The 288,358-nt window shown below is 38.6% G+C and overlaps 1 protein-coding gene and 1 pseudogene across 1 annotated transcript; both read right to left on the bottom strand.

Moving 5' to 3' along the window:
* Positions 1–92,779: 92,779 nt before the first annotated feature.
* On the bottom strand, positions 92,780–272,986 carry BRINP1 (BMP/retinoic acid inducible neural specific 1). Its single transcript, XM_020990601.2, has 8 exons — positions 272,522–272,986; positions 223,938–224,205; positions 165,133–165,323; positions 155,516–155,685; positions 152,057–152,162; positions 121,299–121,535; positions 118,201–118,423; positions 92,780–95,357 (listed from the first exon to the last, which is right to left on the bottom strand). Exons 2-8 carry the CDS (start codon positions 224,153–224,155, stop codon positions 94,217–94,219), a joined length of 2,286 nt encoding a protein of 761 aa, XP_020846260.1. The 5' UTR covers positions 224,156–224,205; positions 272,522–272,986; the 3' UTR covers positions 92,780–94,216.
* LOC110211319 (actin, cytoplasmic 1 pseudogene) lies at positions 141,158–141,979 on the bottom strand (annotated as a pseudogene).
* Positions 272,987–288,358: the final 15,372 nt, after the last annotated feature.

Here is a 288,358-nt window from a genome sequence, read left to right as displayed (position 1 = left end):
GTCTTTTGTAGATCACTTCTTCTCAGTTCTCTATGCAGTTGGCCAATTTCAGGAATAAATCTCTTGCTTTTTCATGGAAATATTATTTGTTAACCCCCGGTTTTTGTGAGGGCTGGGCATCCCACATGGTAAAGTATGAATCCTGTGACTAGTCATTAAGCTCTGCTCATTTTTTCCCCTAGTCCCAATATATAGAATGGTATCAGGACTTAGATCTAAAAGGACTTTAAAGTTCATCTAATCTGATCCCCTCATTTTATGGAAGATAGACCTAAGATATAGAAACTTAAGTGACTTTTCCATGACCACATAGTACTTGGTCACCAACCCCTAAAATCTCAATTTCAGAAGTCCCATCTAATGTCTTGACATCACGAGAACAGTCCTAATATATTGAGTGGTCCAAGCCTAGTTCTTCCTCTGGCATTGCCTTCTTTTCTATCTCACTTCTGGGCTGAGCCAACTCTTTTCTTCTAAGTCAGAGGTCCTGTTAAATTTTATATTTTTTTGATTGATGTAAGCTGTGTACCACCAAATTTCCTATCTGCGGATAATTTATCCTGCTCAGGACGTCAAAGAGTGCAAGGATCCAGACAAAGATGACAATAGAAGAGAAGGATAGCTAGGAATTCAAGATGGAACAGCAAAGAGCATAAAGGTTAGGGACCCTCTGCAAGTGGACTAAAAATATCCTTGACTTTGGAATAAAGGAACCTTGGACAGCGGCCTATCTCCATCATGGATTTGCTAGATGATCTTGATAAATGAAGCCGTTTCACTTCCCTAAGGTTCTATGTAAGATGGCAATAACAACCTAATCTATCTTTACTGGATTATTGTGATAGAAGAACCTTATATAGAAAGCCTTATATAAATGTGAGCTAATGTTATCACTGGCATTATCTTTGGAGGGGATAAGGAGGAAGGAGATATTAAGGAGTCAGCACCTTGGATATTTACCCACTTGAAGGAGATTTATCTCAGGGCCTAGAAGGCTATACACAGAAACCCTGAGGCATCCTGGGCACAGTTTTCTTCCTAGGTTTCCTTCTCTTGCCACATGCAGACTTTTGCTAAAGCAGATAGAGAGACAGAGAGAGACAGAGAGAGACAGAGAAAGAGACAGAGACAGAGAGAGAACGCCAACCAAAACTTTCCTGAGATTCTGAATGCCCACAGACATTTGAAAAGTGAAGTAGAAGAGGATTATAGAGGAGCAGTGATAGCTCCTTCTCCTGAGTTCTGCACCACCAGGAAAGCAGCAGCAATATTGCAGAGGTGTTATTATGCTGTCTGTATGGCAAGTTTAGAATAATTCCCCAACGCCTTTAGATTGAAGTAGAGCAGTCACAGAGCCAGCTAATGCTTCTCTGGCTTGGAGTGAGCTACAACAGCACTTTAGCTAAAGACGGTACAGCAGCTGGAAAAAAAAATAAATGAAATAATAATGCTATAACTTTTCTTTGTTTACATCTTCCACCAGTTCCTTGGGACAGTTTTGTGGCTCTCAATCCCAGAAGAACCTGACATTTCCTGCTCTCCTTTCTGTTTCTATTTCTCTTTGCATCTGTCTTTATCTCTTTCAGTTTCTGTTTCTCCATCTCTGGTCTCTTTCCCCTCTGCTTATAGTTAGCATATTGGATAAAGAGGTGGGCCTGGAGTCAGAAGACCTAAGTTCACATCCAAATTTGAACACTTCCTAGCTGTGTGATCCTGTGTGATCACTTAACCTCTGTCTGGCTCAGTTTCCTCAAGTGTAAAATAAGGACAAAAATAGCACCTACCTCTTGGCTTTGTTGTGGGGATCAAATAAGGTAATATTTACAGAGTTTGACGTTTATTAAATGCTTAATGTAGTGGTGGGGAACTTGTGGATTCCATCAAAGGGCCGTACTTGAGGACCTTGAGGGCTGCAGGTGGCCTTGAGGTTCCCCACCCCTGGTAATTAACTATTTTTTCCCTTCTCCATCTTTCTTTTCTTTCTATCACTCTGTAGCTGTCTCTCTCTACCCACTCTCCCACCCCAATATATTTCTGCCTTTTTTTCTCCTTTCCCCTTCATCCCTTATCCCACTATGGCATTCTGACTCCCTGCAATGATTTTCCCACTTCCCATCATTTACACCTCCACCCCTATCCAGGCAAACTATTTAAGATTTTTTTTTCTTTTATGCCTAGGAACATAAAATCCTTTAGCACTAGTGATCCTTCTATTCCCCTTCCTCCTTCTCCTCTTCTTCTTCCTCTTCAGTTCTAACTCCCAGAGGGTTAGAGGAGAATCTCATTCCCTTTGCTGTAGAGAAGGGAACAGTAGCAATAATGCAGCTCATATATGAAGTTTAAAAATACCAACCTGCCTATTGGATTGCTGGGAGGAAATTGAAGGGGGTAGGGTTAGGAGCAGAACTATCTAGTATAAGAAAAAATTCAAGATAAGCAGCCTTCTTAGTAGGCACTGCAGGGATCCAGGTAATAATAATGCTCCACAGCCAGAATAGACCTTGAGAGGTTATCCTGTCCTTTTCCCTGTGCCTTCTCAGAAAGCCCTATATAAAGCATCCCAGACACATGAAGAGTGATGATTTTTTTTTCCCATAAAGCCAAACCATGGGTGATTTCTCTGTAGACCTTGGTAACCTATTATAATGTGTAATAGCTTTATAGTCAAAAAGTCTTCCCTTACTGCTAACTCAAATCCTTAATGATTCAGATGTTTTTCTTTTCTCTTTCATCACAGTGGTTTTCCATTGACCTTGGGGGGTACAAGGTCTAGTTTATAGTCTCAGTTATGCTACTAGCCAACTATGTAAGCTTTGGCAAGTCAACCCTCCTCTCTGAGCCTTAATTTGATTATCAGTTAAAAAGTGGGGTGGGAGTACAGTGGCTTAGATGATCTCTAAGGTCCCATTCACCTCTGATCCTCCATCTTCTAGAATTTCTCCCACTTTTATATTATAGAATATATTATTATAGAAAATGTTGTATAATGTAAAGAACATTGCACTACAAGTCTGAAAAACTGGATTAGAGTTCCAACTCCAGTAAATCCTAAGAGTAGGCAATGTACCTCTTCACGACTTGAGTTTCTTCATCTGTAAAATGGAGATAACAATACTTTTACTAACTACCATATAGGATCGTTGTGAGAAAAGTACACGATGTCCCAAAGTTTTAAGCTTTGATAACTAAGTTTTTAAATTATCTAATATTTCATCAGCTATTATTTAGTAGCTAAACTAAGCTATTAAAGATTAAAACTTCTCCAAGAATTTTGGGAGACTTTGTACTTTTTAAACCTTAAAACACTATAGAAATGTACTTTAGTATTCTAAGGTCCCTTTCACCTTGACATTCTGTGTTCTGATATTCTATGTTTTAAGGGTCTGTGTTTCAAATTCCCTTCCAGATCTATTGCTACTGTATCCTGCATAAGAACATTTTATAGACTTGTAGATTATTATTGAATTTCCCTTCAAACTTTTTTTCTCCAGGATGAAAAATCCAAGCATTTTCTTTCTTACTGTGTGTAGCAACTATTTAATCATTCATTCATTCATTCAACAGATCACCATAATTCAGCCAAAGTACACCAAGCTCTCAAGCCCCTGTGTGTGTGTGTGTGTGTGTGTGTGTGTGTGTGTGTGTGTGTGTGTGTGTTAAAGGTGGGAAATTGTGGGAGGGTGGTATGCAGAGAGGATGGAAGAGGACAGTACAAAAGAAGTATGTAACACTCTTCCTACTCTGAACTTGCAGTCTACTTGAAGAGACATAATACACATACATGAACTACTGAAGAACAGTCTGGGTAAAAAAAAAAATCTCCTCTACATAATATGGATCATACTAGATCCTTAAAAGATCCCTTTCACCTCTAAATTTTTGATTCTGTGCTAGCCTACTGACTCAAATTTAAAATGTGAAAATCCAAATTCTAAATCTTTTCTCCCTAATTTTACCTTTTACATATATTTGCCCTGGAGAATGATCTATAGGAATAGGGCCTGAATATGTGATTGCATTGGAACAAGAACTCCTGGATAAGGAAGCTTCCCCCAAACAATATGAGTGATAACTTAAAGGCTAAGAGGGGTGTCTTGAGCACTTAGGAGTTAAGTGACTTATCTAGGGTCACACAGTCAATATATGTTGTCAGAGGCAGTGTCTGAGCCCAAGTCTTGGTTCTGAGGCCAGTTCTCTATATACTTTATCATGTTGTCTCTCCAGCTGGCATCATCCTATAAGGTCACAAATTCCATCAAGATGGACATCTTGATATAGTCATCTTTATATCTCCTCTACTGCACAGTGGTCTTTCCACATTAAAATTGTATAATGAGTATATTTAATTGAATGGAATTAACCTCCTGATCAACTAGGCAGACAACCTGAATTATGCTTGGATCCTGCTTCCTTCCCCCCACTCCTCACTTCCATCCAATCAGTCACCACATCTTATCGATTTTTGCTTCATAATGTCTTTGTATTGATATCCTATCCTTTGATAAACTCAGAAAAGCAGTAGGGAGTTTATTGATAAGGGAGCAGTATCTCAAGAACCTATGTAGAGAAGATCAATGAACATGTATCTCTCACTGGGCCACTGAAAGTTGGGGGTAGTTTTAATAGACAAGAAAAGTGATCATTTTGGTGGCTAGAGGGAGTCTTCACAAATCTTTGTTAATCTTTTCAAAAAACAGGCAGTGTTGGATAGTAGGAAGAATAGTGGATTTAGAGTCAAGAAACTTGAGTTCTTATCTTACCTTAATCATTTAACCATTCTGATCCTTATCTGGAAGATGGGGAAAATATTTGTATAAAACATTTGTACCAAATATTTGTACTAAGTTTAGGAATGTTTTATAGGGATCTGATGAATTTGTGGGCATAAAACACTTGGGAAAGGAGAGAGGCAGTATTCTCAGTGATATTGAATTTAAGTCTTTCTCCCTTCCCTGGGCCTTAATTTCTTCATTTTTAAAATGAGGAGACTAAATTAAACAATATACAAAGATCCCTTATAACCTAAATTCTGATGATTTTTATGTGTTATATAAATGCTGGTCATCATCATCACCACCCTTGGTCTTCAGTTTTCTCATCTAGAACATGAGAGAATTGAGTTAAATTGCCTAGAAAGTCCCTTCTAGTTCTATGATCCTATGATGACAACCCTATGCTCTTTTCTCATGCCCATATCTCCAATGCAATGTGAGAAAATCTGGCTCACACATGAAAAGGAACACTTCCAAAGACACTGATGCACATGGACTAATAAAGACTAGAAAGAGAGGCAGGTAGCAACAGTTCTGGAATTCAAGCAGTGACTCAAAACAGATTTCATGAATGAACATTCCAAATCGGAGCAAAGAAAGTCAGTTTTGCCAGCAAATGGTAGATAATTGAAGCCATGAGACCACAGCACTGGAGTTTTTGGACGGTATCATTTGCAAAGGGTAGGGGAGGGCTGATGAATCAGGGTTAAGGATACTGCAGCAATGGACCAGATCCCCCCAGTGAAATATACATCATTCTTCCCTGATGGCTGACCCTGACACCATCAGGATGGTGGGTGGAGATGAATAGTGACAGGTTTATGAGCAGCACCAAGCACCAGGATGATGAGACTAGGCTTCTGAGCCGCTCCGGATGGGACTTTTAAAGGCCATTAAATCAGCTGTGCGATATGTTATGTTTCACTCTGGCAGTGCTGGCTTTGGATGGGCCAATTCGTAAAGGTATACGTGTGGGCACAGGGCTGTAGCGATTACAGATGAGGCAGGGATAAGAACACTTGTTGGCCACATCTGAAGGGGAGGTTCAGTGTTGCCATCTGTAAAACGAGAGTCTCTGAAGGACATTTCAGCTCAAACTTTCTCTGTTCTAGGATAACTTTCAGCTCCAGTATTTTATATTTTATTTTCTAATTTCTCTTCTGGTTCTATTAGTCTGTATTTTATGTTTTAACAATCTATATTCTAAGGACCATTCCAATTCTAACTTTCTGTATTCTAATGTTCTACATTCTAAGATTAGAAGGGAATGGAGAAATGAGAGGGAAGGATTAGAGCCATCTGAACTGCACTGTAGGGTCACATTCAGTGGCAACAATGAAGATTTATACAAGACAGCTTCACTATTTTTGGTACAGACTTTTCTATTCCAGGGCCTAACTTGGATACCCAAGAAGAAACAAAACAACTTTAGCACCTCAGATAGAAAAGTCTTGTATAAATTGGTTTGCCACTTGCCTGTGCTGAAGCCTGTGCCACTGACTTTGGATTCCAGTACTATCTACAGACCTAATTAATTTGAACTGAAAGGAGAAAAAGAGCCATCCCACCTCCCCTTCCCTAAAAATGTGGGTGATGTTCAGGCTCAAGAAAGCCAGTGCCTAAAGATAGCAACGAAAGGCAAAAAAAAAAAAAAAAAAGGAGGCAGGATTGGAGGGAGGTGTGTCTTCAAGGCCTCATCTCTGGGAATGCACTTTAAGCAAAGACCATTTACCTCCTTAGGTCCTAGATCAGGCAATGAGTTAAGTTGTTATTGAGTCCTGACTTCATATAAATTGTTGTTCCAAGAAATGTATTTTTTTAAAAAAAGCTTAAGACAGGTACCCTACATAAGCAAAAACAAAAAATAACCCCCGCAAAACCACATAGAGAGGCAGAGGTGGAGAGGCAGAAAATGACAAAGTAAGGGAGTACCAACCAGGGTGATGATCAGTGGGGGCTCTATGTGTCCTGGGACTAAGGCAGAAAATATGAAGGCTTCCAAGGAACTCTGAAATACTGATCACTTAGACATAGGCAGCACGAATGATTGGGTTAGCACTCTGGCTGATATGCTATAACTGCTATCAGGAATCTAAGAAATAGACAGGGTGGCATAGGTTTCCTGACTGGCCCAACGCAGAATCATTGTGCTGATAATCATGACGTGGAGCACAGACATCCTTTATATTCTACTGCTTTAAGAAGCAAGATACATTGGAACAAATCAGAAATGCCAATACTCCAACTGATGGAAATGTTTCAATGCAGATGGTGCAGACCATTAAAGTAGGCAAACTATCACTGAACATGAAATGGAGGATATGAATGTTTTTATTATGTACCAATACTGCTTCATAACAAAATTGAAAACAGATCTTGCAATTATAGGCAAGGACTTTTTCCAGCTTTTTGACAACAATATTCTCAGCTCCAAGCTACACAACAACATATTATAGATCAATGTAGGGCAATCCTAGGAAATAACTTCATTCCTAAGCAGAGATCAGATGAAATAAGAGTGGAAATTGATAAGTTACTTAAACCTTAAGAGAGAAAAGCTGAAGAACCCAGAAGCATTGAAAATCTATAGTTAACAAAAACTCTAGAAGTGCCTACCTAACAGTGAAATGTATGTACAAAATAAAGTTGATGTCTCAACTGATTTTGAAAGGGAGATGGACATTCTTAAAGTGAAATTTTGAAAACTCCTTTTCTGAATTGGATGGCATAAGCTCAACTGATAGTCCAGCATTTCTTAACTTGGAGTCCATGAACTTATTTTTTTTTGTAAGTGTTTTAATTTAATTTGTTTCCCACATAATCTGATGCATCTTATTTTAATTCATGTAACCACATTATTATGAGAAAGGGTGAATAGGTTTCTCCAAACTGCCAAAGGAGCCTATGACACACACACAAAAATGTTAACACCTGTAATAGGCCAAATAATTCAAAGACAGAACAATTCAAAAAGGGTGTCATCTATTATAATTATCAGGATTTCATAAATTCTCACAAAATATTATATGGATAGTATAAAAACTATTCTGGACCTGAACACGACATTATATAGTATTCATAGTGTCAAGAACAAAGGAAGAAAGATAGGGCTTTATAGGCATACCTTTAAGGATAATTATCAAATTCCATCGTGGCAGAAGTGACTTGCGATGACTACTAAAAACCTGCAGAAAATATTGGTACATGCAATAGCAAACTGAAATACTATATTGCTCAATAAAAAGCAACAAAAAAGAAACATGCTAAATGGAATTCAGGGAAAAATGTATATCAGAAATTCTTAATTTTCTTAATAACAAATGAAAGCAAAAGTCCAAAAGTTAAGGTGATAGGAATGATATAGATCAAAGACTGAAACAAAAACAAAACAAAGCAATTCAACACCAATTTAAAACAATAATAACTATACTATAAAAGACTGAGAAATACAGAAATTTAAAGAAATAAAGAACTCTCCAAAACAGGGAGGTGGAAACATTCTGATTATCTATTCGGTTGAATACCAACAGCAGCTCAAGTTGTGTCAAGCATGAAATAGGAACCAACCTACCACTATTGTGTTATTTGTCCTTCATTTTGAAGAGGACCAATGACATCATGGAGCGATGTTTTGATTCATGTGTAAATTAGATTTAAGTGAGACAGAGTTACAGGAAGTTGTCAGCCTCATTCTCTCTTCCAGAGACATTGAAGTCAAAGTAGAAAGACAAAAAAGTCAGGACATCTGGTGATGTCTGGGATACAGTGAATGACATTGGCATCTCTAATGTCTGACCAAGCTCTAAACATTTCATAGTACCTACTTTAGCTGTCTTCATGGCCATTGAACCAATCATTCTCATCTCATTCCTCTAGGGGATGTCTTCACGTGTTTGAGGTAGACATCCCCCTACCTCACCAACAGGTTTGAGGCCTCTCAGTTACCCTCAACCTGGTTTATCCCATCTGCCAAGATGGCTTTACAGGGGTATGGCCACTCCGTACGCTATAGCTTCTTGGAGCCACAGGTAAGAATTGGGTAGAGGTGGATACCAAAGGTGGATGAAGAGCCCTGAAAAGTGCTTGGCTAGTCCTCAGACCAGAGGTGCTAGTCCTCTCTGACCATCCTAAACACCCTAATGAAGATACCCCATGGAGGGATCTCTCTTCCTGGTTTTCTTGGTTATCCTCCTTGAGGAGACATATTGACTATCATAAGCAAATGGACTCATTATCTTAGGCCTCATAATTGTCTTTTAGTTTCATGTTAGATATTTAATTACCTGCCTTGTAAAAACTGATTCCTAATAATCTTATGGTAGTTCAAAATACTGATTCTACTATACAATGAACCTTATGCATTTGGGATTGGATAAGTGATCCATGGAGAACAAGTTTCCCAAGATCCAAATATCTGAACTAACATAATGAACAACAGAACAATTCCATCAATGAAGGTGCCTGCCACTTTAGCATCTCTGAAAAACTATAAACCAGCAGGTTTGGATATGGGCCATAGCTATTATCTCAACCTGATCGAAGTGGCACATGAATCACTAGTACAACATTGTTCTACTATCCTTTCTGATGCAAGCCTGATTACACTTTTTTTTAACAAAACGCATCATGTAATTATTACCAAAAGATGAAAATACATGTGACTTTTCTCTATATAGTCCAATTACAAGTGTGTACTTTAAACAATACATTTACTGATTGTTTCACTCAAAAAAATCTGTAAATACATAAAATAAAAGAACATGTTGTCCAGGAAGCAAAAAAGGGTATGTCAAAGGGTCCCCAGGGTATAAAAAGCAACTCATTATTAATTCAAAGATTATTGAACAAGCTACCAAGAAGCACTCTAACACTCATACCAACTTTATTGAGTATTGTGAAAATTTTGATTCAGTTCTGTACTCATGGCATGTGTACTGCAAGTAAGAAAACTATAGTATTTTACGTCCACGTGGAAAATTGTTACTTCTTCAAAATATGCTACAACCCAATAGTATATACAGTTTTGCAGGAAGATTATCTAAGGCCACTATATATCTGTCTAGTCTTAAATCCCATTAATATCATTTCTGAAAAGAAGTGAATATGTTAAAGAATGAGTTCATTGTATAAAAGCATCATATTAACCAGATGATATGTATAGATGACATTCAATTATATGGTTCTGTTGAAAATCATATCAAACATTGAAGTTTCTCATGGAGTCTTTCTTTAATAGTATCACAATTTAATTTGGGTTCTATAAGCCTACTTTTTTTTTTAATGAATGCAGAGAGATAATAGAAACTGAAGATTGTGAACCAGAATCTAGATGTTAAATTAAACCACAAAGGAAAACAATTCTTCCAAATACTTTGTTCTTCTCTAGCTAAGACACAATAAGCAGAAGACTAGGAAAAAGAAAACTGAGGTTGTTTGTGTTGAGATGGGCTGGCATCCCAAAGTCAAAGGGAATGGGGAATAACACAGAGCAATTAACATCTTTTATAATAACAGTCTTGCTATATCGTTTTGGCATGGTTAAATGGACAAAAGAAAATGTAAACAACATCCAAACAAAAAGCCACACATTGTCAATGAAAAGCAGAGTCATTAACCACAACACAGCTATAGAAAGATGTTGCTGTTCTTCTTCTTCTTGTTATTGTTTAGCCATTTTCCAGTTGTGCCTAACTCTTTGCGACCTCATTTGGGATTTTCTTGGCAAAGATACTGGAGGGGTTTGCCATTTCCTTCTCCAGCTCATATTACAGATGAGGAAATTGAAGCAAGCAGGTTTAAGTGACTAGCCCAGGGTCACACAAATAGTAAGTGTCTGAGGCCAGATCTGAACTCATGAAGATGGATCTTCTTGACTCCAGGCCTGGCACTCTATCTACTGTTCTACTTAGCTTTCATAGAAAGATTTACCCTCACTCATCAAAAAAAGAGGAAGAAAATGAATACCTGATACGATAGACAGCTAAGTGGCACGTGGGTAGAATACTGGACTCAAAATCAAGAAAACCTGAGTTTATATTCATCCTCAATCCACACTTAATGGCTATGTGACCCTGGACAAGTCACATAACTCAGGTTCCTAAACTGAACATCGGGAATAATAATAGGACCTACCTCCCTGGATTGCTGTAAGGATCAAATGAGATAATATTTGTAAAACTTTTAGCAGAATTTCTAGCATATAGTGAGTAATTAATAAATGCTTGTTCCCACCTCTCCTTCATAGTACATGATAAACAGGTTAAAACTGTACAGATTACTTTTAGAACAAACAGACCTCACTTTGAAAACTATAGTAAAGGTTGAGACCAGATATACACTTGTAAATTTGTCAAATGTAATTAAAAGTAGCTTTTCTCCAGAGGGATCCTAGGAAATGGTTAAGACGAAAGAGTGGAGTCAGAAGGTACTCCAGGGGTGACTATCACTAGAATTGAGAAAAAAAAATGTAAAATAAAAAGTATTGAATGGCTGAGTCATGAAGATATGTGAATAGGAACGGAATTTATGATACTAATTCAGGATGATAGCTCTGCTACCAGAAATTATTTTTATAAAAGTATCCCAATTAATTGATTGCTGAAGATTAGTCAATGAAGTGATAGAAACTATGCAGCATAATAATTTTAGGCCACAAAAAAATATTATCATGTACCAGATACCAAAAAGACATGATTAGGTAGCTAGAATTCTACACCAAAAGCTCACTATCCTTTATAACCTAACAAATAACAAAACCTTATGCTGCAAAAGCAAACCTCAAAATAGCTTTAAGAATTCAACAAATAGATCGTAATGGAGCTGAAGCATCGTTAGAGACAGAACTGTTGCCCACAACAGTGCGGGTACAACATTGATAGGTAAAAGTTAAAGAAGATCATTTAATAGCAAAACAATAATTCTTAATCTCTAAGTGGCGCGGCAGAAAAGCTTTCAAAACATAAAGACCTAGTAAAAGACATTAAAATCATATGACAACAGAACAATGTACACATTAACTCTTATTTTCCTCTCTACTACTGCAATGTCCCAAAGATGCTGCTTTTAGAGAGTCTCCTTAAAACGAGCTTATACTCCAATACCTTTAATCAATTAAAAAACAAGTAATTGCTTAATCCACCCATGTCATAGTTCACAAAACTTTAGATCTAAAAGAATACTATCAGGATAGAGACTTATCTTCAGACAGTTTCTATGTAAACACCAAAAGAAAAAAGGAGTATAAAATAACAGTGATGATAAATTTGTTGTCTCCCATTGCATAACACATGAGTAATCCGCATGCTACTAATATAAACTTCAGAACATTCCTGAGAATCCAACAGATAAACTCTATTGGATTTTCATAGCATATTTTCACAGATAGAATTGTTGCCCACAAATACCCAGCTATAACATTGATGCATAAAATAAGAACACTGTTTGATTAGATGTTGCTTTATGAAATACTCACAAATGTTAAGCTAAGGGAAGTGAAAGTTTGTTGTTGTTGTTTTTTTAAAACATAGAGGTCAGAAATGTTTTTGCATGACTACACGTGTATAACCTCTATCAAATTGCTCACCTTCTCAATGAGGTAGGGGGTGGGGAGGGAAGGAGGGAGAGAATTTGGAACTCAAAGTCTTAAAAATGAATGTTTAAAATTGTTTTTACATGTAACTGGGGAAAAATAAAATACTAAATAAAAGAAAAAAAACCCTTGTACCGAATAGGCATAGTCAAATAAAACAAATTCCTTAAAACGTAGAGATCTAGCTTATCAAGCAAAATGGTGCAGGAATAGCTAACAGTTATTAGCATTTTATAGTTTGCAAAGTATTGTACATATATTATCTCATTTGATTCTCCCAAGCAACACTGTGAGGTAGATGCTATTATTGTCCCCATTTTATAGAAGAAACTGAGTCTGAGATAGAAGTTAAGTGACTTGTCAAGAATTACTCAGCCAGAAGTATCAAAGGCAGTATTTGAACACAGCTCTTCCTGAACTTGAAGTCTAACAGTCTTACACACTGTACCACCTAGATGGCACACACGATGGGGCACATATGGCCCATTGCCATCCTCCTCTCTCTGATACAGAAACTGAGTTGAAGTTGCTTTCAGTGAGCCTACAGAGAATGATTTTATATCTCTAACTTTCATTTATTTCCAAAGGGTGGGTGAGTGGGTGGGAGGGGAGCAATTATTTTATCTACCTCTGAAGTAGTCTGTAGAACGTTAAATATAAAATGATGATAGCAGGGTAGTGACTTTTCTCAGGACCATTTCTATATGAACTACACAGAATGAAAGATGAAAAGAATGAGATAAATATAATAATAGTCTATAGCTATACCACCCTAAATGCATCTGATCTCAACTTATAGCAGAAGCTAAGCTAGATCGGAACTAATTAGTACTTCTGTGGGAGATTGCCTGGGAATGCTAGGTTTGGAGGTTGATATTGTGTATATATTATAGAAGGTATTATATAGCAGATAGTAAGCAGTCCTCAGGAAGACCTGGATTCAACATACTGGCTTTTTGACCCTGGGCTAATCACTTAACTTTGAATATCCCTGACAAATCTCAAAGACCTTAAGTGGTATTGCCAGAGGGAGTTTCCTCAGGAGAAATTCTGTATGACAATGAAGTCTCATCTGGTCAAAGGACACCAAAAATGTTGATGATGCTGCCGCTGCTGCTGCTGCTGCTGATTTTTTTTTTAAAATATAAAGCACTTTCCTCAAAATAATTCTATGACGATGCCTTCAGTGAATCTGGCAATCTAATTGGGAAGATGAGAAACATATCAAGAGCCAACTAAAATACAAAATAATTGCTTAGTTGTGAGTGCTTTTTCTCTGCCACTTTCTATCCAGGTGACCTTTGACATGCCAATTTTCCTCACTGAGCCTCCTTTTTATTGTCTGCTAAATGTGAACAAAAGCATTTAAACTATCTATCTCATACTGCTTTTGCAAGAAATTTGCCAGAGGCAGCTAGGTGGCACAATGGAGAGCCACTGGCCCTGGATTCTGGAGGACCTGAGTTCAGATCCGGCCTTGGACACATTAACACTAACTAGCTGTGTGACCCTGGGTAAGTCACTTAACCCCATTGCCTAGTAAAAAGAAAAAAGAAAAAGAAAATTGTGAAGTGGTCTTCGCTGCATGGTGCTACCTGAGATACTAACTTCTTTTAATATATTCCTCCCTCATCCCTTTTTCTTTTTTCTTTGTTTCCTGGCTACTGGTCATAGATTTGTTCCCATTTATTCCTGTACATTTCTCCAAGGGGTCTATGGGAAGGACGTATGTTTTAATAAATCTCATAGATTCATGTGTGCCTCAGATTTTGTCAGAAAAATCTGCTACAGAGGGATGGTGCCCTGCACAGCATTCTCCATTCATTTTAAGCCTAGCCTGAACACATGTAATTACTGAGAAGCAGCCACCAGGACTCATGTTGGAAGTCAAGTTGAGTAGCCTCCTTTTAGCTCAGCCATTAATGCTGGTGAGTGCTACTACAACTATATCAATGCTGATTAGACATCTTAGCCATTAAATGAAAATGTGTATTCCAGCCTTCTCTGAAGTGGATTGTTCAGAGTTCTTTCCTTGATTGCTTTGGTGATGATGGGAGAGAAAGCTTCAGAGGGATGAGAGGAAGTTACTCCAAAACATCTTTGGAAAGAAAAGAATCAATAGATGGAGCAAATCCAGACAAGAGCAACCAGAATAGTGAAGGAATGAATGAATGAATGGAATTATATTTTTAAAAAAGCATTAATAAACCATTTACTATGTGCCAAGTGCTACAGATACAACTAGGGGGAAAAAAACCCAAAAAACTGGACAGTCCCAGCTCTCAAAGTGCTCAGGTGAAATGGAAAGAAAAGTTTCGCTTCAGGGAAGATAGGAAATCCCAAATGTCTTAAAGGTACAATGGTGGGGCTGATAAAAAGGTCTAGACACCATAATGTTACTTTAGTAATTAAAGTGATGATGCTGTGGGACTGCACAACATAGGGGCAAGACAGATGGTAAAGCCTAGAGGAGCTTAGAAGGTAGTGGCAGAGTAGATAGTAAGGCCTTTCAATCCCCCAATTTCTCAGAAGGAATGGAGTTGTTGGCTTCCATCTCATTTGGAACCTGTGAGCAGCTAACCAGCCAAAGTAAGGGGATAAGACACCCCCACTGGTGACATTCTTTTGCCCAGCCATCCTAGATGATTTCTTGTATTACCCTGTGCTGGGGAATAGAGTGAAATGAGAAGTAGTGGTAGAAATGGAAGTGGTGGGGAGAGGGATTGGTGGTGGTGAATAAAGTTCCAGGAACTGGAGATCATGCCATATGCGGATCAGTTGAAGAAACTGGGAATGTTTATGAGAATGTGTATATGAATATATATGTGTACCTGGTTGTTTGTTCTAAGAGGTCAGAATCAATAGGAATACAAATACAAAAGTAAAGACAGTCCCTGCCACCAGGAAATGTATATTCTAATGGAGGGAAGCAGCATAAATAAGGGAGTGGTAGCCTAATGTGGTTTGGAAAGTTACAAGGATTGTTAGTAAAGTCATAGAAGAGTAGATTAACAACATTTTTTCTAATAGTAGTGGTAGTATCAATTTTATTATGACTCCAGAAAAAGAACTCTACATAAAGGGCAGGGGGAAGGTATATATGCTCAAGGTTGTAGATAAGGAGATGGTCAGTGAGTAAAGTAGAGGCATAACATGGACCTGCTTAAATGATGTGGGTCACATGAGGCACTCACCAATCAAAAGAGAGAGAAAGGGGGGAAGGCAGAAATTCTAAACATTGAAAGATGACATCCTCGGGGCACCGGATATTGTGGTAGGAAAGGAGGTGGCCAGAAAGTAAAAGTTAAAAACAAAGCAAAATACAAAAATCAACTAACAACCAAGGACAAAAACTCTTCTAAACAATTATTTGTCAAAAACACTACTTTCCCGGTTTAGAGAGCTAGCTATGTAATGGTGTTCTGGTAAAGGTCTTCAAATGGATGCCCATTTATCAGGGATGTTTCTGAGAAGATGCCTTCTCAGTTATAGGCTGGACTAGATGGCCTCTGCAATCCCTTTCAGTTAAGAGCTTCTAGGATGCTGGTGAGAATGCTAATGTCTTCATGAATTTGAGAGGTCAAAGTTGGTCTTATATAAACTTTTTGGTGGTGTCATTAAGTTAAGGTTGGCAAAATGAAAAAAATAAAAAGCTCTGGTTTGAAAATTTGAAAGATTTGAACCAATATGAGTCCTGGCTCCACTATTTGCTAGCCATGAGGCTGTGCACATAATTTTCCATTTCTGACCCTGTTTCTTCAGCTATCAAATAAGTATTTCAGTAGGTTGTTGTGAGAAAGTGCTTTGTAAACCACAAAACACTACAAAAATGCCAAACGTTTTGGGGTTTAATAATCATAGTAGATAATACTTATATAGAACTTCAAGGTTTGCAAAGGATTTTACATTATATGAATCATAGATTCATAGATGGAACAAATTTTTGAGGTCATTGTATCTAACCGTTCTTTCACTCCTCCTACCCCCCATCCCCAACTATTTTATAGACAAAGAAACTGAAGGTCAGAAAAGTCAAGTGACTTGTTTAGGGTCATATGACTAGTATGAGTCAGCACAGAGGTATCAAAAAAGCATGATAGGCTCCAAAACCAGTATTGACCTCATTTGATGTCATGTATGTATATGGGCACCATTCCAAGATGTAGCCAGTCCTTGAAACCATGTCATATGAGGAATGGTTCAAGGAACAGATGTTTGTTCAGTCTGTGGCCCAGATCTTTGGGGAAAAAACATCAAAACAAAACAAAATCAAAAACAATAGGCTAAATACAAAGAGAAATAAGCTGTGTGTGCCAAGTCGATTCAGGGAAAATACCATTCAAGAAAGGAGCTTAGGATCATAAATTTTGAGCTGGTAGGTTACTTAGAGGTCATGAGTCTAACTCCTTCCTTTCATAGATGAAAAACAACCCAAAATGGATAACGATTTGATGAATGTCCCCATAGGGAGTGAGAAGAAGACTCAAGATTCAAACCCAGGCCTTTTAATTCCAGAGTCACTGCTCTTTAAGCTATATCATGCTTCTTAGAATTAAGGACTCACAAAACAGTTTTCTTTTCCTGGCTACCTACTGCCTGAAGCTATGAGGCCTCTAGGGAACTAACTAATCTAAGGTATAATTATGAAGTTTGAGAACCATTCCATTATATAGTGGATAAATACTTTTGGTAACATTCTGACTATGATTCTACCCTGAATTATCTGTCCCTTCATCTCTGGTCCCTTTGCCACTACACTCCTCATTACTGCCTGCCTGGACAATTACATTAGCCTTCTAACGATTCTTCCTGCCCTGATTTGCTCTTTTCTCCAAATCATGCTTCATGCAGCTGCCAAACTATTTTTTTTTCTTATGCACAGATATATTCTTCATTGACAATTCCAATTCTTTGCCCTAGTATTCAAGGCCATGAAAATTATTATTCTCCTGGATTCCTCCTACTTGACTGACCACTCCTACTCAATCTCTTTTAGTGGTTCCTCTTCCATATCCCTTTTCTATTATTTTTTCTGCCTTTTCTAACTTGGTAACTACATCCACCCTCATAGTTTTAATTATTAACTCTATGCAAATGACTTCCAAATATGTATATTCTACCCTAGTATCTTTTTTGAAGTCTAGTACTATAGCACCAACTGCCTACAGAATATTTTAGACTAGACTTCCCATCAGCATTTCAAAATATACATGTCCCAAACTGGCTCACTTTCCCCCCTCAGACCTTCCCATCTTCCAAATTTTCCTTTTTCCCTTTCTTCTAGATACCAATTCTGTGCTAGGTTTGCAACCTTGGTTTCATCCTTGACTCCTCACTTACCCTCATGCCAAATATCCAGGCAGTTACAAAGTCACAAAGATATCTCACTTTTTCCTTCGTAATATCACTTGTATCCATTTCCTACTCTCTACTCTAATAGCCATCACCCTAGTTCAGGTACATCCTTGACCCCTTCCAAGGGATCTAGTGTCTTATAACAGAAGGACGTACTAGGCATTCTGCAAGGTGCTGGGGATTTGAAAAAATAATAATTCACTAAATAAAACAATCCCTACTCACAAGGAATTTACTTTTTAAAGGAGCAGACAGGAAATAGACATGAGTATATACAAAATCAATAAAAAGAGAATAAATACAAAGCATTTAAATAAAAGGTGGTTTTGGAGGGAAGGAATAGCAGCTGGCACCAGTAAGGTCTTCATGTATGAAGTGTTGCTGGAGTCATGTCCTGAAAAAGAGAGCTTTTATAGAACAGATATGAGGCAGATGTGCTGTATTTTGGATGCACATCCCTTCCTTTCTCTGAATGTTCTTTCCTCACTTTGGCTAATTAAGCTTCCTTTTGTTTGCTCTTAAGTGAACTTTGCATCTCTCACTTCCATTCAGTTTTAGAGCTGAACTGCCATGGGACTGGCCTGAATGAGACCCAGCCCATTCCTCCCTTTTATTAAATCTCATTCATACCTTAAAAGTCCAACTCAAATGCCACATACCCCATGAATTTATTTCAAGACAAATAAACAAGTGCTAAGCATCCATGTTATACCAGTATTATGATAGTCACTGAGGTACAATCCCTTTCCCTCATTACAGCCCACTGTTCAGATGTTTACCTTCTATAAGAAACCTTCTCTGATCCCCTTAGTAACATTTTCCACCTCCAATCTCATATAACACTCTATTACCACCTGGTTAATGGTGGCAGGAATCATGTCTTATCTAAGCATCCATTGCATTTTGCCTAAGACCCAGCACAGGATTGTTCAAAACAACCAGCACACAGACTAGGCACTTAACAAATATTTGTTGGTTTTGATTATATAACATGTAATTATTTCATTATAACTTCGTGCCTACTTTGTTAAACACATTCAGAAGCTCAGCTTAGCTTGGGCATGGAGACAAGTACTGAACTCAGGGTTCTCTCCGCATATACCATCTGTCATAGTGATCTAGATTGTAATCCTAGGATTCAGGAAGGACATTAAATCCAATGCCAGTCAAAATGTTAACCAAGAAATAGTAGCAAGTTAAGACAGTCAGGATTGGAAGTAATACTGGGAAGTAGCAGTGGGTACCTGTAAGCCTTAGATGGCAAGCATAGGTAATACTAACCATGAGAATCCAGCCTCAGTAAGATTATATCCTCACAACCCCACCTAATACCCCAGAGAGAACTCACAAGTTACTTCCCTGGCCATCATCTTGCCATCTACTCTACCACTGAACCCTCTAGACCACTACTAATAGATACCATGTCCTGTGACACTTAATCTGCTTAGCTCTGGAACTCCCACCATTGGGACCCCCATCCTGACTAATCAAAGTATCAATACAAACTCACATGGCTAATGACCCATTAGATATAACTGGTCCCCAACATTCTCAGCATTCCACTCTGGCCAACTTCTTGGCATCTCTCAGGTCTGCCAATACATGTATCTGTCTCTCTGACCCACTTTCTACCTCTTCTTCTGGGAACCATAATCAAATTAATACTACAGTTGCTACCAGAAAAGGATATGCTGCTAAATCAGATCCCCTTTTGACCCACAAGTCATCTCAGTGATTTTCCAAATGAAAACACAATCCTCTGGCAACCATTCCCTGATGAATTGCCTCCTTGTATTTAAATGTAAACTCATCAAGGGTAGGGACTTTCTTTTATATTTTTATACCTAGTTTGCATTGCTTGACATATAGCAAGTGCTTAGGAAATGTTTTGTCATTAATTAGTTCATTCCTTCATTCATTCTCTCACTCATTTGTAGAGGTCTGAGAAAAGTGATTTTTGGTTTGTTTGTTCTTACTAGTTTGACAGCATTTTAATCAAAGAAGCATTCAGCATAATAGAAGTGGCAAAGTTTTGAGTTACTGGTTGGTTTCAGTGAGGAAATTGCAGGGGAATTAATATTTATAATAATATCTGAAATTTAGGTAGCATTTTAAAGTTTATATTACATCATATTGTTGTTCAGTCATGTCTGACACTGTGTGACTCCCATGAATTTTTCCATGGGGTTTCTTGGCAAAAATATTTGAGGGATTGCCATTTCCTTCTCCAGTATTAACGCCTTTTACAGATAAGGAATTGAGGCAAATAGGCATTAAGTGACTTGCCCCAGGGTCACACAGCTAGTCAAAGTCTGAGGATTTGAACTCAGATTTTCTTGACTCCAGGCTCTATCCACTGCACCACCTAGCTGCCCTTATGTTTTATATACATTGTAGTTTACCTTTGTTGGGGAAGCAGATGGGATTATTTTGGGAATATTTAAGGAAAAAGAAGAGCTGGTTATTGGTCTTCGTAAGTTTAACTAGGATGGCCAAATTTGTGGATTTCAGGAGTTTAGATTATTCACAGACTGAATCCAAGTCAGCCTTTGGAATTTTGAATTGTCTTGAGTTTTTGGAAGAGAAATGTCCCCAGCTTGGTGTGTTTTTCTCTCTTTTCCAATGAATTAACCCTCTAGGAATCATCAAGCAGAGTGAGTATGCATCTGCATGTCCCTTCCAAAGGGTGTCTGATGTCTTATAATAAAAGGACTTGACTGTAAGAAGTAGACCTTATGGAGCCAGCTGTAGCTACAGTTCTAATGTTCTGCTTGTATCAAGGCTCCACTCCCATTACCCAAAGGTATGTTTTCGGAATCTAGATGGAAAAAGCCTGGATTGCAGCTAGTACACTTTGAAAAGTGGTCAGATGACAGCTTGGCTGTGTATTTCTTCTGAATACCAGCCTGGCTAAGCATGAGGAGCTCATAGTTATTGGGGTGGGGAGTGGGGTGTCCTGTAAATTCATAGGTATAGAGAATACCCAGGAACTCTCATCACCAATAAAGAGTGGCCGGGGACAGTAAGCAGTTCAGCAATTTTCCCTAGGTCACAGGGAAGGTTTATGTCAAGGGAAAGAACTTGAAGGCTAGACTTCTTGACTTTTATTTTTATTTTTTCATTTTTAGGCAATTGGGGTTAAGTGACTTGCCCAGGGTCACACAGCTAGTTAGTATCAAGTGTTTGGTCTGAGGCTGGATTTGAACTCAGGTCCTCCTGACTTCAGGGCCAGTGCTCTATTCACTGTGCCACCTAGCTGCCCCGGACTTTCTGACTTTTAGCAGAAGCCAGCATTTCATCCTCTAAACTGCCTTGTGACAGATGATGAGCTTTTTCTATTCTGTATGTTCATTTGGGACTCAGATTTTTTTTTAATTTTAGGTAATTGCAGTTAAGTGACTTGCCCAGGGTCACACAGCTAGTAAGTATGAAGCATTTGGTCTGAGACCGGATTTAAACTCAGGTCCTCCTGACTTCAGGGCCAGTGCTCTATCCACTGCACAACCTAGCTGCCCCCTGGACTCTGATTCTTATATTAAATTGTGGCATGGCTGACATCTGTCTTGATAGAGGGAACAACCATATTGATGAAATCAGAGATGTTTTGAAGTATTAAATACTTAATATATCAACTAATGGGCTTTAGACATTACTAAGGATGACATTTCTAAATCCCTTACCACTCTTAGTGGTTTTGCTTATCTGGGTGTTCTCTTATGTGTCAATGGTCATCATAAATGGTGGCCAGCATGGAGTAGGGGAATGATCACTACCAGGAATTAGGAGAATGGAGTTTGTGCCCAACTCTACCATTTATCACGTGACCTTGGACAAGTTACCTGATCTCTCTAGAACACTGTGTATTCAACTGCAAAATGAGGGATTTGAATTAAGTAATCTCTAAGTCTCCAATCTCTAAAATTGTCCATTAGCCCCTCCCCACCCCAGCCCCTGGCCGTGGAGAAGATGGTCTCATGAGGAAACTGAGGCCCAGGGCGCTGAAATGACAAGCTCTGAATCACAAAGCCAGTTAGTAGCAGAGCCAGAACTCGAAACCAAGTCTCCTAACTCCCCATCTGGCTGCATTTGTTTGCTTGTTTGTCTGTTTTGCCCTAGTAAACCCTGTTGCCAGCCAGTTTCTCCTGGAGAGGTGCTAGGAAGGAAAAGCTATTACCCCAGCTGTCATTATTCAAACCAAATGGTGATGTTCCTTCCACTCCTGACAACCTGAGCCAGATTATAACTGGCAGCCCCAGGAGGAGCAAGCCTTTAGCTCAGTACCCGTCCCTTAATCCAACCTGCTTTTCATCTTCCCCCAGCAGGGCCTTACTGAAGGGAGACTATGCTCCTTTATTACCTTAGCAGGTAAACAGATGTTGAAAGTAGGCTGATGGAAGTCCTTCCACAGACTGTGGGATTTAAAAAAAAAAAAGGGCAACAGAGGGTTTCTGATCAGGGGAGGGCATAAAGGGAACAGAGACACAAAGGGAAGACAAAATCGGTAAAAGAAGAGCTGAGCCAGGCCCTGGGAATGAGAAGAAAGTGGAGGACAAGGCCAGAGACAGTCAACACTCATTAATCGGACGGCATGCACAGCACATTCTCAGCAAGCAAGGGAGCGAAATCCATGGGGCTCGTGCTCAATTGGCCTGATTTTACATCCAATCAAATGCATGGCATTAAACATGATCTATTTTAAATGTATTACAGTTAAATTATTTAATTCCAAATTTAGCTGGTGCCACAGGCACTGGAGCAATGGCAAGAAGAATGAATGGAATTATTTCTTTGGAAAACGGTTTAATTTTTAATTACAAAATGGGGTGCTTTGGGGGAAAGAAACGATTGGCCCATGAAGTGCGTACTCCCAGAACCATGTGGAGAGATGGCAGGCATCGGAACTTGTTTAATGACACTGTCCTGCTGAACATCCACCAACTCTGAGAATTGGCAGGGTTTGGGAGCAGGTGATCACAATAAATAATAATAATAACTCATCTTCATGTAATGAATTTTTCCAACAAGCTTGAGATCATTACAGAAGCCATTTAAAGCATTCATGCTGCAAGGCATATACATACATGCACATATGTATGTGTGTGTGTGTGTGTGTGTTAGAGATTGGAGACTTAGAGATCACTTAATTCAAATCCCTCATTTTATAGTTGAATACACAATGCTCTAGAGAGATTAGGTAACTTGTTCAAGGTCACATGATAAATGGTAGAGTTGGGCACAAACTCAGTTCTCCTAAAATATACAGGTAAATATATATGTGCATACATGTGTTTGTATATGTGTGTATATGTATATATGGGTGTGTACATATGTGTGTATAAAATATACCCATAATATACATGTGTGTGCATGTATTTGTATATATGTGTATCTATACATATATATGTGTGTGTATATATATATATGTAGCATTTATACAAATGTAATTCTCTCTATATATTTCCCTCATTGTATGAAAAAGGAAACTGAGTTCCTAAGCAATCAGTTCATTTTGATTCAACCTAAATATACTTCACGCCTACATGTGTTATGCTAAGTCCTGTTCTTGGTAATGAAGAAGATAAAAGTTAGAGGGTAAGCAGTCTCCACCTCATGGAGCTCACAGTTAAGCAGTAAAAGAAGATAGATACATAGATACATAGATAGATACATAGATAATATATATATATATATATTTATATTATATATAAGTATATTATGTATATGTATATGTACACACATGTACATATACATATATGTATGTGTGTGTGCGTGTGCGTGTGTATCATTTGACTCAGCTAATATGTGTTAATTACTTGCTGGAAACTGTGTCCAGAGCTTTGTTCTACGTGCTACCAAAAATACAAATTATTGGTGACACAATGCCATGCCACACACTCAAGGAGTTTAAAATGTGGTTGGGCTGGAGGTAGGGGAACTATACACAAATTTCTATAATAGAGGGAAGAAGGTAGAAGAGGGAGGGGGAGGAAAGGAGGGAGAGATAGAGACAGAGAGAGACAGAGAAATGGAGACTGAAAGGAAGACACAGACAAAAAGGAAGAGAAAAAAAAGAAAGTACATAGAAAAGACACAAAATGCTGAGAAAAGAAAGACCATTTCAACTGTTGTGGATTAAGGAAGACTTTAGGAAGGAGGCTTCAACTGGACTGAGATTTTTTTAAGGATGAATAGGAATTTACCAGAGCAGAAACGATGGATGACATAGAGAAGTCATACAGGAGTAGAAAAAGAGAAAACAAAGGCTTAGGGAAAGAAAAGAAGGAGGTGCTGACATATGGATAGGTGAGTAGTCAGTTTTGGCTAAAGTATGCTGTATAGAGCATAAAGGTAAAAAAGGAAGGTGGAGCCAAACCTTGTAGGACCAATTGGGCTTTATCACCTAGGACCGAGGCCTCCAAAGTGGTGGCTCTATGGGAACATGAAATGATGCTTAGAAGGCCGTGGCTTAACCCCAAGGAAGGTGTGACCAACCAATCAGAGGGAAGAAATAACATTTCCATCCCAATCCCTCCTCCACAGATAATCCTGGGCTTATCTGCAGTGTAAGTACACCATTCCCTTAAACACCTCCCTTCTTTACTCCTTTTACCACTGTTGGCCTTCCAAGTGTTTACCAGGCATTTGCTCCTCAGGGGAGTTATAATCTAACTATATTGGCAGAAACTGCACAGAGAAAATATATCCCAGTCATCTATATCTGCCACAGGTACCCCTCAGAAGACACTGTGTGCCAGGGGCCAGTGAGGGAATACTTAGCATTTTTCAGTAAGAAAAAAATCAGTATTACAGGATGAATACACATGGATGGGTTATAGTTACATAATCTTCTCCACCAAAAATCCCACCCTTTATCCAAATTTCTCTATTTCAATTGAGGGTACAATCATCTTTCCAATCTTACAGCTTCTCAACCTCTTCATTATCCATAATTCTTCACTCAATTGAAACAGCTCTCTTTGAAATTACCAATGATCTTTTTAACTGTCAAATCTAATGGTCTTTTCTCAATCCTCAGCCTTCTAGACCTCTCTGCAGCATATGACGTTGTTGACTATTCTCTGTTCCAAGATATTTCCAAGGTACTTCTCTGGGTTGTTATAAAACTCTTCTTTCTGGAGTCTCCTCCTACATGAATACCTGTCCTTTTTCAGTCACTTTGCCCAATCTTCATCACGTTTTTTAGTTACAGGTACACCCCTAAAATGATGTCCTGGGCCTTCTCACTCTGCATTCTTTCACTTAGTGAGTCTGTCAGTTCCCATGAGTTTGAAAGTTATTTTTATACAGATACTTCCCAGATCTATATATCCACAACTAATCTAGTCATGAGTTCCAGTCCTACATCATTAATGGCCTCATTGAATACCTCTAACTTGGAGTCTGGTAGACAGGTCAAACTCAACATACCTAAAACAGAATTCATTTATTTACCCTTCACCCCAAAACCTGCTTCTTTCCTGAACTCCATTATCTTTGTTGAAGTCATTATCATCTTTCCAGTCCCCCAGGTTTTAAACCTTGGCATTATCTTAGACCTCTTGCTTTCCTCCACCACCCATCCAATTAGTTACTTAATCATACCATTTCCACCTCTAAAACATGTCTCCTATCAGTCCTCTTCTCTCTATTCACACAGTCACAATCTTAGTTCAGGCCATCCTCATCACCTCTCATTTGAACTATTGTCATAGCTCTAATTGGTCTCCCTATTTCAAGTTTCTCTGCTCTCTGATACGTTCTCCACATAGCTGCTGAAGTGATTTCCCAAGAATGCAAGTCCAACTACATCAATTCCCTTCTCAATAAACTCCAATGGCTCCCAGTTGACTCTAGGACCAAATATTATTTCATCCTTATTTCAAACTTTTTTACTTTCAATTTTTGGGTAAGTTTTATAATGTACATTATTAGTAGTACAGTGGTACATGCATATGATTAATATGTAAGTCCATACACACTAAAGGGGGTTTATACTCTATTTTTAATGTTGTTGGGTTTTTTTGCTCATGTTGCAGGATTAAAAAGAGTTTGAAGACATTTGTTCTAGAAAATGGAAGTTTTGATCAGAGGAGAAACATAGTAAGTCCTGTGCATAAGGAAGATTACCTGGTATGAACAGGGGATTGAAGGGGGAATGAGAGTAGTCAGAGAGACTAGGAAATCTACTCAGGGAATAACACACTCCCTATGCCCTTTACTCCCTGACTTTAAATGAGGCACAACCTCTGGAAGCAGAGATAACACTTTCTGGCCACTGAATACTACTTAGTATTCTGAGGCAAGAGCTCCCTAAGTCACGGACAGCTGAGGGGTGGAAAGAAATCAGTATCTCAGGCATAGGTGGTGTGGTCAAGTAGAAAGAATATAAGGAAACTGACATTCTTGTCTGGGTGCTACCACCTTGCTATGGGACTTCAGGCAAATTATGTCAATAATATGCTCAGCTCCTCAGTACTATATATGCCACTTAATAGATCATGGAGACAGACAGAAATATTTATCCTCTTTATGGACCCTGGATAAGTCATTTCACTCTTTTGAAGCTCAGTTTCCCAAATGTGAGATGGAACCAAGAACACTTATGCTAGTTACCTCACAGGATGTGTTTGACTAAATGCTTGATTGATGTGAATCATTATTACTTGTGGAAGCCATGTTATTCTGAAATTCCTTACAAGTTGCCCACATTGAAACAAGAAAAAAATAGGAGTGATCTCTTCCACTTTCCATTGTCCCACTGCATTTCCATAATATCTGTGCAAAAAAAGAATACTGGAAATCTAACAATAATATAACTTTAAAACATTTAAGCCTGTTAACTTTTAGCTTTTTCATACTAGTAATATAAAAGAGTGACATAATGAATTGTATATGTAAGTGACTTAACTTTTCATGATCTCAGTTTCCTCATCTATAAAATGGAAATAATAAGGATATCTATTTAAGTGGGGGTTGTAAGTATTAAGTAAAACAATATATGCGGGCACCTTACAAAACTTAAAGCCATACATATGGATGGTAGGTATTATGAGGCAGCTGGTAGCATAGTGGATAGAGTCCTGGGTGTGGAGTCAGAAAGGCCTGAGTTCAAGTGTGCCCTCAGACACCTATTAGTTTATGACCCTAGGCCAATCACTTAATATCTGCCTCAGTTTCCTCAACTTTAAAATGAGGATAATAATAGCACCTACCACTAAATGTTATTGTGAGGAGCAAATGAGATAATATCTGTAAAAACAACATAAAGACCTTAGTACAATGCCTAGAACATATAGAAGATGCTATATAAATGCTTGTTCACTCTTCCTCCTCTTCCCCTCTTTATTATTACAGGGAAAAAAGCTCTAAATCTGGAGTCATGGAACATGAATTTAAATTCTGATTCTTTTACTTACTATTTGTGTCATTTGACGAGTCCCTCCACCTCTCTGCCTCCATTTTCTCACATATAAAATGAAAAGGTTGGACTACAGAACCTCCAAGTTCGATTGAGCTCCAAAGTCATGACCCTATGATCTTTAAGATGCCGTGGTTAGATAGCATAGGGACATTGATGACCATTAAAAAAAAATCAGATTTGTGATTTCATCCTTATACTAGTGAAATGCTTATTTTAGAGAGAGAAAACATTGAGGTCCATATATGTCAAATGACTCTTCCCAGAGTCAGAAAATGTTAGTGGTAGAGCAGAAAAAGATCCTATGTGGCCTGGGGAACTCCTTCTCCTACACCAAGAAAGCCTTGCCTTAAAATTTAAATCAATTAGATCTGTGAAATGAAAAGTTTACTGGAGAAAAAGGATGTGGGTTAGAATCTCAGCTCTGTTATTTGTTGCGTGATTGATATTGGTCAAGGCCTTTCCCTACTCTGGCCTCAGTTTCTTCCTCTATATAATGAGGGGAATTATAAGATTCCAAGGTGATCATAGGACCATAGATTGAAAGTTGGAAAGGACCTTGGAGGTCATTTAGTTCAAGCTCTTCATTTCATAGATATTTAATAACTTGCCAAAAGCCATATAGATAAAAGTGGCAGGTGTTAGTCTGGACTTTTGGGGGCTTCTGCTCCCCTCCTCTGAATCTGTAGCTCGAACTTCAGTGAATGTTCTCTGAAAAGGAGCAGGATTTTCTATTCTCATGAAGGAATTGAATGAAATGGTCTTTTTTTAAAAAATCTTAAAAAAACCCAAAAAACATCAAAACCCAAACTTCCCTGAATCCATCTTTTCCTCCTCCCCTTCCCCTCCCTCTTTTCTCTCTTTCTCTCTCTCTGTCTCTCTCCTCTATTCCTCTTTCTCTCCCTCCCTCTCTTCCTCTGTTTCTCTTTCTCTCTTTCCTCTTTCTCTTTTTTTAGATTTCTTAGCATTACAAACAACTCTGAATTGGAATGCCGTTGAGATTTCCAGCATCCAACTCATTGATTGTAGCTAAAGCAACAGTTCTTGTTTGAGCAGATTGAAGATCTCCAGCTGTTCTGGGGCCTCTTCACTGATCTACCTTAGATCAATTAGAATGAATAAAAAATAAATAAACCCTCAGGATTTTTTTTTAAAGCTGCAGCTACTTGATAAAAACAAACAAACAAACCTTCATTTTTTTTTGTTTTCTTCTGAACTGACCTTAAGCAAAATAGAGAGGTAGATGCAGAGTGCTCTGAAAAACTCCTCCTCTTGCCCCATTTGACTCTCTCACACGTCCCTTCCAATAGTGTACCCCTTGCCTAGAATTCAGAGTCACCATTCTGGCTGCCACAGTCCCCAGGGCCCTCTCATGTAATAAGAGCTTTAATATAAATAGCACCTTCCAGCTTAGAATGTCCTTTCTTCCTCAAACACCCAGGGGATTAGGCAGTGACATTTTACAGATAAGGAAGCTAAAGTACAATGACTTTGAAAGTCTTGTATACAGTCTTGTAGCTAATAACTATCATAAGATTAGATTTATGTTGACCATCCAGGACAATTATAAAGATGAGGAAACTGAGATCCACAGGTGTTGAATGACTTGTTCATGGTCACATGGTAAGCATTAGAGGTAGAATTTGAACCCAGGTGTTTTGACTGAAAATCTAAAGTTCTTTTCTCCAAGCCTAATGAGGTCTAGAGGTTAGAGATACTGGAATCCCAAAATCACAACATGCAGGTCTGACCCAAGTCTTCTTTCAGCCAAAGACAGGGTTTATTAAAGATCCTCCATATTAGCCAGACTCTTAAGAAATCTGAACATCTATGAGCTATTGGCTAGATTGTAAAAATTTTAGCAGTGGTTAGATTATAAGAATCTGAGCATCTTAATGGAGACAAGATGGACCTTATATACAGAAAGACTATGGGAGGGATCTAGGAGTGGCCAAGTAGTCTATGAAGTAATAGAACTCCAGGGCTGACCAAAGGAGAATGGAGGCTAGATAGTATTAAGGGTAGGAAGTGGCTGGGGGACATAGGGAGGTCTTGGATAGGTTAAGGTTAACAGAATTGGGAGATTGGGTGTAACCACAAAAAAAGGCCAGTTGATGGGATTATAGCCTCAGGTGAACTCCAGAGATTTTGGCCATATGGGAAAGCCCAGGGTTTTTCCTTTTTGATGTCTAGCTCTCATCCTCATCAAGCCCACTGTTTCCCCACACTCACGCACTAAAGTTATTCTCTGGTCTCTATTTCCACACTCTAACCAGCCTGTAATACAAAAAGCAAAACAAAACAAACTGAAAAAAAAATTTTAGATGATTTCCAATGACCCCCTTGGCCCATGTTCAAATACCACATCTGAAGCTTAGTAGCTATATGATCTTGAACAAATCACAAGACTCTTGAACCTCAATTTCTTCAAATGTTAAATGAAGGATTTGATCTAGAGGATGACATTTAATGTCTCTTCCAGTTTTAGACTTAAAATGTTATGATCCTAAGAATAAAATGCAAGTTCATTAGCCTAGGATTCGAGGCTTTCAATTATTTTTCCTTACAGGTTTCCCATTATAACATTGCAAATGTGACATATGCCAGTTGATAAATGTTTGTTGATGCTTTTGTTAGAATTTTATTTTGTGCCTCTTTTTCATAAGGCCCCACACTATTTATTTCAGAGATACAAAGAAGTATGATAATTGGAGATCATTGCCCTTCACAACCTTGCCCATTACTACCTTTCCTGTCTTTTTACGCCATACTTCCCTCTATAATGTATGAAAAGCCCAAGAGATAGAGTTTTGGGGTAAAAATTAATAATCAATTTATTAATTAGGCTAGTAAATAATCAATAAATTGATAGTCAGTGTTCTCTCTTAGTAACCAAATACCCCACTATGGAGATCCCTGAATGCTTAAATACCTATAGAAAAGGGGGTATCCCAATAGGTAAAAATCAATCCTGATAGGTGAACAATTAATGAGGAGTGGACTTTCAAATGAGAAGGTGGGCTAACTGTCTTCAACTCCTCCTGCTGAGAACTTGGTTTGATTATGAGACTCAGAAGCCTCCATCAATTTGGACAAAGAAATCCATCTCTCTCCAGGCCACTCTGGTTGTTTTCTTTTCTTTTCTTTTCTCTTCTCTCTTCTCTTCTCTTCTCTTCTCTTCTCTTCTCTTCTCTTCTCTTCTTCTCTCTCTCTCCTCTCTCTCCTCTCCTCTCCTCTCCTCTCCTCTCCTCTTCCTCTCCTCTCCTCTTCCTTCTCTTCTCTTCTCTTCTCTTCTCTTCTCTTCTCTTCTCTTCTCTTCTCTTCTCTTCTCTTCTCTTCTCTTCTCTTCTCTTCTCTTCTCTTCTCTTCTCTTTCCTTTTCTTTTCCTTTCTTTTCTTTTCTTTTCTTTTCTTATTTTTTCTTTTCTTTTCTTTTCTTTTTTTTCTTCACTAAGCAGGGTCCCCCTCAACTCTAATAATACAATGGGGTAGGCCCAATGCTTTGGGTCTGGAAGGCACTTTAAGTAGATTCTATTTATGTTATAAACAAAAGTAAGGTCCCCTAGTTGGGTAGAGTCCTACCCAAGATTGAGGAGAATGTTCCCAGAACATCAGGCCAGTCTCATTTATCAGCCTTGTGCTTCAGAGACTGAGTGAATTACCTACTAGGATTGGTCCCTAAATGAGGAAATAAAGGGGAAAAACCCTCTATCCTAGTTTCATAATTGATTATTAACATAGTAGAGAAGTAATCATTTCCCTCACCTCCATACACTCTACCGTCCAGTAACACTGGCGTCTTGGCTCTCCCTCAGAAACGCTCCATGTCCTAACTCTGTGCATTTCTTTGGCTACCCTGTATGCATGGTATTCTCCTCCTCCTTTTTTCCCTGGCTTCCTTCAAGTCTCAGCTAACATTTCAATTTTTACATGGTCCTGTATATATCTGTTTGCATATAACTGTTTATATGTTCTTTCTCCCCCAAGAGATTGTGAATTCTTTTAGTATTGGGACTGTTTTTGCCCTTCTTTTTATTCCTAGATATTAGTATAGTGCCTGGCATATAACAGTTATTTAATAAATGAGCACTGATTTGCCTTGACTTGACTTGGATAACATTAATAATAACACTAGCTAACACTTATATAGTCCATACTATGCATCAGGTACTGTGCTAAGTGCTTTACAAATGTTTATCTCATCTAATCCTCACAATAACTATGGGAGGTTGGTGTTATTATTCCTATTTTACAGTTGAGGAAACTGAGACAAATATTAAGTGTCTAAGGCCAGATTTGTACTCAGGTCTTCCTGACTCCAGGCCTATCATTCTCTCTACTTTGCCATGTAACTGACTTGAAACTAAATAAGGAATGTACCTTTGAGATCATTCAATCCAGCCAGATTATTTTATAGATGAAGGAGCTGAGGCCCAGAATACTGAAGTTACTTGCTCAAGGTCACGCAGCTATTAAATAGAGCCAGGCAGCCTGACACAGTAGAAAGAATACTGTCTCTGGAGTCCAAGCATGCAGGTTCAAGTTTCACCCCTGCTGTCCATCCTGTGAGACCACTTATCTTCCCTGGGTCTCAATTTCCTCATCTGTAAAATGAAGGGCTGAATAGCATCTTGGGTCCCTTCCAGCTCTAAATCTGTGATACTGTGACTCAGGTCCTCTCTAAATCCACTCTCTTCACCGCCCTCTGATACTAGAAGTCACCTGAGAAGGTTGGAGCTAAAAGGGACAGAGTCAAAATCTTTGAGATGGAAGGAAAATGTCAGAAGATGTCTACTCCAAGCCCTACCCACACAATGATTCCCTACAACCACTTACCTGATAAATGATCATTTAACTTTTACTTAAAGACGGGAGTAATTGATTACCTTCCAATGAAGCCCAGTCTACATTTATACAGCTCCAAGGATTAGGAAGGTTATTAATTTTAAGGTTTTATCTTTGTAACTTCTACCCACTGCCCTTAGTAATGCCTCCTGGGAGGGGGGTGGGAAGATGGAGGGAGAAGGTAAATTGAATCTCTCTTCCATGTGGTAGCCTTCCACATTACTTAAATACAGCCACTATGCCCCCACCTCAATTTCCTCTTCTCCAGACTAAATGTCACCAATTTTGTCAGCCAATAATCTTAGGACAGAGGCCTCAAGAACCTTTATCATTCTTCCCTGGGCATGTTCCTATGTGTCAAAGTCTATGTGAAAATGGTGCCCAGAACCAAATAAAATATTCAAAATATGATGGTAAACTACTACCTTTCATATTCTGTGTATTATACCTCTCCTTTTAATGAAACCCTGAGATGGACTCAGCTTTTTATTTATTTATTTTTGTTCTTATATCTCATGGTTGATTCATTTTGAGCTTATAGGGTTTTTTTTAAGATATTTTTCTTACAACTCTTGTCTAGTTGATCATGGGTAGATAGTTCAAAAGGTCTGTCTTTACTCAAATTTTTGTTTGGCTGCTAAAAGCAGTTTCAAATAGTGCTTTCAGACGATGGCCCTCACAGCATAAGGATTAACTTTACATGCTGTGTTCTGTTGCTTTCCAAGCAGGCAGATCACTCTTCAAAGAAACCACATAAGCTGTTACGGAGTTCATTATGTACTTCCTGGAAAAGTATTTGTGTGTTTTATTCCAAACTTCTTATTTGTAGGTCTATAATTTGTGAATTTATTAGCATGGGGAACTCCAAGTGTGGAAAAGTTCTTCATTGATGTAGAGAAGAAAACTTACCTGTAACTTAAGGTTTGAGAGAGTTGAACAGGGCACTGAAAAGTTGTATGACTTAGCTAGTAAATATCAAAAATGAGATGTGAACCCAGGTCTTTCTGACTCCAAGTTTGTGGTTGTTCTTTTAAAATCCAGCTTAGTCAGTCACTATGACATCAAAAATAAATGGTGCCCTACCTCCTTGTTCAATTACTTCTCATACTCCATTCATGCCTACTTCTCTTCCATCAAACTCTTTCTCCACCCCTACTTATTTGTCTAAATTCTTGACCTGACTTCCCATTCTCTCTGTAAAAGTACAGTCTTGAGAATGAGAAATAGAAAACTATAAGAGATCTTATAATAATGATTATGATATAAACAACAATAATACCAACAACCAACATTTATGTAGTGCTAACTGTGTGCTAGGCACTGTGCTAAGTGCTTTTACAATCATTATCCCATTTGATCTTCACAACAACCCTTAGAGATAGGTGCTATTATTATCATCCCTATTTTTCAGATGAGGAAACTGAGGCAAACAGGGGTTAAGTGACTTGCAGAGTCACATAACTAGCTAGTATGTGAGGCTGGATTTGAAATTCAGGCCTTCCTGACTCCAGGCCTGGTGCTTTATCCACTGCACCGCCTAGCTGCCCCCAAGAACATAGAACATAAAATATCAGAGCTGCAAGTGGACTTGCAATGAAGAATGTCAGAAGACAGAATATTAACTCTACAAAGGAATTCAGAACAGAAAGCTGCAACACAGAATGCCAGAGCTGAAGAAATTTTAAGGAAATCATGTAATGGTCACTTACTGACTTGACTGTAATGGACATAGGAAGAAATCAAATGGGAAATCAAAGAGAAAGGACATGCAGAAGGTGGAAGAAAGAAGGAAGAAGGGAGTTAAGAGTAGAGAGAAATGTCCAGGGGAGGAGGGAGATAAGTATGGAGGCCTACAGGGCCAATGAACAGGGGATTCTGTTGAGTGTTATATACTGCAGGTGTATCTCCACAGGTTGCTATGAGCCATTCTCTCAGGGAATCAGCATGGCACCTGGACTAATTTATAAAGGAGATGAAAAAGAAATGGAGTCGTTATAATGAACACCATTAATTCACCACTCGAGACTTCACTGTTTGAACAGCGAGTATCAAGCGACTCAATTGTCATTTGTCGATTCAATTCTGCTATTTTGCCTGTCGGAAATGACCGGCAAGGAGAACTGCGTGCAGACTGCTGTACGGCTGCTAATTAGCATATATATTGTTTGTCCTGGTATAAATTTATAGCAAACAGCAATATTTTACACTCCAGTAAAGTTAATAAATGAAGCTTTGGGCTATAAAAATTTCATGTTCCTTTGTGCAAAGGTCAATTATAAATAGTTAAGCACATATTCATTCAAAAGCTCGAGGCTTCTCGGCCGGGAGAATGAAATATATTCTGGTCAATTTACACTCTGGCTGGACTTGCCTCTTGTTTTATGGCCCTTACGACATCTCTCTCTGCCAGCTGGCTCACTGTGGGAGCTAGAGGAACTACCTTTTGGAGAGAGAAGTACCCTTCCTGTAAGGGAAATTTTGGACTGCCTCCTACAAGGCAAGAAACTCCACCCTGGGAAACCAAAGGGAATAGTATTCTTGTTGATAATCCTAGAATGTCAGATCTTGGAGGAAAGCTAGAGAACATCTAATCCAAAACCACTTTTCACAGTCAGGAAAACTGAGGCCCCGGAGAGCAATGTACTTACTCGAGATTGCATAGAGGTAGACTAGAACCTAAGTCAACTTCTTCCTAGGGTAGTGCTTTTCCATAGGATGGATATTTAAATATGTTATAAAGATGGAAGCAACATTGGAAAGTATCTAGTCCAACTCCCTTATTTTGCAAATGGAAACTGAGGCCCCAAAATGTAAAGTGACTTCCTCAAAGTCACAATGATAGGAAGTAGGAGAGCCAGGATTTAAACTCAAGGAAGGCCTTAGGTTCCAAACATAGTCTTCCCACCATATCCCGTACTTTTCCTACTGTACCATGTTCCCTTTCACTTTTTTCCCACTACATCTGTACTTTTACACAATAATATTAATAATAATAAGTATCTATATGATGATATCATGTTTGCAAATTTAGTATTTTACATGTGTTAAGTTATACAACAGAGCATGGCTTCAATTCTGTAAAAAATTCCTGAATGTGGAGGGAAGGGAAAATTAGAAGCTATTAGTTAGGGGAAATATTTTTGTAATGTTATATAGAACAAGAGGCTGGGGATATTAGGTTCCAAGAAGAGGGAATTCAGAAAGGTTCAAAGCTATATGAACACCAGATACTAGGAGTGTTACTAAGAGTGTGTACTAAGCATTGAGGAGTCTCAATGCTGGCTACCAGAGGAAGCCAGGTAAACACGTTTCCAGCATGTATTATCAATATTAGCCCTGTAACCAGGCAACTAAAAGATTTGTAAAGAGCTCACAGCATTGTCCAGAATGAAGGGATGTGTTTTAAGAGGATGTGGATGGGTTTAACAGCCCTGTGATTCATGGAATCAGCAATTTATCCTAGGGACTGGTGGGCCATTGTCTCCACAGAGCAACAGGGGGGAGTAGAGGGAATATATACCAAATGGAAAAGCAGGGAAATGAAGTGAACCATCCATATGGATGGCAGCTATGCCAAGGAGACATCACTAATTATTGTGAACACTGGCTTTCTCTGATGAAATCCTAGAGGTTGCTTTAAGTTTGTCTGTTTGTTCCTTTGAAACCGTAGGCTTTTAAAAATGGAAGACATCATAGAGATCACCAGGTACTACTCCTCCCTACTTTGTTCTACCTTAATGAGAAAATTGAGTTCCACAGAAGAGAAGTTGACTTAGGGTAACAGAAACCTAGATTTAAACCTGGAAGGGACCTTAGAGAACATCTACTCTTTTACCTTGTTCTGAGATGATGAAATCTTAGGCCAGAGTTAAATGACTGCCCAAGGTACATAGGTCATGGTATTAAATATCTAGAGATCTCACAAGTCAGCTAGATCCACCCTTCATTTTACAAATTAAGAACTGTGGGAGCAAAGTGACTTGCCCAACACCATACCTATAGTAATCATCAAAGACAGGATTTGAACCCAGATCCTCTAATTCTAGGGACAGTGCACTTTCCACAGTACCATTCTTTCTGCTGTAATAAATATCAAGGCTTAGATTCATTTCTAGGTCTTGGGACTTCAATCTAGCCCTTTTCCCTGACACCAAATTAAGTGGAAAAGTGAGGCTTCAAATTTGGGTATTTGGATCCAAATTCAAGGGCTCTTTCCACTCTGTAACTGCCAATCCCCTAGTCTCTCTGGTCTAGGCATGTGCAGTGAATTTATCTTCCCTGGCTTAAGGGGTCACAGTATGCCACACTGTTGTTGTGTGGGAATGGCTAGGAACTATCTGTAGCCAATAAAAGCTCAAGCTACTGATTTTTCCAAGACAATGAGCTGAAGGAGGATGAGTTCACGCTTCTCTGCATTCAATTGTCTAATGGGTTGAAAAATGCATTTCTGGTATTTTGTAAGCTACTGTTGTTGGTTCAGAAATAATTAGCCATCTTATTAAATCTCTGTGTTTTAAGTGGAGTAGGCCACTCTGGGGCCCAAGATGATGAAGAGATGCAGGATGTGTTGAGGAAGAGAAAGGGAACTTGTCTCAGAAGAGAAAGAGTTAATCGCTTGCAATTTTAAGAGGAAAGCACTGCAAGATGGCATTATCTATATGGCATATTCTCTTATTAAGGGCTTAATGCTAAAGTTGACTGAAGTTAAACTATTTCCATTATAATAACTTTTGAATTCATTTCCCTACATTTCCGAGCCATCCATTTTTTCTGCTTGACATTAAGGAAGCTAGGCCGTACGTAGCAAGACATTCTAGGAGGTAAGAGAAGTAGTTTGAAAAAGAACATATTGACCAGGGAGGTCAATAGAAATCTCTAAGACACCACAAATTCAGGTGGGTATCCAAAAGTCACCAGGAAAGTGAATTTTGTTCATCACTGCTAAGTATTACTAAAGAAGTTGATTCACCTCCCTACTTAACTCCCCCTTTTTTTCCAGGTAGGAATAATCTAGCACAATAAACTTTCCTCAGGATTTTAGAGCCAAAAGAGACCTTAGAAATCATTTCCTCCATTCTCTTAATTCTGTAAATGAGTAAACTGAGAACCAGAGAGAGTAAGTAATTTACTATAATAGCATGTTAGACTTAAAATTGGAAGAGCACAAAATTTATTTTTTTTTTTTTACAAATAAGGGAACTTAAGGCAAGATAGCCAATTCATTCTATGGGTAACCTAAGACCTAGAAAGACTAAAATAACCTTTTCTTTTCTTTCCTTTCTTTTTTTCTTCTCTTCTCTTCCTTTCTTTTTTCTTTTTTTCTCTTCCTTCCTTCCTTTCTTCCTTCATTCTTCCTTCCTTCCTTCCTTCCTTCCTTTGTTCCTTCTTTCCTTCCTTCCTTTCTTGAATAATGGGTCTTTCTATCTTACCTAACCCTGTGGAATCGCAGCTAATTATGAGCCCCAACCCTTTATGAGCCCTCCTTCATAGGGAACTTTAACCTGATCTGTTTCTGTCCTGGGATTGTTTGCCCCTCCTTAGGTAACTTGGTGTTCATCTTCTCCTGGAGTCTCAGGATAATAATACTGGGCTTAGTGCAGGGTACAGGATGGGCTTAAGATGTTCCAGCTCAGAACTCCTGAAATCCAGAGACACTCAAGTGTCAGTCTCCTGGTAGCAGTGATTACAGGCCTGTGCTACCATGCCTGGCCTGAGCTAACTTGTCAGAAGCCACACAAATTGTAAAGGGCAAAGCCGGGGAAGTCCAGGTCAATTAAACAATCATTAAGTATTTGGTAGTCAACTACTTTGTGCCAGGTACTGTTCTAAGCACTGGAAATACAAAGATAAAAGTAAAACAGTCTCTTCTGTCAGAGAGCTTATATTCTAATGCACAGACTCAAAATCCCAGGGCTCTTTCCACTATATTTTCTGTATTGCATGCCTACTGATGTCCAGTCCTTTGGAGGGAGCTTTAAGGATATAAAGTAATGAGAAAAATCTTAGAATTTCCCTTCAATTCTTGAAATCTTTACTGAGTAACTACTAGGTACATGGACATATATCAGATTTTATGTTAGACACACAAGTAAGTATGATACAATCCATACCTTTGTGGAGCTTTCACTCTAGTTCGTATCCTACCTCTGACACTTACTGCATGTGTGACCTTGAGCAAGTGATTTAGCTTCCTTGGCCCTCAGTTTCCTCACCAGTAAAATTAAGGATTGGTCTGGATGGTCTCTAAAGTCCCTTCCAACTTCAGAGCTATGCTGTCATAAATCCTAGTTGGTGAGAAGCGGTACTAATTTCTGTGAGAGTTCAAAGCCATGAGATGGCTACTTCTAGTTCAAAGGTTCATGGATTGTCAGAAGTCACCAATCGACCAATTAAGAAACCTCCATTAAATACGTTAAGTGCTGTGCTAGCACCAGTGATAAACAGACAAAAGTGAACCATCTCTTGCCCTCAAGGAGTTTACATTCTTCAGGAAAAATAACATGTATATACGTAAGCAGGTACAAACTAGATAAAAAATGATGGGAGGAGGTGCAGAGAAGACCTCATGGAAATGATGTTATCTGAGATGATTCTTGAAGAAGACTAGACGTGCTAGGAAAGAGTTCATTTCAGGCATAAGGGAAAGAGGTAAGGAAATTAAGCAAACTATTAGGTTGTAAGCTCCATTAAATTGCAAGTTCTTTGAGGTCAGGGGTCATATTTTGCCTCTTTTTATCTCTCCAACACTTAACACAGAGCCTGGCACAAAGTAGATGCTATGTTTGTTGATTGATCAAGATCCAGAGAGTGGAAATGACTTACTCAAGGTTATATAATAATGACAACAATAAAAGCTGAGATTCATATAACTCCTTAAAGTCTGCAAAGTGCTTTACATTCAGTATTTCATGTGATACTCACAATAATCATGTGGGATACGTTATTATTATCATATCCATTTTACTGATGAGGAAATAGAGGTTCTGGGTCATGCACTCAGTAAATGTCTGAGAAGGAATTCAATCCCTCATTCTCTTGACTTGAATTCCAACTCTGTAGTCACTATGCCTCTAGCCAGAAAGTGGCAGAACTGGGATTGAAACTGAATCAGGGTCGCATGGTGTGCTCTACTCTCCGATACTAAGCAGCACCTGAATTTCCTGTCTCCTAACCCATCTGTGCCTCAGAGCTATTTCATATTTTTTTTTCTTTGTCGTTCTCTTGGATACTCAACCTTTCAGTCTGACAACTTCAGCTATGACATCTGCCATATTTCTCTTGGAATTGATTACCTTTTTTAATAGACAGATCCCACCTTACAAAAGCCTATGACCTGACATAGCCCTGGGTATTTTGGTGAGAATTAATGGAATAAGCACAAACTGATTCCATTCATGTGGTTATCTGGTCAGGTCATATTTTAAAAAAAAATTCCAAGAGACCATCCATAACTCTGCATTGTGATTCAGTTCTGCTACATCAATGATTATTCAAAAATAAACTACCTAATACCTAGAAATCTATTTTCCCCATATTCTTTGAAGAGAATAGGGCTTTCTTGTGACACAAATACACAAAAAGTTATGGAGCTTCTACCAAGGTACATAGAATGATGTGCTCATGGAATCCTAGACCCAGAGAGCTGCTAGCACAGGCTTGGCAGATAGCCTCACTAAGAAAAGAGATGCCTAACCAGAGATCTCTCCACCAGGCCAGAATGTATTATCAACCAGAGCTTCTCATCAAGGCCATCTACTACGGCATGGCAGGGTTTGCTGTGGGTCTTTGGGTGGAGGGGGCGTGTGGATGCACACTGATGAAATTATGGATCCCTGAAGTAGTGAAGAATGTAGCGATGTACAGACTAAGTGTATTGGCTGCAGCAGGAACCCAAACTGTAATTAATTGTGTTTGCCGCAGGGATTTTCAATTTAATGCCAATACCCCCTGGAGGCCCAGTGGCTGCAGAAACTTGGACATGAGCTAATGCAGCCCATGCTTGAATCCACACACTTCTGCAAACCCGTGGTTGGCTTCAGGCTGTGGTGCCATGATGACTGATTACATAGCCTCCTACCTGCTCAAGCAAGATTCCAGAATGAGCTCAGGGAATCACTTATTCCCATCTGGGCACAGAGACCTCTGATCAATTATAAGCAACTTAAACCCAAACTTCAGAAAGGAACCAACACTACCAGACTTACCCTTTCCCTCGGTAAATTTTTTTACTCACACACATTCACTGTAAAATTCACATTCATTAATGGGAGGATACAGGAAGAGAAGGGATCCAATTGCTGTCATTGAAATGGAGATCCAGGCCTAAGACCCTTTTCCCTCCAAGGAAATGAGATCACTGAATACAGTGATTCTAAGGGATCTTTATCCCAGCTATGGATTTCAGATATTAATATGCCACTTGGAGGTAAGTAGTGGCCAGGATTACAGTCCCCTAAGATAGGACTGGATAGTAACCAGTATAATAGGAAGAATACTGCACTCAGACATGTGAGACCTGAATTCAAATCTCTATTGGGCCCTTTGCTAGCTGTGCAACCTCAGATAAGTTATTGAATCTCAGTTTCTTTCACTGCAAAATGGGTATAATTGGTTTAGTGGCTAGGGCTTTGGACTTGGGAGTAAAGAAGGCCTGGATTCAAAACCCACTTTAGACCCAGTAAAACCTTTTTGTGCCTCAATATTCTCATCTGTAAAATGGACTTATGGCCCAAGTTTCCTTCTGGCTCTAAGTCTGTGATCCTATAGGCAGGGTTGTAGTGAGGGACACATTTTATGTTTTTAAATACTCTAAAGTTACTATAAATGTAATCTAGTTAATCTATGCAGGTTTATTTAAGATAAATCTCAAGGTTCTCCAAAAAGTTTTATTCTCAGTCCCAAAGAGTTATTTCTCCAGGTTACTTCCTTTCCTCTCAGGTTTACTTTCCTAGTGAGGCTTTTTCTTGAACTTTCCTCTGTCCTTCTTTCTTGTTCATCCCTCTTATCTCAGGCCAAGTTGGAAATCAATGAATTTGGTTCACCTTGGATCTCTGGCAAAATATTTTTAACTATAGAAAATCCTATCCTGCTGCAGTGATCATTGGAAATGAGGCAGATAACCCTTGGAGCTCACAGAGTGAGGAAAGTAGAGAGCTCAGCAGAGACTAGAGTGATCTGCCTGAAAGGTCTGCTAGCCTCGCTGAACAAAAGTGACCCTGAGCAGCCTGAGAACTGGGAGAGCAAGTGTTTGGAGCAACAACAAAACAGACGAGGCCTTAAGGAGTCCAGGACAGAGTTCTGACCTTGGGTCACTGCCTCGAACAGTTCTTAGTAGAGGAAATTGGGATTGAGCTGTCATTTGGATCTCTCAGGCAAGATACAGTTCCTGTCTTCACATAATTTACACACTAGTTAGGGAATAGGTTGCAGGCATAAATAGCTACAGTTCACATTTATTAAGTGACTACTGTGTGTAGAGAACTGTGCTAAGCCCTGGTGCTAGAGATATAAAATTTAGATGACATGGTCTCCACCTTCAGGAAGCTTGGAGTATCTTCAAATAAGGGCTAGATGACTCCTATAGAGTTGAAATTTGACCTCAGACACTTACTAACTGTCTGACCCTGCATAAGTCAATTAAATCTCTGTTTGCCTCAGTTTCCTCTTCTATAAAATGAGGATAATCGTAATAGGACCTAACTCCCAGGACTGTTGTGAGGATGAAAAGAGATAATATAAATAAAGTGCTCAGCAAGCTGCTATATAAATATTAGCTTTTATAATTATCATCTTTTCCAGAGCAGCCTATATGATTACATGTTCTTCTTCTGATAAGTTCAGAAGATTTGATTTGACTCTTGGCTGTATGTACCACATAGTAGTTATGTGAGCTTGGGCAAATCACTTAAATTTTCAGAGTCTTAGTTTACCCACTTGTTAAAATGGCATAATAATATTTGCATTGCTTGCCGTACAAGGTTCTTGTATTGGATAGTTGCCATCTCACCCTGCCTCCATAAAATCTAGTGGTTCCCTATTACCTCTAGGGTCAAATATGAAATCTTCTGTTTGGCTTTTAAAGCTCTTCATAACCTGGCCCTTTTCTACTTTTACTGTCTTTTTACATCTTAGACCTTTCTCTCCCCTACCCCTCACCCCGTGTGTTCTTCAATCCAGTAACATTGTCCTTGCTTTCTAATACACTCTCTTGATGCTGGGCGTATTCACTGGCTGTTTACATATCTGAAATTCTCCCTCTCTTCATCTCCATCTCCTGGCATCCCAGCTAAAATCCCACCTTCAGCAAGAAGTGTTTCCCAATCCTCCTTAAATCTAGTGCCTTTCTTCTGACAATTATTTCATTTTTATCTTGTATACGTCTTCTTTGTACATAGTTGTTTGCATGTTGTCCCCACATTAGACTGTGAACTCTGTGAATGAAATGTCTGTTTTGGGGTTTGGCTTCTTTTTTTTTGTAATATTTATTTATTCATTCATTCATTTATTTTGCGTTCCCATTGCTTAGTACAGTACCTGGAGCATAGTAAGCACTTAGTAAATGAATGGTGATTTGACTCTTTTTAATTCTTAAAATGACATATAAATATGATAATGGTGATGTTGATAAAAATGTTTATTAACTATGTTGTGTACAGATTGCTTTTGTAGGTAGAATCAAAAAAGTCTAGGTAAAAACTTGTCCTTGCAGTGTTATCATAACTGACAAACATTCACTAAGTACGTGCTCCATGCTTGGCTATCAGTCAGTAGCTAGTCAACCAGCAGTGGTATAATAGTCAACTCAAATAATTGCTGGCTGGTCTTCTTGACCTTAGGCAAATCACCCCAGTTATGAATCTCAGTTTCTTCATCTGTAAAATTAAGGATGTGGGTTTGAAGATCTTTGAGGTCCTTCCAAGCTCTTAACCCCATGATCCTGTAATTATGCTCAGTGATTAGCATTTTATCTCCAAGCCACCCACATTCCCATTGTTCTCTGACCACTTCAATTTCAGGGAGCCAGGGATAGAGGCTGTGAGTCAGCCTGTGGACCAGAGGATAGAGTGGGCCTCTGATGTTATTTGTCTGCTCTATAGAGAGTCTCTGACCTCAATTTCATTTCCTGCTTTTATTGACCCATTTCTCACTACTGAAGTGAATTTTCAGGGCCCTTTAGGGGCAAATGTGCTTCTCTTGACCTTGTTAAATGGCTACACTCCATGAAGCCATGGATGAACATAACCTTATTATTGGAAGGACAAGGACTGAATGTCCACTGTTCCTGGGCAGTGACCCCACCCAGCCCCTGTTCTCTTACACTCTCGCCTTAGCATATGGTTTCTCCAAGTTGTGCCTGGGATTGACTTATGTTCCCTAGGCATAATTTGAAACTGAATGGAGGGCAGAGAGAAAAGCTCTGCCCCCAAATTCAATTACATAAGGTTACCCTGGGGAGAGAATGGGTAGGAGAGTAGGAACAGGGAAGAGAATTGAACAGAACCACAAAGGAAGGACACATGAGATGAAGAAGAAAAAAAAAGAAAGCCAAGAGAGAGAGTGCAGAAATAGGAAGGATGCAACAGTGGGGACTGAGAGAAGGAAATATAAGAACCACAGGGATAACTCTATAAAAGGAAAATAGAATTAGAGGAAAGAGGTACAGAAGGTAAAGAAGGGAGACAGAGAGATAGAGAATCAGAAACAGAATATGAGAGAGACAAAGGGAGGGAGGAAAGTAAAATAAAGGAAGGAAAGAGAGACAGAGAGAGACAAAGATACAGAGACAGAGAAACAGAAAGAAACATAGATGAAAAGAGAAAAAGAGAAACATAAAATATAAGGAGGAGAGAGAGAGAGAGAGAGAGAGAGAATAAAATAAAATAAAAATAGAGACAGAAGATGAGAGAGATAAATGGAGGCATAAAAAGAACAACAGATATACAGGCAGGAAGACAGACTGATGACAGACAGGAGGACAGAGGCAGAAACAGTAACAATGGCAGAATAAAGCAAACCCTGAGAGAGGAAGACAAATAAATTAAGAGTCAGAGGGAGAGAGGAGACAGGAAGAGATGGACATACAGAGACAGTTAATAAAAAGAGATGAAAAGAGATATAGTGTGATAGAGAGCTAAAGAGAGAAAGGAGAACTGAAATGAAAGTGAATACAAATGAAAGACTTGAGAATATTAGGACGTTACCAGGAGCTGGTTATGCCAGCATATTTGTCAGACTTGAATACATATTCAAATATGTCCTTATTAATATTCCAGCTGAGACTTCTGGCTCTTTGGGGAACAGAGAAATTAGGAAACTTCCTTAGTGTTGCAGAGGTATAAAGATCAGGAAGGGAACCAAGGAAAGAGTATTCTCTCCTAATTTGCTATGCAGACATGGATATAAAGTGAAGAATGTCCCTAGATCAGTCTTTTTGGTCACCTTTACATGGCCATGCAAGCTTACAATGTTCTTCCAGAGGGAAGGACACCAATAGAAGACAAAGCATTGCTGTGGAGGCTCCATGATGTGCTGAACACACCAAAGCAGATCCAAGTAAAATCCATTTACCTCTGGATTACCCCAGTTAAAAAAAAGAAAGAAAGAAACCAAAAAATAGATAGATAGATAGATAGATAGATTGATAGATAGATAGATAGACAGGCAGATAGATAGGTAGACAGGTAAGCAAGCAAATAAGTGAATGGATGACTGAATGAACAAACAAATAAATGAGGAAGGACCATAGAATGCCAGAGGAGGAAAGAGCATCAAGTTTTCTGGTCCAACTCCCTGCCAAGTACTATTACTGTTATTGTAGGTATAGTAGTAGTAGTAATAGTAGTAGGAGTAGGAGTAGCAATTGTTGTTGTTGTTGTTGTTGTTGTTGTTGTTGTTGTTATTATTATTATTCAGGTTGTGACTCTTTTGTGTAGGAAGCTCCTGGTAAGGAACTCCTTCTAACCAATGCAGATCAGCAACTGCTCTGAAACCTGTAGTTTCAGAGAGTTGTCCAAGGCACCAAGATGTTAAGGGACCTATGTGGGGTTATATAGTTTGATTTTATCCAAGGTAGGACTTGAACCTGAATCTTCCTGGCTTAAGGTCCAACATTCTAGTCATTATGTAATATCACCTATGTCAAGTATGTTGATTCCTGACAAGTAGTAATTCTGGTCTCTACTTGAATACCACTAGTTATGAACTAATTAGAGTGCCTATTTAACTTTTTGCCCTGAGGACTACCTATCCCCTCTTATTCCAACTGAAAAATAGAAAAGAGATAAAAAAATAACTCCAGCATGACAGTAAACCTTTACACAGTGCTATGGTTACAAAGAAAACCAGAAACAGTAAGAAAAGCACTTTAACTATAAACTGAACAAAGGATGGAAAAATATATTGTATTCCCAGATGTAACAGTCATATATTGTTATGAGAAGAAAAAGAAGACTGCATTTCTAGACCCAGACCTTTCTAACATATATTCTGAGCCTTTCTGATTTTCTGAAAAATGCAAAATTGAACTATTCATCAGGGAAACTTGGGCTTGAATACTAACTTTGACAATAATTTGCTTTGTGATTTTTGATTAGTCATTGTACCCTTATAGGTCTTGGGTTAGGAGATTATAGGAGATAGATCTGAAAGAGAGATTAGCTAGTCCAACCTCCTCATTTTGCAAGTGAGGAAATTTGGGGCTAAGGTAAGTGACAAGTGCAAGGTCATTCAGGCAGTAAGTACCAAAGCTAGCATCTGAAATACAGCCTTCAGACTCCAGATCCAATAAACCCTTTCTATTATGCTGCTACCCCTATGCTGTCAAATGAGGGGGCAAAGATTAATGATCTTTATTGTCCATTCTAGTTTTAACACAATATATTCTAAGGTCTTTTTTTTCCTATAAAATTCTGTTTTCAGTCAGTGATTTTCAGTCCTCTTGAATAGAAGGACCTCCTTTTATTATAAAAAAAAAATTATGGGCTTCCACATGATAGATGCTAATATTTCTGTCCATTGATTGAGAAAATTAATGAGCAAATGTTATATCAGGAATGTTTTGAAATTAATTTTTATTTTACTAATCATAAAAAAAATCAGCATGAAGTTTTTTTTTTTTTTAACAGCTATGCATCTGTGCAAGACATTATTTACTTGCTCTATGAAAGGTATCTTTGTCCATCTAGTTTACTGAGGTATGCTGCATAGTTTGTTGAAATGAAGATCAAAATGACTTTCCTTTGTTCTCATATGTATCCATGGGCCATTTGCAGCAATTTCATAGATACCAAGGGTTTCCAACCTTGGGAACTACTATTCTATATTTAAACATTTTATATGTAATTCACAATGTGGAAACACAGCTTTGGATTCACACAGACCAGGTTCAATATTGAAAGTGTCTCAAAATAAAACAGCAACTGTATTTTTCTATGGCAAGTTTTGCTTCCACCCCATCAAACCCTAGGAACATTTGAACTTGGCTCATTTATAGCTTTCTACCACAAGTCATCAGTTCTTCTCATAGTACTAGACTAACAAGAACCATTTAAACATTGAATAGGTGTAGTAAAAATCCATGTAAGTAAGAGAAAAGTGACTCGTATGTGGGCCCAGTCAAGGGAGCTCATATTGTCCACCTTCTGGTGAGTGTCATTTACTTCTTTCCTCTAACTTGGGCTTTCTTTGTAGTGCCTACAAAACTTACAGAACCAGATCTTCGAGACACTGCTCCACATAGTATTTTCTATGATCCTGGTATCCGTTTACTGACAGATGTGCTCCTTCTCCCATATGCATATGTATGTGTGTGTATATATGTGTGTATGTATGTGCATGTACATGTGTATACACATATATGTATACATATATATGTATATATTCTAAAGTCCTCATTAGCACAAACATGCTATGTTCTAAAGTCCCTTCCAGACCTAAGGAACTATAGTTCAACATTCTATATTCTAAAGTTACCTCCAACTGTAATATTTCATGGTTCTGTGAATCAAAGATCCATTCATTTGACTCTAGTCAAAATGCAAACACTCTAATTTCTCATTTTCTTCTCATTCCTTACTTCAAGACATGAACGCTTCTTAGGGATCAGGATGAATGATGGTAGGAAGGATTCTATAGGGAAGACTCAAAATGATATATACTTTTCCCCAAAATCACTTAACAAAATTTCCTAAGTGCCTATGTGTTCTTAGTAAGGCATTGTGCTAAGCCTTGTAGATCCAAAGAAAGGTGAAAGACAGTCCCTGCTCTCAAAAGAGCTTACAATTTAATGGGAGAGACAACATGCAAACAGCTACATACAAACAAGCTACAAGCATGACAAATTGGAGATAATCAATAGAGGGAAGGCACTAGAATGAAAGAGGGTTGGGAAAGACTTCCTATAGAAGGGGAGATTTTGGCTAAGACTTGAAAGAAGCCAGGAAGGACAGGAGGCACAGAGGAAAGGGAGAGCATTCCAGGAATGCAGAAAGCAATGTGGTAGAAGATGGATATCCATGTGGTACCATAGAATGAGTATGGATTAAACATCAGAAGACCTAGGTTATAGTTCTGGATCTGGTTGACTTTAGGAACATAATTTCTTCTCCTTGGGCTCAGTTTCCTTGCCTATAAAATCAGAATATTTGAACTGATGATTTTTTTGAGTTCCTTTCCTAGTTGGGGTGTTCTTTGTTGTGATATTCTATGTTTTAAGCTTCCTTCTAGTTGAGATACTGTACTTTAAGAATCCATCCCACTCTGATTCTTTATAATCTAAGCTGCCACGTAACCCTAACATTCCATGCCCTATATAGTAATGTCTTGTTTCAAAGATTCCTTCTGTCACATTCTGTGTTTTAAGAATCTGAGCTAGAAAGCTCAATGTGTGTGTGTGTGTGTGTGTGTGTGTGTGTACATGTGTATTTGTGATGGACCATTTGGGCATTCTGTTGAAGCCTACCACAGCCTTTTCTCAGAATAATATTTTTAAATAATTGAAAGAAATGTTCAGTTTCAGTTAGAGGGTAGTGAAACTAAAAATGTATTGTTTTTCCCCTCCAAGTTCATGAACTCCTTCTTCTAAAAGAGGTCTAAGAACCTCCTAATCTAGTTGTATTATTCCTCATTCTGAAGTCCTTGCTGACTCTACTGATACCTTTTGAATCTTGTGTTCTTCATTGAAATAATCCATGCAATGTAAAATTTCTTCCAGTTCAAGGGTCTATGCTTCCATGACTCATTCAACATGTATTTATTGAGGATGTAAAAACTCTACCATAACAATCACAGTATGTTTAGCAGTGACTAGGGAATAACTTGTATATATACAGAATGACCTCACCTGTTATTGATGGCATAAAGTGCTCTTAAAATATTAATGGCTTTAAACATCCACAAGATATCTTGCCCTTTCTATCCATGCTTTAACAAGGTGAGTCAGTTTTACAGTGAATTTGGACCTATTTGTTACAGTCTTCCTCTCACCTTTCTTCCCTGAAAATGTCCAAAAGGAGTTACTCCATACAGTTTTCAGTGAAATGTCCTCTCAGGATTATGGCTTATTTTCCAATTAACATATCATATTTCAGTCAATGTTGTTAGTTCTCATTGATACAGAAACTGGGGTGCCCAATTTCCTGTCACTGGTGGTACAGGGATAGGGTGTTGTCTGATTGACGGAGTTAATTTCAGGATTCTCTGAATTTTGTATAGAATTATCTCCTTCCTTCCTTCCCCCTATTTTGGGGAATCATGAGGATCATAGGATTTAAAGCCCAAGAGGCGTTCTATATATTCTAGTTGAACCCCTTCATTTCACGGATGAGCAAACCAAGGTCCAAAGAAATTACTTGCTCACAATCACATAGTAGTAAGTAGTAGAGTCACAATAAAGGCCAGTTGTTTGTTGTTTGTTTGTTTGTTTTGTTTTGTTTAGTTTTGCTTTATTTTAATATTAAGCTTGGCAGCAAACTAATTATGAACCCTGTACAAGGTTGACTTACTGAACTGTTCTGTTACCTCTATACTTCAGTCATCTGCAATTCAATGTTACAAAGTTCTACCTCCACCAACACAGATCATAACATAACTTCACTTAGTAGGTGGTCTTCAGAGTTTACTGTAGCTAGCCTAATAATAAACATCTCCAAACTTAGCTGTACTGGTCCTTGGAAAACAGGCATATAGAATAGCAACAGGTACATACTAAATTACCGTCAAGCCAGCCGCATCATTTGATATCTCAGTTAGTCAACCAATACACATTTATTAATCACTTATCATGTGTCAGGCACTGAGCTAAGCACTGGGGATAAAAAGTAAGGGAAAATATAATCTCTGATCTCAAGGAGCTCATGGAGATACAATAGACAAATAAGTTATATGCAAGATAAATTTAAAATATTCAACAGAGGGAAGGCACTAGAATTAAGAGGGACCAGGAAAGCTTCTTATAAGAAGTTGAAAATTTAACTGGGGCCTGACAGAAGCAAGGGAAACTAGTAGGCTGAGATGAGGAGGGAGACCAATCCAGGTATGGGGGATAGCCAGTGAAAAGTCCAGAAATTTGGAGATAAGAGTTTGGTACTTTTGTATAACTTTTAAGAATGCAGAGTCACTTTCACACCTGAATTAGACATCAGAGGAGGACCAAAATAAATAATTGGTCTGCTATAGAGAGAAAGAAAATATGTCTAGTCATATAATCCTAGGATGATGGATTCAAACTGAAAGGGGATTTTGAGGTCACTTAATCTAATCCACTCAATTTGCAGATGAAGAAACTAAAGACCAGAGAGGCTAAGTAATCTGTCCAACATCACACAGATAGTAAAAGATTTGAATCAAGGTCCTTTAATTTTAAAGCCAGAGATTTGCCATTGTACCATGAAACAAATGATCTTTCCCCACCTTCAACTCTTTCTGATGATTTTAATAAAAAAATTTCCAAAATATTTTAGGCACAAGAGCACTGTAAGATAAATAGTGCAATATTGATGATACTCATATTTTAGATGAGGAAATAGGCTGAGAGAAAATAGTAGGATCATAGCAAAGATTAGCTTGAAAGGGACTTTGTTGTTCTTGAGTACTTTCTGCTGTGTCCAACTCTTCATGACCCCATTTGGAGTTTTCTTGGCAAAGGTACTAGAATGGTTTGCCATTTCTTTCTCCAGCTTATTTTACAGATGAGAATACAGAGGCAAAGAGAGTTAAATGACTTGCCCAGTGTCACACAGCTAGGGAGTGTCTGAGGCTGGATTTGAATTTAGGTCCTCCTGACTCTAGGGCTGAAGATCTATCCACTGCTCCATCCAGCTGCCTTTAGAAGTGACTTCAAAGGCCATGTATTCCAACTTCCTCATTTTACAGAAGGAGGCTTGACCAAAGTTAAATGAGTAGAAAGAAGCAGCTCCTTAGAATCCAAGCTCAGAACTTTTCTCCTTTCATTACACTAACTTTCAAGTTAAGTAACTTGCCCAAGATCATAGCATAAGTGAATACTTGCATAAGAATTCAGATCTCTGATGTCCAGACTCCAGCCCTGGTGCTCTTTCAGTCATACTAGACTACTGATTTGTCAATTAATATAATCTAATGAAATAGACCTGTATTGGGTGCCCACTGTTTTCAAGGCACTGGGATAGATGTTGGGGATACAATAGCAAAATAAACAACAGTTCCTTTATCGAGGAGCTTATAGGCCACTGGAAGATATTTCATGTAAGTATAATGTAGTGTTACAGTATACTATGATATGATCAGTTATAATATGTGATATGATACCCCATCTTGTTATGTCATATCATATATACACACAAGATAATTTGGGGATAGTAGAGAAAGTCTTCCTTTAGGAAGTAGTACATGAACTGAACCTTGAAAGGAACTAGGTATTCTAAGAGGTAGAAATAAGAGTAAGAAGTATGCTTCAGGCTTGGGTACAACTTGTGCTAAGATGGAATGCTGAGTTTAGGGACCATTGAAAAGGCCTGTTTAGGGGCAGTTAGGCACAGTGGATAGAATCCCCACCTGGAAGTCAGGACACCCTGAGTTCAAGTCTGACCTCAGGCTAAATATTTAACACTTACTAGCTGCGAGACCCTGGGTAAATCACTTAACCCCAATTGCCTTTAAAAAAAAAAAAGGCTTGTTTGGTGGGAATGAAAAGTATGTGAAAGGGATCATTGTGCAATAAATCCAGGCAGGTAGATGGAAGATAGGATATGAAAGACTTAAAATATAGAGTTGAAGAATTTGTAGTTGATACCAGAAGAAAAAGTAAATGCAAATTATGGATATCACTCTACATTAGACTCTAAGGAGGATACAATAGTCAGTCAATCATTAAACATTTACTATAAGAATATGAATCATTCCCAATTGATAAGTGGTTAAACAGGCAGTTGTCCAATAAAGAAACCAAAACAATTTATAGTCATATGAAAAAAAAATTCTCTAAATCATCATTGATTAGAGAAATGGAAATTAAAACCACCTTGAGGTATCATTTTATACCTATCAGATCGGCTAAAATGATTGAAGGGGAAAGAGACAAATGTTGATGGGGATGTGGAAAAATTGGGACACTAATTCATTTTTGGTTGAATTATGAACTGATCCAATCATTTTGGAAAGCAATCTGGAATTATGCCCAAAGAGTTATTGAACTGCCTATTATAGTTGTGTTTCCAAAGATGATTAGGGAAAAAAGAAAAGAACCTGTATGTTCTAAAATGTTTATAGCAGCTGTGTCTGTGGTGGAAAAGAACTGGAAATTGTGGGAATGCCCATCAGTTGGGGAATGGTTGAACAAGTTGTGATAAATGATTGTGATAGAATGCTACTGTGCTGTAAGAAATGATGAGCTTAATCACCTTAGGGGAAAAAAAAACATGGAAAGACTTACACGAAATGAGGAAGAGTGAAATAAGCAGAACCAGGAGAATATTGAATACAGTAATAGCAATATTGTTTTAAGAATGACTTTGAGTGAATAAGTAATTTTGACTGTTATAAATATCCAAATTAGCTATAAAGGATATGTGAAGAAAGATACTGTCTTCATCCAGAGAAAGAACTGATAGAAGTATGTATAGAATAATTTTATATGCACACACATATACACACATACCTATTTGCATATAATGGTAACCATCTATAGGGCAAGGCAGGGAGGAAAGAAAAAAATTACACAATAACTTTGTTACATATTTAAAAGGAATAGCAAGCTGGCTAATAGATTGGCAGTTTCATATGCAATCAGCTTTTTTTTCATACTATATTATAGAAGTGCTTGTTTTGTTCCATAAAATTAAAAGTGAAATAAGAAAATGTGGAAAAAAAAATTACTATGCTAAGCAGTAAGGATACAAAGAAAGGCGAAAGATAGTCCCCCCTCAAGGAGCTTACAATCTAACAGGTGATACAACACACCCAGAAGATTTTAGCTGCAAGTCAGGTGGAAAGATCCCATGATGTTTAGCATACAACAATAAAACAGATGGTAATGCCTCCTCTTTAGTGGCACTTAAGTGGTAAAATCACAACAGTTTCTGAGGTTGAACCAATTGACCATACCAAGAGCTTGGATGACAAGAATTTTGTTTTCTGGCTTCAGTGGCTGAGACCATGGCACCCACAGGAGCAGTTGCCAGGCTACATGTCCACAAAAGTTACTTCCCAGGAGGATATCTGTAGGCACTGGGTTGAAAATATTGCTTTTTCAAAAACTCTTGGTTTCAGGGTCCTGGCTGTGGCCATCAGGATATGGAGATAGTGATTAAGACAATGGTAGTGGTTTCATGTGTCTGTTAGCATGCTGCCTTCCAGTTTTCCCTCTGGGCACCCTGCTGCTTCAGCTAGGCTGGTTTTCCTGATAGCCCAGTGGATAACAATTGATTGTCACTCTCCCTTTCCTTGAACCTTGAATATGGGCTAACATCCCAAAGATGAAGGATCCACTAGCTAACTTCTTAGGAGGACTAGAATGTCAATAGGTCATTAAAGCTACCACCATGTCTAACTATTCTAATGTTTTTGAATGAGGGCCTAGAAGGCCTTGACTTCAGAAGAGATTTAATATAGAGACAGTATGAAAAAAGTATGGGTTAGTAGAGTGTCAAGCTCGGGTCAGGAAATGTGAGTTCATATTCTACTTCTAAGTAGCTTTTAACATTTTAAAGTTGTGTAACTATGGAAAAGTCCCTGAAGCTCTCTGAACGTCAGCTTTCTCATTTGTGAAAGGAGACTAATACTACTTACACTGCCTCTCTCAGATAGGTACAGGAGGCCTGTGGATGGCCCCACACCCCACGGCATCTGGAAAGCCAACACTTTTGAAGAAAGGGCCAGCTATGCCACCCATAGAGCAGACAAGCCAGACTAGATGAAGCAGCAAGGCACCATAAAGGAGAGATGGGAGACAGCACGTGCCAGGAAAGTCAAAACAATACCACAGCCTCGACTAATATCTCTCTTACACCCTGATAGAGACAGTCCAGGACCCTGCAATGGTTCCAGTCCAGTGTCTATAGCCAGTGTCCTCAGAAGCAGATTCCTGTAGAGATTAGTCCACAACTGCCCCCAGCAGATGTTCTAACCATAGCTATTAAAGACCCAGAAATGATTATTCTTGCCACCAAAGTCTTTGGTATTGTCAGATGGTTCAACATCAGCAACTGCTATGATTTTATCAATGGAAATGACATTAAAGAATAAACATTAAGATATGCTTTGCTGCTGCACCTTAAAGAGCATGGGAGCTTTCATCTTACTTAGAGCTGAAACCTTCCATATGTCTTTTCTCCCTCATTAGAATGTGAGCTCCCTGAGATCAGGTGCCATCATCCTTTTCTCTTTGTATCCCCAGTACTTAGAACAGTGAATGACAAACAGTAAGAGCTTAATAAATGCTTCTCTCATTCATTCATTTGTTCATTCTCACAGAGTTGCTGTGAGGGAAATGTGGTTCATAAACCTTTAATGACTATATAAATGGAAAATTTTATTATTAGTGAAAATAGCACTAAACTTGAAGTGAGATGAACCTGAATATAATACTTACCTCTGAAGATTACTAGCTGCATGACCTGGAGTTAAATGTCTTGGTATGTCTGAGCTTCAGGCAAGTCTTTAAATATCTATTTTTTTTTAGATGACTTGAAAATGTTCTTGGTCAGTGAAAAGAATTTCCACATGGGAAAAACATAGTCTTTGATCTGCTGATATTTATAGATATGTCTATGTGTCTAAAAGTTTATATGATTATAACAGGCATGTGTGAATATGCACTTATTTTTGTATGTATATGTATTATGCATATTATGCATATGTGTATTCTATATTACCGTGAACATGACCATGGGTCTCAAATCCAAGATCTTCTGACTTTATGTTCAGTGCTTTTCCAACTATGCCACCTGCCTTTCCACTGAGTAGTATTCATACAATCTAATACAACAGGCATATGTTAGATGCCTCCTATGTGCAAGGCACTGGGCTGTGTGCTGGGAATGCAAAAACAAAATGAAGAGGAGTTCTTCCCTTGAAGAGTTTATAATCCACCAGAAATCTCTTTAGTGTTTTTGTATTTGTGTGCATGTATCAGAAGTAGTGAGGCATAGTAGATAAAAGTCTGGCCTTGGAGTCAAAGGTCAAGAAGATTTGGAATTCAGTCCTACCCCTTTCCCATCCTGGCTGTGTTGTTCTGGGCAAGACATCTGACCTCTCAGTGCCAAGGTAAGTCTCTAAGATTATAAATTGTAGAATAGTTACCAATCTGCATTGGTAGAGGAAGCATCTTCACCAGGAATATAAGTTTCCTATGCAAATTAAATCATAAGTCATAAATAAGTATGCATAAGGTATCCCCAAAAGTCTTTTGAGATACCTTGTGCATAATCCATTTTGGATAATACACATATGTGTATGTGTATGCTGTATGTATACATATATATGTGTGTTTGTATGTATATGTATATTTGCATGTATATGTGTTTGCATGTATATTTGAATATGTAACATGTGTGTGTGTGTGTGTGTGTGTTTTGTGTATACAGAAAAGTCTTTTGGGATACCCTGTATATACATGTTATATATTCAAATATACATAGGATATACATGTGTATGTATGCATGCATGTACACACATTCAGAGTTCCATCTTATAATACATATGTGTACATATACACATAAATATTATCAGTGTCGTGTTAATAATATATCATAGCTTGACTATGCAAAATATAACCCTGGAAAATGGGGGGAAAAGATTCTTTAGTTAAAAAAAATACAGATCTCACAAGGACAATAATGTTTACAGACAGCTGAGTGACTGTATTGGTTTTACAGTCTACATTTTGTGCATTCTTTCTTGTGGTAGTTGAAAAGTAGGTAAGGATGGAAGTTTAGTTTCTTCCCTTTCATCATGGAGTCTGTTTGTTGTTTCTTTCTTTCTTGTTTCTTTTTTTTCCTTGAGATGTCACTTGAACAGTACAAAGTGACACAGGGAAATAGCACCAAAAAGAAGCCTCTTTTTTTCATAGTCAGGTTATAACAACAGATGGTTTTGTTCATCAAGACACTCAGTGACAAAAGCCGTGCAGTTCAGAGGTGTGGAAGGAATTCTGAGTCACTTGCACCAACCATTCTCAATGGCTTTCAGATGTGAGAGAAAACTCACTTTCTTTCTTTTTCCCAACCTGTAGAGTGAATGGACCCTTGGATTCCTATGTTGTTCACAGAACAAAGGGCCCGTATCATGAAAATGAGGGTATGTCCTTAATAGATATTCATTATGATTGCTCATCAAATTGAATAAATGGTTGTAACATATAGGGTGTGGTACCAGGTAACCTGAGAGTTATCTCAGTCTTCTAAAGTTGTTCTTTATTAAATTTGTTGTTATTAACTTGTGACCCCATTTGGAGTGTTCTTGGCAAAGATACTGGAGTGGTTTGCCATTTCCTTTTCTAGCTCATTTTACAAATGAAGAAACTGAGGCAAACAGGTTTAAGTGATTTACTCAGAGTCAGACAACTAGAAAATGTCTGAGGCCAGATTTGAATTCAAGATGTCTTCCTGACTCCAGACCAGATATTCTATCCAGTACACCACCTAGCTACCTCATTTGTTAAAAATTCCCTTGTGGTTTCATTTTCTGTGTTCTATATTCTGACATTCTCTGTTCCAATGTTCTATCTTGCTCTTCTTTTCTAGGTTTTCGTATTCCCTCTCCTAAGGCCCATTTCTGCTGTAGCATTCTATGTTCTAACTTTTTCTGTTCCCATATTTCTCTAACACTAAAGCCTTCTGTATTCTAAGGTCCCTTCTAACTATCATTTTTTTTTCACAATGATTTTACTTACAACATACCTAGGAGATAGAGAACATAATAATATCTCCATTTTTACAGTTAAAGAATCCAAGATTTAGAGTACTTAAGTGTCAGGTTTGGAATTGGTAACCAGATCTTAGTTCTAAAACTAGTTATCTTTCCATTATACCACACTGTCCCTTAATATAGCTATATATTATACACAATTACTGTTACACATATATAAATATTTAGATGTATATGTGTAATAAGAGGAAGCATAAGCCATTATGTAAGTGTTAATACATACTTGTGTGATATGTATACACGCATGGGCACATACATGATGATTGTGCTTTGAGGCAAAAGCTATGATTTCACTAGTATAGGGAACTTTCAGTGAGGAAACTATACTCCTGATTTCCTTACTAGGAATATGTTTCTTATACAAACTAAATCTTATATTGGGGCCCTGTAAGCATGTGTGTACACACATATGAATATACATACATATACCCATATATATAAATATGCATATATATTTATACACACATATATGTATATAGTTATATATAGACATATAATTAGTGTTGTATAACTATTATCCCACAAGTTTCCAGTGAAAAATTTAAAAGAGAGCAAGGAAGAAAGAGAAAGAAAGGAAGGAAGGAAGGAAGGAAGGAAGGAAGGAAGGAAGGAAGGAAGGAAGGAAGGAAGTTAAAAAAATCAAGGTCTTTTAGGGATGAACAATGTTTATATATGGATGTGTGATGGCATTAGTTTTATAGCATATATTTTTTGCATATTTTTGTAGGTATATATATAAAACTTCATATACACATATGCATATCTGTAAATATGGTATATGCAAAATTTTGGATCAGACCTATGACTTCATTGGTGTAGGAAAGTTCTGGTGAGGAAATCATATTTACCTAGGAATATCGACATCTGTTCTATAAATTGTAATCTGTAAGAGGCAATATGGGGTAGTAGATAGAAAGCTGGTTTCCTTGCGGGTCAAGAAGCCTTGTATTCAAATCTCCTCTCTGACATAGCTTGGTTGTTTGACCCTGAGTAAGTTATTCATCCTCTCAATGGCTTAAAATACTCAGTGCACCCAGGCAACTTTCTATAGATTATACCTAAAAAGTATAGTACTAAGGACAACAAAAAATCCTGTATTCTAGACTAGAATACCTCCCAATTATATAATGCTTTAGGGTTTACAAAGGTTTTGTTCCTTCATAACAACACCATAAGGTAAGAAGCATAAATGTCTCTTTTTGCAGAGGAAAATAAATGAGGCTCGTAAAGGTCTGATGACTTTTCTGTGGTCAAACACTTGGAAGTGTTAGAGTCAAGGTTTGAATCCATAAGGGCCATTCTCTTTTCTATTACTTCTCATTGTCTACTAGGCAGACCATACTTTCTGGGTATTTTGATTTATTGCCTCTTGCAATAATTTATTGGTCTCATCTTCTTATATTAAAGGGACCAGATTTAGGGAGCTGAAGGCTGAAAGTAAGAAGGCTATAGGGAATGTTTGAATTCCTCCTTCCCTCCCTTTTAATTTGTGACACCAGATCCATTTTGAAGAAGAGCTCAGAGAATGGAGTTTGGAGACAATGAGTATAAGGAGGTCAATGCATCTGTCAGACTACCCATCAATTACTCATCTTCTAGTTACTCCCTAAGGATCTGTAAGGAATTAAGCCACAATTAGGATCGGTGTAAGGAATGGAAGACTTCCAAAGTGTTTCTGGTTCCCTACACACTCTTTCAAGCCTCTTGGGAAAATCCAAAGTTTCTTCAACAACAAGAAGCCCATCACCCTTAGCAAATGCCCAAGGACAGGAATTTGCTTAATGACCACCACAGCATTCACCAAAATCATTCCTATCTCTCCACTGGCTCTCAAGAAATGGGCATTCTCCATCTGTCCTTGAAGCAGACCCAACTGTGAAGTGATTAAAATGTTCTTGTGGTGGATAAACTCTATGCAATTTTCCAAAAGTCATCATCTTGACATTTCCCCAGTTACTGCAGAGCATCTCGCCTCCAATTTATGTGCACGCTCATTTGTTTTCCTTCCGACAATCTTTGAGACACTCTATCCAGTGACCTCTGGCAAGGGAGAGAGAGACCCACTTTTATGCTGGCATTATGCAGAGGCAGTGACAAATTGGTCTATTTTTTATGCCTGACAGAAATGGGTGGGGGGGGAAAAAGGGGAGACATTAACTCAGAACATCTCCTGCTATTGCCTTACACAGCCCAAGATAAGTAATTTTTAATCCTCCCCTCTCTGATCTTTTCTTCTTTTCCTTCATTGAAACCTATAATGGTAAAAAAAAAAACAAAAACAAAACAACAACAACAACAACAAAAACAACTCCCCATAGGGGTAAACTTAATGCTTATCTTACTCATTGGATTTTTAATAGTAATAATAAGTCATATGTATATAGGCACTTAAAGATTTGCAAAGCACCTTCTTCTCAATAGCAATGTGAGGTAGATAGTGAAAATAGTTATGTTCCTGTTTTACAGAGGCAGAAACTGAGGGTCTGAGTTATTAAGTGAATCAGTCATAATCAAAGAGCTAATAGGTATTTGAGCTAGATTTCATATTCAGTTGTCATAAAAGCAGGTCTAATGTTCTAACCAGTATGGCGCACTTCTTTTCAATGAGTGTACCTTGTCACATAATTTCAAACTTAATATATCCCCAATGGAGCTCTGAGACACACTATAATGTAGCAAAAAGAGAACTAGATCTGGATCATAGGGTCACAAATTTAGAGTTGAAAGGGACATTGGTGGTCATCTTATCTAACCCCTTCATTTTATACATTAAAAAAAGAAGGCCTCCAGAGCTTAAGCAACTTGCCCAAGGTCACATAGATAGTAAGTGGCAAGACTAGGATGGTACTTTTACTCCAAATCTAGCACTCTTGATTGAGGTTAAAATCTTGGCTCTTCAATTAACTAGCTCTGAAACCTTGGACACGTAATTTCCCTTTTTTGGCCTTCTCTCACTTTATCCATCAATAAAATGAAAGGTTTGGATTATATAATCTCTGGGATCCTTCTAATTCTGTCTTATCTACTGTCTATAAAAATGGTTCCAATTTCCTTTCCAGCTCTAACCATTTAGGAGCCATAGGTTATGCTATTCGTGCTGATACTCGTATAAAACATGTAAGTAATGATAATAATGATTGCAACAGTAACTAATTTTTTTATAATGCTTATGTGTCAGATGAGGTAGCTAGGTGGTGTAGCAGACAGAATGTTGGGCCTGAAGTCAGGAATACTCATCTGGGCAAGTCATTTAATTTTGTTTGTCTCAGTTTCCTCATCTGTCAAAATGAGCTGGAGAAGGAAATGGCAAACTACTCCAGTTATCTTTGCCAAGAAAACCCCAAACGGGATCATGAAGAGCTGGACATGACTGAAAATGACTGGACAACAATAACATATGCCAGGTACTATGTGAAATGCTTTAAAATATTGTCTAATTTCTTTTTGTTACAATCCTGGAAAGTAAGTACTATTATTAATTGTGCCATCTAGCTGCTATGTACAATACATATGTATGCATACATACATGCATGCTATATATAGGCACATATACATATATAAATATTTATGTATAAATTTATATATATAAATATATTACTTAACACATATATAAATATATTACATATAGATAGATAGATAGATAGATAGATAGATAGATAGATAGATAGATAGATAGATAGATATCCCTCCCCATGCCCTACATTAAGGGTCTGCTTTCAGTTTTCAAATAAAATTAGGGGTATGGTTAAGTTGAAAGGTAATTGAATGAAAAAAATTGCATAAACTTCCTCAAGACCTCTCTTTGTGTTTATACATTTTCTCCCATTAGTCATTAGAAAAAAAAAAGGATATGAGTGTAATGCAACTAAATCATATTCCCGTGTGTGTGTGTGTGTGTGTGTGTGTGTGTGTGTGTGTATGTGTGTGTATAATGTTCCTAAATCAAACAAATCATAGGTGTGGTCCAAAAAATTCGTACATATATGTGTATGCATTATGGAGTTTTATATAAATACATGTTCACAAAATATACACTGTAAAACCAATGCAATCATATAGGTATATATGTGTGTATGTATGGATATGTATATGTGTATATATGTATGTATGTGCATATACAACTATGTCATATTAGACACAAATCTTTATATAAAGACAGTCATATACCCCCACATAAGACTAATATTTTCAAAAATCCTTTCATCTCTGTTGTTTCTTTTGACCCTGGAAACATATCCATGAAGTAGACAGAGGCAGAGATGAATTTTCCCTTTCCATAGGAAAGGAAACTAAATCTCAGACTGAGGATGGCTACCCAGCTCATCTATGACCCCACTTCCCTGAACGCCCACACACTCAATCAGTGGGCAAGCCCGACTGCTGCCTTTGTGCCTTGCAAATCTCCCTTACTTTGTATGTTTTCCCTTCTGAACCTGTGCCTCTTAGAATCCCTGGCTTATTGGTGTAGCTCAACTACTACCTTTTGCATGAGGTCTATCCTGATCCTCCAGTTGCTTATACCTGTTCTTGTCTGTGAAATTGCCTTGAATTTATTTTGTTTATATTTTTCATTTGCTAATATGCACAACTGTTGTTTTCCCCAAAGAATAAGTTCCTTGCAGACAGAAACTTTTGATTTTGTCTGTATTCCGAGCCCCTAATTTAATGCCAGGCACATCGTAGAGGCTTGATAAATGCTTGTTGATTGATCGATTCTTTCTGTATATAATCCCCCCAGACAGAAAACATACATTCTCTTTTAGAGCTCCCAGTAGACACTTGCATCATCAAACACCTGGAAAATCAGGTGGAGCCACCTGTCCTGAATCACTAGCATATTCTGGCTAGAAGTCTGATTGTGGGACACCCTCATTTTAACGCATTATCAGAAAAGTGTATCACAATTCTTTGACATAGTCATGCCTTGACCTTAAAGGGACATTCTTAGCCTAGTTAATTCAGAGCCACCTAAGCATTTGTGTAGCCGATGGTGTCTCCTGTTATTTTAATTGCATATTGGGAGAACACACCCTGTGCCAATCTGTGATGCCAGTGGCTGTTTATGGCCACAATACTAAAGTTAATAGCATATGTGAAATTTACCCCTTTTGAATACTAAACTTCCCCGGTCTTCTTCTCTGAGCTGTTGTGTACCCTAACCAATAAAAATGATGCTGGTAATAGGGGATTATCTGAATGCCATAAGCAATAATGGTTCTTCATTTCAAATTTTTTAATTTTTTTTCAAGATCTAGTTTTTACCATCAGTGCAGAAGCAAAGAATAAGGCATTAGGAAGAAGAAAAATAACTGTGTACCTTTATTCCCCCTCCAATGCCCTACATTAAGGGTCTGATTTTGGTTTTCAGGTCAAATCAGGGATAGGGTTAAGTTGTTCGGTAATTGAATGAAAAAATTGCATGAACTTCCTTAGACCTCTCTTTGTGTTTATATATTTTTTCTCCCACTAGTCATTAGAAGAAGAAAAAAAAGGATACAAGAATAACACTTAACTAAATCAGATGCAGATGGGCTGGATTTTTTTTTTTATCATTTTAAAAGCTTTTGTTTTTTTGTAAAGAGAAGAAAATGGGCAATATTCCCTTGTTTTTCTTAAGGGAAAAAAAGCTTATGCTTTTTAATTTGAAATGCAGTATTAATGGTGTTATCCATAGGGAATTGCCGTGCTATAGCAGAGTGTACATAATGTGTTTTACTCTCCAACATTCTGGCATTGTCTCTTCTGACTTGCAGACATAGTGGCATATCATATTACTACACCCTTCCAAAGACAATGTTTTATTCTGATCCCAAGAGTGGGTTTTCTGAAAGACTATCTCACTAGGTAATCTATTTTTTTTGCTTGCTTTATTGATTTCGAGGACTCAATTTGGTGAGAGAAAAGATTAAACACAAGTAGAAGGCAATCATCATCATCATCATTATAATAATAGTAATTATTGTGATTATTATAGTGATAATATATTATTGTTACAATAATATATTATTGCTGTAATAATTATGATGATGATGTATTATAATCACAACTGTGGTAGTTGTTTTATTATTATTATTATTATTATTATTATTATTATTATTACTACTACTACTACAATGATAATGATGATCACACCCACCTTCCCATGGTGTTTTAAGTGGATTCAAAGGACTTAGGTTCAAATCCCACTACTTACTACCTATGTGACTTTGAACAAACTCTTTCCCCAAAATAGCCTAGGGACACACCTAGTACAAAGGTGACTATCACAATCTTGCAGTTGATGAAACTGAGATTCAGAAGGATTAAGCATCTTACTGGGAAAGTATCAAAGCCATACTCTGAACCCAGGTCTATTGATTTCAAGTTTAGCCTTTGTTCCACTTTAGCATGCTACATTTGAGTGCCTACTGTGAGATTAGTACTAGCTTAGTCACTGTGGGGAATACTACTAAGTTCCTGCCTAGAATAATTAGGATGGTTTATATTTATGTGTCACTTTATAATTACAGTGTTTTATGCACAGTATCTCATCTGATCCCCATAGTTAATCTATAAAGTTGGCTGGGTAGGAGATATTGTCCCCATTTTAAAAGGGAAGAAACATAGAAAGAGGTTGAGTAATTTTCCCCAGGTCGTACAGCTACTAAATGGTCAAGCCAGGAATCAAGTCTATGCCTTCCGACTCCACTAGGCTTTGGAGAACTACAAGCTAATTGGGGGGAGGGAGGGCAAGATTAAATTTTATAGAATAACTAATGAGCAAGAAAGGGTAAAGTGCCTAACAGTAAAATGACATTCAATTCCTGCTCCCATTTTATTCCCAGACAATGCTCTAGTCTTGGAAAAAGTGGAGGGAACACAAAATGTAAAGTCATAGGACATTAAAGATTGCAAGATCATGCACTGCATCCCAGGCCATTGCCAGTTATCTTGACTTTTGTCTTACCACTGATCTTTGATGACTCTGGAAGAGAGAGTGAGGCTGACAACTTTGCACAACTCTGCCTCACTTAAATCCAATGCATATCTAAGTAAAGACATTACCCCATGATGTCACTGGTCCTCTTAAAAAATGAAGAACAAACAACAACAATACTACTTGCTACTTGCTACCTATGTGACTTTGGACAAATCATTTAACCTTTCTGAATCTCAGTTCCTCATGTCTAAAGTGAAAGGGGGTTGGACTGGACTAGATGGCTTATAAGGTCCTTCCTAGATTTAGCAGTACCATCTTAAGATCTTAACGTATACAGATACTTGGAGAATCATTTAATATCTCAAATCCTCATTTTCTTTTTCTTTTTTCGTTTCTAAAGTGAGGTTTTACTAGGTGAATGGTGTCAAACTAAAATCGAAATGGGGAATCCCTGCAGACCTCATTTTGACCATTTTAAATGTTTTATTATTTCATATCTTACTGCATTTTTTATTTGTTTTGTTTGAAAAAAAAGTCCCAGTTATATTTTAATCTGTTTCCTGATGTACTCAGGAATGCTGCCTGGTAATAAGTCATATGATCGACATAGCTGTACTAGATGATATTGTGAAGACTACTCCCTACTGCTGTCCTCCTCAGATCTTTTTCCTACATTTCTTCTCAGATCCCAGCAGCTGGTAGTCATCAATTACAGCCCCCTTTGTGAGTCTTCCCATCATGCCACAGTTCTCCTATAATTCTTCTCAACTTCCAGCAGATGGTGGACATCCCCTTTCCGAGGGGACCAGTTCTTTATTAGGGACTATAATGGAAGAATACACACACACACACACACACACACACACACACACGTGTGTATATGTATATATAATATATATTTAAATTGTGTCTCATAGTAGCTTGTTTCATATTCAAAACATAGCCTCAGAGCAAAGTAACTCTTTTCTTAAATCTTCTTTTGGAATATTTTCACTAAATGGCCTATCAGGAAATGTAAGGTACCCATGGATAATTGGGGAAAAAATGAGATGCTCGCTGCTTAGGTCCATAGCTCCAGACCTCACACACAAAAGATAGTTCCAAGGAGGCTAGGTAAATTATCTCTGTTTATATAAGTAGGACTCTTTCTAATTATATATTAGCTTATGATGGCTTGTCAGGGGTGTACCGAAGCCAAGTGGGATCAGAGCAGATTGTTAAACATTCAGGATGAACATTTATATCTTGGAAGCCAGCAAATACTACAAATCTTAGCTTGATTTTTTCTTTTTTATTGGTTGTCCAGGCTTAAGAAAGTGATGGAGAAAATGTTGATAATGCAGATTAAATGCATAAATGTGGCATGTGTACATTTTTCTCCCCTGGAGAACTGGCTGTTAAACATTTACCAGAACACTCCTACTTATTATGTTTATATCCTCTTTTTCTGTCTTGATGTGATGTATCTCCAGCCCATGTCACTACTTCATGATGACTCTAAAGACAAGTAAATAATTTCTTATTCTATCTCCAGTTATCTGTGGGTCACTGTACTTCATGAACAGCTGGTTGGGAGCATTCTAATTACTTGGGGCTGCTTCCAGAAGAAAAAAAAAAGTCTAGGAGAGGGAACAGCCAATCAAGCCACTTCTAGTTGCAAGAGCCACTGGAATTAATCTGCATAAGAATTCATAAACAAAATTTGTTTGCAAGACCAGTTTTAATCTTTGGGAAAGATCTAAGATAAGTAAATTGTTACTGCCCTCAAGGAGTTTGTAGTCTAGCTGAGGAAAAAATACGTGCAAAAAATATTGTGAAAAAAATAGTACACGAAGCCTATTGCATAAGTGATATCACTAGATTCCTAGACAGCATAATATATATTCACTGCCTACATTTTCTCAGCTCCTTGCAATCTGGCTTTTACCCTCACCACTCTATTTAAATTATTCTCTCCAAGGTCGCTAATGACTTCTTAACTGCTAAATGCAATTATATTTTTTTCAAACCTCACCTTCCTTTGTACTTCATACTGTTGACCACTCCCTCCTCTTGTATATTCTCTCTTCCCTGGACTTGCAAAAGATAATTTTGTTCCAGTTTTCACCTTACCAGTCTGACTGTTCCTTCTCAGTGTCCTTTCACTGGTTCATCATCTTCTCCTGACCTCTGTGTGAGTGGCACCCAAAACTCTGTCCTAGGCACCATTCCCTTTTGCCTATACTTTATTCTACTGCCTTCTCTTTGATATTCATTTCCAATTTAGCTTGTCCACATATTATTTGAACATAGATCTTTGCATGTTGTCTCCTCCATTAGGCTGTAAGCTCCTTCAGAGCAAGGACTTGGTTTTTTGCCTTTCTTTGAATCTCTAGAGGGACACTTAATAAATGTTCGTTGTTTTCATTTGGTCATTTCAGTTGTCTGACCATTTGGAGTTTTCTTGACAAAGATACTAAAGTGGTTTGCCATTTCCTTCTTCAGCTCATTTTACAGATGAGTAAACTGAGGCAAACAGGGTTAAAGTGATTTCGCACAGTAAATTCAGAGGCCTGATTTGAACTCAGGAAGAAGAGTCTTCCTGCCTTTAGACCTGGCACTCTGTGCACTGTGGCGCCATCTAGCAGCCTATCCTGGGTAGAATAGCATCTTAGGATATTGTTCTCAACATACTCAAAATTTTCGGCAGCTCCTGCATGGCTCCAGGACAGAATGCAAAATTCTCAGCTGGGCGTTTATGAGGCCCTCCAGAATATAGGTCCTACCTTTGTAATCTTATTCATATTACTTCCATTCATACATTCTCCTTTCCTATCAAAACAATCTGATAACTGTTCAAATGCATACAATTCTGATACATAAGCAATTTCCCTTGTAGGAAGAACACTTCCTCCTCTCCTCCTTTTCTTCAGATCCCTAGGTTTGGGCAAAGCACAGACCTCCTACTTCCTACATGGGACCATTCTTAATCCGCCCAGTCATAAGTGCACTATCCCTTTTAAATTTCTCGTGTAACTTTATATATACTTTTTGTGTAGCCATCTGTATATGTGTCTCATTGCCCCCTCATGTCTACCCCAGAAGCATAGAAGCTCCTTGAGGTCAGGGACTTACTTATATTTTTGCCTTTGTATCCCAGAATATCTGGGATTTGTTGACTTGAGGATCTAAATTCAATTTAAGACATTGCCTCAAACTTGTACTAAGGTAATAGCCTAATTTGTTTTCTTGCTTTAGCCTATCTACCTCCTGCCTCCATCTATCCTTCATATAATTTCTGGAAATAATTTTACCACACCATGTTTGACTATGTTACTCCTCTACTTTAAAAAAGATTATAATAAAATCTTCATTTGCTCCTCAAGCCTGACTTTTCCCTCTGCTCATATGCTCTTCATTCCAACCAAAGCAGACTGTCTGAACTGGTTTTTCCTCAGACTAGCCCGTGGTATCTCCTGACTCCCTGAAAACACTCTCTCTCCACTTCTCAAAATTCTTCTCTTCTTTCCTGTCCCAGAAAAAGGATCATTTCTTCCATAAAACCTTCATTGATTGCTTCTAGCTCCCAAATTTTCTAGAACCCTTTGTCTGAATCTCAGTTTTTTCTTGATCACCCTCTGTTATATCATGCTTATTAATGTAAATGTTCAATCTCATCCATCCTCCGCAGAAAATGCAAACTCCTTCAGATCTGGGACTTTTCTTTTTCATAGCTACCTGTATGCCTCCAGAGGCCAAATATAATACCTTGCACAGAGTGATACAAACAGTAGATGTTGTATAAACCAAGAGGAGGGAGAACTCACTAGAGGCTAGGATGGATGAGGAAAACCTCATGAAGTCTCTAAACCCTGATCTAGGCCCAAAAGCACACATAGGATTTAGACAGAAAGAGGTGTAAGGAGGAAAGGATTCCAGGCAGAGCAAACAATGATAACAAGGCAGTTAAGTGGCATGATAGATAAAAAATACTCGATTCAGAGCCAGGAAGAACTGAGTTTGAGTCCAATATTAGAGACTAGCTGTGTGTCCCAACTATTCAAGTCACTTCATCACTTTCAGTCTCAATTGTTTCCTCTTTTATAAAATAAAAACAACACTAATGCTTGGCAAGGTTGCTGTGGGGATAAAATGAGATAATGTAAGTAACGCACTTTGTAACATCAAAGAACTATATAATGACTACCTATTGTCATTATATAATATGTTTAAATTTACAAAGGTTTTTACCACAACAATTCTGTGAGATAGGTAGTTAGTATAAGTATCACAACTCTTCCTCCTCCCCACCTCCTTAGAGATGCATTAACCTGAGGCCCAGAGAGATGAAGGAATTTTTCCATGGCCATACCTAATGTTAGGGATTGGTGACTATTATACCCCATGACCTTCCTCCATATACTTTTGCTTAGCCCTCTAAATTTAGGGTCTCACCCTCTGGTATGGCTCTCCTCTCTATATGGGAGTAACTTAATACAGGTTGAAACCCACAAACTCACTTCAAATAAAATGGGGATTGGGAAAAGAGAACGAAAGGAAAATTAAATCAGATGAGCTTTAAGATTTCTTCTATCTCTATGATTCTATCCCACTCCTATTCTATCCTACCCTACATTTATCTATCCTATGTTATCTTTTCCTATCCTACCCTACCCTATCCCATCCCATCCCATCCCATCCCATCCCATCCCATCCCATCCCATCCCATCCCATCCCATCCCATCCCATCCCATCCCATCCTACCCTATCCTATCCTATCCTATCCTATCCTATCCTATCCTATCCTATCCTATCCTATCCTATCCATCCTATCCTATCCTATCCTATCCTATCTTATGCTACCCTATCCTATCCTACCTTATTCTACACTACATTAAAATGAATGCTACCCTTGCCCTAGTCTATTAACCAGTGTTCACCTTTGTTCACCAGACCAGGCAATCAGCTTCGATGAAATTGGAAAAGCACCATCAACCTTTTCCATGATAATGTCAGGGAACTTAGGGGAAAATGCGGCACAAGCTGAAATTAGCTCTGAGCCACTGTGTTGATTCCTGTGTTGTAATGCTTTTATTTTAGAGCTTTTCTCCTCTTGTGTTGCATGACTAAGGAGCTGGGATCCTGCCCCATAGGTATCAAGTGAGTGAATTTTACTTGTATTTTTTTTTTAATTTTGTTTTCAGTGATATCTTGCTGCTAGAAAGATAGTTTAATCAGCAGGTATATAGGGAGAGATAAAGGGAAGAAGATGAAGTCACAGAGAATACAGCAAGGGCTCTGGAAATGAGATTCAAGATATCTTAGTTCTCATCTTGATTCCACTATGTGATCCTGAGCAAGTCACTTCCTTTCTCTAGGCCCCAGTGAAACGCTCTGGGGAAGAGAATCTAGATTATCTCCCAGTTGTCTTCTAGGTCTAATGTAAAAGGAACTATGTTCTAATATTCTGTGTTCTAAGGCTCTCTCCAGCTCTAACATTCTAAGCTCTATGTTTTAGCATGCTACATTTTAAGGTCCCTTCTACCACCCACATTCTTTGATTTCTATTGCAGAGTGAGTCAAAGGGGAGAACAAGCTTAAAGGCAGGATTTTTGCTGGAAGGGCAAGCAAGATGAGGCCAGAGTGCTAAGCCAAGTGCCAAGATTGAATCACCACCCACTTGCCATTCCCTGACAGCAAAGGAGAATCAGTTATTTAAATTATTCAATGATAGGGAAGAAAATAGATATGCCTATCTTTAGAAGATCAAAACACAAAGAGGGGGAAAAAGATTCCAAATGCTAAATTACCTGAGTTTATAACATAGGGGAAGAAAGAAATAGTATCATGAAGAGCAGGATGAAGTAAGTCCAAGAGACCTCCTGGGGAATGAATCATTGTGTATATTGCAATATTTGGGTTTAAGCTACAGTTCCTGGCAATGTGGGCTTCTTAAAGAAGGAATAAGCAGAGTCTAGGGGGAAATCAGAGACTGTTTATGCTTTATAGTTTGTATAAAATAAAATATGTTTGGTGGAAAAATTGATCCCCATTCATTTTCTCATTCAGATTTTATTACCTCTATTCCCAGCTAGGTTTGGTCTGCACTATCCAACTTCATGTGAAGGAGGCAGGTCAGAGCTTTCCTCCTATCTCTCAATAATTACAGGCCTCTGAGGGAAGATGGCCTTACAAAGGAATTGTATAAAGGGTTTAAAGATTTTACAATGAAGGATTTGGCTCTTGCACAATTATTAGTTTTAAAAGGTGCTTTGCCGCCATCGCCAGTAGTACAGCTATTGATCCTTTGACAAAAGGAAGGCACTTACCCTTGGACACCCACACCTGAGCTGCAGCTCAGTGTCTTTTAAATGGAGATAATAAAGTTGTGAGATAAGACTCCCCCTCAGGGTTGGAAGATCTCCGGTCTCCACTAGTTGTATGGAAGGAAACAGCTGCCTTTTGAACAAAGGTGACTATGAATTTCACTTTTGTTGCAATGGCTATAATGGAAGCCATGTTTGTTTTATCCAAAAGCAAGCAAGGTGGCACAGTAAGTGACAATCAGCAAACATTGCTTAAGTACATTCTGTGGGTCCAACACTGTACTAGACACTGAGGATGCAAAGAGAAAAGTCCAACAGCCTCTACTCACAAGAGGTGGCTATAGTGAAAAATTTCAGCTTGGGTTCCTAGAGAGCCCAGAGAGTCTGTGCCCTACCATCCAGCCTCCAAGACTGAAGGTGAAACAAATCAAGTTGCCAATACCAAAATCAAGGACAATTATTGGGCACCAAGCAGAAGCTTGGTCACTGGTAGCAGTGGCCTTCCAAGGGCACAGATTTTGGTTTATCTAGGTCTTTTAGGACTGCTTACAGAACCCAGATAATCAGAGGCATCCTGTGTCATTTGAATGGATCACTGAGGTGTGATCTGTGTCTATGTGGAAGTTGGTTTAGAAAAGTCTCCGGTTGAATGCGACATTTGTGGGGTCGTTTGCAGATAAAGAATGCTATGCTGCTCTTGTTCTTGCAGTAATCCTTGGTTTTCAGAGAGGAGCAATGCCATTGTGATGCCATGACTTGCCCATGATTTGGATTTAAGTGAGGCAGAATTGTGAAAAGCCTTGCAGCAACATTTTGGGTATGCAGCCTGAGCAAGACGGTTTAATCAAGTTTTGTCCATTCAGTCTATAGGAGAATGGAGGTGGGGGGAAGACCAGTTCAGCCACCTTCAATGTATTCAGTCTGCAGCAGAATTGAGGCGTGAAGGTGGCACAAGTCAGCAAAATAGCACATTCTGATAACAAGGCTGTCTTTCTTCCACAGGGAACAATGTTCATATATTTGTATATAGAAAATAATTATAAGGGAAAGGCAGGTTGTGGGGGCAGAACCCACTATCATCACTATGGGGGTAAGGAAAGGTCTCTTGTAGAAGGTGGCGTTTGATGTAAGCCTTGCAGGAAACTAAGGTTTCTGAGAAACAGAGGTAAATACGGAATGCATTACAAGTATGTGGAGCAGCCCGGGGAAAGGCCCAGAGATGGGAGATAAAGTGGCTTGTATGAGGAACAACGGGCAGGTAGGTGGCACAGTGGAGCTCTGGGCCTGCAGTCAGGAAGAACTGAGTTCAAATCTGGCCTCAGATATTTACTAGCTGAGTGACCCTGGGTAAGTCACTTAACCCTGTTTGCCTAAGTTTCTTCATCTGTAAAATGAGCAGGAAAAGGAAATGGTAAGACACTCCAGTATCTTTGTGGAGAAAACCACAAACAGGGTCACAAAGAATTGGACACAACTGAAATAACTGAACAACACCGCCCTTCTAAGAATGGTTTCTAATCTCTGCATATCAACAGTGTGTTGCCTGTCCCCCAACTATTTTCCTTCATTTTATACCTCCAGGCCTACAGGAATCTAGCTGTCTCCAGTTGAGGCTGGGACTGCAGGCTGCTATGATGTCCAGGTTCTGGTGTAGTACAAAAAGTAATGGATTTGACATCCAAGAAGTGGGATGTAAGTCCTGATTGCTACTTACTCCCTGTGTTGCTTAGGCCAAGACTTTCTGAGCCTCAGTGCCCTGATCTCTGAAAAGAGGGTGATTAGATTAGATGATCTCCAAGGTTCTTTCCAGCTCTAGATATAAATTTAAATAAATGTGATTATTTAAATGGAATAAAACTGCATTTCTTTAAATCCTATAACATGGTCACAAATGTGACATTGGATCATAATAAGCTTCAGAGTTTAAAAAGACCTTAGAGAATATTCAGTCCAAGTCCCCCCACCTCCCCTCTCTCTCTCTCTCTCTCTCTCTCTCTCTCTCTCTCTCTCTCTCTCTCTCTCTCTCTCTCTCTCTCTCTTTCTCCCTCTCTCTCTCTTTCTCTTTCTCTCTTTCTTTCCCTCCCTCCCCTTAAACACATAAGTTTGCATGAATAGTTAAATGACTTACTCAAGGTCATGAAGGTCCAGCATGGAGGGAAAGTTAGATCCACGTAAAAAGCTTGACGACATTGCATTGACATCTCCTGAATAGTGAAATGACAATTAAAACAAAGAATTCAAAGGTTCAATTAAATATGGTCACCATGTGGGGCTCACTGTTTGGCAGTGTGAGTAAATGACAGACATGTGCAGACCCAGGTCTGAGCTATGTCTACAGTGATACCAGCCTTCCCTTACACACCACAGTTAACATTAGCCGTTTAGATGCTGCATCTTAGAAATGTATACATGAAGGCTTCAAAAATACATATACTTTTTAATCAGCTTATTAGAGAATTCCATGTAAAATAAAGCTGTTATCCAGTGGCAAATCCCAGCTGCTGAAGTGCTCATTGCAAAGTGACAGATTCAGGTCAGTGTCATTAATGAATATGCAGCTTGCTAGTCACAAATGACGGCACATTTCCTTCTTGTGGGGACAGAGGATGAACGAGGCAGTTTGTTATAATGGAAAATATGTAAAATTTGGAGTCGGAAGATCTGGATTCAAATCTGAGTTTTGTGTGACTCTGGGCAAGATCTCTGAGTCTGTTTTCTCATCTGTAAAATGGAAATAATAATACTACTTTCACTAACTACCTCTAGGGGATGCTGGAAGGAATGCACTCATTAAAATTAAAATACCATGGAAATGGGTGTTGTTAAGAAAGAATTCATCTCACCAGGTAATTCTATCCTTCTGGGAACTTGGCTCTGAAACACTCCTGAATGAAATACTACAGAATAGAAAAGTTGAGCTACATCTCCTGCTCAAAAACCCTACTTGGCTCCCTTTATCTATCTATCTAACTTTTTTTTTTTTTTGGTGGGGCAATTGTGGTTAAGTGACTTGCCCAGAGTCATATAGCTAGTGAGAGTCATATGTCTGAGGTTAGATTTGAACTCAGGTCCTCCTGACTCCAGGGCCAATACTCTATCCACTGCACCACCTAGTTGCCCCTTTACTTATTGCATAATCCAAACTGAGCCTGGCATTCAAGGCCCTCCATATGGCATCACTCAACTCTTTCATTCTTACTTCCCATGACTCTCTCTCAAGTATCTTCTACTTCAGCTAAACTAGATCACTCACCATCTACCAAACAGGCTTCATGATTTCCATCTCCTCACTTTTGCTGACATTATTCTTCATATAATAATATCTAGCATTTAAATAGAACTTTAAGGTTCACAAAGTACTTTGCATACATTATCTCACTTGTTCCTCACAACAACCATGTGAGGCAAAAACTACAGTTACTATCATCTCTTTTTCAGATATGGGGGGAATTTATGAAGTTTGGATAAGTGTAAGTGGCTTGGCCCACATCACACAAGTAGTAAGTATGAAAGACAAGATTCAAACTCAGGTCTCTTCTAATTTTGAGTCCAATCTTTTTTTTTTTTTTATCATATTGTATTGTATTTGGAAGACTCTCTGAAATCTAACCTTAAGCTCAAATACCATATTTGCTATAAAGGTCTCCCTAATTACAGCTGCCACCTGGAAGTGATTCCCTCACTCATTAAATAGAACTCAAAGCATTCATCAATTCATCAAATATTCATCAAGCATTTACTATGTACACTGTCCTATGGGCCTACTAAGATTATAAAATTTAGCACATTGAAAAATCAAACATTTCCTAACTTCAAGGAGCTTACTATCTGGATAAACAGGTAGGAGGTTGAGGTAGAGATATGATATACACACAAATAAGGGGAAGGGAAAGAAGAGAAGAGGAGGAGAAGGGAGGAAGGAAGCTATTAATCCTAATTCTGTGTTATAATAATTAATGAGAGAGGGAATCACTTCCAGCTGGAAGGGTGTGATTAGGTAGGCCTTCATGGCAGTATGGTATTTACAAAATTAAACTATGATAATAACAAAGGAGAGGTAGACTACTTTAAAAAATTTTAGGAAGGATATATAACTTTCTCCTGGAAGGTATATGTAGATAGTCCAGGAAAGTTTCATGAAGAACGGGGCATTTGAGTTGGGCCTTAAAGAAGGGATAGACTTCAATGGATGAAGATTGAAAGATAAATATGTATGTATATGAAGTATTCTAGCCATGAATAATGATAGTACAAGGAAAGATACAGGGACCATACTAGACAGGACAAGAGCAGAATAGAAAGTATATACTTCAGTTTTTCTGAAATGTCCAAAAGGTAATGGGGGATAGTATGAGAAAAGGCCATATGGTAGATTGGAGGCTTTGAATGCCAGATACAAGAATTTATACTTAATTTAAATTTATATTCTGATTTGAATTATGTTTATCATAAATATTTCATTTTCCCTGAAAGGTTCTGAAAGTTCCTTGAAGGCAGGAACCATTTTTTCCCTCCATGTATTTTCCCCAGTGTCTAGCAGATACTGAAGGTAGGCTCTTAACAAATGTTTGTCTGCCTAAATGAGTGAATATCCTTATATAGAAATATGAAAAATCTTGTAACTTGTCATTTTGGTGGTAGTTCCACTGGCATTCATCTGTCTCCAGCCATGTCCTTTTCTACACAGGTGGCTAGGCCTGCTGGATAATGCTATTTTTACTTAATGTTAAAGAAGAGCAAACCTAAAAAATGCAGGGATAGTCAATACCTATGGTAAGAATGTACCATGAAAACATGTCAAATCAGACCTCCTCATTTGTCATTTCTGACAATCCACCATGACTAGTTTCCTCTAACTGCAAAGAAAGTAAAATGAACCATTGATGCACTGTTGGTGAAGCTGTGAACTGGTCCAATGATTCTGCAAGCTAATTTGTAGCTCTGTCCTAAAAGGTAGTAAACTCTGCCTACCCTTTGACCTAGTGGTTCAACCACTAGGTCTATATCCCAAAGATATCCAAAAAAGAGGAAAAGAAGGTATACATACAAATAATATTGATAGCAGCTCATTTTGTGGTGGTAAATAACTGAAAGTAGGTAAGAGAGGAGGGTCATCAAATGAGGAACAGCTGAAAAAAGTATGGTATCTTGAATTAATTGTATATTATTGTGCTATAATTAACGATGGAGAGATTCAGAGAAACCTGGGAAGACTTGTATAAACTGATACTAAGTAGTGAAGTAAGTAGAACCAGGAGAGCAATTTATAAAATAGCAACATTGTAAAGACAAACAACTTTGAAAGACCTAAGAACTCTAAGCAATGCAATGACCAAGCATGATTCTAGAGCTCAAATAACAAAACATGCTTCACACCTACTAACAGAGAAATAATGGACTCAGATGGCAGAAAGAGATGTATCCCGGAGGAACTTGTTTCACTTGACTCTGCATTTGAAACAAAGGTTCTCCTCACCCCCACCACGGTGAGAGATGTGGAAGGAAGCAAAAGTAGACTTTTTCACTGAAAATAAAAAATTAAATTGTATTTAAAAAAAAAAGAAATTGAAGTGAAGCAATTGGTAGCTTAAACCAAATTTCAGAAGCTATGGACCAACTTAAGGGAATAAATTGTTTTCAAATAACATGAGACTGTAACCTTTGATCATGACTTTCCCCCACTGAGTCTCAGTTCTTCATTTCCTCAAAATAAAACAAACACCATGAAGCAAAGCCCAGATCTAAGCAGAGAAGAAGTTTTGAGTGGACCAGACAGGTTTCAGGGCAGACTAAAAAGAAAAAATAATGACAATCGATCCACCAGGCCCTCAGCTATAATGTGGATCTTTATCATATGAGATTCAGATTTAATGATCTTTAGGGTCCTTTCTCTAGGGACTAAAATGCTATTCTGTTTTTTTTTTTTTTAAGAAAGAAGAAGTTGCATATATGGGTGTCGGGAGAGGATGTATCTTAGAGCTATGATTTTGGCTTGAGAATTCCCAGGTGTGTAATTTACGATCTCAGAGTTACTTTTAAACATTAAATTAAGTGATTTATTACCAGTCAGATGTAGGACTTGAACCCTGGAAGTTCATCTTGACTCCAAATGTGTCCTCCATCTATAACTTCTTGCTTTCCTCTCATGCTATGGTAAGTAATTTAATGGTTTTCATTTCCATTCAGATGATAGTTACTTTTGATTCACAGTTGCTCATTAAAGCACCCCAAATCCCAATTCTTTTCTGAGAGCATTTGCAAGCAGCAACACAGGAAAGTGCAAAAAGGAGAGGGTGATAGGTAGGCTGCATTTGGCTCCTAGGTCTGATGTCTACTACCTGAAGAAAATTGAATGTGTTCCGTTACATTTCGGGGCCTTGATTTCCTCATCTGTAAAACATTGTTAGTGAATTTTGCATTACCGTCTTGGCTGAGTGCAGCAGTTTAGATATTTAATGGAGACTTGTGCAAAAGATTCAGTCAGGATAGAAATGTGCAAAGAAAAATGTACCTTTATTATGACATATTTTAACTAATACAATGGAAGGCTCAAGGCCTACTGTATGGCATCAAAGGAGTGGGAAAATGGGGAACTAAAGCAACAAAGGAAAGGGATAACCTAGGGTGCCATGATCTTCAGGTCACAGCAGGAAGAAGGGAAATCAGTGATGTTTTTTGGAAAACCTACCCCCATGCTCAGGCACACTTACGTTCTGCAAAGCTCTTGTAATACCATCTACTTGATATGAGGGACACCTACTTGATAACTCAGGTGAGGACTATGCATTTAAATAAGGCAAGTCCTGTCCAGGTGCTCTGAATAGCACCCCATCTCTGATGTCACAAGCTGAGAAATGCTAGCGATTGGCTGGAAATCCTGCCTACACAGGCATTGGGTATGAAGCATAAAAGTTCTTATCATGAGGCATGGAAGTTTCTAGAAAAGGGAAGGAGAGTGTGGAAGGGAAGAAGAGAGGATTTTTTTTTATTTTTAGGGTTAAGTGACTTGCCCAGGGTTACACAGCTAGTAACTGTCAAGTGTTTGGTCTGAGGCCAGATTTGAAGGCAGGTACTCCTGACTTTAGGACCTCTATCTACTGCACCACCTAGCTGCCCCAGGATATGTTTATAATAGCATAGTCCTGGCAGCCTTATGTATCTTGGAGAGATCCAATAAGGGGGAGAAAAGTTGGACCACACTAACTACCTAGCTCACAGAACTGCTATGAAGAGAAATGTTTGAATTCTATCAGTATGTGAATCATAGTTCATTCATAATCTCATAGAGATAAAGATTTCACACTGGAGAGCATCTTAGAAGCCAGAGAGCCTAACCTCCTTATTTTAAAAATGGCTTGGAAAAATAAATGATTTCCCCAAAGTCACACAGCAAAGATCAAGATTTGAACACAGGTCATATGACTCAGCATTCTTTCCCCTCTATCACTGTGCCTTTTTTGTTTCTTAGCTGGCAAAATTAATGAATTATTTGAAAAAAATAAGACTATTTCTTTAAATAAATAGTTCAAACTTTTCTCTATTTCCACTTGGCTTCCTCCCTACCCATTTCTTAAGTGGCTTGTCCTTCCACTTCCTGAGCTTCCACTGTGCAGGTGCCCCTCACTTGGGAAGGCAGAAATTTAAGCAAAAGTTTGGTTTGTTTCAGGACTGCAATAACAGCAATTAATATAATGGCCCAGGGCTCACTCTTTGCTGCTCTAAGGGTGTTGCTAAGCAACGTCCTTGTACTTGGAAATGGGGCGACTCCAATGCCAGGCTCTGTCAGAGAAAGGAAGAGAGCTTGGAACAACCCCCTTGGGTTCATTCTCTTTCTAACTCTTTAAACTCAGTCTTTCTTCTGTTCCTTCTCTTCCGTTTTAGAAATTACTTTAAAATAAGGACTTAGAAAAATAATATAGGCTGTTTCCAAGAGACCGCATAGGTGCTCTGCAGATATTACAGGGAAACACAGAGGCCAGAATAAAAGACATTGTGATATAGTGGATAGAGGGTCACTCTTGGAGTCAGGAAGACCTGGGTTCGAGTCTCATTTCTGACACACACTAGCTGTGTGGTGCTACACAGGTCACATAACCAGACAACTCTCTAAGATGCTGAGCAAAAGACAAGTCACTTATCCACAGTTTTAACACCTGTAGTTTCCCACCTGGAAGATGACAGCTCCAGTCCACACACAAACACACACACACACACACACACACACACACACAAAATGAACAAGAATCCATCAAAATGCAAAAGCATTGACAGTTGTCTATCTATATCAGTCAGGGGAGCAAATATAGCAGTCAGATCATAGGATCATAGCCCCAGAGCAGGAAAGGAACTTAGAAGCTAATTCAACAACCTGATTTTACAGACAAGGAAACTAACTGAAGCCCAGGGAGGTTAAGTGACTTGCCCAAAGTCACTTGAGTAGTAAGCATCAGAGGTTTTGAACCAGATTCTCTGACTCCAGAGCCAATGTGTTTGTGTGTGTGTGTGCGTGCGTGCATGTATATGTTTGTGTGTGTGTGTATTTCTGCTGTATGACACTGCACTGCTTCACTGACATCTAAAATCATGTAATAGCTGCTCTTCCCATAGCAACCAGGCTACTACAGCCTCTCCTTCTCCCTAACATGACCCTCTTCTCTGGACCAATGCACATGGTCCAGACCAGGCTCAGTCTTAAAAGAACTTGGCCTTTAATGAAAGACATATTAGGCTCTCTTTCTCATACTCTTTCACTCATTAAACTCCTACCCTTCAGTGTCAATGGAATGATTTACTCATAGCTTAGACTCATAGATTCATTTCTAAGGTTTCCTTCCAAATTTGGGGGAGGGGTATTGAAAAATATTCAATGTAAAATATGAATCAAGTATGGAACAGACATTTATTTACTACATAGAAAAGAAATTTTAAAATCAAGACTCTCGCAAGCTGACTATCAGACAAAGTAAGCTAGCGGCAATATCAACCACTGTTATGCGTGACTGGGAGGTTGATACTTTTTCTTTTCTAATTATTAAATTTTTATTTCTCTATATCCCATTTCTTCTAACCTCACTGTTAGAAGAATAAAACCCTTATAACAGATGCACAGTCAAGCAAAATTCATTCCCATATGGGCCATGCTAAAAAAATGTGTCTCAATCTGCATATTAATCCCTCAACTCTTTGTCAGGAAGTGGGTAGCATGCTTCATCACTGGGACAATGGAACCATGGTTGATAATTGGATTCATCAGAATTTTTAATTCCTTTAAAATTGTTCATTTTTACAATATTGTAATAGTATAAATTGTTCTCCTGATTCAGTTCATGACAATTTGTATCCATTTGTTTAAATCTTCCCAGTTTTCTCTGAAAGTTTTTCCATCTTTAACATTATTTTATATTGTAATTTTTACAGCCATTTCCCAAACGAAGGACATCTTGTAAGTTTTCAGTTCTATGCCACTACAAAAAGAGTAGCTATAAATATTTTTGTACATATAGCACATTTTCTTCTTTCTTTGATCTCTGGGAAATGGGACAAAATAGTAACAGTAACTTTAAGACAGAATTCCAATCTACTTTGCAGAATGACTAGACCAATTCACAGTTCCACCAATAGGACAGCAGCTTGCCCATTTTTCTGCAGGCATTCCAACATTTGTTATTTTCCTTTTCATCTTTGTCAATTTGATAGGTATGGATGGAGGTGGAACCTCAGAGTGGCTTTAATTTGCATTTATCTAATCATTAATGATTTGAAACATTTTTTTTTTGGTATGGCTATAGATAGTTTGAATTTCTTTTCTTGTGAACTGCCTGTTCATATCCTTTGACCATTTATCACTTGTAAAATAGCCCTTATTCTTATAAATTTGAATTAGTTCCTTATAAATCTTAAAAATGAGATATTTATCAGAGAAATTTCATAGTTTTTTCTTCAGTTAACTGTTCAAAAACTTGATACTTGAAATCACCTGAACATTAGAAAATTTGTGGTTTAATGATTATTCATCTCCCATTTAACCTCAGTTCTGTATTGTCCAAACAGCTCTTGGTACATATTTCTAGTACAGGGGTGAGGAACTATTGGCCTGGAGGCCACATATGGCCTTGTAGGTCCTGGGGTGGGACTTTTCACTGAGTCTAAGTTTTACAGAACAAATCCTTTTATTAAGGGGATTTGTTCTGTGAAGTTTGGATTCAGTCAAAGGGCTGCACTTGAGCACCTCTAGGACCACAGGTGTCCTTGAGGCTGCACCCCTGTTCTAGTATAACATGTCAGAATTGGGCCAATATTCTTGTTAGTAGTCATTTTCTCCAAAAGCCTTGGAGTAGTTACTTGGTCCTCTCTTCTCTCCTCCCTCCTCCCATCTACTCCTGACCATAAAGATTTAGGACCTCTAGGCTTAAAAATATTTCCTCCAAGCCACCAAATATTCTTCTAAAATAAGAAATGATCATAAACTGGAAAGTGCAGTCAGGAGTCATGGGTCAGTCATGCCTGCTCAATTCCCTTGCAATAGCTCCCATTTTTGATGAGTTCACTATGATGTCTTCATGGAGAGGACCAGCCCATCCCCATCCTTCACTAGAAGTCTTGGAATTACATGATGTTACTTGGAAAATTGAAGGTAGAATGACTCAGCACCTTGTCCTCCTGAGAGTGCCATTAGGTGGGGAAGGGTCAAGAGACCACTCAGGGTTTACTGCATCGTCTCAAAGTAACAAGTCCTGTCAGTGCCGGGTCCCCGGCATGGCCAGAAGCAGCCAGGGATTTTGTCATCCCCAACTCATCTAAATTCTGAGTCTCCATGTTTCTGTAGTACCTGGAAGTTTCCAGGAGACCTCCAGGTCCACAATCCATGGGATAGACTCCATAGGTCAATTTAACCTCCACTGCAGTAATAGTCTGTATTTCTGTAGCTAGTTATAGTTTACAAAGTACTTTCCCACAACAACCCTAGGAAGTTGGTAGTACAATGATTATTTTTTTTCTTTACAGAGAGAAATTAAGGCTTCGAAGTTTTGTTGACTTGACTGAAATCAGACAAATAGGAAATATTAGAACTGTGTGGGATTTGAAAGAGAGCTCTTTTTAATTGAAGGTTGTTTAATATCGCTATTACATCACTGTGCCTCTCTCTGATTTAGCTTTTCTACAACTGTCAGCTTTATTTTTATTTTCTTTGTGATTAATTCCTTCTTCCTTATCTGATTGCACAGATACTTTCCTAATTTGCTCATATGTCTCAAATGAAAAAACAAACAAACAAAAACAGGATCATAGATTTAGAACTAGAAGTGATCTTCAATGCCGTCTAGTCTAATCTTCAGTTTATACATGATAGACTGAGGTCCACAGGTATTACATGACTTGTCTACAGTGTCAGGTGAAGGAAGGTGTTTTTAAAGATAGGGGAGACAAGGAGCCAGTGAAGAGGTATAAATTGAATATAAAAGAAAGGAAATAAACACACAAGGAAGTTATCAGAGGGAATGGACTGAAGAAACCAAATAGAATGGTTAGCCTTGACCTCAAGAAATGCCATATCACAGACTGTGGGACAATAGACAGGATAATGGAGATGATGCAGGGTATTTTTAAAGTATGGAGTTGAGTAGAGAGAATAAAAAAGGCCCTTTATTTACTTGGTGTAATAGAAAGCAATGTCCTCAACTGAATTAGAGGGATAGAAGATAGGGAAAAGGTTTTATTTGGGGCTTGAGAAGAGAAGGTTTAGTATAGTTATGTGGAGTATGATAGTGAGTCAGAAAAGGAAAACAAAAATCAACATTTAGGACTCAGATAAGTTAAATATGTATTGATATTGGACCTAGTCTTCAGTTGCATTAGTTTTTCCAATACCATTCAATGGCATTTAAATAAGAATGCATAAAGTGGATGGTGGGGGTAATACAGAGTTCGGCAAGGCAGTAGAATAAGTAGTCAAAAAATTCAAGATTAGGTTATAGTATTTAAAGGAACTAGCTGACCATAGGCTTGAGACTGTCAAGGGAGGAAGCCAAGGCCAGAACGATAATAATATGGGAGGGGTAAAGGAACATGGAAAGAATGAAATATCAACTTCATAAATAGAAGATGAGAGAGGCCTAAATCAATACAAATTTGTATCATTAGTTGATTGTAAGTTCAATATGAGTCAGTAGTGTGATATGGTATTCAAAAAGCTAATGTCCTCTTTGGCTTATTAAAAGACAGAATTATAGACTAGAAATAGGATACTCCCACTGTATCCTGCCCTGCTCAGACCACATTTGGAGTACTGCATTCAATTCTGAGCACCACATATTAGAAAGAATATTAATAAGCTGAGCAATGTCTAGAGGAGGACCACCAGGAAGTTGAGAGGCTTCGATATTAAAAGAAGAGGATCAGTTGAAGGAATTGCAGATATTTAGCCAGGAGAAGAGAAGACTTAAGGGAAACAGCTATCCAGGTATTTGCAGGTCAATCAACAGGAAGTGGGATTAAACTTATTCTACTTGATTATTTCCAATTTCTCTTCTATGTATCTTGTTTGTAAATAGTCATTTGCATCTTGTCTCTCCCATTATCCTTGGGAGCTCCTTGAGAGCAAGGATTATTTCTTGCCTTTCTTTGTGTCTCTAGTGCTTAGCTTGGTATGCAGTACATAGTAAGTGCCTAATAAATGTTTCTTGCCTGACTTCTGATTGACATCTTATTTAGAGAAAAGAAGGCTGGAAGCTGCAATGGGACAGATTTGTGCTTTATGGAAGCATAATCAAGTCCTCTCTGGATGACTACTTCAGTGTTTTGTTCATGGAATGCTTTTTCAGGCCACATTGGGTTCCCTTCCAATTCTGAGATTCAGAATCTGTGATTCTCCTGTTTTATTTCTCTTTTTTCATCATTCTTTTTTTTTCTTTTATATTTGGCTGCCTACACTCCTCAGAAAAAAAAATGAAGTACAGCATCTATTGAATGTCTGCATTCAGTCATGCATTCATGCACAATTTAAAAGATCCTTTGCTAAACACTCTAGTAGAAACAAAGCAGTTAGTACAAGTCAAGGTTCCTGTCTTCATGGAGGTTATAGTCTAATGAGGAGGCTACAAGTCAAGGTTCCTGTCTTCATGGAGGTTATAGTCTAATGGAGGAGGCTATACATGTAGACATATAAACACAGTGCAAGGCAGATTATGACAAGTACCAAATAAGCCCATTTCCATCATGGTGCATATAAGGAACTGAAGCCTAGAGAGGGAAATAGCTTTCCCTCAGATAGTTACTTTAAAACACTGAATCACATAGTTAAATTAAAATAGTTTCTCTCTCTAAATTAGTGGCATAAGAGTATAAAAGTGGGAAAGATCACATCTGCCTTATTGTCCTAGGAGCTGGCAGCAATGGAGTTGATGGGGTGAGGGAGGTTAAGAGTAGAAAAAGAGAAAAATCATTAAATGTCAGAAGTTGAATGAGTCTAAGGACATAGATATTAAAAGCTGGAAAGGACCTTATAACACAGAATGTTAGGACAGAAAACATCAAATAAAATTAAATCAATAAACATTTATTAAACATTTATTGTGCATTTAGCACTGTATGAAATATCCAGGAGATACACAGTTTAGCTTGCCCATAGTTTCCACCTTAATGGAAATCATAGCCAAAAAGGAGAAAAAGAAACTAAGATGGATAGATAATTAAGATTCGTAGAACAAAATATGTATTAAAGAAGTCAGAAGTGCAAAGTGAGGCCTGAGGGACAAAATGTCACTATCAACCATTAAAGGTTTCCTGGAGGACCTGTGATTTGATTTGGGTTTGGGTCACTATGCAACTTGTGGTGGAATCACATGGCAGAATGTAGGTATGTACTTGCATATGAGAAGTTAATTCAATAGCAGTGGTTCTGAACCCCAAATTACCTTGTAGAATTGGAAATATTTTGAGTTTCTTTGGTACTATGACACTGGAAACTAGTTTTCTGACAGAGAAAGGCAATACTATGGGCCATATTTCTGGGTAACAACTAATCTGAAAGTTCTGGGACCAGACCTTCGAGAGAAAGAAACGAATTAATTCTCTGATGCAGCATTCTCCTTGAAGATGGGGGGTGGGGAGGAGGGAAGAGGATAATCCACATATTCCTGTTCACAGTCCTACTTGGAGAGAAGAGCATTTTTGAAGAGAATTACTCAGATTATAGAGGGCAAAATGTATGGGACTATTTGTTAGCAGCCCCAAACTTATGTTTGAGTAGAAGCGTAGCAAAAAGGACAGAGCATTAGCTTCAGAACTGGAAATACCCCAAGTTTAAGACAACTCTGGCACATACTCATTGTGTAAACTTGTGCAAAACACTAAAGCTCCCAGTGTTCCATGCACCACTCTAAGACCATAAATTGCACAATAGTTGCTGATCTGAAATGGTTGAAGTGTTTTCTCACTAAGAGATAATTCCCTGTGTGAAGAATTAATGAAATGAATATATTCAGGTCCATATGAAGGAAATCGTAGGTCCATACCAGACCAACCAACTGGACAAACAAACAAATAAATCATGTTAACCTTTTGGAAGGTCTCTAAACCACAGTAAGATTAGGATTTCATGTCTTAAAGGATAATAGAATCTTAAATATAGAGCAGGGAATGACCTTGGGGGTCAGGCACTAACTGTTTGACCCTTGACAAATCACTTAACTCTGTTTGTCTCGGTTTCTTCATCTATAAAATGAGCTGGAAAAGGTATGAAGTTTAGATTCAGTCAAAGAGCCACACTTGAGGACCTAAAGGGCTACATATGGCCTTGATCTAACCCTGATCTAACCCATCTTTCTCATGAAAGAGGAAACCACTCCAGTATCTTATACAAGAAAACCCCACCATTGAGTTCTCTCAGGGCCCTCCATTTGGGGGATAGGTTTAGTCAGTCATGCTTCATTCCTGCCCCTCCTGCACTTGTGCCTCTCCCAGGACTGTGTCGCCGTAACTCAGCTGGTTTCTTATTCTGGAGATTTCCTCAAAGACTGTAGTCTTATAACCCTGGGAACTTCCCTCCACGATGCCTGTTCCCTTTTCCCTTTGGTAAATTCCTTCCACAGGCTTCCATTTTGGGAATGGGCCTAGTCCAGTCATACTTTGTTCGCCTCCCTACCATGATTCTGACTCTTTAGACCCTGCCACCATATAACTGCATGGATACTAAGTCCGTTTCCCTCTTAGCTTCCTTTTATGTCTCAGCTTCCCTCATTGGAGTGTAAACTTCTTAAAAGCAGGGACTGTCTTTCTTTGTGCCTTTATCCCCAGTACCTAGCACAGTTCCTGGCAAATCATAAGTACTTAAAAAATGCTTGTTGTCTTCCTGCCTACCAGTAAATAGATGTTGCAGAGGTATATATTTCCAATCCATATATGGAAAACAAACAAACTTGCTAAAATGACAGCTACCCCAAAGTAGAATGAGCTACCTGAGGAGGGGACACCTTCCACATCCCTAGTGGTCTTCCAGTAGACTCCAGATGACAATTTGTCAGGGATAATATTCTTGTAGTAAATGTCGGACAAAATGTCCTTTTAGGATTCCTTCCAACTCTCAGATTCTCCATAGGGAAAATCCATATTGGAATGCAGGAATAGCCTAGGATCAGAATACTATCAAGTCAGGTTAACGGGCAACTTTAGAACTGAAGTCACCACGCAGGAGTATGACCAGGAAACTCAGGCACACACAATTATTCCAAACCAGAAAAGACAGATGGTGCAATCAGTCAGAAAATACAAGAGTTTAGGGAGGAAATAATTACTGAAGGTCAGAAATCTGTGTAGTAGGTGCTAGATTAAGGAATACATTAATATGAAGCAAGAAAAGTGCTAGTGAGAAGGATTGATAAATTCAGATCGTAAAGCAGAAACTATTTATATTTATCCTGTTACATTCCCCATGAGGGCTCTGAGCAGCCCCCAAATCACAAAGATTGGTCATCCCCACATTAGGAAAATTTCTCTTTCCAGACCCCCAAATCTTCCCCTTTCTTTCTATCATCAGGTAATGTTGAGACCTACTCTGCCCAGAAGATTGATGCATTGGTGTATTGGGAAGAACTCTTACCTAGAAGCCAGGGTTCCTGTTTCTACCACTAATATCTCTGTAATCTAGGACAAGTCACTTAATCCCTCTGGGGCTTAATTTTTCATTTGAAAAATAGAGAGTTTAAATTGGATGAACTCTAGGGTCTCTTTAAATTCTCACATTATGTACCTTTAGGTCCCTTCCCATGCCAAAATTCTCTAGTATAATATTTTATCTTCTAATTTCTCTTTCATATTTAATAGGATATGAAGCCATAGCTAGAACACAGTTAAAAGCCTACAGGTGATTGATGCTCTTGACTGGGAAGGAGATTATGGAGTCTTCGCACAGGTTGAATATACCTAAAACAAATTTTGCCTGTTTCACAAGTGTGCTGTGGCCCTTTGCTTCCATGTAACTTATTCTTTCTAAGCACATTATAAGAGGTTAGATATGGAAAGAGAAGACATCAGTAACTGGCCGCTGACTTGCTGTTGTGTGATGGTAGGTATATTGCATTCCTACTCTGTGCCTTACTTTTTACAGCTTGATAATCCATATGTCATCCTCTCCTCCTTTGCATATTGTAGGGCTGAAAGAGCTGATGTCTGTGAAACCCCTTGGGGGAAAATTCACTCCATGGTTTCAAGGACCATTAATATTATATTGCTTGTATTAGTATTCTTAGTCATAGGAATATCCACAGGTGTTACTGATAGGACTTTACGAGACTCATCCATTCCTAAAAAATGGGTGTATAAACTGAACCTTTATAAATTGAATTCTATTTTAAAGCATTAGAGGAATTTAATATTTCTAGGAACCTTGAGGAGAATTACAGAGTTTTGGAAGAAACCATAGAGATCATTCCTTCTTACCTCATCATTTTACAGATGAGGAAGCTGTAACATCTAAATATGTGATTTTGTGACCTCTAAGGATGCTTTCAGCTCTAAAATTCTATAACTTCTGAAGATGTGTATTATCAGCCAATTCTCGGGGTTTACTAATGGCTGTGTAAATTAATACTTCTTTTCTGAGCCTCAAACTCCCTCCCTTCCACCTTCAAGTGGCGTTTTAGCTTGACAATCCAACTTTTTCCTTTCTTGACTTCAGTCTCTTTTGATTATATAGATAGCTTCCATATTGCCACTAAGATTTCCTCGATTTCTTGCGTGTGTGTGTATGTGTGTGTATACATCTTTACTGTTGTATGGGTATGCAAGTGTACATTTCAATCATACCCATGTAGGTATGCTATTGGGGTAGATAACAACTCATGTATATGATTTGATCTTGTGAAATTCCTGTCCATTTATCTTCATAAATCCTCCTCAATTTCTACCAACAACCAAGAGCTCTTCCTTTCTACCTTGGATTATTTATCCTTTACTTCTTGCTTGATGTACATCCTGTTCCATCCATGCATATTCTTGCTATCTTTTATTCTGCTTTTTGGACAAGTCACAATTGGTAATCTATTGAAATCTGCTTGTACCCACCATGTCTTCTTTCCATTGCCTCTGGTTCACCTGAAATTCTATTCTTCCCAAATTGTAATGTTCCATGATACAGTGTCATATTACCTCCCCAGAAAAATATTAAAGTTTAAAATATGGTCTTTTGTGACAAGGGGAAGTTTGGAATCATGAAAACCCTTCTCTTCCCCACATTTGATATGGCCAAGTCTCATCCTCTCCGTCTAGCCCCAGATCAGGGTTCACTGATAGTGCTTGTCAAAAATAACATAATACTACCAAACTATCTTGATGGTTTGTCCATCTGACTGCATGCTGAAATTTAGGTAATATCAGGTCTTCACATATCCTTACCTAAACGCCCTCTACTAGTCTTCCCCAGATGCCTTATCATGGCACAAAGGTAACTCTATATTCTCAAAGGTTATGTTGGTGGAGCACAAACTGGTCTAGAACACCTTACTTGCTTGCAAAGGAGGCTTTTAATATTGGTGCAGGGGAGGACATGCCTTTATTTTGAGAACCTACCTGATGAAATACCTCAGTGATGAAATACCTAGCCACCATGAAATACATTTTTCAGCCACAATAACTTAGGTAGACTATCTATAGATCTGATAGGACCCATACTGAAGAAATGAAGGAACCTTGAAGCATTAAGATAAGTACATACATATATATATATATATATATATATGTATATATATATATATATATATATATATATATATATATATATATATATATATATATATATATATATATATATATATATATATATATATATGTATACATCTGTGTCACATCAGGGCGATATTATTTTAAGTTAAAGTAGCATGGAGAGGCTATGTCCAAGAGGAACCACGATAGAGACTTTAGTCAAGCAAGTGGGACTTGGCATATAAGACAGGTATTGACAAGATAGGATCAAATAAAGAGACATAATTTAAGACAGCAATTAACATGTCATCTATGTGCTTAGTGAATTTGATTTTTTTTCATATCTAGAGTTCTTAAATTCCATCATCTATCCATATTCAAGTCATGTAAAGAATCCAACTTTCTTCTTACTGTCTCCCAGTGTGGGAGTCTATAGGTAATTTCTGGATTGTGTTCTTTCCTGGACCTTGGGGAAATACAACATGATCTCTAAAGTCTGTTTACAAAAATCCTATTCAATTCAATTCAATTTTGTTCTGGGTTTTTTTTTTTTGTGCCATTTTGTTCTATCCAATTTCATTTAATTCTCTTCTATCCTCTTCACTATAAGCTCCATAAGGGCAGGGAGCATACTTTATATCTTCCCTAACTTAGCACAATGCACTCCACACAGCACACAATTTATAAACTTTTGCAGTATTGTATATGTGTGTGTGTGTGTGTGTGTGTGTGTGTGTGTGTGTGTATATAATTTTTAAAATCAGGCTCTTCTGTTTGTTTTTCTAAGGAGGAAGATGAGAGGGCTATATGTACATAGTAGGCACTTAGTTGATGTTTATTAGTGAATCTATTAAATGAATCTATGATGATCCAGAGACCTGAAACTTAGGACTAATTACTACCTCTACAAAATCCCCTCAAATTTAAAATCTTAGTTGTTGTTGTTGTTAAATGAAAGGGAAATATATTAAATAGGTATTCTATCAGGTGTTTTACTTCTAGAATCCCATATTTAACTAGTGTATCATCACAGAAATTGCACTGCCAAGATGGTGGTGCCCAAATACAACATGGGTCAACCGTCCCTACATGGGTAGCTTGATCCATGTTTGGAAATATGTCACCAAGATAATTATCATCTAATGACTTCTGCTGTTATTCCTTCCTGCTGCACCCTGGTCATCTAAGTTGCCCATGCAACTCTATCAAGGTGACCAAGTCTTATACCTCTGGCTATTTCTATGTCTTATAAATGGAAGGAAAAAAAGTAGCTGGGAACCAGTTAACTTGCTCAACATAGACAGCCCTTGCATTGAATGGTTAGTGCAGGCCCCAGAATGTATTTATTGAGCCAAGTGATCCCATTTCCTGTTGCCATTGATCACATTCACTGGTTCATTACACATTAACCCTGCTACTTTTGCCAGAAAGTCTCACCCTTTGTGCAATCATAATTTTAATAATCAAACAGGTACTTGCTGGTGGCTCTGACCAGCCTCTTGCCCTCTGCTTTGATGGGGTCAAAGATGCCAAGGTCCAGATTTTTCCAATGATTTCATTTGATAGCTAATTAATGGCCTTTCCTGGTTTCCATGGCAACTCCACGCTTTTCCTAGAGTCCTGATCCAAATGGGCATTCTACACACTTTGGTGCCTCAGCATCAGAATATTAATAAGACACCGTTGTTCCTTGGTTGCTGCATCAAGCTGGTAAGACAGTAATTGAATTACAAACTCCTGGGAAGCCTTCAGGAATCTTTCCTCTCAGAGAAAGAGAGGGAGGACCCTGATCTTTCAGAGCATAGTGTCTGCATGGAAGGAGTTAGGAGATCCAAAGAGTAGCATATTCTCCTGTCGGGGAGATAGTCTTTTCAACTTGGAATAAAAGTGCTGATAATTCATTTATTCTTAGCCTTTGGGAATAATCCCATTTCCTTGCATTTCCAATCATTAAACCTAGACTTCTCTCAAAAGTCTCCATACAAATACAAAACAAACATAGAAAAAAAATCACTACTCTTCCCTCACTAAATATGTTTGGCAGGGAATGAGGAAGAACTGAAGGTGAAGGATTTGACTTTATGAACAACTGAAAGGATTTAGAAGAGTAAGGAAAAGGAAGAGAAATGGTATTGGTACAGTATCTGCATTCTTTAACTCTAACTCTCCTCCAGGGATAGGCCTTTTTCCTAGATTTACCCTCAAAGACATGCAATTATATCATCCTATCCGATTTCATCTGGAAGGGACCCAAAAGCCCATCTAGTCCAACTCCATCACTTTACAGAGAACAAACCTGAGGCCTGGAGAGGGGAAATGATTTATCTGAGGGCAGAAGTTGTTGTTTTTCCCCTATTGGTTCTTCACTTAATGAAGTCCTTTGTCACATTAATGTCATATCTTGAATGAAATTCTTTTTCGATGCCCACCCATCTACTCTTTGTAGAGTGCTAGTGTCACTGGAAAACCTGTGGTGTGAATTCAGCACAGAATTTTCAAAGTTAAAGAATTTTGACTTCATTCCCTGAATCTGACATTCAAAAGATCTTCCATAAGAGAGCCCATAGTATACTCAGTGTTTGTCACCAAGACGGCACTAGTTCCAATTGAGGCATTGTTTAGCAACAAGGTTATCTATGATTTTGCCATGTGCTCTGTTCTTGGAGTGGATCACAAAAATATTCCTGGTTAAACATATTAAGGGATTCCTCTATGCTTCTGCTACAAGCTCTGAGCCCCTGCGTTATTGTTACTTTGCGGTATGAAATCTCAGTGACAAAATTCCTTTTGTAATGTGATACTCCAATACTCTGCATTTGGTTTAGGATAATAATAGTGATGTGGGGGGTGGGGGGAAGGAGTGATTGTCAAGGTACACACCAAAACTTACCTCAACATAGGGATATATTGATGTTAAGAGACTATTTCACCTTATAAAGCTATGTTGTATTGGTTATATAATTACCTTGCCCCCCTGACCATACATACATACATATACATATGTATATGCATACACACACATATGGCTAGACCAATCCTCTTTGGGCCTTGGCTTCCTCCTTTATGAAAAGAGGAACTTGAGATTGATGATTTATACTATTCTTTTTGACTTTAACATTCTCTATTCTCATGTAGTCTATAGTCTAAGGCCAGTATGGATTTCCCATTCTATTTTCTAAGGGAACATTCTGCTACATTGTGCCTGAGCTGACATTCAACATAAAAATAATACTGCAGGTACTGGTGAATGTGAGGATCTGAAAGAAATTTATCTGTGGATTTCATGAAAGCTGGAATCCTTGACTCCTCACAAAGTGAATCACATATTTTGATAAAGCATTTCTTCAAAGAGCTACAAGATCATGGCGTAAAGGTAGTTGCACGGCATAGAGGGAAGACCACTAATTTAGGATTCAGGAGTCCTAAGTTTTAGTACTGGAACCACCACTATCAATTGTGGATTAGTTCATTAATTAATTTTTATTGAATTAAACTTAAACCTTCTGGGTCTTATTTTTCTCCTTTATAAAATGAGAGGGATTGTGATGATGTCACTTCCAGATTTAAGATTCAGCTTCATAGAACTCTAACACTCAAAGTTTAAAGGTCCTCTATAGCTTACACATTCCTTGTTCTCATTGTTCTCATGTTCTGTATCTAAGGTCTCTTCCCATCCTGACCTTCTATGATTAAATGAGCTCAATCCTGAAAGCTGAACATTAGGTCCATTCTTATTTCTTTTGTTAGTGAATTATTCAGGAGGAATTTGCTCCTTTATTTATTTCTTCCCTCTTTTTGAACACTCCTCAGTTCTGTTTTGATTGGAGTCTTTGACTGACCAAAAATACCAAACCACATAATGATACTTTTTTTCCCATGCAACATCCATTATATTTACCTGTGGTTATATATTCCTTTTCTCTGTCTCTATCCCTATATGTCTTTGTCTCTGTCTCTCTCATTATCTCTCTTTCTCCTCTCTCCTCTATGAAAAGAAAACTTGAGACTGATGATTTACATACTTCCTTCTAGCTTTAACATTCACTAGTCTCACATTTTATAGCCTAAGGCCATTTTGGTACTAGCCATTATATGTTCTAAGGCAACTTTCAGCTATATTATGCTGTGTTTATTTGTCTACCTCTCTGAATCTCTCTCTCTCTCTCTTTCTCTTCTCTCTCTCTCTCTCTCTCTCTCTCTCTCTCTCTCTCTCTCTCTCTCTCTCGTACATAAACACACACCCCTTTATCTGGAATACCAAACTTCAGCCCTGTCTATTGAAATCCTATTCATCCTTCAAGATCCAGCTTATTTCCTGTCCATGGAAGTTTTGTTTTGTTTTGTTTTTCTGATCTTCCAAGTAAAAGGGATCTATCTCTCCTTCCTAATAATGCCTGACATCTTGTTCATACTTATAAACTTTGATTATGTTTTCTTTCATGTTGTATTTTTCCTTCTCATTGAGACTCTATAATGATAGATATATCTATGTGCATATTTTGTATACATACACACACACGCACGCACACACACATACACACATATATGCATGAACACATATTCACATGCAAGGATAATATGAGAAGTACTCTGGGGTAATGAATAGAGGGATGTCTGGCTTTAAGGTCAAAAAGTTTTGGGTTTAGTCCCTGTCTCTGACATATCCTGGCTACAGGATCATGGATAATTATTTTTAACATCGTAATGCCCCAGGAAACTACCCAAACCTTTTAATTTACAGACAAGTCGCTGATATAACTGATAGAAGGAGTTTTACCAATAGGAGTTCCTTTGAAATAATGGGTCTAGACCAGGGGAAGGGAAAAGATTTGTTCTGTAAAACTTGGACTCAGAGAAAAGGTCACATCCAAGGACCTAGAGTGCCACAAGAGGCCTTGAGGCCACAGGTTCACCAACCCTGGTCTAGACCAAAAAAGATTAGGCAGCTTGATGCATTAGAAAGAACAACACTTGGAGTCATAGATCCTGGATTCAAATCCTGGCTCTGCCATTTATTATCAATATAGCAAGGGCAAGTCATTTACTATTTGGAACTTCAGTTTCATTCCCTCATCTGTAAAATGAGGATTGAACTAGATGATCTCTGAGGTCCCTTCCAACTCTAGATTTATGTATAGATTTGTGGACAGATATAGCTCTTATATAAACACATATGCATATATGCATGGGATGCATACCTCCCAGTTAATATTAAAAATCAGATCTAATAAAAAAATTCTAGCTAAGGAGCTTTAATTTGGCAGGACAATGATAGAATTATAGGATTTGGAGCTGGGAAGGACCTTGGAGATCATTTGAGTCAACAGTCTCATTTTATAATTGAGGAAACTAAGGCTCAGAGAGTCATCCAAGGTCACACAGTTAGAAAATAGTAGAGCCATGTTCAGAACCCAGATCTTGACTCCAAATCCAGTGTTCTTTCCATGACATCATGTAGTTTCACATCAGTATCTATCTTTCCTTGCTCTCCCCTTGATATTCCAGTTCTTTCCATTTGGATCACTGACTTTGTACTTTCCAGGCTCTATTTATAATATAAAGAATGTTATTTATTTTCTTATCTTCCACCCCTCCCCCAGAAGCTCATGGGAGGGTTTGCAGGTAAAGTTTTCTTGGCATGTTTAGTTTTTCAAAGTACCCATCCAGACTATACAATTCTCTAGCTCTCTGGCTCTCTACAGTGCCCCCAAAGTGCTAGCCCAAAGCAGAAAGGATTTCTTTTACCCAGCATGTGAGGGAGAAACATGCAGCTCACCGACCAATCCCCTTCCCTGCAAAGCCTTCCTTTCTGCTGGTCTGGGCTTCTTCCCAGCCTGAATGAGTAATCTGCCCTCACCTCACCCTCTCCCACCTTCAGGGTAAAGTGTCAGGGCCCCACAAGGAAATGAGCATGAAGAGGATAGACATCTCAACTGAAGAAATCTCTTCTTTATCTTTGCCTATTTCCTCCCACAAGGAAAAATGGCAGTGTTTTTTTTTTCTCTTACATTACATATAGCTCTTTCTTTTTGTAATCTTAGCACCTGCACAGCAGAGATCTTTACAATTCGTTGTGTACATGTTCCCTCCTCTACCCCCTTAATGAAGCCCCTGAAGCCTACCAAGCAACACCTTCACAGCTCGAGAGAAAGGTGCGACCCTTCTTTTATGACGGATTATAGAAATAACAAACATGCCCGACAGTTTTATACAGTTGCTAGAACGGTTTAGTTTTCCAACAAATGAGGAATTTTCTCCTTTCTTTGAATATTAATTACATTTTACAAATTTTTTTATCTTTTTTTTTTGTATTTGTTTTTGCTCTGTTTTGTGGGTGGTGATTTTTTGTTTGTTTAGGTTTTGTTTTGTTCTGTTGTTTTATACAGCAAAAGGATCAGTCCCTAGCAAGGAGTCCCTGGGGTTAACAAAGTTTGGCTGTCATTTGGTCCGATTGTTTAAGGATCTCAGTATTGTAGAGATCCAGTGCATGGTTCACGCGGATGATCTCACTGTTGGTCAGTTTCAGGCGGTGCTTCAGCATACAGGAGAACAAATCCAACTGGGGTTTCCCTGGGGCCACTGGGGGCGCCAGTCTATTGATTCTGTCCCGGATATCTAGCAGCAGCAGCATCACGGAGGATGAGGAGTAGAACTGCCCGCCTTGTGTGTATGACTGGTTGACCTGTTGCACTGCACTCCGAAGGAGGTCAGCATTGAACCGTAGGCTGTAGCCAAACACCTGCACGTCAGAGATTTTGATGTAGAACTGCCTTTTGGAGGGATCAGACAGGTCCACGGGGCCCTGTCCAGTCTCATTGCGCAGTAGGGAAGGCAGCCGAGTCCGGCTGCGTAGGTAGATATGAACAGTCTCGAAAAATGTTTTCCATCGGTTGCCCAGCAACAGAGTCCAGTTGTAGCACTGGCCATTCTGGAGGCGAATTTTCTCCCAGCGTGGGTACCCAAATTCCCCAAAGGGCATGTTCCAGCCTTCAGAATGACTTCCACTAAAGGGGTTGACATAGACAAAGAACATGGGGTCCAGACTACTATTGCGCATCTGACAGATACGCATGGAGATACCAATAACCATATGGATGAAGTCCATGCGGTTTCTGTTGCTCTTGAGGGTAAGGGACATTCGCTTGCGCCACCGGGGGTCAAAGAAGGTGTCTAGGCGGATCTCATTGCTGATGAAGGTGGTATGGACATAAAGGCGGGAGTCCATCTTCTGCAGCAGGTACTTCAGCTCAAGATCCTGGAAATCTAGGTCTGTCTCAAAGCTGATGAACTGCTCGCTGCGCTCGGAATCTACGTTCTGGGGCTCGCAGCGGCCCCTATAGAGCTTGTAGCCTTTGTTGCAGGAGCCACAGAGTGAGATGTTGGCCAGGCTGCACATGGCACAGCTGTTGTTTCCCCCAATGATGCAGGGGATGGGCCTCTGGCATAGGCTGGTGCTACCATGGCATACGCAACTTCGCTGACTTTCCAAGAAGGTCCCCCAGAACCCATTCTCATTGCAGTAGAGCAGGGACTGGACTCTAGTAAGCCACTGTTGTATAGTCCTGGAGAGAGAGAGAGAGAGAGAGAGAGAGAGAGAGAGAGAGAGAGAGAGAGAGAGAGAGAGAGAGAGAGAGAGAGAAGAAAATCAGCCACCTTTCAATAAACTGTGGGGGTCAGGATGGAAGAAGCATCTAACCAGGTCCATGTACAAGACTACTATTGAAACCCTGACACTCAATTTCCTGTTTCTTTAAGGAAACAGATCTGGTCAGAGCTTCCAATGACTTTAGACCATGAAATGATAGAAATGTGTGAGACATGAAAACATAAAATGTTAAGAACAGAAAACACTAGTCCTAGAAAGGATATTAGAAATAATTTACTCCTATTTTAGAAATTTAAAAACAACAAAACCAAAAGCAAGATCATAGGTTTTAAGGGAAAGAGGACTGGATTTGTAGTCAGGGGACTTGCCTGGGTTTGAATTCTAGTTCTACTAGTGAATGGATGTGTAACTTTGGGTGAATTACTTTCCATCTCATGGTACACTTTCCCTCTCCTATCCCCACTGCTACACAATGAGGTTTATTTCAAACAACACATTGTGTTAGAAGAATCTAAGGTTCTTTTCAGCTATAAATTCTTTGACCCAAAGAGAGTGAAGTGATGTCCTAGGTCCTATCAATGTCTTTTAAGAATCAACCCAAGTAAACCTTCCACAGAGTTGCCTTTGATTACACCACACCACACCACACACACACACACACACACACACACACACACACACACAGCACATACATACATGCCACACACACTGAAGTGCTGAAGTGGTATTTCCCTTTTGGGAAATATCGCATCCCTTCTACAGCTCATATATTTATATTCTAATTTGTGTTTTAGGTTCACATTTATTCAACACAAATTTGTGTTGAACAAAAACACAATTTAATTATATTTGTGAGTATAAATAAGCTATATTCAAAGTTCCTTGAAGTCAAGGACTATGTCTTCCAGTCATCTCTGTATTTCTGTAAGTACCTACCACAAAGCTTTATATACAATAGGTGTTCAATATATGTTTTAGTTGAATTGGATATTATAATTATTGTTGTTTTTGCCACTTATCCATAGTAAAAGTAACCATGAATTTGCTTCCATTGGATTTTAAAATTAGCTTGAGTTTTTCCCTTCCCTGACTCCCAGAACCTGGGCTTTGTGAAAGTAATCCCATCACAGCAAGTAGGACAGAAGAACAACCACACTCAGGGAAACAGGCAGAATAATAAGAAGCTATAAAGTGGGTACCTTAAAATCTGTATCATTTGCCGAGTATGACATATGATTCCAATATTTGTTTTTTAACTGAAGCACCCCCTCACCCAAGTGGCCATGCTGAGTGAACAACTAGAAATATCAGTAGATTGAGAGACAGGAGAATTGGGTTCCAGTCAATGCTTTACCACTAATAAACTATTTGACCATTAGTGAGTCTTTTTTTTTCCTTTCTGTGACTGTTTCTGTAGCTATAAAATTAAGGATGGAATGAAAGAAAAAAGGAAAGAAAATGAAAGAAAGTAAGAAAAGGGAAGGAAAGAAGGGAAGGAAGGAAGAGAAGGAAGAGGGAGGAAGGAGGGAGGGAAAGGAAGGAAGGGAGGGAAGGAGGAAGAGAGGAAGGGAGGGAGGAAAGAAAAAGGAAGGAAGCCTAGAGGTCTTAAGGATCAGTAGACTTAGTTTCAGGTTCTGACCCTGCCACTTACTAGCTACATGATGTTGGGTAAGTTATGTAACTTTCTTGAGCCTTAGTTTTCTCATCTGTGGAATGAGGATAAAAAATGTTTTATTGTTTACCTTCAATGATTACTGGGGAGAAACACAAGGGATGACGGCTGCGAATCACTGTGTGATCTCCAAACACTATATAAATGTGAGCTTTTAGAATTTTATGATTTCTATGATCCCTTCAAAATCTGGCATTCTGTGACCCTCCATACCACCCAATGAAAATCCCCACATAGACTCTCTTTCAACTGGACCACACGTGGCTCTCACCCCCTCTTGAAACCTCAGCACAATAGTCCATTTAGAGGGTGCCTTTCCCAATCAACAAATATTCCATTGCCCTATAGCGCCCCCTTTCTCATTGCCAATCATTGGAACTCTTTGTAAAACCTGAAGCTCCTACCCCCACCATCAGAATAGATACTTCATTGTGACAAATTCTCAGACTCCTCCGAACAGCTCAGAGCTCTGGGTAAAAAAAAGAAAAAAAGAAAACGACAAAATAAAGGCCCTGGGAATATAGCAGCAGCAGACGTGTCTAATAACAAATTAGGATTCAGACCCTGTAGAACAGGAGGGGCAATTATGGACAGAGGCTCTCTGAGTTGGATTAGTGAAATTCATGGCACCTGCATAGGCTGACCTCAGAATAATCATTAGGCTGTGAGCTGTATCAAAGACCACATTAATGATACAGCAATGAGGAACAGCAAGGGGGCTTAGAAAGGGGACAATGTGTAGGGATGGGGGGGGCAGGACTGCTGGAGGCAAAGGGAGACAGAAAAACATGGAGGAAAGAGAAAGAAAATGGAGGGAAAGGATGGCACAAAGGGAAGGGTGACATGAGAGATGAAAATGGAAGAGGTGATAGAGACAGAGGAAGAAAAAAATGTAATATAACCTGGGGGGGGGAAACCACAGAAAAATGCCGTGAGGGTGGGAAACAGAAGAACTAAGTGATCTTTGAGGTGCCTTCCAACTCTAAAATGCTATGATTCTGTGATATATCAATTGAAGAGGGACGTTGTAATAGAATCATCAGCTTGTAGGATTTAAAACTACAAGACATATGTGTTTTAATGCCCTCAACTTTAGAGATGAGGTCATAGGCAGAAGAGTGAGATGACTTTTGCAAGGCTACCTACATAACTAATGGGTAGCAAAGCTGGGATTCAAATTCAGGTCCTCTGACTCTCAATCCTGGGGGTGGGGGAGAAGATATGGATGAGGAAATTTAATAAATTCATGATTAACCTCAAGCAAGAGAACCAAAGTCCTTTACAGAGCTGTCACATTTTTGCAGTCTGGGGCAAATGTAGCCTGAACCAAGTTAAAATGTAATTGGTAAAGTGTTTAACAAAATATATAAAAATGCAATACAATATAGATAATGTAAACTTGTAATTTTCTAAGTCAGTATGCAGCCAACAGGGATCTGTTTCTATTTGAGCTTGACAATACTGCTTAGAACATAAAATTGGTAATGTAAATGAAGAGAGCTTTGAGGGATCTTATAGCTTATCTAACCCAACCTGCACTCCACACCCCCTATACACCCTATTTTATTTTATTTTATTTTTTTTGCTTTTTGGTGAGGCAATCAGGGTTAAGTGACTTGTCCAGGGTTACACAGCTAGTAAGTATAAAGTGTCTGAGCCCAGATTTGAACTCAGGTCCTCTTGACTCCAAGGCCAGAGTTCTATCCACTGTGCCATCTAGCTGCCTCCACATACCCCATTTTAAAGATGAGGAAACAGGCTCAGAAGTGATTTGTTCCCATTAAAAAAGAAGAATTTTGCCATGGCCATAGCTAGATCTCAGGTGCCCTGAATCTCAGACCTATATTCTTTTTCATTCTTTTTCTGTCTTGGATTTTGAGGATAAAGAGATAAGGGTCACATTAGGGATCTTAATGATATTTGCTTATTTTGAAGCAACTTCCAAGGGACAACTTAGATTCAGCATACATTCATATCAACCTACTGAACTTATATCTTCCCCCACCCCAACAGGATAGCGATTATTAATGTTAAGAAAGATGGCAAACTAAATTGTAGGCACAGTCAACACACTAAAGTTAGTCTGAAAATGGTAGAGTAGGTTGGCCCTTTTAACATGGAATGTTAAAACTAGAAGGGGCCTTGGTGCATAGAATGTTAAAGCTGAAATGATCTTAAAACAAAATATTGGTGCTAGAAGGTACCTTAGAACATAGACCACCTGATACGAAGTTATACATTAGAACACAGGATGTTAGAATACAAAATACTGGATAGCTATATTGGGATCTTAGAATATAATAGGTCTGGAACACATGTCCTAAGGTCCCTTAAGGCAGAGAACATAGGAATTTATCGCTCTAAGGGACCATAAACTGCTTAAACATCGAAAGCTAAAACTCTATATTAACTTAGGACATAGACTATTAGTCCACATAGGACTTTAGAGATAATCTTTTTTTTTTGCAGATGAAGAAACTGAGTCATATTTCAGAATTGACTTGCCCAAGGTCACATAGCAACAGAAGCAGAACCTGCCCTCTTAACTTTGAGTGAGTACCCTTCCTAAGGCAAGGAAATGGAGAAATACTGTCAATATCAAGGGATAAGTTGAAAACAATTTTTAGGTTCACTTTTAGTGAACCAAAAAATTCAATTCCGGAAATCTCATACAGGTTTAAACATCTGATTAACTGAGGTGTTGTAAGAAGATTAGTCCAGCAGTGGTTGGGGGGAGGGGGTAGAGGATGGATGAAAGGATGGAACAGAAAGAGACCATGAGGCAGAAGAAGAGAAAAGGAAGAGTAAAAATGGAAAGAATGAAAAACACTGAAAGTTTGAGAGTGTGAGGGGACCGTTACCACATTGCTCGCCAGCTCCAGACCTGCCAGGTTCTTTCTCCCCCATTCATAGATAATTGGAGCTAGCCTGCAAGTAGAGAGGCAAGGCTAGGGAGCATGGGAAGGAGGGACTGAATTCTATAAATAACCGCTCCCAGGCTAGCAAGTGACAGGCTGCCTCAGCCCTGGGAACAGGAGAGGCCTGCTTAATAGGACAGTACTAGTGGAAAGGGTCTGAGAAAGGGCTGACACAGGCCCTACTACAAGGCATTTGGCTTAAGGCAACAAGGAACGTTTTTGAAGATGCTTTTTTTCCCTCCCTGGAGACCTAACGTGCCTTCCACTTTTGGCAAACTCTTAACTCCAATACAACCAAATGATTAGTTTTCTTTACTCCTGGATTTCAATACATATTGACTAGAAAGAGGGACATGATGTACCAAGGGGAAGGAAAGAGGAAAGGGAGGAGAGAATCTAACTATTCCTTTTTAAATCTGTGCTGCTCATCCCACCCCAACCCCATTTCCTACACTACCATGTCCCCCTACCCTGTTTCCTTCCAGTGCTTGATCAGCAGACTTCGATAGGAGTTCAGCTTCTCCATGGAAAATGAAATGATTTTGCTCTACCTTGTCTACTTTCTAAACTCTTTAACACTATTCAAGTAAGAAAAAAATTATATTAAAAAATACAATTGAAATCATATAATATGTCAGCTGGAGGGAACCTTAGAACATAGAATGTTGAAACTGGAAAGGAGTTTATAACATAGACTATCAGAGATGGTAGAGACTTTAGGATACAGACAGTAAACAAGCATTTATTAATCACTTACTAAGTGCCACACCCTGTGCTCAGCATTTGGGATGTCAGGAAATGCATAAATGTTAAAACAGTAGAGCTAGATCACTGGATCCTAAGATCCTAGATCTAGAACTCAAAGACACTAGGTTATCTAGTCCAATCCCCTACATTTTAGAGAGAGGAAGATGAGGCACAGAGAGATAACTCTGGGTTTACATAGAGCCAAGCCTGGAATCAGACATTCTGCATCCCATTCTAGGACTCTTTCCAATCCTTTCACTTGCCCATAGATTCCCAACCCAGGACATACAGGGCTTAGGGGGAATCAGCTGGGACTCATCTCCCCCTCTCCAGAACTGGCCAAGGGCCTGAGTGACAGAGTTTCTCTTTCAGAAGCCTGAGGCTCAACCCTAGGCTGCCATTGCCTGAGCACAACCCACTCCCTGCCACCTTCAGAACCACCCACTCCACTCCAGCAGGCCAGCCTGAGAGCCCTAATTCACACCAAACACCCTGCTGATTTTAATTGGCGGCTTTGCCTATGAAAGTACAGAATGGGGCTGGTGGCATTTTGGGGAAGATCAGACAAATATAAGCCAGAGAGTCTGAGAGTAGGGTGAGTAGGGAAGGAGATAGAGACAAAACAGAAAAAACTCCCATAACTCCCATTGCTAACTGGGTATGGATTTTAAAAGTAGAAAAGATGAATTGTTTAAAAATGAAGCCCTTGTTCTGAATTATTCCTTTATTTATCTTCTGGCTACTTTGTTGCCATTTTTTTTGACACTGTAATGAGAGCCTGATTAATTCCCTGAAATTCTACAAAATGGTTACTCCTTAGAGTCTAGGCCAGGATGGAAGACAAACAGTAATTTTTAGCTTTTGGATGATACACTGAATTTTATTTTACATTATTTATTTATTTGTTTATTTTGGAAAGACACTGAGAAAAGATGAATAAGCCAAGGTCTGCAAAATACTTTGAACTCAACTAAAAGGAGTCTTGGATTATGGATGTGGCATTATGAATCATGGCTGGACATTAGACCCACTCCTTGGTCATCATTTTGCTTCACAGCAAATATTTCATTCCTGTAATTGTCCATCTTCAGTAGACAGTCACTCTCTTCGTTCATTTTACCTTGTGACCTTGAGTGAATCACTTCCTGTCTTTGGCTCCCAGTTTCCTCATCTGTAAAATAATGCGCTTGGACTAGATCACAGAATGTTAGAACTCAAAGTGACACTAGAGATCCTTTTTCCTGACTCTTTTTTATACCTTGGAGAAAAAACCATGGGGTATAGAAGAAAGGCTACTGCACTTTAAATCAGAAGGTCTCTCTTGGAGTCTTGACTTGAACCATTATTAGCTTGGGAACCCATTTTTCCAGGCCACAGTTTCTTCATCTGGAAAACGGAAATGCATGCTTAGCTTATCTATCTCACCATGGCTGTTGAAAAGAAAGTACTATTGGAATGTGACTTATTAGTATCATTATGAAGAGCCAAGGCTAATAACAGAGAAAGATGGATTGCAAAACAGGATAGGGACTCAGACTTAACCTAGGATGTTGAACATCTGAGGTAAACAGCAAAAAATGCACCCTTAAGTCAAAACTTTTAAAGGCAAATTCTGTTGTGAAAGATGGAGGGAGCTGGGATACATGATCTACTGGAAGAAAGACTCTAGGACACCTCAAAATTGCTGGGGAGGAGCCAGGCAGGCCTAGATGGAAGAGGAGGAGGAGGAGGAGTTTGAAGTGCTTCCATGGAGGCACTCTGGGTATGGCTCTGCTAGGACTAGAACCCATGCTGTCTGTTTTCCAATCTAGTGCTCATCATTTGTTGCTGTTCAGTCACTTTCCATCATGTCCGACTCTTTCTGACCCCATTTGAGGTTTTCTTTGCAAAAATACCAAAGTGGTTTGCCATTTCCTTCTCCAGCTCATTTTACAAGTGAGGAAACTGAGGCAAACAGGGATAAGTGATTTGCCTAGGGTCACAGAGCTAATAAGCATCTGAGGCCAGATTTGAACTCAAGAGGATCAGTCTTCCTGACTCCAGGCCTTCTACTCTATCCATTGTACCACCTAGCTGCCTCCAGGGAAAAAAAAAAGTGCTTATCTTATCCTTCTTCTTGAGGCATCCTTCTACTTATGAGGTTAGAAAGAGAATTAGATTTGGGGTCAGAGGTGCTGGGTTTGAATACTAGCTCTGCTATCAGAGTGATTGCCTTTGTGACTTACTCAAGTTAATTCACTTCTCTGGACCTCAGTTTCCTCATCTGTGAAATGACTTAGACTAACTTTTTAGTTCTAAAGTTTCTGATCCTAATGTTTACAATGATGTCTTCCCATGATTCCCTGACAATGATAAACTAACCTGTGAGTCATCTTATTAGCAAAACGTAAAGGTCAGAAAAAAGATTCCATGGACCATTTAAATCACTGTGGCTTAACTTGGAATAATTGGTAGTGTCAGGAATTTCTGGAAGATAACTTCAGACAGTGCTCCTCATACCTGGGGAGGGGAAAGAAAAAGCAGGAAGGACAGAAAGAAAGAAAAGGACAGCAAAGAAGCACAAAATTGACCAGACAGGAGAACCAAGGACACCAAACCGGAGAATAGCAAAACAACTACAGGCAAGTGTTTCCTTCTTCCTGGATGCAAAGTCGTGTGTGTTTCTTTAAAATTGGAAAGTTGGGGGCTTAATTGAGGCGAGAAATGGGACTGATTCACACAATTATTCTGATTTGTGCTTGGGTGCGTCTGCTGACGTACATCATCAGCTGCAGCTCCAGGCTCATGTTCTATCTGGCAGCAACATTCGTGGCCTGAACTTGATAGGGACAAGAGAAAGAGTCAAAAGCCTCTCAGAGACAGGGCTGAAGGGCAGGAAGAGGTAGAGAGTTCCTGAGGCTGGCATTTTCAAAGTGGCTTCTCTCCCTGAGGGGCAGCAATCAGAGGGAAAATGGGAGCTGCCCAGCTGAGAGGCCATAGATTACAAATGGGATCATATGACTTCACTGTATTTAACCCTGAAAAACCGTAGTGAACTCATCTGGGGTGGGAACAACGACATACCACTTGTCAGTCAAGACATTTAAAGGGGACGCCTGTGCCAGCCATGTCTTCATTCTTCTCTAGGCTATACTTTTAACTCACCTAGATCTTCTTTACAATGTCCCCAAAACTTCTTCATCCTGGAAGCTCAGTCAACCCCTGGACTTCATATGCTGGAAGTACCTTCCATCCCATGGCCTCTCCCTTTGGTTGGTTGGTTCCTTCCATAGCCTCCATTTTAAGTAGAAGGCGTAGGCCAGTCATGTCTTTGCTCCTCTCTAAGCTGCAATCTTGACTGTTGTGGACCTTCTCTCCAATGCTCCCCTTAATTCTTATCTCTGTCCCCTACCAGATACCCCACACCTTTTCATCTCCCTTTTACATGTTGTCTTTCCCCATTAGAATGTAAGCTCCTATAAGTTCAGGGACTGTCTTTCTTTCTGCTTCTAGTTGTATTTCCAGGGCTTAGCATAATGCCTAGAAAGCATTAAGTATCTAATAAATGCTCATTGCCTTGACATAGGGGCTGCAATGTAACTCATGTTGTAAAAGGAATTGTGCTTGATAATTTGGTTGATCTATGCTTTCCAGAATTTTCTGCATCATAAAGGAAAGAGAACCTTAACCGAATTTGGGAGCCTCAAGAATCATATGAAATTGGCACCAAAGAGGACATTAGAAGATAGGAATATTAAAGCTGAATGTAGCCTAAAATACTTTCCATTCTAAATAACATGTTTTACATATGAGGAAACTGAGATCCAGAGCAGGAAATAACTTGCCTGAGGGAAAATGTTAAACCCTCCCCTTTAAATAGTTGTAATTTGTCATAGGACCTGGGTTATTTCAGGGAAAGCGGAACTAGACTTGCATTTTACAGGGTTAAACTAGAAATTCTCCATGTCCAACCTTCAGCTCACCTATACTACTCCCCTCCTCAGTCTCTGAACAAAGTCCCCAGACTATGCAATAAAAATTTACAGTCAAGTATTCAAGATTGGGTATTGTTCATACAACTTATTTTGTGCTTCATCCAGACATGTTCTAGGTTGATTTGGGATCTGTTAGCCTTGTTTCTTCAAACTGTATTTTCCATAAAGGCTAAAATTTGGCAGTTAATCACATGACCTTAAGCTTTTAACTTGTCACCTGTCTGAGCCTCCTATGTTAAATGAGTTGGTTAAGATAAGATTGCTAAAGGGACCCTCCAGATCTCATAATCAATATTCTATGTTCTAACATTCTAAGATCCCTTCCAGATCAGGCATTCTAGGTTTTCAAGTGCCTTCCAACTCAAACACTCTATGTTCTAGCAATCTACATGTTAATTTCTCTTCTGATTCTTAGTCTATGTTCTGATTCATCTTTCAAGTACACATTGAATTTGGTATGTTCTAACATTCTGTATCATGAAGTATCTCTAAGCGTTAACATATTGACTCTCTCTTTGCTTTTGTACTTAGAATCCCACCTGGGCAATAATTACTGAGATACTTTTCCAATTTTCCATGTTTTCTCCACATAGACCCTCTCAACTAATAAAGAATTCACCTGTTGTTTTGAGACTAAGGTTTTTGGGTTTCCTTTGATTTTTAAATTTGAGATGAGGCAAAGAAAGCTGAGAAGTAAGGGAGTACTCAAGATATCAGCCACAATCTCAGAAGAGGATGCTTTGAAGATTCACTGTGCAGCTGAATTGGGGGGAATGGACTCCTGTGTTTTCTCAGAGTTGGGCTACACTAGTCTTAGTGGACACATTTAATGAAAATGACACAGCCATGGTCCAGTAGCCACCAATAAAAGAGATTTGAAAGGGACAAAAGGAATATCAAAGATGGAAGCTGGAGGACAGGGGAAGAAGTGGAGGAGAGATGAAGGCAACATCATAGGCAAAAGGGCAGGAAAGAAGTTTAACTTTGGGAGGGAGCACTTGAGGTTTTTGAAAACTAATACGGATTCCTTCCATTGAGTCGTATAAGCCATAGGGAGATAAAAGACAGACTTTCCCCTGAAATGCTAACTTCTGTGACAGGAAACCTTGATGAATACAAAACACTGTCTGTATAGAGTCATAACCCTGTTAGAAAGGACATTGGCAGGCTGAAGGGTGATTAGAGCAGGGAAAATAGGAGACTATTCAAAACTGTACCATACAAAGATCAGTGGAAGGGACAAGGGATATTTAGCCTGGAGAATAGTAGAAAATAGCTGTCTTCAAGGATCTGAAGGGCTGTCATAAGGAAGAGGGATTGGAATTATTCTGCTTAGTTCCAGAGGGCAGAATAAGGAGCAGTGGATAAAAGTTGCAGAGAGGCAGATAGCAACATCACTGGAAGGAATGTAAACAAAACAACACAAAACAAACAAACAAAAACTTCCTATCCAGAACTCTCAGAGTGAAAGTGGCTGGCTGCCTAGCAAGACAGTGAGGTCTCCATCTCTGCAAGTTTTCAAGCAGGGAGGGTAAAAGAACATTTGTCAAAAGTGTTGTACAGGAAGGGAGCTAGGTGGCACAGTGAATAGAGCACTGGCCCTGAAGTCAGGAGGACCTGAGTTCAAATCCGGCCTCAGACCAAATACTTGACACTTACTAGCTGTGTGACCCTGGGCAAGTCACTTAACCCCAATTGCCTAAAAAAAGCCAAAAAAAAAAAGAAGTGTTGTAGAGGGCATTTCCATTCAGGAACTGGGTGAATTAGACAACATCTAAGGTTCCTTCTGACTGTCTGTATGATCCAAATCCATATTATCATTAGTCATCTTGAACAGTAGACAAAGGACAAAGGAGAAAAGACAAAGGAGAACAGTAGACAAAGGACAAAAGACAAAGGAGAACAGGGTTGATAATATCTTTCCTCACACCCACTCCCAGGACCATCAAAGGAAAATGCCAAGGAAAATAGCACCAAGAGATAAAAGGTAATTGTGCTTTCTGTTTATAAGCCTAGTTCTATAAACTGTGGACCTGACGCAGTGCATGATGGTCATTGCATTATATAAGTGGCATAGTGGATAAAGGGTGAGACCTGGAGCCAGAAGACAGGAGTTCAAATTCATTCTCAAACACTTGATAGCTGTGTTACTCTGAGCAAATCACATCTAATCTCTCAGATTTGCTTTGGTTAGCTGTGAAATGAGGATAATAATTTCACCTAACTACCAGGTTGGTTGTGAGGATAAAATGAGTTAATATTTGGAGCATGTTGAGAAATAAGTACTGGGCTTAAAAAGAGGAGGTTAGGCTTCTAGTACAAACTCTGCCATCAACTTTGATGACCTTGGTCAAGTGACTTTCTCTTTCTTGTTCTCTGTTTTCTCACCTTTAACATGGGGGTTATATTCAATGGTATAATGGAAAGATTGCTGGATTTTTTGGAAGGGAGGTTGAGGACGTCTTGCTTCAGACTACTTTCTAGACTTACTAGCTATATGATTATAGACAGGTACCAAACTCTCTGAGCCACAATTTCATCATCTGTAAAATGGTATAGCTAGTTATCTGCCTCATAATGTTTTTATGAGGATCAGATGAAATCCAGTGTGTGTAGCACTTGGTAAACTTTAAAGGACTACAGAAATGTCAGCTATCATCACTACTTCGAACATTCAAGGATCTCTAGTTTTATCAATGGACTGGTTCAGAGGTACAGTGGATAGAGTGCTGGACCTGGAGTCAGGAGGACTCATTTTCATGAGTTCAAATTTGGCCTTAGATACTTCCTAGCTGTGAGATCCTGGAAAAGCCACTTAACCCTGTTTGCCTCAGTTTCCTCATCTGTAAAGTGAGCTGGAGAAGGATATGGCAAATCACTCCAGTATCTTTGGCCAAGAAAATGCCAGATGGGGTCACAGAGTCAGACATGACTGGCACAGCTAAACAACAACAAAGTTTAATCAATACAGGTACTCCTGCTATCAGTGCAGATCCTAACCCATCCTTGATTTGGTTGATTTTTTTTTGGTTTGTTTTTAAAGTTACTGTGGCCACATATATCCATCATCTACAACCAACCTGGTGATATATGCTTCTGGACTTAATAACAACCAAAACTTACATGGGATCTTAAGGTTTACAAATGGCTTTAAAATTATTATTTCATTTGACTGCCAAATAACCCTGTGAAGTAAAAGCTACAAAGGGTATTAACCTCCTTTTACAGCTGAAGAAACTAAGCTTCAGAAAGAATGTGATTTTTCCAGGAAGTGTCTCAGGTGGGACCCAAAGAATTTCCTGATTCCAAATTCAGTGTTCTATCAACTAAACAATATTTTCTCCCCTAAATTGGCTAGGCTAGTTCTAAAATAGCAGAATCCATCACTGGTCCTATTTATGAAGCCTTTCCAACTTCATAGTATCTATGACAGTTGGTGTTTAAATGGCACAGGCTTTGAGAACACAGAATCATTTACCAATCTATGACATAGCATCAGAGGAGGATTTTTAAATATAATATATTTACAATAGTGGTTATTGTATAATTATATCTATACATACTGTATAATTATATATAAATTATGTAGCTATAATTAAAAGTGATATAATTACATAATTATCATATATAATATTAGTATGTATGATTTATTTAATTTGACATATTGTATATAACATATGTAATTATGATATAATGATATTTATCATTTTTATATTTAGTTGTTCCTCAGTCATTTCTGACTGAAATTTCTGACTCTTCATTACCCCATCTGGCATAGAGAGTGAAGTAGTTTGCCATTTCCTTCTCCAGCTCATTTTGCAGATGAGGAAATTGAAGCTAACAGGATTAGGTGACTTGCCCAGGGTCACACAGCTAATAAGTATCTGAGGTCATATTTGAGCTCAGGAAATGAGTCTTTCTGACTCCAGACATAGCACTCCAGCCACTGTGCAACTTCACTGCTTCATTTATTATTATTATTATTTATAATAATAACTATTATTATTTAACACATAGGACCAAGTTAGCAAAAGCAAATAGAAGTTTTACAGAAGTGAATTGCCCAGGGTCACAAAGTGAAAGAGTGGCAGTCAGGATTTAAACCCTGGGCTCCTGGGTCTTAGCACATTTTCCACTAGGTATCTGTACTAACTGTAAAAAGGTATTATGCTACATTCTGGTAATAAAAAGATAAAAACAAAAAATCCCTGACCTCCAGGACCATATTCGATCAGAGGAAATACTATATAAATACCAAATGTACAGAAATTGATTTTCTGGGGTGTGGGGTAGAAGATGGGGGGATAGGGAATTATCCTCTAGGGGCCGTATCATGGCCATGAGTAATAGATAGCACCTGAGCTGAACCTTGGAGGAAGCTAGGCAGTCTTTCAGGCAGAGGAGGCAGGCTCTGAAAAAGGGGAAAGAAAACGGGGAGAATAGCACTGAATACAAGTAGGCCAATTTGACTAGAACATAGAACCTGGTAAGGAAACTAATGCACAATAAACCTAGAAAGGCAGGCTGGGGCCACATTGGAAAGGGCATTAAAAGCCAAACAAAGGATTTTCTTATCTCTGCCTCTGGGCTTAAACTACTCCACCCCGTTCCTGGGATGGGCTCCCCACCCTAATTCTGTGCAATGAAGTTATTCAAAGTTTTGGAAAAGCTGAAACTCATGCCCAGATAGATTAGTTTTTTTTTTTTTTTTGGCTAGGGTTAATTTTCAAGGCCCAGTTCAAATGCTACTTCCTAGGCAGCCTGGTGACCCAGTGGATAAAGTACTTGACCTGGAGTCAAGAGCACTTGAATTCAAAGTTAGCCTCAAACATTGACTTAATAGTCTGGCTCTGCAAGTCATTTAACATCTGCAACCTCAGTTTCCTTAACTGTAAGATGGAGATACTATTATTTATTACCTCTCTCCCAGGGATGTTGTGAGAATCAAATGAGAAAATATTTGTAAAGCACTTAGCACAGTACCTGGCACATACAGGCACTTAAATACTTGTTTCCTTCCTTCCCACATGATGTCTCCCCAATACAAAACTAATCTATGTTGGAGACAGGATTCAAACCCAGATCCCTTTTCCATAATACAACATCCCCTCATCTTAGGGATGAGGAAAGACAGCCAAAGAAAAATGAAATCACTTGTACAAGGCCACACAGTAATAGTTTAGTGGCTGATCACTGAACTTAAGTTTCTAGCTTCTGAATCTAGTGCTTTTTCTCCAAGCATCCTCCCCTTTATTCTCCATTGACATTTTAGGAACGTCATTTAAGGACCAATGAACTCATCATCGTGTATGCCTTGACATATATATAATTTCCTTTCCATTCTTTGTGATGGTTCCTGTGTGGTAATTTCCATTCATGGGTTAGGATGAGCTTATAACACCTGTGCTTCTAAAATTCCCAGGTGATGTAGTGTACAGAGGACTGAGTTTTGAATTCATGGACTTCAAATTTCAACTCTGTGCTACTTGTGTGATCCTAGATGCATAACTGGCTATGTGACCCTAGGCAGGTCACTTAAACCTTTGTCTGCCTCAGATTCCTCATCTGTAAAATGGGGATAATAATAGCTTGACCTCTCTGGGTTGTTGTGAGGATAAAATGAGATATTATTTGTAAAATACTTAGCAAACTTTAAGGTATCACATAAATGGTATAATGATGATGATGATGATGATGATGATGATGAAGAAGAACATGATCATGACCATGATCATGATGATGATGATGATCATGATGGATTTCTCTTCAGAGAAAGTTCAGCTTAGTTGACCTGTACATTTTCTTTTAACTTAGAGCTTTGGTGAATATTATCCCCATTTTTTAGTTAAGAAAACTGAGGTTTGGGACTACTAAATTACTTGTCCAATGCTACACAGGAAATGCAAAAGCTGGAACTCAAGCCCAGATCTCCTGACCCCCAATTCCAGTACTCTTTTCAGCATCTTACAGTGACCTCTCTTGAGAGCTAATAACCAGCACGATCAGCTTATTCTGACTGAAGAGAAAACTACTCCTGAGCCCCTAGGGCTGGTGGGGAGCTATGCACACATACATACAAACATACACATATATGAATGGATATGTGTGTATAAGTATATAAAAGTAAGTAAAAAGAAAAAAGAAGAAATATATATTATGTACGTATGTGTGTGTATATATATATATATATATGTATGTGTATGTATTTTTTTTTTCCTTTTTACTTACATCAGTCAAGTGAATCAATTACCCTATTTGGTACAAATGCAGAATGACAAATAGGAGTCAAAATGGAAATATGCCTAGCAATGTTGGCTTAAACAAATTCAGCTCCTTGCTCTTCAAAAAAATAAATAAATAAAATAAAACCTCACTTGTCAGCACTTGCTTCTCTGCCCCTAAGACTGGGTGCTTCTGGGTGAATCTGGCTTCCTGCCACACTGGCGTGTTTTTATCCAAAAAAAGAAAAAGTAATGCTAAGAACTTCTCATTAGTCAAGAGTTTTGACGCCATATGCTTGGAGGAGTGATGTGTAGGCTGATGTAACTGATGGACTATACACAAGAACTTGGTGTTATTCATCTGAAGTGCAAACAAAAAGTTAATGGGAGCATTTAATACATGCTGCGGGTGAATTATAGGTCATAACCATCTAGATTCTTCAGACTGAGGGCCAAGGCCAGCTGGATCTACTGGGGTGGGGAGGTGGGCAAGTTACAGAGGACTTAAAAAGGACAGTATAAAAGAGTTCTGCCCACCAACAACAGATAAGAGGGCCAGTGTGATGTAGTGGAAGGAATTCTGCACTTATAGTCAGGAGATCTATAGGGCTATATGACCAGGAGACCTGGTCACAGCCCAGACCCAACATCTACTAGCCAAGTGACTATGGGAAAACCACTTTCTCTCTCAAAGCTTCAGTTTCTTCATACATAAAATGGAGATACTAATACTTGCAGGATCTTCACAAACTTGCAATGAGGAAGGAACTTTGCATATCTAAAAGCTCTATATACATAAAAATCTGAGTTATTACTAGGGGAACTGTCAGAAAATTATAGTGAGCACAGGTAGGTCTTGCTTTAAGAAAATATGATATATAGTGATCTAAAATCATGGAAATTTGTATCAAAATAATTGTTTTACCAGAGGACACATAAGTCTGTAGGCAGATACTGGCAGTCTCAGACAACAAGTACTAAAGGAGGATGTTGTTATCAGAAATCAAAAATAGGAAAGAGAGGCAAAAATCCAGGTCAGCAAAACTAAATAAATAAACAATTAAACATGACACACAAATGGAAGAATGGAAAGACTTACACAATCTGAAGAAAAGCAAAGTAAGCAGAGTCAGGAAAACATGTGCAGTGACTACCTCAATCTAAATGAAAAGAAGAAGAACTGCAAAACAATTGAAAATGAAAAAGCTTGGCCCTGACAAAGGAGAGATATGAAGAGACACCTCCCTTCCCTTGCTCCATTACAGAGGTGGAGGGGAGGGGAAGGAGGGGTGTCCATGGATGTGGAACATTGACTATAGTGTCAGATTTTTAGAATATATTGAGTTCTCTTTCTTTTTTTCTTTAAAAAAAATGTTATAAGAGATGATTCTCTGGGAGAAAGGAGTGAGAGAAATATAGGGAACATCTTGGTGATATAAACCCAAAAGATATCAATAGAAATCTATTTTAAAAAATCCAGTTAGGCAAGGCATGAATGAAGGGATGTAACTGCAATGAGTTCAGGCCAAGGACAAAACTTTCATAAGTAGTGGAAGGGGAGTAACACTCCCAGACACCAGATCCCTGTCTTTTATTCATTACAAAAAGCCTGATCAAACCATTTGTGGTATTGATTGGCATCTAGTTCTGGGCATAACATTTTAGAAACAACAACAACAATACTAACAAACTAAAGCACACCCAGAAGTGGGCAGTCAAGATGCTGAGGAGACCTGATGTCATGATATTTGAGAATCTTTAAAGAAACTAGACATATTTTCCCAGAAAAGAAGATGGGAAGAATTCTGTCTCTAAATACTGTGAAGGGCTATCATATAGAGCAGGTATCGATCTTCTTCAGGGTGACTCTAGAAGACAAAATTAGGAGCAATAGGAGACCATCATATGACTAAGGAACTTGAAATTCTTTCAATGTTAACTTTCATTTAAGAGTTTTCGCTGTTAACCTGAAGATTTTTATCAGCACATTGCTAGTGCCATATGTGGCTTTCTAATGCCTACAGTGTTGTCAAGAGGATGGGCTCTTGACATAAAACAAAACAAAGGACCAAAGTCATCTAAACAGTTTCATTATTATGAAAATAGGGACATATATGTGAAAGCTCACAGTATCTTACTTGTTTTGCCCTTGTGAAGAATTGCAGAATTGGCAACAAAGAAGAGTGCATTAAAGATGGAGGGAGAGTTAGAAGTCCTGAATTCTAGTCCTGGCTGTGTGACATTGGGCAAATCTTTACCTCTTGGGTCATAGTCTTTATTGGTAAGATGAAGCCCATTTGAGTAAGATGTTTCTAAGTTCTCCTCCTGTATTAACACTTATGTTCTATGGTCTAATATTCTATGTTCTAAAATATCTATCTATTCTTATAAATATTTTACATTTCAAGGTTCATATTAGTTATGTCATTCTATAGTCTTTGCTTTATACTTCTTTCTAGCACTAACACTATAATTTACCTCTGCAATATTTCTACCATTCTTCCCTTTCTTTCTAAGACAGTTAGAAGGTGCAGTGGATAGAGTGCTGAACTTGGAGTCAGGAAGACCTGAGTTCAAATTTGGCATCAGATGCTTACTAGCTTTGTGATCCTGAGTAAGTCATTTAACCTCATTTTGCCTCGGTTTCCTCATCTGAAAAGTGGGGATAATAATAGCACCTACCTCCTACGGTTGTCACAAGGCTCAAATGACATAGTAATTTTAAAGTACTTAAGCACAGTATTTGACAACTAGTATGTACTATTAGCTGCTATTTTTATATGCATACATAAATATATTTATATCTCTACGTATGCATATATAGAAAGTGAAAAAAAAAGTTGATTTTGAAACATGAAGAAATTTCTAACCCCTCAGACTCATTTAACTCTAGAATAAAATTTCTATATAAACAATACATTCTTCATCTAAATTCTTCATTCAGTGGCTTACCTCAGCAAGACAGTGCTAAGTGGGTTCTCAAACATTATGTTAATGGAACACAAGCTAGGGGTGGGTGGGTGCGGTTCAGATAGAGCCGTAGTGATGCACTGCATCTGTCGCATCATCTTCCCAGTTGCTCAAGTTTTCAACTTCAGTTATCTTCATTCTCCCTCATCCCATATATCCAATCAACTTCCAAGTCATGACATTTTTATCTCCATGACATCTCTATCAATCATCCTTTTTTCTCTAGGGCAGCTAGATGGCAGAGTGGATAGATCACTAGGCCTGGAGTCAGGAAGATTTGAGTTTAAATCTGGATTCAGACTGGATGACTTTATACTCACCTGTTTGCCTCAGTTTCCTTAACTGTAAAATGGAGGTAATAACAGTACCTACATTGTAGGGTTATTGTGAGGACCAAATGAGATAATATTTTAAAATGCCCACTTGGCACAGTACTTGAAACATAGTAGGTGCTCTAAAATGTTTGTTTCTTTCCTTTCCCTTTTATTCCCACAGGTGCCACCTTAGTATTGGTCTTTGCTCCTCATCTCTCACCTGGGCATTGCCTTAGCCTCCTCATAGGTGTCCCTGCTTGAAGTCTTTTCTATTTAAAAAGCTGCAAAGTGGTTTTCCTAAAGCCTGTCCCGACCATGTTATTTTTCTGTTCATCTCATGAAAGCTCCAGTTGTTCTCTATTGCTCCTGGAATCAAATACAAACTCCTCTCACTATCATTTGAAGCTCTTCATAACCCGGTTCCAACCCACTTTCTAGTCTTACTTATTGCTCACTGTCTTATCCATTAGTCTATAGTACAACCAAACTGGCCTTCTTGCTGCTGTTAATAAAAAAATATTCTAGCTCCCAGAGGCAGTGATGTGGTATTTGGATAGAATGCGGAGCCTGGATTTAGGAAGACTTGAGTTCAAATCCAGCCTCAGAAACTTACAAGTTATATGACAGTGGAAAAGTCACATCACCTCTGTTAGTTTTAGTTATCTCAACTGAAAAATGGAGATGATAATAGCACCTACTTCACAGGACTGTTGTGAGGATCAGATGAGATAATATGTGTCAAAAACACTTAGTGCAGATTCTGGCACTTAGTAGGTGCCATCTAAGGCGTATTCCCTTCCCCTTCCCTTGCCATCTACCATGTCTGGAATTTACTTCCTCTTGACTTCTGCTCCTAAAATTCCTGGCTTCCTTCATGGCTCAGTTCAAGTTCGACAGCTTTCTCTAGGAAGCCTTCTCTGATTACCTTCCTAGTCAGTGCCCTTCCCCTCAGAAATTTTTTAAAAATAATTGTTTTGCATGCATTTCTATTTTCTTATTTGTGCATGTGTTTCCCACCAAGAGAATGTAAACTCTTCGAGGGCTAGAGATGTTTGGTACTTATCCCTGTAGACCCAGCATTTATCTTAGTGCCTGGCACACAGTAGGTCTCAATGGGGGTGTAGTAAATGAAATGAAAGAATATCAGTGGAACATCCTTAAGTCTCTACAGATTTTTTAAATTTCATCTTGGCAGCCTCAGCACTTAGGCCAGTACGTCATACATAAATGCTTGTTGATTGATGGGTTGATTAAATTCTTAAAATGCCAAATAATTGTCCTTATAGAAGCCCTTCTGACCTTTGTCTATATTTCATGGAACAAATTAACTTACTGAATTTCATTTTTCTCTAACAATTCATAGGTCTGTTCCTTTTGTCCCCAGTTGGAGAACAAGTTTACCAAATATTACATTAAATGAAGTTCAACCCTCTCATTTTACAGATGGAGAAACTAAAGCCCAGAGAGAGGAAATGTTTTGTCCAAGGTCACTTAGCTGTTCACTGACAGGGCCTGGCCTAGAACTCAGGTCTCCTGACTCTGAGACCAGTGATCTTTCTGCTATACTAAAGTACCTTTGTAAAGAACTGAAAATAGCTCAGCTACCTTCAGAAGCTAAAATGACAAACCCAGAGACCTTCACTTACACTTTGGTGGTGAGAATAGCACCTGGCCAGCCGGCCTGACTTCTCACAGGCTTCAGCAAGGGCATCAAATTGATGTGGGTGGGGGAAAAAAAAAAGAGCAGTTCATCTGCAAATGCTAACTTGCACAGCCAGCAGGGCCAATGAAAGGTTTCCAGTGTCAGCGTCTGTAGCTGTCACCTCTTAATAGCAGATAGGTTCCTTACCTTAGTGAGAAATGCTCATTAAATCTTTTGAGCCAGTCCTCAGAAAGAAGCTAACACGAGCACCAAGGTAGAGCTCAGCCCCACTGCATGGCCCTCAGTGGTATTAGTGACCACTTCCCTAGTGCCATTCTATGCTCTAGAGGGAACTGAATCTACTGTTCATTAGATTCAACTACCAATGGCTCCTTCATAGTGCTAACTAGCTACAAAGAGGTATAAAATTAGAACTGGAAAGGACTTTGAAAGAGAAAACATGAAATGAGGCCCTGATAGCAGAAGTACCTGGTCCATTTTCAAAACCCAGTTAGTGTCAGACCCAGGACAAGATCTCAGGACTCGTGACCTTTTGCAAGAAGCCCCCAGCCAAAGGTAGCCTCCATATAAACAGCCAGGCAAGTTCCCAGACCCCAGAAATGAGCACACAAAGAAAAAAACATTTCTAAGTGAGTATTATTTCTTCCTCCCTCTGGGCACCAACCGAAGCTCTCCATAGCTTCAGGCAGTTGCTTGGAGTTCAACTGAAACCTGTCCTTCATGAGCAGCATCGTATTCTGTCGACTGCCCATCTCTAAAGGATTCAGTGTGGTTTACTAGTGAAAAGAGCACTGGGTTCAAGTTTGCAGCCTACTGCTAACTAGCTTTGCAAACTTGTGTCACATAACCACTATGGACTTCAGAATGAAGAAGTCAGACTAATGCATTTCTCAAGCCCCTTCCAGCTCTGGCACTTTATGATATTTCCTTTCTTCCCCTCCTCTATTTAACAAGTGTGTTTTATTTTAATTTTTAATATACTATTCCTTCTGTGGCTATGCTTTATTCTCCCAGGTGAATGGCAGAGCTATGATTATTATGGTTAGGCAGAGCAAATAACTACTCAGGGCATTGTTAAATACAACTTTTTAATAAATATACATTTTGAATGCCAAAAAATTATGGCAGTCCATGGTCTTCAGGGATTTTTTTCCTTTTTTGCTAAGTCAAGTAGTTTGTGCTAGAATGAAGCCTGTGCAATGTCCCAACCTTTCCTGTGATGCAAAAATGTCTGGTGCAGACCCTGATCATAGCTAGCTAATCTATGAAATGAATCTGTTTCAAGATGTTAATGGATCACAACGTAAGAGAATCAGAGAGCTGCAGAATTTTAGGGTTGGAAAGTTCCATGCATATCATCTAGCTCAAACTCATCACTTCACACATGAGAAAACTGAGGTGCAGAGAATGGAAGTCATTTCCAAAAAAAACACATGGCTAGGAAGTGGCAGGTATGAGACGTCAACTTTGTTCTTCTGACTCCAAATTCAGAAATCTTAAACATAACAAGACAAACTTTCCCAGGGGATACCTGATCACACATTACTTTAATAGAATAGATTACACTGTGCTGTGTGACCTTGGGGCAAATCATTTCATCTCCATCACCTTCAGTTTCCTCTATCTGTAAAATGAAGATGCTTGACTAGATGTTCCTAATAATATTAATAACAGCTAACATTTACATAGTGCTTACTATGGGGCAAGTACTGTGATAAATGCTTTGCAATGATCTCATTGGGTACTCACAACAATCTTGGGAGATAAGTACTATGATTAATCCCATTTTACAGGAAACTGAAGAAAACATAGGTTAAGTGATTGGCTCAAGGTCATACAGTTGGCGAGTAAGGCTGGATTTGAACTCTCTCTCTATACGTATATATATATTTCAAGTTTAGAGCTCTAGCTACTGCATGACTGATTGGCTCAAGGTCATACAGTTGGTGAGTAAGTCTGTATTTGAATTCAATACGTACATACATACATACATGTATACATACATACATATATATACACACACATATATATTTCAAGCTTAGAGCTCTATCTACTGCACGACTGATTGGCTCAAGGTCATACAGTTGGTGAGTAAGGCTGGATTTGCACTATATATATATATATATATATATATATATATGTATTTCAAGCATAGAGCTCTATCTACTTCACCACCTAGCTGCCGCATGAGATCGTCTTCGTAGGCCGCCGTTTCCATTTCTTTCCAAGAACTTTTCCAGCAGAAAGCCCTGCCCTTCTCAGATCTGGAGCTCTTTGGGAAACAGAGAGCAGAAAGGCGAGGAGAGGAGGGGGAACTCACCTTTCTCTTGGCAGCTGGTGGTTTGGGTTGTGGCGGCAGCGGACGCTGAGGCCAAAGAGTTTCCGGGCAGTGCGCTGGATCTTCTGTCTCTGAGCTTCAGTAGAGCTCTGGAGCAACTTGTAGCGGTTCTGTAGATCCCAGTCATTTCCCCAGTGCTGGTGGATGCTCCCAATGGTCAGAAAATGGTTATTAGGCAGCCTCTTCATGAATGATTTAAATTCATCTGTTGCAAAACACAAGCCCAGATGCAGAGGATGAGGCCAGAAAATGCCCTCCAAAAACACCTACATGATAAAAATGATCCCTGAATAGTGGAGGCTTGCAAGTAAGGTTTCATAACGTAGGATCCCCTGGTAATAGAAATCATCCTACCAGTTTCTTTCCTGCTCTCACCTTCTAGACCTTTCCTCCATCTCCTAGAAAGTGCAGAGGTCACAACACAGACAGTTTCATTTTTTTCTCCTTATATACTCACAGACCATGTGAGTTTGAATGGACATTTGAGGTCATTTAGTCTATCTTCATTTTGCAAAGGAGAAAACTGGGGTTCAGAGAGGAGGAGTGACTACCCAATTCACACAGCAAGTTAATGGAAGACTCTGAACTCAAGTCTCAAGGCTCCTAGGCTGGTGTTATTTTCCAGCTATTATGTTGAAGGGTTAATGGACTTGGGCATAATTTATACTGCATAAGAGGTTGCAATGGGATGGCAGCAATAATCTTTGAATATGGCAGTTTTGAGTAATTTTCTCAATGTCCACATACTATCACTTAAAGTAAATGAGCTAAAATTAAAGATTTGGGTTGCTCATAAGACCTTCTTAGTCTTCGACCTGCAAAAATATTGGGAGGGAGGTTCAATGAAGGGGTAGGATTCCTGTCTATCCCTAAAGATCTTTAGAAAGAGAAAAGTTTACTATTAGTACTAAGTAAACTGGCTGAAGGAAATAAATGGTGCTAATGATTGCTTCAGGTCCCTTTTATCTCTATTTTTATTTATGGAAATTTTCTGAGTCCATTCAGCAGTTAACCCGTTTGTTGGCACAGAAAGAGGTTTCCCTCTAATCTGTTTGCACTAAACAGACAATTATTCCCCATGTCTGTGGCTTCAGAGTTAGTGGCAGATTGGGAGGGGAAACCCAGGAGTCCGGAGCTACAAATCCAAGCTCTAACAAGTAAGCAGGCCTCCCTACCCAATCCTTCAGTAGGCATAAACAAGCTTTTGAATCTGTGTGTGTTCTAGCTGAGTCCTGTTTAAGCCTAACCATTCGGGGACATGAAGGCATTTCTGCCTGTGGGGAGGAGTTGATAGTCTTTGGCAGTAGTTGGCCATTAATCCGATGAAATTACCGAGAGTCGAAGCTGTTAATGCTATTATGGGCTGAAAATGAAAAGAGGAAGAAGAAAAAAAAATCAAACCACAGATGCATATATGGATTTCTCTTCTTAATGGGTGATGCTGTTTTCAATTGATACATACATGGGCATTAGAAAATGAATGTCCTTGTGGGAAGCAGGCACAATGCATAAGTCATCTAAGTGGTCTATTCAGCTTAATATCTAGCTTCTCATCTTCTTGTCTTTCTTACCCAAAGTGGTTTCTCTTCCTTCCCAAGAATTTGATTCAGAGAAGCCAGCCAGCTTTTGTACGCAGCCTCCCTTTGACTAGACCTTGGAGCTATTAGGACAGAGTTCTTTTTAAATTTTATTTTCACAAACAGGCCTTTTGTTTAGGATCAACAACAATAAAAATAACATGAATTGTACCACAAATTGCTTTTATTTCATGAATTCTGTGGAGTTTTAAAGGAACTGTGTATCATTAGCAGCTTTACTTCAGTAATATGACCTTGCAAAAAAAAATAGAACTAAGAATAAAATCACCAATAGCCATGCAATCAGAATATTGCAGCTAGAATAAGCCTTAGGATACTAGAACATCAACACTCAGAATGTTAGAGCTGGAAGGGACTTCCTTAGAATAGAATGCTGGAAGATAGAATGCATAAATTGGGAGAGAATGTAGACTATAGAATGTAAAACAGACTATTTAAAACATCAGCTATTAGACCTAGATAGAGGGACATTTGAACATAGAATGTTAGAATATACACTCTGGTAATGTTGTAAATGGGAAAAATGGTGCATACTGGGAAGCAGATAATCAGAACCGAGGACAGGGTATGTAAGCTACTCCAATTGGCCATCCCAAGTACCAATGCAAATGCAAGTCAGGCAGAACTTTGTTAGAGAAAATTACTCCTTGCTCCATTCCTTACTAGAACAGAACAGAACAGTAATATAGGACAGTTTCTACTCTTACGTGTATTTTGATTTTCTCTCCAAACAGAGGTGTGGGGGTCTCATGGTATAGAAGCAAAGAGTTTTCCACCCTATCATTAGACTTGTCTTTGTTCCTTTTGTAAATCATCTGAGGCTATGCACAGCCAAAATTGAGTGGTTATCTTAACAATGCTTTTACTAGAGAGTACCAGTATCACCCTGCTCTTTCTCAGGGAGCCTTGGGACTATTCACAATGACTATCCCATTACTTGGCAATTATGTCTCTAAATGCTTAAAGGCACCTAGGGAACACATGAAAAAGGACACGGTGGGTGGTCCTGGATGAGAGTTGGAGGTGAACAGAAGTCTCTGCCAGGAAGGCAAATGATCTTAGTTCCACACTCTACTATTGGATTTACTGTGTGGCCTTGGATAGATATCTTTGCCTCTCTGACATAATGGTGAAGATAAGGGAAATATGCCTGAAATATTCCTGTTCCTAAGGAAGATTTTTAGACATCATTTCCTATCTTCATCTAGAGTTTATTTTTGTTATGGTGATTGTTGCATGTTAGACCTTATTTTTATTGTTAAATGAGTCTCTCCCCAACCCTCTTTTCCCTCCACCCCTCCCTTTCTCCCCCTCTCTCTGTCTCTCTCCTCTTCTCTGTCTCTGTCTGTCTCTGTCTCTGTCTCTCTCTCTCTGTCTCTCTCTCTCTCTCTCTCTCTCTCTCTCTCTCTCTCTCTCTCACACACACACACACACACACACACACTCACAGAACACAAGGTCATCAGTTGTGAGACTCCATACCTGAATTCTCCAGGTCTTTATAGGCTTCTGTCCAAGACTTGGCCATGTTGGCTAAGGTGTACTCCATGATCTGGATGTCAGTGATTGGGCAGTTGCATTGTGGGAATTCCTCTGCGCACTGACATCGGCACTGGCTGTTCTTACACACATACTCTCCTTCCCCATTGCACATTATGTAACTCAAGGCTGACTGGACAAATTTCTCTTGCAGATACTGAGGGAAGATTATCTGAAGACCTGCATGAGAACATAAAAAGGGAAAAAGGGAGAAAGGGGAAGTGATGGAAACATTAAATAGAAGTTATTTCATTAACCATTTTATAAGGTGATATCTCCATTGGGATTTGAAGCTGCCAGGTTTCTTCTGCTTGTTACAACTGAAGTCCTTTGGGATGGGCCAAAATTCCAAAACTGTGGAGGACCAACCTTGTTAGAGAGATCTCTTTTTCAGCCACGTTCATTCCAACTCAACATACTACATTATCCCCTTTTTCTTCATAGATAAATGATATTTTTAGTGTGAGAATGTCCTCCATTGACACAGATCTCAACTCCTCCACCACTTTCCTAAAACTGTTTTATGAGCTGCTATGCCAAAATATATATATCAGCTGTTGGGAAATGTTCTATCGAGAAGCCTCTCCACAATTAGCTAGTCTGGTATTTGGATAAGAAATCAGGCTTGGACATCCAAAAAAAGGAAAAAGGACCTATTTGCAGAAAAATATTTATAGCTGTTCTTTTTGTGGTGGCCAAGAATTGGAAATCAAAGGGATGCCCATTAATTGAGGAATAGCTAAACAGGCTGTAGTATCTGATTGTGATAGAATACTGATGTACTATAAGAAATGACAAGCATGATTATTTCAGAAAAACCTGGAAAGACTCACATGAACTGATTCATAGTGAAGTGAACAGAACCAGGAGAACATTGTACATAGTGATAGCAATATTGTTCAAGGAAGAACTGTGAATGACTTAGCTGTTCTCAGCAATACAATGATCCAAGACAATCCCAAAGGACTAATGATGAAGCATACTTTCTCCCTCCAGAGGAAGAAGTGTTATTGATTAAATATAGACTGAAGGATGCTATTTTTCACCTTCTTTCATTTTTTTTCTTTTATTCTTGTCTTTTTGTACAAAATGACTAATATGGAAATGTTTTACATAACTGCAAATGTATAACCTATATTTGACTGCTTACCAACTCAAGGAGGAGGAAGGGAGGGAAAGAGAGAGGGATAGAATTTGAAACTCAAAACTTTAAATAAAAATGTTAAAAAAAAAAGAAAGAAATCAGCCTTGGGGGCAGCTAGATGGTACAGGGGATAAAGCATCAGCCCTGGAGTCAGGAAGATCTGAGTTCAAATCCAGTTTCAGACACTTACTAGCTATGTGGCCCTAGGCAAGTCACAACCCTGTGAGGTACCTCACATTTTACATATGAGGAAACTGATGTTGAAAGAAGTTAAACAAAAAAAAAAACCCAAAACACCCTAGGGTAACACAGCTAGTAATTCTCTGTGGCAGGATTCAAACTTAGATCTTCCTGATTAAAGTCCTGCACTTTTTCTAGTAGGCCAAATTTCACAGGCATATCTATTAAGAAAAAAAAAATCACTTTCCAGGCTAATTCTAGGAAGATATTTAACACTGCTAAGAAGTCTTGCTCCATATAGTTCTGTTCCACTTTGGAACAGATTCTTTCCACAATCCAAGACATTTTGACTAAGAAGATGCACAATAAGTACAGTGAAGGCCCTCTCTCCTTCTACCTGTACTGCAACTCACATTTTGATGCATAGAGGAATTCTGGACAAGAATATAAATTATAGGGGAGCCTATGTTCCCCCATCATCAAAGACAAGAGAGTAGGAATCTCCTAGTGCCAAGGCTTCTTGAGGTCCCAATGTATTCTGCTGAATGGGATGTTTGGAAAATGTATGACAATAATAAATATTTGTTAAGCATATACTAGGTTCAGATGACTGTGCCAGTCATTGGGAGGTACACAAAGTTTAAATAAGACATAGTCTCTGCTTTCATGGATCATATAGACTAGTAGAGGGATAAGGAATCTAATCAGTTTGTACGATATATACTGTTGTGTAGTAAGTGCATTAGAGTGATACAAAATAAATACCCTTTAGAAACTGCCAAAGGGGGCAGTTTTTATTGATTCAGTGTGTCACAGAAGGCTTCATGGACAAAGTTTGTGTATGAATTAAATAGGGGGAAAAAAGGCAAGAAGGGCATTACAGGCATAGGCGGTAGTGTAAGGAAAAGAATGGAGGTAGGACAGTACATGGTGTGTTTGAGAGTAAAGAAAATAGAGTCAAAAGACTATAAAGTCAAGGAAAGAGTAATGGACATCAAAAGATAAGCATGTGGAAATGACTCAACGATTTCCTGAAAACTTATTCACAGTAAACACTTAATGAGCATACACTCTATGAATATAACATCATTAGGTGTTAAGGGAGGTACAAAATTTTAATAAGACATGGTCCCTACTCTCATGGAGCACAGTCTATTAGGAGGATAAGGCCCAAATGCAGATGAGCATGGGAGAGAAATTGGACCTATGAGGAAAGAGGTGAGGAAACTCCCTCTACCAGTAGAGAGTTACTCAGAGTACTAGGAAGTCAAGTTACTTGTTCAGGGCCACATGGCCAGAATGTGTCAGAGGCGGAACCTGAAGTTAGATCAATATGGCTTCAAAATCAGCTCTCTGGTCTCGATGCCATACTTCCTCTCATCATACATGGTAAGAAGAGTAGATGGGTAAAAACAAATTGCCATGTATGGCCCAGGAGGAAAGGTCACTACCAATCTTAGTATCTTTAGCAGAATCCTAGGGATAACTGAATCCTCAAAGGACTTAGCTGGCTTCTGCCTGCAGATGTGGTTTGATTCTCTTCTTCTCCTCCTACCCTTTTCTATTCCTCCCCAACAGCCTCTTTTTTTCTACTTCTCCCCTTTGGAGTTTTGTGATGATCCACATTCTCCATTACACATCCTTTGCCCAGCATTTTGGACTCAGTGGTGGGAAGCAATAAAACAATACCAAATAAGAAACTGGATTCTAGCTTAGTCAGTGAACTACCTATAGGAAACTTTCCTGAGTAGAGGATTTAAGATTCCCTCTGGCTTCCAACATTCACTGTCTCCAATTCTAAGATCCTTTTAGCCCCAGCCCTACCCCCTTCTTTCCACCCAACTACTGATTATTTTTATCTTTGTCCATTCAGACAGAATAGTATGGAAGAATCTCATCTTTTCTGTCTGTCTTTATGTGATAATAGCCATTTTCTAGTTGATAAAGTACCCCACCACATACACACAAATTATCTTCAAGAAATAGGCAATGCAAGGACTATTCTCCCCATTTTTTCAGATGGGAAAACTGAGGCTCATTAGCAGGGGTGTCAACTCAAGTCTCCTGATAATGAGACCAAGACTCTTTCTATTTTTCCATGCCACTGCTCTATTTCCATATGCTTGCTCATCATTTTCTCTATCCCCTGTGTGTGGGGAGAACATTTTCTATTCTTGGTTTCAGCCCAAGAGGAACTTGAAAAGCAAGTTTTTTAGAAAAATGCGTCAAATCATCTCTTAGTTTGGCAAGGATTCAAAAAGCAGTATTACCTTACATGTTTAATATAACTGGAGGAAAAAAAAAGACAGAGAAGGCTTGGCATTGGGGGCTTTTTTTTTTTATATGAGCAGTTGTAACACAAACAGGCTTCTCTTTAAAAACGGAAACTCCGTCCGTGCCTCCGTGTCTCTGAGGCAGGATCTCTTGGGTAATTTTGAAGGAGAATAATGAAGACAGAGGCAATTACAAAGTACTTTTCTGCAAAATGTCATTAACTGTTTAAAGTTACATAACTATTTTGTTAGCAGCAGGGATTCACAAACAGCCTTGGCCAAAGGCTTCCCTCAGTCACCTGTGTTCAACAAAGAAGCCCAGTTCTGGCCTCATATACTGGTGCCTCATTCCCTTTCCCTATTTCAATGGGAGCCATAAATATCTTGGGGCAGGATTTGGCCCATAGAATCACTGTTGTGCAAATATACAGCTGCTGTCTGGTGTGGGATATTTTGTTCCACATAGCTCCCAAGGAATTACACATGTGCATTAACACATAGCTCCATATGTTCTTGTGCAAGTAATGATAATTCAAATTTATAGAATAATAATCATATGCTTACACCGACATGTCATGTTTCTGATGCTTTAAGGTTTACTATCTTCAAAATAATTCTGTGAGTCTGGTGGTTCATGTGTACTTATCCTCATTTCACAGATGAGAGGGTGCAATCCCAGAGAGGGCAAGAGACTTGCCCAAGGTCACACATCTAGTAAGTAGATGGAAAAACTAGGACTTGGACCCAGGTATTGTACCCACATGAGTTACAAGGGATGTAAAAAAAAAAAAAAAGCACGGCCGCTCTTTTGTGAAGGTTATAGATTCCACTGCACAATTGGTAGGACTTACAAAAATTGTGATTTTTATTTCAAAACCAACTCACCCACACTGAACATATGGAATGTTTTTTTTTTCTCAGACTACTTAGAATTTTAAATGTGATGCCTTCAATATACAGGATGTGTGGGCAATGGTGGTTGTGTGAGCATTAAAAAGAGGACCATCACTTTCTGATTCTTTCTCCCTTGCTATCTAACATTGTGATTGTTGGGCTTCATATATGGAAACTCATCTAGTCCTCTTCTCCCTGACCCTGACATAGCATGCATCATCTCTGTTCTGATCACTCTAGTTTGACCAAGGGAAGGGTAATGAAAAGGAAGAGAATCAACATTTATATAGTACCTACTATGAGCCAGGTACTGTGCTATGTACTTCACAAATATTATCTCCTTTGATCCTCACAACATCCCTATGAAGTAGATGCTGTTATTATCTCTATTTTGCAGTGGAAGGAACTGAGACAAACAAAACTTAAAGTGACTTGTTTAGGGTCACACAGCTAGTAAGTGTCTGAGGTCAGATTTGAATCGAGATCTTCCTGACTCTAAGCCCAGAACTCTATGTACTGCACCACCTTTTTGTTGTTGCTGTCAGCTGTCTCAGTTGTGTCTGACTCTCTGTGACCCCATTTGGAGTTTTCTTGGCAAAGATACTGGAGTGATTTGCCATTTCCTTCTCCAGCTCATTTTACGGGATAAATAGCAATTGTTTCTGTTCTGGCCAGAAGCTTTGAGGATCTTCACTGCCACCCCCAACCACCCCCAACTGATTCTTTTGTAAAGTCACACTAGGCCATCTTTTGCCTGCATTCTTTTTTTTTTCTTTTCTACTTAATAGTATTTTATGTTTTTTCCAGTTACATGTAAAGATAGTTTTCAGCACTCACTTTTATAAGATTTTGAGTTCCAAATTTTTTCTTCCCTCTCTCCCCTCTCACCTTTCCAAGATGGCAAGCAATCTGATCGAGGCTATACATGTACAATCCTATTAGACATATTTCTACATTAGTCATATTGTGAAGGAAGAATCATACCAAAAGGGAAAAACTATGAGAAAGAAAAAAAAAGAGAGAGAAAGAAAATAGTATGATTCTATCTGCATTTAGACTCCATCAGTTCTTTCTCTCCATGTGGATAGCATTTTCCATCATGAGTCTTTTGGAATTGTCTTAGATCATTGTATTGCTGAGAAAAGCTAAGTCTATCAAAGTTGGATATCACATAGGGTTGCTGTTACTGTGTATGGTGTTTTCCTGGCTCTGCTCACTTCACTTAGCATCAGTTCATGCAAGTTTTTCCAGGTTTTTCTAAAGTCCACCTGCTCATTATTTCTTACAGAGTAATTGTATTCCATTACATTCATATAACACAACTTGTTCAGCCATTCTCCAATTGATGAGCATCCCCTCAATTTCCAGTTCTTTGCCACCACAAAAAGAGTTGCTAAAAATATTTTTGTACCTATGGGTCCTTTTCCCTTTTTTTATTATCTCTTTGGGATACAGACCTAGTAGTGGTATTGCTGTGTCAAAGGGTATACACAATTTTATAGCCCTTTGTTTTGCCTCCATTCTTACCTAGCCTTTAATTACTGAATGGCTGTTGCCTCAGACAAACTAAGACCTGGGAAGGACCTTAGCTTTAAAAGGCCAAGGTCTCCCATTAAATCTGGGGCTACAGCCAAACACCCTGACATGTATCTTGCCACTGGACTCCGATGGCTCTGGAGGAGAGAGTGAGGCTGATAACTTGCACTGCCTCACTTAAATCCAATGCACTTGCAGTCAAGACATCACCCTTCTCATATCATTGATCCTCTTCTAGAATGAAGGATGAACCACAAGAATCATTTTACAGATAAAGAAACTGAGGCAAACAGGGTTAAATGACTTGCCCAGGGCCATAACTACTAAATGTCTGAGGCCAGAGTTGAACTCAGACCTTCCTGATTCCAGACCAGCGCTCTATGCATTCCACCACCTCTCTGCCTCTAAACCCATACAAAATGGGACCTATCTCCATTAACATTAAAAGGATGGGAGCACATTTTTAAAAACTGCCTTTCATATCCACTTTATAGATGATGATGATAAATGGCATTTTTGTAGCATTATTATTTCATTTGATCCTTATAGTAATCAAAGGAGGTAGATACTATTATCATCCCCATCTTATACATAAGGAAACCGAGACAGGCTGAGCCAAGATGGTGGAGTGAAAGCAGTGACTTGCTTGAGCTCTCCCCCAAACACCTCCAAATACTCATAAAAGATGGCTCTAAACAAATTCTGAAGCAGCAGAACCCACAAAAAGACAGAGTGAAATAAATTTCCAGCCTAAGACAACCCAGATGATTGATCAGAAAGGTGTATCGCGCAGGGCTGGGAGCAGAGTGCAACGTGGTGTGGGTGCACAGGCCACAGCAAACCTGGAGCAGGCCTCAGAGGACTGAATCACAGGCAGCTGTGGAGGTTTCCAGACTCCTCAACCCACCAATGCCAAAGACAACTTAGAAGGTCAGTGGGAAAAGTCTGTTTCTGCACTGCTGAGAGAGGAAGGCGGGGTCTCAGCTTCATTCCCCAAAAGCGTGTCCCTGTGGGGGGTGGCAACTGCTTCCCGAGCTTCCAGCCCACAGACTGAGGGTGAAACCAGTGTCTGATCAGAGGGGGATTGCAGGGACCTCTTTGCCAGTGCTGAGGCAGGAATCTCTCGCTTTGCCCATGTGTGGATCTGGGTCAGAGTTCTGGGTGGCAGTGCTGGGATGAAGAGGAATGCTGGCATGGTGGAGCTTGTAGTGGCTGTGGATAGGAGCCCCTCCTCACAGTTACAGGACAGAAAGGAATACCTGTGCTCACAGGCCAGGAAAGGAGTAAACACCTCACCCCTTATCATACCACCTTGGAAGAACTGAAAATTTACAGGTCCCTACAAGTATCTCTGAAAACAGCTACAAACCCCTGAAGCTTGGGACAGTACATTTCCACATTGGAAGCAGACTCTTACCTTAACAAAGAGTTTAAAACTCAAGTAATTGGCTGGGATCATGAGCAAGCAGTGCAAAAAGAGTCAGACTATATTATCTTACTTTGGTGAAAAAGAAGATCAAAATATACAACCAGAAGAAGACAACAAAGTCAAAGCTCCTACATCCAAAGCCTCCAAGAAAAATATGAATCAGTCCCAGGCCTTGGAAGAGCTCAAAAGGGATTTTGAGAAGCAAGTAAGGGAAGTAGAGGAAAAACTGGGAAGAGAAATGAGAGTGATGCAAGAAAATCATGAAAAACAAGTCAACAGCTTGCTAAAGGAGACCCAAAAAAATACTGAAGAAAATAACACCTTAAAAAACAGCCTAACCCAAATGGCAAAAGAGGTCCAAAAAGCCAATGAGGAGAAAAATGCCCTAAAAAGAAAAATTGGCCAAATGGAAAAGGAAGTCCAAAAGCTTACTGAAGAAAATACTTCCTTAAAAATTAGAATAGAGCAATTGGAAGCTAGTGACTTTATGAGAAATCAAGACACTGTAAAAAAATCCAAAAGAATGAAAAATTAGAAAACAATGTGAAATATCTCATTGGAAAAACAACTGACCTGGAAAATAGATCCAGGAGAGAGAATTTAAAAATTATTGGACTATCTGAAAGCCATGATCAAAAAAAGAGCCTAGACATCATCTTTCAAGAAATTATCAAGGAAAACTGCCCTGATATTTAGAACCAGAGGGCAAAATAGAAATTGAAAGAATCCACAGATCTCCTCCTGAAAGAGATCCCCAAAGGAAAACTCCTAGGAATATTATAGCCAAATTCCAGAGTTCCCAGGTCAAGGAGAAAATATTACAAGCTGCCAGAAGGAAACAATTCAAGTACTGTGGAAACACAATCAGGATAACACAAGATTTAGCAGCTTCTACATTAAAGGACCACAGGGCATGGAATATAATATTCCAGAGGGCAAAGGAGATAGGATTACAACCAAGAATCACCTACCCAGCAAAACTGAGTATAATCCTTCAGGGGAAAAAATGGTCATTCAGTGAAATAGAGGACTTTCAAGCATTCCTGATGAAAAGACCAGAGCTAAAAGAAAATTTGACTTTCAAATACAGGACTCAGTGGAACATGAAGAGGTAAACAGGAAAGAGAAATCATAAGAGACTTATTAAGACTGGACTGTTTACATTCCTGCATGGAAAGATGATATTTGTAACTCATGAGACCTTTGTCAGTATTAGGGTAGTTGAAGGAAAAAATTGTATGTATGTATATGTAGATAGATAGAGGGCACAGGGTGAGTTGAAGATTAAGGGGTCATATCTGGAGAATAAAATTAAGGGATGAGAGAGGAGATACTCAGAGAAGAAGAAAGGGAGAGGTAGAATGGGGTAAATTATCTCACAAAAAAACAGAAAGAAAAGTCTCTTACAGTGGAGGGGAAACAGGGGAAGGTGAGAGGGAATGAGTGAATCTTATTCTCATAGGATTTGGCTTAAGGAGGGAATAACATACACATTCAATTGGGTATGGAAATCTGTCTTACCCTACAGGAAAATAGGGGGAGAAGGGGACAAGAGAGCAGGGGGATGATAGAGAGGAGGGCAGATTGGGAAAGGGGGTAATCAGAAGTAAATACTTCTGAGGAGGGACAGGGTCAAAAGAAAGAATAGAATAAATGGGAGGGCAGGATAGGATTAAGGGAAATAGAGTTAGTTTTTCACAACATGTCTACTATGGAAGTGTTTTGCATAACTGCACATGTACAACCTATATTGAGTTGCTTGCCTTTTCAATGAGGGTGGGTGGGGAGGGAGGAAGAGAGAAAATCTGAAACCTAAAGTTTAAAAAACATGTTTTAAAAAAAAGTTTTCACATGCTACTAGGGAATAAGAAATACAGGAAATGGGGTACAGAAGTCTATCCTGCCCTACAGGAAAATAGAAGGGGAAGGGGAGAAGGGAAGGGGGGAGAGAGAGAAGAAAGGACAGCCTAGGGGAAGGGATATTCAGAATGCATGCCATCTTGGGGTGGGGGGAGGGATGAGATGGGGTGAAAATTTGGAACTCAAAAAACTTGTGGAAATGAATGTTGAAAACTAAAAATAAGTAAATTTACATTAAAAAAAATAAGGAAACCAAGGCAGAATCCTGACTCTGTTCCTCATTGCTTATCTGACCTTGGTTATGTGACTTGTTCAGTATCACACAACTAACAGGTGTCTGAGGGAGGAATTGAACTCAGATCTTCCTCACTCCGGGTCCAGTGCTCTATGCACTATGCCACCAGCTGCCTAGATAATGATAATCTTGACCAGATATAGGAAGTGTTTTGATTAAAGTTCCCAGCTGGGACTTAGCCCCAAGTCTCCTACCTCTTAGTCCAAAACTTTTTCCATTACATTCAAATGGGTCTTTTCCCTCTGTTATAGTTATCCCTATATGAGTTGGGATACAGCGTTCTGCCTAGCTCCTCAAAAGCTACGTGAATTCAGGCACAAGTGTGCAAGCATTTCTAGAATAATTTAGTGTAGTCTTCCTCCCAGATTACTCTTACACATATGCATCACCCAAATTTTTGACCTCCTTTGCTCCTTAGGGTCTGGTTGATATGAGGTAAAAGTTGATTGTATACTTCCTTGTATCATGGGTCTGGGTCATGTATTCAAAACTAGACTTGCATTAGGAGAGAGAGCCTACCCTTTTCTTTTCTCATCTCTCCCAACTCAGCAAGCATCAAATGGTTAATAAATGTTTGGTAAATAACAAAAGGGATAGGGCTTGATAGGTTTTGAAATTAAATAGGCAATGTCAGAGATGAAAATTGAGACACAGCTCTCAAGGATGGGACCTGTCCTCAGAGTATACTGGCTCAGTCCCCCGTGTTCCCCTAACTTCCCACCTCAGGTTGGTTTGTCCTTAAAGCTTGGATTGGATTTATCTTGGTGAGAAAGTATGCTCGAGGAATATCCCCTGAGCCCAAGACACGGAATCAGAATATCTCAGTTACAGGCTATCCCTTTTGTCACTTAATAGCTGTGTGATCTCGGGCAAATCCCTTTCCTTCTATGAGCCTTGACTTATTCATAGGTAAAATGAGGGTATTGGGCTGGGTGATTCTGAATTCATCTTTTAGCCCCAACATTCTTAGAAGAGCCTGGAAAAAAATGTTCAGAGCCAGGAATGGCCATGATTCACTCTAAGCCCCTTTAAGGCAGGGACCATTTTAGATCATAGGATTTAGACCAGGAAGGGCCCTTATAGATCAAAGACAATCCCTTCATTCCACAGATGAGGAAACTAAACCCTTCAGAGGTAAAGTGACTTGTCTCAAGGTCAGATAAGCAATGAGGAACAGAGTCAGGATTCCAACACCCATCTTCTGACTCCATGTTCACGGCAAACACTATGCTACAACTTCCCCTAAGCATCTAAACTGGTGCTATGCTCCCTGTAGGGACTCAACAAATCTTTCTTGACTAAATAGTTTGTTTTCTGACCTATTTCATTAGTAGCTAAATGCACACTCTCTTCTGGTGTCAAGGGGAGGCCAATTGTACTAGATGAGGGAGAAGGGGAAAAAAAAGGTCCTCGTGTGATGGAAGACAAATATTTTTCTCTCCCATTAGAGCACCAGAATGCAACCCCCTGTAGACATTGTCAAGCCCTATAGGACTCCCAGCTGTTGTCTTGTACCTGGTAAGTTCTGCCTGTCAGATTCTGTTGGTCTCTGAAACGCATGAGGCAGAGGGAATAATAACTCCGAGTGAACCGCCTGCAAGCCTCCCGGCCTGATCTCCTTCCTCACAAAAAGCCCAGGGATTTCAGACTGGCAGATAAAGGACTTTATGGCTGGAACAGCAGCACTGAACTCCAGTGTAATGAAGGCACGCAGGTCAATTACCCATCTGTTTGTGTTTCTATTGCGCTGAATTACAGTATCCATCGCTGACAGCTCATTGGAGTGGAATGGAAATAAGACAATAATTTACCGGGTGAAACTGTGCAGAAAGGGCGAAAAGGCTGTGATCTCATTCAGAAGTTCAGTCCTGTCTCCGTGACAGGTCATTTACTCTCTGGGAAAGGGAGACAGGCAGCCATAGGGCTCTTGCAATCTCATGAGACCACTTGTTTGCCTTCCTTCGTGAAGGGAGTAGGAAGTGGGGTTTGGTTAAGGTCCAGATCACAGAACCACAGAATGTCAGAGGTGGAAGAAATAGGAATCCCTTCTCTAAAATCCCTGACAAGTGGTTTTCCAGACTCTGCTTAAAGACCTCCAAGGATAGGGAAGCTGCTACTCCCAAGGCATCCTATGTCACCTTCGCACAGGGAGTTTTTTTTTCTCCCCATATATACATGAAATTATAATAGTATATAAGTATATTAAAGATTTTTTAATATTTACATGTAAATATAGGAGAAGTATATTTATATATGTTTTATATAATAATAACAGCTAACATTTATATATTGCTAACTATATACCACACACTTTGCTATATGCTTTATAATTATCATCTTATTTGATCCTCACAAAAACCCTGGGTGGTAGGTGCTATTATTATTCCCATTTTACAGATGAGAAAACTGAGGCAAATAGGTTAAGTAGTGACTTGCCCAGGGTCACACAGCCAGTAAATCTCTGAGACTGAATTCAAACTCAGGTCTTCCTAACTTCAGGCCCAGTGCTCTATCTTACAGTGACAACATTTAGGATCATAAGGACCATAGATTTATAAACAAAAGCGACTTTCAAGGTCAGTCATCTAGTCTAATGCAGTCATTTTACAGTTGAGGAACATGTGGACCAGAAAGGTTAATTGAGTACCCAGGGTCACACACGTAGTAAGGAACAGAGCTAGGATTTGAAATCAAGTTCTCTAAATTCAAAACCTACTGTTTTTCATAACAACTACCACCATTGCTCTTCAGGCCTAGCCAAACTAATCCCTATTCCTCCTGCCATGCCTTCAGACAATTCTATGCTCTAAAGGACTCAATCCACTCAGTTTTCGCACCCAGGCCAGCTGGGATATGGTGATGCAGGCGTGTAATCCCTGCTACCTCAGGAGGCTGAAGCTGGTGGAGTTCTTGAGTTTGGGAGGTCTGAGCTCTAGCAGGGCTAAAGAAGAAGAACAAACAACTCAGATCATATCCTTGCCCTTTTCTCCTTCCTTTGGTAAGTAGAGAAAGTCATGTGGCTCACTATATTTACTTGGTCCCATTCAGTCAACAATCTTTTATTAAATTCCTATGTGACAAGTACTCTGCTGAGCACCGTAGACACAAATACAAAAGTGAAACCATCTCTGTCCTTAAAGAATTTGCAAGCTGATGGGGAAGAAAACATATAATATTTAATATTATATACTATATAACAGAATGTATGGTAGTACCTAATTTATTTTCTATATCTATATCTAATCACTCTCTCATCTATCTATCTACCCATCCATCCATCCATCTATCTATCTATCTATCCATCCATCCATCCATCCATCTATCTATCTATCTATCTATCTATCTATCTATCTATCTATCTATCTATCTATCTATCTATCCATCCATCCATCCATCCATCCATCCATCCATCCATCCATCCATCCATCCATCCATCTATCCATCTATCTATCTATCTATCTATCTATCTATCTATCTATCTATCTATCTATCTATCTATTATCTATCTCTCTATCTATCTATCTATTTATCTATCTGTCTATTATGGGAGAGAGATCACTAGCTTTCAGAAGAGCAGGGAAACCTTCATTTAGAAAGTGACATTTGAACAGAGTCTGGAAGACAGCTAGGTCTGCAGGGAGGTAGATTTGAGGAGTGAGTGCATTCCAGTCATGAGGAACATACAGTTCAAAGACACAGAGAAGGGAGAAGCAGGGTTTTTTGTGCAGAAAAACAAATTGTCCAGCCTACCTGGGTTGAAGAGTGTTAGGAGGAGAGTAATATGTAAGAAACCTAGAAAGGTGGGAAGGTACCAGGTTCTGAAGTGTTTTAAATGCCAGAGGAATTTAGATTGGCTTTTTGAGCCAGTAGGGAGCCGCTGGAATTTGTCTGAGCATGTATGAAATGATCAACATGTACTTTAGAAAAATTACTTGGGCAGCTATATGGAAGATGGATTGGAGGGAGGAGTGAGAGGAGATGAAGGTCTGAGCTACAGTGATAACAAATGAGTATAGATATAGATAAAGATATGGCAGAGATCTGAAGGTAAAAGCAACAAGAATTGTCAACTGATTATTACTGGAGAATGAAAATGAGGAATGGAAGTTGTGAACCTAGGTGACTTGACAGCAATAGGGGAGGTCAGAAGATTGGAAGAATTGATGGAAAAGATAATTCTATTTCTTACATGTTAAGATTGAGACAACATCCAGTTCAATACATCTAACAGGCAATTCAAGATGTGAACGCAGGATATAATATCCTGACCCCAGGGCCAGTGCTCTATACACTGCACCACCTAGCTGCCCCCTTTGATTTTTTTTTTGGGTGAGGCAGTTCAGGTTAAGTGACTTGCCCAGGGTCACACAGCTAGTAAGTGTCAAGTGTCTAAGGCTGGATTTAAAATCAGGTCCTCCTGACTCCAAGTCTGGAGCTCTATCCACTGTGCAACCTAGCTGCCTCGGCTAGGGGCTCTAGCTGGCTTCCAATGGAACTCATGAGATCACCAAGTTTAGGAGAGTAGAAAGAATGGAAGCCAATGGAACTCATGAGATCACCAAGTTTAGGACAGTAGAAAGAATGGAAGCCAATGGAACTCATGAGATCATCAAGTTTAGGAGAGTAGAAAGAATGGAAGCTAATGGAACTCATGAGATCACCAAGTTTAGGAGTGTAGAAAGAAAAGGGAAGAGGGCCAAGGATAGTTAGCCTTGGGGGACATGTTGATAAGTCCAGTCAACTAAGAGGAGAATAGAGAGAAAGCATTGTCATTAAAATCCTAAGAGAGAGTACCTAGGCAGAGGAGGTCAATATCTAGTATATAGAATTGTAAATTTTGAAAAAGCATTTTACATATATGATCTCATTTGATCCTCACAACAATCCCAGGAGGTAGATGCTAATTTATAGATGATGAACATGAAACTGAAAGACATTAAGTGACTTTCTCAGAGTCACACAGTAGGTTAAGTGTCTGAGGCAGAGTGGAAAGCCACAGAAAGGGCAAGGACGATGAGGATAGAGAAAAGGTCAATAGATTTGGCAATTAAAAGATGGTTGGTGACTTTAAAGAGAACAGTTTCCATTGAATGATAAGAATTCAGTTGAATGGTAAGAAGCCAGAGTGAAGGGAGTTAAGAAGGTACTGCTAGGAGATGAAATTAAAATACCAAGTAGAAATGGCTTTTTCAAGTGGTTTGCTGAGAAACAGAGGATAATTAGCGAGGATGATGTAACCTAGTAAAAAAAAAATCAAGATGGGGAAGCCTTTGCTATATTTGCAGTCAGTAGGGGAAAAAAAAACAGTACTGAGAAAATGAAGATTAGGAAGAAAAAGGAATGATGGCTGAAGCAATCTGCTAGAAAAGGTGGCAGGGAATAGGATCAAGGTGGAAGGAGAAATATTGGCGCCCTGGCCGTCTTCTTTGCCATTCTCCTTGCCATTGCACATGTCCTCACACTGCTACCTTTCTACTTCTTGCTTATGGAATGCTTATCAAAACAATAGTATTATTTGCTCCTGGAAATACCCCTTACTGCTGCTCTTATCACCCCTATGATTTCTCATAGCAAAACAGCCTGGCCACTACTCCCTTTCTAGAATGTAAGCATCTTGAAAGCAGAGACTATTTTGTTTTGGGTTTGTATCCCTAGTTTTATTAGGTGCTTAATAAATGTCTAAACTAAGTATTTCATGTAAATCTGAGTCTTTTTCATCCTGTAGGCTAAATACACTCAGTTCCCCCAACATAACAGAATCTGACAAGCATTTATTTAACACTTACCATGTGCAAAGCACCATGTTAAGTTTATAGGACATAAAGACAAAATGAAAAACATCCCATGCCTTCATGGTGCTTATATTCAACCGATTCTCTAATGGCCTAGTTTCTAATAACAGATACTTTAAAAAATGTATGACATTTACATAACATTTAAAGCTTGTGAATCACTTTACATTCATTATCTATTTGTGCCTCAGTAGCCTTGTGAGGAAAGTACCACAAGTATTTTTCTCCCCATATTAAAGCTGAGGAAACTGAGACTTAGAGAGGTTAAGTGACTTACCCATGGTCAAATAGCAAGTGAGAGAGAAGGGATAAAACTCAGATCTTCCTGAATCTAAGTTTAGGAGGCAGTATGGTAGAGGGATAGAGCATAAGACTTGTGAAAGCACCTGGATTTGAATTTGGCTCTGCCACTTACTACCTGTGTGACCTTGGGCCTCTCAGGACCTCAGTTTCCTTATCTATAAAATAAGGGAGTTGGATTCCATTATCTCTGAAGTCCCTTTCAGTTCTAATTTGTGATCCTGTGCTATATGTTCTAGCATCCAGTCTACTATGCTATATGACCCATTATGCTGGTTTAAAACTATGGCACCTAGTTAGCTGAAATATTCTATCTGCTGCTCAGAATAAACAGTAGAAATTTAGAAAGGCCAAAGAAATCTAGACTGGCTTACCTCTAATGTCAGTCCTTTCCAACTGTGAGAAATTATGATTTTAAAATCTAACTAACCCTGGGTAAGTTATTTCTCTGAGGCAGCTAATGGCACAGTGGATAGAGCACTGGGCCTGGAATCAGAAGATCTGAGTTCAAATCTGACCTCAGATGCTTACTAGTTGTATGACCCTGGGCAAGTCATTAAACCTCTATTTGCCTCAGTTTGTTCAAAGGCAAAATGGGGATAATAATAGCACCTCCCTTGTAAGTTTGTAAAAGTGTTTAGCATAACACCTGGCACATGGTGAGTACTATTCCCTCCCTGACTCTTCTCATCTTAAAGTGGATTCTGAGGCAATGTGAAGTAGTGGACAGAGCCTCATAGGAAGATTTTGGCTCAAGCTCTATCTCTGATACATACCTAGTATGTCACCTTGGATAAGTCACTTAACTTCTCAGTGCCTCTAGGTGACAATTTTCAATGATAGAATGAATTTCTTCATTAGGAGTTACCTATTCCAATACAATCATGGATCTGGACCACCTCCCGCCCCTTTAACTCCAGCCCACACCCTACTCCTTTCAAAAGTGGAATATTAATTTTTGCCGTCTCCACAGGAAAGTTATGAGGATCCAATGGATTTACTAACCTGTAAGAACTTTGCATACTGCCATTCACAGGCTAAGGATCCTTCAGTTCATTGCAACAAACACTTCTTAATTGCCTGCTTTATTACCAAACATTGTGCTACATGCAGAGGGAAAAAAAGGCAAAAAAAGGCAAAAAAAAAAAGAGCCAGCCACTGCCCTCCAGGAATTTCCAGTATCCCAGAGTGAGTACTATGAGTACACAAAGAAGAATGACAGGTAAAACTGAGGAAGGAAAGGACAGCAATGATGACTGATATTCAGGAAGGTTGTACAGAAAAGCTGTGACCTGGCTCATGCCTTGAAGGAAGGCAAAAATTTTGAGAAGGAAAGATGAGAATGGAGTGCTTTGAAAGCGTCGAAAATGACTTGTGAGAATGGGCAGGCCCAACATTTTGTACATTATAGCAAGATAAGATCAAAATGGGTACATAATTTTCACATAAAAGGTGATATCAGAAGCAAATTGGGGAGCATGGAAAATTTTACCTGTCAGATCTATGGATAAGGGAAGAATGTGTGACCAAACAAGATAGAGAGGATTATAGGATGTAAATTTTGATTACATGAAATTAAAAAGGTTTTGCACTAATAAAACCAATACAGCCAAGATTTGAAGGAAAACAAGGAACTGTAGGAAAAAAAAGTTTTCTCTGATAAAGTTCCTCTGATAAAGGCCTCATTTCTTAAATAGAGAACTGACTCAAATTTATAAGAGCACAAGGTCTTATAATTGATAAGTGGTCAAAGGATATGAACAGGTAGTTTTCAGAAAGAAAAATCAAAGCTATCTATAGTCATATGAAAAAAATGCTCTAGGGGCAGCTAGGTGGCACAGTGGATAGAGCTCTAGCCTTGGAGTCAGGAGGACCTGAGTTCAAATCTGGCCTCAGACACTTGACACTTACTAGCTGTGTGACCCTGGGCAAGTCACTGAACCCCATTGCCTAGCTAAAAAGCAAAAGAAAAAATGTTCTAAATCACTATTGGTTAAAATAAATTAAAACAACTCTGAGGTATCACCTCACACCTATCAGATTGGCAAATATGACAGAAAAGGAAAATGACAAATGTTGGAGGGGATGTGAAACAACTGGGACACTAATGCACTATTGGTGGAGTTGTGAAATGATGCGACTATTTTTCAGAACAATTTTAAACTGTGCCTAAAAGACTATAAAACTGTATATACCTTTTCACCCTGCAATACCGCTATTAGGTCTGTATCCTAAAGATATGAAAGGAAAAGGAAAAGGACCTATGGGCCTATTTGTACAAATACATATATATATACACACACACACACACACACACACACACACACACACACACACACATACACATACATATATAGCAGCTCTTTCTTGTGATGGCCAAGAACTGGAAATTTAGGAGATGTGCATCAACTGGGAAATGGCTGAAGAAATTGGCATATGATTGTGATGGAATATTATTGTCCTGTAAGAAATGATGAGCAAGATGGTTTCAGAAAAAGGTGAGAAGACTTATATGAACTGAAGCAAAGTGAAGTGAGCAGGAGGACACTATTGTACATAGTAACAACAATATTGTCAGATGAGCAACTGTGAATGACTTAACCATTCTCAGCAATACAATGATCCAAGACAAATCCAAAGGACTTCTAATGAAAAATGCTCTCTACCTCCAGAGAAAGAACTGATGGTTCTGAATGCAGATAGAACCATAACTATTTTCACTTTATTTTTCTTGCTTTTTTTAAAAAACATGACTAATACAGAAATACATTTTGCATGATTTCACATGTATAATTGATATCACATTTTTGTATTCTCAATCAGTGGGTGAAGGTGGGAGGAAAAGAGATAATTTGGGAGGAATGAAGAATCTGCCCTACTGAGTGCTGCCAGGGAATGATCACCAACTGATGTTTCTAAATCCTATTACTGTCACCATGTTTTTTTCTTTAATGTGTGCACTGTGGAGAATTATTAGGAGCACTCACCCAAAAGCTGTCCAGCCTGAAAAGCTGTGACTGGATTGCCATTTGCATTGTCAAAGAGAGTCCTCCCACTGATATAATCACAGACCCATTGAAGTATATAGCAATGGCAGAGAAGGCCATCTTGGCTCTGCTATTTGCTACCATTCTGACCTTGGTGAAGTCCCTTCTCATACTTAGACCTCAGTTTTCTCTACCTAAATACTGAGAGTGTTAGACCAGAAGACCTAGTTCTCAGTCATCTCATAAAACTCTCAGGGAGATTGTAAAGTCTTCATTCACATCTATGTTGGGGGCAGGGAGGGAATTTAGGGGGCCATCCATTATGGCCGACAATTAAAAAAAAAAGGAACAAGTATTAAGGCGGAAGATACAAAAAGTTTTTTTTAAAGGATTACATAATTTACATGTAAAGCAATACCAGTACCTTCCCTCCCTCCCCCCTCCCCATATGGATTTTTGTTACCTAGCTCCTTTGCTCTAGCAGAAGACAGCCTTCATAGAGGCTTGTAACTCTGTAATAATGCATCATACAATATTTGGAATGATTATTTAAAAAAAAAAACAAATGTACAATCAGAGTCCTGAAGAGGCACTGTAGAACTTTGGGAATGTTTGCCTCCAACATACTTAGACTGCTCATCATCTTCACCATTCCAGATTTTAAATCCTGAGTCAAGCGCCAAAAACAAAACAAAACAAATAAAGCCATGCCAATCTCATCTTTTTTTTTTGGGGGGGGGCAATTATCATGTCACACCCTTTGACAAAAAAAAAAAACACAAACAGTCAATTTGGAAACACTTGTGGTGGACAATGGAAGGCCCAGATTCATCATACTCCTGCTTGCTGATCCACATCTGCTGGAAGGTGGAAAGAGATGCCAGGATGGAGCCTCCAATCCAAAAACAGTATTTACGCTCAGGTGGGGTAATGATCTTGATTTTCATTGTGCTGGGAGCTAGGGCTGTAATCTCCTTCTGCATCCTGTCAGCAATGCCTGGGTACATGGTGGTACCACCAGACAATATGTTATTGGCATGCAAATCCTTACGGATGTCAACATCACACTTCATGATTGAGTTGAAGGTAGTTTCATGGATTCCACAGGATTCCATACCTAAGAAAGATGGCTAGAAGAGAGCTTCTGGGCATTGGAAACTTTCATTGCCAATGGTGATAACCTGACCATCGGGAAGCTCATAGCTCTTTTCCAGAGAGGAGCTAGATGCAGCAGTGGCCATCTCCTGCTCAAAGTCTAGGGTGACATAACACAGCTTCTCCTTGATGTCACACATGATTTCCCTCTCAGCTGTGGTAGTGAAACTGTACCCTCTCTCGGTCAGGATCTTCATGAGGTAGTCCGTCAGATCACGGCCAGCCAGATCCAGATGGAGTATGGCGTGGGGAAGGGCATAACCTTCATAGATGGGCACAGTGTAGGTCACACCATCACCGGAGTCCATCACAATATCAGTGGTATGACCAGAGGCATACAGAGACAGCACAGCCTGGATGGCAACGTACGTGGCAGGGGTGTTGAAGGTCTCAAACATAATCTGAGTCATCTCTTCTCTGTTGGCTTTGGGGTTCAGCGGGGCTTCTGTAAGCAGCACAGGGTGCTCTTCAGGGGCCACACGGAGCTCATTGTAGAAAGTATGATGCCAGATCTTCTCCATGTCATCCCAGTTGGTGACAATACCATGTTCAATGGGGTACTTCAGGGTCAGAATACCTCTCTTGCTCTAGGCCTCATCCCCCACGTAGCTGTCTTTCTGGCCCATATCTACCATCACACCCTGATGTCTGGGGCACCCAAAAATGGAAGGGAAGACAGCCCTAGGGGCATCATCTCCTGCAAAGCCAGCTTTGCACATTCCAGAACCATTGTCAACAATGAGAGCAGCAATATCATTATCCATGGTGAACTTTGAAGTGGCAAGTTTAAGCCCTTAAGACAGAGGAGGTGGTGCAGCACCTGGAAGCAGGGGGGAGGCAAGTGCATGCTGGGTGAAAGAGCTCACGCTACCTTACTGTCACCATTTTCAAAAACCACTCCTCATTTGAAGTAGATATCATCTATGCCTATCCCCCTATCTACACATCATTGTTGCTATTTTCTAAACTACTCATCATTCTTTCTCTTTGCTCAAGGACTTAATTATAAGTTATACGATCATCTCAAAAATCCTCCTTCAGCCTCAGGAACATAATAATAATAATAACAACAACAACCACCACAACAACATTATCATCATCAACAGCAACAACAGCTAACACATATAACACTTCAGGGTTTCAAAGCACTTTAAATATATTAGCTCATTTGACATACTGGTTTCTCTTCAATCACTCTGGTCCTCTATTTTTATCAATTTCCTCAATTGCCAAGGTTTTCATTTCTATTCTACCTCAGCCTGACATGCTATAGATCTTGTGGTGACTGAAAAATGTGATGTCTATTATCTTGGGACCTTGAAGTCCTGTTCTTTTCTTTACTCTTACACCTAAGATCTTTTGTCTTTTTGGAGACTTCTAGTTCCTCAATTTCTTCCTATTTTGCCAATTGCCCATGGTATGTCCTCATTCTTTTCTCTTTACAATCTTAACCTTATAGTTAACTATTTTAATAATGTATGATTCTCCAGTACAGTTGTTCCAAACCTCCTCTTCCCTTTTCAATTCCCAGATACTGCATACTTCACCTCACTTAGCAAATAACTTCATCTCCTACCTCACTTAGAAAAGCAAGGCTATTTCATTAGCCTTTTTGGTTCTCACATTGATTACCTTGGAGTCACTTTTGACTCTTTCCTCTTGCTCACATCCCTCTCTGATGAGTTGTTAAATTCTAATTTTCTACCTACAGTACCTCCTCATTTATGCTGACAAAAACCAAGCTTATGCTCTTATCACCTCTCTTCTAGACTATTACAATTTCCAGTTGGTCCCTCTGTCACATATCTCCATACTCTATAATCTGCTCTTTACACAGTCTCAAAAAGGGGTGGAAATGTCTAAGGCACTAGACACCCTCCCTGATTAAAAAAAAAAAGTCTTCAGTGGCTCCCTATTGACTTTAGGCAAATGAAACTGCTCAGTTTTAGCATTTAAGGCTCTCCATATTCTGAATCTAGCATACCTGTCCAGTTTTAATTTTTATTAGCCTCCTTTGCATACTCTATACTCCAGGCAAAATGAATTACCAACTATTTCCTCAATTTGGCCCCCATTCCCCCACACTCCTGTCCCCTGTAGTTATGCAAGCTGTTCCCTCAGCCTGGAAAATGCTCTCCTTTTCTTTGTCTTCTCTTTATTCATTCTCATTTCAGGTGACACTTCCTCTCTAAACCTTCCCTAATCATCATAGCTATGTATTTCCTTCTGTGATGCTTCCTAAGTATTTTGACCTAGTCTTTACCCTTTTCACTGGATTCCTTTAATTATAGTTATCTATGTACTGCTTGCAATAGAATGTAATCTCCTTGAGGAGAGCAATTGTCTTTCTTTTTTTTTTTAATTTAGTCTTTTCCTCCTCAGTGCTATTCACCCTAGAACTCTGATGGCACTAGAGAAATATTTCTTAAATTTTATCAAGCTAAAGTCACTCCCAGTTCTTATATTCTATATTCTATGTCCCAACATTCTATGTTCTAAGGTCATTTCCAGCTCTAACATGTTATGAATCTCAAGACCTAAGTATTCTCAAAGGTACTTTTTAGCTCTAACTTATCAATCTATGTATCTGAATATTTGAAGCTGAAGGTCCCTTAAAAGCTTTAAAGAGGTTGTTTCAGATAAGGAAGCAGTACTTTGCCCAGTACCCAGGAGAGCAAACATTTGCCATTCATTATCCATAGAAGTTGTGCAGACTGACAAAATTAATAGGATACAGATTTTTAGATGAATTTATGAACACACTTTCAATGGCCATTCAGTGGCTAAAGAGGATTCTTTGGGGTCTGCTAAGCATTTCAAGGAAAGGGTTCAGGATGTCAGCATATCCTAGGTGTGTGATCCTCTGTCTTCTCTACCCAACATGCTGGAGAGATAAGGTTAACTTGAATGACGATGGTGACTTTAAGGAGTAAAAATATTCTGGGGCTAATGAAATTGTGTGCCACCTCTATATTTATGAAGTTCCTTTCTCTGATCATATTTTATCACTTCATCTTTTTCTCTGTCTTCTGACCCTTAATTCTATTCTTCATCAAAATCCTCCCTTTTTCTCAGTGATTTTTCTTTCTGATCTATCTATATATCATCTGGCAATGTTGATCACCTTCTACCTTCTGTATACTCTCTCTTCTCTTGGTTTTTGTGACACTGTTCCCATTTGGTTCTCCTCCCACCTTTCTCACTACTTTTTTTTGTCCTCCTTTTCTGGCCTTCCAGAAAAGGTATCCATGGTACCTCTACTATCTATAAATATATTCCAAGGGTCTGTCAGAGGCTCTCTTCTCTTCTATACTATCTCTCTTGGTGATATCATCAGCTCTTATCAATTCAATTCTTGTCTGTATACAAATTATTCCCAGATCTAAATATCCAGCCTTAACCACAGTCATATAAATAGTTGCAGAGCTGAGACTAGAATCCAGATCTCTTCATTGACAGGTCACTGTTTTTTGTTTTGTTGTTGTTGTTTGTTTTTCCACAATACTTCTTTATATATTCCCATAACTTTTCATAGCAGGCTGCCTAGGCTTTAATCTCTGAAAACTGACACATCGCTGGGATCCACTCCCTTCCTTCTGCCTATCAGTGGCATAATAGCACCTAGAACTATCTATGTGTGTCTATGGCACTCATAGCCTGCTTGGTAAAAGAGATAAGGTATTATTTATTCTCCTAGTTGGATCAATAATTCATACCCTTTTTGGAGAGGGGCACCTCATAACTGTGTGTTTGATTTCACATTATTCTTTCCTTAATCAAGACTAGCCAGATCTTGAACCCAAAGATTTCCTCTTTCATCCAGATCCTAAAAATCATAGAATGTAAAATCTAAAAGGAACCATAAACCATAGAGTACTAGAGGAAACAATTCAGGAAACTAGAGATAGAAGGGACCTCAGAATATGAAACATCAAATCTAGAAGAGACCTTAAAACATAACATTTTAGAAGAATCTAGAACATAGAATGTAATAGTCACAGAATTTTAAAATGGTTAAGATCTTAAGAGATCAGTTATTCAGTGGCAAAGTCACTGGACAAAGACTTAAATCCTGCCCTGCCACTTATTACCTGTGCAACTTGGGTAAGTTATTTAGCCCTCCATGCCACATTTTTGTCAAGTGTAAAATGAGGATGTTGTAAGAGCTGACTTCTCTCAGCTGTCTTCCAGCTCTAAATCTATGATCATCTTTGGTTATCACTGAGACAGCTGGGTGACCCAGCAGAAAGAGTGTTGGATTTAGTCACTAGCTATGTGACACCAAGCAAGTCATTTAACCTTTCTCAGCCTCCATTTCCTCATCTAAAAAATGAGGCTAATAATAGCACTAACTTTCAGACCTGTTTTGAGGATCAAACGAGATAACATGTACAGCGCTTTGTAAACCTTGAAGTACTATATAAATGCTAGCTATTATTATCACCGAATCCAGAGATTCTTAACCTGGGGCCCTTTCATGGGGAAGAAAAAAGATAAATCTTCATTTTTATTAATCTCTAACTGGAATGTAGTATTTAATTCAGTGTGTGTGTGTGTGTGTGTGTGCATGTGTGTGTGTGCATGTGTGTGTGTGCATGTGTGCATGTGTGTGTGTATATAAACATATATGTATGTATACGTATATATGTGTGTGTATATATGAATATGTATTTGTATATACATGTCTATATATGCATATACATACACACACGTGTGTGTGTGTGTGTGTGTGTGTGTGTGTGTATAATCCTAGAAGGGGTTCATTGGCTTCATCACACTGCCAAAGGGGTTCCTGACACAAAAAAGTCAAGAAGAGCCCCTAATCTAGTCCAACCCCATTGTCTTACAGATGAATAAGTCTTTTGCACACACAGACACAGGGGGCTAAGATAAGAATCCAGGTCTACAGGCTTCCAGGTCAATACAATTCCCCCTCCACTATGCAAATTATTTCTGTTTTATCAATTTAAATCTCCAAGCTTCCCCACCTTCCTGGGACCTCTCTCTCTTCTCTACAGGCTAGATGTATTATAGGAAATACAAGGCTCTTGGCTCATAAAACAAAACCAATATTTGGATGCAGCTGGCTGGTTGGAAGTCAGCAATTTCCTTTGTCATGAAGACGTTGCTAGTATATTGAGCAGGCCTCCCAGCCAGAGCCACACGAAGACAGAAACATGGACTCTTGTCAGTGCCTCCTGCTCCAATGCTGATCAGATGAAGGGAGCCTCAGTCACAATCCATTACCTGCAGGTTTGTTACTTGTTCTTAATGAGATCTGGCTAAAAGACTAAAGATGAAAGAAAAGATTTGTCAAAATTATTCAGAAAGCCATCCTCCAGATTGAAAAGATAACATAAGGAATACTATTAAAAGTCACTTGCTTTATTAAGACAAGACTTTTCGGGGGTTAATCCTTCCCTTTCCAGGTTCCTTGAATGTAGACCTCCAGCTACACAATCACATGTGAACTTCTTTCTGGGGTCACTACTTTCATTGTATTGTTACCCTCTTATATACCAACTTGGCTCAGAGCTTCATCATTCTCTTCTAGTATGACAGTCAGTCAATCAACAAACATTTATTTAGTAGCTATTATATGCCAAGAACAGTGTTAAGTGCTGGGTATGAAAAGGAAAGAGATAGTCCCTCTCCTCCAGGAACTCATGCTGCAATGGGGGAGATAACATGCACAAACAAGCTATATAAAGAATAAATTGGAGATAATTTATAGAGGGATGACATTGCCATCAAGGGAGATTGAGAAAGGCTTCTTGTAGACTTGAAGAAAGCCAGGGAAGTCAGGAGGTGGAGATGAAGAGGGAAATCATCTCAGGCATGGGGAACAGCCAGAGAAAATGTCCAGTGCCAGGAAATGAGTTTCTTGTGAGAAGAACAATAGAGAGGTCATAATCATTAGATAGAAGAGTATAGCATGATGAGTGAGGTATAAGAAAACTGGGAAGTTGGAGGGGAGAGCTTTGAATGCCAAATAGAGTAATTCATAAATGATTTCAAAAGTGACACGAAGCCACTGGACTTCACTGGGTAGAGGATGTGGTCAGATAGAAGATTGCTTTGACAGCTGAAGGGAGAATAAACTGCAATGAGGAGAGACTTCTTATGGCAGACACATGGGCCAAGGACTCCAGAAGTGTGGCTAATCCTCCAGATGACCCCCATGCCTGGAGGGAATTGCCTTTCTCTGCCACTTCCAAGAATCCCTGGTTTCTTTCAAAGTTCAGCTCAGTTGAGCTACACCAGGCCCTTCTGAATCTTGAAATTACTTTGTAGTGCTTTGTATATCCTGTTGATATATACTTGTGGATTTGCTACATCACTCCATCCCTCTTTAGACTGAACAGAGGTCCTGGGAGGACAGAAACTGTTTCTTTTTGGTCTTTACATCTCCAGTGCTGAGCACTTGCACAAAGCAAAATTTTAATAAATGTTTGTTTAACGAATTGAATGAATTTTACAGTGAGGAAACTGATGCCCAGGAAGGTAAAATAATTTACCAGTGATCACACAGCTAGCAAGTAAAAGAGCCAGGAATTGAGCACAGTTTCTCTGACTCCAAACCCAGTGCTGTTTCCAGGAAACCATGGAAAGGAGAATGACATGACTTTTTCAAACTCGCTTTTAGCCCCTCTCCACCCAAGAGGGCCAAGCAGCACTCACCTCTGGACACAATCTGGTATATCAATCCAATTGTACTTTTAATCCAACAAGTTGTTTATGTTTAGTGAGCTCTTAGCCTGTATGCTGCACTACGTGGGACTGAGGTCAGATAGAAATATATGTAAGGCTTGATCCCTGCCTTCTAACCAGGGGAGATAGATAGACAGACAGACAGACAGACAGACAGACACACACACACACACACACACACACACAAAGATAAAGATCTAGCATCAAATGGGTAGTACAAACAACAAGAGCTGGAGGATATTTGAAGGCAATATCTCTGTGGGCAGAGGTACTCAGAGAAAACTTCCCAGAGTAATTAAGATTTGAACTGAGACTCGAAGATGGATTTGATTTTGTTAAGCAGGAATAGTAAGCTGTGTGTGTGTGTGTGTGTGTGTGTGTGTGTGTGTGTGTGCCTAATGTACAAAGTTTCAAGGGGTAAGAAGTAGATACAGAATAAAACAATTGGGTTGAAGGGAAGGTTTCTCATAGGAATTTGAATCAGTTTTAAAACTAGAAGAGTCCTTGAAGATTATCTAGCACAACTCCCTCATTTTCACAGATGAATAACCTAAGGCCCAGAGGGAGAAGGGAGTATTTAACTTTACTGAGCAAAGTGACTTTGTGTTGTATGTATATTACCTATGTGTTAAATATTATAAGGGAGATGTACTAGAAATCAGGGATGGGGAACCCATGGCCTCTAAGTCCTCAAGGGAGGCCCTTTGACTGAATCCAAACTTCACAAAACAAACTCTTAATAAAAGGATTTGTTCTGTAAAACTTGAACTCAGTCAAGGAGCCATATTTGAGGACCTAGATGGCCATCTGTTGCCCTGAGGCCACAGGTTCCCCACCCTTGGAGTATACCTAAGGTCCTTTCCAGCTCTTTGCAGGCCATGATTGGCTCAAAGTCAGTGAGTGGCAAAGTCAGGACTAGAAACCAAGAACCCTGACTTTCCTCCCTGGACACACAAACACACAGACACTTTTGACACCCACCCAAGATCATAGTTCTTTCTACTAAACTATGACAGAAGCCTGAAGAAATGCATTTTGAATTAAAAAAAAAATAGAGTTGGACCTAAAGAAGAACTCCATGCTGAAGAAGATTGTAAAATTCTGAGATGCATTATGGAAGGGGGCTGTGAAATCACTTTTCTCTAGACATTTCTGAAAACATAATAGACCTTCATCTGACCAGGCAGTTTGAGTGAGGTATTGCCTGGAGGTGGGGATATAGATTTTATGGTATAGCAAGGTCCCTTTCAGCTCTACTAGTTTATATTTCTATCTTCCTCATATTCCTTCTATCCTGCTTATGGTTCTTTTCTTTTCAGTTGGATCTTTTGTCCCAATTTCCTTAAATTCTTGAATCAGTACAATTGAAAGGGACCGTAGGACATACACTGTTAAGAGTTGGACTGGATCTTAGAATGTCAAATGTTATAGAATGGAAGAGCTGGAAAGAATTCTACAAGTTGCCAAAATGAAAGTACTTAGCACAAAGATGAGGAAACTGAATTAGGGGATGGAACTTGCCCAATGCCACAAACTTCATTACTGGTAAAGCTAGAAAAAGAACCCAGGTTTCCTAACTCCCAGTCTGGATTCATTTTTCCCTCCTATATTCCAACTTTGTTTAGTTTCTACATTTGCCATCTGTCTTTTTTTCCTTTCAAAAAAATGAGATCTGTGTTGCATTCATAGATCTTCCCCACACCCAGACAAAACCTTCATCTCTCTATGTGTCAATTTCCCCAAAAGTATGATAAGGAATATAATATCTGCCCTTTGCCTCCCTTCTCAGATTGATACAAGATTCAATTACATGATGACCATAGAAGACCTATTGGGTTTCTTAGAGAGATGTGTAAAAATACAGAATTATTATTGTATAACTATTATTATTACTACTGCTGCTGCCACAGCTGCTCTAACTACTAACTTCCCTTTATTGTTTTCATGTTCAATGTTTCCCCAACCCCACTGTCACTTTATTTTCCTCAACTCATTCTCTTTTCATCTTTCTTGCTTCTATTCCTCCCTTGGCTTCCATTTTACGGATGATTGCAGGATGGATGTTCATTAGAGAAACTATCGGCCATTGCTGCCCATCATAGTCATCAATAGTGGTAAATCATCATCATCATCATCATCATCATCATCATCATGAACATCAACAACAACAACCATCACAACAACTTTAATTTGGCAGTTACAGTGTCATAGATATTATAGGGATGCCATTCAAAAACATTTAGGAATAGCTCATTATGTACATATCATTATACTTGGTGCTAAAGAAGGTACAAAGATAAGTAAGCTCTTGTCCTCCAGGAATTTACAATCCAGTAGAAGATATAAGGAAAGTACATAAATATAATGTAAAATAGAACACCATGAGTACATTAAAAAAATATAAGCAATGAATTCAGAGGAGAGAGTGGTCATCATTGGCTAAGAGGATCAAAGAATGCTTCACGGAGAGCAAGGTCTTCAAGGATATAAAGTATTGTTGTTACAGTTGGATATTACAAGAAGGCATGTTGGACATCCCAGCAAATTGTGGCATGAGCAGAGCAAAAGAGGTAGGAAAACTTGAGGTATATTTGGAATATGATATATAATCAGTTTGTCAGGAACAACAGAGTATATAAGACATTATTAGTATGAGAAAAGGATGGAAAGGTAGGATTGAGCCATGCTATACAGAGTGTTATATGCCAGCCTAATGAGTTTGGAATTTATTTGTTTTGCAATATGAAACACTTGACAGGTGTTGAAGATGAGGGAGATATAATCAGAGCTGTGTGTTTCTCTGGTAGCCTGTTCAGCAGAAGTTGAAATGAAAGAAATATTCAAGTCAAGAAGAGTAAACAGGAAACTATAGTAATAGTCTAGGGGAGAGATGATACATACCTGAGCTAGGGTGGGGGCAATAAATAGAGAGGATAGAGACAATGAAAGGGATATTGCTGAGACAGAAAAGACAGGACAGGGATTCAAAAAGTTATAAGATAAAGTTACATATTGTCTATTTTTCTTCTTATTTATCCTTCCTACTTAATATCACTTCTCTGAGGGTTCCTCAAGGAGCTAAGCCAAGGCATGACTTACTAGGCCCCAGTCTCTTTCAGAGAGTCTTATTCATAGATTTTTTTCCCCCAGTCAGCTACCCTCATGGCCTTCTTTCTTGCTGTCCCCATTATTATGAAGCAATGGGGCTGATTGTTCCTTATCCACTGTCTTCTCTAGCAGGAATGGGAGCACAAAGAGTTACCAAGATATCAGAACATCAAAGTCACATCAATCAATGCTCAGATCTGCTTTGCAAATCTAAGGCCAATTTTCCTCCCACTGACATTCTGAGACATCCTTATCCTGCACTTTGGGAGAAGGTCATACCTGTCGGCTGCTCAGTCTTGTCAAAGCCCAGATATAATTTGATAGAGAAAATATGCATAGGAATGATTAGCAAATGAAATGAAAGAAAAAATAAAACATAGAGGGAAATAGCATACAGAACCAAAGCTCTATAAAATACCCTATATTTCTTGGAATTCAAATAACATCTGTCAAAACACATTGAAAATCAAAAACAATAATAGAGAAAAATCCAGATGATATGTTATGAAATTTTAATATATATTAGGTCTGAGTCATCTATAAATAACACCATTTGGACATTTTCATCAAAATAATCAGATAAAGCTCACATTCCCATACTTTCTGTCAGAAAATAATTAATAACCACGAATTTCATGTACTGTATGTTAAATTTTTTTAAATCACATTTTCATAACTCTTACTTGATTTCCATGCTCTTAGTTTCCATCTTTCTCTCTCCCTCTACCCTCTTTTTATCTCTCTTCTCTTCTTTTCTTCCTCTTACTGATTCTCTCTCCCTTGTTCCTCTCTCCCTTTTCTTTCTAGTATTTCTTTGTCACATCACCTTCTCTTTTTCTCTTTATCTTTTTTCTCTCTCTTGCCTATCTTCCCTCTCCTCTGGCATTATCACTTCTCTTCCTAGTCTGTCCTTTTTTTTCTTCCTCTCCTTTCCCATAGTCTTTCTTCTCTACCTCAGCTTCTTCATTATCCATTCTACCCCTAGTAACCACCTTTGTGTCCCAACTCACTCTGTTTCCCATATCCCACTTTCTTACCTTGGAGGTGGAGTTTGCTCTCCGTGCTTTGTAGAAGGACAGAACTCACAGAGTCCAGATTGTCATAGCTGTTGCAGCCCAGAGGACCAGTGCGGGTTTCTGTTACCTAGTACAGTAACCAAGAACAACATTATGGGGTTACTCTCAGGGAGCAAGCATAGAGTCAGCCTTTGTCAAGTGACAGGGTAGGAAGGATTAATCTTTGATGGCTTCTCACTCAAACTCAGCACCTTCTTTTTCCTACTCTATATCCAGTTCACATATCACGTCCCAATCCTATACTCTTTTCCTTCTGTCACCTAATCCCTATCCATATGCAACTGATAAAAGCTCAAAAGTTTTCTGCTCTTGTAGATAGTGGCATTCTTGGGCCAGAGGATATCTATGATAGACCCTCACACTATCAAGATCCAAAGGACTGGAGAACCAATAATGGAATTTTAGGTCTCATGACATGGGAAGGGACATATTTTGAGTAGAGATACCAAATCATGGCACATCAATAACTACGCACTCTCTTAATTTATAATATTCACTTTCCCCTCTCCAGTTACTTCCCCCTCTGCTACCAAACACAGATCTAAAAAAAAAGGACCCCTTAATTTTTCTCTCCCTCCATTCGCCATTTGAATGTGAGCTTCTTATGGGAAAGGTGCTGTTTTTGTATTTATATCCTGAACACTTAACAAAACCTTGCAAATAAAGGGTGCTTAATCACCATAAGATAAACAGTTGGATTTGGTGGGATTATCAGTTGAGTTATCAGAAGGAACATTAAACTTTTCCCCTCTCTAAACACTATTCCTTTATTTCTTCTAGTTCCCATTCTCCTTAATGTTTTACAATGGAAAGATTTCTTGACTGGAGATTGAAGACTTCCTTTGTAAGAGGTCTTCCACTATAAGTGCTATAATCCTATACATGTGGGAATCCTTTGGATAGTTGTCTTTTGTATGTTTGTTTTGGTCTACCACAGGCTAAAAGTGGTGCCAGTATTATTTCCGTTGCCACCTCAGTATGTGATACTAGACAAATCACTCACCTTCTAGGCCTTCTTTTCCTTTTCTATAAAATAGGAATACTGATAAATACTTTTTTATTGCTTCAAAGGGTAATTGTAAAGAATAATAATAAAGAAAGAGTAACAAATCACTATATGAATAAAAGTGGTGACAAAAAAATCATATAATTACAATATACAATCTCACAGAATCTGTTAGGTTCCTATGCTTTGTGGTGGTGCATCCAGAACTGAACCTAATAAAGTCAATATTTTTTTACAGGGCATCACAGAGGCAAAGGCCAAGAACTTCAAGGGGCCTTAAATATCATCTTACCCACTCCTCATTCCCATTTTACCAATGAGGAAACAGAGTTAGAAAAGCTGAGGTTGCTCAAGGTCACACAAGGGAGTAAGTAGTAGAGTAAAGATTTAAATCCATGTTCTGAGACTCGAATTGCATATAGCTATACTATGTGAGTCCTCAGGTCAAAGACCCAAACTGGAATAATAAATAGTTACAGGTGGCAATGCCTTCAAGTGGTGGCAAGAGACAAGGGAAAAAAAATACAAAAAAAAAGTGTTGCAGAGATAAATGGATTCTCCACTGAGGCTTCCTACATGTAATTGCCCAGGAAACCCTGAAAGTAGTAAGCTTTTCCTTCCCAGATGCACCAGTGAGGATTATCAGCTGTCAGAGCTTCAATATCTCAATTCAGCATCCCATAGTGAGGATGTGCAGTGGGGGAAGTGTGGGGAGGGAGGGCAAGAAAAGAGACGTGGTCAGGGAGCCGTTTCATAGTCATGGAAAAAACCAGCTCTTTCAGAATTCTCACACAGTGAGAACTTCATACAGATCCCACATTTGGTAGTGAATTCTTTAACAATGGGAACCTTCCCCTCCCCAAATCTGGGTTTATGAGTATCAGAGAAATAGGCCCCTTTTCTGGCCTATTTGTTTCTCTACTCTCTTCTTCTCCTGCCCTCTCCCCTCCTCTTGTGTTCCCTCCTTTCCCCTCCTCTGCTCTCCACTCCTCTCTTCTCCTTCTTTTTCCTTCCTTCCCTTCCCTTTCTCTTCCCTCCCCTCTCTTCTCTTTCTCTTTTTTCTCTCTTTCTCTTGCTTAGTATATCCATAAGGTATCCATAGGTTACAAAGAGAGAACAGCATTTGAAGTGGCATGACCTAGGTCCCAAACATGGCATTGCTTCTTTTTCCTTTTATGTGTCTGGGTATGCCACTCACCCTCTATGAACTTGAGCTCATCTTCAAGAACAGGAGAAAGACTCAATCTCTAAAGTTCCTTTCAGGTCTAGATTTTATGAATAATCTATGAACTCTCTTCTACTCACACACACATTTTACCTTTGCGAATCTTGAGGATTTACTTTTTCCATTTGCCTACCTGCATCTGTCACCCTGGTCCCTACTCCCTCAATATCTTTGAAAAGTCTTCCAATATCTGGAAATCATTCAGTGAAAAATCAATAATATAATGATGGAGAAAAACAAAGGACAACATGCATATGCATGCATGTATGATATATGCATGTTTGTACATGTGCTTCCACATGTAAACATATGTATATATCAGAATACATTTTCACATATGAGAAACTTCGTATACATAAAAACTACACTCACCAAGTAATGCATTTTTTGCATGACAGAAGAGGGCTTTGGTTGACAAAAATACTAACCATATAGTTCACTTCAAAAATGACCTCCCTGAATTCAGAAATGCATTTTACAACAGAAACACATTTCCTATGAAGAGCAGTATTCTAATGATGGTTATGGTGTTTATATGTTATGAAAAGTCTTATATTTGAGTCCTAACTCTTAATACTTTATAGACCTATGATTATGGGAAAGTAATTTCATATCTTTGGGGCTCAGTTATAAAGCATATGTAATAATCTTTGTACCACCTATATCACAGGAAAGTTGGGAGAAAGATGACTTGCTAAATATGAAACATTACATCATTGTGTATCATTGTCCATCCCCCTATCATAGTAGTCTATGGTACTAACCAGGTCCTGAGCAATTTGGGTTAGTCCCAACTAGATCCATTTCATCCTTAAGGAGTATTAGAATATGAATCCAGTGATCTAGATTCTGGTCCTAGATAGTCCACAAACTTATTATGTGACCTTACACAAGCTCTTTCTGAGTTCCCTTTCTATCTTATAGTATGCTATGTTGTAGGGTCTATTCTTGCTATGTTTTAGATCTAACATTCAAAGTTTTATGTTCTAGAATTCTATATTCTATGTTCCCTTCCAGCTCTAGTATTGTTTGTTCTAAAGACCTTTCTAGCTCTAACATTCCATGTGCTATTTTGTAATAATCTCCCCATCCAGCCCTGAAGGTCTATGGTGCTTTGGAAGATCCACTCATCCTTGCCTTGTATGTCTATCCTATGCTCCCTCTCTCTGGGAGATGCCCCAAGTCATACCTTGATTGCCCCAGTGGAGATCTGAATCTCATGGAGTCTCCTCATTGTGCCGTCACGGTCAACAAAGTAAGAGGACGCGAGCTGGTGCAGAGCCTCCACGCTTTGGGTAGCATTCCCTGACTTCCTGTCGAGGCGGCTTTTGTCCATGTACATGGTCAAGGCCTCCTCTCCTGTGGGGGGAAAACCAGAAAAAATTACATGATTTGAAAGGCTCCCTAATTTGGGGATATTTCCAGTCACTTTTACCTGTCCATCTTGTTTCACTTAATAAGCCGCTTAGTAACCAGTGACTTTTCTCCAACTTATTCCTGTATTTTCTCTTGAAACTCAAGAGCAGAATTCGAGAGCTGTGTCCTGAAGTACTTTTAAAAGGAAAACTTTTCAGACCATGGACCAATAAGCAGGTGACCTTGGGATAATCTCTAAGTTTTTTTTTAAACTACAATATCCTATGACTTGTATGAGTCAAATAAGTAGGGAGAAATGGAGAAAACACAGGCCCTAGAATCAGATAAGTTGAATTTGCGTTCCTGCCATGCAACTCACTTTATATGGCCTTAGCTGAACTTCTTCTCTTTTTTTTCTCTCAGTTTCTTCTTTTGTAAAATAAGTTATTTGGGCTAGATGGACCCTGAGATTCCTTCCTACTCTAGGTCTATGAATCTATGATCTAATATCTCACCCACTTCTATGTTTCTCTTAAAGATTCCAGATTGACTGTGTGACATTAGTCAAGTTATCTATCTTTGTCTCCCTTTCAGGACCTAGTCTTGGGGCCATGTACATAGCAAGTAGTCTAAATGTTCTTTGACATTTTCTAGTTTGTCAGTCAATAAATATTTACTAAGCACCTACTATGTACCAAGAGTTGTGCTAATCACAAGGGATTAAAAAAAAAGGCAACAGATAGGCCCAGCCCTCAAGGAGCTCACATTCTGATAAGGGAGACAACAAGCAAACAAATATCTACAAACAAACTATATAAAGAATATGTAGGAAATTATTAAGAGAGAGGAGGCACTACAATTAAAAAAAAGGTTGGAAAAGACCTCCTGTAGAGGACTGGATTTCAGTTGGGACTTAAAGGAAGTCAAGGAAGCCAGTAGGCAGATATGAGAAGGTAAAAGTATTCCAGGCATGGCAGACAACCAGAGAAAATGCCTAGAGCTGAGAGGAGTGTTTTATTTGTGGAACATCAATACCACCGGACTGAAGAGTATATCATGGAGAGTAAGGTGTGTGAGAAGTGATCTCTCAGAAGTGAAGCCTCCTTAAAGGGTTAATAGTCCTTATTAATAGTTCTCACAAAGGGCAGTAATTAGGAGATCACTGGTCATTTGGAAAGAGCTGTCTCAGTTAAATGAGAAGGTCAGAAGCCAGATAGTAAGAGGTTAGGAAGAGAGTGAGAGGAGAGAAATTGAAGGCACCTGTTGTAGATGTGGGTTGTGGAGACACTATTCTCTCCTGGTTCTCCTACTACCTATCAGACTGTTCCTTCTCAGTCTTTCTTGATAGTTACACATCTAGGCCACACTCACAAAAACGCAGGCACCTCCCCAAGGTTACAGCCCTTGGGGACTAGCTGACTAGGTGATCTCATCAGAAGATTCTACAATAAACATATGGCTGTACTGTATATATCTTGTATGTACCTAGTTATTCACATGTTAGTTGTATTTTTGAAACACACTTCCTTCTGACCTTGTCAAACCCCACCCCTTCAGACCCTGTTTTTTTTTTAAAGCACATAGAAGAATAGCCTTACCCCCAACCTAAACTGGTTACCCTTGCAAAACTTCCCACCTTTCTGTTGCTGAGGAAGATTTCTGTGAATAGATTGTGACCCCTGAAGCCCAGTCAATGGGATAAGGGGGTAGGAGGTGAGGGAGGAGGAACTCGCGTTATGCCTTACTTTCTATAACCAACTTGTACTCCCTGGCTGGAGCCATTAGTGTGGTGAGGGGAGGTACCCTTTCTCATGAGAAAGCAATAAACCCCTTTCTGCTTTCAAGGTATCTAAGTCTTTGTCTTGATTTTGAGTAGTGGTCTCTGTCCCACACAGGTGTAAGAAGACTGGAAAGATAAGAGGAGGCTAGGTTATGAAGAGTTTTGATGGCCAAACTGGATTTTGTATTTAATTGTAGAGGTGATAAGCCACTAGAGTTTATTAAACCAGTTTACAGTCAGACCTGCACGTCATGAAAATCACTTTGGTGGTTAAATGGAGGATGGATTGGGGTGGGGAAAGACTTGAGGTAGGCAGGAACACCAACAGGCTACTGAAACAGTCCAGGTGTGATGTGATGAGGATCTGCACCAGAGTGATTGCAGCATCAGGGGAGATAAAGGGGCATATTTGAAAGAAATTACAAAGATCAAATCAATAGGACTTGGCAACAGATTGGATTGGGGAGAATATGAGAAAGATAGTGAGGAGGTGAGGCCAGGATAACTAGATTTGAATATCATCAGCATAGAGATGATAAATCAAATTCAAGGGAGCTGATGAGATCACCAAATGAAATAATATATAAGTAAAGGAAAAGATGGCCCAAGGCAGAACTCTATGGAACACCTATGGTTAGAGGGAGGGATCTGAATGAGAATCCAGTAAAGACAATTAAAAAGGAGCATTTCAATAGGTAGGAGGACAACCAGGAGAGGGTGGTGTCCTGAAAACCCAGAGAGAAGAGAGTATCAAAGAGGAGAGGGAGATCAAAAGTGTCAAATGTGACAAATTGAGGAGAATGAGAATCGAGAAAAAAATGGTGGATTTAACAATTAAGAAATCATTGGTAACTTTGTAAAGAGTGGTTTTGATGGTATGATAAGGCTGTATGATGCTACTAGCTATATGACTTTGAACAAATCAGTTCACCTAAGCCTCAGTATCCTCATTCGTAAAATGAAGACTTTTTAAGACCTATGTCATAGGCTTACAGTGAGTCTCAAATGAGGTAATATATGAAGTGCTATGTAAATGTCAACTATTATTGTTGTTTCATGGAATGTCCACAGGACTATAGATTCAGAGCTGTAAGGAAACTTATAACTCACCTGGCATGACATCTTTATTTAAAATAGTGACATCAATCACTCCTTGTACTTTATAGATTACATGATTCTTGTGAGGAAAACACTTTCAAGCACTATAGACATTGGAAGTTTAATTACTATAACTAATGACTAGAAAGTCAGGATTAGGAAAAGGAAGTTGCGAGGGTGGTGGAGGAAGGCAAGGGAAGAGGGGAAGCTGGCAGGGAACCAGGGTTCCCTCTGGACTTGGAGCTGTTAGAAGCTGAGCTTAGATCAGGAGGGGTTAATAGGCTTCTTGCTGCGTTATTAAGACTTGATTTCCTGTTTATTAAGATGATGTTCTGTTCAAAGTTGTCTTCCCTTTTGGGTATTCCTACAAATTACGTCACTGCTTCACAGATTCCCTTCCTGAGCTTTCACGGCCTCCAAGTGACTTTGTACCAAGCTCCCTGCCCGCTCCACTTCCCAACAAGGGTGTGAATGGCTCTGCTAAGGTCTGGGGGCAAAGAGGAGTCACTGGCTTGAGGGGAGTCTGACTGCTTTACACCCAGATTAATAGTAAGCCATTCATTGCTTACAGATGTGGGTTAGAGATGGCAGGGCTGCCTGCATCTCTCTGTCCTTCCCCACAGTGTCCTCCTCTTTTCTCCTCAGCCAAGGGGAGGGCTGATGAACATGGGGATTCTAATGAAAGCTTACACATAGCAGCTCTCCTGAGCTCCTGTGCTGCTCTGTTTTCCAAAGGCAGGGTCTTCAGAGAGGTTAGGGAAATGAGAGCCACTATGAGACAAGGAATGAGAAAAAGCAAGGAGCGACTCCAAACTATGGGAAAGAGAGAGCTAAACAGGCTCTTATTCCAGCTGTACTGCCTTCCTCTGGATGATCTTGGGTATCACCCTCAAAAACCTCACCAGTAAAAGTGAGGGAGTTTGCCTAAATGATCTCTATGGTCCTTCTCATCTCTGATAAATTATGTTCTGAGGTTTCACCTCACAGGGGCTGTATGGGGCAGGGTTGTCCAGAGGAAAGGGCTATGTTCATTTTAAACAACCTAGAAATGGGAGATGTTTTTGTTATTCAACCAATGAATCTATCCATAAGCTGCAAAGCACCTACTATGTGCCAACCAGGCAAAGGGAATCCAAATAAAAAGAATGAAACAATCATTTTTCACAAGGAGTTTACATTTTTATGGAGAAGACAATGTGTACATATAAAAGTACATACAAAAATACATAATAGAGACATTTGGAGCATTCTAAAGTCTTAGTGTAGTTTTAAGGATTAATAACTTCATAGGTATAAATGCTATATCCTTGCAAAAAGAACATTTGAGAGATTACTTATTAATTTTTTTGAAGATAAGTTTCTTATTCAAATTCAATATAATGAAAAGTTTGTGCAATACATCACTCTAGTTGATTTTCTAACTTTGTAAAAATTTTCATCACCAGCTGTTTCTCAGTAACTGACAGGACTATGTTCCTATTACTGGCCTTAAAATCATCCAGAGAAGAAAGTTTTGATGCCTACATGACAGTTTTGATGGACCCTCATAAGAAAAAGAAAATCTAATGGAGATAGATCTGGTTAATTTTTAAAATTTTATTAATTTATTTTGATTTATCAACAATCACTTCCATATGCTTTTGAGTTGAAAATATTTCTCCCCCTTTTTCCCCCCCACACTCCCCAAGATGGTGCACAAGATGGTGCTTTACATTTACATACCCATTAAACATATTTTCACATTAGTGAAGTTGTAAGTAAAAATTAAAACTAATAGGAGGAACCATCAGAAAGATGAAACAAAACTCAACAGAAGGTAAAAATAAGTGATAACGATTCAACTTCCATAGTTCTTTCTTTGGACATGGGCAGCATTTTCAATTCCGAGGCCTCTGGAGAAGTCTTAGATCCTCAAAATGCTGAGAAGAGTTCAGTTTAACAATCTTAGTCATTGTATAACATGGCTGTTATGGTGTACAAAGTCCTCTTGGTTCTGCTCACTTCACTCAGACCATATAAGTCTTTCCAGGTTTTTCTGAAGTCAGCCTGTTCGTCATTTGTTATAGCACATTAGTATTCCATTACATTCATATACCACAACTTGCTCATCCATTCCCCAATTGATGGGCATCCTCTCAATTTCCAATTCTTTCCCACCACAAAAAGAGCTGCTATGAATATGTTTGTGCATGTGGGTCCTTTTCCCATTTGTATGTTCTCTTTGGGATATAACCCTAGAAGTGCTGTTGTCGGATCAAAGGGTATGCACATTTTTGTAGCCCTTGGGGCATAGTTTCAAATTGTTCTCCAAAATGGTTGGATCATTTCACAACTCCACCGACAATGTATTAGTGTTCCAGTTTTCCCACATCTTCTCCAACATTTATTATTTTCCTGTTTTGTCATGTTGGCCAATCTGATAGGTATGATGTGATACCTCAGAGTTGTTTTGATTTGCATTTCTCTAATCAATAATGATTTAGAGTATCTTTTCATATGACTATAGATGGCTTTAATTTCTTCATCTGAGAACTGTCTGTTCATATCTTTTGACCATTTATCAATTGGGGAATGGCTTGTATTCTTATAAATTTGTCTTAATTCTGTATATATTTTAGAAATGAGGCCTTTATTCGAGAGACTGGTTGTAAAAATTCTTTCCCAATTTTCTACCTTCCTTCTAATCTTAGTTGCATTGGCTTTGTTTGTGCAAAAACTTTTCAATTTCATGTAATCAAAATGATCCATTTTGCTTTTCATAATGTTCTCTATCTCCTGTTTGGTCATGAATTCTTCTGTTCTCCATAGATCTGATAGATAAACTATTCCTTGTTCTCCCAGTTTACTTATGGTATCAGCCTTTATATCTAAGTCCTGAACCCATTTTGACTTTATTTTGGTATATGGTGTGAGATTTGGGTCTATGCCTAGTTTCTGCCATACTCTTTTCCAGTTTTCCCAGCAGTTTTTTTCAAAGAGTGGGTTCTTATCCCAGAAGCTGGGGTCTTTGGGTTTATCAAATAATAGATTACTATAGTCATTGACTACTGTGTCTTGCATATTTAACCTATTCCACTGATCCATCTCCCTATTTCTTAGCCAGTACCAAGAAGTTTTGATGATTGCTGCTTTATCATACAATTTAAGATCTGGAATTGCTAGGCCACCTTCCCCTGCATTTCTTTTCATTAGTTCCTTTGGATAGATCTGGTTGTTGAGGTGTCCAAGCAAGAAGACCTACTCTACCAATCCACTATTCTGAAAAAATGTCATTCAGAAGCTGTTGGATAGCAGTGATAACAGAGTGTCTCATCTCATTAAAATTAAAAAATATATATATTATTTAAAACTAAATAAGTAAAAAATAAGTAAATAAGTAAAAAGAAATTTAAATAATTAAACTTTCAAACTTTTTTTATAATTTGTAACATATTCTTCAAGCTATTATAGTTTAAATATATATGGGATAACATATGTGTGTATGTATACATTGTTGTTACTTTATTAATATTATTCTGATCTTTTTTCAACATAATCCAAATAGAACCAATCCTAGGATAAATTACTACTCTGCTATTGATGAAGATGATGATGATGATGATGATGATGATGATGATGGTGCTGCTGCTGCTGGTGGTGGTTATTAGGCTGTTACTACTGATGTTCAGCTTTAATGTTCTATTTTTCTCTAATCAATATGAGTGCTCTTATTTTAGTACCAGCTCTCTCCTAGAAGGCTCTACATGTTTGATGTATGAATTACTTAAATTTTAGAAGAGTTAAATTTGCAAGTGACCCAAGGGAAATGTAAAAGTACATGGTGACTACATGCCAATTGTTCTGTGTTACCAAGAATGCCTTGTGCAGAAACAGTGCAGAAGACAGCAACAAGGACATGTAAGTCCCATCAAAGAGACAACTTGGTCACATTGTGGCAATAAAGGATCACATATGGACAACCCAAGTGTGGTATGGCTATCCATGAACACTGAAAGAGCCAGAAGGAAGCTCCCAGCATTTTGGCCAGATCTTATACAAGAATTTGGAGCAGGAAAAAATTAGTGGTCATCTAGTTAAACCCCTGCATTTTATAGATAAGGAAACTGAGGCCCATTGAGATAAAGTGACCTTTCCAAGGCCACACAGATAATAAGTGGTACAGTCAAGTCAAACTTAGGTTCTATAATTCCAAGTGTTCTGTCCACAACACCACAGTGCCATTGCTAAGGACATAGACAAAATTTCCAACAGAATAAGAGGACTTGGATGAGTTCCAATATGTGCTACAGTACTGGGAAGACACATACCAATAAGGGGGAGACAAAGGGAAGGGAATAAACATTTATATAGCACCTACTATATGTCAGGTACTATGCTAAGTGATTTTTCATAAATATTATCTCTTTTGATCCTTACAACAATTCTGTGAGATAGGTGCTGTTATTATCTCTATTTTACAGTTGAGAAAACTGAGGCAAATAGAGGTTAAGTGAAATATCCAGGGTCACAAATCTAGTAAGTATCTGAGACTGGATTTGAACTCAGTTCTTCCTGACTCCAGGTTCACCACTGTATCCCACTACATCAAAAGATGTCTCGATAAAGTGACAGATCCAATAAAATATAAGAATTTTTCGATTGTCCTCCTTCCTGCCCTCTTCTTTTCTCTTTCCAACTCTGAGACTACTTTCTTTCCTTCTTCCTATTTCCCATTTCTCCTTTGGTGTCATCTCATCCAAATCTAAGTCTATGACCCTGTGATCCTCCATCCCTCCCCCTATGAACTGAGTGTGCACTTAAGTCTCATTGTCCAACATTGGCTCTCACCATAAAGCTTTGCATATTTTAAAATGTTGTGCTGTAAGAACAGAAGCAGAACAAGGCACTGTGAATAATTCACCACTTTGCCTCACTGAAATTAAAAATATATTTCACTGCAAAAGGTCTTCATTACTTGGAATTTCTAGGGACATGGGAGGAAAATAACTTCCAATGGGGAAATTCAATTTGCCCACTGACATCTTAAGATTTCAATGATGAGCTGAAGCAAACCTGAGGTGGGAGGAATACATCATTGTCAGAGAAATTGTGCCTCCTACATATTTATTTCTGTTCTTGGGGGTAATGATAGCTCACATTTTTATATTGCTTTACAATAAAAAAGAAAAAGCTTTCCCTACAACAGTCCTGTGAAATTTGCTCCATGTATTATTTCCCATTTTAAAGATAAAGCAACTGAGTCTGGGAGATGTGACTCTCACAAGTGGCAAAGCCATACTTGAAGTAATCCAGGTCAGTATTCTATGCACCACAACAAAACTTTCCATCATGAGCCACAAGATAAAGTAAAGAACAATGGACTTGAAGTCAGAAGACTTGGGCTTGAGATCTGGCTCTTCCACTAACTCAGTGGATGACCTTGTACATGTCAATTACCCTCTCTGAACCTAATTTTCCTTATCTCTAAAATGGACAGATTAATTTCTGCACTGCATACCTCAACAAATGAAAGTCAAGTCTCGATTTCATCATATGTACAATGAGAGGAATTTGGACTAGCTAACTCTAATGATCCTTCCAACTCAAAATCCCTTTATTTTGTAATCATGAAAAAAGTCCTGAACTAGACAAGAAACTTAGATTTTAATTTTGACTTTTCTACTAAATCATTCTGTGACCATGGATATGTCATTTTCCCTTTCTAGGCTTCTGTCTTTTCATGTGCAAAATGAAAAGATAAGACTTAGTGATTTCCAAACTCCCTTTTACATTCAAATCCCATAGTCCTATAAGCTTATGAGATAATGTATATAAAACATTCTGCAAATCATAAAGCCCATCCAAAAGGGATTCACTAACTTCCAAAGTCCTTATCCTGGCATTCAAAGACCCTCATGATATAGTCTCAACCTACTTTACAAATCTAATCACTCACTATTCTCCTCCTCTCATACTCTGTTCCCTCTTCCCAAAATACAACGTAGCACATAGTTGTGTGCTAGAATTGTGAGAGGAGAGCAAACATTCTTTTTCCCAGACTTCCTCCCACACATACACACCAATTTTAATACTTTGGTAAAATGAATAGGAGCTAATTTTATGAAAGGAACTCCTCACGACTTTACCATATGACATGCCATAAGTTACTTTTATTCTTTGAACCTCTTTTTTCTTATTTATAGTCTTTAAGTTACCTTTCATCTCCAACAATTTAAGGCCTATGTTCTAACATTCTATATTTCTAGGTCTCTTCTAACTTTCTATGTTCTAATGTTTTGTATTCTAAGTCCTAACAAGCCTATGTTATAAGGTTTCTTCCCACTTTAACATTCTATGAGTCTAAGCTGTTGTCTTCAAAAATAGATGACAAAAGACTAAACTGAACTAATTCATGTCCCATGGGTCTACATTTTCAGGTTAGGTCATTTAACTACTCACCATTTTGTATTGTTAATCACCAGATGGGACATTCTGAACTGTCTCTTCCAAGAGGTCCCAAAATATCCCATTGATCCCCTACTTTCTGGACTTAGATTAAGGCCAGAACTGAACCCAGTCAACCACCAACCTACCTCCCAAAGTGGCAGAGATGAGGATGTGGGTGCCGTACTTTTTGATGATGGTATCAATGAATTGCTGAGTTGTGGGTCTCCTGCCCAGGAGTCGGATGCTTCTCTGAAACTCAGGCATGAGGGGCACTGGATTACGGAGCAGATCTCGCCGCTCAATGGCTGTATTCCTCACCTTCCAACGGGCAAACTCCCTGTATGTTTGGTAATAAGGACAGAAAAATAGCAGATGGGTTACAGAGACAGAATTTAAATTGGAGGGGACTTCAGAAGCAGTGTAATCCAGTTAATAGCTGAAGAAAAATATCTTCTATGGTATCCCCCAAAAGTAGACATTAAGACTTTACTAGATGATGTCTAGTAAGAGGAAAGCTACCAGCTCTCTCATCAATGAATTCCACTTTTGGAGAAGTTCTAAATATTAAGAAGTTGATCATTCCATCATGAATAAATTTCCTTTCTGTATCTTCTTTCCATTGCGCCTTGTTCTGCCCTCTGGGGTCAAACAGAACAAGCCTAATTTCTCTTCAAAAACTTGAAGATAGCTTTTGTTTCCCAGCTATTATATTCTCTGGTTTAAACATCCCCACTTATTTCAGTTCAAGTTCTTCATCTGATTCTTCAGCGGCTTCCCTATCCTTTCATCTTCAATTACATGATCTCTACCTTATTAATGTCCTTTTTTGAAATGTGGTACTCAGAAATGAACACAATAGGCTGGTTACAGTCTGACTAGGGACTGGTATACTAGAGTTAATATTTCTATCTCTCATTTAATGCAACCTGAGATTTTATTGGATTTTTTTCCCTGCTATATCATACCACTGATGAACCAAAAATATTGGCTGATGTTGAACCTGCAGACAATGAAAGCTTCCAGCTCTTTTTTTCAGGTGAGGTTGGCTTTTAAAATTCAACTTTAAAACCTTACATTGGTCTCTATTAAACAGCATCTTATTAAATTCAGGCCAAATTTCTTATCTATCAAGATCTTTTGCATGCTGATTATGTCATCCAATGTGTAAGCTATTCCTTCTAGCTTTGCGCCATTGAAATATTTGATAAATATCCTATTATTATTTTTGTTTAGGTCATTAATAAAAATGTTAAACACCACAGAGCCAAACACAGATCCCTGGGGCATTATACTAGAGATATATTTCCAAGTTGACATTGAATCCAAATCCATCTAACTTAACCTCTCCTAGCTCATATTTCTATAATTGCTTAATAGCTTAATAACATTAATGACTTTGTCACCAGGTTAGATTAAACCTAGATAAACCATATCTACAATAATCCACTTCCCTACCAGCTTACTAATCCTGTAAAAAGATGAAATATGGTTAGTCTGGCATGTCTTGTTCTTAAGAAAGCAACTCTGGCTTTTTGTGATGATCATTTGCTTCCTGTGGCAACAGAGTTTTAAGACTAAGTTAGAAGGATATATGAAGTTGGAAAACTTAGGTTCAAATGCTGTCTACTTGTATGACCTTAAGTAAGTCCCTTTATCTCTCTAGGATTCAAGTTTTTCATCTGTAAAATGAAGACGATGGACTACATTAAGTGACCTCTTAGTTCCCCTCTAGCTCTCTTAAACTGTGATCCTGGATATTCACTAGAAATCCCTCTAATCACACACATTCTAAAATTTTGCCACTGGACTATGCTTCATAATTCCTTTATTTTCTGTATATTAAAAATATTGCTGCTATTATTATCTCTGCATAGCTGTATTGTAATACACATGCACACACATTCACACACACACATTCCTAAAGTGACTCTGTCTTACATGTTGTTTTTCTGATCCTATTCTACTCTCCATCTCCAAGCTCAACCAATACTCCTGGACAAAGACAAGATTCAAAGGAAATTATAACAATAATGATATAATATGTGTCCTTCAGCAAGTCACTTAATTCTAAGCTTCAATTTCCTCCTGTGTAAAATGAATGGGATAGACTAGAAAATATCTATGGTTCTATAGCCTTCCATAATCTAAAAATCTATTTTCTAAGTACCTGACAGGTTAATATTTTATTTGGATCCACAGATCTCAAAGCCCTTTGACAGAAAAGCTGTGGTTGATTTTGGGAAAGAAAAACAACATATAGGCTATGAAGATGAAAATCTGAGTGTTTTATTCCAGTCTTCTAGAGTGATGAGGGGTAGAGCTTTGGGCCTTGGGCTCAAACCAATAGATCCCAGACCTAGAATCATTCAGGCATATGTTGATATTTCTGACCCTTCCTTTTAGTTCTTTTGTTCTCAATAATGTTTCAACCATTTGTCACTTACTGAGCACCCTGTATACTCTGGCCTTCTATTTGGCAGTGTGGGTGATTGAAGGACGAGGTCACAATGTGTAACAGAAAGAATGTGGAGTTTGAACTCAAGAAAATGTGCTTCAACTCTGGTTCTGACTGTGACTAGATGTATAATCTTGGGTAAGTCATTTCCCTTTCCTGTTCCTTGGATTGATCCTTTGGAAAATGAAAGTATGGGCTAGATGATTTTTTTTCAAATTATTTCAAATTATTCTGTGATTCTATGAATAAGTCATTATAATTCAAGGAGTTTTCTACCTATTTATAGTAGAGGATGGGGGACAGAAACAAAGGACAAATATAAATATCCTACAAAGTAGATTATAAAAGTACAAGATATAAAAAGAAATTGCTTATAACTCATGGGTGTGGGGAAGGATGCCTTATGACTGTGTGGAAGACTTTATGAATGTGGTGACATTAGAAATGAGCCTTGAAAGAAGATTAAGATTTCAACAGGTAGGGATGGTGGACCAGGGAGGACATTCAAGGCACAGGTAATGACATGAATACAGGCACAGAAATGAGAACGCAAGGAGTGCATTCAGGGAATGTCAAGTCATCCAAGCTTGGCTAATTCAGTGTGAGTGAATAGGAGTAGTGGGAGAAATGGATGGAAAGCACATTGGAACCAGATCCTTAAATGCCCATATTTCTCCGAACATTAATCCCTCATGAATGCTGGCAATCAGAAAACATCTGTGCCCAATGAGGCTCAGAAATAGGAGAGGGAGAATATGTAACCTCACACTAAATAGAAATTGAGCATTTTCTAGTTTTCTTTAAATGACTTTCTCCCTTCTCCCCATGAACAACCTCTGCCCCTCAAGAAGGAGCTCAGTGTTCTGGCTTGCCTGAGATCCATTCTCAGAGCTTCCTGGCAGAAGCAGACAACTAGAAATTCTACTAAGTCAAATTTGAAGAATAATAAGAGACAAGGTTTAAGTTTAAAAAAGAGTCCATCTCTGCATTTGTGTCTGTCTCTTCCTCTGTCTCTCTTGCTATTTGGCATCTCTGGCTGTCTTTCTATTTCTCTTTCTCTTTCTTGGTCTCTCAGCCTCACTTTGTCTCAATTTGTTTCTGTGCCTCTGTGCCTGTCTTTGTGTCACTGTCTCTGTCTGTTCCCATCTCCCCTATCTACATCTGGCTCTGTTTCTCCATCTGTAGCTTGTGTCTCTTTCTGTTTGTCTCTCTGTCTCTTTCTCTTCTTCCCTTCCCCCACCATGAGACAGCTGAGAGAAATAGAGGAAGGGGCAGGAAGGGAGAGTGAAGGTGGGAAATAAGGTCAGGAATATATTCTTGTAATCTATTGCTGGAAAGGAGCCCTTCCTGGTTGAAGGGAAACCTTTCCTGAATACAGTAGAAAACGAAAGTTGTCTCTAAGCCTCGGAATGTGTGATCTTCATCTAAATCTTTCCTCAACCTATCTAAATCAAATCCATCATTCAAGGTTCAGCTCAAATCTTGCCTCCTGCATGAAACCTTCACTAATCTCCAAAGACAAATAATTTCACTCCTCTGAAATCCTATATGATTTTATTATTTGTATGACATGTTTGCTTCATATTACTCACTGTCTTGAATGGTACTTGTTGTTTTTATTATCATTAATAAAAAATATTCCTAATGATAACTTGTATTTGTATAATGCTTTATGTTAAAAATGCATTCACAGTTCTGATGTCATTTGATCATCATATGAAGCCAGTAACAAAGGAGAGCCTAATATAGATGGAAGCTATTGAATATTAGTTTCTAGATGCTGACTGTGGCATGGAGCAAGTCATTTCCCCTTTCAGGGTCTCAGCTTCATCATTTATAAAGTAGAAATCAAAATCTTTGCCCAATCTCCCTCACTTGGCTGTTCTGAATGTCAACAAAAATGTATATGAAAAATGCTTTGTCACTATATGATGCTAGAGAGTTACAAAATAGCATTACACAGTGAGAGGTCTGCATTGCTGCCCCTCATCTGACAGGGGAACACTCAGATTGTGGATGAGTAACTCAAGAGCGAGAAGACAGTTGACAGCTTTGACAATAGTTGCTTCAACACTCACTTCCTACAGTTCACCAGCCAACAGCAGCAAGGCCTGCCATCTGTGCAACCTCCCCAAAGCAAGAATAATTAATTCCTAGAAAACAACTACAGACTTTCCCACAAGCTATTGCCTGACATTCAGAGTCCTCCCAGAGACAAGCAAAGAAGGCTGGGCCGCCAATCAAGGGAATGGCCTAAGCTGCAGGCTAGGAAAATAACTGACAATTACTTTCTCCTTCCAATGGGGTTCATTAGGACAAAGGGGAAGGAGTAGGGCCAGGTCTTTCACTTAGCATCCTGCCCTTCTTTTCTTCTTCTAAAGTCTCGAAATCTAATACTCTTTGCTTTACCATTCTATATTTTAAGGTCCATCCCTAATATTTTTCTGTTTTATTTTTGAAGTATAGGCATTCTATATTCTAACATTCTGGGTTCTAATATTCTATGTTTTAAGAGTCCTTCCAATCCTAACCTTATATGTTTTAATATTTTGTGTTCTAAGACCCATTCAAACTTTGAAAATATATACTCTATAATTGTATACAATGAACCATATTCAATAAATATTTGATTGGTTATAGTCTTCACAGACCCTGAATTTAGTAGAACAAAACTTTAGCCCATAACTTTTTTTTTAACTTTTGGCTCTACAAATCTGAGAAGAAAGCCATGCAAGTCCTCATAAAATTTGGAACTATTGATTCATTTTTTGCCTCTGGAATTTTATAGACATGGAAGTTCCCTTTGGAGGACAAAAGGATTCTAGAGATTGCTTAGACTACATTAAGACAATTGTACTCAATTCACCATCTCAGGAGTAATGGGTAGCTAATTAGTGAGAGATTTAAAAGAAAGAGGAAGGAGAAAAAGAGAAAAGGAGGAGGAGGAAAAGGAGAAGGAAGAGGAAGAAGAAGAAGAAGAAGAAGAAGAAGAAGAAGAAGAGGAGGAGGAGGAGGAGGAGGAGGAGGAGGAGGAGGAGGAGGAGGAGGAGGAGGAGGAGAACAAGAAGCATCTTAATAGCAATGGTTGATGGCAGCATTAAGTTGGAAAGATAGAGATTATAGTCTAGAGCGAACAATTTAAGGTAAAAGGCAATGGGTGCAGAAGACCTGAGCTAGATTCCTATCTCTTTGGAGAAGAGATTAAATTCCTTATCCATAAATGAAAATGATAATACATAAACTGCTATCTATTTGCTTCACAGGATTGTTGTGAAGAAAACACTTTGTGCACCTTCAAAATTACTATCTAAATATGAATTATTAGCCTGTTCAACTTTTGCCATAAAATTCATTAGTAATGACTCCTCAGGACTCCCTCCACTTACTAACACAATCAATATAAGAGTTAGGGAGGCAGTGTGGTGTAGTAAATTGATCCTGGATCTGGAGCCAGTGGACTGAAGTGTTATTAACCAGCTCTGATCTCGGTAGAGACATTTAACCTCTCTGGGCCCCTAATTCTTCATCTTTATTATGTTAAATGAGACCAGCCAATAATATGGCCTCTAGGTTCCACTCCAGCATTAGGTCCTATGAAGCATAACTGTTGAAATTGGGTTGGGGTAGAAAGATGTAAAACTGGGGATCAATCACTCTCTTCTGATTGAACTAGATTGAAAATGCCTTAAAAGTAGAGAATTGAGCCTTAAACAGCAAAGCAGCCCAGCTTTTTAAGCAAACAGACAAGAACTTAAGCATGCTGATCCCTTGGGAGGCTACAGGCTCACTCCAGGGAGACTACCATTGCTGAGACTTTTTCCGAATCCTCAGGGAGAATTAGAACCCAAAGCCAGTTTAGGAACCACAAAAGAAAATCAAATTTTATATCCACACTCCATTTCTGACCTCAAATGTTATGAAGCAATCTTATTTCTCACCTTTCTAGGCACAGCACCCATTTACTAACCACAACTGGCATATATATAGCTCCCCCATCTCGCATAGTTTGTGAAGTTCATCATGAGTATGCTATATCATTTGAGCACGACAAACTGAGGTAGTAAATGCACCATAGTGCCCAAATTATAAATGAGGAACTGAAGTTCAAAGAGGTTAAGGTCTTATTTATCATTGCTGTGATAAGGGTGATTAGGGAAACCCCAGATCCACTTTAATTCCCTAGCCAACTTGAGAATGCAGGGTATGGAACTTGCTTAGAAAAGCAGCTAATATGGAAATGAATGTGTGCCCTTCCCGCTTCCAGAGAAAACATAAGGAACTACTCTGGTTAGTCTTTAGGGAATGGGGAATGCCTCCTGATTATTAGACTGAGATGCAGGAGAATGGACTCTTGCTATAGGGGGTATACCTAATGTGGTCTATAAGAATAAACTGTGAAATGGTGTATTTCTATTCTCTCTGTCCCAGTATACAGGGTACGTAGGTGGCATAGTGGATAGATCACCAGCCCTGGAATCAAGAGGTCCTGAGTTCAAATCTGGTCTCAAATGCTAGCTGTGTGACCCTGAGCAAGTCACTTAACTTTGCTCAGTTTTCCCATCTGTAAAATGAGCTGGAGAAGGAAATGGAAAACCATTCCAGTATCTTTGCCAAGAAAATCCCAAATAAGGTCACAGAGAGGTGGGCATAACTGAAATGACTCAACAACAGCCACACCCCATTATACAGCAGGGGCTAGCTAGAATTTCTTTCTCTCTCTGCCCCAGGAACAGAAAATAGTGACTTACAGAAGAAGCAGATAAGGAGCAGCCTATGCAGTCTAAGGCAAATTGGCTAGGGAAACAGAGGAAGACTTTTCAAAGCCTCCCCTTACTCCATGGATTCTGGCCTTCCGTCTTCCCCCACTAGGTGCCAGAAAATTTTTTAAAAGTTGAAAAAGAATAGAGGTACAAGGCATTCCTCAGTTCACTCTTATGGAACAGAGAGGGAACAGCTTGATTAGAACAGTGCAATAGGAAAAGCACTGAATGTGGAGTCAGAGGATTTGTTTTTCAAGTTTCTGTAGTTCTGAAGCTCTGCTACTTACAGTCAGTGTGACTTTAGGGGAATCATTTGGCCTCTCGAGGTCACAGTTTCCTCATTTGTCTTACGAGAGGGCTAGAGTAAATGGCTTCTGAGTCTTATCCAGTATGATAATCTATGATAAATTTTGGCTCTAAATTTATGACCCTCTCCTCCAAGACAGACCACCTCTCCTATTTTCTGTATTTTACCATTTACAGAGCACTTTCTTCATAATAGCCAGATAAGACATAAAGCACAAATTTTATTATCCCTGTTTTGCAGCTGAGGACTTAAACTCAAAGAGGTGAATCAGCATCAACAAGCACTTATTTAATGCTTACAGTGTGCCTGGGAGTATGCTAAATTCTGACAGTTTGAGCAACGATAGTATCAATGGAATAATCCTCCCAACAGGTCTTCTTTAAAGAAAAAAAAATACCTATTTGGCTATAGATTTAATATCGTGTGTTTATGTGTGTGTGTGTGTGTGTGTGAGTGTGTGTGTGTGTGTGTGTGTGTGTGCGCGTGTGTGTGCATGCACGCACACTGTATTTTGCCTAGATCTGTGATTTCACAGGTCCTGGGAAATCCCAGGAACGAAACTCCTTCTACCAATGCAAGCCAACATATGACAGTGTCTTAAAAAGTTGCCTAGAGCAGAAAGAGAGTAAATGGCTTATCTAGTGCCACACTGCCAATATATGTCAGAAGTGGGAATTGAATCCAGGAATTCCTGACTGAGTTAATTTTCTATATACACTATGCCATAGCTGCCTTTCTTGTTTCGGTTTATTTGTATTAACACTCAATCATGTGATAATGATGTCTCATCTACTCACTACTATTAAATATTGGCCCAAGAACAGCCTGTGCATCTATTGTCAAGGGGAGGTGCAGCCAAAATGGTGGAGTGTGAGTTTGCACACCAGACTGAGTTCTGATTAGGAAAGCCAAGAAAGAGTCACCACAAGTAATTTTTCAAGCCCAGGGCAGCATAGAGAGAAAGGTCTGGCCAGGAGCACATGCAGCAGCCATGGAGGCAGCAGTGGTAGCAGTGTGGAACATTCTAATACCTTCGGAGTATAACGGAGCTGAGAGTAAAAAACAGGACTGGAAGCACAGGGCAGAAAAAGATCCCATGGGACTTCTGAACCAATCCTGGGAACAAGAATAGGTGACAAGTGATAGCTGTATGACACATTACCCCAGTTCAGTGTCACAATTCCTAGGGAGAGAGCACTGGTTGCAGTCATAATCAAGAAGAGCTCTAATTATACAGAACAAGGAGCAAGTTCCAAAACCTTAGCTATGTGGTTCTGAGCCCAAAGGCAGAGGTGGGAATCATTTCTAACTTTTAGCCCATACATAAGTCTGCAGTGGAGTAACCAGGACAGGAAAGCAAGACCAAAGGGGATTTAAGCATTTCAGTCACTCTAAACCTACATAATTTCCCAGCAGGGAAACAGTGATGGAGTCCAACAGCAGTCTACCAAAATCAGTCACACACAATCCAACAGACCCAATATGGGTCAGGAACATGCAGAGTTCAGACCAAGAGGGCAGTGAACAAATGTCAACCCAGATCATACTACTTTGGAAACACTAAAAATTTCTAGGCCACAAGACTCTGAGATGTGAGAAACACAGAAAGACATAAAAAGACAGAAACTCACGCCACCACCCCCACACCCCAGAAGTGAGCAAATCCCAACACTAACTTAAAGGCCAAATTCAAAAAGTAGTCCGGAAGAATGCACAAAAAAAAAAAAAAGAACGACTCCACCACAAAGCACTACTGTGGTGACAGGCAAATACAAGATACAGACAGAAGAAAACAATCATTTAAAAAGTACCTATAATCAAAGCTTCAAAGAAAAAAAATGCAGAATGCACACAAGGCCAACAGGAATTCTTAGAAGATTTAAAGAAAGCATTTTAATAAGAATAAAAATAAAAAATAAAAAGAGGTATAGAGGAAAAATGGGAAAATAAATGATATTTATGGAAGAGAGTTATGAACAAAGAATTAATAGCTTTGTAAAAGAGGTACAAAACATACTGAAGAATATAAAGACTTAAACAATAGAATTGCCCAAATAGTGAAAGAGTACAAAACATTACTGAAGAAAATAATTCCTTAAGATTTAGAACTGGCCAAATGGAAGCTAACGACTCCATAAGACATCAAGAAATAATAAAACAAAGTCAAAATAAAAAAGAAGAGAAAATGTTAAATATCTCATTGTAAAAGCAACTAATCTAAAAAAATACATCAAGATATAATTTAAGAATCATTGGACTACCCAAAAGCCAAGAACATAAAAAGGACCTAGACATCATATTTCAAGAAATTATAAAGGAAAACTGTCTAGATATCTTGGAACCAGAAGGAGAAGGAAAAACCAAAAGAATCTACCAGTTATCTGCTGACAGAAACCCCAAAATGACAACTTCTAGGAATATTATAACAAAAGCCCAGATCTCCAAGGTGAAGAAAAAATACTGAAAGCAGCAAGAAAGAAAAAATTTAAGTTTCATTATTTTTTCTTTCAATTTTATTAATTTCACCTTTGATTTCCAAGATTACTATTTTAATGTTTAATTAGGGTATGGGGATAACCTTGTTTTTCTAGTATTTTTTCTTAGTTTCATGCCTAATTTGTTTTTCTACCCTTTCTCTCTTTTATTGATGTAAACTTAGGATTACATAAGATTTAGCAGCTAGCACTATAAAGGAATATAGGGCTTCAAATATGATATTCTATAAAGACAAAAGATTTAAGATTGCAGTCAAGAATAACTTATTTAGCTAAACTGAGTATAATCCTTTGAAGGAAGGGCAGGGAGAAATGGGCATTCAATGATATATAAAGCTTTCAAGTATTCCTGATGAAAAGAACAGATGTGAATAGAAAATTTACCTTTAAACATAGGATTTAAGAGAAGTATGAAAAGGTAAACATGAGGGAGAAATAATAAGTAATCAAATAAAGTTAAACTCTTTGCATTCTTATATGAGAAGAGAATATGTGTAATCCCTCAGAATTTTATCACCATTTTTCTTAGTGGGAGTTTAATTAGGCAGAAGGCCTGGGTATTATCATACTACATTTGAATGATATCAAAAGAGGAATGGAAGGGTAAGAAACAGAGATGCGCTTGGAGAGAGGGGAAGGAGAGGATGAAAGGGGGAAATTACCTCACATAAATATGATGTGTAAGGAAGAGTTTATACAATACAGTGAGCAATTAGGAGGAGCAACATTGCACATCACTTTTAGCTGAACTAGTTCAAGGAGGAAAGAATAAACATACATACACAGTTGGGCACAGAAATTCATCTTACCTGATAGGAAAGTAGAAAGGAAAGGGGTTAAGGAAAAGGTGGAGGGATGAAATAGAGAGTAGCTTAAAGGAGATAGTGGTCAGGAGCAAAATAGATTCTTAATGAGGGGACAGGATTAAAAAAAAAGAAAGAGAGAAGGATAAGTATATGAAAATAAGATAAAGGGAAATACACATTTAGCAATTTATGAATATCAATGGCATGAACTCACCCCAAAAAGCAACGAAGATAGAAGAATGAATTAGAAATTAGAATCCAACAATATTGTTTATAAGAAACACACTTGAAACGCAACATTATACTTAGAATTAAGATAATGGGTTGGAATAAGTCTATGATTCTTCAAATGAAGTAAAAAAAAGCAACAGTAGAAATAATAAATTTGGACAAAGTAAAAGCAAAAAATAGATCCAATTAAAAGAGATAATCATGGAAAATATACACCTTGCTAAGCATATGGACTTTGAATTAATAGACAATGAATTAATATCAACACTGAAGTATATGCATGGAACAGCATAGTATCAAAATTCTAAAAGAAAAATGTTAAATAGAGGAACTAGAAAATAAAATTATACTAGTGGAGGGCCTCAATTTATCTCTCTCAGATTCAAGTAAATCTAATCACATAATAAACAAGAAAGAAGTTAAGAAGTTGAATAGAATTTTAGAAAAGTTTAATTTAAAGGAAAATAAAAAGTTAGGGTTTTTTTAGATTTCAAATGCGAATGGAAAGAATTATAACTTTTTACTCAGCTGTGCATGGCATATTCACAAAAACTGGCCATATATTAGGGCATAAGGGCCTCACAAACTAGTACAGAAAATCAGAAATATTAAATGTATCTTTTTCTGACAATAGTGCAATAAACATTACATTCAATAAATTTCCTTTGAAATATAGATTAAAAATAATAAGAAACTAAATAACCTAATACTAAAGAATGAGTAGGTCAAAGAACAAATCATAGAAACAATGAATAAGTTTATTAGAAATAATGACAACAATGAGACAATGAACCAAAATTTGTGAGATGAAGTCAAAGCAATCAGTACTTAGGAGAAAATTTATATCTTTAAACATTTACATGAATAAAAGAGAGAAAGGGTAGAAAAACAAATTAAGCATGAAACTAAGAAAAAATACTAGAAACACAAGTTTATCCCCATACCCTAATTAAACATTATAGTAATCTTGGGAATCAAAGGTGAAATTAATAAAATTGAAAGAAAAAATAATGAATTAATAAAGTGGTAGCTAGGTGGTGCAGTAGGCAAGAGGATTAGGGCTAGAGTCAGTAAAACTCATCTTACTGAGTTCAAATCTGGCCTCAGACATTTATTACCTGTGTGATTCTGGGCAAGTCATTTAACCCTGTTTGCGTCAGCTTCCTCATCTGTAAAATGAGATGTAGAAGGAAATGGAAAACCATTCCAGTATCTCTGCCAGTTAAACATGACTGAAGAAACTAAACAACAAACAATAAAACCAGGAGCTGTTTTTTTTAAAATAATTAGCCAAATTGTTTCTCAAAAAGAAAAATCAAATTACCAGTATCAAAAATGAAATGAGGAAAATCATAACCAATGAAGATGAAATAAAAGCAATTATTAGGAAAGCCATTTTGCCCAACTACATGCCAACAAAGCTGACAATCTAAAGGAAATGGATGAATATTTATAAAAATACAAACTTCACAGGTTAACAGAACAGGAGATTTAACAGGGTTAAATAAGTCTTATAAAAAGAAATTGTACAATTCATAAATGAGCTCCCCTCTACCCACCCCCAAAACAGGAGCAGATGGATTTACAAGTGAATTTTATCAAATATTGAAAGAACAATCAATTCCAATATTAGATAAACTATTTAAAAATGGGTAAAGAAGGAGTCCTACCAAATTCTTTCTATGACAAATATGGTCTTGATACCTAAAGCAAAGGGAGCTAAAACAGAAAAAGAAAACCATAGACTAATTTTCATAATGAATTTTGGTGCAAATAATTAAATGAAACACTATTAAGAAGATTGGAACAGTATATCACAAAGATCATATGTTTTGACTAGGCTGGATTTATATCATAAATGCAAGGCTGATTTGAGATTAGGAAAACTATAAGCATAATTGACCATATCAATAACAAATACAACAAAATCATATGATTATTTCAATAGGTACAAAAAAGGCGTTTGACAAAATACAACAGTCATTCCCATTTAAAAAAAATGTCAAAAGCCTGGGAATAAATGAAGCTTTTTTGAAAAAAATAATAAGTAATAACTGTCTTAAACCAAGATAAAACATTATCTCTAGTGGGGATCAACTCAAATCCCTTCCAACAAGATCAGAGATGAAGCAAAGATGTACATTATCATCCTTTTTATTTAATAGCATACTAGCAATGCTAGCTATAGCAATAAGATGAGAAGAAAAATAAAAGAATAAGAATAGTCAATGAGGAAATAAAACCAACACTTTTTTTTGCAAATGTTATGACAGTTTACTTAGAGAATCCTAGAGATTGAATTAAAAAAAAAACTAGTCAAAACAATAACTTTAGCAGAGTTACAAGATATAAAGTAACCCTGCATAAATGATCATCATTTCCATACGTTAACAACAAAACATAGCAGGAAGAGATAGAGAAATTTAATTTAAAATAATTACAAACAGCATAAAATATTAGGAAGTCCACCTGCAAAGACAAACTCAGAACTATATGAACATTATTTCAAAACACTCGACACAAATGCAGATATAGAGAACTATTAATTGCTCATGAGTAGGCTGAGCCAATATTATCAAAATGACAATACTACCTAAATTATTTTATTTTAGTACAATGCCAAACTATCAAAGAATTATTTTATTGAAATAAGAAAAATAATAACAAAATCAATCAAAATCAGTGAAAAAAAATGTGAAGCAGTACCAAATCTCAAACTATACTATAAAGTGATAGTCATTAAAACACTTTTATAATGAGTTGGAAATAAAAATGTTGATCAATGGAACAGATTAGACACACAATATGCAAAAGCAAATGAACACAGAAACCTATTCTTTGATAAACATAAAGATCCCTACCACTGGGGCAAGAGCAAACTGTTTGACAAAACTGTTGGGAAAACTGGAAAGTAATCTTGCAGAAATCAACATTACATAAAATATATGATGAGAAGCTCAAAATGGGTGCATGATTTAAAAATAAAGGGTGACATCATAAGCAAATTAGTGAAGAAGGGAAGAAATTACCTGTCATAGCTATGGATAGGAGGAGTGTCCATGACCAAATAAGAGATGGAGAGGTTCATGGAAGATGAAATGGATAATTTTGATTACATAAAATTTAAAATTTTTGCAGAAGCAAAACTAATGCAGGTAAAATAGGAAGAAAGTCAGGGAACTAGGAACTTATCTTTGCAGCATGTTTCTCTGACAAATGTCTCATTTCTAAAATACATAAGGAATTGAGTCAAATTTAAAAGAACAAGAGACATTCACAATTGATAAATGGTCAATTTATCAGACAATTTTCAGAAGAAATTAAAACTATCAAGTCATACAAAAATGCTCTAAATAACTAATAATTGGAGAAATACAAATTAAAACATCTCTGAAGTGTTACTTCATACCCATCAGATTGTCTAACATGACAAAAAAAAATTACAAATTCTGAAGGGCACAGAAACAAAACAAAACAAAACAAAATAAAACAGTACACCAATGAATTGCTGGTGGAGCTGTGAACTAGGTCCAGCCATTCTGGTAAGCAATTTATAAATATGCCCAAAAGGCTGTGGAGGCTACACCTGAAATAGATCAAAGAAAAAGGAAAGGGTCCATATGTACAAAATATTTATAGTAGCTCTTTTGGTACTGGTAAAGAAATGGAAAATTAATCAATGCCCATAAATAGGAGAATGGCTTAACAAATTATGGTTTTGTAATGTAATGGAATACTATTGTGCTCTGAGAAATGATGAAGGGAATGATTTTAGAAAAACCTGGGAAGGCCTGTATGAACTGTTGCAAAATGAAGTGAGCAGAACCAATAGAACAATCTTCACAGAAACAATATTATAAAATAATGAACTTTGAAAGATTTAATAACTGATCAACACAATAACCAACCACAATTCCAAAGAACTCATGGTGAAACATAAGTTTCAAATATGAGAAACGTATCCACTTTCAGTTAATGAATTGAAGGACTCAGAGTAGAGATTGCAGCATATTATTTTCCTTAGTATTTTTTTCAATTTTTTACTTTTTAATTAATTAGTTTTTTTATTGCTGATGCAGAAACCTGTTTTACATGACTATGTGTTTCAGTTATTTTTCAGTCATGTTTGACTCTTCATGACCCCATCTGGTGTTTGAGGAAACTGAGAAAAACAGGGTTAAGTGACTTGCCCAGGGTCACACAACTAGTAAATATCTGAGAACAGAATTTGAACTCAGAAAGATGAGTCTTCCTGACTTCAGGCCTGGCACTCTATCCACTGACTATATGCCACCTATATTCATGACTACACATATTCATAATGTTTTTGTTTTTTTCCCTTGCTTTCTCTTTGGGTAGGAGTAGTAAGGTGAAAGGAGCAAATTCAGAATTTAAAAAGGACAATAACAATATCTGTGCTTAACAAATTAAATGTGAAATTATAAGATTAATTGTAATCTGTTTCAGAGGAAGAGGTACTCCCTGATAAAAATCAAGCATCCTTGAGATACTAAAGTCAGGAAATAGTATTTTAGGATTGTAGATTTGGAGCCAAAGAGGTCTCAGAGGTCATTCAGCCCAATCCCCTTATTTTTCAGATGGGAAAACTGAGATAGTGAAACTTACTAATCTTACTCAGGTAGCCAACAGTAGACTTGAGATTTAAATACAGGTTCTCTGATTCAAATTCAGTATTCTTTCCGTGCTACAATGCTGCCTCTCCACCTGCATGTCATATAAGTAAAGTTTCCAGAGAGCTCTGAATTACCCTACTGCATAAAAAACTTGTTTAATTTTAATCACTTTTGATGGGAACATTCTACACTCAGAACTAGAAGAAAATTTAGAGATTTTCTACTTTACTACCTCCTCTCCCCCCTCCCACTAATTTTACAAATAAGGAAACTATGACCCTGGGAACTTAAGTGGCTTGGTTAAGGTCTCACATTAAGTAGTGAAGTCAGGATTCAAGCTTGAGTCATTTGACTCCAATGACAACACTCATTTCACTGATATTCCATGCCAACCACACTCCCTAAAGGGAATTACACTTCTGGGCTTTCCCAAAACTGATGTTAAATATGATGTAATCTTTTCTTTTTGATCAGGTCTTCATTATAAGTATCACTGATTGCTGTGATTGTCATCCAGTGATGTTTTCAATTTATTAGGTTAATTAGGGATATTCCCCCCTCTACCAAGTGGCTACTGACTGCTGTGATTTTTTCTTTTTTAGTTCTTATGCTTGCTTTGCATGTTATAAAACATTTTTTACATTTATATATTTTTTATATTTCTTTCCTCGTTGTCAGATTTATAACTATTACTTTTAGCTGATATCCCTGTGTCTGTTGTGAGCATCCCTCTGCCCTTTCTTCCAATCTGCTTTGGGCTGAGAAACCAAATAATCAAACTTCATAGATTTGACAGTAATATCAGAATAAATAGGTTCCAAGTCTCTCTGTCTCCCTGTCTACTGGCTTCTTCCCTACTGCTCATGTCTCTTCTGTCCTCAAAAAACTCACTTGATCTGTCTATCTCTGCTAACTACTGCTCCATATCTTTTCTGCCATTTATGGCTTAACTTCTTGAAAAGGCCATCTAAAATAAGTGCCTCCACTTTCTCTCCTCTTACTCCCTTCTTAACTCTTTACAATGTCGTACTACCTCATCATTCCTCTGAAACAGCTCTCTCCAACAGTACTAAGAATCTCTTAATTGCCAAACTGTTTTCTTAACCCTCACTCTCTTTGATCCCTCAGTGGCCTTTGACATTGTTAGTAACTCTCTTCTTCTTGATATTCTCTTTTCTCTAGGTTTTTAGAACTCTATTTATTCTCCTTCTACCCAGTGGACCCCTATTTCTCAGTCTCCTTTGTCAAATCTTCATCCAGATAATATCCTCTAAACATAGGTGGACACCAAGGTTGTGTCTTGGGCTATCTTCTCTTCTCTCTATATAGTGCTTCACTTTGTGATATCATTAGCTCCCATGGATTTATCATCTCTGTGTTGATGATCTACTGTTTTCTCACTGCTGACCTTCAGCCTTACATCTCCAACTACCTTTCAGACATCTCCAACTGGATTTCCAGTAAGAATCCTAAACTCAACATGAAATTGTTATATTCCCTTCTAAACTCTCCCTTCCTACTTTCCCCATACCCCATTCTAACTTCACTATTGTTGTAGGGACAAAATCTATTCTGTCAGTCCCTTATGCTGACAACCTAGGTCTCTATATCCAATCTGTTGCTAAGGCATGCTGATTTCACCTTTGCAGTGACTTTCAAATATGCTTGCTTCTTTACTCTGACACTATCACCACCCTGGAGGCCCTTACTGCTTTATGCCTGGACTATTGCAATAGCAATCTAGTGTACTTCCTTCAAGTCCCTCTCCACTCCAATCCATCTTTCTTTCAGCCACCAAAGTAATTTTCCTTAACTGCAGGTCTGACCATGTCACTTCCCCATATACACTCAATAAATTCCAAGATTGCCTCCAAGATTAAATACAAAAACCTCTGTTTGGCCTTCAAAGACCTATCTTCCTCCTACCTGTCTAGCTTTTTTACAACTTACTCCCCATCACACAGTCTTTGATCTAACACTGGCTTCCTGGCTGTTTCACAAATGAGATACTCCATCCGTCAGCTCTGGGCATTTTCTCTGACTATCCTCCATGCTGGGAAGATTCCCTCTCCACATCTCCAACTATGGGCTTTCCTGGCTTCTTTAAACTCCCAACTAAAATCTTATCTTCTTTGGAAGATATTTCTTTCCCATTCTCTCAACCTAGTACTTTCCCTCTCTTAATTATTTACTGTTTATTCTATATATGGCTTGTTTTAATACAGTTGTTTGCTTGTTGTCTCCCCCCATTAGATTGTGAGGTCCTTGAGGGCAGGACCTGTCTTTTATCTCTTTTTATATCCCCAGTACTTTGCACAGATCTTGACACACAGTAGGTACTTATTTTGACTGATGTATTTAGGGTTTGAAGGGTTCTCTTTAAAAAATTGTACGATCTTTGATTCTAAGACTTCATAGATTTCATTATGACTACTCAGAAGCCTTATTAGATTGTTTCCTAGATTTCCACTGGATCCTGGAGGGATAAAGAAGGCTAAGTTGTGTATAGGTGGAAATATTTATATATTTTATGGCCATTTCTCATTAAAGTATATATATGGCTGACCTGTAAGAGAGAGCATAACCTAAACCTAATGACTACAGAACTGAAAACTAGAACAATATGTACACAGTGGTGGAAAGGGATGTTACAGGAAAGGGCAGATTTCCCTCAGTATGAAGAGGAACTTGTTAGCAATTAGGATTATGCAGCAATGGAAAGGGGTATTTTAGTAGCTATATAGATCTTATTCACTGTTGCTCTTTCATCAAGGTCTAGATGACAACTTGTCAGAAAAAAATATACATACAGGAGATTGCTTCTATAGCTTTTGGTTGAAATAGAAGGCTTATGGGTTCAGATCCTTAGAATAGACTATATTCTAAATGTATTTCTACATCTAATATTCTGTGTCCCAAGATCCCTTCCAGATCTAACATTCTTTTTTGTTTTCTGTTCTATCATTCTGTTTTAAGGACTCTTTCCCTCCTATAACTCTTAGTTCTAAGGTGCTTTTATAATTCTAATATTCTATGTTCTATCATCCATTCTACCTGTGTCATTTTATGTTCTAAGATCTTTCCCAGCTCTGTTACTCTGTGATTACATGATCCTTCAATTTTCCATATGCTTCATAGCACACTGTCCTGGAAGGTAGAAAATCAATACTTCCTGAGTGAATGAAACACTGAAATTAGAAAATATTTGTTTATTTCTAGGAATGCAATTCCTTCAGCTGCACTAACTCATCATTTAGATTTTTTTTTTCTCTTTCCTTTAAAGCTTTTCTGCATCATAAAGCCAATGGGGAGGATCTGGACTCTCTCTGGTCCCTGTTAACCGCATATTCCCTCCCTCTCCACCCTCCAGGGAGTATAGATACAGGGAATCACTGAGGAACAAGAAAGCATGGATTCGAAATCACTCAACCAGAAGAAGACATTTCTCTGGCTCTCCCTTGCTCCCCCCACCTCCAGTTTGGGAGCCCCAAGCCAGCATAGGGAAAGGGGAATCCAAGGGCACAGATGAACTGAGAATGATGCAAATTAGCTAGAGAATGTGTCAGAGCCAATTAGCCCATCCGTCTTCAAAACACCAACCTATAACTAGGGGGCAGATGAAAAAACCCAGCCCAAGAAAAGACCCTATGGGGAATATTAGCCACAGAAGAAAAAAAAAGTAATGGAAGGATAATTATGAGTATTATCATTTCAATAAGGTATAAACATTTTAACTTGAGTTTCCTAGTTAACAATAACAGTCCCTGTATTTGTCAAATAATTTTCATGTTTTAAAATGCTCTCACATATGTAGTATTATAGCAAAACAATAGTGGATTTAGAGCTAGAATAGCTGAGAGGAAGATTGACTTAGTGAATAGTCTATTGGACTTGTGGTAAGAAAAACCTGGGTTCAAATTTTGCCCAGATATTTACTAGTTGCATGTCACTATCATTCATTCTCTCCGTGTTTCATTTTCTTCATCTGTACAATGAATGTATCAGGCTCAATGTCTTCTAAATTCCCTCTTAGCTGTAAATTTATCATCCAAAAATCCTGTAATGCAACTTGGGCACGAATCCTGGAGTTGATACTTGCTAGCTGTGTGACCTTGAAAATGTCACTTCATTTCTCTAGAATCGGTTATTTCTTTGTAAAATAAGGGGGCTAGGATAAGTAACACCTAAGGTTTCTACTAGCCTTAGATCCTGTGGTCTGTGTTCTTATTAGGTCATCCTAACAGTCTGTTACAGAGGCAAGGCAGGGGTTCATTGGATCATAGCTCCTGGGCTGGAAGGTACCTCAGAGAACACCTAACACAGTCCACTCATTTTTTTTTTTTCAAATGAAGAAACTGAAGCTCAGAGAGAAGTGACTCGTCTAAACTTACACAGAAAGTTAGAGACAAAGCCAGAACTTGAACCTAGTTCTCCTGACTAATCCAAAGCTCTTTTAATTTACATCTCCTATGGAAGATATCTTTGACTCTTGCCCTTGAGAGGAGGAAAATTCATATTGCAAAGTTTGGGGACTTGATTGCTCTGAAAATTAAAGAATTTATAGCTGGAAAGGATTGCTAGGCCAGTCCATGACATTTTGTTTTGAGTGACCATGGATCTCCTCAAGGAAGCACTATCATACTCTGAAGCTTGGTGCAATTAATAAAACATTACCCACAAATGGAAGCAGCTGGAAGGCCTCACTGTCTAAAAGGAACCTCTCATCCTTTTGGACCTTACACTTGACATCATCTGTGATGGGAGAAAATCCTTTAATAAGTATGCATCTCTCATCCTTTTTAATCATGTAGCCTTTTTTTTTCAGGTAGACTTCAACAGTCATGCACATCCCAGTTTCATGCCTCAATTTATATGAATAATTGGAAGATGGTCGAATAAAGTTACCTTTGTAGCTGCATATTCAAGGAACCACAGATGATCTTAATCAATACATTGAAAATTCTCTGAGTGGGAACATTTAAGGTTTTAATTTTCTCAACCAAATTATTTATTTATTTTTGTGATCAGCATACATGAATGAATGAATAAATAAATAAATAAACAGAAGGATCATACAGAGGTGTACGTCTACATTTTTCTGACATTTGCGCAATTCTAGAGATGTCTGTTGCAGAAAATCATTTACATTCTTTTCCTATTTGTCAAGTATGTCTTTGAATTCTCCCTAAGAATTTTTATTAGGGGACGGGGGAAGGGATTTCTTTTCTCCTTCCATCAACACACTCAGCTATAGTGACTGCTTGCGCATAGCAGCAAAAGTCTGTGCTTGTCTAGTTGAAGGCTGCATACCAAGGTCCTACCTGCCTGCTTTATGTTTCCTTCTCTGGGTATAGGTGCCCAAACAGCAATCTTGAGATGGATATTACTAGCCTTGATGGCAACCACATATTTCTAGAAGGTCAGACAATTGTGGCTCCAACTGTTGGTTTCTCAGCAGGAGATGAACATCACAATTTCTTCGGGTAGGAAAGATGACTACTGACATGAGGATACTATAGATGAAAGGATTAAGAAACCTCAAGCCATGCTCTGGCTTGCCAGAAGTTATGCAGCTTGACTGAATTGTTCAGTCAGTACAGATATGAGGTGAAAGTCAATGACTATTCAGCAGTCCTACAAGGTATTTTATGTTTTAAGTATTTATATATTCTGGGAGTATCATTGGATACTGATTCACATTTTAAATATTGCCAAGGAATGTTTATGAATTTTTTTAAGCATTTATTTTTTTGTTGGGAAATAAATAGCTGTCTATACCTAAAAAAGAAAAAGAAAATAAAATTGTTCCTTTTGCTTACTTTCATTTACAATATCCTTAGTATGTTCATAGACCATTATCTCAAAGACTTCATAGAAAAAAAATTATAATAATGCCATCTGTGATTATTTTCCCATTATTTTAGTATCTTCCACTCTTTGAAAATCTTAGATATCATGTGTCATTTCAATAATTAAAAGAAGAAGCTTAAGCAATCTACAAAGGAAAATATAATTGGATAATGTGTCTTTCCAGATTATGACTTGTAGTAATATGGAGAAAACATATTAGTTCATTTATGTACGTATCTTGGACATACACTGCAACAATGAGTTAAGCTCACCAGAATAAAAGGAAAAAAAGTGAATTTATATTGAATTTGGAAAACAGTGCCTACACACACACACACACACACACACACACACACACACACTATGTTTCTAGGGATTATGGGGCGCCACGATCCCCAAATAATAAAAATTGCATGTGACCCAAAGGGAAGTAAAGATAAGAACAGAATGTAACCTCCTTGAAGGCAGACACTATTACATGTATGTCTTTGTATCCCCAAGTGCCTTGAAGAGTTCTTGGCATATAGAAGGCAATTAATAAATGTTTGATGATTGGTTGAGGATGAATAAAAATAACTACAGCATATTGCCAACAATGATATGTGTGGATTAAGAGGTATAAAAAGCATAATTTATTGCATACCTGGGGCCACAGACTCTGGGCTTTCAGAAAGTTGGAGGAGAAACATAGTCTAATGAAGGTAGACACAACCACAGAAAGGATAAGATTTTAGATTTATGCCAGGATGTGACAGACCATTAGCAGCAATGGTTGCATATCCTTAACCTCAAATACAGTCATCATGGAGAGTGAATTACAAGATCTGATCTGAGGATATCTGTGTGTGTGTGTGTGTGTGTGTGTGTGTGTGTGTGTGTTTTAAATTGGGGAAGTGTGAATAGAGCAGGGGGAAGGAAGGTACACAAGCACCTAGAAGAATCTAGCAGAAAGAGGAGTACATGTTTCATTCCCTCTTCCCTTCTTTCACAGTGGAAAGTCAGGGAGGCATTAAAATGTTCTCGATGGCCCAAGAACTAAATCAATCTCCAGTGCAAATAAAGAATACATCTATGCCAGATTTAACATTATTTTTTAAAGTCAATTCTGGATGGACATTCTTCATCCTAAACAAATCCAAAAGACATAGGATCAACACAATGATCAAACAAAATTCCAGAGGACTCTTGATGAAGCCCATCTCTGGATAGAAAGGTGACAGACTCAAAGTGCAGATTGAGCTCCTTTTTTTTGGTTTTGGATGTTCCATACAAAAATTTATTTTGCTTGACTATTCATGTCTGTAACAGGGATTTTTTTTTCTCAGTGGTAGGGGAGGAGAAAGGAGGTGTGAAATATAAAAGGTGGACTTTTGTTGATGGAAAAAAATAATTTAAACAATTTGATGCTCTAAAGTGCCTTCTAGTTTTCACATTTTAGGTTTTGAAGCTCTATGCTCTCAGATCCCTTCCAACTCTAATATTTTATCTCTTTTTTTCAGTATGTTGTGTTCTAAGGTCCCTTAGAGATCTAGATTATTTTTTTGTCCTTAGGAGTCTATTACTATATTGTAATGTGGAAAAAAAAAGAAAAGCAATTCACAAAAACTGCTTTCAGCTAGTACTGTAATTAATCGGAGCAGGGATCATCAGTTGGGGTTAAAGAGATTACATTCAAGAAAGATAATCTACAATACCTTTGCTTAATGGTTTCCTAGGGGACTGGGGTCTTTAAGAGATGTCCTATAGGTACATATGCAGCCTAGCTGACATAGCTTATTTCTCAGAATATATCAGACTAAGTTTTTTCCATGTTAGTAGAGGATCAGTATTTCAGATGAACAAAAAGGGTCCATCTTAAATCTCCTTTTAAGTACTCAATGTTATCCTCTACCAGGAAGACTTTTGATCCTTAGGAGGAAACAAACAAGGTGAGAAAATAGTTAATCTCCAAACTGCAAACATTACATCTGGAGAGTTAAGAATATACCACATAATATTCTGCAACCCTTCTTATAAGGCAGTTGTGCTATACAGCTTCTGATGGATTTTTCATAATGATTATAATGTGGCCCTAGGCCCAAGAGATCACATGTATTGCATATAAATAAAACACTTAAAATCCGTTTGCTCTAATAGTCTATCTACTTTTTCCAAAAGCATCTATTGTTATAGAATGACTCATAACCAAATATAGATTAATAAAATTTTGGAACTGCAATTATTTTCTAATTATTGTAAATCCCATTAAGCACTGCAATTTTATAATTTTTTTTCCAAATTGTAACATTTTAGAGCTAGAAGGGAAATTAAAGAGGATCTAGTTCAACTCCTTCATTTTAGAGATAAAGAAACTGTGGCCCACAGAGGGAGAAAAACACTCTGACAGTCAGAGAGAAAATGAAAGAGAAAGAGAGAGAGAGAAGCCAAGACGAGAATCCTTGTCTCTAAACTAGGCTCAATTCATACACTCCATGATCAGAGGTAGTATGGCCTAGCAGAAAGAGCTGCTGAGCTGGGAGGTTTGGGTGTGAATCCTTATTCCAGTACTAATGATTTCCATGCTCATGGGAAAGTCATAATGCCATGCAATGTTAATTGCCTCATCAAAAAGGTGGCAATGTTGATAATCATAATTTGCTTTTTGTAGTGCTTAAGAAAAGCAGTATGCGTAATGGATAGAGAGCTTCAAAGCCAAGAAGATTTGGTTTTAAATTTTGCCTCTGACACATATTGGCTATGTGACCCTAGACAAGTCCCATAATTTCTACCTGAGGCAGCTAGGTGGCAAAGCGAATAGTGTTGGGCCTGAAGTCAAAAAAGCTTGAATTCAAATCTAGCTTCAGCCACTTATTTGCTTTGTGATCCTAGGCAAGTTATTTAACTGCTGTCTACCTCAGCTTTCTCCACTATAAAATGGTGATCATAATAGTATAATAGCACTTACCTCATAGAGTTATTATGAGGACTAAATAAGACATTTGCAAAGTGCTTGGTGCACAGAAGACATTTAACAAATACTTATTTCCACATTACATTACACATTACAGAGAAATTGTCAAATTTTAGACACTGACAGAGGGAGTTTTCATCAATTGGGAGTTTTCTGTGCCAATAAAAACATAGTTCCAGGCCCTATCACTTAAAATTTACAAAGCAGCTTCTCACAATAACCCTTTGAGGCAGGGTATATTCATTTCATAAAATAGCAGAAAGAATGAAGACAAAAAACATCCTATAGAAAATTTGGCATGAGACACAACTGAGCCATATCATTCCAGAGGCATTCATAGATGGAGCTGGCAGTAGACTGACAAATGGATGGAAAATAGAACAGATCAGTCAGCATTTCTAAAATGATCATCATTGACAGAAGAACCACCATGTATGTGATGTGTAATAACTGGGTAGAAGAAAAACAATGGAATGTAGTAGAATTGGAGATGCATTTGGAGTCAGAGGGATGGGGTGGGAATCCCAGTTTTGCTCCTTGCTACCTGTGAGACCTTCAGCAAATGACAAACTCTTGGCTCCTCACTTTCCTTATTTTTGAAATGAATGTGTGAGACTAAATGGCTTCTAAGGCCAATTCTGGCTCTAAATCTGTGCTTCTATCATTCAATGGTCTATGGAAAAAAAAAACATATGCAAAAACTGCATAGGATGAGAAGGCATGGGTAGGCTAATCTATATCAAAGAAACGCAAAACCTAAGTCATTAAGATCACAGAACCAATGAAGAATTTATATATGATTTCACACAGAAAATTCATACATTTAGTAGTGGAAAAACAATAATGGCAACAATAACAACAATAATCTTGGTGTTACAAGACCTTCCATTCCAAGTGCACTGCCTTATACCTGTTGGACCCTAGACAAGTCATAAGATTTAGAATTGGAAGGGACCTTACTCCAATTTTTTTTTCTTCAGATGTCACAGATATAGTAAGATCACCAATTTCATAATCAAGATTCAGATCTTCTGTGATTGCAAATCCAGTGCTCTATCTACTATACCATATACCATTTCAATACTGAGCATCAATTTCCCTATCTGTTAAATAGGGATGATAATTTTGGTACTCCTTACCTCACAGGGTTTTTGTGAGAGCAAACTTTACAGCATTATTGAAATAAGAATGATAATTATAAGTTAATGAAATATGCATATACTTAGCTAGGTTAAACAGTGGGTAGAGAATTGAGCCTGGAATCAGGCAAACTTGAGTTCAAATGTGGACTTAAACATTTGCTAGCTGTGTGATGCTGGGCAAGTCATTTGACTTCTTTCTGCCTCAGTTTCTTCAACTATAAAATCGGTGTAATAAAAGTATCTACTTTCTAAAGTTGTTGTTGTGAGAATCAAATGACTTAATATTTGTAATGTGCTAACTGCAGTGTCTGGGGCAGCTAGGTGGTGCAGTACACAGAGCACTGGGCCTGAGTCAGGAAGACCTGAGTTCAAATCTGGCCAAGGACACTTACTAGCTATGTTTGACCCTGGGCAAGTCACTTAACCTCTTAGTATCCTTAGCATCTTCATAGCTAAATAACAAGGTCATTTTTTAAAGTAAAATGACAGCTTGACTAGTAACATTTATTTGAGAGTCAGAAGACCTCATTTTGATACCTGGCCCCACCATTAATTAACTTTGTAAACTTCGTATATCGCCTCTCTGTGCTTCATCCATAAAATGAAGGTGCAGGAACAGATGCTTTCCATGATCCTTTCCAACTACCATCCTGTGTCTTCATTGAGCCCCCTCCAGGTCTGACATTCTTTGATTCTCTTCAAGATTCACAGAATGTCACAACTGTGGAATTGGAAGACATCTCAGAGGCCACCTACTACTGCAAATCAGAACTGAAAAGAAATACCTCTAACAGTAGCCATCTCTGGGGCAGTGATGAGGGGTGGGGGAATGAACAAAAAGGAAGTTATGTGATAATTTGAATATATATTTAAAAGAAAAAGCAAGTTGTACATACTGAATTTTCAGTTTCATGTGGGAAAAACAACAACCACCACAACAACTACAAAGACAGACCAGAAAACTGGTCCTGAAGCCCCTTCTTAAAGGTTTCCAATGAAAGGAATCTCATTACCTCCAGAAGCAGCCCATCTTTACTTTGGGGCAGCTCTAATCATTAGGAAGTCTTATTTTATTAGTTTGTTTGTTTGTTTGTTTTCTGATATTAAGCTTAAATCAGTGTATTTGGAACTTCTTGCTTCTACTTTCCAGGTTAAAACAGAACAAATCCCTCTTTCACGTGAGAGCTCTTCAAATATTTAAACAGAGTTATCATCACGTCTGCTACCCACACTGACTCCATATACAAGTTTTCTCCAGACCAAACATTCCAATTTCCTTCAATAATCCTTATATGTCATGGAGTCAAGGCCCTTTACCATCTAGTTGCCCTCTTTTGGATACATTTAGGCTTATTAATACCTCCTAAACTATAGCCCCCCTCCAAAAAAACGAACACAGTACTCTAAACACAGTTTGACCAAGGACAAGGCCAATGGCTTTATCACCACATTATGCCTGGAAGCTTCCCTTTTAATGCAGACTAAAATCATATTAAGGGTTTTGGGTTGCCACATAACTCTGACAACTCATATTGAGCTTGCAGTCCACTGAACCCTCATATTTTTCAAGTAATTTGCTTTCTTCACTTGCCACCCCATCCTTATACTTTTGAACTTAATTGTTTGAACCCATGTGTAAGATTTGACATTTAAACCTATTTAATTTTATCTTATTAGATCTAGTCTAATGTTCTATCCTTCCAAGATCTTTTTAGATTCTTACTGTTATATAGCGTGTTTGTTAGTAATCCCTCCTAACTTTGGCTATTTATAAATTTTGTAAGTATACCATGTAAATAAACCTTTATTTGCATCACTGACAAAAATATTAAGCAGTACATGGCCTAGGACTGATATTTGGGGCACTCCACTGACAGGAACCATTACCAACTACTATTTGAATCAGACACCATGAACCAGTTACTTATGTATTTAGCCATATTATCTTCTGACCCATATCCATCTTTCTCTTTCACAATAAAGTATCAACTTTTTTAATCAAATTCTTTGATAAAACCTTAGTAAACTCTATTTCTTTCTCCTAATCTAGCAGTTCAATGACCCTATCAAAAAGAAATGTTCTTGTCTTTGTTTTTGGCAAGACTTGCTGTCAATGAGGCTGTGCTTATACTTTGTAATCACTGATACCTGTAGTAGATGTTTCCTAAGCCTCTTTTTTAGAGATTTGCTCTAGAATTTTCCTAGTAATTGATCAATCTAATGACAAATGATGAGAAGGCTACCATGCATGTTAAGTTTCTAATCCTTAGTGGCCAAATGGGCAAACTGGTCACAGGAAGGGGACCAATCCAAAGTAGAAGCTTTGAGGCTTATGATTCATGAAGATAGAAATACACCTGATGCTTGGGGTAATGAACAAGAGCCATAAAAGAGACAGACATCGTTGTCAGTAAAGCCTAGGTGCTACAGTGACATGTGAAGGGGTAAATTATCAGGAATGAGTGCAGCTGAATGGGTCTAAATGGCAACTAATGAGATGAGTTCCAGAACATGGAAACAGCTGCTGAATATTCAGGCATACTTCCCAAGGGGCTGGCTGGCTGAATTAACAATGTCTCTCTTAAGGTAAGTGGTCACTGGCATCCCTGAGAATCAGAAGAGGCAGAGGCAAAGGGCTCCAGATTGTTGAAGACAAAGATTGATTGTCAAGAGGGTGGAGGAATAGACATAATCAGCCTTTCTGATCTCTGAATTGGGCATGGAGGGGCCCTAAAGGGTTCCTCCCATGGCTCAGAGTACCACTATCTACTTTGCTTCAAAGCAGAAAACTGAAGGATTTTCTTATAGAAACAACTACCCATGTTATTTTTCCTGAGTCTAAAGTGTGTTGATGACCACATCGTATGAACTCATTACCTAGCAACCATTCTTCAGCAAGCCTAGTTGGTACTTTTCCAGAAGAGACATTCTTTCTTGTGCTCCTGTTCTTTCCTCTTCCCCCTCCTTCTCTCTCTCTTTCTCTCTCTCTTTTCTTTCTCTTCCATTTTTTTTTCTGTCTCTCAGTCTGATTTTCTATTAGGGCTGCCCTCCAGGCAGTATATGATTGGCTTGGACAATATTTTATCACTGAAGCTGTTTGTTTCTTACTGATATGGCATGTTATGGCTGTTTTATGTTTTGGTATTGTTCCCACCTACCAACTTCTGTCTTTGTCTCTTCCCCCTGACTCTTTCACATGTGCAAACTCACCACATGCAATGATGGGTCAAAGTCTTCAAAGATTCAGCACTGAAGGGGACTTTAGGGGTCAATTAGTCCAAAGACTATAATTTTACAGATGAGAAAATTAGAGCCCAGAGGGATTAAAGGACTTACCCAACACACAGACTTAGAAAGTGGCGGAGTTAAGATTCAAACCTGGGGCACTCCAAATTCAATACTCTTTCTACTATATGTCAGTACCCCCAAATTAAGCAACATATCATTTCTGAGACCTGTTATACTTATTTCCCCAGGCCCCTTTCAGAAAATGAAGAATTCATACTAGGTTACACTCTAAATTCTCTGTAGGTCAGAATTCTTTCCCCTTCATAAAGAACTGAATCCTCTCCCTCCAAATTAAAAAAAAAAAATTTTTTTTGACCAAGGTAGATGGGAGATTATGTGCTAAACTCTGAAGATTCTTGGTGACAAGTGCTTGGGAGAGTCTGCTATACTCCCAGGGACAGGTACGAGATGGAGTTTTAAGTTTTTTATCACTGAATGTGATGCAGCAGAATGGGAGAACAGGAGGGGAGCATTTGAAAGGAGCAGAAGCTGCCTGACTCTTCAGATGGGTGGTAGATCATACAAGTGGCAATAAAACCAAGAGGCAGAAGCCATGGAAGGAATAGCACTACATCTAATACTGCTATGGCTACATTGAACCTAAGATTGGAAGAGTGTTTAGGTATTTTTTTTTCTTGTTTATTATTTTGAATGCACCAGACTTTTAGACAGGTCATATGATTAATGGGAAGAACACTGGTATTAAAGTCAGAGGACTTAAGCTTGAATTTCAAGTAGACTACTTACTATTTGTAACCTTAGGCTAACAATTTCACTTTTCAGTGCCTTCATTTCCTCATTTGTAAAATGTAGCTGTTGGATGAGAAGACTCTTTGTGTCCCTTCTGCCTCTGAATTCTACTACCAATAGAAAGTTCCTCTCACTACGTATCTCTAATGTAGCAGTTCTCCAAATAAGGTCTTCAGATCTTTTTAGGGGGTCCCTGAGGTGAAAATTATTTTCATAATAATACTAAGATGTTTTAATTTCTAACATTGTAAATAGAAAACCAAACATATAAACAAAAACTCTTTGGGGAGTCCGCAATGATTTTTAAGATTATAAAAAAGTCGTGAGACCAAAAAGTTAGAGAATCACTGCTCTAATGATTCTTCCGAGTCTAACAGATTGGAACTGTTTCTTCAAGAACAAGAAGTTAAATTAAGATATATAAAGAGAGAAGATTATGAGGCAGGTGTGCAAATACTATACCCCCATTTTACATATTTAAAAATGAGCTTTCTAAAGGTCAAGTGACTTATTAAAGGTCATGCTGCTAGAAAATGGCAGAAAGGGCATGAGGATTCAATTCTGTTCAACACAATGTACTTTTGTTGTGCACCTACTATGTTCAGGAAACTGATTCTTGCTCCAAGTCTTTTGACTCAAAGTCCAGTGTTCATCCCATGACTATACCAGAATCTTGCTACATCTTCTTATAGTTCAATCATTTTTTTAAAAAAACCAAACATTTGATATTTGTATATTGTTTAGAGAGAATTATGCTTGGCACTAGAGAAGATGTAAAATATGTCACATTAATCAGACATCATCCTTGCCCTCATGGAACTCACACACCCAGAACAACAATAATATGAAATATTACCTATAAAATGTGTTAGTCAAAAAACAAAATCTTGTGTAATATAAGAGAAAAGGAATGATTGTTGAGGAACTCAAAGAATCAGAAAAAAAAAAAGATTTTTGGAGGAATTGACATTTGAATTCAGCTATAAAGGATGGGTAGAATTCACCAGGATTAAAGAGAGAAATTTCAAGCAAAGAGAAGGATGATAACAGAGGCATGGAGTCCAGGGACATAATGCATATTAAGGAGACAGTGAAAACTGTTTGGTTTGGCTTATGTCTAGAGGGCACGAAGGGGATTCATATAAGAAATGATTGGGAAGGGTGAGCGAGAGTCAGATTTTAATTGGAGGCAAAATCGAACCTTTGATACAATTACAGAGAAAGACTATTTCTTCTCAACACTGATAGCAAGCCATGATGAGGCCATATTGCCTCTGGCTGAGTGGGTTTCAAAGAAATCTTACTTGGTTAGCTTTAACTTCGGGGGGTAGGTCCTCAAAGTTAGAATGATTCCTTGAAAACTGGGTTTAGAACTGGGAGGAACCTTAGAAAATAGAATGTTAGGACACTACGGCTAAATGATGTAGTGGATAGAACAATGGACTTGGAGTCAGGAGGACCTGAATTCAAATGAAGTTTCAGATACTCACTAGCTGTTTAATCACTTTACCTCTGTCTGCCTCAGTTTCCTCATCTGTAAGATGGGAAGAATAATAGCAGGCAGCTAGGTGGCACAGTGGATAGAGTTCTGGGCCTAGGAGTCAGGAAGACTCATCTTCCTGAGTTTAAATCTGGCCTCACATACTAGCTGTGAGACCCTGGTCAAGTCACTTAACCTCAGTCCCTCATCTATAACTTGAGCTGAGGAAGGAAATGGCAAACCACTCCAGCATTTTTGCCAAGAAAACCCCACTTAGGGTCATGAAGAGTAGAATATGGCTGAAATGACTGAAGAACAACAAATATTATCTGCCTTACCTGATTATTGAGAGGATCAAATGAGACAATATTTGTGAGTGTTGCACAAACTTTAAGGTGCTATGTAAATACAAATTATTATTACCTAGAACTTAAACTATTAGAATTGAATAAAAGAAGATAATTGTTAAAAGAGATTAGAATGTTTGAACTATCAAAAGGAATTGAGAAAACATTTAGTCAAATGTCTTCATTCTATACATGAGGAAAATAAGGCCCTTTGAGTTTAATGTATTCTCTTGGAAATCTGTACTCAAATAAATGGTCTCATAAGCTTTCTGATGCTTTCTGTTTCTATTATTGAATCCTGGTCAGCTTTGGGGGAAAGTAGCAATTATAACCTCAGAGGTAAAGATGGTCAGAATTAATCCTTAACACCCTAATACATTCATTCTCCTACTTCCAATCATCAGCATGTCAAATTAATTCCCTTGTTGAAACAAGGAGACTCTGGTGGATCAGAAGACAACAGTAGCTGTATTTAGTGGGGCACCATTCCACTTATTCATTCTGTGGCTTGGGTGCAGGACATTTTTTTTTTGGCCTAGATTTCGTTAGCCCCAAGGATTCAATCCAACAGTGCTTGCAGAAGGACCCATGGGTTTATTTTCCCAATTTCTTACCCAAACCCCAGCCAATCTCACCCTAATATAACCAGACTATGTGAAATAATTCCCAATGTATATTATACACATGTGAATATATGTGTATGTGCAGCCACATATGCATATATATGTATAAACACATTAACATTGTCTTTTCATCATTCCCAAGAAATGGTCATCTATTTACCACCAAAGATATCCAGCAACAAAGAAATCACTGAATATTGAAGTGGGTTTGTCTTCCTTTGTCAGGTCCTTCTGGTTTCATGGAAAGGAAAATAATCTTATGATTGATCAAATTCTTCCATCATCTGTCCACGAGCTTGGACAATCATGTGGTGGAAAAAACATTGATCACTTTGGGTCTCAGTTTCCTTATGGAAAATATGAAGGGGGTAATAATCTCTAAAGTCCCTTCCAACTCAAAATTCAGTGATCTTGTGTTCCCCTCCTCAGAGCCTCAATTTCCTCATCTGACAAGTGGGAACAAAAATATGCAAATGAACTGTTTCACAGGGATGTGGAAAAAGCATACCAAGAGACATGGGACTATTTCTCAGTTTCTCCCAGGGCTGTCCTTTCTCCACTCCTTTCCCCCCCTCCAGGAGAGGGTAGTGGCTGTATTTAGAGCCTTAATCTTCCTGGGCAGTGGACCATCCCGAATGGCGCCATCATAGGCAGCACTGAAGTCCTCTGACTGATTGCTTGCTTATTTGCTTTCCCATTTTAGTCTGGCTGCATATAGAAAGTATTATGAAATCATTTTCTTGTTCCATACATTAAATTTGAGACTACTCCAGTGAGGAACTATAGAATGAGGGATGGTTATGGGGAGCTGGTTAGTTTAGGAACTGTACTGTGGGAACTTAGTAAATAATAATCATCTCTTCTAATACTGCCATTCTTTTTAATTTTTGAAGCACTTTCATATCCATTAGCTCACTTGATCCACACAACAGCCCCATGACCCATGCAGGTGAAGAATTCACAGAATCACAGATTTATAGAATCTCAGAGTTGGAAAGGACTTCAGGGGCCACTGAGTTCAACCAGTAACAGACCCAGAGTTACTTTTCTAGAATACCTAGTAAGGTATCATGCAGACTATGCTTGAAAATCACCAGTGAGGGTGGACTTGCTACTCCTTGAAATATTCCATGCTATGGGTTGGGTAGTCTGTATTGGAAATGTCCCTACAATGAGCCTGATGAGCCTCAACAATTGCCACCCATAGCTCTGCGTTCTGCTCTCTGGAGCAGAATGAATCCAGTCCCTCTTCTGGGTGACAGCTCTTCAGACTGATGAAGAGAGATGTCAGATTCCTCCCCTACATCTTTTCCTTTAAGATAAATGTGGGGGGCAGCTAGGTGGTGCAATGGATAGAGCACAGGCCCTGAAGTCAGGAGGACCTGAGTTGAAATCCAGTCTCACACCAAACACTTGACACTTACTAGCTGTGTGACCCTGGGCAAGTCACTTAACCACAATTGCCAAAAAATAAATAAATAAATGTGCCTGTTCCCTCACCCTGCCTTATTCTTTTATTCCTCCAATTAATCTTCTTGTGGAATGGTATATGCTATTATTAGGCCCATTTATCAGAAAAAGAAAACGGGCTCAGAGAGGTGGATTGACATCTCCTCTCCCCTCCTATCATTCCAGTTTTTTTATACTTTACTTCCTTTCCTATGCTATGATCCGGCTGTACTGGCCTGCTTGCCGCTTCTCACAAACAAACCTCTGTCTCTGAACTCCATCCATGCCTTTTAACTGGGGGACCGGAATACTCTCCCATGCCTGCAACAATCTCCCTCCTCAACTCCATCTCTTAACTGCCGGACTGCTGTAACACTCAGCTCAAATCCTATCTTCTGTTGGAGGCCATTCTTGATCCCCTCTTGACTCTACCACTCTCTAGCCCATCTGCTGCTAGAGCCTTCCCTCTGAGGTTCCCTTGGATCTCCTCTTGATATAACCTGTGTGTACAGTTATGAATACATTGTTTCCACCATTAGAACATGAGCTCCTTGAAGGAAGGGATCATATTTTGCCTCTCTTTGTATCCCCAATGCTTAGCATGGTGCCTGGCACATAGTATTGCTTGATAAATGCTTGTTGACTTCCTGACAAGACTTTGTCCCAGCTGGCCCCTAGTCCTGTCTTCTGATTGTCATTAATGTGCCTTTGGGAGCTAGCCTCTGGCCTGTATACTTAGTGCGTTCACTAGCATTTTTCCCTTATATATCCTAGGGCAAGCAGGACCAAGTTACAACCTCTATCTTGCTCACGTGGTTTTTACAGAGTTCCCCAGTTCTTTACAAAGCACTTTCTCCATATCTCCTTTTCCTTCTTTCTCTCTCTTGATTCTTATCTGTTTCCCAACACTGACCTTCAGATGTTCTACTTTATCACATGCAGATCTCATTCATTCCTTTGCTCCTGCTATTCTTCCTGACTACAACGTTCTCTTCCCTCTGTTTTGCTAAATCTTGAGGGCTCATTCCAAAGTCCGCCTCCTCCAGGAAGGACAGACTAAAGGCTGCACTGAGCTCTGAACTCGGTATTTAAAGCCTGAGCTACACATTCTATTGCATAGTGTTTCTTAAATTCTTTGGTATTTTCATATGTGCCTTTTCACAATGCCAGTCCTGTGAAGGCAGGTACTATGTCATATAGCTGTGTTATATCAATACATATAAACGCGCGCACACACACACACACACACACACTCAGAGTTTTGTGCATAGAATACCAATCCAAACTTCAGAGACAGCATGATAGTGGAAGATTCCAGACTTGGAGTCAGAGAACCAGCTCTTTTCCTGGTCTGATATGTGACTGATTTAAAGCTGGGAGGGACCTTAGAGGCCATCCATTCAATCAATAATATGCCAAACAAGAAGCATTTATTAAATGCCTACTACATGCCAGACACACTGCTGTCCATTCTTTCCCTTTTCTATCATTTTACAGATGAGCAAACTGAGTCACAGGAAGGTTAAGTGACTTGTTCTAGGTCACATAGGTAGTCAACATCTAAGGTGGAGTTTGAATCCAGGTCCTCAGACTCTAGTACAGGACTCTTTTCATTGTATCATTTCATGTTTCTTCATCTATAAAATAAAGAGGTCAGGGTAGATATCTTGGAAATCTCTTCCACCTTTTGTATTCTGTGATTCTACGATCCATGTTCAGATCCCAGTTCTGACACTTTTAAACTCTCTCACTGTTGGAAAGTCACTTTCTGATGCAAGGTTTCTTTAAAAATGGGAAAACAATGGAAATAATAACACTAGAACCACCTGTCTTACTGTGTTGTTGAAAATTCTCTGTAAGTTGCAAAAAGTATATGAATGAGAACTATTATCATTATTATTATTATTACTATTATTAATAATAATAAAGTGAGTTTAGAACTAGGAATGTTAGAACTGGTACTTTAGAAGAAAGAGTATGAAAATTATATATACATATATAAAATATAATATATGTGTATGTAGTCTAATTCAACACACTAATTTTACAGGAAATTATGAGGAAAGAGTGGAAGTGCTCATATGATCATAGATATAGAGCTTCAAGGTATCTCAGAGGCCATCCCATTCAATGTCTTCATTTTATAGATGAGGAAACTGAGGTGTGGGGAAACAATGTAACTTGCCAAATGTGACACAAAGAGTTAGCGGCAGAGGTGGGATTTGAACCATGCCTTTTGCCTGTAGAACCATTTTTTCTTTCACTGTACCATGCTTATTTAGCCCAAGCTCATTAGTTTGGTTCTCTTTCTACCATACTCTGCTAACTCACTAAGCTTCTCCAGGTTCGAAAGGGTTACATCTTTGTCTTTCTAATCCTCAGTGCCTATCATTAACCCTGGCACATAATAGATGCCTAATAATTGCTTGTTCAACAGTATGTTGTTATGAAGTATTTTTTCATTTAAATAGTAGTAAAAATTGGATGGGAAGGAGCTGAAAGGGACACTATTCTGATGCTTCCTTGCCAGCTCCTCTCCCAGTCCTTCTCTATAATGAAATACCAGATTAACCTTTCCCCAAATACACCATGTGCACAGAGGAGACCTTCCAAGCTGGTCTGTTCCATTCTTCAATTTCAGAGATTCAGCTGGAACTTATCACCAGCAAGGACCTGCTTAGTATGCACAAGGGGGAGTCCCTCCAGTCTACACTGCAGCAGTGATCATAGCAACTCTTATACATTTTCACATGCAGCCTTCTCGCTGTGGGAACTACAGGATGCATTTCTCAACAGCAGGAGTAATGAAGCCCAGAACACACCAAGGCTTTGCTTGTTTCCAAAACGACATCATAAATTAGCAGATTTTTCCCCCCTCCAACACCAACCAGAGGATGGGCGCATTTCGCTCAGCAATTAATCTTGGCTGATCTATATTAAATATTTATCTGCTGAAATGAGTCCTGTATTGTAGTGATATTTTTCATTATAGGACTTTATCATATCCAACGAGATTTCCATCCACCAAGCTCCCTTGTATATATTAAACCCAAATTTCCTGTGAAATGACACATCTTTCTTGGCAGTGACCTTTTTTCTCCGCAACAAGGTACTGATATGTGGGAATTTACAAGGTGATAAATGCTTTTATTGAGTAGGCGGGAGTTGAATAAGCCTGTATTTGTTTCCCTAATAAAAATCCAGGTTGAAGCTGGGTGATGAGGTCCCCATCTCAGCAAAACAGCGGCCAAGGTCTGAATTCCTAATTGAGGAAAGAGGACTGACCAGAGTTTCACTTGGCTAAGTGAATGGGAAATAATATAATAATTAATAATAATAATATGCTTTTGTATGCACTTTATAGATACATATATATTTTTATACAGTTTTTCATTTAATATGCATTCATTTTTCAGCTGTAAGTTAATGTGTTGTACTAGAGAAACTCTAAGTTCTCCTCTGTCTCTAAAATTCTGTTAAGTCTGAAAGCTCATAACAACTCTGTAAAGCAGTTAGGGCAGGAATTCTTATCCTCATTTTACAGAGAGCTTACATGACCTACCCGTAATCATACAGCTACTATGTCACAGAGGAAAGGCTAGAGCCTAGGTCCAGGTCTCTTTCTACCACACCATACTGAGTGCCTGATATGCCATCAACAACAAAAAGCAATAGAACATGCAAAAACAGGAGTCATGGGCAGCTAGGTGGCACAGTGGATAGAGCACTGGCCCTAGAGTCAGGAGGATCTGAGTTCAAATGTGGCCTTAGACACATGACACTTACCAGCTGTGTGACCCTCGGCAAGTCATTTAACCCCGATTGCCTCACCAGAAAAGCATTAAAAAAAATAGGAGTCATTTGCCTCCTTGGGACTGAGAAGCACAGCTTGGAGTCTGGAAAATGTTCATCAATCCAAAATGGGAGGGAGAAGGAATAAATAAAAAGGGTGAAAGAGTAGAAAACAAATAAAAGAGAAACTAGGAAGGGAAGTTAATAAGAAAGAAGAGAGAAAGACAGAAAAGGAAAGGGACATATTATAAAGAGTAATGCTTTCACATTAATAGTCTCATAGATAGAACCTGCACTATAAGCTGCTTCCTGTTGCCCCATGGGGCCTGAGATCTGGGCTTAGGCACCTTTGAATATCAACCCCAGATATTCCAGGAATCTACTCTTTGCTTTTGGATAAATTTCCATTCTTGCAAAACTGAAAGAAGTCTAATGAGTTATGACTGATGATGATAAAGATGAAAATGATAAGAGTGGTATTACTGTCACAGAGGTAATAGTGATGGCAACAATGTTCATGATAAATATATGAGATGGTGATGGTACTGGTGGGTATGATTATGGGTATTACAGTGAGAGTGGTGATGGTAATGATGGAAAAGCAACCAGACAAAGTAGAAAGAACATTGAATTTGATGCCTAGATGATGTGGTTTCAATTCAATTTGATTCAATTCACCGAATGTATTCTAAATTATGGAGATACAAAAATGAAAAGAAAAGGCCTTCCCTTTTTTTTTTAAGGCACCTGGGGTTAAGTGACTTGCTCAGGGTCACACAGCTAGTAAGTGTCAGGTGTTTGGTCTGAGGCCGGATTTGAACTCAGGTCCTCCTGACTTCAGGGCTGGTGCTGTATCCACTGTACCACCTAGCTGCCCCCAAAGCCCTTACTTTTAAAGATGTTGCATTCCACTGGAGGCTATGGCATGCATATGTAAGGAAACATATGATAACTGGAGGAGGAAGAGAGAATTAATAAGTTGGGAAGGTGGGGGCAGGAAAGGCATTGCATACTAGGTGTCACCTGAACTGATTTTTTGAAGGAAACTAAAGATTCTAAAAGACAGAACTGTGAAGTGAGTGCTTTCAAAGCATGGAGTATGGCCTATGAAAAGACACAGAGACAGAAAAAGGATATCAAGTTCAGGGAAAAGCTAAATGGCTCAGTCATTGAGTGCATAAGGGGAGGCAGCATAAAATGTGTGGCAAGCTAGGTGGGAGACAAATTTTGAAGGTCTTTACGTGTCGGCTGAGGAATTTATTTCTATTTATTCTCAGAGGTACTAAGGAGCTCCTATAGATTTTTGAGCAAAGGATTAACATGATCAGCCCTGTATCATGGGAATATTAATCCAGTATCTGCGTGGAGGATAGATGAGAGAAAGTATAGACTGGAAGCTGGAAGACTAATTACGAGGCTACTGAAAAAATTGAAGGATTATTCTGAATTTGGGTGGAGGCCATGTAAATGACAAGAAAGGGACAGATTTGAGAGATGTTCCAGCTGTAGAGAGAACAGAGTTTGGAAGGTGTTTTGAAACACTAAATATTGTGCTGAAAGAGAAGGAAGAGTTAAAGACATGACCAAAGTTGTGAAACTGAGTGATTGTAAATATGGTGGTAACCTTAAAAGAAATAGGGAAATTTGGAGGAAGACTGGACTTGGGGAAGTAAGGTGAATTTAAAAATCCAAGGGGGCATTCAAATGGAAATATGGGATTGCATTTCTGGAGAAAAATAAGAACTGCATTATACAGGGATTTGGGAGTCACTTGCAGAGATATAATAATTGAACTCATGGGAACCTATGATGTCACAAGAAAATATAGAAAAAAAGGAGGAGAAGCAACATGACATAGCAAAAAGAGTTCTGACTCTGGGGTAAGGGAGATTTGAGCTTGGATTCTTTCTCTGACAATAATTGTGTGATTTTTGGCAAGTCACAAACTTCTAGTACTCATTCCTCATCTGTAAAATGAAGGAGTAGGACTGGGTGTCCTTTAAGGGCCCTTAAGCATAAAAATGATCTTCTAAGAGTGCTCAGGACAGAGCCTTGGGGGATACCTACACTTAATAGATGTGATATATGATGTAAGATGTAAGATTATTCAGAAAAGGAAACTATTAAGAAGTGGTTCAATAAGTAGAAGGACAATCTATTGGAAGAAGCATGGCAGAAACCAAAGAAGGAGAGAGTATCTAGGAGGTCTGAATTCTGGCTTTGTCACTAACTAGCTTGGGCAGGTTACTTCCTCTCTCTGGGCTTCAATTTCCTCACCTGTTAAATGAAAGAGTTAGAACAGATGACCTCTAAGGTCAATTCTAGGCAGAAATCTATCATTTTCTTTTGGAAAGTGATGGTTACAGTGAAGATAGTTATAAGAAACGCAAAGATGAAGACAATGATGGTGGTGGTCCTAATGACAATTAATATAATATAAAGAGAATGCTACCTGCCTATCTCACAGATTTAACAACAAAAGCACTTGGATTTTGAGTAGGTATGGGATGGCATAGGCGAAAATTAACATATTAACCTTCTTTCCCCCAGGAGTAACTTTTTCTTGTCTGATTGTTCCATTCATCATGAAAAACGTGTTTTTTTCCTTATAAAATTATTATTATTTTTTTCTTCTAAAAATAAAAAAGCAACATTCTTTCTTTAGGGCTCTTTGAAAGAATCCTTTTTGCTTTCCTCCAAAGGACAGATGGAGCTTCTTGTGTCTGGTATCAGCCTGTTTGTTTGTTTGTTTTTTGCTTTTTTGTTTTTGTTTTTTTCAAGGAATTACTATAACAAGGCAAAGCCAGTCAGATGATCAAATAGACATATTTTGCTCTAGCTCCTCTCCCTCCTTTTTTTATTTGCTCTCCTTTCTCTTTAATTTATTCCCATCTTTCCCTCCCCTTCCCATTTCTTCTACCTTTCTTTTCCTTCCTTCTTCCTCTCCTTTTCTTCTCCTCTTTTCTTCTCTCCCTCCCTCTCGGTTTACTTATCTCTATCTTTGTTTCTATTTCTTTCAGTCTATCTCTCTGTTTCTGTTTATCTGTGTATCTCTGTCAGTGTCTTTGTCTCTGTATTTCTGTCTCTATCTCTGTTTCCCTCTCTGTCTCTTTCTGTCAGTTAATTTATCTCTGTAATGTCTTTGTCTCTGTTTCTCAGTCTGTGTCTCTCTGTCAGTCTGTCTCTGTTTTGTCTCTTTCTGTCTCTGTCTTTCATCCCCTTTCTATTTCTCTCTTTCTTTGCCAGATTATTTATATATGACTTTGTCTTTGTCTCTGTTTCTCTTAATCCATCTCTCTGTTTCAGTCTATTTCTGTTTTTGTCTCTATCTCTGTCAGTTTATTTTCCTGCTTTTGTCTCTGTCTTCCCCTTCTCTTTTTCTCTCTCTATCCCTCTCTTTCCTTTTCAGTCCCTCTGCCTCATTCTCTGGTTCTCTGTCTCTGACTTTGCCTGTTTCTGTCACCCTCCATCGTTCTCTCTTTCCCCCTTCTCATTCAGAATGTATAAGTGATGTCTGAATGTTTACATCAATGCTAAAAGACCCAAGGCGGGCGAGCAATAGTTTCCTGGTAGCTCTTCCGCAAAGGCGGACTGATTGATTGCAGATTGGAACTAGCTCCAACTCTCTGTCCCAAATGACAAATGAAGAGCTTTTAAAAATGGAATAAAATATCCCATATGAGGAGAAGTATCTCTGCCAGACTGGGCATGAAAGGCAAAGAGCAATATGAAATGTGTGCACTGCCTGGCCCATCCAGAGCCTGCCTCTTCTCAGTATTCACATCAGCAGCAGCAGGATCATCATCAAAAAGCAGTTATTAAGGTCCTATTTATGTATGGAATAAGTAATGCACGAAGGGATGTTCTAGGAACCTGAGAAGATAGAATGTTAAACACAAACAAAGAGTGTTTTACTTGAAAGATACTTATAGGACACAGAATGTTAGAGATGGAAGGGACCTTGGAGCATTGAATATTAGAATATGGAGCCAGAGCTAGAAAGGACTGTAGACCCTTGACTATAAGAACAGAAAGTATAGAATGCTACAGTTGGAAGAGATGGGAGAATAGAGAATATGAGTACTAGAAGAGGCTTACTCCTTTTATTTTACATATGGGCTAAGTGAGACCCAGGGAGGTTAAGTGACTTAACTATGGCCATCCACCATGTTAGTGGCTGAGCCAAGACAAGATCTTCTTCTGACCTGATGTGGTGTGACTTGGAGAAGATCCAAAGGCAAAAGGAAGAATGGTAGAGAAAAAGAGAAAAAGAATCAGTGCATAATTGAGAAGTAGGAGTCTATAATTTTATTATCAACTTCCTCATACTCAGGTAAGCCTGGAGAAAATCAAAGGTGCAGAGAAGTATAAGCTACCAAAGACTTATCACACTCATTTGATTCATCTATCCTACTTTCCCAGGATTCTGTACTAGATTTTTCCTTACTCCAGCCTCTAGAGTTTAGGCCACATTAGTTTTAAATAATTCACATGGTGGTTTGTGTCTCCCCTTAAGGATTCTTCTATCATCAAACATACCATATTTCAAGGGACCACTTCTGGAAAAGCATCCTAAATATATCAGGGCAGAGAATCAAATTCTGTAGTTATTCTCACTCAGAAAAGGATCATATCTATGGTCTTTTATTCCCTACTCTCTAAAAGTAACCTGAAAACTCTATATAGAAGTAGAGAAATATTCACTACAAACATTCGTTCTCTGTCTCTGGATCTCTGTGTTTTTCTCTCCCTCTCTGGCTCTCTGGTCTTTTCTGTCTTTGTGTGTCTTTCTTTCTGTGTATCTTTATTTGATTTTTTTTTCTCTCTATGATTCTATTTGTCTTTCTGACTTTCCTTATCTCTGTCTCCTTGTCTCCATCTTTCTTTTTCTTTATCTCTGTCTCTCTGTCTCTGTTTCTGTGTGTCTCTCTGTCTCTATTTTCTGTTTCTCTCTGTGTCTCTGTCTGTGTCTCTCTGCCTGTGTCTCTTTATGTCTGTGTGTGTGTGTCTGTCTGTCTGTCTGTCTATCTGTCTTTCTGTCTGTCTCTCTTTTTCTCTTTCTCAAAGTCCTCAGATTCCTCCCTGTGACACAGAGATAATGCTTTGCTCTCAAAGGTTATGTCTGGCTATGAAATGTGTGCCCATCACCCATTCACTGGCCGGTTTATCTGAGTTAAGTGAAAGGATAGTCACCAGGTAATGGATTGTTTTGTCCATGACCACACCACATGACAATTTGATGATGTGTGGAGGAAATGCTGACATAAGGACAGAGGATATTTCAGATCTTTTAAAGTATAAATACATATATACATATCTTTGTGTTTTCTTTATCTATATACATATATACATATATACATATATATACATATATATATATATATATATATATATATATATATATATATGTGTGTGTGTGTGTGTGTGTGTGGAGAGAAACAAATAAAGAGACAGAAAATGAAGCAGTGTTTAATATAACAGATAGAGTGCTTGGAATGATGAAGACCTGACTTCAAACCTCATATGAGATGTTCATTAGTTATTTCACGTTGGCTAAGTAATTTGGTTTCTCTGAGCTTGAGTTTCTTTGCCTATAAAATGAGATAGTGGTACTCAGTGACCTCTGAGGCCCCTTGCAGTTTTAAATCTATGATCTTATAAATGTACCAGGAGATATGAGGGTTCTATAGGTGTCATCATATAGAGCTAGATGGCACCTTAGAGATTATCTAGTGGAATAAATTCTAGTCTGATGTTCTCAATTTCATATGACAAAATTGAAGATAAAGAGGGAAAGTGATGTGTCCAAGGTCACCTAGGAAGAAAGAAGCAGGGTTGGGATTTGAACCCAGATCCTAAGACTCCAAATCCTTCTAGGGCATTGAATCCTAAGAAAAAAATCAAAGTATTTCTTTTCTCTGCAGCCTCTGAGAGAGTTGTGGGTAGACTGACAAGGCTTAGGATTTTGTGTAGTTTATATTACATTGCCATGTCATGGGAGGTTGGAGGATATATAAGTGCACTGAGCAATTTACATAGAAGCCCTCTCTCTGCCTATCCCCACCTCCACTGCTTCCTTCTCGCCTGATGGGATTCATTTAACCAGGACAAATAACTCCAACCTCACTGTAGCATCCCCTAAATAATTCACTGTGAATGATTATGTCAGTGTAAGACTCTCTGAGGCCAAATGTGAGAAAGATAACCTGCAGCTCCTTGGAATTTGACCTCCTCTTCAGTTTGGGTATGAACTGCTCCCTGGAGAAAAGCATTCTCTCATGTAGCCTTTGTTTTTCACCCACAGCAATGCCCAGAGAAAGTCTAGAATAACCACTTGTATTTAGAGAGCACTTTTCAGTTTGCAAAGCACTTTCATATACATTTGAGAGGTAGTTGTCCACTGACGTGGGAGGCAGGCAACATGGGTTTGAGCTCTGGATCTAACAACAGCCATGAGACTTGGGGCAAGTCACATCATCATGCGATTCACAGCTAGAAAGGAACTTACAGATCATCCAGTAGAACCCTCTTATTGTACAGAAGAGGAAACTGAGGCCCAAGAGCTTAAGTGACTTCTCAAGGTCACAAAGATAGCAGAGCCAGGACTTGAATCCAGGGTTTTTGCATCCAAAGCTGGAATTTCTTCTACTATACTAGGGATTCTCAACCTGAGATCTGTGAGCTTGTTTTTAATATTTTGATAAATGGATTTCAATATAATTGATTTCCTTTGTATTCCTATCTGGTTTATAGGCTTCATCAAATTTCCAAAAGGATCCAAGTTATCCATCCATCTATGTACCCATTCATCCATACAACAACAACAACAACAACAACCACAGTTAAAAAACTCTGCACTATATTATGTTTTTCCAGTTATTTCCACGTTCGTGCTTGGCTCCATAGTTGTATAGTAAAAGACTGCAGCAGATAGGGTTCTTCTTTATGCCATGTCTGCTCCCTCTCTCCCTCCCTCTCTCTCTGTCTCTCTCCCATACACACTCCCCCCGCCCCCAACATTTCAAGGCATGGCTCATTGTGTAATGGAGAAAGGAGAGGTATATTCAGCAAATGTAACATGCAACAAAAGGCATTAATAAAAATATTTTAAAAGCACAATATATTATCAAGGTTAGCAATAATAGCTGTAGTAACACCAATAATAGCAGTCTGAATTTACATAGTACTTTTATAAGGCACTTTATTTAAAGCAGCCTTGTAGGATAACTTGTTCAGTAAAGAAAGGAAGAAGTATATATTTGGAAATGAAGGTAATATAAAAAAATGATCTCAAGAAAAATGTTAAAAGAAAATAAAATAATACAAGCAGGTCTATTTTAAAGATGGGAAACCTTATCTTAGCAAGATTATGGCTTTGACGAGGGTTATATATCTCTGAGCCTCAATGTCCTCATCTCTCTCTCTCTGTGGGGATTATAATACTTGCACTACTTACCTTACCTGTCACATAGTAATACAACCCTGTGAGGATATCCCTGTGTTCACTTGTGAACCTCAAAGTGCTGCAGAAGTTTGGATAACTATAATTCTCTTATTTGCATCTCACTAGGACCCAGGGAAATAGGTAGGCTTGGTATTACTATTTTCTTTTTATAGTTGAGGAGACTGAGACAGCACTATTAAGCAATTTATCCGAAGTCATATAGATGGAAGGTGGCAGAGGACTTGAGCCTAGATCTTCTGATTTTGAGGACATGGCTTTTCCAAATATCTAATGCCCTCACCCTACCTCCAAAATTCAGGCCTGTGATTGAATAGCCACCAGTATCTCTTGCAATACAGGATCCTAAAACCATTTCGTGATGATTTTGAATTTTAATATCACAGAATGTTATTACTGAAAGGAACTTTATAGGCTATCAAGTTCAATCTTCTCATTTTAAAAATTAGGAAACTGAGGCCAAGAAAAATGAAATGATCTGCCTAAGGACACACAACTATTAATTACTAGAGCCAGGGCTCGAATCCAGATTGTTTTTTTCTTTAAATTGTTAATCTGATGGTCTTCTGATTACAACAATACTGATTATATGACCTTATTGTCCTCCTCAGAGTAAGAGTCACATCTCAGTACCATCTAATGAATCCCCCACCATCAAAACTTGGCTATTTTCCCGGGGACCATTCAACAAATGTAGGCTGAGGGCTTCCTACACCTACTCGGGAGATGTGGATCAAAGCCTGACTTCACCTACCTATTCCTTTTAGAGGCATACTCTCAAGTTTCTGTTGACAACCTAGTGCCCAGTGAAAGGAATATGAGGAAGCAATTGAGACGTCTATGAATGTCTTTGAGGTGGCCCTGTATCCCAGAAGCAAGTGGGTGGTTCTCAGCTAAAGAATAGTTTCCCCCAAAAGGAAGAGAATTATAGGGGAGCCAGAAATAGAAAGACATAAAAGGTACCATCATGTACCTTCCCACCATCCTCCTTCCATTTAAACCAGAACAAAAGAATCCCTTATGCTAAAACGTGCTGGGATTTTTTTCCCCTTCTTTCTTCCTTTTTTTTTTCTTTCTTTAAGCTACCACTACAAGATACCTATTTTAGGAAAACTATTGAGGGTGAAAGCCTTTGCTCCCTCCAAGGTCAGGTAAGGTTGCAGGCAAAGCAGAGTTTCTTGTTTATGTGGGAAAAAATTCTGAGGACCTTGTAGACTAAATCTTAGCTGCCTTCAAGAAGACAAGGGTCAAGGTTATTGGCAAAGCATATAGTACCATCTATTTGAGCCCAGAAGCAGGAGAAAGAGCCAAGTCAGATGGAAAAAATAGCTCAGGACAAAAAATTGTCTTTTATACTGTGATATATCTGGATCGGGGGTCTTAATGTCAGGAAACCAAGTTCAGTTTTTCCTGAGTTCTTTAAGCCTTAAAACAACAATAATGCAGTTATTATGCAAATTGTGTGAAATTAGCATTAAGGATCTTTTTTACTTAATTAGTGACATTTTACAGAGATCAAAGTTTTTCAAGGGCCAGTGAAATTAGAAGTGCATTTGATTACGTCCTTTTTTTTTTTCACAAGGCAATGGGACAGGCTCAGAGAGGCTGAGTAAACTGGCTAAAGTCAGCTCAAAGTTATATCTTAAATAAGAGTCCAAGACCCTAACAATGGCCACATTTGGGGTCCAAAAAGAAATGAAATTGACCAAAAGGGTAGGGGTAGTAATAGAACATTCACTGATGCCTTCTGGATGGTTACAGGTAAAGCATAAAATCATAGTGCACGAGAACTGGAAAGAATCATAGAAATATAGAAAGTTAGACCTGGAAGGCACCTTAAGAGATCAACAAGTCTGACCTCATTTTACAGATGAGAAAAGAGAACCACAGAGAAGGAAAATGACTTTTCAAAGGTAACACAACCAATTTGTGGGAGAACCAGGACTAGAGCTGAAGTTTCTTCATCTCTAATTGAACATATTTTCCACTGCATCATGTTGTATAGATTTTAGGTGGAGATATTTCTCCACAAGATAAAGGAATTGGCCCAGAGGAAAATTCAGATTTCCATCCTGTTCTACAATCCAATGACTATAATATCCACCTTGGAATAGCAATTTATACAAATTTACAGGAAAAGAATATTTGAGCAAAATGATTCTGAAAAAAAAAATAGCTTTCCCTGGGAGATCAAAAGAACAGATGAAAGCTAAATTATCTTCAGATTCCAAGGTCAGTGCTGGTGATGGTTTTGTCTTTTTTAATTTTAGTGACTAAATTTTTTAGGATTCTGAGTTCTGCATAAATAGATACATGAGATGTTTGCCTTGGAAAGAAGCAATGCCCACAGAACATTTTTCCCTTTTTTTTTTTTAAATGATGCTTCAACCAGCACTAACCCAATCCCCACCTCTAGATGACTGAGCACCTTTCTGGTACCAGGAATAATAAATATGCAGAAACAGAATATGAAAAGTCTGAACAACTAGAACTCATAAAGAGGAGTAATACCAGGATGCAAAATTCACCTTCCCTTCCAGAACATTGGTTGTCCTTAGTAACTCACAACTGGTCAAAATCATAATCCCCTCAGGTATAATTTTTTTTTTTTGCCATTGATTTTGTAAAATGTCAAACTTGACAGAGATTGGATGCAAAGGAAATTTCAATTTCCTTCTGGTTCATGAGAATGAATGCCTATTGAATTGATGTTCTTCTTTTCATCCTAACTCATAAGTCTTAGAAAACATATATTTAGGTTAAGTAACAGGAACAATCAGATGGCCAGCACATTTTAACTTTGTTCCATCAATCCATGAGGCTTGTGCTATGTGGTTCCTATATCATACAATGTAAAAGAATTAAAGCTATAGAATCAGAAGACCTGAGTTCAAATCCAGCTTCTAATACTTACTACTTACATGACTTTAAGCAAGCTGTCTAGTTTGCTTATGTCTAGGTTTCCACATTTGTGAAATGAGGTAGTTATACCAGGTAGCCTAGGAGGCCATGTCTATCTTCATAGTTGTAACCCTATGATTCACTTCAGTCCACTTAAGAAATAGGGTGTCACTGAGGACTAGAAGATGTGACTTTAACTTCTGGCCCTGCCACCTGGTAGTTGTGTCGGCAAATCATTTTACCACTTTGTGCCTCAATTTCCTCCTTTACAAAATGGACAATATTGTTTTTACCTCCTATCTCACAGAGCTGTTTTGAGAGGAATGATTTTGAAAACTGGCAAATGCCATGAAGTAGCATTATTCAAATGCCTGGATGTGACAGTCCTGTTAGTTGAGATTGTTTTTGCATCAAGGATATTGCTTATAATTGGTACTGTGTCTTTTACAAAATCCTAAGCATAAAATTAGAGCTGGAATGGATCTTAATGGCCTTCTAGTTCATCCTGTCATTTTATAGATGATGAAACTGGGACTTAGTTTAAATGATTTGCCCAGGATTGCACAGCTAGTAATCTCTAAAGGCAGAATTTGAACTCAGGTTTTACTGACTCCAAATCCAGTGCGCTCTCTCTCTCTCTCTCTCTCTCTCTCTCTCTCTCTCTCTCTCTCTCTCTCTCTCTCTGTCTCTCTCTGTCTCTCTCCTATCCATTAATTAGAATAGAAGCTCTTAAGGACAGGAAATGTCTTTCTTTCTACTTGTATCTGTACTCCCAGTGCCTAGCAAAGTGCTTGGCACACAGTAAGTTTTTAATAAGTGCTAGTTGACTAACTGACTGTCACAGTACCACATATCTCTGTACTTTCTTTGCCCTTCTTTTTCTGCCCTTATTTCACCCTCATAATACCCTTCTTATTATGCTGAACTGTGTTGGAGATCCAAGTAATAATAATAGCTCCCATTTGTATAGCACTTGATAAGTTATAAAGTACCTTCCTCAAAACCTTGAGATAGGTCATTATCTCCATCTTACAGATCAGAAAACCAAGAGGGCCCATGGTTACACAGAATGTTCTTGGCAGAAACAAGACTCAAACTCAGGTCTTCCCAATCTAATTCTGAGCTTCTTTCCACTACACAACTCTCACAGTCCGAATGTCAGGACAAAACCCTGTGTATCCGTGCTTTCCTGATTGCAGTTGAATATACTGAGGGCTCATTCTCAGTGCATTTGTATAAATCAAAAGTATATTGAAGTCATTATGTTGCAGTACAACATATCCTTTCATCGGTCAATTCGTCTGGGTCAACTGTCCTCACATATTCATTCTAACATCTAGTAGATAGAATAGGTTTATATTTTACCCTTTGTCCAATATAACAGCTACCATTCACTGTTATCCTAAAATAATATTCTGAAATCAAGCCATCCTCAGGCCATTATTATGTCTCAAGCGCAATCTTCTATCAGAATCCTGGAGGGAATTCAAACTTAGTGTCTGGATGGTCAGTATATATCCTGCTCTCCAGGAGTTCATATCATCAGAAAGGGTAACATCATCCGGGTCACAGCACCATTCATATCATCTTTTTCTTCCTTCAGCCACCTGCGTTGTCTCCCAGGTGCAGGATGTAATGTAAGGCTCATGGAGAGCTTGACATACCACACGCAATTGTGCCCTGTCAATCAAGTATAGGCTAGCACGAGTGTTCAAGGGCCTTGTCTTCCCCCATGCTGGCCCTGAATGAAACAGGAAGCTACCCTCTGAGCCAAGCAAAAGTCAGCACTCCTGAAATGATGCTGATTGCTGTGATGGCACTCGGGTGAAAACAGTCCCAGAGGACCCCAGCCTCTCTAAGGGCTTCAGAGATCAAAGTCAACCTGATATCTTATGTCGAGGAGTGAACTGAAAGACCAGACACTGCAGACTGCTGCTCTCACCTGGGCTGATTAATGAATGAGACACTTGCAAATTAGAGTACGTGGGTTGGGTGCATAAATCAATAAGCATTGAAAGTTTGAATGCCCCTCAGGCTAAAGAAGTGATGCTATACAGATGTATGAAATCAGAAACCTCTTCATTGCTCTTTCTCTCACTTGGACCTTCCTCTACTCTCCTCCAGAACCACTGTCTTCTCTAAGAAGAGATACTGATATCCACATGGACCACCTAGACTATTCCAAGGGACAAAAAGAGGGAGACTAGTAGCATCCAGCTAGATGTTCCATAGTAACAAACACAGAAGACAGTAGACCTCAGTTCCAGCCCTAGTTCTGTCACTAAATTGTTATATGATTTGAGAAGAGTCATTCATACTCTCTGGGCCTCAGTTTCATCTCTAACAATTTCTGTTCTCAAACTCCATCCCTGAGGCCCTTCCAGCTCTAACATCCTATGTACTGTGGCCTACAGTGCCTTACAGCTCTACAACCCTAGAATTATAATTCTTTTTAATACTACCTCCTGTTAGTACATGTCTCCTTCCAAGTTATACAGAATGTACCTCCTGCATTTCAAGGATTCTCCTCTCTAAGTTCAAAGTTTATAGATTCAATAAGGAAAAGTCTCTTCTTCAGCATACCTGCTAATCCTGATAGTCTCCCTGCTGCTTACTGTTATAAGAAGGAAGTGTCAGCATCATCATGCTCACAGCTTCCTCCCTCTCTCACTAGCCCTCATGATTGGCAAGTATCTCCCAAACAATAAGGACCAGCAATGTCTGAACTGACATGCTATTTCTCATAGCCTTGTCTTGAATCTTAATATGGACCCTGCAGGAATGAGGGGCGGGCAACCCTTATTTAATGAGCCTTTCATCTCTAGAGTTTTAAAGAAGAGGGAGGATTTCCTTCCCAAAGGCCTGATGGAAAAGAGACAGGTGTTCCCAAATTTAGAGATCTTCACAAACCATGAGCAGACTCACCCACACACCCTCTCTGCAGCAGAGATGGTCGTCCTACAGAAATCATGATCCACAGCACACCCACCCACTTGCCAGCAAGCTCTCCATAGCTAGATCTACACAAAGTGGAAAATGCATATGATTCAATCAAACACCAGATAATGGAAGACATATAGAGACCTTCTATTATGATATTTATTAAAAACAGGGTTGAACAGGCTCTCTGGAGGTCATTTAGACTAAGCTCCTACAATCACAAAGGAATGGCTAAACCTTTGATGTGACTTATATGACCTCTTACACTACTGAACACCATTTCTGTGCTTTTTTTAAAAAATAGTATCTATTTTAGGTCCAATACAAACACCTCCTGCTGCATTTTAAAGTCTTTGGCTATTCATGGTTCTGCCTTTGGTGCCGAAGTTGTCATCTCCTGCACATTGAGGGGAATTTTCAAAATTAAGAATCAGAAGAAAAACAAAAGAAATAGTTGAGTAACACAAAATACAGGAAACCAAATCTCCCATTCTTCTCAAGCATAAGCCTTCAGGTGAAGTTAGACCTAAGAAAGAGTAAAGAGTTTCATGAAGAAGGCTGCCTTTGCCTTATATATGCAGGACATTAGGCTAGAGTAATGGTCTTGGATGGAAATACAAAGATCTACAGAAGCATGGCCAATTAGAGAGTCAGACAACTAAATGGAGAACACAGAATATTAAAGGCAGAAGGACATTTTGAAAGGAGAATATTAGGATCTAAAATAACAGAATGTTAAAATTACAGAACACAGAATCTTAGAGCTGGAAATAACACTTAGCTAGTCCAACCTTCTCATTTTAACAGATTAGAAAACTGAGGCTCAAAGAATTTAAGTTCCTTGTCTAAGGCCATACAGGAAGTTAGGGGCATAACATGGTAAATCTGAGGTTTTTGTCTCCCAGTTCAGTGTTCTGGCATATAATTCTGCCTCTCCAATCAGGGCCAAAAATGGATTCTACAAGGCCCAGGGCAAATATAAATGTGTGGGCCTTATTCAGTCCCACTAAGTTAAATAATTGAAATGAACAATTAAGGCAAGCTTGAATGAGAAGTAAGAGATAAAAAGCAACCAAGATTCTAGAGTATCCATTGATAAAGCATGCTACCCACCTCTTGACACACAGGTAATGGACTCAAGATACAGAAAAAGAGCCAGGGGCGTGCTGCAGCCAGTTCATACTGTCCCTTAGGACAATTGTTAAATTTTCAATTCGAGCATTTCTATGCTAGAAATCAGTAAATTACACAAATCAAGGATTGATATGTTGTTTTGTTGATCTTCTGGCCTTTAAAATGTGCTGGAGAAAATGCTAATTATGCAAATTAAACTTAAAAGGTCATTGTGCATACTTTTTTTTCTGTCTGGAGAGCCAGTTGTTAAACATTTGCTAGCGCACCATTGATAATATATACATTTGGATGTGGACAACAAGGGGATTGGTTTTGCTTGACTATGTATATTTGTATGATGTTGTTGTTATTTTTGTTGTTGTTGTTGTTTCTCCCGATTGTGAGGGGGGGAGAGGCAAGGGAGCAAAAACAGATTTGTGTTCATTGAAATGCATTTAATTGAACTGAATCTTTAAAAAAATAAATAAATTAAATAAACCCAATAAGATAAAATGTATACGAATACAAGATTCATAATGAGTTTTGTATTAATAGAGGCAGAGGGAAAGAAAGCAATATCACAATGACCACAATAACACAAAGGAAACCACTATTACAAGACATCAAATTCAGACTAATATAATATGCAATCTTGACTCCAAAAGACTGAGGATGAAACACAATTCCCTCCTAACAAAGAGGCAGCGAGCTATGGAAATGGAATCCTACCTATGCTCTCAGACACAGTTAATGTGCAGGTTTGTTTTATTTAACTGTTTCTATTTGTTACAAGGGAGAACTTGATTGCACGTGTTATTGGAAGTGACAGTCACACAAAATAATTCCCCCAAAACGGAAATGAATTTTTAAAATCCAAGAGGCAGCTATGGCAATGTTCATGAAATAAAGGAAAAAGAAAAAAAGGAGGGTGGGGTAGCAAAAGGGGAGGGAATGCTTCCAGTTTTAATCTCTAGCTTGATTGAAAGCATGAGAACATTAGGTCTTCCACAGCAATGGCTGGAAGCTCATCGTTCTTCCCTTCAGTCCGGGGTTGGATGTAGAGGCATGAAATAAAAGTCTCCTAGTCCCCACCTAGGTGACACAGTGGACAGAGTGCTGGGCCTGGACTCAAGTAGACTTCCTGAGTTCAAATCCGGTCTCAGACACTTACTAGCTATGTGACCCTGGGCAAGTCACTTAACCCTGTTTGCCTCAGTATCATCATCTGTAAAATGAACCGGAGAAGTAAATACCAAACTGCTCCAAAATATTTGCCAAGAAAACCGCAAAAAGGGTCACAAAGAGGAAAACACAACTGAAAAATAACTGAACACAGAAAAGGACCCAGAACATCCTGAACCCCTTGTAAAGGACAGATTCTGGAATAGAGAGTTTGAAATAGTATGCCTTCTAGAGTCAGAACGCTTGGGTTTGAATCCTGGCTTTGTTACTTTGCTACATTTTAGATTTGCAGTCAAATCTCTAGACTAGATCTTTATGGTCCTCTTTAACTCTAAACCTTAGGATCCTGGATCCTGATTCATCCACTTACTCACTTATTAGCCATACAACTTTGGGCAAATCACTTCACCACTCAGCTTTAGGTGACTCATCCATAAAATGGGGATAAGAATACTTTCAATACCTCCATCACAAGACTGTAGATTATAGGAAAAAGCTTTGAGGCAGCTGGTAGCTCAGTGGATAGAATTCTAGTCCTGAGTCAGGAAGGCCTAAGTTAAAATCCAACTTCAGACACCTCCTAGCTGTGTCTTAACTTTTGTTTGCCTCAGTTTCCTCAACAGTAAAACAAGGAAAATAAAAGCATCTACCTTGCAAGTGTCCTTGTGAGGATCAAACAAGAGAATATTCATTAAAAATACTTAGCACAGTACCTGACACATAGTAGGACTATACAAAACTTATCACCTCTGTCCCCCTTACAGAAATATTCAGGTTTCAGAATCTGAGAAGCATATCAACATAATGATGACTGTTTATAATACAAAATGACTACATTTAAATATCAAGTTTTCTCCCCCTGGTCCATTTAAATAATTGCTTAGAGAATCCAGTAGTCAGAGAAATTGGAAAACCAAAACATTAAGAATCAATTAAAAATCAGGTCAGAAATGAAGTTGGAACATCTCTTTGATGCACGTAAGATAGTAGGAAAAGCAGACTAGATTTACAGAGATTTGATTTGCAAACAACTTTTCAGGAACAAGTATGGTAGCACGACATAGTAGAATGCACACAATCTGAGTGCTAATTGAAACAGATTTTTCTCACTTTCTTTATCTTTCGTGATTTTTATTGTTTTTGGTTTTGGCTTTATTTATTTATTTATTTTGATTTTGCTACACGGTTAATATGGAAATATGTTTTCTCTGATTTTGCACATGTAATTGATATTATATTGCTTGCCTTCTCAATGGATAGAGGAGAGGAGGGAGGGAGGGAGAGAATTGTGTCTGGAGTCAAGGAGGCCTGAGTTCAAATCCAGCCTCAGAAATTAGCTGTGTGCCCCTAAGCTAGACACTTCATTTCTGTTTGCCTCAGTTTCCCCAACTATAAATTAGGGCTAATAATAGCAACTATTTCAAAGGATTATTGTGAAAATCAAATGAGATAATAACTTTAAAGTGCTTAGCACAGTGCCTCAGAAATAGTAAGTATTTTATAAATGCCCCCTCTCATAGGCATCAGTTTCCTTATATATAAAATAAAGGCACTAGGATAGATAATCTCAGAGGTTGCTAAAATTCCATGATCTAATAGCCTATGTGCTAAATCCCTGTGCAGCTCTAATATTCCTTGTGTTCTATATTCTAATATTCTGGTTCTAAAGTATTTCCTACCTTTAATATTTTATGTCTTAAGGTCCCTTCCAGCCCTAAAATTCTATGTGGTTTGTTTTGTTTGACATTCCAAGTTCCACAATGCCCTCCTGCTCTAACATTACATATTCTAAAGTTTCTTTCTACTTCATTGTCTTTCTTAACAGAAACAAAAAAACTGATTATTTACATTTATATAGTGCATTAAAGTTTATTATGTTGTTTAAGATAGATGTGTGTTTCAGATGAAAATACACAGTTTATAATCAGAAGACTCAGGTCCAAGTCTGACTCTGCCAAATGTGTGACCTTAGACAAGTGAGCTTACTCTCTAGTCCTCAGTTTCCTCATCTGTAAAATGTCAGGAAGGAGAAAGACTATCTGATCTCTAAGACCTAATCCAGCTCTAAGCACTCTGAAAAGGCTCACCTTGAAAGAAGGTAGATGACTCCTAACTCTTGTAAAATAGAAATGACCTAACAGAAACACCCATCAGTGGAAAGCATAAGTGGAATGTGAAAGCGAGTAAGGGTCTTCTCCTTCCTATGAAGTGAATATATACTCTCCTTCCAAGCCAAAGAAGTGTTACATTTCCCATGGACCTCATCCCTTCAAAATGAGGACATAACCCTCTGGTGGGACAGCAGGCTTCTGCTCACTATGTACACCCTGAGTTTCAGAGATGTGCGGTTATTACTATGATTATCCCTCTATGAAGCAACATGCAGCAGAATGGGATGCTGGGATTTTAATTTAAAAGGTTCTCATTTCAGTTCTTGGCATTGTTTCCTTCTCTCTCTCCCTTCCCACAGTGACTCAGTAAGAAGAAAAAGAGAGCTAGAGAGAGTCAGCCTCTGCATATGCATGAGCCATGGATATTACTCTGATTATGCAGAAGGAAGAGATCTGTCTGGTCCTCAGCCCCTTCCTGAAACTCCCAGCATTCCTCTGGGCCTAGTTCAGGCAGACTGAGAGTTGGGTATAGTTGCTTCCGCCTAATGGGCCTGATGCTCGAGAGCTGGAGAACCAGCAGTGGGCAGGACTGGGGAATTGGGTGTTGCAGAAACAATTGCTCGGGATGCTCTTGATAGTCAGGCTTTATGGTGCATCTCGACTCCGGCAGTGGCTTTATCTCTGCAGGTCTGCAATGCAAATGACACACTTCTAATGTGCTATGTCCATGTTACCTCACAGCAAGACACCGAGGGAAATCATCAGCCAGTTCGCTACAGGATTTCAACAAAGCCGGGTATTGTTAGAGGGAAAAATTGCCAATTTATTACGGTTCTGATGACCATGTCCATGTAAGAATGTTGTTGTTTGCTCAGCTTTATTCATGGATGAGATGATGGCTCTGGATACCTGCCTGAAGACTCTGTAAGCTAAAGTGGGGTCCATACCTCCCGGTCCACAGGGAAATGCAGACCAGCTTTCATGTTTGTGTCGCCAGGTGTCTCCCACTATGTACCATGCTATCACTCCCAAGCTGCCATCTGGTGACCACTGTTCTTCCCATACTTTCTCTAACCGTGAGGATGGAAGGGCACAGGACCATCCACAGTTTTCTATCTAGATTTTCTTGGGACCAATCATGCTCTTTAGTGAGACTCGGGAGTATAGGTTTTGAAGAGGAAATGGAGGTTTGCCTAGCTCACACGGGTCAAGATATATCATCTTAATTTCATTCGTGGACACGCTCTAAGAGAAGGTAATCACTCCCAGAAAAGAATACACACATACACAAACACACACACACATACACACACACACACACATATAATATGTGTGTGTATATATATATATATATATATATATATAGATAGATAGATAGATATAGATATTTTTTTTTATAAAGATTATATAATCACATAATCTCAGAGCCAGAAGGGGTCCTGGAGATTATCTAGTCTGACCCTCTTGTTTTTATGGAGGAGGAAGCTGAGAACCAGAGAAGGGAAAGGACTTGTTGGACAACACACATGCAGTAAGCGACACAACCAAGATTTGAATCCAGGTCCTTTAACTCTAGGACCAACACTTTCCCCTATACCAAGCTGCCTTCATTATGACAAACAATATTACCACATCTATTAATTGACCCATAGAATTCTGTAGTTGAAAGGGCCAAATCCTAGCAGGACGGATGAATCTTCTCTACAGTAATATTGTCCAGCTTACATATTACAGGGTACTGGGGGTTCAAAAGTCTATCATTAATCTAGTGACAGGGAGCTCACTATCTATCAACACAATCCATTTCTTTGTGGAACAGTTAAAACTATTAGGAATGATCATTTTCCCCATATTTAGCCAAGACATACCTCCCTATAACTTCTACTGAAAGGTCCCTCTGAATTTGGACAGAATAACCCTCTTCCATGTGTAACTTTTTCACATATTTGAAGAGAACAAATTTTAATTCATTATCTTTTTTTATTATTTCTTTAGGCACCTGGGGTTAAGTGACTTGCCCAGGTTCACACAGCTAGTAAGTATCTGAAGCCACATTTGAACTCAGCACTATCCTTTTTGTAGAGAAAATACCAAATTCCTCTAGAAACTTGGCTTAGATGGGGACTTCACATATAATAAGGTATATTTAATAGAGGGCACATGTATATATAAACTACTAGTTAGAGCATATGGACATTACATTATACTTTCAATCAAAGCATTCCTATTAATGTGCATGGGTTTAGCAAATCCCAACTAGCTATGTGATATGCCACACATTCACTTTTTCTTCATTTACTCCAGATTCCAATGTTTGGGCTTCAGTGTAGCCCTCACACTCAGCATACCTTACTGATACTGTCATTCTCTTGTCAAAAGCCTCTGTGTTTTCCTTACATATGCATATCTCTCAATATAATGATGTTCTATGGGGAGTCTATTTTTAGGGAGAGGATTTTGAGGATACAAAAGGTATATTGGTTTGGGACTGAAATCAATTTAAGAAACATTAAGCACCTACTCCTTGTGCAAGACACTACTCTCTATGCTGGTAATGCAATTAAGTATTGGTTGGGTGTTGGTTATACAAAGGGGACATAGTTCCTGCCTTCAAGGGGTTTAGAGTCAAATAAGCAGACTACAGTCTATACATAAGCATAATATAAAGGGTAGTATGATAGGGGCAAAGGAAAGTTCCAAATAATGTGCTCTAGGAAAACAAGGAGAGAGATCATTTTCATGTAGGTAGAAATAGGAAAGACTTCATGGAGGAGGTGAGTGCTAAATCTGACCCTGAAGGACGTAAGGACTTCACAGTTGGAGACGAAAGAGAATAATATATACATGGGCAACAAAATTGACCAGATTCTTGAAGATGAGAGGCAGAAAGAGAGAGAGAGAGAGAGAGAGAGAGAGAGAGAGAGAGAGAGAGAGAGAGAGAGAGAGAGAGAGAGACAGAGACAGAGAAAGACAGAGAGAGATAGAGACAGAGATAGACAGACAGGTGAGATTGGGAAATATTAGCAGTCTAGTTTGGCCAGAGTCTAGAATTAATGCATGTGAACAAAACTAATAAAACTGCAAAGGTAAGTGGAAGGTAGGCTGTGGAGGAACTTAAATATTGGCTAAGATAAAGAATATTTTTACCTTATAAATATTTTAGAAGAGAGGCTGTTTAGTATAGTTTATAGAAGGGTAGAATTGGAGTCAGCAGAGTCTGGGTTCAAGCCTTGCCACTGACACATATTAGCTGTGCGACCACTGACCAATCATTTTTCCTGTCAGTGCCCTCTAGGCACTGAATTTTCCTACCTCTCGCCTACTTCCATACCATGTTGTTTGTTTGTTTGTTTGTTTCCCTTTACTCATATTCTTACTATCCCTGTCTAATTTCTGGCCTGGAATGAGAAGATGAAGGATTGAATCCCAGATCTACCAATGACCCACTGTGACCATAGGCAAGTATCTTCTTCCTTCTCAAAATCTGTTTTCTCATCTATAAAATGGGGAGCATTGTCCTTGCAGCATCTATTTCCCTGGGCTGTTGTTGACCGAGTGTTTTACAAACCTTCAAGTGCTATAGAAATGGGAACTATTATTATATCTATTGATTATCCCAACTTGTTTATCAGTGTGTGGACTGCTTTCTGCCTGAATTCAGGTGCCTGTGAATACTTGCCAAGTACAACATCTGGTGTCTTAAAGCTGCTTCTTCCTGCTGAGCCAAAAAGCTGAACATGATTTCCATTCTGTGGAAGGTCTGTGATGACTTTGCTTGGGGCTCCCTTCCTAAAACAATACCTGAGGCAAAGTTTGGCCCACTCGAGCAGACCAGCAACTGAAAGCAAGGACTCACTAGAAGCCAGCTCAGCGCAGGACATACCTGTATATTTTATATCGGGTTGTAAATCCTTGACGGTGTCTTTCCACAAAGGATAGGTAGCTCCGGGAGTGATGGAAAGGTCCCCTGTCTGAAATAAGCCAATCAAATTCCTTGGAGACATGTTGGTCGGTAACAGCTGTTTCCTGGTGGGAGGGCTGCACTGTTATATGGTCCCATATAAACAGGAAGTAGATGAACTCAACAAACCTCCAGTTCATGCTTTTCTGTCTGCCTTATTCCTTTCATTCTTGCTCCATTCTGTGGAGTCCTGTGGAGAAAAGGAGGGGAGTGATAGAAAGAAGAGGTTGGGAGAAAGAGGAAGAAGAAGGAGAGAGGAGAATAATGGTTAATATGGAGGAAAAGATACACTGAGCATCCAAATTATCCAAATAATTATAGAGTATTAGAAGGTCCTTTCCCTGGAAGAAACCTGAGATCATAGAATGTTAGAAAAGAGTGTTCAAGGGTGTTCAAACTGGAATAGACCTAAGAGATTAAAATTTAGGATATAAAATAGTATATTAAAACCAGAAAAGATATCAGAGGATTCTCCCATTTTATATATAGGGAATTTGGGGCCCAGAAAGAAGAACTGACTTTTCCTCAATCCTAAATGCACACTGGTTCTCTGAGACATGCAGCTCTTTTTTCAATGCCTGGCAAATAGTAAGTGTTTAATTAATTCTTGTTAACTGATAGATTCTGTTATTATCCTAGGGGGAGGGGAGAGGATTGGAGAGAAAGTGGGTAGTTGGCAAAGGAAGCATGAGAGGCAACAGAATAGTATTGGCAATATCCTATCATCAGGAACCAGTGGGTTCTAATCTTGGTTCTACTTCCCATATCGAGGAATCTTTTTTTTTTAATTGTTATACTGATGTTCATTATTTGTAAGGAAATGCATTCTACCAGTTCAGATGGGTCAACTATTCTTCAGGCAACAAACTTTAAGTATTTCCTAGACCACTGAGAGGTTACATGACTGGCCAAGGATCATGTACTCAGTGTTTGTCAGAGACTGGACGTGCACTCAAGACATCTTAATGACTCCAAGGCTAGATAGCTATCCATTATACTGGGGTGGGGAACTTGCAGCCTCAAGGACACATGTGGCCCTATAGATCCTCAAGTGCAGCCCTTTGACTGAATCTAAATTTCACAGGACAAATCCCCCTTAATAAAAGGATTTGCTCTGTAAAACTTGGACTCAGTCGAAAGGCCACACTTGAGCACCTAGAGGGCCACATGTGGCCTTGAGGCTGCAGGTTCCCCACCCTTGTTCATGTTCCCTCTCTGAGAATCAGTTTCCTCAACTATAAAATGAGGGTGATGGACAAGATGGCCTAGCTATAACTCTGGAGAAATTCTCATCAACACCAGGGTCTTAGGTCTTTAGCAGATTTTCCTTTCTGTTCCCCACCTCCCTTCAGCTTGAGTGCTAGGGATTTATTTTCTTAAGATAGATTAATATTTGTGTTTGAAGTCATTACAGAGGGAAGAGAAGAGAAGAGAGAAACAGGCTTTTAAGAGAGACAGTGGGGAGAAGATTGAACACTGTAAAAAGAAATCAGGTCCACTTCCATCTCTGCCTCTTCTCAAGACAGTAGCTATGGGCAAACCTCTAAATCTTTCTAAGCCTCAATTTCCCCTTCTGTAACTTGGATTTTGTAAGGAAAGTGTTTCTGTGGTCTGCAACATGATATAGGCATGTGAATTATTGTTAGTAATAAAATGGTTCTTTTTTTCCCCCAATAGCAGGAGGAGCCCTGCCTAAGAGGAGGGGAATAAATTGGGGATTTGTCTTTCCTGCTTAATTGGAATCCATCCCCATCCTACCTTTATATCACCAGGCTCAACTGCTTTTTATGGTTTGCTAGAGAAATTCACTTTTCAATGTAAATTCTAATTCCAAGTATTGAAAAATGAGACATAGTTAGGAATGGGGTGGGGAAATAGAAAAAAAAAAGAAACTAGATTCTGAAATGTTGTTTAGAGACTACTCCAAGTAGGCTTCATAGTGCACAGAACCTTAGCAATTCAGTTTCCAAACTGCCAAAGCAGTTTACTAGAGCTCACCTGAGCTAGAACTGGGTTGAATAAAGATAATCCTGAGATTCTTGTAGGTAGCTCCAACGTGAACTATCTTTCATGGGTGATGAGGCAGATGGATGCTGTGTACATGTCATGTCTGCATGTCTCCATGTGAAGGCTTTGATAATGAAGGTATTTACAAAATGACAGAATCCAGATCATTTCATGTATTTAAGGAAGTGTCAAGCCATGTACAGTACTGAAAAGTATTTCAGTGTGGGTGTTGGTGGAGAAATGTCTATATGTGGCTATGACCCAGAAGTGTATGCATGCATGAAGGAAGGGGAAGGAGAAGTGTATGACACATCAGTCATAGAATTATAGGACCATAGGTCAGTGCTGAAAAGGACTTGAGAGTATAAATTGTTAGAATGTAAGGTAGAATATTAGGGTTTCGGACATAATAAAATTTAAAAATTTTAAGATTGAGAAGAAATTAATTTCAAAATGAAAATTAACATTTCTTTGGGACAGAAGCAATGTTACCATAGGCAAATGTGCAATATTTTTTATGCAGTGTTTGAGGACTATTGAAAAGTTTCCTTGGATTTCAGTGTCTTTTGCACTAACCCATCACTGTTTAAAATCCTACCCACCATCAGTTTAAGCCATTAGCTAGAAGTTCCTTAATTTAACCTTAATTTAACAGATGAACAAATTGAGAACATGATCACTTTTTTCAAAAGTGATATTATTCTCTGTGGCACTAATTCAGCTAAACAAAAAACATTTTCTCTGCCCAAGGCTCTCTGCTAGAAAACATGGTGAAAATTGTTCAGGGGTTTCAATGGCCCTAAGGTACTTCCTGTTTCAAAAACTCATCTTTTTAACACCATCCTGGTGAGGATATTGGGAACTAAATCATGGAAAACTGTAATCTTGGAAAATTCACAATTTCTAATGACCTAAAGAGCAATAAAAACAATACAAATTGGATTAGCTAGATGCAGCATATTATTACAAATGACTGTTGTGCAAGAAGTGCCATTAAAAATCATTAAGGACATAAGTGGAAAGAAAGAGGTGGGCTGTTTCAAGTTAGAAGTAGTGCCCCAAAGCAATGGACATACCTTTTTATTGTTCCTCATAGAGAACACTCCAAATCCTGTTTGTGTGCCTTTGTACTGGCTGTCCCTCATTCTTGCAATCCACTCCATTCTCACATCTAACTCTAACCTTGAAGATACCATCAAAATTTAACTCATTCAGCACTTTTTACATGAGGTCTTTCTTGATCCCCAGGCTACTAGTGCTTCCCCCACCGAAACACACACATAAAAATTGGTACCTATTTTTAATATCTATATTTACATGTATCTATTTATACATACACTCTTTGAGGGAGGCAATTGTTTCACTGTTTTCTTTGCCAAATGTTTAGTACAATTTGTGACACATAGTAGGTTCTTTATAACTGCTTGTTGAATGAAAAAAAATCACATTCTTATTTTGGGGGGGGCAACATTTCTAAATCTAAAAGTTATATTATTGATCAGTAGTTGGAAGGGGCCTTCAATGGCATGTGTTAAATCTTTTTTTTTAATTCTACAGAAGAGGAAACTGAGGCCCAGAAAGATTAAGCAACTTTTTCAACATCTCACAGCTAATAAGCATGAATAAGTGAGTCCTCCAAGGATAGAATCCTCTGATTCCATAGTCAATGCTTTGTGCCTTGTTCTACTATTCTTGATGTACTTTGCCTATGTTAATGAGGCATTTGATGAAGTTTCCTGTTATTCTAATGATAAAGATAGAGAGATGTGGTCTGATAGTACAACTGGAGTTGGACTAAGCTCAATGAAGCAATCTCTCACTGGCTGTGTAGCCAAGTAGAGGACCTAAGTTCAAGTACTGCCTCTAAGGTTTACTACCTGTCTGAACTTGGGCAAGTTTCTTAACCTCTGTAGGTCAGTTTCCTCATTTGCAAAATGAAAGGGTCAGACTACATAGCCCCTAAGATCTTTTCCAGAATTACATCTATGAATCAATGACCTTGGACAGAGGCCACCAGGGTAAAATTTTAGTGATCTGTAATTAGATCTATGCTGTTGAATATTTTTATCAATGATTTGCAGAAAAGGAACAAAGGCATATTCAATACATTTTCAGATGACACACAAAGTAAGGTAGGTTAACTAGTCACCTGGACAGCAGAATCAAGATCCAAACAATATCTTGAGAGGCTAAGATATGAGGCTGAATCTTATAAAATAAGATGTAAAAAGGTTCACTATAAACTAAGTGTTAAGTGTTTGGACAAAAAACAAAACAAAACAAAACAAAACAATATTTCACAAACACAAGATGTGGGAAGCATGACTGGGCAGTAGTTTATCTGAAAAAGATCTGGAGGTTATAGTGAACTTCAGATTCAATTTGAGTCAGCAATAAGAAGTGGTAGCCAAAAAGCAAATACAATATTAGGAGATATTGCAAGGAATAGATTCTAAGGAATAAAGAACATTTTGTCCCACTGTGATCTGCCCTGGTTGGACCACATGTGGACTACAGTATTCAGTTCTAGTCACCACATTTTAGAAAGGTCATAAATAAAAAAGACAATATCAAGGAGGACAAGCAGAATTAGTCCATGCCACAGTAAAATTGATAGAAGTAACGAAATATGATTAACCTGGAAAAGAATAGGTTCATAGGGGACGTGATACCTATCTTCAAACATTCAGAAGATATTTTTGTGGAAGATGGAGTAGATTTGCTCTATTTGACTCAAAAGGAGAGACTTAGGAACATAGATAGATACATAGATACACAGATGGATGGATGGATGGATGGATAGACAGATAAGCAGACAGGCAGGCAGGTAGAAACTGCAAAGAGGTCTAAAGAAAATCTTCCTAGCAGTTAGAGCTATCCTGGTATGGAACTGACTGCTTTAGGATGTGGCTACATCCTCCTTGGAGTTCTTTAAGTGAACTCTAGATGACATTTTGGTGGGTGTATGCTATTGGGAGGTTCCTTTTCAATTATGAATCAGGCTTAATGGATGTTTCAACTTTCATATTCTTTGAAGTGTCATGATGGTCTGTATGGTTTAAAGAAATGGCTATTTCATCAGATAATATGTCATTCTAAGAATGACAGAAAGCCAGCCATAGTCTCATATGGCTAGAGCCAGCTAAGTCATGCAATGAATAGAGCACTGGGCCTAGAATCAGGAAGACATGAGTTGAAATTAAGGCCTAGACATTTACTAGCTGTATGTCTTTAGGCAAGTCAATTAACCTCTGGTTGCCTCAGTTTCCTCACCTATGAAATGGAGATAATAGCAGCACATACCCCCCCCAGCTTATTGCGAAGATTAAATAAGATAATATTTTTTAAAAGTTCTTAGCACAGGACCTGACACATATTAAGCACCATATAAATACTAAATTGTTGTTGTTGTTATTATTATTATCATTATTATCATTACAGAAGTAATAGTAGTATGTACCCTAGTTTTGGGGAAAGGAAATTTCAGAGGGTTCAGAGAAAGGATAAGTAGTTGATTGACTAACTGAGAACTGAAATTTTATAAAGAAAAGTCACGTCAAGAGGGATGAGCTCTCAAAAACAAAATTCTGAAATGAAGAAAAAGGGTTCTAATGAAGAAGGGAAGGGGGTGGTGTGTACACACAACAATATAAATGCACAGTGAACTCTCCAGTCAACTTATATTTGAGAAGAAAAACAGGTAGGAGATAATAAAAGTGGATGGAAGGTAATAAAAGATCACAACAATGGCATGAGGAGACACATCAAGACTATTTCCTGTATTTCAAAGCTCAAAAAAAGCTAAACGTTATGTAACATTAGATAAATAGATAGACAGATAGATACATAGATACACAGATGGATGGATGGATGGATGGATGGATGGATGGATGGATGGATGGATGGATGGATAGACAGATAAGCAGACATGCAGGCAAGTAGAAAGACAGACAGAGAGACAGAAAGAAGGGATAAGATCATTTCTCAGGGCACATAGAACAATAATAACTTATGACAGAGAAAGTAGAGTTGATTAATTTTTTGTTTTTTGTTTTTTGTTTTCTATTTTCTCTACCAGGAAGAATGCTCTTTAGATTGAAAATGGGAGAATAAAAATGGCAAATGTGAAATTGATACCTAAGGTGAATAGGAAAAAAGTAACAGCATTTAGCTGTCCTTGAATTCAAGTTACTGGTCCCAAATGAACTATCTCTACAAACACTGAAAGAACTGGAAGATATGATTGTTAAGCCATTGTCAGTGATCTTTGAAAGATGCTGGAGAAGTAACATTTTTTTTGGTGTAGCAAAGAAATAGAAACAAAGTAGATGCCCATCAATTGGGCAATGGTGAAATAAACTGTGATAAATGAATGTAATGGAATATTACTGTTCTATAGGAAACAACTAATATGATAAATACAGAGAAGCATGGAAAGACTTAACATGAACTGATGCTAAATGAACTAAGTAGAGACAAGAAGACAATACACATAATGACTAAAACCATGTAGATGCAAAGCACAACAACTAAAAAATGAAAAAAAAATAACATTGCAAAATTACAAAGAACAAACTTGGAACCAATGAAGAGATGTGAGAGGACATCTTCAATCAATTGCAGGAGGAATGGGATGAAGAGTGGGTTTGGAACTTTGCTTATAATGTTAGAGCTTTTTTTTTAATGTATTGAATTTACTGATTTTGTTTTCTTATTTCTTTTGTTTAATATTTGTTATAATAGATGGTTTTCTTAGAGGACAGAAGAGAAAGAACACACAGGGAAAATTTAGGCAATGTAAAAATAAATTGTCAATGAAATATATTAAAAAGAAAGATATTTTAGAATAAAAGTATAACAGGATTGGAAAAGGACAGGTGTCCCAAATTTTTTAGAAAAAAATAATGGAAATGAATGTAGCCTAAAATACAAGCCAGCGAGCTTTATGTGAATTCCTGGGAAAATTCCAAAATCTATTATTGAAGAGATTGTTGAACATTTAGGAAAGGAAATGGGGATCCTTAGGACTCAGTATGGCTTTCTCAAGAACAGTTATACTCACGTCATTTTTCTAATAACAAGGTTTTAAAAGTAGCAGATCAATCAGTAATCAATCAATAAACATTTATTGTGTCCACTATGTACCAGGCCTTGTGTTACGTGCTGGGGATATAAAAAGAGAAAGGAGAGAGTCCCTGCCCTCAGGGATCTTACAATCTTATGGGAATCAAGGGCATGCTAAAAATATAGTTTCCCAAATCACAGCAAAATAAAATGAAAGTCTCTTACACTATCTTGAAGAAATGCTGGAGAGATGTGGGCTAGATAGCATTAGTTATGTGTATTTGGATGTTGTTGAATAGCTAAACTAAAAAAAAACTTAGTGGTTTGATGTCAACTTGGGAGAAGGGTTTCAATAGAATTCCATGGGGATATGGTTTGACTCTGTGACATTTGGCATTTTTTTTTAATCAGCGGCTTGAACAAAGAGATCAATGACATTAATATCAAATTTACAGATAAATCTGGGGAGGATAGTTTACACAATGGGTGAAAGAATTAGGATATGAAAAGATCTTGGAAGATTAGAACTTTGGGCTGAATTTAATACGATAGCATTTCATAGGACACGTGCAATATTTTCTAGTTGGCTTTAAGGGGTACCCTATCTATTTAGCATAGCTAAATAGCAGAAGAAAAATTTAAGCGGTACCCCATGTAGCAAAGCTAAATAGCAAAAGAAAATCAGGGTGTTTGATGGACAGCACACTGAATATGATTGAACAGCCTGCTCAGGTGACATTGAGGAGCACAGTGATAAGATAACATGAAGATGAAGAGTCCTTTTGTACATTTCCTTGGTCAGACTGAATCTCAAATATTTTGTCCAGGCTTAGATGTCCAATTTTTAGAAAGCCACTGATGGAGCTGCATGGAGATTACACAGCATATGGGAAATATATTGTAAAGGGTCTCAAGATGATGTCATATGACTAGGTTCATATGACCATAGAGAAGTAAAGATATTAGGGGAAAAGGATAATTAAGTTCAAGGATCTGAAGTGCTATTGCATGGAACAAGGATCCCATTTATTCTCTTTGGACTCAGAGGCTTAACTTGGTTCAACTGGTAAAAATGGTGAAGAAATAAATTTAGATTTAATATCAAGAAAAACCTTCCTAAAAGTTAGAACTGTTGAAAAGTAAAAATGGATTATCTCAGGAGGTAGTAAATACCCCCTCTATGGAGTCTTCAAGCAAAGATTAGATGGCTACTCATCAAATATGATGCATGACATTTTTTTTTTCAGGAACAGATTGGACCATTGACCTCTGATGTCCCTTCCAGTTCAGATAATTTCAGAATCTCATAGAGGTTAAATAACTAACTTTTATTCACAAAGACATTAAGAATAAGAGTCAGGATTTGAGACTTGGACTATACTGGTTTCAATTCCAGTACTCTTCCTACCATAGCACATTGATCCCTGAGCTCCCTTTTGGCCTGAGGTTTTCAGATTGTCCTAGCTGATTGAATCTTAAGAGATTTAACTGCTCCATCTTTGCTGAGGAGACATAGGTTCAGGACCACATTAAAATAAGAGGAAAATTGGTATTTGGTAAAAAAAAAAATGATAATAAGGCTATTCTTCATTAATTCAGTAAAACTCTGATAACAAGGTTGTCTTGCCTTGAAGAAAAGAAATTAGTGCACAGAGAAAATATGTGAATTGGGTGAAGTATGTCCTTAGTGAATGCCTCTATGGTCTATCACTGGCCCTTCCTCTGTCCTGTTCTATTCCTCTCATTTCTCTGAAGTCTAGATTTCTGCTGGCCAAGGCCTAAGGACCCACAAATAAGTATTGTGTTGTCTGGTAACTGAAAAGAACACTGATCTTGCCATCAGAACACTTAAGTGTGAGTTCTAACTCTAACACATATTGACCATGTGACTCTGAGCAAGTCACCTCCTGACTCTGAATCTCAGTTTTATCTTGAAAAATAGAGATGTTAAACAAGCACCACCTATCTCACTGAATTGTTGTGCAGAAAGTGCTATGTAAACTTTATTTTTTTATTTAATAGCCTAATTATTTTTTCCATTTTTTTCTTTAAAAAAATTGTTTTCTAAACCTTAAAGGAACACGTAAATGTGAATTATTGTTAATCATGCTATCAGTTTTATCAATAAGAAAAATAACAATTGCTTAATGACTCCCAAAGTAATTTGCATCTTCATAGGGAGATCATGAAGGGTACAAATCTTTGGGAGCTAAAGGAATGAAACTATTATGGCATAGTGACAGTAGAGTCAATATGATGATGTAGGAGATCTTATCAATATTCCAAATGCTGACAGTACAAAAATAGGGCTTGGCAAGCATACCCAAGCTACTGGGCCCACATCTGGTCCTTGAAGCACCAAGGATCAGCTATAAAAATCAGATGAGGAATATTCCAATTGTAGAAGCAACGTGCACTTTAAATACACCACTTTAAATGTCTCTGCAATTTCTGTTCCCTCCACTGTAGCCCTCCTCCACTAATGCCATATTGCTGAGTGGGTGATTTCCTCAGGGGATATCAGGGGGTGGATTATATTGATCTTGAAAGTGTTAACATCTCATTGATTTCATCTTTTCCAGTTTTAGATCCCATAAGGAGACTGAGTATAGTATTCTCCCCATTTCCCACCAGCTATGCTACTTTTGGACTTGGACTTTTCCATCACGCCTTTGTGCTGAGTACCTTCTTCTCCCTATGACCCTTTCAGATTCCTTCTGTGTATTATCTTTTTCCATTCAACTGTAAGTTCCTTGAGGACAGGGACTATATTTTTATTCGTGCCCGTGTTTACCACAATGCCTGTTAATAAATGAACTGAATTGTTTTTAAAGCAGTTTTCCCCAATAAAGAGATGATGGATGGCATAGTGGATAGAACACTGGAGTTGGAGGAGGAGGTTATGAGAGTCCAGATTCAAGAGGTTGGAGTAAACATGGCATTTCCAGCACACCTTGAAGAAGTAGAAAGGACTGAGATGTGGCCCAGAAGAGAAATACTGAAAAGAGTCATTGGCTATAGCCACCTCAGAACAAAGAGAGGACATAAGCTGAGTGCTGGGCCAAGAAAAAGTTTGCTCTTTCTCTAGCTTCCTCTTCCAATGCCTATCAAAGAACAATGTAATTTTGTTTTGTTACTCCCCTCCCTCCCCCCAAAAACACTAAAAATAACAGCTAATATTTACATAATGCTTTAAAGTTTGCAAAGCACTTTACAAATATTATTTTATTTTATCTTTACAACAATCCTGAGAGATCAGTGTTACTATTATCATCATTTTACAGATGAGGGAACTGAGTCTGCTACAGGGTAAGTGATTTATCCAGGGTCACACAGCTAGAAAGTGTCTGAGACTGGACTTGAACTTGGATCTTCCTAAGCTGTGGTCCAGCACTCTATCCACTGTGTCAGCTAGCTGCCTTCTAGGCAGAACCAGACCATTAGTGTGACCCAGAATGTTGAGCTCCAATGGAAGATAATATCTGTCATAATGTACCACATTATGCTTTTAGCTTTCCTAGGGTAAAACAACACATCATAAGGATATTTGTTCAAATTCCACTTCTCTAGCTATGTGACGATGAGTAAGTCACTTAATCTCCCTGGGGTTTTCCAGGTAATGTATTATCTTATTCTATAAGATGGGTATAACAACTGTAGTACCTATCTTAAAAGGTAGTTGTGATGCTCAAATTACTAAGTCAGTCAATAAACCTCATTAATCACCTACTATGTATTGGGCACTGTTCTAAGTACTGAGAATGCAAATACAATTTTTTAAAAAAAGAAGATAGATGACGAAGATAAAGCATATTGAAAACTTTATAGATATGTATATATATATATATATATATATATAATATCTACATGTCTATATAAATGATGTGAATATGACAATATGTATTTATCTACATGTGTATACATAATATATCATATGATACATGTGTATGCATGTGAGGGTGTATATATGTTATTATAAAACCCTACAAATAAGCCCTTCTTGTCAGTCCCTACAATTATAGCAAGTGAACAAGCCTAGGTTATTGGAGGAAAAAAATGTTTAATGTGGGTAGACAGCCAAAATCAAGACTGTAGAGTCACAGAAACTCACAATGGAAAGAAATCCCAAGGAACATTTGAATCAACTCACACCTGGACAAGAATCCTCTCTATATCAAAAAGTGGGCAACTACCCATAACTGGAAGCCCTGTAATGAAAGGGACCGAACTGTATCCTGAGATAGTTCAGATCACTTTGCATTAATTTCATCAGGAAGTCTCTTCCGACATCCAGCTGAAATCTGTTTCTCTATAATTTCTACCTATCTCTTCTAATTCTGCCTTTGGGTGCCAAGCAGGACAATGTTAATCCCTCTTTCACAACACTACTTTAAATACTTGATGGCATTTATCATGTCCCTGAACCATCTCTTCTCATGGTTAGATATCTCCAGTAGTTTCAATTGTCATATGAATCGATCTCAAAACTTTTTATCAATAATTCTTCAGGGGTGGGAAACCTGTGGCCTTGATGCCACATGTGGCCTTCTGGGTCCTTGGGTGCAGCCTTTTGGTTGAGTCCAAGTTTTACAGAACAATACCTCTTATTAAAGGGATTTGTTATGTGAAGTTTGGATTCAGTCAAAGGGCTGTACTTGAGGACCTAGAGGGCCAAATGTGGCCTTGAGGCTGCAGGTCTCCCCCCCCCACCAGATGATCTCCAGTTTGTCAATATTCTTCCTAAACAGCAGTTTTGTGAAGAGGACTATTACTTCCTTAAGATTTTATTCTCTTCTTAATGAAGTTTAAATTCTTGTGTGTGTGCGTATGTTTTAGTCTACCAAACTCTACTTTCTTTTTTTCACATGACATTCCAATTCCCAACTCTTGGCATTGTCCCTGGCTGTCTCTCATGCTTGGAATTGTCTCCTTCCTCATCTCTACCTCCTGGTTTTTCTGGCTTTTTTCAAGTCTCAACTAACATCCTACTTCCTCAAGAAGCCTTTCCTGCCCCACCCACAATGTGTAGTGCCTTTCCTCTGAAATTTTTTCCAATTTATCCTTTATTTATCTTGTTTGTAGGTGGTTATTTGCATGCTGTCTCTCTCATTAGACTGTGAGATCCTTGAAGGCAGGAACTGTTTTTGTCCTATCTTTGTATCTCCAGCACTTAGCACAGTATCTGATACATTGTAGGAGTTTAAACAATGTTTTTAACTTAACTATCTCACATTATTCCATTTTGCCTATGAAACTTTGTCAAAATTTTAGAAAAATCTAGGAAAACTTTATTTACAGCATTTCCCTAACCTATCTACCATATACTCTGTATTCCCACTGCATTTTAATGCTGATGAAATAGGGTAAAGAAGATAGTATGGCAGTCTCTAAAGGGGAGAAAACGTTTGGAAAAGAACATGTAACTTCAATGAGGAATATAGAAGAGAGAAAGCTACTACTTCCTTGATTTTCCAGTGGTAGAAGGTGAGAGATTTCTTTGTTGATGTGTGTGTGTGTGTGTGTGTGTGTGTGTGTGTGTGTGTGTATTAGTAACTGGATTCCCCCCCAAGGGTGCCAGTTGCCAGAGCCACATCTTTCTCTCCCACCTGCTGCCTCCCTGAGTTACTGCTCATCACCAGTACCAAAGGGTCACCCCATTCTGAAGGATGATCCTCCTTATTTGCTGTACCCAATTTGACATTGACTATAAACCACCATGAATCTGGGGACATGTATTTTACCCCAGAAAAAAAAAAACTAATGGCATAGTATGGTGTGTTATAACAGATATTACCTGCCATTAAAGCTCAGCATTCTATGCAACACAAGTTCTATTTCTAGCTCTGCCTTTGCCTTCCCCATGACCTTCAGTGAGTCATTCATCCTGTTGCTGCCTTCCTTCTATGTCTGCCAAGTATGGATGAAGATGGGAATTATTTGTAAAGCACATGGGTTCTTTGGCTAAACAGTGTTCTACAGAAGCATGAGGTATTATTAAGAAAATTGGTTTCATCCCACACACAGTGACATTTTTCTAATTGTTTGCTTTTGTAAATTATTGACAACAGAATCCTAGAATTCAGAAACAGATCCCAGGAACCCCCATTCCTGCCAGAAAGACAGCCTACGTCACTTGGCACTTCATGCATTAAATCTATTCAATTCAGCAAACTTGAACTACATACCTATTGTGTGCAGAACACTGTACCAGACCGTGGGAGAAACCAAGTTTGTGTGAAACAAAGTCCCTCATAGAACATTCAAACAGTTGTCTCACGGGAGGGAGATTGGAAGCTGCTTCTCTAGTGGGTGAAGCTGAGAGCAATGGATGGAAGTGCAGAAAGGCAAATTTGGGCCTCAATGGAAGGATAAGCTTCATAATTATCATAGGTGTATAAAATTAGAATTGGATGAATTGAAGGGTAGTGAGTTCCCCATCACTGAAGGTCTTCACACAGAGGCTGGGCAAACACTTGTTAGTGATGTTGTAGTAGAGATTCAGGTGTGAGTGAGGTTAATTTCAATTCTGAAATTCTGCGATTATATTATCTAATAATTGTAGAATCTAGCACAACCGGCACAGTGTCTTACATATAGTATCACTATATGTTGATGCAATAAACAATAAATGCTTGTTGATTGATTGATTGATTGATTGATACTTGAAAAGTACATAAAAGCCTTCAGCATATTGGTTGGATCCACCAAAGAGTACCTACTGAAGGACATAGGTGAGAACCACACTGGATGAGAAGGCATGAGTGATTTATTTACTTGCAGAAGTGGGGGAGCTATGGGTGTGAAACAGTACATAAACTGTCAGACTGAGTTGATGTGTAGCTTAGTTCTGTTACATATTTTTCTCCTTCTTTTGTTATTCTTTGTTATTATAAGGAATGGTTTGTGTGGTAGGGGTGAGGGAGAAATATAACCAGAAATGAAAGTGATAATAAAAACAAAAGATATCACTAAATATTTAATTAAGAACAAAAACATGAAGACATGGACAGGCTGTGAGTTGCATTAATAAAGCAGGTGCCCCATATACATGAGATCATAAATTCCTCTAAGCACATACATAAAGTTGAATAAGTAAAGTTCTTCATGAGGTCTGAGGTAGAAAAGTTTCTTATTGACTGGGGGAACCGGGAAGATTTCGTGGGAGAGGCAGCTTTAAAAATCTGAGTGGGAATTCTAAAGGTAAAGAGTGAAGGAAGAAGTTATTCCTTCTTCATTTTCCATCAGTGGCTCTACTTGGCTTCGAATGCACAGAACAATATGTCTCCTTCTCCTCTTCCACTCTCCTACAAAGTTAGCTGGCCACCTGAAACCTCATCACCATAGAGAATGACTCAAGTTTGAATACTTTGTATCTTCTCAACTCACCCTTGGCAGCTTCCGCTTTCTGAATAGATGACTCCATGGTGGACCATCAAAACCTTCCTTTCTGGAGGGGTCATAACCTTACAGTGTACTTTACAAGTAGAATGTAAGCTCCTTAAGGGGAGAGTATCATTTTTTTTGTCTTTGTACCTTTAACACCTTATACAGTGAAGACATATAATAATCCTTAATAGATGCTTGTTGAATTAAATTAAATTAATAGAGAAAAGAAACAGAATATGTCCAGGAAATGGTGTCTAGTTTGACTCAAGGAAAGATAGCAGGATAAGACTAAAATAAGTAGGAAGATATAAAATTATAAAAGACTTTGAATGCCTGGTTAAGAAAATTGAATTTTATTCAGTAGTCAATGGGCAGACATTTTAGGTCCCAGTAGCCAAAAACACTGCCCTATACCATTGCCTTGAGAGATAACATGGCATAGTGGAGAGCAGGTTGGCCTTAGAATCAGAAAGGTCTGGATTTAAGTTCTAACTTTGGCACACACTGACTTAATGACCATACACAATTCATGTAACCTTTCAGTGCTCTAGGCATCTCTCTAAGATATAAACTGCAGATTAGTTGCCAATGCACAGCAGTGGAGAGATATTCTTCACCTGGGAAGTTGTCTACCAAAATAAAATCATAGGTCAGGACCAAACCTTAAACAAAAGATCATCACAGAAACTTTCTTTCATGAGGTGGTGACCTGTTTACATTTCAAGGCAGGTAGGGAGTAAAAAGAGCAGTGGCACTAATACAATGTCCAGAAATGTTTAATCCAGGGAGAAACCAGGAAACTTCAAACAACTGGTCAGTAGTATAGAATCTAACAAAGTTATGCAGGATCTAACATTCGATGTTTTTTAGCATGTCTACAATTATGAAAACCAAGAAAAATTAGAAAAAAAAGTGAAGAAATAGGAAAGAATTCCTGCTACCCTCATCCTCACCCCTCAAAAAAAAAACTCCCAAAATATTTGAGGTAAAAGAAATTATTTCCTTATTTATTTTTCCCTGAGATTTCACACTTAGACCTCAGTTTTCCTCAAAAGTCAGATAGGGAGCTAGACAAGATCAGTGCTTTCCAAAGAGTGTGCTCTAGCACACTTAGCTAGGTGTGTCAGGAATTGTACAGAAGTTACACTTACAATCACAGATGCACTCTGAGTCTCCCAGGCTCCCCTATAATACACCTACGTTGCTCAAAGGAAAGAGTAATAATGTGCCATAAAGAGTATGTGTGTGAGGGCAGGGGTGGGGGGAGGTAGAGTAAGAAAACTACTTGACTAACGATCTCTAAGATCCCTTGGTGCTCCAACACGCTGTGCTCTTTGCTATGATAACTAACATTCTGTGGTCCCTCCTCGGCTTTAACATGCTATGTGCTATATTCTCACATTCTAGGTTCTCAGGTTCCTTGAAGCTATCCCATTCTATGGCTCTCTCATTTCTTCCAAAACATCATATTTCCTCATCATAGGGCTAAACAAATCTCTAAAATCTCAAAGCATTGGTCCTTTATCTTCCTTCACTTTCTATTTCATCTTTTCTTTCACAAATAGGGCAAGTTGGTTGAATGGTTCAACTGAATTCTACCTTGACACACACTCCTTTTTCTTCTCTCTTCCCAAATCTGAGAAGCATAGAGAGTTCATCCAATTCCTTGCCATCTGTTTCCAGAGGAGATTTTTCCACAGCCCCAGAAATTATTTAAGGCCATATCCCTCAGCAGTGTGAGATTCAGTTGCTGTTTCAGTGGATACCAAGATTAGCATCAGGAATCAGGGTAGGGAGGAGAGGGACACAAGATTCAGTGGCTCAATAGGCAGGCTTGGTTGAATTCTAGCCTAAGGCTATTCTTCTCCAATTAGTTCAGGAAAAAATAGAATAAGACACCAGGGCTCCTGTCTGAACTGAGTCTTAAATACATGCCCATCAAAGAACCTGGCCTTTGGTATGATGTCTCTAGCAGGTCGCTAATGAAATGGATTAAAAGGTTTCTGTTGATTCCTGAATGGAGGTTCACAGTAATATGTTAGTTCTTAGGGAATTGTTTCATCCTTAAAAACGTATTGAGTAATTTATTAATGGTGAACTAATAAATTGCAGCTGGTGATTAAGCTCCTCTCACCATACTCAGGGAAAGCATGAGACCTGAGAAATAAGAAGCACTATAATGTGTTTGATTTAAAGGTGTGCTATGCATGCTGCAGAAGTCTGATTACTAGTTTCGTTGGAGTGACACTAGGTTTGGAAAATATTTTGCTTCTTCACGCCAATGAGTATATTTAGATCTCTGAAGATTTTTCTAGAAGACCAGTGCCCCTGATGTGCACTGCATGCAATGTCTTTGCTCGCATGCCAGAAAAAAAAAAGTGAAATTATTTTTAGAATCGTAAGAGTGTTGGAACTAGAAAGACACTTAGAAATAATTTAAGTCCAATCCCTTCATTTTACAGATGAGGAAATTGAAGATCAGAAAGGTTAAGTGACTTATCCTAGGTCATACAAGTAGGAAGCAATGGAGCTAGGATTCAAACTCACATGCTGTGACTCCAAATCCAGTGTACAGCCCAACTATGCCATTCTGTGCTTTTTAAAAAACATATCCCTTCATATTTCTTCCCTCCCAACAGCTTTATAGATTCCCAGTATTCTTATGCTGCCCCAATCTCTTCAGATAAAGATGAAAGGATCCTGAGAAAGTCAAGTACTCTCTGACCTTTAGGACTTGAGGATACACACTCTCCTCTTTGACAAAGAGACAGCTATGTTTAACCCACAGAAATGAATGGATATGATGCTATTATGTGGCCCTCAATCCCCTTTTTATTAATGGCCACCCACTCTGCCTCTGGCTAAACCTGCACCTGCCTGCTGATTGTTTTGGTGTCTTCCCCCCTAGCTCAAAAAGGAATGGGGTGATTCACTTAGAATTTTTGTAATGGCTCTTTTTGAGTAAAATTATTCTTTAATCTTCAAAGCCTCACCTGTTTGCCAGACCAAAACAATCTCAAGTCTAAATCTCCTCAGGGAAGCCTAAAGTCCCTTTAGCAGCAAAAACAGCTTGGTTTTCCAAGATTTCAGGGCTAATTTCTCTCAAAGGATCCATCCACTTACCTAAGGGATAGGGGGCCTTGCATATAGTAGACACCTGATAATGATCAAATGATTAGAGTTAGGAGGGTTTTGAGATATAATAGGATCATAGAGCTAAAACTAGGAAGGACTTCAGAGGTGATCTAGCAGAACCCTCTCATTCTACAAATGATAAAATGAAGTTCTACAAACAAGAAAAATTTTTCTCCCGGTCTGTGTGTCTCTCTGTCAGTCAGTCAATAAGCATTCATTAAGTATCTTTTAGGTGCAAGGTACTGTGCCAAGTTCTGGGGATAAAAAGAAAGCAAGAAACCATTCATAAGGAGCTCACAGTCTAATGGGGAAGATGCCATGCAAACAGCAATGTACAAACAAGCAACGTACAGGCTAAAATGTAGATTATCAACGGAGGGAAGGCACTAGCATTAAGCAAGATTAGGAAAGGTTAGGAAAGCTTTTTATAGAAGGTAATATTTTAATTGGATCTTGAAAGAAACAAGGAAAGCCAAGAAGGAGAGATGAGGAAGCAGAGTATTCCCTGTACGGGAAATGGCCTGTGAAAATTTCCATTCTGGCAGTGGAGTGTCTTGTTCGAGAAACAACAAGGAAGCCAATGTCAATGGATGGCAGAGTATGTGGGAGGAGGAAGGTATAAAGCATAAGAAGATTGCAAAGAGGGGTGTGTGTGTGTGTGGTGTGTGTGTGTGTGTGTGTGTGTGTATGTGTGTGTGTGTGTGTGTGTGTGTAGGGAGCTTATGAAGGATTTTGAATGCCAGGGGATTTTATACTTGATGCTGTTAGTGTTAGGCATCCATTGGAATTTATTGAATAGAGGAGTGACTTTAGGAAGATTCATTTCAGAGTTGAATGGACTGGACTGATGAGAACCTTGAGGCAGGGACACCTACCAGCACACTATTGTGTGAGGTGATAAGGTCCAGCACCAGGGTAGTGGCAGCATTTGAGGAAAGAAGGAGATAAGGGAGGCTATGCATGGCATTTTACAAAAGTAAATAGATTGAATATGGGGGTTGAGAGAGAATGAGTTGAGGACATGATCCTGGATGATTGGGAGGATAGTGATAGATAGTAACAGGATAGTAACAAGTAACTACATAGTAACAAGGAAGTTGGCAAGAAGAAAAAACTGGGGAGAAAAGATAATTTTAATTTGGGGTATGTTGAGTTTAAGATGTCTCCAGGACATCTGTTTTGGGATATCTAATGAATACAGATGCAAGTCTGGAGATGAGGAGAGAGGTTAGGGATGGATAAGTAGATCTGAAATCATCAGCTAATGGCTTTTTTTTTTTATTTCTGTCTCTGTCTCTTTGTCTGCCTCTGTTTCTCCGACTGTCTTTTAGTCTGTCTCTTGCTCTGTATATCTCTCTTTCTGTCTCTGCCACTGTCTTTTTCTCTTTGTCTCTCTGTTGCTCTCTGTTTCTGTCTCTGTCTTTTGGTCTGTCTGTCACACACACACACACACACACACACACACACACACACACACACAGAGTAAGTAGTGGAGCTGGGATGTGAACACAAATCCCATTGATTCCTGATTCAGTTCTCAGGAATATCTCGAGTACATTGAGAGGTGGTTAAAAAAAAAAAAGCAAGCCTTTCCCACCCTCAAGTATGCAGAAATATTCCCATCAGGGACTTAGCTACATGTATATCCTAGTTAAAATAAAAATGTTAGATATAATTCTAAATTGATATCAACCATTATATTTTAGCTTGAATAAGTTTATTGGATTAGTTATTCATTTACCCTAAGCCCTAGAGGGATGGGATGCCAACAGGCTAAGTTAGCAGTATTAATTGGGGCAAATCATTTAACCTCATTTATAAAATGAAAAGGTTCTCCTGGATAGTTTCTGAAGTACCTTCAAGCTCTAAAATCTATTTTCTATGTTTCAAGATCTCTTCCAGAACTAACATTTAATGTCCTAAGTTTTCCTTTAGCTCTAAAATTTTATGCTGGTGGGGGAGGGAACATATGGAGGGGAAGGGAAAAAAAGATTCTTGGCTCACCTTAGACAAAGAGGAAATCACATGCAGCAAGAGAAATGGCGATAAGATATGAGAGTATGAAGAAGTGAATGGGTTTGATTTGTCTAAGCCTTAAGGAAAGCAAATATTGCTGGAATGTTGGCTGACTGCCATTGAGTTCCAAATAAAAAATGGCTTCAAGATATACTATAAGTTCTCAATGGGGTCTGTTAACAGTGAGTGATGGGATGGCAGTGCCCTGCTGGAGATCATGGGGAAAGATTATAATGTTCTTTTGATAGAAACCAAATGGGAGAAAGTAAGGCTTGGGCAGGGAGAGGAATAGAGAGATGGCTGGAGAAAGAAAGAGGCTTCCCTGAGAATGCTTGTTAAATTATGGGCCCCAGGAGCCCCATCAGTGCATGTCTTCTTCATCTTCATAATTTCTAACTGAGTTCATGCATGTAGTCAGTACTTAAGCACGTACAATGGAAAGAGCCCTAGAATGGGGGTGGGAAATTCCAGGCTTGAATCCAAACTTTGCTACTTAATATTTGTATGATCCTGGACAGGTCACTTCACTTTCCTGGGGCTCAGTTTCCTCCTCTGGAATATAAAAGGGTTCAACTAAATGATTTATAGTCTGAATCCTATGATCCTACAAATGATCATCAAATCAGATTGAATTTAACTACAGAAAAATAGAACTTATTAATTGTTTGACAGAAGAGAAATTATTTATACCTCACCTAAATTTTTCTTGCATGAAATCTATTCTCTCTCTCTCTCTCTCTCTCTCTCCTCTCTCTCTCTCTCTCTCTCTCTCTCAAGATTTTTTTTTCTACTATCGAAGACTAGGTGCAATGTAAGCACCCATCAACTGGGAATATATGAACACATTTTAATATATGAACATAAAGTAATATTATGCTGTGAAAGACGATTAAGATGAGAAAATCAGAGAACTATAGGAAGATTTCTATGAACTAATGCATAATGAAATAAGCAGAACCAGGTAAAAAATATGCAATGAATTCTGCAATGTAACTGAAAAAAAAGCAATAAAATGAAACTATAAACTATTGTAGTAATTATGTAGTTATGATGACTGATTGTGGCTGCCACAGAAGAGCTGAGGAAATGTATCTTACTCTACTCACTGGACAGATAGGTACAATGGTTGTGGAATGTTGCATATGATTTCTGTAAAACACGTGTATTGACAGGTTTTATTTAAGCTGCTTTAAAGCTGCGGTCTGCTACTATACCCAGTGATGGCTAGGATGTAAAAACCAAAGGCATCAATAAAACTAAACCAAAGTAGGAAAGAAGAGAGGAAAGGAGGAAGGAGGGGGGAAAGAGAAGGAGGGAGAGAGGAAAATATTTAATACAAGGAAGCTTTTAAGAATTCTAGATTGTGATTCTAGTTTGAAGATTTTTGCATTTCTCTACCATATTGCCTTAGTGAAGAATCATAAGATCTCAGGATTCAAGGCTAAAAAGGACCTTGGAGATTGTCTTGTCTGACTCCTGTATTTTTCAGAAGAATATGCTGCTGCTGAATGACAAGAATAACCACAATAACAATAACAACTAGCATTTAAATATTGCACTTTAAGCTTTGCAAAAGACTTTACTAATACCTAATTTTATTTTTCTAACGACTCTGGGAGGTGTTATTAGTATCCTAATTTAATAGACGAGGACCTGAGGTAAATAGAGGTTAAATAGCTAGTGGGTCACAGAGCTAGTAAGTATCCAAGGCAGGATTTGCAATCAGGTCTTCTCAACTACAGGCCCAGTGTTATATTCACTAGTCACCTAGCTGATAATAAGAACTAAAATTTATGAGGGTGAGAGACTCCTTCTCCCAATGACCCCAACCTAACCCTTGCTTGCTCATACACCAGAGCAGAGTGTCAACCATAGGCTTTTCCCAGTGACTCAACCTATCTCCTGGTTAAATACCACCAGAACTTCTCCTTCCCAACAGTGGTGGGCTTCCCTTCCAAGTTTCCAACTCAGCTCTTCTGAGGGCTGATAAAGTTGCTTATACCATTTCATTTCAATAAGCAGGGAGTCAATAACTATACTGTTTCCTGTTATATGGAGGGCCATCACAGCTAACCATCTTCCATGCCACCAGATCCTAAGAACCATTAGACTTTATCACCTGCCCAGCTGCTATGCCCTGGAGAAACCCTTGCCTGGCCAGTCCCACCACCTACCTGGGCCCTGCATCCTAAGTGTTAAAGGGCCTTGCCACTCCCCATTCTGCTGTACTCCAAAGCAACCCTGCAGCTAAATTCTCTTATATGTTTTGTCTCCCTCAATTAGAATGCCCTCTTTTAAAAGTAGGTCTGTCTCAGTTTTCTATTTGTATTCTCAACACTTACCATAGTGATTCATCCAAAATAAGGATTTACTTTTTTTTTTTTGGTGTAGTAATGGGGTTGAGTGACTTGCCCAGGGTCACACAGCTAGTAAGTGTCAAGTGTCTGAATCTGGATTTGAACTCAGGTCCTCCTGACTCCAAGGCCAGAGCTCTATCCACTGTGCCACCTAGCTGTCCCCAAAATAAGGATTTAATAAATACCTTTTTTTCCCCCATTCCATTCTAAGGCATACCTTAGGGTTTAGAAAAAACTCAATCTATACTATCATATTTAAGACTCACAACATGTATCCATAAATATCCATAAGTAGTATAAATATTATTATCCCCATTTTGCAGATAAGAAAACTGAGGATTGGGGAAGTGAATTGACTTAGTGGGGGAATTTAAATTAGAACAGCTTTCTGCTACATCCATATTAAGCTGCCTCTTCAGAAAATGCAGGACTTGGAGGTGGTTTGCATGAATGGTAGCATTTTATTAGGTTTTATTTTGCTTTAAACATAAAGGCCTTAATTTCAAAATCCAGCTTCCTAATTTTACCCTTTCTTGCTCTAAGAGTGATGGCATTGGATTGGGGTTCGGGGGCGGATAGAGAGCACTTGGAAACTAAGGAAAATGAAAAGGAGATATAGACAGTGAGGCATAGATAGGCCATGGAGGAAGAGATCTAGGGACAGACTAGAGCATAAATAGCTCCACTGTGGTGGAGTCGAGTGCAGAGAAGGGTTACAAAGCACTGGTATTGATACTTATTTGGAGCCGGACTTATTGCTGAGAAGAGCTCAGGCCACTTCTTTGCCTTTCCTGGAAACTTACCGAGCCCCCACCCAGGCCTCTGATACACAGTTATTAGCTGCATGCTTATGCAGGGTGAAAATAGTAAGGGAAATGGGGAACAGATGGGATATTTCATGGAAGCACAGCTTTATCAAATGCACAACAGGAAGAGGGGGAAAAAGAGAAAGAGGAAGAGTGGAGAGAAATGAGGAGTGCTGAAATAAGAACTGAAAGAACTGGCTCTGAACTGCAGGCTCTCTTGCTTCCCACCTGTGTGACTTAGACAAAATTAATGATCCCAGAGTTGCCAATCTTGGGTACAAGTATCCCCAAGAGCCACAAGAAGCTTGTCAAGGGAATATTTGTCAAATAACTATATTATCCTTTGGAAATTATCTATTTTACTTGTGTAAATATGTATGGCAAATTCTAGAATGTATTTATTACTTTTCCTATCAAAGAGGGGGTATAAGAAAGTTTAACCAAAGTCTAAGAATGCAGAGACCAAAAAAAGTCAGGAACTCACGACAAATTCTCTGGGACTCAATTCCCTGATTTAGAAAATCAGAGGATTCAAAAAGATTGTCATTCTAAATCCTGGGACTGAATTTCCCATTTCAGATGCAAATTAAGATACCAGTCAGTACCTGTCTCACTGCCCATAGATTAAAGCAACTAGGCCTACAATATCAGGCATTAGACCAAGTAAAGATATGATGAATTCTAGTTTCCTCTTACCGAAAAGGAATATAGGAGTGAAAGAAATGTGTGTATTTCACCTTCTCCATTCCTATTTCAGCTGCCTTTGTCTGGACTTCAATACATCCCATCAGAAAGAAACTGTTTCCTAACTAACTCCAGGCTTTCTCCCATTCAATCTGTATGCTACCAGTTTAATCTTTCCAAAGCTCAGCCCTGAGAAAGAATTCTACCAATGTTCAGAATCTGTTGATGCTACTCCTCTACTGGCATCACTTCAATAGGTACAATTACCAAAAGTAGCAGTTCTCACATTTTTTTTTTTAGTTCATGGGACCCTTGACACTCTAAAATGACTGAAGGCCCTAAAGAGCTTTTGTTTATGTAGGTTATATCTATTGATATTTATCACATTAGAAATGAAATCATCTTTCATATGATGACAAAAATGGTTTTGATCTGGTGGACCCTCTGAAAAAATCTTGAGGACCCCCAGAGGTATCAGGACCATACTTTGAGAACTGTTGGTATAAGCCATATAGTCTGGCTTTCTTAGCCTGACATAGATAAGTGAGTTACCAATGCTAATTATGAACAAACTTACAAAATAAGGTCATAGATGAGACACCCCCTGAGGTCTGGTCAGACTTTCCCCCCAACATCTTCTCAGGGGCCGCTCAAGAACCCTTGACTTTATAGAAAATCTAGCTCTCAACTGACCAAAACATGGGCTGATAATACCAGGCTCTTATGGAAAACTATATCAAGTCAAGCCTTACTCAAGTTACAAATACTGAGTGTCCTTTCAGACTTGCTGTTTCTAAGAAATGACCTACCAGGTGTGACTGGAAAAAGAAAGCACATCTATATGTACGGCAGTTGCAAACAGATTGCTCCAGATTGCTTCTGGGGAATGATAGAGTCAGTGAAGGGTGAATTTCAGAAGAACATCTGATTAAAAACACATCAGTAAGAGAAATCTGGCTATGTGGGTCATGCTTCTCAAGCCATAAACACTGATCTTAGCAACTGCCTCTTTTCCTGCCCGACATCGCACAGTCCTTCCCTTGCTCCTCCTTCACCTACATTTATGCACTGAGTTTGCATTTGACATTGTGAATCCCATGTCCTCTAATGTTTAATTCCCCTCACCCCTATAACATTTTCTTTCCTGACAGCCTCCTTCTGTCTCCAAAGAGATCCTTGTAGAAGGAAGTTCTTCTTTCTACATTTAGTGCCTGTTTTTCAATCTGTATTTTCATACCAGCTGGGTGTCCCCCAATTAGGTCAGTGAGTCAATCCTGCCTTGCAAAGTTCCTGTGCAGAGAGTGATCATTGCCAGATAAGAAAACAGTAATCTGCCCAAGATTCCCCAGAGAGAGGGGAGAGGGAGGAGACACAATAATATGCCAAGGTCATCCAGAGCACATGAGGGACTAGATGGCATAATAAATTAAAAGAGCAATGGTTTGGGAGTGAGAGGATTTGTGATGAAATGTCACCTCTAATGCTTACTACCTATGTGACCTTTGGCAAGTCACTTTAGGTTCCTGGGTCTTAGTGTCCCTATCTGTAAAATGAGGGGATGGGCTTAAAAGGCCTCTTAGATCCCTTTCAATTCCAGATCTATGATCTTATCCCCCAAAGCTGTGGACTGGAAGGCAGGATACCTGGGCTCTAATTGTGGCTCTATTACCAACTGTATGACAATGGCTAACTCACTTTCCTTCTCTGGATTCTAGTTGCTCTTTCTGTGCAATGAAGAGATTGGATGAGATAGTCTTTGAAGTCTGTCCCAGCTCTAATACTCTACAGTCTAAGGCACCTTCCCACTTAACATTGCATTGTAACATGCTATCCCTATTATCCCTAGCATGCTATATTATAGTATCCTGTGATACTATGAGTGGCACACAGGAGCATACAAATTCAAAGCTTCATGTCTTTTGCACTCCTTTTGGCCAAAAATGTTCACCAGGCACCAGTCCCTAGATACAAAGCCCTTCTCACCACCAACCCTCTACCACTGACTGCAAGGGAGTCCGAGGCTGGACTCATCTTCCCCATCATCTTCAAGAGATGAAATCAAAATAAAAATAAGATTGGACTAAGAACCAGGTCATCTGGGTTCAAATCCCAATTCTGCTAACCTTGTATGTGAAACTGAGTGAATTATTTCTGGGTTTCACGTTCCTCATCTCTACAATGAGGGGATTGGACTCAGGGGCTCTGTTGTTTCTTGCTGGTTGAGGCTCTCTTTTCTATATTCCAATATGTTTCAATGATTCTCCTAGCTATGAGACAGAATGTTATAATGTCATTTTCTTCTAATGTGGAATATTTGTACAGTGGGAGAAGCACTGGATTTGGAGTCAGGCAACTTGCGTTTGAATCCCAGTTCTTGTCACTTGCCACCTGTGTGACCTTGGGCAAGTCACTTCACCACCTTGAGTCTTAGTTTCCTTATCTGTAAAATGAAGGGGTTGAGGTTGACGGCCTCTATGGTCCCTTACAGCTTGAAATCTGTTATGCTTCTACATACATATCTATGTATCTAAAACTTGTTAAAATCAGCAAGAATTCCAGCAACTTCTTGGATTCAGGTACTAACCAGATGGCAGTCTAATCTCTGGCAACAAGCAGAACTCAGAATGCAAGGAGGACCCTTAACCCCTGTCTCATTGAATATTCACACACACATCTGATTTTGCTTGCATGCTGGAAAGGGAGAAGTCCCTCTACAGAAAACCTTTCCAGACTGTTCCTCTCCTAAGTACACTTGATAACAATTCAAGAACGGAAAACAACATCGCTCTCGCAACTTGGGTTCAACTCGGGTCTCATTTCCTTCCTCCTCAACTTCTTCATAACAATGAGGCTGGTTTGTCCAGTACTGGAGTGTGTTAACTACTCCAGTGACTATAGAACCTTCCTTTCTGGGGGAAGTGTGGAGAAGCAAGTAATTCCTCCAACTTGAAGGAGATAATCTAAGTGTCATTCTATACAAAGTTAAGAAGAATAAGCCAAACCATTTCATTTCTCTATTATTGATTTCATTTTTATCAATTAACAAAAATCAATTTCCTTTCCCTTTCTTTTCCCCCCTCATTAAATAAGAAAACCCCCTATAACATTTATAACAAATATGAATAGTCAAGCAAAATTAATTCCTGCATTGACCATGTCCAAATATAGATAAAAAGGCAAATAGGTAGATAGAGACACAGACATAGACATAAATATGTACAAGGAGAATTTTTCAAAGTTCTTTCTTTTTCTAAGGTTCTAGGTTGCTGTTAACCTCTGCTCACTTTCTGCACCTTATTTTGTGATCACCTGATATAATTATCATTAAAAAAAATTCAAGACTAAGGTGAAAAAACTAAGGGGATGCCCATCAATTAAGGAATGGCTGGACATGATGGATTACTATTTTGCTATAACAGATGAGGAAATAAATGATTTCAAAAAGATGTGGAAGAAATGAATTGATTTAGAGTGAAATGAGCAGAACCAGAAGAACAATTTTAACTACTAACATGGATATTGTAAAAATGCACAATTTTGAGGAACTGTATAAACTGACAAATTAAATGAGCAGAATTAGATCAATTTTTAATAACAATAGCACTGGAGAAACAAGCTTCCTTGAAAGCTGTAAGAACTATGACCAATACAATGATTATTCATAATTCCAGGGTATTCAGGATAAATATGCACAAGGTGATGGATTTAGTAAAATGAGACAAATATAGTATGTGGGTATATGTATATTTATATATATCCATTCAGTAAATTTGTTTTATTTGACTACGAATATTTGTTACAAGAAATTTGTTTTTTTTCTTTCTTTTTTCCTAATGGAGCGGGGATGAGAGGAGAGAAAATAGACTTCTTTTGATTTTCAAAAATAATAGAGAGGTAAGGGTGTTACAGATGTAAAATACTGCTTATACTTTCAGATGAGGTCACTGTATTAATTTTACTTAATGGTTTTATTTTGTTACAAGAGACCTGTCATCAAGTGGGAGTAATCTGTAAATGTTTGTAATGTAAAAGCAAAACATCATTAAAACTTAAAAATCATTCATCATATATATTTATCATTCTGACTGTTTAAATCCCTTACTAAATAGCTAATGAGAAGCAGTGGTTAGAGCATTAGACTTAGAGGTAGGAAAGAACATCTGAGTTAGAAAATAGCTTCAGTTCCTAACTGTGATACCTTGGGCAAGTCATCTAAACTCTCTGCATCTCAATTTACTCCCCTGTAACCTGAGGATAATAATAGCACCTATGTCATAGGGCTGTTGTGAGGATCAGATGGGAGAGGATCAGTAGGGTGGGGGGAACAGCTAATTGTGGAGCTGGAAAGGGGAAGATGGCAGAGGCAAAAGGTGGTTTCCAGGATTGGGGCAGAACCCTTATTGGGACACTGGGAAAACTTTGAGAGAAAGGAAATGGGGTGGATAAATGGCAGCAGAGTAACAAGCACATTCTACCCAGTCAGGTTGAATCAAACAATACCCCTGGAGGAAACCAAGAAATTGGGAGGAGGAAGGCAGGGAGGTTTCATGGAGAGACTGGGACTGTCACGGTAGAATATGGGACTCAGGAAAGCAAGAGAGGCAGAGCTCTTACAGTGCAGTCCGATTGGGCAACACCAAGAATAAGGCAAAGGTGAGCAGACTGAGCATGAGAAAAGAAGATAAATAGGAGAGGCTAGGAGCCAGGAAAGGCACAACACTTTCATGGTGTAGTAACAGAGGAAGTAAAGGGGAGAGAGAAGAGGAAGGACCTGGAGATGTAAGCTAGGTATAGGCACACTGGGCAACCTTGAGAAGGGGGTAAGGTACAACTCTGATGTTAATTTTTCAGACCCCTTGTGATCAGAAGAGGACTGGGAGGTAATGGAATGGAGGCAATGACGAACCCTCCTCCCCCCCAAAAAAATAACACCCTAGGGCAAAACCCAAATTATCCCATTCTATTACAATTCACTTTTGTCCTGAACAGGCCACAACTGGAGTATCATCTTCAATTTTGGTGTTACATTTTAGGAAAGAAATTGATAAACTGGACAGTATCCAGAAGGCAATCAAGACATTAAGAATGAAGATGCTTAGCTTTTAAAAGAAAAGAGGGAGAGGTGGAGGCAAGCAAAAGAGAAGTTAAGTATGATAGCTTTTTAAAAGTATTTGAACAACTGTCACCTAGAAGACGGATTAGACTTAATCTGTCTGGCCCTATTAGGAGCAATTTGTGGAAGCTGGAGAAAAAGGAGGAGGAGGAGGAGGGTGAGAGGAAGAAAGAGGAAAGAAGTAGGGGAAAGAGAAGAGGAAGTTAACATTTATCTAGAGCAGAGGTTCCCATACATATTTGGCCTACTAACCTCTTTTCATATAGAAAAGATTTACTCAGCGCCCCCCTGGAAATCTACATTCTTTAACACTTTATTTTTTTTAATTTGCATGATTTTTATATATATATATATATATATATACATATATATATGTATATATATATATATATACACATATATATATATAATGAGAAATGACACATCTTAAATTAAATAATTTATTTTAAATTTGAGGTTTTTCCTGCATTGAAATTTTGATGACACAATATTGTGTCATGTAACCATATAGTATAGTATTGTAAACAAATCATTACATGCACATATCCCTGCTAATGCATGCTAGACTATACGTTGTCCTGCCAACACTTGCTTGTTAAGACCTGTCTTCAGACTTGACCACTGATTGGTTATAACTTGCATTTTGTGTGTTTATTAGAAAATAATGTAATCACTATGACTTTAATTCTGTTACCCAACAGATGAAACATGTACAGTTTTTTCAAAATTTTCTTCTCTTCTCTTCTTTCCCTATGCTTCTACTGCCCCCTTATTTTATTAAATCAAATTGCACCCTAACTGCATCTGAGGCTACTACCACCTCACTGGATTGTTCCAGCACCCCCCAGTGGGTGGTATCACTCACTTTGGAAACCTCTGATCTAGAGCTTTACATATGTTATCTCATTTTATCCTCATAACAACCCTCTGAGATAAGTGCTATTATTATAACTCTATTTTAAAGACGAGAAAATTTAGACATAAAGAGGTTAAGTCACATGTTGACAGGTCACACAGCTGGTAAGTATCTAAGGTAGGATTTGAACTCAGATTTTCCTGATTCCAAGTCTAACATTCTATGAACCATGTCACTTAGCTGCCTAGGTATGGGTTGGATTAGCTGGTCTCTGAGGTACCTTTCAACTATTCTGTGAAAGAAGGAATTGGAGACTTCTCAAGCCAAAGTAGGTCAATTATCTGCCCCCTATGTTTAATCCCTTCCTCTGGCCTAAAGTAAGATGTAGTTTTGAAAAGCAAGAAGAAACAATTCAGCAAATATTTTCTCCATTACAGATGGAGCAGAAACCAAGAGAAAAAATGGATGGGAGATGTATCAGATTTGCAACAATAACAATAAAATAAAAGTTAAAAGTAGTTATAGTTAAATAGAGATGGAAACCCCAGGTCAACCTAAATCTTTTTTTAATTAAAAGTGAGGGAGGTTTTCAAAGTCCTATTTCAACCCCTTCTGGTATAACAACAGTGAGACAAGGAAGTTTATGCTACTTGGCTGGGAGTCAGGAGACTTGAAATTTACGTGGGTTCTGGCTGTGTGTTGGGAAAAGTCTCAGGCAAATAAAAGAAGAATTCAAGTCTTCTTTCTTTTGATAAATTCTCAAGCCCATCTTCCTAATTCCTAATTCCCCATAGCCTATAGCTCAATTCTCCATTCTTCATCCTCTCATCTTTTTCCTCACTTTGAACCCTTCAACTGCCCTCTGGTAGGAACATGGCATACTTAAAAGATCTCTAGATCTGTATTTGGAATAAAAAAAAAAATTAAGGAGTATCAGTTTATAACTGCAACTAACCTTAGAGACCATCTAATACCACACCCACCCCCTCATTTTATAGTTGATGAACTGAGGCCTAGAGAGGTTTAGTGAATTGCCTAAGGTCTCACAGACAACAAATGTCAAAGATGGGATTTGAACTTAGGAACTTTGGCTCTAAATCTAGTACCTTGGTTCAAATCCTAGCTCTTTCATTCGTGTAAACTTATGGAAGTTGCAGCTAGGTGACTCAGTGGATGGAGCACTGGGCCTGAAGTCAGGAAGACCTGAGTTAAAATCTGGTCTCAGACAAAAAGCTGTATGACCCTGGGCAAGTCACTTAACCTCTGTCTTAATCCACTACAGAAGGAAATTTCAAACCACTCCAGCATCTTTACCAAGAAAACTCCATGGACGGTATGGTCCATGGGGACATGAAAAGTGGGACACAACTGAACAACAAGAAGGCCAGTTGCTTTACTTCACTAAGCCTAAGTTTTCTCATTTCTTAAATGAAAACAATTTCTCAGGACCTTTCAAAGCATTTCCATCAAAACAGGCTAAAATCAAAAGGCTATAACACTGGAGAAAGAAAACTCATTTATCTAGAACCTGATTGCTACCATCTATAATAGACTCAGCACCAGAGAACTCAGATTATAACTCTAATTCTGTCCCTATTACACAAAGTAACCTTGAACAATTCACTCTATACAGTTTTGGGCCTCAGTTTCCTCCTCTGTAAAGTGATTAGATAGAAGGGTCCCCTTCAATAAAGTGATCACCCTTCACCGATTATTTTTTGTCCCAATTTTTCCTTCCTTCCTTTACATTTTTATGTGACCACCACCAGAGGGCGCAAGTGATACAATCCTAAAATCCCAGATTGAGAACAAGGAGGGATCTTAAAAAATTGTCTAAATTTGCAACCTGCTGATAATAACTTTCTCAGGTTATGAAATCATAAAATTTACAACCAAAATAGACTCTGGAGATCAGCCAGTTCAACTCCCTTATTTTACAGATGAGGAAACTGAGACCAAAAGAGCCATGCTCCAATGAAAAGTCAGCATTTAGACCAAAGTCTTCTGACAGTGGTCTCACCATTACACCAAGGCTCAGATGGTAGTCCCATCTATGAGTGTTCTCCAGTCATGAAAATGGATTTGTTCCTGTCCAAATAGACTTTCTCTGCACTTTTTCTCTGTGAACAATTGCCTAATTTGGGAGATGACATATTTTTCATGGCACCATAAAAATCAGCATAGGCTTTGGACTCAGAAGACATGGTTTTGAGATCTGCTTCTGGTTCTCTTTGACCCTAAGTCTTTTCCTGTTTTGTACCTTCAGTTTCTTTATCTGTGAAATGGGAATAATAATACCTGCACTACTTACCTCACAGAAGGCTCTCTGTAAACTGCAAAGAGTTATAGAAACATATGCCATTATTATTGCAATATATGTGTGCATACATGTATTGCATGCATATAGCAGAATATAATGGGTTCTTGAAGGCTGAGATGAACTCTTTTTTTTAATAATCCTTCCCTTTCCCCTAGCACATTTTTTGTCCATAGTAGGCACTGAATGCATGTTTGTTGAATATTTGTTGGATATAAACACATGTACGTTTACACAATATACATTCATGTACACATACTTATATACTCATGCTTACAATTACAAAGTAAAGCTGATCTACAGTCTCCACTAATCTGTAAATATCCACTCATTACACCCACATACACATACAGACACACAAACACAATTATCCAAAGTCATATGTGAACTCAGCGTAAGAACTCATACTTACCCACAATTACATACTAGTCCCCACACAGATTCTCTCTCTCTCTCTCTCTCTCTCTCTCTCTCTCTCTCTCTCTCTCTCTCTCTCTCACACACACACACACACACACACACACACTAAGTACTCATTCACACAGAGGCCCTTGTGTCTTTGAAATTCTATGATCTAAAGTGTGAATGAGTTTCTCAGATCCCTTTCCCTGAAGACAAATTCCTATTTTGGTTACCAGACCTTAGGATTTAGATATAATCTTCCCTGTTCAAAGGTATATTTGGTTTTGCCACATTTTACATTCACAGCAGGCTCATCACATATTGTCATGTGATAGCACCTTTTTGAAGGCATTAAATTTTAATTAAACAAATCATTAGCTTTGAGAATAGAAATGTATGCAAGAACACAATTCACATATCTGCTAATTGCTCTTCCCTGCTGTGGATATTAACCTTAGCCGATAACTGATACACAGAAACCCTTATTCCCAAGAAAGTGTCTCTTCAACAAAGATACAATCTTCAAATTCGCCTTTACAATGAACAGAAAACATTAATTTTCCTATTGAACAAATTTACATTTATACCAATGCTTTCTACCCTCTGTTCACAACTTAGCAATAGTCCAAACCTTGACAGCCATAGACTACACTTTACAGGGATGTCAGTTGGTCTGTTGTACCAGTTTGACCATTTACAAACCTTTACAGCTGAAAGAGAACTTTGAGGTTATCTAGAACTTGTAGTCTCTTGGCATAGAAAACTGTGACCCAAAGAATGGAAGGGATTTACTCAAGGTAACACAGTTATTGAGAGTCACGCCAAGTAGGCAGAGAGATCTAGGTGGCACAGGAGATAGGGCCTGGAATAAGGAAGATATGAGTTCAAATCCAGTTTCACACACTAATTATGTGTGTGACCCTGGGCAAATCACTTAGCCATTATCTGCTTCAATTTTCTCTATTGTTATAAAGTGGCTATTAATAGCACCTACCTCCCAAAGTTGTTGTGAGGATTAAATTATACATACATATTTATCTATATACATATAAATTATACATACATGCATGCTATCTAGATACATATCTATATCTATATCTATATAAGTGTGCATAGTATATATAATGGGTGTGAATGTATGTGTGTGCATGTGTGTGTATCACATAGTGTAGTATCTGGAACATATTAAATGCTTAATAAATGCTTGTATCCTTCCTTCCTACTCAAAATGAAGTCTCTGTCACCTGGTCTTTTCAATGCACTATGCATTTTCATCCATAAGGAGACTCTCCTTTATAGTTAGGGACCCTCTGAATTATTTGGTCCACCATTTCAATCTCTAAGTCAATGATTTATCGCTCTGATTTATAACTCTCTAGGGTTTCTCTTGGTAGATCATTACATCTTCCAAGCAGAATTGATTTTTATCCCTTTCCATATGTACATACATACAACATGTGTTTATACACACACACACAGATATATATATATATATATATATATATATATATATATATATATATATATATATATATATATATATATATATATATATATATATATATATGTATGTATATATATATGCATGTGACCTTATCTAGGGCTAAATAGTAATGGAACTGAGCTTCAAACCCAAGTCTCCTGATTAAAAATCCTGTACTCTTTTTGTTTTACCTTGCTACTGCTGTACTATCTTCCAAATGGTGCCATTAGCCAAAAAGTAGTAGGGAAAGTATGATAACAAGAATAAACCCATTTTCCTGAGTAGGAAAAAATGTCATCTGTACCACACACACACACACACACACACACACACACACACACACACACACATTACCAGGTATCAGAGTTCAGACTTTAGACATTACAAATGACTGTCCCACAGCAGGGACCTGTTACTCAGTGGATCAACCTCTCCATAGTCATTTGAACACTGCAAGCTTTTGTACTTATTATTAATGTTACACCTTTGTTTCTGCTACTAATTGGCCTCCTCTCTTGACACATACACACTCAAAATGACCATCTCCTTTCTTTCTGACTTGCCAATCCTTCCCTATCTTTCAATGCCTAGCTCAAAGCCACCTCTTCAGGAAGACCAGTGATTTCTTTGACCTCTGAGTTCCCGTGGCAACTTAATGTCACACTCCATTGGCAATAATAAGGATAATAGCAAGCATTCACAGAGCTTCTAAATGTTTACAAAGTACTTTACAAATATTGTCTTATCTGATCCTCACAAAACCTGAGAGGTAGCTGCTATTATTGTTAACATTTTACATTGAGGCAAACAGAGGTTAAGTGACTTGCTTAGTATCACACAACTAGTAAGCATCTGATCCAGGATTTGAACTCAGGTCTTCCTGACTCTAAGTCTATACTTTAACCACTGTACCATCTAGCTTCCTCTTGGTATTTAACACAGCATTTCCGGTGCTGTAGATAGTGGACTCACTGTATTATTAGCTTTTAGTGGGCAAAGACTGTGTCTTATACTTCTTTGTAATTCATTTAATGCTTGGTAGAGCAGAGACAGACACTAGATAAATAGTTGTTTCCTATAAGCACTGTAAGTGGCACATATTTGTTTTTGTGAGGAGTTTTAATGAAGATGAATTTAATTTTATTTTCTTTTGAGAATTTTTTGAGAATTTTATAACAGCTATTGAGATAATTAAGTCTGCCCCTTTACCCTTGTAGGGTAATGAAATCTTATCTGGGAATTGCTGTTTCAGGTAGTGTTATTTACTATGGGCACAACCTGACAACAAAAATCCCAAAGATATCCCAAGAGCTCTTTCCTGCAATCAACACCATAACCACAACAACCATCATTGTGATAATATAACATGTTTTGACTCTTTAGTGTTATGTTTCCTAATGTACCTCCACATAATAGTCTTATTTTTTATTTCCCAGTATCAAAAGAACCTCCACTAAAACTCTTCTTTGATACCTCAAGGTAGCCTGCAAGTGACCACACCTTCTCAATGGCTAAGTCATCAAAAAAACAAGCTGACAGGTTCTACCAAACTAGAGAGGCTTTGATATATGGGTCTGCCAACAGATTTTATGCTTGAATTTGATGGACCAATCTAAATTAGTTTTGTAGAGACTCATCACCCAAGTACTCACTCTCAGGTGACATTTTTTCCCCATCCACAACAACTCATGAAATAATCTACTAAGGCAAAGGGAGGGAACTTACCTGCATGTATAAAGATAGTAACCACACGAATAAAGTAATAGAAACTTGAAGAACCATAAATTGAAAGTAGTATATTTACAACTTATGTGACATTGGTTACAATTTTGTGAGCATTAATTTACCCATCAGTAAAACGGAAGTAAACATACTTGCACTATCTAACTCATGGGATCATAATATGAGCACAGATGGTGAACATTAAAGTGCTATATGGTACATATCACTTGTTTCTCACTGTGCATGTCATTTATCTTCTCTGGGACTATTTCTTCATATGTGAAATACAGAACTTGGATTAAATGATTTTTAAGGATCCTACCATATCTAAACATGTGATCCTATTTAACTCTTCCTTGATTTTGAGTCCTAAATTTGAAATTTGATTGTAAGGTTCTTGAGGGAAAGGAACATGTGACTACCTTTTCTTATACTCTCTTTCTTATAAGAAATACTCCCCTGAGGACCATCCTTCTTGTAGTCACTGAGGAATTATTTTCCCCCAGTCAACTGAATTCAGATATAATCAGATAAAAATATTTTGAACTGAGAAGTCTTTATGTTCTTTTCTCAGCTTTTGAACCAAGATCTTATACATGTTCTCCCAAAGAAGCCTAACCTTCAAACTGCTGATAACACCCTGCCCCTCCTGACCTGTCCCTACAACATTTTGTGTCTTCTCTCTATACCACTTCTTTTGTAAGATATCCTGGGATTTCTACTCTCTGAGCTCATTGAGGCCCCTTCCCTCGATGTACCACTTACTACAACTCAGAATGGCTTTACCAAGCACTTTCCTAATCAGCCTCCAAGGAACGCTGACTAGTGGTTTGAGTGAAAACCTGAGATCTGGAAGTTCTTGGCTCTAGCCTGAAACCTTACATCGTGTCATCCTGTGACCAAAAGACTTCATCCCTGTCATCAAAGTGTGAACATATATGCTAACCTGAGATTCCCCAGCAAGACCTTGTGAAACTCATGGACTATTTTAGGAGGCTTTGAAGTCATTAGGTAGACAGTGTCAGGAATGTGAGTTATTCATGTTTCACCAGTAGGACAACAGCAACAATAACAGCAAAAGACAAAGTAAAAAATAGAGATGTCCTTTCAAAGGTTCCATTGTAATACCTGGCTCCTTCTCCCATGAAGATGAACTACTTTCCCATATAAGTAGACTGCTCATGTTAAGGCTGGAAATGGGATTAAGGACTCCAAGCTTAGCTCAGAAGAACATAAAGCTGGTCTATAATTTGCAGTAACAGAGCTATTGCTACAGAAAATATGGCTCCCATGCTTGAGAATTAGGGGAGTACTGGAAAATTCAGGAACTTAGGGGGGCCATCCAAAAAGGGTGAGTGTTTAGCCTCGAGGGAAAAAAAGACTTACGAGGGAAACACACACACACACACACACACACACACACACACACACACACACACACACACACACACACACCCCAGGAATAACCCTGCCATATTTCACTTCAATTTTTGTGGCTCTACCTCAAGTGATAGAGATCATCTACTGTCCTTAAACCTTTGTTCAAATTTATGTTCTGTTCCAGTTGTTCTTAAAATGTGATCTGGGAACCCTGAGAGTCCCTGGGACTTTTTCAGGGGGTCTGTGAAGTCGGATTTTTTTTATAATAATACTAAGATATTTTAATTTTCAATATGGTAAAAAACGTTAGACATAATCTATATAAACAAAAGCTCTGGGTGTGTGTGTAGGGGGAATTCTCAATAACTTTTTAATAGTGTAAAGGAGTCTTGAGATCAAAAAGGTTGAGAACCACTGTTTTATTCTACATCATTGTTCCTCCTCCATCTCCAACCTTGCCCCCCCCAAAAAAAAAGACTCATTAAGGATAGTCTGACAAAAAATAGTTCACTCTAAGGAGCATTTTAGAGAATTAACTACTAGAAAATGCCCGAATCTCTGGAGATAGGATCAGAAAGCACACTGAATCAGTAGCTTCAAGTGCTCCTAAATTTGCCATTTTTCCACTTCTCTGCACCAGTATTCCAGGCACACAAGCAGAAAAGAACATTACTTCTCATATTACTTGGTTCTGTCAAATAGTACCTTGTAAAAGTGGGGAGGTTTTCTAATTAACCACAGCAGTGTCCCCTTCAGTGCCCTTTTCCCTCTTGTCAAGCTTCCCTCTCAGTTCCTAAGTATCCCCTGGTTTTGTGAAGCACCTCTTCTTTACAGCTTCTGATAAACAGAATTACCCTATTGCATTAAGGATTTAGATGTGCTTCCAATCCTGAGGGTGAGGGAGGTGGGAGAAGGATTGGAATTTTTAAAAGTACTACATGGAGTCCAAAGGAATGGCTCTCAGCATGCCATTATGAAGTAAAAATGTATTTGGAGACAGAGGACTTAGGCATGATTCCCAAGTCTATTGTTTACCACCTGTGGGACCTTGGGCTAGAAAATCATCTGAGCTATAAGTTTCCATATCTGTAATAATAAAGGGGTTATAATAGAAGATGTGTAAGTTCTCTTCTATTTCTAAATTTTATGACCTTAATCCAAAGGAATGGGTTAATTATAATTGAAAGAACACTGATTTTGGAATTGAAAGAATTGGGTCCAAATTCTGACTCTGCTATTTACTCCCTGTGTGACCTTAACATTTTTTAGGTCTTCTGTTTATTAATCTGTAAAATAAGGTAATTCTGAGAGATATTCTCTAAACTTTCTCCCAGCTTGAAAATTCTATTGAGCTTTAATGATGGAGATTCAATCACCAATGCCAAAGATCATAGGAACATCAGTTTGGAACTATTGGACAGTTTCCTAGGTACCCCTCAAACATGACCATACAGAAAAATAACTACTCTGGCCCCACTATCAAGAATAGAAAGAGGGCTGACCAAAAAAAAAGTGGGTTATTCATTTTTCACCCTGGGTATTATGTTCAAAGTTCCACTAACTAGTCTCTGCATGACTCCATCCTGTTTATATGCATTCAAAATACAATTCTTTATGATGTCATCCAGCTCTTATCCACCTCTGGTCATTTATGCCCTTTCTCTTTTGCCATGGGTATTTTATCTCTTTTATAATGCTAGGTTCAAAGGTAGTAACCATGTATATACTGGAAGTACCAGGATCACATTATTACACACTCGAAAGATTAATCTATTTCCTATCTTTCCCAAACTCTCTTAAACATACACAAGTACCCATTTTCTTTTTTAACGGCTCCTGTGCATTGGGCAGACATTTTTTATAGTGCCATCCAAGGCTCCTTGTAGGTCTTTTTCCTCTGAGGCTCCTATAAACCCAGAGACCATCAACCTCTATGAGAAATTTAGGATATCCTCCCCACCACGTTAAAATGCCTTGTACTTACTTAAGGTCGATGTTTCTGTCACAGGACCTTGCAGTCCTTGGCAATTTTGCTGAGACTTCTCCTGCTTTTGCAAACCTACAACCACCCCTGGCTTCTACTGATTCATGAGATGTTCTTCCTCCAAGCTGGTAATACCTAGGGCTCAAGTCTGAAGATAGATTGCCTATAATGGTTCTGATTCTAATTAGTTTTCTTCAGAGAAGAAATCACAAACTGGCTATGCTCGTCTTTTTATGGCAAAATCAACTTCTCATCTATAATGCCATTGCTCCCATGAACCTTCATGAACCATCATTCCTCATAGGGATTTCCACAGGCTCATCAACAAAGCTTCTGAAAATCCAAATAAATTATGTCCTGGGAAACTCTTAGGGCTGTGGTTGGCTTAACCCTTGTGAAGGGTTTGAACTGCTCAGACCTGCTATTTGCAGGGAGTCCTGCTGCTCTGACCTTTGCAGCTTACACAGAAAAGTGGCATCTAGATCTTGTTAATTGCCATATGAATCTACCTCTGCAGCCCTGGGGGAGATAGTCTCTCTATGGTTCCCAGGATCACTCCTGTGTCTTCATACAAAGCAGGGCACTGGGGAGACAGCCCCCTGCTCTTTGAAAACTGGCACTGTTCACAAGTAGATATTTTATACGCTCATCTGGACCTCCACTGCTTTGTGTTTTATTCCCTCCTGACTCCTCAAATGGATACCATCCAGGTCCCATAATTTACTGCCCTTCACTTTCTTACGAAATATCCTCACTCAATGTATTCTCCTTACGGCCACTTACAGTCTCCAAAAGAAAGTTCCCTTGAGAGAAAATTTCTCCTTTCCTCTCAGATGAAAATAATTAATTTAAATTCTCTTTAGCCTCATTTTTGTCTTTAATTTTCTCCTTTGCCCCCTAGTAGCTCAGAGGATCTATAGATACCTAAACAGCTTTCTCAGAGATGGCATGCTACAAACTGCCCTGGATTGCATCATGGAGTTGGCCTGTCCTCAGGACAATAACAAGACACCGCTAGTAATATTCATCTTACTACTGAAATCAATCCTTATCCCTTTCTTTAGTAGAAGCTTTCACTCTTTCATGACCTAACCCTTACAGTGGCAACTATAGCATATGAGATCATAGAATTTAGAACGGGAAGGGATATTAAGGATTTTCTAGTCCAAATTCATTTTGTAGATGAGCAAAATGAGGCCCAGAGAGAAAAAAGTAGCTTTTCTCAATTCACATAGTGAGCAAAAAATTGTGATTTCAATCAAATCTTTTGGCTCCAAATTCATTGTACTTTCTGCAATATTACACTGACTGTCCTCCACACCATGGTGCTTTTCCTAACTCCTTTTTTTCCCTATAAATTTTTCAACAATTTTCAATTTTTAGCATTCCCCCTAAAAATACAACTCTGTCATTTCACATTTAACCTCTTACATTTATGCATCTCCCCTACTTCACTCCTTCCCCCTGCAAAGTCCTTTCCCATCTATTTTTCACAACAGTGAGGAAGTTGTTGTAGAGTGGATAAAGCACTGAACTTGGCATAAGGAGGCCTGTATTCTAACCCCAGGACCATAATTAGCTAGCTGTGTTGCCCTCACACAAAAGACATCCCTTCTCTGGGCTTCAGGTTCTGTCTCTATAAAATAAGGTCCCTAAACTAAATCAGGCATTTTTAACCTGGGATCTATGAACTTAGACAGATATATAGAAATGAAGAGATAATTGTATATGTGTGTAATGTATGTATATTTTACTAGTAATCCTATGTATTTTATTTTATGTATTTAAAACCATTCTGAGAAAGGGTCTTCTGGCTTCTCCACACTGCCAAAGGGGTCCATAACATAAAAAAAGGTTAAGAACCCACAGATAACATGAAACAGGGTCTGAAGACTTCTGAGAGTCATGCCCAAAAGAATAGAGAAGGATTTACATGTGGACAAGAACACGGCTGCCGTAAACCTTGGTATACAGCTTCATTAGTACCTAAATTCTATGGCATTCTCAGTGCTTCATACCTAAAGCAGCTCAGCACAACCTGGCACTTGGCTTCCTAGAGATACACACAACTATAAGGGCATACAGAGACACACAGGAAATGGCATCCATGGACATGATAACTCCAAAACTTCAATACTCTCCCCTAAATCTCCACTCAAAATATTCTATACTCTACAACCATAGTGTAATGATGTAGCCTATACAAACAGCAACCCAGAGGTTCTGACTCTCCTTGATTTTATCTACTACAGAAAATTAAACCTTAGAGTAGAAAAGACTTTGCTGTCTTTCTTAAGGTTATTGACAGCAATTTTTAACTTCCTACCTGCACCATCAACTGTACTGTTCCTCTGATTATAGTAAAACAAATAAATAATGAAATTTCTGAGGTCCTTCCCAATTCAAAATTCTACATATCTGAAGTAGGCAATTAATTTATTATTATCCCCACTTGACAAAGGAAGAAACTGAACCTGGGAGAAGAGAAATGACTTACCAAGGTTTCTAAGCTGTAAGTCCAATACGTATATCATGATTCTTAGTTCAATATTCTTACACTGAGAATTCACTATCCTCTTTAAAGTCAATAAGAATGCTTGTCTGAGCTATTTCAAAAGGGTTCTAATAGATATCCATACTGATTGTCACCTTCAGTGACAGTGACCCTCTAGGCCTTGATATAGTACAGAACAGCAATCTCAAAGTGTGTTTGGGAGGAACCCTGTGGGTCCCTGAGACCCTTCTGGGGAAGAAATCCTTTACTTTCATAATACTAGGATTTTGAATTTCTGGTATGGTAAATATCAATTGATATAACCTACATAAGCAAAATCTCTTTGGGGGGATCCTCAATTATCGTAAAGATTGTAAAAGATCTTGAGATCAAAAAGTTTGAAAATTACCTGTACAACAAACATGTTTATAGAGGGAAAACAACTTGTCCAAGGTAAAATACAGAAGAAACATTTGCATCACAGCTTAGAGGGCTGCCAGGAAGGGGTGAAACTAGATGATTTCTAAATCCTATCATTTTAGAACACTGTTAGATAAGATCTCACTCTCTAGAGAGAAACCACAGCTTAGCAACCAGGAGGGTTTTCATCTTCTAATATGAATACTTCTGTGAGCCTTCTGGATTAACCTCAGATCCCTCTTCATCAACCTCAAACATAGCAATGCAACTACCCCCCCAATAACAACCTGATTTAATACCTACAATGTCAGGGGTATTAGAAATGACAAAGTGAATTGCCTTAGTCCATGCAAATACGTCATCAGTGCTCACATAATGGTTGTGGTCTCCAGAGCTTCCTACTTGAATATATAGGTGGAATTTAAGCAGGTTAGTTTTTTTTTTTAATTATAGGATAGAATAAAGAGAGGTCAGGAAACCAAGGTTCTAATATTAGATGTGCAATGGATTTTCTGTGTAAACAATTATCACTGTGTTTCTTTTCCCCCACCTATAACAAGGAGAAATAAAATTCCCAACATTTATCCCTGTCTATCTCTCAGTGGATGAATAAGGTAATAAATATTATACATTCTCATATGTGTATGTGTGTATGTATGTATATATGTATGTATGTATGTATGTTTTTCCTTCCCCCAGGTGTGAGAAAATCTCTTGTTTTAAAAAATCTATCTCTAATGTTATATTTCCAGATTATATTCCCCAACCTCTATCTTCTCTGCCTTTGCAATTTACCATCTCCAGTTGTCTCCCTTCACTTCTCTAAATTCTTCTTATTGGTTTAGAGTTTAATATCCCTAGATTTTCAAAGAATGTGACTAAAATGTTCCATAACCTTTGATACAGAAATCCCACTGCTAGTCATATACCCCAGAGAAGTTGATGATAAAAGGAAAGGCCTCCCATACATCAAAATATTCAAAGCACCATTTTTTTTTATGGTAGCAAAGAACTGGAAACAAAATAGATGTCCATCAACAGGGAATGGCTAAATCAATTGTGGTGCATGAACATAGGCAATGATACCCATGACGAATAAAGAGAAGCATGGAATAACTTAAATTAACTGATGAAAAGTGAAGTGAACAGAATCAGGAAAACAATATATATAATAACTACAAAAATATAACCTGAAAAAATAACAAGAACAAAACAACCAAAACTGAATTCTGTGAAATTATAATGACTGTTTGGCCTCTAAGAAGAGATATGAGAAGATGTCTCCTCCTGCTCATTTGCAGAAAGGACCTCATGGATGTTGAATACTGCACTGATATGTTAACTTTGTGGATTTTTTTCTTCCTTCTTTTTTGTCTAATGTGTGTGTGTGTGTGTGTGTGTGTGTGTGTGTGTGTATATACTTTCTCAGAGAGAGGTTGGTGAGAAACAGTGGAAAATGCAGGTGATATAAAGACAAAATATATCAATAAACTTGTTTAAAAGAATTGTGTATTTCTAGAAATATTAATATTAAGGAACTTGGTGCTAGATCCTTCTAAAAGTAAAACATTAGAATAACTCTTCAGGGTGGCAGGGGGAAAAAGACTAATATGATGCGATTCTGGCAGGGAAATTTGCTGCTAAACTTGCAATTATATCCCTTTTGCTTTGGGGTCAAGAGGATCTCTTAAGAAGCCTTGGTTCTCACTAACTTAGAGTTTTCTCCTATTTAGAAGCATAATCAGTCACTTCTTTCAGTGGTCATAAGAATGTAGGTGGGTGAAGCACAAAAACCATCATCCTGGATGATGGTCATCAGAAATCATCATGCTGGTGAGGATGAGGCCTCTGATGAGGTCATCATAACATGGATTTGGAGAAAGCATGGTAAGGATAGTGATTATAACAATCCGGTGTACGGAGCTCAGCTCTGGAAACTATACTTTGAGAATAACATTGACAAACACAGAATCACCCAGAAGAAGGCCACAGTGTTGAAAGGTATTGAAAACCAGTCATATGAAATATTAAAGAAATTGAAAAATTTAACATGAAGAATAATATATGGGAGAGGGGGAGGCAGGTAAAGATGAAGAAGATCATAGAGCTTTCTTCAAGGATCTTATAGAAATTATAATTTTATGGAATCTTTTAGAAAATAAAGCAAATTTACTCTAGGTGGCTCCAGAGGGCAGAACTAGGACCAATGAATAGAAATCACAGAGCAAAATGTTAGGTCAATAAAAAGAACTTTCTAATAATTAGAGTCTTCCAAAATTGAAACAAAATACTTTCTTAGCTCTTTTGTTTTATGCTTTATTACGATTGGGAGTGTTCAATCAGAGACTATATTACTATATTTCAGAGATTCTCTATAAGGAGTTACACATTGGTTGCAAGGTTGGACTAGAATGTTTCTCCCAATTCTAAGATTCTCTGATTCTGATTTTTCCATATTATAATCACAGCATTAATGGTATCCCCCCCCAGATATTCTTAACTTTCTTTTAACAATATATAGTGGATCCATAATCTTTGCATTTCTCCAAATCTGTGTAGAATCATATATATATATATGTATATATGTACGTACATATATTATCATGCAATAATGGCATACAAGGGACAATATTAAAGCAATAGTAGTTTGTCATCAAGTAATGGCATGGCAATTGTCAAAAGAAGAAAGTCAACAGTGTAGGCTAGATTTATACTCAGGAAAGAGCAATATACCTCTGAGTTTTCTTATTGCTCCCTTCTCTAATGAGGTTTTCAGTTCTAAATCTATGATCTTGTTTCCAATGTAGTTATAGAATTATAGACTGTCTGAGCTGGAAGGAACCTTAGAACATCCAATATTAGAACCAGAAGGACCCTTAGAACATGGAATGTTAGAAATGAAAGCTACCTTATACAAAGGATGTCCAAGATGGAAGAAACTTTAGAATATTAAATTTCAGAACCTGGAGGGACCTTTTGAATTTGAATGTCAGAGCTGGAGGAAATGTTACAGCATAAAATATTAGAACTGGAAGGGGTCTTTAGAATACAGAACAAAAAATGTGAGAACCAGAAAGAGTCTAATAGCATAAAGATGGGAGTTACCTTAGACATAGAATTTCAGAACTTGAAGGGAATTAATTTAACTCAATTATTTTACAGAATGAAAAAAATAAAGGTGCCTGCAGGGAACATAAGTTAACAATGACCTCACGAAAATAAATAGAAGAATCAGGACTCACACTCAAGTCTTTTGACTCCTAGTTCAATCCTCTCGCCACTTTACCAGACTCCCTAACTCCCAGGAATTGAGAAAAACCACAACCAAAAATAAAACAACAAACAAAAACCCTTGTGTGCTTGAGGTCCCTTTTGAAGGTAAATCCTTTGTCTCTTTGGTCTTTACCTCAAATTCTAGAGGATAATTATAGATGATAGCAAAAGAGAGAAGCTCATTGGGTTCTGATGGTACTGCCCTAAACCTATTCCAGCCAGGACCAGCCTGTCTAAACTCAGCAGGGTCCCAACAGCTGAATCCTAGCTGGTATTTCCCTTAGTGGTTCAAGTGGAGTCAGAGCTCCCCCTTCTGGGAGCCAAAGCACCCTCAATCCTAAAAAAAAAAAAAAAATCTTAAGAGGTTCTATTGGCAGAAGGCACACAGACACCCCTACACACACACATCACCCTTCCCCCAGGAAGGTTTCCTAGCATCTTTCTCCAAGAGGAATGGACCTTCCTTGAAAACGAGATGCCATCTCTATCCTACAAATCCCCCAAAGACTCTTCATAATTAGTTCCCCCCTCCCCCTGCCCCCAGGCTAGAGACTTGCCTTTCTAATAAGGAAAAAGGCAGAATATGTGAGTCCTTGCTGATGGAAAATACTTATTTGTTTTTTGGGAGGAGGGAGGAGTTGTCTCAAATTGTCAAGACACTAAAATGGCAAGGATATATGCTTCTATGTTCACTTGTATACAAGCTTTTGGGAAAGTCCCTGACTAATGGGGGAGATAGGTTTGCTTGGAAACATACAACCATTTACATATCTATATCTTTATAGATCTATCTATCACATAAACAAATATTGCCTTCTGGAATTAATAGCCCAGGGTGAAGTTGTACAGAGGGCTTGCTGTACTTCTAGTCAACCTTTCTAGGGTAGGTATGGATTGTGTTTTTGGTGGGAGAGAATTGTCTCAAGGTATTGTATATACATGTGTGATTATGTATGTATATATGAATATGTGAATTGTGAGTAATAGTAAAGTGTGTATATGTATTAGCATGTTTATATGTGTGTATACATGACCACTTGAGTCTGTGCATATTGAATATGTTTTATGTGCCTCTATTAGTGGCCATGTTTGAATCATGTGAATGTGAGCATGAGTCTTTGAGGATCTTAAGACTATGCATGTGTATGTTTATGAACATGCATAAGATGAGGGTGTAATCCCTCTGGGAACAAGTGTTCTAATTGGAGTAGTCACACTTAATAGGTCTTTGCAATAAGAAGTTTGAGAGCTCAGTAGAAACGCTTCATTGGAAAAATGGCTTGAATCAAGGACAGGGAGGGTGCCTTAAAGTGTCTAAATAATCAAGCACCTAGAAATGAAAAATCTCAAACACTTTCATCTAATAACATCATTTTCTCACCTCCCTTTTACCCTAATGTTCTGGAACTGCTCTTTGAAATAGGCTTCTTAGAGCAAGTGACACATTTCCTCCAGACCATATGAGGGGTTTCTGAGGTGGGAGGCTTGGTCTCTAGCGAGCAGACTTCTGCTGTTTGCATGTGCCTGCATGTAACACAGGCACCCACGCATGCTAGGGCAGACTTCTGCAAACACATGTTCCCTTTTAACTCTCACTGAAGAAAGGTGGAGAAAGGCATCAATCCCAAGCAAGCTCAGGGAATTTTCCTCCCCAAACAGTGGGTAGCTAGAGCCATGGCTGCCCCTTACTCACTTCCCATAGATTGTTACTGTATTTGTGCAACTGTTTTGTCCAAAGCCTCCCAGTGTGTCATAATGGATAGGCCACTAGATTTGGAGTCAGAAGGCTTAGGTTTGAATCCTTGCTCTGTCATTTATTACCTGTGTGACCTTGGGCAAAGTAACTTCTGTTCTGGACCTTAGTTTCCTCATCTAAAAGATGAGGGACTGGGCTCAATGATCTCTAAGTCCCTTCTAACTCTTATTCCTATTATGTTATCATCCTACATTGGTGGAGTAACAGCTGCTGAGTCTGGAAGACATGCAAAGAGTCATAAAACCCAGTGTGGGCACCTTTTCTGCTGAGTGGCAGAAAACCAGGAATGGAATCCTTAGGCAGCCCTCAAGGCTATGCCAATAGCTATTCAGTGGTCAAGAGACTTACTGAGCTCCAGACCCTGAGTAGGTAGGTAGAAAGAAGCAGGCAAGGGCTGGGCCCAGAGTTTGAAGTAGGTGGACAATGTTCTAAAAAACCTCCAAGTGGCCTCAATGCCCTTCTCAGTAATCTTATAGCGAATTAAGAAATCCAGAGCAATGGAGTCAATTATCAACAAGCTCAGGCCTCCTCCACCCAACTATCCTCAGCCTCTTATCCGCTAAAGCCTGTCTTCTTCAGCATCAAAAAATAAAACCGTCCCCTGATCTTCCACATACAGCTCCCTAACTTCCTACAGAGACCCTCAGATGAGGAAAGAGGGAAAGGATTCTGTTTCTGTTCATACACATGCCTCCTTTTAGCCCTGTATCCCTTTGGGGATGGGGTGGGGGGAGTGCACAGAGTAAATTGAAACCTTGAGTCTAGACCTCCAAAGGAGTCCAGCTTAAAGGAACACTCCCCACCTTCATCCCTTTCCACGGGCTGCCCAATTTAAAAAACCTGTCAGAATCCCCTCAGTGAAAGTAATTGGGGAGAGGGGTGACTCCGCCTCCCCAAGAGGAACCCTAGAAAACTTGGCCTGCATCCTCTCCCAAGCCAAGACAGGTGACCCTGCTGTTATTCCTGCCCCAGAAGGAGGAACCTCTTATCTGTAGACTGGACAAGTCCCAGACTGGGAGCCCTACCCGCACCCATGTCTTTCCAGCCTCATCCTTTCTACCCTACCCAGTTTCTCTGAATTCCCATCAGGGTCCAAAGCATTCAGCCCAGTATGGGATTTAAAGTGACAGCAGCTCATTTTTCTCCCCAGCTCCTCTGTCCCTAGACCAAATCAAATGGTGTGTTAAGTGCAGAGGGCACCAGATTCATCTGAGATATTTTTTCCTTGTTCGTATCCACATTAGGATTAAAAGGAGAGTTTGCGCTCCTCCTCGCTACACCCCCAAATCCCCTAAGCCCCCAAAGGGCGTCCACAAAGCGTTCTTGATGGCTACGTGATCCTACGGTCCAAATCCCTATGCGTGTAGACGCAAATTAAAAGCAGTCACATACACACACAGCACAGGCAGCACACAATACATACAAACACACAACACATAACACAAAACACAACCACACATCACACACGAACACACGACACAAACGCACAGCCCAGACATTCAACGCACGCAAATTCACCACACACTAACACACAGCACACATCTCCAGACCTTAAGTAGGTTACAGGACCTCTAGTCTCCCCTCTTTGGCCCCCACCCTCCTTACACACTTTCTCAAAGCTGCATTTAACTCCTTACTCCCCGAGGCTATGAGGAGACCCCGGTAGGTTGGAGCTTCTTCACAGCTCGACCAGCCAGCGGGGGCCTTGGAACAGCGGACGGAGAGAGGGAAGGCGACCCAAGGGGAGAACTGAAAGGAGAGCCACGATAGTGATTCTTCCCCCTACACCTCCAATGCGGTCGGGGGCCGAGATAGCCACTCCAAATCCCCCTGGCGCGGCTTCCGCCTTACCTGATCTCAATGTCCCTCACGGGCCGGGAGCTGTACGAGGGTGGCTTTTATTCGGCTCGGGGGGAACTTAGAAGAGACGTGTGTCCGGCGCGCATACTGGGGGCCGTGCTGCGACTGCAGGGGTAGGGATACCTGGATGCTAGCAATCCTTTTCATACTCAGCTTTCAAGTCCCCTTCCGTGATCCAGATGGCCGGCATCTAGGGAGGCTGCACAGCCTGGCTCAGCACAGTCTTTCCCGGGTCCCCAGGTCTGTCAGTCTTCCTGTTACCCTCCCGCTCTCTCTCACTAGCTGTCTTGCTCCCACTCTGATTCCCTGGTTTGCCTCTAGCCGATCCACCCGTAGATCGCAGCTCGCAGCTCGCAGCTCGCAGCTCGCAGCTCGCAGCCCGCAGCCGTGGGCACAGGAGCGCGGCGGGCCGAGAATGGAGAGGGGCAGGTCCAAAGGAGACGCGTTCTCCGGGTGGGGAGCCGCGGAGGCTGGGCTACGCGGGGGGAGGAGGGACTTAAACGGCGACGGGCGGAAACGAATGGGAGGCGGAGAGGGAGGAGGAGCCCAGCTAGGGGACTTTATTCTAAGGAGGGTTTTGTGCATCATTAGAAAGAGGAGGAGGGGAGCGAGGCCAAGCGGAGGAGGGATGGCTGCCGAAGAACTGGGGAGAAGCCATGCGGGAAAGGGGAAAGGGTGGGTCCCAGAAGAGTGTGTGCGTGTGCGTGTGCGTGTCCGTGTATGTGTATGTGTTCGTGTGTGTGTGTGTGTGTGTGTGTGTGTGTGTGTGTGTGTGTGTGCCCGCGCTCGCCTGCGCCTGGGGAAGATGCTTCCGTGTGTGAGCATGTGTATGAGTGTGTGTGTATTGGGGTTGGGGGGGTGCATCTCTGGGCTGGGCACAAGATACTAGACATACGTTGCTCGGTGTTTGCTTGTGCTAAACGTGTTGTTGCCGACAGGGAATGTGGTTGTGCACCTCTGTGCCTTCCATAGAAGGGGTAGCTCACATGGATGCTAGACAGAGTGTGCCCACGTCTATGTATGTGTCCTAGTGTGCGAGAAGCGGAGCATGGGATTACTAAAGTGTGTCTGTGTAGTTCTGTCTCCCCTCACAAGGGATCATATACGTTTCGATGTGAGACGCAAGAAACATGAATATGGATGCATGTGACTGCAAATCTGTGGATGAAGCTGATTATGGGGTTGCTGAATGTTATAGATGTGTGGTTTGATGACTCTATATGTGTTCCTGTGTGTATGAAGTGAAGCGTTCTATTGCTGAGTGTGTCTAGGCGTGCGAGAGTTCAGCACGTCTCTTAATATGGACATGGGGCACAGAAGTGAAGGGGAGGAGCCGGCAAAGTTCTCTGGGGACCTCAGGAAAAGGAGCCCTTCGGGAGGATGGATGGAGAGAGGTGGTGTGTGTGTGTGTGTGTGTGTGTGGGTGTGTGTGGGTGTGTGAGTGGCTGGTGGTGATGAGTGGGGAGGGTAGTGCACGTAGAGCAGCGTACTCTGACTTCTGCTGGAGACAGGAAACCCAGGAAATGCGGCTAGGCAGTGCGGCTGTAGGGGCTTCGCCCAGAGAACAGGAGGCCAGGAGAAAAATAAAATGTTTTTCTTCAATTTTAACTGATAAAATCGGAGTCGCCAAAACCCAGTCACCTGGTGGGGAAGAGGAGAGAGCAATGTAGAAAATGTCTGGGGAGGCAGACTTGGAAGAGATGAGAGGTGGAGAGTTGAGGGACCCGGCTAGAAGAAATGAAGACCGGAAAGAGTGATGCCGAGGGTCCCAAAAAAGGAGGAAGGAAGGACCAAGGAGAATGAAAACGCCTTCCAAAACCAACGAAGGGTGGTAGAGAGGAAGGCAAACGGGTTTGGGATATTCGTTTAAGACCACGAACAGGGATGAGAGCAGGAATAAGAACAGCAGTCTCGATGACTGATGGAGACTAGCGATTGTCACTAGCAGGTTAGCAGACTGCATCTCTCTTCTTGGTCAGTATATCACAAGAGTAACTGGTAGCAGGACGAGGATAGCTGGAAGTATTGGACTAAACAGAAGGCCAAAGCACTGGATGAAGAGCCTTTCATTAGTATTAAGTTCAGAAGACAGCGGCATCCTGCAAGCTTCTATTCAACAAAAAGGGGGGTGGGGTGGCAAGCAATCTACCCTCTCTATAAAGGATAGACAGACAGACAGACAGAGACAGACAGACACAGAGAGAGTTCATCAGATGGATTCCCAGAGTTCAGGGTGCCTTGGACAAATTTGGGTTTGTCCAGTAAGCAGAGCTTTTCAGGACAGTGGACAGCTCCACAGCCTCAAGTCCTAGATTGAACATTTTGAGCTAACCAAAAGGGGAACTGCCTTCCCCCCCACCCACACTCCAGGCTTCACTTAGCACCGGTACTCAGTGAATTCATGTACTCAGTGAATTCATGAGTAATTTTGTCCTCGTCTTATGAGATCAAATGGAGATTACAGTCCTACACACAAACCTCTGCTCCATGGATCCACCATGGATACAATTACCTAGCCCTGAGTCTGGCTGTTTTTCTCTATCTCTCTCTGTCCTCTCTTTCTCAGTCTCTCCATGCTCTCTTTCTCTTTTTCTCTTTCCCTTCCTCCTCACCCTGGACAGAGCTAGGCAGCAACAGCCCTAGTGGGATAGGAGATTTGCTGTACTTGAAATAGGTTTGAAGCAACTGAGAAACAGAATCAAGGAAGCTAAAGGCAAGTTGGGTCTCAATACTGCTTCCTCCCAGCTTGTCTGCTTTCCTGACCAGTCTCAGGATGGGCTTCATTCCAGATGCCTGAGACAGGAGGGAACCAAATACTGCAGAGCAATTGTCCTCCTTCTCTCTCTCTCCTCCCCCCACTCCCAACATCACACACACACACACACACACACACACACACACACACACACACGTACGTTCCCACAGGAACTGAATTTACATTCCTTATTCAAACTGATGTTTGAAAAAGACACAGAGAAGTGTGGGCAGGCCAAAAGGAGAAAGATAAGAGACAGAGAGAGGAAAAGAACAAAAGGGGATAGGACAGGAAGACAGGAGGGAAGGAAATAGAAAAGGAGGAGAGGAGGACAAGGGAGGGGAGGGGAGCGGAGAAGTAGAAGCCTTGATGTTCACAAGTTTCAAATAGAACTTCAGCCTTTCCGAATTTAAGTTAATTTTCACTTGACATCATTCAACCTTACCACTTCTGTGAAGATAGGTTTGGAGAACCATAACAAAAAATCTCCAAAGATTCCTTATTCATCAGGAATGTTCTAACAGACAAGTATTCCTAATGAGCTGTGAAAAAGGGAGCCAGACATATATGAGATAGAATTTTTGTAGAAACACAAAATATTTAGTGTGAAGTTGGAAGAGAAAATGTTTAGAGGCCAAAAATTTCATTTGTTTTTCCTTTTCTTCTTCCTCCTTCTCTTCCTCTTTTCCTAATTCCAATTCTTCTTCTCTTCAAATCCTTATTATATATATATATATATATATATATATATATATATATATATATCAAGCAGTTTGATATGTATGATAAATGTTGTTTTCGCCCATGCCAGAGGGTGGAGGTGAGCAGCTGTTTTCTAATTTCATTGAAAATGCCAAAAGACTTGCTCCCTAAAGCAAAAAGTTTCCTGACTTTCTGATTAAAAATATCTGAAGATACTAGAATAATACTAATCCATGAAAGTCCTTGACTTGCTAAAAAAAATATAACCTACTGGGATCCAGTAGACTTGGATCCTGTTCATTTATTCAAAGTTGTGAGGAACTAGAGGAACTCCATCTTCCCCCTTTTACAAATCAGGAAACTGAGGCCAACAAATATGAAATGAGTTACCCAAGGTCAAACAGAAATTAAGAGATTGATTCAAAACCAGCTTTCTTTTTTTTTTCCTGGTGCTGATTCTTCCTCCAAATCTCTGCCTGACTTCATCTTTCTGGTCTTCAGTTTCCTCATTCATAAAATTATGGGGGTAGAATTATATAATATCCAATGGAACTGTGGGGCAGGGAAATCTTCTCTACTTTTCCAGGTCAGAACTTTTTATGTATATGTCTCTGTCTTACAGAGTTGCTTGGACACTGAGACACTGACTTCCTGAGTGTCAAATAGCCAGTGTGTTGTCAGTTATAATGTTACTCCAGGCTCTGAGATCAACTGTCTATCCACATTTGTTTCACTATGTTTTTGCCCAAGTTAAAATTAATTTTCCTACATTCTAAGGTCCTTTCCAGTTATGGCATTCTATAGATGCAGGTCTGTTCTTGCTCTGACTTTACATGAAATTCACAACTCTTTTTACTTCTACCTCATTATTCTATATGGATACCACTACATCAGTTTCTTCATGTATAATATGTTGATATTGGATTACATGATCTTTATCATTCCATGGCTCCTTCCAGCTAGAAAATTCTATGATTCCAAGATTTTTCTATGGATTTTTTCTTATAAAAAATCTTTTTTTTAAAAGTGGTATCAAATGTAAAGAAAAATAGGGACCATTAAAACATACATAAGGATCCTGTGAGCTACATATTGACTTAGAAAACCTTGTGTGTTTATGTTTCTTTTATATTAATTCATCAACACATTCAAATCAGATAGGAACTACATTTAATCATTCTGGCTGCACTTAGGCATGTTGTAAGTCACATGTCACCCATGGGTTATACGTTTGACACCTCTGGTTTAGATGATTTTGTCTTTGCACAGGTGACACAGCTCCAAGATCCAGTCTGACCTTGACTTCAAAGGTTGTTTCCCCTAAACTAAGAGGCTGAGAAGTAGAAGGGCAGAGAACAGGGAGCAGACAGGAATTTTGAGGACATGTTCCATAAGCTTTGGATACAGCTTCTTTTCTAATATAATAATAAGAAAGATTCATCTGTACATATACTGGATGATCTGATGCACCATGTGCAGCCCCCAAATCTTATATTGGCTTCTCAGTTTAAATCCTAAGACTGTTTAAATTCCTTAGTCCAAGTGCTTTGGGATTTGGAGTGCCTGAAAGATCAGAGAGCATGGAGGAGATGAACAAAATTTGTCCCCAGACCAGAAAATGCTGAGTCCATAGCCCATAGTCACACTTTAGTCTTCTAGTGTCAATAGAGCCTATTAGGAAGCAATATGATGTAGCTGAGGAGATGCACTGGAGTTAAAGTCAGGAAGTCTGGGTTTGAATCCCAGCTCTATCATTTCCTGGAACAAGTAATATCTCCTCTTTGAACTTTTTTTTTTAAATTAAGGTTTATTATATGCAAAAATGGGGACATAAGGTAAATAATCTCTATAGTCTACTTTAGCTTAAAAGCCTATGACTGTGACTCAAAGAGTACTTCTCATTCCACAGCCTAGTTCAATGGAAAAATAACCTTGATTTTAGTCCAAGCTCTTCCACTATTGGTGTGACCTTGGGTAGGTCATTTTGCATCTCTGAGCCTCGCTCTCCTCATCTGTAAGATGGATATAATTAAATTTTCACTGTCTAATCTTCATAAGTAGTTGTAAAAGTGGAGATAATAGAAGTGCTTTATTACAGTAATGACTTCATTTCTATAGTATTTTAGGAATTATCAACTGCATTCTTTTCACTGAACCTGTGAGGTAAGTAGTGAAATTTTTATTACATGAATTTTATATTAAAAGAAATACAACCTTAGAGAAGTTAAGTCATTTGCAACTCTCTCACTCTCTCTCCTAATATCACATCCAGCACTCTTTCCACTATACTACAGTGTCCCTCCTTACAAACTCTAAAGTACTATGTAAACATAGAGAATTAATGGAGTTATTGTATCATTGTTGCTAATATTATTCTAGCTAGTAAGCCATAGAGAATAGGGAATCGTAATGAAAATGCCACTTTTTCAAGATACATGACAGGATCTTGTATGTTTCCATCATCTTTAAAAACAAACAAAATACTTCCCTAGATCCTACCATCCTTGATAAATTTTGTCCTTTCTCTTTCCTTTCTTTCTCAACCAAATTCCTTTAAACAATGGTTTATACTCTGTATACACTTCCTCTATTCTCACTCTCTTTTTTAACCCCCTGCAAGTTAGTTTCTGACTTGTCACTCAACAGGATTCACTCTCTTGAAGGTTAGCAAGGATTTCATAATCAACAAATCTAATGGCCAAAAGGCCTCATCCCTATCCACTTTGATCTCTGCAGCACTTGACATGGTTGATCACTTCCTCCTCTTGGATACTCTTTCCTCTCTGGGTTCTTATGATATTGTTCTCTCCTGGTTCTCCTTCTATGTATTCAACCAATCCTCATTTTTTTTTTATGATTCATTATCCATATCATGTCCCCTAATTGTGGGTATATGCCAAACTTCTGTCCTACATCTTTTTTTCTGTCTCTACTCTTTCTTTTAAATTTTGTTCTTTCACATGCATTCAATTATTATATCTATGTGAACGATTCTCAGATCTATATAACCAGGTCTAATCTCTTTGTTTGTCTCTTCTGAGCTCCATGCACACATCATGAAGTCACTATTGAAATATATGAAGTCACTGCAGAGTATTTTAAACTGGATCTTCTGTAGGCATCTCAAACCCAATATATCCAAAACAGAACTTATTATCACCCCCCATCAAATCTACCACTGTTTTGAACTTCGACATTCTGGTGAAGGGCACCACTATCCATCCTTCAGGTCACTTAGGTTCACAATCTTGGTGCCAAACTTAATTCTTCACTCTTATTCACAGTACATATCAATCATTTGCCAAATCTCCTTTCTATCTCTGCAATATCTCTCAGATGTATCCCTTCCACTACAGTCACACACCTTCATCCTCATTCAGCTCCCAACCTCCTCTCACCTGGACTATTACAATAGTCTCCTATTTGATTTCCCTGCATTAAGTCTGTCCCAATTCCAGACTTTCTTCAAAATGTCTAACAATGTTACTTTCCAAAAGTTCAGGTTTTATCATGTAACTCTTCTTTTCAATAAATGTCAGTTTGTCAGTCAGTAAATAAGCTTTTATTAAGCACTCACTGTGTGCGTGTCAGACATTATGATAAGTGCTGAAGATACAAAGAAATGAGTAACAGCACCTGCCTTCAAGGAGTTAATATTCTAAAGGGGAAAACAAATTGCAAACACCTATGTACAAACAACTGCACAGGTTAAATTAGAGGTAATCTCAGAGGGAAGACACTAAGAGAATCAGAAAAGTGTTTTTGAAGAGGGTAAAGAGTTTAGCTGAGATATGAAGGAAGTCTTAAAATTAGAAGGTAGAGGTGAGGAGGGAAAGCATTTGAGGTATAGGTGATAGCCAGTGAAAATGTGAGGAGTGGAGGGGAAGGGAGTAGTGTCTTACATGAAGGACAGAAAGAAGTCCAGTTTCAGTAGATGGTAGAGTACTTGAAGGCAAATAAGGCATAAGAAGCCTAGAAAAGTAGCAAGGGGTCACGAAGGACTTTGAAATCCAAACAGAGGATTTTGTATTTGATATGGGAGATGGTAGGGAGCTATGAGAGTTTACTGAATAGGGAAAGTATTATGGGTACACATGTACTTTAGGAAAATCATTTTGGCAGCTAAGTGAAGGTGTAATGAAATGGTGAGAGACTTGAGGTAGGGACACCAACCAGCAGGCTAATGTAGTTGTCTAGGCATATGGTGAGGAAGGACTACATTGGGATAGTTGTATTATCAGAGGAGAGAAAGGAGTGTATAGGACAGATATTGGGAAGAAGGGAAGACTGGCAACAGATCAAATATAGTGAGTGAGAGTGAGAGTTTGAGGTTGTATCTAGGTTCTTGGCCTGGGTGACTAGCAGGATAGTGGTGTCCCCAACAGTAGTAGAAAAGTTAGGAAAAGAAGAGGATTTGGAGAGAAAGATACTGAGTTCTGTTTTGTATATGTTGAGTTTAAGGTGTCTCCAGACATCCAGTTTCAGATGTTTAATAGGCAGTTAAAGATTTGAGACTGAAGGTCAGAAGAGAAGTTAGATTTAGATAAATAGATCTGAGAATCATCTGCTTAGAGATTATAATTGAATTCATCCAATTCTTCTACATGAAGCTAGTCCTGGTCCCCACCTACATATTCCTAGGTGGTAGTACATTCCATCCCCAAACTACTCTATGTTCAATATGTATGTGTGCGTATGAATGTGTAGACACACACATATATTATATATATGCATAAATATAGATACATGTATACTATGTATTGCGTATAAGTATATACAGAATATATTTTGTTGTTGTTCAGTTGTGTCTGACTTCATGACCCCATTTGGGATTTTCTTGGCAAAGATACTAAAGAAGTTTGCAATTTCCTTCTCCAGCTCATTTTACAGATGAAGAAATTGAGGTAAACAGGTTTAAGTGACTTGCCCAGGATTATACAGCTAGTAAGTATCCAAGGCAAGATTTGATCTGTGGAAGATGGGTCTTTCTGTCTCCACGCCTAGTGTTCTATCCACTGTACCACCTAGCTACCCCTATGCAGAATACACACACACACACACACACACACACACACACACACACACACACACACACACTCATGCACACACGCATGCACATGCACACACGGGTGTATATGTATATGTGTGTATATATACATACACCACACACACACACACACACACACACACATATATGGGGATCCAACAAGTATGTATGTAGGTACATATATTCTATATAAGTATATTTATACATATACATATATATATACATATATATATACATATATATATATGTATATATACATATATATATACATATATATATATATATATATATATTCTGTATATTCTTATATGCATGCTTGTTGACTCTTCCTTTAGAATATAAGTTCCTTTAGGTAAGGGGCTATTTTACTTTTGTCTTTGTATCCTCTACACTTGGTGCAGTACTTGGAACATAGTAGACATTTATTAAATTTGTTAATCGATCAGCTGATTTAGGGGCCATCCTACCAATACTTACTATATATTCTTTGAGGGATTTGAAGTGGAGGGTCCTCTCTTCCAGCTTACCTAAAATTCTACTGTTAGGCATCCTTTCAGAGCTCCAAAGCTCTCCCTTGTTTAGAAGTTCCCTATCCATGTTTGACTATCCCTGGCTAACACTCTAAAGTCTCTGGATTTTCCTGTGGGGAGGAACTGAAAGTAAAACATATGAGGCAGGAAATGATTAACTTCTGTAGCTGTATCCCACACCAGTGACCCAGATTCTATCAGGATCAGTTTAGTGCATGATATGAATTTAGGGGACCTGGATTCTAGTCCCAGGTTTGTCACTGTGTCCTTTGGAAGGTCATTTAAACCCTTTTCAACTCAGGTTCCACAATTTTAATTGAGCATGTTGGTCACTTCCAGTTCTCAATCTATGAACTACTGATTGTATCCCTAAACACTTTGACTCACACAGAGCTTTGGGAAGAGATAAAAATAACCCTATAGTCTCTATCACTTAAAATAACTCACTTTTTATAGTGATTAATGCAAAATACTTTTCTCAAATAGCCCTATGAAGTAGGTAGTATAATTAATATCAATTCCACTATGCAGGTAAGCAAACTTAGGCTCAGAAAGGTAAAGTGGCTTGATTGCCCAAAGACAGAGCAAATGGAGAAGCAAGAAATCAAACCTCAGAATTTTCTCTACATATCTTATGTTTATCATTATATGACAGTGAAATTCATATTCTTTCTCTTTCTCCTCTTTTATTCTTCTTTCTCTTTTATCAATAAACACTAACTTTGTCAGTTTGGGAATATCTCTGACTGAAGCCTACTTATTTTTATGAGTAGTAGAAGATGAAGTGGGTGGGATACTGCAGAACTTTTTACCTAGGAATCTCAATTTCATGCAAACATTAAGATAAGCTTTTCCAGACTTAAAATTTTACTGAAAGATGGGCCTAGAGCAATAATTTATTTTCTGAGGTCAATGTTATAAACATTGCCTAAAGGCATCATGGTGTATTAGAAACTCTGGATTTGGTATCAGAGGACCTGAGTTTGAATTTAAGCTCGGCTGCCTCTTCTTACCTGTGTGACTCTGATAAAGTCATTTCCCTTCACTTGACTGAATTTTTTTCCAGTTTTTGAAATGAAATTAAGGACCTAGAGTATATTTAAGTTCCATGGTGAATCTAAATCCTAAGATCTTATGACTACCAGGGCTTTCTTACAAACTTTTTTCTGAGTGTCCTCATTTGAATTAAACATTTGGGCTAGAAGGATCTAAGGTGACATTTCTGATGTTCTTAGGTATTTTTATTAAGTTTCTATAAAGTGCCATTAGCATCTGATTTTTGAAAGTCTTTCAGCAATGGGAACTAGGAAAGTGCCATAAATTTGGCTAATGTTCGAGGGACATCCCTGCTACAAATTCCTCCTTCAATACCCTATTATAATAAATAATTCAGCACATTAACTCTTCTGAAGTCACCTATCACTTCCATGTAGCTTAACTAAACTGATTGGGCCCTGTTTAATTTGACTATTTGTTTAATTTGTTTTTTGTTTTTTTCATGGTATCATAGAATCTTAAAGTTGAAACAGACTTCAGAGCCTATCTAGTCCAAATTGCATCCAAACCCCAACAAAAAACAGAAAACAAAAACAAACAAATAAAAAAATACCCACAACCTCCCTCTCTTATAGTCTTGATGAGGAACCTTCCAACTCACACATGAAAACTTCCAGTCATGGGAAGCCAAATACCTATGAGATAAATCATTCCCCTTTTAACAGCATTAATTGTTGAGAAAAAAGTCATCAAATGGAAATTGGCTTTTCTGAGATTTCTACACACTTCTCCTGGTTCTGCCCTCAGGGATCAAGTAGATCAACTCTAATTAATCTTACTCATGGCAGCCTTTTAGATACTTGAAAATACTAAGAATGTCCTCATTATGTTTTCTCTTCTTCACAACAAATAGCCTCAATATCTTCAATCTATCTTCATGTAGCCTAATCTCTAACATATTTAGAATACTGATATTCTTCTTCTCAATGTACACTATCTTGTCAAAGTCCCAACTAAAATACAGTACACAAAACTCAAGGTAACATTCCAAATGTGGCTTGACTAGGACAAAAGGCAGAGAGACTATTATTTCCCTTTCCACAAACACTTTGAGTTTTGAAATGTAGCCTAAGTTTGTGATAGCTTTTTCGTTTTGTTTTGTCTATCATGTCACACCACTGCTTCATCTGGATCTATCTGACTACTAGTGTTCCCAGTCTCTTTCACGTAAACTTTTGTTTAGCCACACCTACCACAACTTGCATTTTTAATGATTAAAAGAATCTCAATATCATGTGAAAAGTCTGACTGGACAGGGGGAGACAGGAGACCTAAGTTTTTGTTTCACCTTTAAAAGTAACTAGATATATAATGGTGATCAAGTAATTTTTACTTCTGTGGCAACCATAAAAATAGTCCCCCTAGGATTGAACCTCTTCAGAACACAGAACGGTCTCCTAGCTAATTCCTTTAGAATTTGTCTTTTTTTTTCCAATCACTATTCCAGTTATCTGGTTCACTCTGCTCAATCAAAGATCTCCTCCTAACTTAGGGTGACTGCTCAATACACTTTCCAAATTTTAATCTACAGGCTAGGCTATAAAACAGATAATAGTTAGTTGCCAAATAATTACCAAATAAGTCTGAAGGCTGGGGTTCCTCAGTTTTGATACCTTAAGTTTCTCCTCTACTCACATGGATGAGTGGGCTGGCATGGGTATGCTAGGGCCAGGGTCATTCTCTGTACTATTGTCTCAGATACATTCCTGGTTCCTTCATATGCCAATACTACAGATACAAGTCTGGGCAGTTTACCTTGAATCCAGGGCTTCACCATACATACAGAAGGCTTCCTATATAGTAGTTCCTTGTTGAAGTAATTTGATTGATTTTTAAGTATGGTATAAAGAACAATGGACTTGGAATTATAAGACTTAGGTCTGAATTATAACTCCACTATTTAATAGTTTTATAATTTGGAGTAAGGCAGAGTAAATAATGGAAAGAGAACTGTTATTGGCATCAGATCATGGCAAATGTCAAATTCCCCAGTTTGCTGTTTATTACTTCTGTGACTTTGGATGAATCATTTTACCTCTCTAGGCATCAGTTCTCTCTTCTATTAAATGTAGATTGGATTAGATGATCTCAAATGTTTTGTTTGTTTGTTTGTTTGTTTTTGTTTTTCTCCCACTTATAAAGCTTATGATTCCAAATATTTTTTGCTTCTCTTAGCTTAAGTTTTCCCGTCTGTAAGATGGGTATTTTACTATTGGAACAAACTATCTCACATAGTTGCTGTTAGGGAAGTGATTGTAAACTGGAAAACTGAGTAGCACTTGGAGCAATTATTGGTGATGGTGGGGCTGTTGGTGGCAGATACTGCTCTGTTTGGGGGACTGTTTCATTATTTCAACATAAAAAAAAAAAAACCTAGCCTTGTCGTGTGAAATGTCCCACTCCCTCCAAGAGAGATTACATAGCACAGTCATTTCAACCATGTGCAGGCAGGGAATTGTGAACAATAATAGAAATATGAGTCACAGGTCTTTACATCTCATGTGTTTTGAGAAGCTCAGTTTGTAAACTGGACTCTTTCCTGGAGCTAGAAAAGGCCTCAACAAGCATCTGACATGTTCCCCAGAGGCTGATAGCACAGAGGTGCTGATGAGGCTCTCCAGCTCCTCTCTCACACAGTAGGACATCTTTTAAGCTTTCCAAAGTGTGCCTGAGTAGCAAAAACACTGCTTGTGTTGCAGACTTTCTATAGACCAGAAAGTTTTTCTATCACCACAATGTGTATGTGTGTGTACATTTGTACATTTGCATAGAGTGAATTTCTTTGTGTTTGTGTGTGTATGAATGTTCAGATTGTTAAGTATGATATGCCCAGTGTATACATACTTGTGTCTATACATACATAAATGTGCAGGTAGTCCAGAGAATTTAGAGCTAGAAATAACCTTAGAGTTCATCTAATCTAACTACCACACTTTATAAAGGAAGAAACTAAAGGCCAGAAAAGAAAAGGAACTCCTCAAAATAGCCAGGATTTGAGGCCATGATCGCTGTCACTGAGGTGGATATAGCATGAAACTTGGAGTCAGAAAGATGAGTTTAAATCTCATTTCAGACATTTATTAGCTGTGCGATCTTAGTTAAGTTACTGAACCTCTGTGTGTTTCAGTTTCCTTATTTGTCAAATGGGAATAACGATAGCACCTACACTGCAGGGTGGTGGTGAGGATCATACAGTTAATATATGTAAACTGCTTTGCAAACTTTAAAGTGCTATAAAAATACTAGCTATTGTTATTAAATGCTCCATACTATTTCACCTCCAAGTTCACTATTCTTTCCATTATGTCACACTGTGCATTGCTACATATGCATATGTGTTTTGTACATGTATATGTCTGTGACCTTTGTTCCATGAATGGCTCTGTAATAGATGTGTTTACAGTGCATGTGCTTGCATATATGTGCCCATGGTTGTGTGATTACATATGAATACTTATGCACACGTGTCAATGTGCTCTCTCTATATGTCTCTCTCTGTCTCTATCTGTCTCTGTCTTTCCACACACACACACATACACACACACACACACACACACACACACTCAATCACACATATATCATATATATTTATATAAATCTCATGCTATATCAACTGTGCCACCTAGATGACAGCAGATATGGCTTCAAATCCTGGCAATTTTGAGTAAATCATTTCCTTTTCTGTCCTTTAGTTTCCTCATTTATAATGTATAGCCATTGGATTAGATTAGATTAGACCTCTAAGGTTATTTCCAGTTCTAAATTCCTGGACTGCCTATTATATGCATAAATCTAAATCATACAATGCATATATATGTATGTACAAACATAAGTATGTATATACTGGCCATACCATTCTTGTACACATATGTGTACACACATTTTTATATACACATATATGCACCATGCATGAATCTGAAATTGTATATATGTATATAGTTGTGTTTGAGAATGTTGTGTCTATACACATCTTTTTTCATCTCCTTCAGAGAACTTCAATCGTGCTTTATTTTCAAGTTGGTACAGTTCTCCTTGTTTATTACAGCCTCAAAATTGATTAAATGTGCCAGGGGAGGATGATATTCCTGTTGATATTCTGGTAGACTCTTGGTCTCCAATGAAATATATATCACGTTACTTCTCTGGTAATAGTACCCCACTAAGTGTTGATCCCAAACTATTGTACACAAGGCTTAATGCCATTGAAAGCTATCCCTTGAGCATTCCCTATTTTAGTTATATTTGGAAGTTGTGCCATGACTTCTTGCAAAGCACTCAGATGGCCACCTCCTTTCAAACCTTAACTATTCCTCTAACACTGTCTCTGAGGGTGGACATAGGCATTCCAAAGTATTGGGTCCTTAGAAGTTATCCACAGGGATTTTCTGCTTCCAGAATTCTATCGGCACCTTTCCCTCAAATTAATATTCACAGCTTCTTTGTAACAAACTTCTTCAGAACAGACTGACTCAGGAGAGATAGTCATTGTCAAAGGCATCATGATCCAGGAAAATGGTGAAGCACCCACTAACAGATCAGGATGATAGTATTGAATACAAAGTTCCATTCCAATGGACGGAGGTGGCAGTACAGGAAAGTGGGTAGTTTCTTTGCTCTTCTTACTCCCAACTTCATCCAACTAGAAAAGAGCAGTTTTATACAACTAAGAAGAGTGGCTCAATCTGGGAGGCAACAGACTGTGCATCAGGATTATTCACTTAGTATCACAGGATTTAGAGCTAAAAGAAGCCTTAGAGATCATTTAGTGCAATTGCTTCATTTTACAAACAAGGAAGCTGAAATCTATTGAGCAGAAATGACTTGCCCAAATTCACAAAGCTAATAAGTAGAAGATATATAATTTCAATTCTTGTTTCTGATTCTAAATTAAATTAATTTTCTGACATACCTCACAATCTCTTGGATACACCAGCACTTGTACTTCAGAGCACGATCCCTTGTAATACACTGGCATTCTATGATTTTTAGCACAGGACAAAAAGAAAGAGGCTTTGGTCAGGTCTGAGCCTATTCTTAGTTTCTTTGCTTCTCTGAATAGCTAGAGATGATGATGATGCATCTTAATGTTCACAATCACTTGAATTTAATCTCAAAAAAACCAGAAGGTATGGAGCTAAGATATCAGAATAGAGGAAGCAGTACAGCCAAACTATCCCAACATTCTCCTTCAAAGAACTTTAAAATAATTCTTCAAATCAAATTCTGGAGAGGCAGGGCTAGCAGAAGGTCAGAATGAGATATTTTTCTAGTCCAAGACAATTTAAGAGATCAGAAAGAGAGGCCTGTGGCAGTGAGGTGGGGGCTAACCAAGAATCCACATGGGGACAACACCAGCTGCAGAACTTGGAAGTAGCAATGACAACAGCAGCAGCATCTTTGGGAGGTCTCAAGACAGATGCAGTAAAGGGATTGAGCAACTTGTCAGAAAGAGATTATAGGAGACCCCTGTGCTGGCACTGGGCACAGAACCAGGTGTGGTTTGATAATTCTATTGCTTATACCTACTTCCTGGTCCCAGTGCTAGGTCAGAAAGGAGAGTTTGTGGATACAAGAGAGTAGGGGCCCAAAGGAGCAGTATCACTTGTAGTTGCAAAGGAAAAGGGGTTCTTCCAGAGTAAGGACCAGAGCACACATTAGAACAGTAACCACAACTTTCCCTCAATCACACAACTTCGGTAGCCTTGAAAATTTCCAAATCCCACAACAAGCTGTGAAAA

This window comes from Phascolarctos cinereus, unplaced genomic scaffold (assembly GCF_003287225.1).
Source record: "Phascolarctos cinereus isolate Bilbo 61053 unplaced genomic scaffold, phaCin_HiC Scaffold_2;HRSCAF=192, whole genome shotgun sequence".
NCBI classification, from domain to species: Eukaryota; Metazoa; Chordata; class Mammalia; order Diprotodontia; family Phascolarctidae; genus Phascolarctos; species Phascolarctos cinereus.
The sequence above is the reverse complement of the archived record's forward strand: the minus strand, read 5'-3'. Positions and strand labels throughout refer to the sequence as shown.

What these genes read in the sequence shown, in the direction of transcription:
- BRINP1 (XM_020990601.2), bottom strand. Translation starts at nt 224,155, where the DNA reads ATGAACTGGAGGTTTGTTGAGTTCATCTACTTCCTGTTTATATGGGAC. An exon ending in TCTCCACTGGGGCAATCAAG is followed by an intron (nt 152,163 to 155,515) that starts GTATGACTTGGG and finishes TTACTGTACTAG; the next exon opens with GTAACAGAAACCCGCACTGG. An exon ending in GAGCAAACTCCACCTCCAAG is followed by an intron (nt 121,536 to 152,056) that starts GTAAGAAAGTGG and finishes GTTCTCATGCAG; the next exon opens with GTCTTCAGATAATCTTCCCT.